The sequence below is a fragment of the Oryzias latipes genome, chromosome 1 (genome assembly GCF_002234675.1).
Source record: "Oryzias latipes chromosome 1, ASM223467v1".
In the NCBI taxonomy this organism is placed as follows: domain Eukaryota; kingdom Metazoa; phylum Chordata; class Actinopteri; order Beloniformes; family Adrianichthyidae; genus Oryzias; species Oryzias latipes.
The window spans coordinates 18,640,390-18,884,182 of NC_019859.2; the positions used below are offsets into that span (position 1 = coordinate 18,640,390).

General features: G+C 38.3%; 5 protein-coding genes and 1 long non-coding RNA gene across 8 annotated transcripts; 3 read left to right on the forward strand and 3 right to left on the reverse strand.

The window, feature by feature from the left end:
• Positions 1-54,843: 54,843 nt before the first annotated feature.
• LOC110015222 lies at positions 54,844-70,941 on the reverse strand. Its single transcript, XR_002873694.1, has 3 exons — positions 70,765-70,941; positions 56,670-56,728; positions 54,844-55,181 (listed from the first exon to the last, which is right to left on the reverse strand). It is a non-coding gene; the product is annotated as an uncharacterized LOC110015222 (long non-coding RNA).
• Positions 70,942-71,254: 313 nt separating this feature from the next.
• Positions 71,255-85,205, forward strand: ednra (endothelin receptor type A). Its single transcript, XM_023957632.1, has 8 exons — positions 71,255-71,518; positions 72,299-72,814; positions 77,919-78,046; positions 79,435-79,633; positions 80,910-81,062; positions 81,212-81,345; positions 82,668-82,776; positions 83,113-85,205. The coding sequence occupies exons 2-8, from the start codon at positions 72,356-72,358 to the stop codon at positions 83,248-83,250; spliced, it is 1,320 nt and encodes a 439-aa protein (XP_023813400.1). The 5' UTR covers positions 71,255-71,518; positions 72,299-72,355; the 3' UTR covers positions 83,251-85,205.
• Positions 85,206-89,882: 4,677 nt separating this feature from the next.
• On the forward strand, positions 89,883-94,620 carry LOC101174078 (transmembrane protein 184C). Its single transcript, XM_011476604.3, has 10 exons — positions 89,883-90,473; positions 90,688-90,818; positions 90,900-90,936; positions 91,050-91,255; positions 91,875-91,949; positions 92,044-92,137; positions 92,219-92,331; positions 93,081-93,180; positions 93,263-93,434; positions 93,525-94,620. The coding sequence occupies exons 1-10, from the start codon at positions 90,357-90,359 to the stop codon at positions 93,809-93,811; spliced, it is 1,332 nt and encodes a 443-aa protein (XP_011474906.2). The 5' UTR covers positions 89,883-90,356; the 3' UTR covers positions 93,812-94,620.
• On the reverse strand, positions 94,114-106,627 carry prmt9 (protein arginine methyltransferase 9). Of its 2 annotated transcripts, XM_023957645.1 has the most exons (13): positions 106,290-106,627; positions 105,994-106,193; positions 103,681-103,829; positions 103,301-103,537; positions 103,003-103,170; positions 102,779-102,881; positions 101,915-102,024; positions 101,559-101,751; positions 101,131-101,314; positions 98,756-99,458; positions 98,515-98,668; positions 96,661-96,783; positions 94,114-95,308 (listed from the first exon to the last, which is right to left on the reverse strand). In XM_023957645.1, exons 2-13 carry the CDS (start codon positions 106,189-106,191, stop codon positions 95,069-95,071), a joined length of 2,562 nt encoding a protein of 853 aa, XP_023813413.1. In that variant the 5' UTR covers positions 106,192-106,193; positions 106,290-106,627; the 3' UTR covers positions 94,114-95,068. The 2 variants fall into 2 exon arrangements, with proteins under 2 accessions (XP_023813413.1, XP_011474923.2); XM_011476621.3 differs by lacking the exons at positions 94,114-95,308; positions 96,661-96,783 and adding an exon at positions 97,557-98,309.
• A 1,055-nt stretch (positions 106,628-107,682) lies between these two features.
• arhgap10 (Rho GTPase activating protein 10) lies at positions 107,683-155,828 on the forward strand. Its single transcript, XM_023957652.1, has 23 exons — positions 107,683-108,287; positions 118,937-119,032; positions 119,260-119,321; positions 120,871-120,942; positions 121,155-121,256; positions 124,415-124,525; positions 124,917-125,021; positions 125,400-125,529; positions 125,659-125,765; positions 125,852-125,946; positions 126,287-126,368; positions 126,759-126,801; positions 126,924-126,992; positions 127,342-127,416; positions 130,731-130,815; positions 132,544-132,602; positions 134,290-134,395; positions 135,666-135,825; positions 138,592-138,733; positions 144,327-144,486; positions 150,599-150,706; positions 152,865-152,956; positions 154,773-155,828. The coding sequence occupies exons 1-23, from the start codon at positions 108,134-108,136 to the stop codon at positions 154,859-154,861; spliced, it is 2,304 nt and encodes a 767-aa protein (XP_023813420.1). The 5' UTR covers positions 107,683-108,133; the 3' UTR covers positions 154,862-155,828.
• Positions 155,829-158,536: 2,708 nt separating this feature from the next.
• On the reverse strand, positions 158,537-243,360 carry nr3c2 (nuclear receptor subfamily 3 group C member 2). Of its 2 annotated transcripts, XM_023964762.1 has the most exons (9): positions 242,917-243,360; positions 238,582-240,408; positions 195,640-195,767; positions 181,256-181,372; positions 180,546-180,887; positions 179,094-179,238; positions 175,846-175,976; positions 166,431-166,588; positions 158,537-164,201 (listed from the first exon to the last, which is right to left on the reverse strand). In XM_023964762.1, exons 2-9 carry the CDS (start codon positions 240,387-240,389, stop codon positions 164,046-164,048), a joined length of 2,985 nt encoding a protein of 994 aa, XP_023820530.1. In that variant the 5' UTR covers positions 240,390-240,408; positions 242,917-243,360; the 3' UTR covers positions 158,537-164,045.
• Between the last annotated feature and the right edge of the window lie 433 nt (positions 243,361-243,793).

The window sequence follows — 243,793 nt, forward strand, 5'->3', positions numbered from 1 at the left end:
AATGCAACAAAAACATGTAAAAAACACGATTTTCCTCAGAGTGGGTCTTTAAGCATATATAGTAGATGCCAAGAAAATCTGGCATGGAGAAGTATCAGGTGGGCCTTTTTTACTTAATGTACACTTTGAGATTTTAGTCTGGGCTTAACAATACTGAAAGAATGGGTCTTGTTAACTGAACATTGAAACTTTGTATGATAACATCATGGTTTCTGTTAGATAGAACATAGAATATAGAAAGATACAGTCCTACATATAAAAGAATGGCATTGTAACAAAACAGTTATCACGCTCCTGTCCATCCATCCATCATCACATCATCAGTCAGTTCACACATCAGTCATGCCACTGAACCATCTGCCAGCCTCCCCCATCCCCGACTGAACCCCCACAGCCACCAGCAAAGAGGAGGATGTCTCCTGGGGCCTGATGTGCTAATGTGACCCTGTGTGGGGCTGACCTAAGTGGGTAGCTGGGTGTCTGAAGTGTAGCCTAACTGTGCCTTGTGCATTTTATATATTATAAAGACCTTCAATCCATATAGGGTATACCATAGGGTATGTGCTACCAGAAGATGATAATCTAAATGTTTTACATCAATCTTATGGATTTGTATGTGTGCAGCCAGGTTTTGTGAGAAAATATTTGAGTAAATTAATCTAAGAAGGGTTTTGTTTCGACCTTAGAATCGAATCTGCAATGCCTGCTACAACAGTTGAAGCGTTGCTGCGCTCTGTACAGAGCTCCGTGCAAAATTCAATTAAGACATAAAGCTGCACTGCAATCTATTCATTTGAGGCACCCACTGAGGGAGCCAGTGGGAGTGTATTGATTGGAGTGTGTCATGTGTGGAAGCGGGAGAGGGGTGGCCGCTGCTTTTTGCTTAATGGACTGAAAAAAAGGCGGGAACTGGTTTTAATTGGGGAACATTAGCAGGGGTTTGAGGTTTCCACTCTCATTTATTTTTGCTTTTTCTTTTATTTTTGGCAGGCGGTTTCCCACAAATGCACCAAAACAAAGAAATCAATTGCTCATGCGTGGACTTTGCCATGCAAGTGGACACTATAAGCACACACAGGAGAAGGAGGAGGACAAACAGGAGTAAAAAAATATAGGAGTGCCATCCGTACAAGGTTTCAGCCACTGTATGTTGCTCTCTTCTGCCAGTTTATTTTTGGGGGGTATTTTCATCAATGACAGCCCCTGGGTGGTGGCGAGACGACTTTGTTTGCTACAAGTCATTAGGAAAGACTGCAGAGATGTCAGAAATGTGAGCTGGTTGAAGACTAGTAGAAGTAGAAGACAAGCTTGTCCTTTTACCCTTGAGAAGCTGACATTTACACCATTAGTTGTTCAGCAAAGGAAAAGAAGAACAGGTTTGTGTCAGCAACACAAACTTTTTTCTCAAGTTACATGTCTTCCCTTCACTCATTTGTTTTCTTTTGTGTAACTGGTGGTGAAATTTCTTCTGTTTTTACGGACCAACACACATGTCTTGGGGTCATTGTACCAGTCGGCAATTCCCTCCCAAGTCACGAAACTATCTAAAAATATTTCTTTTTTACTTGAATGAGTCTTGTTTTGAATGACCTCTGTGTTTTCCAGGATATTTGTGTTGACCCCCATTATCTCTCTTCATTACCAGTAAATAATAAAATAGAAAAATAAGTTGTATTTAACACACATTCTATTTTCATGCTCGCCTCAAAAAACAAAAAATTCCCATTTCTAAATGTTGAAGCTGTAGTTTAAAAGCAGATTTCTTAACTAACCCAAGCTTACCATCAAGGGTGCAATGATTCATTTTAACGGTTTGATTGATATCATAATTTGTGGTAGACGATACGACTCATAGTTGGTATTTGTTCATTTTGAACGATCCGATCCACTGACCTAAAATCGATCCAGGACATCTTTAGCTAAATATTCTACCAGTGTGACTCAGAGATGAATACTTGTTAATGAACAGAGCAGGTGAAGTTTTCCAGATTCCTTGTATTTCTTGAATGATAATTAAGTGTAATTTAATATGTGTACAAACAAACAAGAAAACAAGAATAATGTCAAATCTATTCACATTTTAGCTTCCTAAAGTTCAGCCCACTGTTGTTTTTCCACATCAAAATAATACAAAGGGAAAATTATTAAAACATTCTACCACACTGTATGGTCACATGTCTTTGCTAAATTCAAAGTGTTTCAACACATTTGACTGGAATGATGACCTGATCGTTTTTTGCTGTCATCACACGTGTGTTGTCTGCTGTGATGTTCTTGGTCGTTTTGATGTTATAGAAAAATAAACCTACCATGTCTCAATCTAAATGGTATTTTCCTATATTGATAATAATCAATTTATTTAATTTTTAAACTTTGAAAACTGAGTAAGTATTATGTTTTATAAAATACTTAAAAGGCTTGAAAAATGAACAGAAACTAGAAAAATAAACACATTTGTTTTTTATTCATATAATAAAATCTGTTTAATGTTTGAATCAGAGTATGCACACAGAGAACATAATTTGTGCTAATTCCATTATGAATATATATTAACAAAGAAAAAACGTGTCCCGTTCACTAACGTAACACGTGGATGTGCAGTACAGTGTGACCAACAGTGAGGAACAGATTCAGAAATGAAAGCAAGTCCTGATGGGTTGTAATGTAACACACAGAGCGGCCTGTGTATCTACCGCCATATTTGGGTGGATATTAAAAGGCGACTTTGTCATATGCTCCACATATTCTTTCAGCTGACGTCCTGGCTGAATCTGGATCACTGAACATGCCATTTCTACTTTACTTTGATGCTGGTCAACACAAGTTAGGTGAAATGCTCGGACGTGCATGTCAGATCTTTAAATTTGACCAGATTTTGACAGTGTTCGATGGGAAACTCCACAAAATATTTACATTTACATTTACAGAGGGCAGCTGCAATGTGGATTCAAGTGAGTGGTCTGTATTCATTTTTTGTTGATCAACACTTTAATGTTAGAATGTCCAAATGCAGCAGTCTCTTTGAATACTAACTGTAATTTTACTGTAATTTTAAGCATACATTTTTTAGGTAAAGAGTGAAAGTATAAATTTAGTCTTATTTTGATCGTCTTACTGTCTCCTCCTTCAAATTCAGTACAACCTCTTCTTATAACATGTGAACAAATGCTTTCAGCAAAGAGGCCCCATATAGCAGGGTAGGTTTTTGTCAGGAATGTGATGATTAGCAAACAAACACAAACAGTGTTGGTAACCTCTTTCACTGAACAATATTCCTTTGGATGGGTTCAAGGGGCGAGGGGTAAAATGTGAAATTCCAGTGGGTGTCTCTGTGTGTGTCTAACCTTGTGAAAACACGGAGACGTGTGTTTGATGGAGTTATTACACATCTGTGGTTCCACCATTTGTGCAGCTGAATCTATTATCGGGAGGGGAGCAGGCGGAGCAGAGATTCTGCAGGGATGTTTGGTCCTCTCTGTGGCACAGGTCAGACAATTGTAGCACGAACTGTTTGATTTTCATTTCTAAAATACAAACTTTAGGGATGTCTCTCTGTTTTCAAAAAAATCAGTTTATTCTCACAAAAGATTCAACTGTTAAGGTCACTGCTGTGCGTATCAGAATATAATTTAAGTAAGGACTGAACATTTAGCTTTATTTGAGATAAATTGCACTCCATAAATGAGTATTGTTGTAAAAACAGTGAGGAACGAGTTGTTTAGTGCTCTTGTCTGCCTTCTTTGATCGATAACTGAAATCTGCTAGAAAATGTCAATATTCATGATCGAAGGAGAGCATCTTGAGATACGGATTAAAGCGTTCTGTTGTAACTGAGCAGGATTTCAACACTGCAAAGATCCTGTAATGTGTTTCAGACCACATCAGGCGTCCATTTCGGACAGGAGATGGAACTCTGGTTATCACAGCTTAATATCCCCCTGACAACTGTCCAATTATGTTTATAACACTCCGGCTACTGTTTGGACTAGAAGTAATCAATAAATGTTGTGGCTCAGTGCACATACATTTTGGTGAAACCAAATGCATAAAACCTTAATCATTTGCTCAGGAGGGTGGGGAATCAGATATCTGAACAGAACAAGGAGGTTGTGGATCTTCACGCGGGGATGATTAGTGTTTGTGGCCTCAAGTTTGATGGGATGGTGGATGGAAGCTTTTCTTTCCTGATGTGGCAAATGGAATGGGTGACAGGTGGGTATGGGGATGAAGGGGCGGTCCTCCTCTTTCATGAATAAATGTAAACACAACATCCTGCAATTACTGCAGCTGGTCAGCTCTATACAGCCAAGGGAGGGGGCAAACCTGCAGCGACATCTTCGCAGGTCTAATCTAATGAAAACGTGAGGGTTACTGGTGCGTTTAATTGTATATACGCTATAGCTACTAGTGAAGACTGCCGTGGGTTGTCGCGGATGAAAGCCTAACCCCAAAACTGGAAAATTTGATTCAGTTTAAACATAGCTTTTCGTTTATTGATCCTCCATGGAAGGTGAGATCATCACAGGCACAACCTGAGCAGATGGATTAATTTAATATGTCATGAGAACACATGGGTCTTGTTGCTCTGAATAATAACCTGTTACATGAGGAAACCTGAAATTATCATAGCAGAGATTGCATGAACATGTTTAACAATTTGTGGTTTGTGGGGGATTGTTGAATTTTGTATAATGTGTATGTTTAATAAATAAATTCAGGTTTTGGGGTAAAATTGAAAACATTACACGTAAGAGTTGAATTTTTTTAAAGGCTGATGTTATTTGTAAGTATCAACTTGCAACCGTGCACAAAAACTAGTGGAAATTCATGCTGGCCACACGTAATACGTGCGGCCAAGATGCAGATTGCTACATTGCCCGCATGTATTTAAGTGCGTCCTAGGCTTAAGAATGTTGTTGGCTGCACGTATTAACCTAACCCCAAACCAGAAACGTAACCCTAACCTCCCTCCAGTTATGTGCAGACAAGGAATAACTTCTGCAATGGCTGCACGTATTTATAAAATTATGTATGAATAGTCACTTTTTTAAATGCTATCTATATCTGTATTTAATAAATATGAAGAAATTTAAAAGAATAGTAAAAAATATATAGTTTATGAAACAGTAATGAAATAAAAAGAAGTGTCAATTATGCTAATGTTTTTAAATGAATAGCAATATCGTGCAATGCGTATGCATTTCTGTTTGATCTCAACACTTATGCACAATTGTAGAGGGAGGTCAAAACATACCGCACATATCTTTTCTATTACCAACGATATTCAATAATTCATGGGTCACAATAGCATTGAGGAGGAGGGAGAGACATAAAATCCTCTCGCTAAATAGATTTGGACCAGAAATTTGGATGAAGAAATCAGCCCTAAAAATCCTTTTTAAAAAAAGCAATCATTAGAGTTCTCACACAATCCCGCCACTTTGGCCAAAGGTAAAGCAGATTCACATCACACATAGCTTTTTCTTCTTTTTACTGACGCAATTATCTTCTGTTTCCCTGCTCTGTGCTCTGAACAGTACTCAGACCGTCTCTTGGAACATTAGTCAAAACCAAAGTGCCTAATGGTTCCTGACAGGCAGCGCACATAATGGGCTGCAGTCCAAGTCTGTTTCTTCCTCACACATCTGGTTGCACTAACAGCAGCATCTAGAGTACAGCTGCCCGCCTGGCTGCATTGAGGCTGCTAATGAGAGTGGATGATATGTTCTTATGGCCATAAAACACTTAGAGCTTTGAGATCTAACCATGCCATGCATAAAAAAGCCTTTTTGATAGTATGCTAATCTCAGCCATTACTGAGAGATGATTTACAATCACTTAAACAGCACACGAGCCGGCTGCAGAGACACAGGCGGGCTGGCTGGGATAATAAAGACACGGCTGCACGTTGATCATTAGAGAGCTCTTACTCACTCTCTTTGTGTGCATGTGTGTGCACTAGTGTGCACCTTGCATGCACCGGTATGTGCTGTAATTAGTGAGCTGTTTTGACATTAAAGAGCCAAAGACAAAAGAAGATAAGCATGTTGCACCCAATGACTGAGAAGAGCTGTCTCTCCATTTACGAAAAATATGCAAAGACATTTGTTTAGATTAATTTAAATTATTTTGTTTAACTCAATAGCGAATATGTTTTGTTGTTTTAACAACCTCACTATCTACTTAATCCACTTTGGAAAAACTTTTAAGAGCAACGATTCAAAAATGATGCAAAAGATTAAGTGACCTTAAGGCATCAACCACAGCATAAAACGATAAGCGAGTAAAACACATTTGGTCAAAAACAAACAACTTATGTCATTTTGTTCTGGTAAAAATTTAAGGTTTTGTGTATTGTATATACTTTGTATAAATATAATATTTCTCGTATGTGCTAGAAAATAATTTGGAGTCCAGTCAAATGTTTTTTACAACTAATATTGTATTGAAACACAAAGGAAGAAAATCACGGAGAATAATTATCATCCGGATGAATGATTGATGGATGAAACTGGTGTCATGTCTCGTCAAGCATCCTGTTGTCTCGTGTGGGGTTTCCTGTTTTGTTTTGAAATTCTAACCTACCTCTCATTCCAGACCTTCCCCTTCCTGCTGTGTCTGCTCCCCACACCTGAGTCTGCCTCATCATCCCTGATCATTCCCACCTGTGCTTCCCCTCCTCGTGTATTTATAGCCTGTGTTTCCCTTTGTCCTGTGCCTGTTTGTCATGTGCTTTCACCTGCCAAAGCAAGCTCATCTCTTGAATCAAGCAATTAAATCCTTAAGCTCTGCATCTGAGTCCAGTCCTGTGTTCTGCCTTGTCAACTGGCCTCTTGCACACAACTGATGAAGGAGGAAGCCGGGGCTCCTGGATTTAAGGCACAGACAGAGTGATGTGTGGTATAAAGTACGCAACTGAACTGTCTATTGCTCTTAATAAAAAAAAAAATCTTTATGTTGAGCAATATTCTAATATTCTTTAATAAATGTGTTACAAAGTATCAAAAACGTTTCAGAAGTGTCTCTGATGAGTGGTTCTTCGTATTAGTGAATTCTGGGTATTCATGGGTGTCTCTGGTCCCTAATCCACACAAATATGGGGGATCCTCTATCTTGCAATTGTTCAACTTTTTGTATAATTTCTCTTTTTCTCTTGACTAATGGATTTTATCAAATTTACTTTGGATCAACTGGCGGATCATTAGAAATATTATGAAAACATGAAATTTTCTTTGCTTTATCAAACCTTAAAAGAAGTCATCCTCAGGTGTCATTTTTGTTTTCTAAATCTACCACTGTGAAAATTGTTTACAAGATTTACACAGAAGAAACACATCCAAACAAGAAAGACCCACCCAACTGTGTTTTTTGGACTTTTTAAAATGTTCTTCTGACATTATTCTGATGATGAAAGACATATATATACTGTATATATAAAACAAAGTAAGTTCAAAATTGCATTTCTGATTATTTCTTTACTTAAACTGTTGTGAAAACAATGCTGCTGAAAAAGAGCATGTAGTATGCTGGGCGGGCCCACAAGCTCCCTGTCTGCTCCATTCTGATCATCCACCTGCAGACAAATAGATCCATGTAAGTCTTTGTTTTCCTCGTCTGAGCTGGTATCTGACTCAAAACTGTACGGTTGGATAGCTCCAAAATTGTTTACTCTTTTTGTTGCAATGTCAATGTTGGGTTGGGGTTGTGAGAGGCTGTAAGCTAGTGGGAGAGCGCATAAATGGTTATGGGCGATGGGAAGTGGGGGTGAGGTTGATTTGTGCCAATGGTCTCAGAAATTATGTCTTAAAAAATGACAGGTTGTTTTTTGTGTTTTGTTTTTGGGCGAAAAACAGCATAATCTTAATTAAAAGACCACCGCAAACATTTTTACAATGGATGAAAAGATGACTGGAGTGGCTCTTTACGGACATTATTGGTAATTCAAATGTGACAGAAATATGTACCCTCCCCACATTTGGCTCAAGGAATGTATACAGTGTTTTCAACAGGTATAATACTATAAGTCTGCAAAAGGTTGAAAAAAGACCATGATGTATAAAAAATCTTTTACCAAGGAGTGACTTTCTCCTCCTTGTTGTATCACTCAAAGATATCCTTGAAGTGAACACACCTAAAGATGAAACGTGTCAGCCTCGTTTTTGCATTCTACCTGCAACCTCAAGTTTTCAACTACAAGGTAAGTTTGCTGCTGTTGTTACATTTTTCATTTCTCCAGATCTTCTGGGATGTTTACAGGTCAGGACTGCTTGCGGGTCACATTAGTACGCTTTTCTTCTATAATGTGCACAGAATTAGGTTTAAAAAAATGCATGAATATCTCTGAAAAAGACGTCTTCAAGGTGACAGATCTTGCTTTAAAGGTCTATATTTATTTTCTAACATTAATGTGGAATTAATTAGGACAACACGTAGTCTTTTGTGTTTCAAAAAAACAATGCTGGCTAAGAATAATCACTGGAAATTAGCTCAAACAAAGTATTTTAATTCAAAATCAGTTCTTATCAGAAATTTTACATCTAAAATCACCATTGTATTGCATTAAAAACATCTAAACTTGTTTTCTGTTACCTTAAATTTTTGTTAACCCTTGTGCTATCCAGATGACCCCACCCTTACATTGACGTGTTCTCCCTACCATGACAAAGGTGGATAAAGGTGGAAAGATTTCATGTAATCTATGGACACCAGTAAAGATCACAAATCATTGAAGAAAAAAGGTTCAGCGCACTGTCTAGTGGGTCTAGATGACCCAACCCCCAATGTTAAAGTGCCTAGGATAGCACAAGGGTTAAATAAACTCTATAAATTACCTTCATTGTTACCTTTTTGCAATAATATTCCTGTAAATTTTATTTATTTATTGTAAAAGTTTAGAATGATTTTAGGCCTTGTTGTTGTTACTTGCTGGACATTTAGATTTCCTGATTGGGAACAAAAAATGTTCACATAATTTTCTTCTATTCTTTCTCGTACACCCCTGCAGACCAGACAGGCAAGGAAATGGATGCATTTTCTCTCATGCCCAGAGCATTCTGCTGAGGGTCTCGGGGGTCTGAAACCTGCCCCAGCTGTTCAGAGGTGAGTGGTTCATCTTGGACAGAACATGTGTCCTTCACAGACCAAACAACAATTTCTAGGAGCAAATTAGAAGATAAAAAACTCAGCTTTGAGCAGAGATGTCCAACCTGCTGGTTCCCAAAAGAACACAGGGACAACTTGAGCTTAGAATTCAAAATTTCTCGTTTGAACTGTTTGAAGAAAATGCAATGGGTTTGATAAATTAAGAAACTTCATTGTATCATTACATTTGCGATTTTACTGTACCACTGCAAAATTATTCGTGTTTGTCTGTGTGAGTCCTATAATGCTATATTTTCCAAAGTATGAATTGTGAATCCCCTAAAAAAATGTGTTAGCTTTTATGAAAAATCCCCAAAACATATCCCTAGATACTGCCTTGCACAGCCTGCATCCTTTGTTAAACATGACAGGCTCGCCTTATCTGTAGCTTCAAGTGTTTCCAGCTTTTCACAAGTGTTCTGTTGTGTCTGGCAGTGTACGTAACCAGGCAACAAACATACTATTCAGCAACTTGCTGGATTTGTGTAGTGTCTACTTTTTTTTGATTGCTTTTTCCACATGTAAAGCCAGAAATGTCATCAATATTTCATAGGAAGTAGCATTTTCTTGCACATAAATTCAATGGGCAAGGAGATAAACAGTGGAGTATTAATAATGCAGTACGGTGACACTGACCTTATTTTGTGCCTTTCAACCTGAGCTGATATTTTGATGCACAGTGCCCTGCTACTCTCAAGCACGCAGGAGGTTTTCACACTCTTTGTTCAAAGCCTGGAAAGAAAGACGCTTCCTGTTTGTCAGAGGTTACATCACTGCCTCAACCACCTAAAGACATTAATGAAAATGCTTGGGAATACGTTATGTTTTGTGTGGTTACACAGAGGAAATAGAAATGTTCATTTTTACTAAAAGAATGTGAATGCTAAGTGTCATTTTGACAACTGGTGTTGACAGCTGAGCAGATGCCTTGAAGGTGAACTGTGCAATGCTTTGACAGGGCACTGAATAGGCAGCTTGAAGCCTCTTTTTCACTTTGGAATGGTAAAGCAATTGGAAAAAATGAAAACATTACTCAAGTGCAGGTCACCTATGTGGATAGAAATCTGACAAAACAGAGTTGGATGGTTTTTGATTTTACAATGTTCCAAAAGCTTTTAGATCATCAACAAGTCCTGGTGAAATCAAGACTCTTTCTAATTGTCCCTATTGATGGTCATGTATTCAAAGTAATATGTTTTAAATGTTTTTTTCCTGTTTTTTTTTTCCAGTAAGGTCACTGTGGTATAAATGAATTTTCTGGAAAAAAAGTAAACATTTTCAACAGCACATATTTTATCGTAAAACAGATGGAGAGATGCGAAAAAGACCTCTGTCTTATATATAAAGTGAAAATGATTTCAAGTAGTCAATAATATTGTAGCCTGCCTCCCAGGGTTCAATGTTGGGTGGTGTCGAGAGACTTGCGTGAAATAACGGAGCTCGGAGACAAAAGTCTGTTCACTTAAAAGGTTTTTTTATTGAGAGTCTCTCTCGCACTGACTAACACAGGCTCCCTACAATCCCACTACCGTAATTGCAATGGCAGATGCGCACACCAGAACACTTTATAGTCTGATAGAATATTATTTTGCTGTTGCAGATCAATTTAGCGTCGTTAGGCATTGGTATAGCCTCAATAATTAGCCAGGCGAGAGCTTAAAGTTTTCACCTCCTTGAATGTTGCGGATGGTCATTTAGTTATGGTAATTAGTTACGTAACAACTCTTACCTTACCTAACCCAGACACATGTGTAAATATTAGATCAGATGTTACTTATACTGATGTGGTTTTCCCAGCTTGTAACAGGCAATCAAAATGCAATTCATTTTTTCCACAGTTGTAAGCTCAGCTGCCTGTTGAGTTGCAGTTGATATAGTCTACAATGAGTTTTACATGTATCCTTTTATCAGTATTAAGGTCATTATGGTATTATGCATAACAGTCCCTCATGTTATATTTTATGGAAGTTTTTTGAGTCATAATTCAAAGTAATATGCAATTCTCAATTGACAATTCAATATGCAATTCAGCCTTGGAATATGAAAATAGAATTTGCAATTCTGAATTCAATATTACGATTTACAATTCAATATGACAATCTAAAAAGTAAAATATTAAATCACAAATCAATTGCATTTTTAATTATCATGGGTTTTTGATATCTTTAGTAAAATGACAATGCATTTAGCAATTTACAATTCAACATTAAAAAATGACAGTTCAATACATGGTTTGCTTTAAATTAGCTTTAAAGTAACTTAAAATATATTGTCTTTTAAAATTTCATGATGTTTTGTTGTTGTATTTAAAATGTTTGAAACAGTTCATTTTTTGTGTTTGTTTCTTTAATTATTTCTAAATATTTTTATGTGCAATTGTATTATTTAAATTAAATAAAATGCGGAGACAAAGTAAATGTGTTTCTTGTGAGTATATGTTCTCAAGCAAATGTACTGTGATGCAAGGGGGCGCCACCAAAAATCTTGCCTAAGGTACCAAATTTGCTAAGGCATAATAGTAGTCCTACTAATGGGATTTTTGCCAAAGGGACTGTACCAGGAGAAGAATAAGCTGCATTGTAAAATGAAGATACTAAGAAAACAGTAATACAAGACCAACAGTTTCCTAAAATTTAGAATGTTTATCTGAGAGCAAAAAATAGAGTCTTCCAGAGTTGACGGGCTTCATTTTCTAACGAGTGGAAAAACTTTAGGCTGCCAAGGCTGTTTAAACTTACACACAGCAGTTTTGATTCCTAAATCGTCATTAGAAGTTAAGAAAAGATACATTTTTTGTTGTGATGTTTTTGTTTTCTTAAGCTAGAAATGATTGCACTTTATGATTTTATTAAAACAAAAATTAGCGGGCTTGTTTGAACTTTTTGAGCCCGGATCAAAAATACAATCAAGTTACTTGTTAAAAGTAGTTTTCAAAAAAATTGCCAACAGGAATAATGTTAAAACCAAGCAAAACGTCCAATATGCAGACATATGATAAAAATTGTTCTGGAGAAAACCAAAAGAGAAAATTCCTATGTAAACAGACAAAGAAAAATATGCTGTTTATTTAGGTTGCATTAATGTTGTTTGCATACATAAAGGCTGCATATGTTGCTAAAATGGACATATAAAAAAGTTTGCTATCAACTAAATATTGACATGGACATTTCAGATGTACGCTCTATAAATGATTAAAATAAAAACAAATTTAGCGTGTGTCCATATTCATATTCATGAGTTAATATTTTAGGATTCAATGAGACTGGAGAAGTCCATTGTTCAGACCAAGTCCTGAACCTTGCCCATCTTGCGTCTGGTTTATGTTCAGATCGTCGTCAAGCAGACTGTCCTTTTCCTAACTAAAACTTGCAAAGAAAACCACATGACTAAAGATCTCTTTGGTCACTGGCCAGGAATTACAAGGGCGGGGTAAAGCAGCAAGAGAAATAATAATAATGGAAGACCTAAGCGTTTCAGTCCTTGTCAGGATAGTTCACTTATTCAAACTTCATATTTTGCTGACTAATTGTGAATGCTTGCATCAACACCAGGTACAACAGTTTTTCTTTCTATTTGGTACAGTGGAGGCATGCTGCAAGGCAGTCACTGAGGACACGACGGTTATGGAGGGACGCTGATAAGTGACATACAGATTGTTGGGAAAACGGTGAGACGCAATGTGTATCACGTTAAAAGTTGTTTTGATGAGCCTGCATTTAATCAACCAGATTTCAACTGCTATGTCTCATTGGCACGGTTGCTACCTTCCTACTCTGTTTTTACATCCAATAATGTCCAGCTACAGTGGCCATTAAGTCCAGTTGTTCCATGGAGTCTACTCAGACTAAGAAGTCTCAGAGTAAACCAGAGCTCAGTCCAATTGAAAACAAACCAAGACCTCCTCAAAAGATGGGTCAGAGAGCGGTTCCTAGTCCAGGGTTCCCTTGGGTGTATTCAGACTGAAAATTTGTTCCCAATTATCGGGGGAAAACGAACTCTGGTTAAATTTAGGTCAACCAAGTGTGTACAGTATAAATACACCCTTAAATTGCCATGTGTTTTTAATTTAGCCCTGTGTCTGAAGATGTCTCTGCTTGTGTGGGTCCACAGTACAAACAAGTTCAAGCTACTTTGTCCAAATTGAGATAAATTCCCTCATGTCTGTATGCGTCCAACTGTGTTTGGACTCTGAATACTACCTATACAAAGGTGACAAGCAGTTTTTTGAAAGTCCCACCTGCCAAGAGTATTTACTGTGAGTGTTATAACAACCAATAATAAGTGTAAATAATAAATGGGCTGTATCTTACCATGGGGGGCTCGGCAGCTCTGCTAAACTATTTAAGTTGTCTTGTTGATGGGAATCTTTTTTTTTTTTTTTTTTTTTTTTTTTTTTTGCTGTGGGCTTGTAGAAATTCTTTGGCTTCCCAGTAGAGTTTTGGCCTGACAATAAACAACAGTTTAATACTTTATCTAATCCCCGCCAGAAGGTGAGTCCAACAGCAAGCACTTGCAGATGTTCACATCCAATAATCTATCCATAATTGATGAAACAGGGAGGTCAGATGTAATGACTGCTGCCATTCCAGCAACAAATAAATGGTTATTGACAAAACAAACTAGTGTGGCACTGAGTGGGCTGTGAGATGACAGACAGGGAATGGGGTAAGGAGAGGAGGCGTGGAGGCAAGACAGACGGCAGGACATGGAGGCTGAACCCTGAACCTCTGGCTCCTTGGGGGGTGGGGGCAGTCAGGAGCAGACAGGGCACGGAAAAGAGACAATCCTCTGGTGATGAGTGGAAGGCACACCGTGATGAGTCGTCAGATGAGTGTAAACTGTGGGAGGATGACAGCGAATAGGGGGTGGGACATGGAAGGTATGTGTGAGTTGGGGGGGAGCAACTGGCATGCACAGTGAGTGCAACTGCATGCAGTGCGCTGAGTGCAGTGGGCCAGCTGTCCGCTCTTCTTTCATCTCTGGGCTTTATGTCAGATACAATCTACCTGGCTGTCAAGTCTCTGCAACCATCTTGCAGCTCTCTTCGTTCCCCCCCCCCCCCCCCCCCTTCCACCCTCACCCCCCACCACAACCTCCTGGCTTCCTCTCTTTCGCCACTGCTATTCTCCTTTCTCTTGTGGTTGCATAGAAAAATACATTTTTGTGTTCTCCTATTCTTCAATAAATCTTTTTTAGATCTCAAAATACCCTTTTGGATGCATCAATCCTGTCCAATTGATAGTAACATAAATCCATTCAAAATAGATTTTATTTTTCCAGTGCAGTTTATTTTTATTTTTTGACTATAATTAATATGGATTAATTTAGCAAAAAATGTAATCGTAGTTAAATTAAATAAAGTTATTACCACATGAGGAGATTCAGTTTAGTCCCACCAAATATAAAGCTTGTTCAACATATCTGGAATGTTAGTCCTTAAAGTCCCATCTTCATCTTGGAATCTGTTATCTGTTATAAAAGCGTTCCCTGAAGTCTTTTTAATCATGATTATGCTGTTTTTGAAAAAACAAAAACCTGTGTCGTCTCCTAGGACATAGTTTCTGCAGAGCAGCAATGGTTCATTAGAAATTCCTCTCTGAGTTGTGGGCGGGACTGTTGGCATGGAGTAAGCCTGCCCCCATTTCCGTCATCGTCTTTACACACTGGCTTACAGCCCTGTATAACCCCAACCTATCATAAGCAGTGAAAAAAAATTGGCGACCAATATTGAAGCTACCCAGATGTACAAGCAGATACCAGCTCAGACGTTGGAAATAGACATAAATGGATCTATTTGTCTACAAGTGGTTGCATTGGAATGGAGCAGACCAGGGAGCTTGTGGCTTGCCCAGCATATTTATTGCATCAGAATTAAGCTCTTTATCCAATGGCATTTATGTCTGCTTTTGATTCACAACATTTCTAAGAAATACTCAGAAAATGCAATTTTAAGCTTCATTTTCAGTTTCAGTTAAAAAACCCAATTTTTGGAGTGGGTCTTTAATATTTGTTATGTTGCAAAATTAAAATTATTTTACTGTTATGAAATTGTAATTCTGAAATTTAAAAAAAATTCCGCAATTACAAGTTAATAGAGTGTAAAATTGTACATTTTAACATGCGCCATATTAATTCCTATGTGACGAATGCCTTTTAACAACAGACACAACATGGGTTCGAAGAACTGCTAAAGAAGCAGATGACAACAGGCTTTTTAGTGCTGAAAATGGGTGTTTTTACCCCAGCGGAGGGCTACAAACTCCCTCACACAGTTCCCTTCTCTACTGCTTAATTACTGTGTGCAGTCATGAATATTTTAGGCATATGCTTTCCCACTTTGTCATTGGAGTTCAGAACTAAGAGAAACAAGTTCATATGCATATTAATAGGAGGGTTGCGGTAGGAGGGGGACAGGAGGACTAAGGGTTGCCAGTGTGCTGGTGACAGCAGGAGGAAATGGCACTGATTCCCCGGCAGCTGCTCTTTTTAGATCCCCCTCTGAGGGAACTGCCCGAGGAGGGTCTCCGCCACAAAGGGGATAAAGGAGATGAGGGCTCTTGATGGAAAACAGGCAAACAACCACTGGGACCCCTTCCTACCCCCCTCACCCCTCTCCCTCCCTTCAAACACTAATGCGAGTGCTCCCTCTCACACATAGAAAGCTGTGGCACACACTAAGACAAACCTCAGGAGTTGTCAGGGTCTCTTTAGCATTTTCCACCGCGGCGGCTGCTAAACTGTGCATTAGTATCAGACTAACGGGAGAGCTCTAATGACAGACTGACACAGAGGATAGATTCTTTTTCTCGCTGTGTATAATAACAAACTGGATGCAGTCCTGGGGGAGAAAAATGAACTGGGTAGGGGGGAGGTGGCTTGAACGCATCTAAGGCCCCTGATGGCTAAAGATGGGTCTACAATTAAAATCATAATATAAATGTAAATAGCAAGTAATAAGTCTTAAAAATAGCTCATGCAACCCCTCCCCAAATCACGAGCTTCACTGCACTTCCAGTGCAGGAGCAGCATCAAACATTGTTTAATTGAATTTATGGACCTTTAAAATAACACTCAGCACCCAAAAGGGCATAATAATATGTTTTATTTAGCATATCTAAACACAGATGATTAGACTATTGTGCCAGCTTAATGGAGCAAGCAAAGTGCTCTAATCTACTTATTTGATATAAAGGGCTTTTTGTTGTTTTTTTGTTATGTTTTTTTTGCACATGGGAATATAGTTACAACACCCTCTGTAAATAAAAGCCTCATGTTCTAAGTTATATGTGTTAAGTGCAAAACACTAATGAGTGCTCAAAACAAATAGCTTCTAAGCACCCTTTTTCATTTAATTTTGCTTTTATTTTGCAAAAATAAAAGACAGAGTACTTGACTGCACACAGGAGGCCCTTGATTAATTTGAACCCTGTCTAGTGCTCATACATGCGTCAAGATTTCTCAATGGCAAGTTCAAAGGGAGCCCTAATTAGTTTGACCTTTCTTGTCACAATTAGCATGCCCACTCAACCTCCAACAAATTACAAGCAAGAACAAAAGAGGCTACTCTGGAGCCATTCCTTGATGTAAAATATTCCCACACCTTTCCTTTTTTTTTTTTTTTAATAAATTATCTCTTATTTGTCAAATGTGGCCTTTTGGGGGGATATTTTCCAATCTGGGTATGGAAACTGTTAAATCAAAGCAATGAAAATGAGCAGTCCCTTCTTTATTACATCAGAGGTATCAGCTGTGATTGACAGTTGAACCTTTGCAGTTTGAGGGAGTAAATTGTGCAGGCATTTAGTAGAATTGCAAACTGTTGCTAGTAACCAGTTATTATAGTTATTATAGTTTCAAAAGACAACAGAGTGTATATAAGTTTAAATCACATTGTCAGTTGATATATTTTTAATGACATTAAATTAGATTTGAGGTGTCTTGGAACTGTACAATGCTGTGTTTTTTTTCTCGGTGCTCGAGGTTTTCGTCTGGAGTGGAAGTGTGCCTGTGAGAGCTAGTGGACAGGATTAGAGACTACCACTCATATCTGCAAACACATCAGAATGACTGCCACAGCTAAAATAAACTCGTGTGATCTGTTTCAGACCTTGTTCCACTTTCCCATCAGTGATTATCACAGCTTCTGTAATTCCCTTTTTCTGTGCCAAGATTTTTTTCTGCCGCCTTTTTCCTCCCCTCAGATTGAAGATACAAACAGACAACAGGACAGGTAGGGTTAGTTTTTGTTTTAGTACCTCTTTGTCTTCCCCCACTCTTGTCTTTCTCTTCTCCTTCCCTCTGTGGGGCTCTGGTGTGATTATTACACTTTCAGTGGAGGATTTAACCATGGGCCAGTTGGGCCATCGCCTCGGGGAGGCCCCCATTTCAATGCGTGTGTGCTACTTTTCCCCCCAGTTTATTGCCTTGCCTTTTGTTCTGCTAGGCAGTCCCACTGACATCAGGAGGCTCTTAGAATAATTCGCCCGAGGCTATCAGATCCCTCAACCTTAAATCAGCCACGGCATACTGGTATAGATTCCAAATCCGAAAATGAGGCACGGCTAACAGATAAAGATGGCTGATATTATTGTGTAACATGAATGAATCACTTCAGCTTTTCATTATTTAGTGTAATAAGTCATTAAGTAATGCACACTGTTGTGTTTTATACCACATAGACACTTGATGCCACTGTGCCTTAACACGTCTGGGAGCTCAAACAGGTAACAGCTTCTACATGGATAGTTTGACTTCCTCATTTGAGAGTCTTCCTGCTGTTCAGATGTGCCTTTATTGAGATCAATTACAGCTTTGATAGGCTCAAACACCCTCTGTCACCCTAAGAAAGTGAAGAACAATGAATAAATGAATGAACAGAAGTTCTTTTCAACAAAAAAAAGGAATGAATTGGAAGAAGGCTTCAGCAAAACCAGATTACAAAGCAGAGACTGGATCAGTTTGGAGGTGACTAGAAAGTTCTCCAAGCAGTGTTCTGCTAGTATCTTTGACAACACCAAACTTTTGCATTATCAATCTGTGCTGACTCAAACTTTTGTATAAAATACATAAAAGCCCTCAAGAAACATTCTTTCCTACCTTAAAAATACTCAAAGACATATGTAAACATTCAAACTGATCATTGATGCAGAAAAAAGAGAAATAAATCAATAAGATACATTTTAGCACATTTAGCATTTCTTTTATATACATTTTTTTTTGCATGTTAGAGCTTAACAGTTTGATTTAGCCAAGATTCAAAACTTCATGATAATTTAACCTTTTATTTTGGATAAACCTATCTTTTGATTAGCAATGCAGGCCTTATTGGTCTTTATAAAAATGTGCCATGTGTTGTTGTACAACTTTCTAAATGTCCAATTGTAAAGCAAGCTAAAGGCAAACTAAGTGATGACATTATCCTTTGAAAAGAAATGCTTAGTAGTTTTTTATATTTTTAAAACATTTTGAGCTTTACAGTAAAAAATAAACATCATTAAGAGAAAAACAACGATGAAAGACAATATTTTTATTTCGCCTATTAACGAGTTTTGGCCTGGTAGAGAACAAGTATAAATAATATATATACGGTATATATATATATATATATATATATATATATATATATATATTTACATTTTAAAAAAGGCTGTAAATGAAGATTAAAAACGTAACCATTCCAAGCCCTTTTTTCTATTCAGTCCAAACTTCAATTTATACAGACAGGAACTTTACAGAATTACTTATTTGATTTGATTTGATTTGAAATGGTTTATTTCAAGCAATCAAATAGAAGTAATACACAAAAGCAATATAATCATCAGTTAAACATTAATACAGTAACTAATCAAACTTAGGATGATTAGACATAATTAATAAATATTGCTTGAAAGGGAGTGGAAGGAAGCGAACTTATATAATCCCACCCCGTTATACTATAACCATTTTATTACATGATTTATCAATATCCGGTTCCTAGGTTTTATCAGACAGAATTAAGAATCATAAGGTATCAATAAAGCACATGCCAAAGATGAATTACTTAAGTACTACGTCAAAAATAACTATTTTAGAAATCAACATGGCAAATGCAGCATCTGAAATATATGCAAATTATGTTACTTTTAAAAGTCATTCACATGCTTTAAAACATAATACTATATCAGTAAAATAGACACAACACTGTTTCAGGAATTTTCATAGCAAAATTTCATCAAGTATCAAAAGTTAAAAACATGTGCAAAGTTATGCTACATTAGGAAAGATTTTTGAATCAATTTATCAATTTTAGGAGCTAGTGAAGTAATATCATCAAAAGTCAATCAATTTAACAATTTTCAAAAGTGATTAATCATTTGTTTTACTCTTTTTATATATATTTTTTGTATTTTTATTTTATTTTTATTTATTTTTTTTATAATAAAGTAATGCTGTAGGGGAAAAAATAAAAAGGGTCCATAAACTGTCGATTGTCCAAGGTTGGCATTTCTTCTTTTACTGATAACAGCCGATCTTCTGGGTTTAAACAGTTTACAGTTCTCTTCGATGTTATGTCTGCAGACATTAGATTCAGGTCCATATCCTTCTTCAGCTGATATCAGCTGCGGTGAAAGTTGAGGTCAAGTTGTCTGCAAGTCAGAACTCTGCTGTTATTCAGGTGACGTCAGACATACAGAGAAAGTGAGGAATCGAGGTGTCATATTTCTTGAAATTATTTGGCTCTTTGATTTATTACTCCATGTTGTTTCAGACGACCGTGACCAAACACTTCTCAAAGTCCTTCATGGTGTTCACGACCAGAACCTTGGCCCGGTCCTCTGGACCGAGTGGTTTGACGTAAATCCTGCAGCCTTTAACCCAAGTGTTCTCAATCTGCTTACGCTTCCTGAGAAGCCGTGCCTGTTTTGAGATTTCAGCATTCCTTCTGGTCAGATGGTCATTCAGATAAACAGCAGATCCTCTGAGATTTTTGCATTGATTCATCAGAGCTAGCTTGTGTTTGTGATTCACAAACCTGATGAGGATCGCTGGTTTATCCGTCTCCTTTCTCCTGGGGAGCAGGTGGCAGGTGTTGATGGTATTGAGATCCAGGGAAATCCCTTTAGATGTGAGGAAAGAATGTATTTGCTGTTCCAGCGACGCTGCACCGATCTCCGTATTAGCACTGCTAGCTACGCTAGCGCTAGCATTAGCAGTGCTAGCTCCAGCTGCATTCAGCTTCGCTCGAGGCTTGATTTGTACTCCAGTGAGAATGACATTATTCATCCTTACTTGCTGTTCCACATCGTCCAGTCTTTTCTCCAGAATCTCGACCCGGTTTTCTCGCTGCTCGTTTTGAGCCCGAAATCTTCGGAACTCTTCCATCATATCCCAGAGTGGCGTTAGCTTAGCCGACACTTGATCCATAAAACTTTTCAGCGTTTCTTGAATAATGTCAAGAGACTTTTTGAGGTCTTCGTATTCCTGGGGTTTCTTCGGGGGCATGGTCAGCTCTCTTTTTTGGAGAAAAATCAACTTTTTAAGTAATTTGAAGATAGTTGTATTCGCAGAGAGGCACGCCACGCGTCCTGCTGTATAACCCGGAACCGGAAAGGGTTATCCATTTAAAACAATCAATTATGATTAAAAGTTTTTTCAAAAAAGTACATATCAATGATTTTTGTTGACTCCCTTGTTTCTTTTTTATTGTAGCACACTTTATAATTGCCTATGTACTCTGACTCTTGTGACCATAAGTGTCCATGCTTAGCTAACAGGTGTACCGGAGATTATACCAAAATGCCTGAGATGTAATCTTTGGGTCTCATGTAGGCTATAAAAACTGTTAAGGTTGTTTGGTCTATAAATATAATATTTGTTCAGGATTGACACAGTGCTGCGTGTGTTCAGTTAGCAATGTCACATCATAGCTGGTTCGAATCCCAACTCCTTTCTGAGTGGAGTTTGCGTGTTCACTCTGCGTGTGCGGGTTTTGTCTGGGCACTCGGGCTCCCAGAAACATGTTTTGTAGTGTGACTGGTGACTCTAAATTGTCCCTTAGGAGTAAAATGATGTGTGTGATTGTCTATGTGGCCCTCTGTTGGACTGCTGAACTGTCCAGTGTGTCCCCTGCATATCTCTGAAGGAGCTGGGACAGGCTTCAGCAATCCCCATGAGCCTAAGTGGGTAAAGGATAGATGGATGGGTTGTTACAATCTAAAAGTCTTTGACAGTCATGCATTTGTGCAGTACCTTATTGAACTCAACTGAGTTGAATATAATTTATTAGCAAGTTTCTGCAACTGCACAGAAATCCAAGCGTTATACCTGTCTAGAACTTTCCAGAACACATCAGGTACAGTAGTTATACTTTGTCTTCAGTCATTCTTTTTGTCTGATCCATCCAGTCACTTAAACACTGTCTGAAGAAAGTAATTATATTTTAAATGAATCGTTTTAGGCTGTTAAGCTTTTAAGCCAAGTATATCAATAGAAAATTTGAACTTTATAAAATGTTTAAAAACACAAACAGTAATCTGAGTTAAAGAGGGCTGCGCACAGGGAATGTCATGGCTGCAAACATTTGAAAGCTCACGTTGTGAACACTCGCAATGAGGCATCTGAAAATTTGAATGAAAAAATAAAGCACAGTTGGATCCTAATGACATAAAATGCTTTTAACATTGATACTAAAGATTCATCTCTGCTGAGATGGTTTTAAGTGGCATCATAACTGCTTTTTTCACTTCTGACTTTAAGATTTCTTATGCAGTTTATGCAAGCAAAGTGGGCCACCCCCACACCGAACTCTTGCCTCAGTCCTTATTGAAAGCTTTCTTAAAAATGACTGATAAAAGCCAAGGGCGTCTTTAAGAATTGACATACTCTTTAAAACATACATCTCGTGAAAAAGACTTAAAGAGGCCCAGTTGCAAATTTAATATAACTTGGGGGTGCAGCAGTGAAATACCATCAATGCGCATGCAGCAGCTGTTCAAAAAAAGTAACCGGCTGGGTCTGAGAGAATACTATGCTCTCATCACATCTGAAAGCCAAACACACTGGCAGACAGAGGCGAGGCAGGCGAGCACGGCTGATGAAGAGTAAGGAGACAAGGCACCCTCAATTGAGTTGGAGAGATATACCCCTATTTCACCTTTTTGCATCATCTGCTTTTGTACAATATGTCCATTCTGACAAGACCCCTTTATGGCACAGACGTAAGGGTGTATTGAGTCCAACTGCGTAAATAACCAAAAGAGAGAATCAAAAAAGTTTCATCACATTCGTCCTGCTCTCACTTCATGTGAAAACAAAAAAGAAACTTTGACAAAGAATTGTTAGTATTCAAAACTCGTCGAGAGTTCCTTACATTTAGGTAATTATTTTCTTTTCTTTTTCTTGCACCTTTTACTCTATAAGTACTTGTAGAATCAACCAAAACCACAAATAAAACCTTCATAACTAATGCTTATACCTGAGACTTTATAACTGATGCTTATCTCCCATATGAGAAAATGATTTTTGTTACATAAAAACTCAAACAATATAAATTAGCAATATTTGTCTGATTGCAAAATATTATTTAAAGGCAACTCAAATCAAATTTCAAAAACCTTAAGGAACTTTCTTTACTATTCCTTCAAAATAAACTAGGCAATTTTAAAAATTTGTTTAATTATAATTACTAACTGACAGTGCCCTGTATCAAATACATATGTGATGCAGATGTAAAGTTTTTTTTAACTTTTTTTTACAATTCGAACTAAACTACACTGTAAAATGGTTGCTGTAGATTTTGGAGTAAATTACTGGCAGCTGGATGCCAGTATTTCACAACTTTATTAGAGTAACATGACAAACAGTTGAATTTCTGTGTACTGTTTTTCATTTTACAGTCATAATGCTGAAAGAAGAATTACAGTAAATAGATATTTTAATGTATTTTAATTTAAAGTTGTACTACCCTAAAATGAAAAACTGTTACTGGCATCCGGCTGCCAGTAGTTATCGTAAATGTTCCTACATTAATTGTTCTGTGCTTCCTTTTAAGATAAAATGACCGTATTTTCATTTCCAATTTATTCACTGTACAATAAATATGGTAAATAAACAGATTCTCTGGTTCTCTTAGGACAACTTCTTTAGCTGTTTTTAGCCAAGACCATATTCAGATTGAATAACTTAGATCACTGCAACATCAGATAGAAATGTACAATCCTGTATTTTACTCTACTTGAATGAAACTAGCAGATGCACAGAGAGAATATACAAACTCAACACACAAAGATTCCCACTGGGGCTTGAATCGAGTACCTATTGCTGTGAAGGGATGGTGCTAACCACTGCACCCCCATCATAACTGCTTCAATGTACCTATGATAAAATGGTTAATAAAAAACAACCATTTTTAACATCTGGTGTTTAGTTTTGTTGTAAACTAGCCTATTTCCTAAAAATAAAAGCCTTTCAATAACTGTTAAAAGTATTAATACATTCAACCAGCCATTTGTTTTGTTCCACACATGACTGGTCAGCATCAGTCAAGCTTGGTTTGCATTAAATCCATATTTAAGTTAACTTTTTCCTTTACTGCAAATGTTCAATGTTTGTTGAAATTTAAAAACTTGTAAAGAATGTTTTTAGACTGAGTAAGTCAGTTTCAAAAATGAAAGATACCTGCATAAGAAACATGTAAATTTATTTTATAGCTGTGCGTGAACTTATTTGTTACAATTTGCAATATTTTAAATAGAAAATCTCCCTATCCAATTTTTCAAAGTTTTTGTCACTTCTTTATATTGAAAACTTTACAGAGGATAAAGAAAATGGGTTAGCTTCCTAATGCTGACATAATACTGCCCTGTTTACAGAAATCTGTATCAGTGTATTTTCTGGTGTGTTATGTACAAAAACACAGATTCATCTTCTAAAAATGTGTAATTCACTCAATCTAAGACACTCTACCAGATTCCTGTAATCATTTTGATGATGTTTTCTGCCTAATATTTTGGTCACGACACATTTTTTCTTCTAGAACTTTCTGTAATTATAATAAAAAAAACATACACTTACTTTGCATCTAGCAAACCACTTTGCTGGCAATATTGTTATTGAAGTTATAGTTATTGGCACCACTTTGGTTGTTACCTCAATATATTCAGAACTGTTTCTACTCTCACGGTGCAATAGTTGTAAAATACATTCTGCACCAATGCAAACCCACACACTGAGGGTCTTCCATTACTTGCTGCTTAAAATGATTTGATAGAACTTTTGTTTCACTAAACTACACCATAATTCCTTTTCCTCAAGTACAGTTGCAAATTCCATTTGTTATGGTTTCAAAGCAACTGCTCTCATGTAACCTTTAAAACCCTTGTGCTATCCTAGGCACTTTAACATTGGGAGTTGGGTCATCTAGACCCACTTGACAGTGCGCTGAACCTTTTTTCTTCAATGATTTGTGATCTTCACTGGTGTCCATGGATTACATGAAATCTTTCCACCTTTATCCACCTTTGTCATGGTAGGGAGAACACGTCAATGTGAGGGTGGGGTCATCTAAGATAGCACAAGGGTTATAAAAAGAAGATATAAATATATATATTTTGTTCTGATAATTGATCTCCTAATTGTTAAACCATATCAACCTGGGACACAGAGAAACATTCACATCAACTCACGTAGGAGACTCAGGACAAAGAGGGTGAGCTGGAGCACCCCAAAACATGACATTCTGACCCCTCTGTCAGTTTCAGGTTAAAAAAAAAGTAGTTTTTCCTCTTTTAAACCAGATAATACAATGCCTATCAAATATCAAGGGTGTTATTCCAAAAGGATGCTTTCCAAAAGCATTTTAGAATATCAGTATTGTCTAAAACTATCAACAGTAAAAAAGGCTGAGAAGTAAAACATCTTTTGAAAAAATTACTGACTTTTGCTACTGGTGCTCATTGCTGTTCAGTATTTATTTTTTTAAGGAAAGAAAATCATAAATGTGTAACATCGGTCTTTAAAAATAAACTAATAGTGCTTCTTCAGTCCAGTTGTTTAAAAATGTTAGGCCATGATAATGAAGCTGATCCACAGAGAACAAGGTCAAAAGTAAAAATCATTTTAGTAATCACATGTACATCTGTTCCTTCACACACTGGCATAATTAACCTGAATATATTAATTTCTTAGTACACTGATAATGAATTATACATCCTCGATTTGCCTTGGACAATACAATACACTGAGCAATGATGGTGAATAAAGGCTTGTTGTTAAGACCTGTTGACATATCTGAACCCTCTGAGCATTAATTATTAGTGGGTAACATTCACTGAAGGACTTTCGGCAGGTTTCAGGGAAATCCCAGATCCTCGAATGAAAACACGTGTGTTGAATGAGCTGTAATTTCTTTCTTTGGACTTGTGAAAAACTTTTAGAATTTTAATCAGTTATGTGAAGCCTGGCTACACTACGAGATCTGATCTGATCTGGAAAAGAAAGAGATGAATAAATAATTGATATTGAGAAACAAGTTCTTTAGTGTGATTCAAAATGTTTAATAAACTGTTCAAGTTCTGGAATATTGTTCTGAAATGACAGAAACATTTTAAAGAAGCTCTTGACTGAAGTCAGTTTCTAAATCAGACCAAGCAAGTTCATGTAAATCAAATGTGGAAGCTTGGAAGGATTTCCAAAAATCTCCTCAAACTCAAATATTTTCTAACATAAAACAAACATTTTACATTTCTAGGCTCTTGGCCCATACACGCTCTGACAAGTGGGCAGAAATCTAAATGTAAACAGTGATGTTTCATAAAAAATATTGTTCTTAAGGTTTTACTGTAAAGGTTAGCAGTAACACAAGCTGCCAAAACAATTGGCAACGTACCATCATTGTAGTAGTTTTTGAATGTTGCAGTTTGTAAACATCCTATGAACATAGCTGCCACGAACTGGTGGTTAAGGATCCAAAATGCAGGAGACCAGGCTTGGTGGCAGAAACGTAAACATTTAATAAAGAAACTTAAACATAACAAAACCAATGGAGAACAAAAATAGTGACAGAGCAGATCACCTGACAATAGACAACTGTAAACCAGGCAATTATATAGGCTAAGGACAATTAACAAAAAAATAAGACAGCTATGATTATTAACAAAACATAACCAAAAAGGTTATGTTTTACCATGAAATACCAAACTAGAGTGCACAATCCTCACAATAGTGTCAGTTAAAAAAATTATGTTTGTATGCCCCGTGATGATTCTTATAGTACACTCAAACCATAACCTCATCTGTTTAAGTTTTGGTTTAATTCCAGCTCAACAAAGGCATCAGCAACACAAGACTTTTCCATTGTCTTGTCAGTCATGCATAAAGAACTTATATTCGTTTTAGGTATTCACAATTTTTAAGACCAAAAAAAAAAAATGGGCAAAGATTCTTTTATATTCAAATGAGAACATTAACATCAGACTTCCAAGCTTCACAAAGTCTGTGACTCTTAGCATCTCATTTAAATATCTTAAGTCTTCAAGACATATCTATGAGTCATCTGGGCTTTTGTCCCCAGTGCAGGACAACATAGGCAAATCAGAGAGGTGTCACACACCCAGCCTAGTAATTTCTCAAGATGGGAGGCTTTAATGTGACAAAGAAGTTAAAAAGAAAAAAGAAAAATTTTCTCTTACAATTTACGTTGAAATGGGTTTTTTTTAAAGGCAAAACAATTACCTTTGTATGGACATCAACTAGGATCAATGCATGCAGAGTCTCACCTGTAACACCTCAAAGACAACATGCATTATAAATACAAAAGGCATTCTGTATCAGTGCTGAAGACCAAAAGGCACTTAGACAATAACATGTCAGTATCTTTCAGTGCACACCAGCTCCTACAGATGTGTCAGAGCATTCAGCCAACATGAAAACGACATGCTAAAAAAGAAATAAAAAGAGAACTTTTAGCAAAACTTTTCAAAGTGCCACGGCTTTCTGACTTTGACACTGAAAATGCAATATATCTTTAAAATTTCATCCTTTTGAGTCTGCTTTTTGCTTGAGCATATAAATCATGAGCTATTGTTTTTGTTTTTCTTATTTACTAGTTTTTCTACTGGAAGATATTGCCAACTATGTTAAAAATGTGAAATTTCATTTGATGGCAAAAACGTATGTAACAACTTTTCTACCATCAAGAACAAAAAAGCTTTACAGTCCCATCTCCCCTTTGCACAACGTTTACCCAAGGCTCTGGCCAGACCAGCAGGAGCAACGTGGGGTGAAGAGTCTTTCCTAAGAATAATAAGCAACAATCAAACCTGTCTGATTGACCACTGTACCATGATCTGAAATGAAGCTGGTAAAAAGCTTTTGACTTTTATTTTAGGTCCACTGCAATTACAGAAAATCAAACATTAATGACATTTTTTGAACCAAGAAAAAACACTGGGCACATAAGCAAAATTAAAAAAGTCAAATAGTGTGACATGACTACACTACCCAGAATGCCACGAGAGATCAAGAAGCAGGAGGTTAGTCAGAGGGGTTGATGGGAAGATTTTTCTAGTGAACTGTGTTGTTCTACATGTTTGTTTCTTTTATCTGCAGTAACCAGTCATTGCAGAGAGTGCAACAACCATTCCTAATGACTTAACACTGTTAAGTTGTAACATTTTATCTTGATGATGATAGCTTTATAACTTAAAGAGTGTACAGAAATGCACTCACTTTTGATCATAATGATGAAAAGGTGTTTAATCGTAGGTCTAGCAAAATAAATCTTTGTGTCACAAAACTGATACACTGACATTATCACGCCTATATTGTCAGTATGAGAAAACAAAGTGTCAGCATCTACTCTGCCATTCAATGAATTGATCAGTACACCATAGTCTTTAGAGCTATGGTAATTCTCAGGTTCACGGCTCTTCATCTGGAATTTAATAAAGTTTTTAATAATGCCTGAATATTTCTTTTTCTTCATTTTTATTTTATCTTAAACAATTAGGTACAAGCACTGAATGAAAAAGTGTTCCATTCCTCCATTCCTTTAACTGCTTATAATTTAAAAAAAAAGAGACAACCATTGCCATGGACTGAGCATGACTGAGCTGCACCAGATAGCTGTCTGCTGCTATAGACCTATTGTACAATGCTCTACCAGAGGTAATCATTCCATTTATGAATGAGGGCTCTGTACATCAGTCCCTTGGAGAAAATCTTCCAAAATATTCAGTCCAACTCGATTTCCAGAGTGCACAGTGTTGTGAACTAATGTGCCCCTTTCTGATTTGTATTATTTTTGATTATTATTTCTACATATTTTAGTATTATGATGAGAAATACGTTTACACTGCAGAGCTTAATGCTCAATTCCGATTTTTTTTTTAATCCGATTTTTTTGCAAGGCCGTTCACATTTCCAGCTAGAGCGAACTTTTGTGATCTCCTGTGTGACCGGGAAATGACCCAGAAGTGACCTGCATGTGCAGAAGAGTACTCAACGGTGAACAACGTCACTTGTTGTTTTCGGAAGTAGGTAACGTTAACAATGGATTTCAACAACAGTGTTGTCAACAGCGGAGCTATTTTTGCATTATTACATTTATTTTCACAAAGGAGCCAGCACAATAACAATCTTCTCATTTTAATAAGGCATTGGAGCCTTCCCACACACACATCCCCATTCCACTGTGGTGGAATGGGGATGTGTGTGTGCTGGGGCCGCTCGCGTTTGTGCGAGAGAGAGGAGAGAATGCGTGCAGCGCAGGAGGGAGTGAGAGGGGGGCAGCGGAAGTGTGTTGGGTGCGTGCATTCATGTTGTGTGTTACGGAGGAAGGAGAACGATAATAAAAGAAGGCTTCCCACTGAAGAACTGCTATTGACTCTTGATTAACCCACTCTGGAGAATCTGAGGGTCTCAACGGGGAAGTGAACCCCGAAGGAGGATCCGCCTTCGGCCCTGGAGAAAGTCTACCCCGCGCGTCTGACCGCGTAAAGGAAAAAAAGTCATCGCGGGGAAGGTTCAAAACCACGCTCGGCCATTTTGCTGGAAATGTTTTCAAAAATTGCCCATTTGCAATAAGAGCCCTTGAGTTTGGCCTGAGTAGAGCTGTCACCCCGAATATTAATCAAAGACAGTCGGAGAGGTTGATGGGAAGACTTTTCTAGTGTTTCTGTGTTGTTCTGCATGTTTGCTTCTTTTATCTACAGTAACCAGTCATTGCAGAGAGTGCAACAACCATTCCTAATGACTTAACGCTGTTAAGTTGTAACAAATTAAAATACAAAACAGTACTCTCACTTTTTCAGTTCAAGATGTTGAAGCACAATACATATCAATCTGTGAGAACTCTGACTATAAAAGACTTAAGGGTCAGAAAATGCATCAAGGGATGTTCTTTGTGTACCGAAGTCACACTAAAGTATTTTTGTGCTTTTTTGAGCACTGTGTGACACAGACTGTCGGTCAGTAACTGTTGTTGTTTCTCTTTTGGCTTTTCCCATCTGGGGTCGCCACAGCGAACGAGTCGCACGGTAAACTTGTCAATGTTTTACACCGGATGCCCTTCCTGATGCAACCCTCTCAAAGAGACCGTGCTTGGGACCGGCACAGAAGTAGAGAAGGGAACAGGGAGCAGCCCGGAGTCAAACCCTGGTTTCACAGACGGAAGGCGCCGCAAACCAGCACGAGCTAAACCGGCTCCAGACTGCCGGTCAGTAAATAAGGTCAGTAAATCAAACCATATTCATACATAAGGCGCACTGTTGAATTCAGAAAATTTTAGATAAAAAAAAATTACAGTAATTAAACTTGGTAAAGAGACAAGCCAACTAAAGTGGCTGTAAAAACTATGAATCCTCACAGTTTAAAAATTCACAGACATCATTAAACTTACTATGACAGATGGGTTGGCTGTTAATGATCGGTCCAAAACACAAGTATTTGTGTCTGAGTAAATTTATCCAAAAGGTAATTTTTGACAGGTGAACCAAAATAAAAAAAAGCATATGAGATGGGATTTCGGTGAGACTGATGCTATGTTCACACTGTTTTTGGAAACGCACGTTTAAGCGACCACTGCAGTGTTCAAAACTCTAGCATTATCATGTCGCTACGCAAGTTTTTAAGTCAGTTTTTGTTCTCTACGTACATTCAACGTGCATTTAAAGTTAACCTAGTTGAACATTGTTGACCAATCAAGAACTCTGATTTGGTCAACATGGGTAACATCCTTTTTAATTCACAGCTGTGCCAACAGTCTGAAAATTGATCGTAATCATCAATTTTTTCATTTTCCAACACACACAAAACTACTCTGACAGCAGCTAAAGTCCATGCTAAGTTTTAAAAGCTCCCATTGTTTCCTTAATAAATAGCCTAAATGTCTTATTCCATGACCTTTTTTTTCCTTCAGATGCAAGTAAATGGACTGTTTGACCCTATCTAAATTTAATTTTTTCCGACAGACATTTTTAAAAGCATCCTTTTTAACACTTTAAACATTTGAAATGGAACAAATAAAGCAAATTTATGTGACAGACTTTCTCAATAAACATGTGCCAAACAAGTAATTACTTCTTATTTAAGAGCCATTCAAGAGATTTTGTCAGCTGTGCTGTTATTTTTGCATTTCATTTCTTTTGCAGATGCCATCAATACACCTTTGATTTGTTTTGTCCTGTTGCATTTATAAGGACTTTGTCACTGATCTGCTGTCACTGTGTATTTCTGCTACCTGTTTGGTGTGCATCCATGTGATGGTCAAAAAGTGCTGAAGTTGATCCTGCTTATCAGACTTGCTCCTCCGGGGGCTTCCACCACCATATGGCTGACCCAGTGCCTGCAGCCTCCCCAGGGGTGGCTTGTGCCTGGATTAGAGTAACAAGTCTGGGTATATGCCTTTTGACGATACCCATACACCCAGCATGACCACACAGATGTCGCTTGCCTTTGTTTAATTTAGGAGCACTAAAAATATTTAAATGTAAAATCACCATTACTAAACAATTGCATTTTTCTAAGTAAAATTGGTAGATACAAGTTTAATTTTATTCTTTTCTTGGATTCTGTCCATTTACCTGTGGCAGTGTTTCACTCTCCTGCCCTGACATTTTAAACACACTTTTTACTGCTGGTTTCAACAGTCCTACCCCAATATTTGCATGCATTTTATGTTCCCAAAAGGAACAAAGGAGGATAAAGAAGCGGAGTGGGGAAAAAGTCAACACTTTTTACACTAGCCAAAGGTGTATCTCAGTGTGCCTTACATCTCTACACCCTGCAAGGCCCCCTTTCCTCACATTCTCGTTCCTCTCACCTCCTGGAGGGCGAAATGATTGAGGGGTGCTGCCCCGGCCTTTTATCCTGCCAGCGAAGGTCTGCCTCTCTCCATAGCACAAATATCAACTATGGAAGTGTTCTAAAAAGAGGAGGAAGGCGAATGTAAGGTGTCATAGATTCCCCTGCAGTACAAAAAGCCCAGCACAGGTTAGATGAAATGATGAACAGCCATTATTTGCGGGCCTAAATGGGTGTAGTAGCTCAGATGGTATTAATAAGAAGTAGAAATGTTAAAAAAAGGGGCCCATGAAATTAGAATCATCAGTAGTTTGCCATCAAAGACTTTCAATTGCCTTGATGGGACAACCTTGTTATCTAATTTGTGTTTATTTATCTCCCATATGCACTGGGGTCCTGTGGGGGTTTGAAGATGTCATATACAGCTTTCATTTGCTTTTTTTTTTGTTTTTGTTTTAAGTGGGTTTGTTTACATTTGCAAACAACCACTTAACATTTATTAGTTTAATAAATTAAAAGAAAATGATGGGAAATGACACTGACCGAAGCACTTTTTGTCATTATTTAGATGTGGTTTTTTTTAATCATGTTCAGAAGTTAAGAGGGAGTCTTAAGAAGAATCAGTAGGATTAGTGGAAACACTTAAAATGCAGCAAAATGGAAAAACAAAGGCAGGAAAAAGGTGGTAACACATAAGAGATCATCAGATTTTTGCTTGTTTGTGGAGTTATTGCAGGCTTTGGAAGCAAATGCAATCATCAACCAGAACATTGGTTCACTTATTGAGCTGTGACATAAAAATGTCCAATTTAGTATTGCTTTGCAGCTCATTCCAGTGGCTGGGAACTGTAAATTGTAATGAGGAGAGGCTGATGGAGACGTTAGCTCAGGGGACTGTTAACCGACGGCCAAATCTGGTGTTATAACTGACAAATGAGATTTGGAACAAGCTCAGTGATTTTATCTTTTTTCTTAAACAGTGACAGTAAAAAAATACATAGATTGTATTTTGATTAGACAATCTAAAATTCACTTTGTGTATTGGTAATTTATTACAAGTTTAATACTAATTTATTGTGGTTGCCTTGTTATTAATGCTCAAAAAAACTTCACATTATGTTGCTGTCAATATCACCAATAATATATAATGTTTTGTTAAGTAAAAACAAAAACGGAATAATTATATCTAGCCTAAGTTTCTCTATGACTGACATTTCCCATTGTCCATAAATGCATCAATGCATCATCTGTTTGCATTAGAAATATAGATAAATATATTTTATAAAACCTTTAGTGCTCACTGTCTAAATATTCATGATACCTTTTTAACGATTTATCAAAAATATGATAACAAATAATATATCCATAAACTGTATTAAGTTGAGGCTTTAGGTCTTCAGAATAACAATGTGATAAATAAATACAAAATCCACTTTGTCTTGGTATATATATGACCGTGGCCTCTCCATTTGTAATTGTTGCTGAAATAGTGATGATTGTTTTGTGTCACGCTGCAGGCAGGAGACAGCTCAGAGCACCTTTTCACTGGTTTGCAGGGACACCTATTGGCCATAAGTGAAAACTACATTGTACACAATCAGTTCTCAAGCTAAAGTGGTCCACTAGTAATCAAGATTCCAATTCCTAACCTGTATAGTTAATTATTACAGAAAGCCAAACAAATAAGTTATTATGTAATAAAGGAAATACATGATAAAATATCTGGTGTGAATGAATGCTTAACCAAAAAAATAATTTGGGCTTTTCTTACGGATTTTAGTCCCACGATGAACATTTAACTCAGCCTGTTCAGAATTTAAAAGGCGATGTTTCCTCGGGACATACTAATGAATCATGTATAAAAGATAATCATTATTGGTTTATAAGCCCGAGCATCTCACAAGCCACAAGCATGCAGCTCATTCCCAGGATATGCAACAACCAGCAACGTTGTAATTAAAACTAGAAACGCATGTGAAAGTCTCAGGTTTGTCACAAAAAAATTGTGCGAACTTTCATTAACTGTTACAAAAATCAGTGTAGGCATCTGTGTCTGTGTATCTCCATAAAACGTCCCAAAAAGCGTAAAATAAATTTTGTAATGTTTGAATAAAAAAATGAAGTGTCATGATTCAATTTTAAGTATATTTTTGTTAGTAAAACAGTTTTTTTTTTGAATAATATACATTTAATTGCGTCAGAATTATTACTGCACTGAGGAACCAACTGACCCCTGCCTGTTGACAATCCTGCCACGGTTTCCATATTTTTTGGAGAGTTTAAAATAGGTGAAAACTTCACTTTAAACAAAAAGACAAAAAAGAAAATGTTAAAATTAAACCACGTCTCTTTAATGTCGGTTTCATTTAGCTGCTGCTCCATAAGGCGGCGCTCAACAGGTGTCGTTTGTGGCTGTAAGTCCTAGTTAACAGCAGCAAGAAGACTTTTCTCCTGATTCAGTTTCACCTTTTATGAACCAGATACCTTTGAAAGAGTGAGTGTACACAATAAATGGAATAATTCATGATTTTGTCATTAAAAATGAAAAGTTTCTTTTCCTCGTACTTGGGATGTGTTTTGAAATTATACATAATGGACCATAGATGTTCAGAAGTTTTCCAAACCTCCTCTAGCTACGTTGGGAGATGCACATAAGTCCCCCCTTGAGTTTCACAGGAGAGGGGTACCAGGGCTTTAATTATGTGCAGAGCTTGGATGATTAGCATGGATGGGGGTGCGGCATGGAGCGCCCTCATCTCCAGTCAAGGCAGTGCTCGGAGTCGAGCACCCCCTCCTCTTTCCTCCTTCCCCTCCAGTGTTACAAACGAGCCTGGCCTTGTTATGGAGGCGCAGGTTAACAAGCACTGGCACAGGTTCATTCTGATGAGCTGCAAAATCATGGATAATATAGGCTAATGCACACAGAGGCAGCCCATTCAGATAAAAAAGGGTAATATTCTTTTGATTGAAATGAATTTTGCAAGTCAAACATTTTATAATTTTTTTTAAATCCTATTTAGAAATTTCCCAAAACACACCTTGTCACGACAAATGATCAATTCATTATTTCCTGCACAATGCAACAGCACAGCTGGAAACAATCCAAGAATCACTGTGACACAGATCCATCTAACGCACATTTATCTCAACCCAGTTCTAAACTTTCTCAATTATTCATTATTATGAAATTGTGTTTGTCTCATGTGGAACTGTGCAGTTTCCTCCCGCGACATACAGGCATTGTTTGGCCGCTCTCCAGAGCCACTGTCACTCCTTTGCCAATTTCTGGGTTGACACATATTGTTTAGGAATCAATTTCCCTCCTGATAGTTTGGAAAGTCCTGATTTGTCCTATTCCTGAGACCATTTGTAATACAGAACACTAGGATAAATTATAAATTGTGTATGACAGAGTCAAGAGAACAAAAAAAATGAAGCTGGTGAACAAATGGTTTGCTTTGTGGATGGGAAAGAAAATCCTTCTTTTGGTTGCATTACCAAGCCACAATGTGTATTTTCACAGGGTAACAAGAGAGGAACCGTTATGACAGCTAAATAACAAAATTTATTTATTGTTTAAAAATATGTTAAGGTTAAGGTTTTGATATTTCGGTAGTTTAAAACGTATTTATTAGTTACTTTTGTGGATGAAAGTTTTCCTTTTCTGCTGTTTTTGTCAGTTAGTGCAACCAGGTGTAAATGTGAGTAAAAGTTTTAACAAAATAGTCCCAAAAAGTGTGATTTAAATGTGTATTGAAATAATATTTGTATTTTCGTACTTGAGCTATATTGACTTCAACCATAAGTTGCACTTTTCTGTGAAGCATTTTTGTTGACCTTAATCATTAAAAATGATCATCAAATGATCACTAAAGTTGCTTTATCCCCAATTTAATACTCAATCAGATTAGGATAAGATTCCATTTCAGATGAGGTTTAAACATTTTTCAACTAAAAAAGGATCATAAAATGACCTCATTTGGTAATTTCTGGGATACAATTTCTCTGCAAGCTGAGTCGAAGAGAAAACACATGAAACACGCATGCATCTGCGGTCTTCTGCTCACTGCAAAAGGCAACTAAAAATTTCAATATTGAATCAGGAAAGCTGCAGACACTCAGAAAAGCACACTCATGCAATTCACTTAGTTTGATCAGTATAATTTGTAAATATGTGTCAAGTAGCCCCTTTTCTTGCTCTCATTTACTATTATGTGAGACTAAAGTCAAATGAAATCCAAATCTACCTGCAAGGCAGTCTTCGGAGCCCTGTGCATTAAGGCAAATAAAAATACTTTTGCACAGTTTACTTTTTTGCACACTTGGTTGTTTTTAGGTGGGCGATGGTCTTAATTGCATTGTCATTAGAGCATCTAATAATCGCCAGGAGACATTTAAGTTTATGAACCTTCCACTGTGTGTAAAACCTGCAGAAGGAAACCACAGGAAAAGGATGCCGACTGCTGCTCCCTAATTTAGGGAGAGATTAATAAAGTAGTTGCTAGACTTGCAGTTTGTTCTCCCCCAAGGGTTGTATTAATAATCTTAGAGAAATAGGGTTCGTCTGCGGAGATGTGCCCCTGTGAAAGGCCGACAAATCTTAAAAGGCTTGTCTTAAAACATCACTGATGTTCTGCTGTTACTCGTCGTCTATAATTTACTGTTAGCTTGAAACAAATTAAGTGTTCAAGAAGAGCCTATCCTCACATTTCAAGATAGCCCACGATCCTGATTTAAACTGGTAAAAAATGTCTTCTAGATAAGAGGAAAAGAACTCATGAGGAAGATTTCCCAGTTCTACATGTAGATGCAGGCTGATATAAAAAGCCTTATGATGCACAAACCAGAATAATGGTTTTTGCTGTCAAAATGCAGATCTTTGTCCTCTCAAACAAATCTTTTTAGACAGAACTGATTTTCTTTTTTTGCAATCTAAAAATAGTATATTTGTAAAATATTTTTATTTTATGTTTTTAATTGCTTCATCTATCAAATTCCAATCATCAATAGAAAAAATATAAATTTCAATTAGATTTTATTTGTCCCGGACAGCATGCTTTTAGCAGTATTGTAATTGTCTAGAATGCTGAATATTTACTGTTATAATAGTGTTTGTTTTTTTCATATTAATAATCCATTCATTTCTTCTCTGTTCCTTTTTCTAACTGTTGAAGGTCTCTAAGAGACTGGAGCTTATCCAAGCTGTCAACGAGCACAAACTGAAATGCAGAGTGGACAGTTCACTGCTCTATCAGAGGTGCACGCACAGACAGGCAAGTCAGACAGCAGCACACTCACACTAACTACTTTATACTAACCAGTTCACCTAAAACACATATTTTTATAACTACAAATAATATTATACCTTTGGCCAAACTAAATGATAACAAGTATTATAGATTGTTATGAAAAACGTATGGTCTACCTTCTAGTCATTTAAGAAATTGTGAGTAACTTCCAGGCTGAACATCAAATTATATCCTTATATAGAAGATAAATAAACTAAAGAGCTCCAGCTATATTGTATGAAGGTTCAATTTTTAGACTTTCTCCTGCATGAATTAAAATTAATTGTCACAATAGTATTGTATTTAGAAAAATTTAGATTTTGTTTATTTAAGCGTCCAATATTTAAATGTCCCATGCATTGGATTCACGGTCAAAGATAGGGCTTTTACAGAAAAGAGTATTTGCAAAAAGTGTTTAGTACCTCTTAAAAAATACGAAATCACTAAAAACAAAAAATGTTTTTTGTCATTCTTTATTTGTGCAAAAAAATCAAATCAGTTTTTTTAATAGTTGTTTTCACTGTAAACCCATGATTACTAGCAGAGTGTTTAGTGTAATTTATAATAATATAGAAAATAATGTCCTTTTTTCATATTGAGTCAGTGTCCTTTTAAACCTTGGATAATTATTTTTCTGATTTTTCTGACAAATAAAATGACTTTCATGAAAACAATAATCCTCAATAATTTGCGTAATTCAACCTTTTAATTTTTCAACCGTTGACCACCTGTTAAAAATTTGTGCTAATTATTTAACATTTTCATTTCTTAACCTTTTCCATTTCATAAAAAGAAATAAATGTATCTATTTCTCAGTAATTCCTGAAAGTTTTAAAGGGAAAAAGGCAAGCCGTTTCGCTTTAGTATACAGATATTTTTTCATGTATGACTAGCTCCCACTTGCATATTCTTTTAAGACCATTTAAAGAATCAACATTTAACCACTACAATGTTATTGCTAAGTCATTTTAAATAGATGTTTTCAATTTGAAATCCACTCACTCCATAATTGCATTATTATGTTCTTGCATCATTAAATTCTTAGTCTTTCATCGCATTATTTTGTTTTACAGATGCACGAACTTACAAATCCTGCTGCATTTGCAGGGAGGATCATTTCTATTGTGAGCATGGCGATGATTCGGATGCATTGCAACGCACCATTAATGATATTCTCGAGTCTTCTGCCCTGGTGTCAGGTTTTGACTCGATGTGGTATATCTGTGATATTTCCTCTTCTTTTTAATTCCCTGGACAAAAAAGGGGGAAAGATCTAAACCTTTTCTTTTCCATTGAATTTACATCTTCTGCTCATTTCTACTCCTTTCTTATCAAGAGAATTCTAATGAAGGGTAGAGTCAGATATCTACTGGGATACAAGAAGACCTGGAGACAGGAGAGAATGCAGCCACTGATGGCAAGAGATTTCCATAAAAGTACAATCAGGTTGGAATTTTAAAAGTGAATGTTTAAGTAGTCTAAGAGATGGGCTTTGAATCACACTCTGATCAAACCCAAGACATCTCATTCAGAGAATAATGATTTTTTTTTCCCTCTTAATTTTTTTTCTGTTTCTGTCTCATCTATGTGCTTACAGGTAGAGCAAAGCCCAGTGGTATTGTCCCCCCCCCCCCCCCCCCCCAGTAGTTGAACGCAGGACCCTTTCTTCTGCCGGATTAGACATGGCCAAAAAGAATGGCAAATGCAGATGTGCTATCTTATTAAAGATGGGATGCACTGAGAAGATCCAGGCTCACTGAATATATTTAGCCTCCTTGCCCAATCTGTATTGCAAGTAAATAAATATATCTTTATATAAATTTTTATCTGAAATGGGGAGGAAAAATTCCTTTCCCTTTTTTGCATAAATCTGAGTGCATGTGGTGATGTGAGTGAATGGGAAATGTATGTTGTTGCTGAAGAAAACAGTGGACAACACAGTTCAAGCAAGATCTCTATTAGCTAGCGTGTCTGACCCATTTTTAACTGGAAATTCTATGTACCCTTTGGTAAAATAAATTTTATTTAATTTTATGGATTTATTGTTTTAAGTTTGTAAGTTAAAATCAGTCAATACCAACTAAATTTAATTTTGTGTTCACTTGTGTTTCTCTGTAAACCTAAAAAATAAGCTTAGAACTTTTGCCAAATAAAACATTTTGCTTTTACAAGATAATTTGCAGCTTTTTTCTATTAAAAACATTGCATCATTATTTAGATTATTTCACATTTTACAGCTGGATCCCCTGTGACAATCTGTCAAATGTGACCAAGCCCTTTAACTGTAGCACTAAAAAAAACAAAAGAAACTTTTCAAAGCAAGTGGAGGGCTGTGCGCACGCATTCTTCCTCTGTGTGTTCTTTACTTTCGATATGATCTGTCAGACACGTGTGCTTTTGCTGCAAGCTGTTACTCCTTCATCGCCCTTTTTGGGTCGAAGGTTCTTGACCAGTTATTTTAAGACAGATGCAGGGATGCAGAATGACTAGAAGCATTTTTTTTTCTTTTTTCACATGATGCCTAAGGTATGGAAAGAATGGCCAGAGGCTACATTTGCCCTCTTGGGAAACCGAGGGCTTCTAAACTGTGAAACTGACATATCTCATCCATTACTTTTCCAAAGTAAACCTTTAAAAACCTTGACAGTATTTCCTGTGTTTTCCCAGCCCGTATATATTCAGTATTTTATGAATCTGAAGTAATTTTGAAGTATCGACTAAGTATAATCTTGTGAATAATGCGCCAAGGACATGTGTATTTGCAAGTTTCTATACATGTTTAATCAAATCTATGTTACTTTAATGAAGTACAACTTCCTAAAATCAATCAAAAGTCGACTTACAGACGGAAACATTTTTTTTTATTTTATCAATCAACACTTCCTTCATGAAAGTCTTCTAGATGCCTATCAAACTGCGACCAGCTAAAGCCAGTCACTGCTGAACACTGAAATTAATTACGTAAATAAATGAATAAATGACAATAACTTCCACTGCTGTTCTATCTGTTCCCTCCCTCCATGATGATCCTTCCAGAGCATGTAAAAGCCTTGCAGGATGCCTCCAGAAATGTTCCCTCTGTCACAGGTACGCCAGTCTGTGGTCACCCCTTCCCCACCTCCAAACCCCTGAGGTCCATCCTGCTGTTTGAATGCTGTCACCTCCACTTAGAGCCAAAGAAAACGACAAACATCTCCCCTTTGCTTTCTTCTATCCGCGGTAAAAACATCACGAATGTTCGAGTGGAGATATCCTGCAAACATGAGCAGCAACTAAATCATGTTTTCTGGTTTAATTCCTTTAATGACTCAAGTGTTATAATATTAGTGGGATTATAGTGCTTACATTTTGTCATTTTGCTTGAATGTAATTTATATTACAATTAAAAAATCAGTTGAATCGTGTTTTTTCTGCTGCTGCCTCGTTATTATAAGTGGAACATAGTCAAATTTAAAAGTGATTATGATAATGTTTTTTCGACATAATATTTATCTTTCATAAAAATTATTCTGCTTTATTAACATCAATTAGCTTTGCCTTGTTTGTGTAGTTTAAAAAGCGTGCTCTAATATCTTTAAACCAAAACTAGATAAATATTACAAAATTTTGTTATCGTCAAATTACAGAAAATTTATGAAACTGAACCATTTATCTGCTCTAGAAAATGTTTAGGGCTTCAATAGATGAAGGCTTTTTATACTTTTACACTAAATATAGGCTTTTTATACTTTGTGAATAACACATTGATGAATGCATTTTGCTTATATTTACCCAAACGGAGCTCCAGACCACTTGAAACCAGTTATGAGCTGCTTCAGAACCTAATCAGTATTATAATACTGAAAAACAAAGCTGATCTTTCTGGCAGCAGCAAAAGGAGAGGGCAACTGACCACTTAAAACTCTCATCTTGTAAAGATGACCGCATAAGGTGTTAAGGCCCATGAAGGGTTTCCTTTGTCCTGCTTGGCTTGAAGCCCTGACAGGGAACAACACCCAAGGAATACAGACATTGTGTGCATCCCAATGGACATTGTCCATCTTTGTGGTGACCCAGAACTGTGTATATCTTGGATACAACTTTTTATTAAATCAACTAAATACCAATTAAGATTGTTGGTCGCTTTCTTCCTCATCAACGAACATGCAGAGGTTAGCAGGTGTCACCTCACAAAGTAAATTTGGGTAACCGTCAGATGCAAAACAATGACAGTATGTAGTGAGCTTTAAAAATGTGTGAAGAATATGTCATATAGTATAGACAAGCAAAGCAACTTACAAAGCCAAATGTGATAAACTACTATATTCGCTTTTATCTCCAATCTACATCTATTTAATTCGATTCACCTCCGACCGAGGTACAAAACTGTAAAATCAGTTTCCTGGAAGGTCAGCTTCATAACTACTCTGTCGATGTTTGACTGATCTTAGCTAAGTTGGAAACATGCTCGAACTGTATCGCTATGGAAAACTTTTTAGGGACAGTGCAGCACTGTCCCACAAAATTGTGCTAAAGTTAAAAATAAATAAATAAATAAAAAGCCTAAGTCACTCTGGTTTAAGACAGTGCAGGCTGAATAAAGTGTCAAGACCAAAAAATAAATAAAAAAATTAACCTCTAAGGCTTGGCATCCATATGTGTAGACATCATATTTTGGGTTATATTAACACAGTAGTTACTACTACATGTGTAAGAGGTTGGCTCAAATATTAGTCCGGATCCTGAAAGGGTAAAAACTGCAAATTAAAAGAAAAAATAAAATAAACATTAATAAAAACTATTAAAAAAAATTCAACAAAAAAACAAAAGTTGTTGAAGCTAGATTTAATGTTTTTGTCAGAAGTAAGAGCTCTGTCTCCCCCTCTGGTCATCTCCAGAGTTCTAGCCACATTACAACTTCCAGCAACCCCAGCGCACACTTCCTGATGCCTCACACCTCACTCTCATTCATTCATCATCCACAGCAAACTTAAACACTGCACTGCCTTCTGCCTTCATTACCAAGTGTTGCAGCTGAATCTGATCTTCTGTTTCCTGACCCTGTTTCTGACTCAGTTTGCCTGCTCCAACTCTCGCCCTGATCCTGACAGCCCCTGTCTCTTCTCTGATGCTCTGATGCCTGTTATCCACTCCTGCCTTCCTGACCCTGATTTAGCTTTGTGGACTTTTAGCTGAGCTAATAAATCTGCTGCATTTGGATCCAGCCGTTTGCCTGTTCTTGCGTCAGTTTTGAAGTAAAAGAGGGTCATGAACTTGCTTCAAAACTACAAATTTTGTGTTTTATATTTACTTAAATTTATTTCAAACTATGAAAAAATTGCAAAAATTTTGTGGGATCAATAAAAAACTTTTGATTCTGCTTCTGGAAAAAAAAGACTTATGGCTTTGCTTTTAAGTAAATGCTAAATTAAGGTAACTTTGGAGCAGAAGTGGTTTTATGCATATTTGCATCAATAAGTGTCATGGGGCTATTTCCACTGAAAAAAACTAGTCTTCCTTACAGTCTGTGAAAACTGTCCTGCTTGTATTTAAACCAGAAGGTTTTCTTCAGCTGTTAACTTCAATTTTCTTAATTTCATGCATTTATTGGAGCTTGTAAAAGTGTTTGTTTTAGCTCTGAAAGATTAAACAATTTGAGAAAGTCATAAGTTTTATTACTCTGAAATCTAAATATTTAACGGTCCCTGCCGTCTTCGTTTGTCTGCATGAGAGCAGATGCAGCAGATAAGCAATGTCATGCTCCCCAGCCTTATGGCTTTTTATTTTTATTTTCTCAGATGTTTTGTTTTTATGCTCCCTCTGCTCACTGAAGCTGATGGGACTACTTAAGCCTGGGGGGAGTGAAAAAAATAAATAACTTAATGTGACCAGGTGAAGTCTGGAGGGTCAAAAACAAAATAAATAGCAGAAACTGAAAGTATTGCCCTCTCATATATAAAGATGTTCTAGAGAAGAAACAAATATTTTCTCTTGGAATGCTTTGCAAAGCTTTATTACTGTAAATACAAAAGCAGGAAAAAAAAGACGCATTTAAAAAGAAGCCATTAAAAGAATGCAAGAACTGTGAAAAGAAAACTAATCTGGTAAGAGTCTGCCTATAGTGACAAACTGAAGCTTCAGCTCAGGTTTCAGGACTAAACAGATTTGCTGAAATAGAAGAAGCCTTAAGGTTTCCTTGGCCTGAAATATAGTAGTCATTTGCATCACACTCGCTATTTAACACAACTAAAGATATTCACAATGCGTTTTGATACAAAAAAAATAAATTTTAGTGTACAAATGTTACTAACTTCAATAGGGTGTTGGAGATTTTTTAAGAAAAATGGTTTCGCCAAAAATTTTCTGTAATCTAAGATGTTTGAACACGAAATCTTAAAAATAGCAAAGATTTTACCAGACGTAGCAACAGCTAATATTGTCATACAATAATAGAAGACTAAAAGGCTCATGAGGACTCGGGGGGGCAGCTGTTTATTGCACCCGGACTTAATGAATGATGTAATAATTTAGAAACAGAAATACTGCACATCAATGCTTGTCTGCTGTGACTGCTCCCTTTTGTAAACAAATTGTGTGATTTTTTTATCCATGCAAATGTTTAAAGGCAGAAAATATATAAATTAAATGACATTTATTTTAAAAAAAGAGAGAAAATGCATACACTTTTTCTCATTTTGTACAGTGTGTCATACTGTATCCTATTTTCTTAAAAATATAAGAGGACCCATTTAAAAAAAAAATACAAGAGTAAAATCAATGGGCCTGTACTCATAAGTACATGTTTCTTTTTTAACATTGTGACACTGTTGTGTACAGTTATAGAATACACACTTGTGCATAAATCAAAATCATTCAAGTTATTAGTCTGTTGACCTTAAATTAGTACTTAAATACATAATATGTAAAAAATGAAACATTTAAAATCTGATGGGTTGGTAATTTGAAATTCATTTTCTTAAAAGGATTTAAAAAATGTATGAAAAATGTAATAACTGCTTTTTAATTTTGAAGTTCTAATTCTAACTTAAAGTTAGGAGAGGTTGTAGGGGGGGCAACAGGAATGTCCAATACTATGTGTATGGGAGAATGTTTTGTGTTGGAATTTAGCCCTCTCCAAAGCCATACAGTGTGTTTGGGCAGCTGCATCAATATTCAGGCTTTCCACCATTTCACCTCTTCCACTGATAAAAGCAGGTGGAGGCCAGAGTACAACATGAGGCCACCTCTCCCAGTGATGCTAATTATTCCTGTTTGCTTTTTGAGAATCTCCCAAATACTCTGATCTGATCTGCTTGACAAAATAAATAAATGATTTTCATGAAAATGTAATGCCATTCCTGACCTTTCCACATACAAAGGCCATGTAAGAAAAAGTGTAGTCAGGAAAACATGTTTAAAAAAAGTTTCTCTTTATTCTAGAAAGTTTCCATTTTTTTTAATGAATGTGTAATCTAGTCTTTTCATTAAACAGTTTTTTTCTGATTCAGTATTATAACTATGTTTGTTTGTAACCCTTGTTCTATCCTAGGCACTATAACGTTGGGAGTTGGGTCATCTAGACCCACTAGACAGTGCGCTGAACCTTTTTTCTTCAATGATTTGTGATCTTCACTGGTGTCCATTTATTACATGAAATCTTTCCACCTTTATCCACCTTTGTCATGGTAGGAATAACACGTCAATGTAAGGGTGGGGTCATCTAAGATAGCACAAGGGTTAAAGCAACATGGACAGTCAATAACTTTACCAACTTCAGGTCTAAAACACCCACAAACTTTACCTACGTAGGTCTGAGTCTTGCAAAGTATAAAGCAGTTTTTCAGAGCATTTCTGCAGTTTTTAGAGAGAATTATTGCAGCTCCACCATTGCCAATTACACTACCTTTTAGTCAACTGCTCAAGTTTAGCTTTTAAATGAAACTTCTATTTATTATAAACTTTAAATGTATTTTTTATTTGTCAATTAATCATTTAGGTTAGTTGACAACTGAATTTTGCTATTATTTACTAAACCTACTTTTTTATTTTTATAAATTTTCAGTTTGTGAACAAGAATTTTCTATGGATTTATATTTATAATTTCCTGGTAATCCCAAAGTAGTTAAAAGTAAAACACAAAGTAACACAAGAATAGAACAAATTCTTTATTAAAACGTAACTCAAAACTCAAAGAATATTAAAGAATAGGAAAAACTTATGCTCTCATTTAACTGGAAGATCAGTTTTTAGAAGTGCTGGGTATCATATTTTGAAATATTTTAATCTAATTTTGAGGCCAGTTATGAGCCTCAAAGTTAATAAGAGGGGAGTCACAGGAAGGTTTAACAACAAATCCTAAAAACTTACTTTTTTGTTTAGCTGTCTTTGTTTGTGTCTGTTTTTTTCTACTGGGATATTACCATTGCTGCTGTAAATTTCATGCAAGCAGCTCAACTCATCAAGGCAGTTTTTGCAAGTTCATAACTTTTACAAATTCATTTTGTTATCCTATTCGTACATCGATCACAATGTTGTGATTGGAAGTTATTTATTTAGGAAGACACAGCTGAACAATTCCCTTTCTATGTCTCTCAACATAGGCAGCATGTAATGCACACTTTTAAACTTTAATCAACCAGTTAGACTTTATTCAACTCTTTCTGCACAGACTAATGTGCTTTGGAGAAGGTGAAGTGCTCTGACCTGAAAGAGGGCTCAGCTCCTGAATTTAGACACAGCTATTATTCAGGCAGTTTTGCAAAGATCCTGAAGAGCAGTGTTGTAAACATTTCTCCATGCCTCTGTTTTGTGCAGTGCGATTCATGTATTGTCCCTCTGTCCCACTACCCTCCAGAGGGGGTTGGGAGTGATTCCAGATTCCGTGCTCTTGTACTTGGCTGTGGACCTCACCTCTGGCTCATCTGTGCTCCTGTATCTCACAGTGTACCTCGTCTCTGCTCCTGCTCCTACACTTCGCTGTGGACCCAACCTCTGGCTCATCTCGCGCCCCCAGCCATCCCCCCACTCATCTGGATGAAGCTCATCTGCTGGACAATTTAAATGTGTAATTGTAGAGTTCGATAAATCAATTCCTCCCGTCCTGGGGGAGGATCCTTCTTTCATGTGGGCACCCCTGTAGTTTATTCTATTTTTTCAGAATCCATTATTTTTAGGCGTTTTTCCATACCTATTCCTTCCTTTTCCTTACCGCAAAGGAGGGTCTAAGGGCAGGGATGCCCACTTCAGTTGAGTCTGTTTAGTTTAGTTTAGTTTAGCAATCAGCTATTGAATTCTATGACTTTATGTTCTTTATGATTCATGTTTATTAAACAATCACCAGCATGAAGCCCATTGAGATGGCTGTTGTTGTAAATATTGGGCTATATAAATACAATTGAATTGAATTAAATTGAATTGAATTGAATTGAATTGGGTAACTAACTTTCAAAGAGTACTTAATTACTTTAGTTCCTGGATGAAATTACAATTTAGTTACTTCACTCATTGCCTATTTTAAAAAGTAATTCACGACTCGTTACTTTACTTTTTTTCTACTCATAAATTTCTCAAGGGAAAAAAAGCTTGCACAAACAAGATCCCACTGTCTTTCATTTAACTTTGTTTTTAAAGCAATGACCAGCAAAGAACCTGGTTCAAGACATAGCTGGGCTTCATTAGAATTCAGACAGCAGTGTAAAAAACAACACAAAAATGAAAGTGAGATGCGGAAAAAATAAACTATGAGGCCCATATCTAGCATGAAACTAAGTCAGTATTTTGAGCACACAATAAACTACAAATCCTTCTGTGTTCCTTTTTGCTGACTATAGGTATTCGATTACTTCTGTCTTAGCAGTTTGCTCCTCCTCGAATACAAAAAAGTCATTCTGACAGGAGGGGGCAGGTCTCTGCTCTGCTAGTCTCACCTGCTGATGTGAGCACAACACTGAGATGAGAAGTCTCCTCACAGAATCTTTCTTTGTCTCATCTTTAAGCCATCAGACGTTGAATTTAAGTGATGTGACTGATGGTCCTGTCTGTATTTTGACCGATCTCCAAGTCTTCCACCTCAAAAAACATCCTGAAAATGGAATGTACCATTGTTGTGTGTTGTGAGTGCATCATGAAGTATTTGTAAGGCTTATGAAAGTTGCATGCACTTATGACGTATGGGTAATGCTGTCATATGGTGGCCCTACATAACACTAGTCATTAGTAAGGTGAGCGCACAGATTGACCTTCCGAAATTGCTGCATGCACGGGGTGTTCAGGGGATGCATAAGTGCCTGTTGCCCACACAAACTGCACTCTGTATTATTTCCTAAATTTGAACAGTCAGGCTGTACTCAATTAATGCGCAAGAGGCACGCAAAGAGTGTGCACTTATCACTTGAAGAGCACCAACCGACCTCTTGCGCAGTGCACAGGGTTTAGGGGGTTAAAAAAATAGAAAAATCCGTACTATATACCTGTATCTCACCTACTTCGCCCTTACGTACCCTTGTGTCTTCTTTAAGTGTTTTGCTAACACTTAACAAAACATGCCCGTAAAAAAAATGTGCATGAATATTTTTGCTCTATGGGTTCACCGAGCAATCTACAACTTTGTTATTTCCTGTGAGCCACCTGCGTGCCCAGTATAGGTCTGCCCATTTTTCTCCTGCAGACAGCCTGCATCCATCTGTAAGGGAAGTTGTGACTAAGGCCTTGGGATTAGTACTTTAGTGGAGATTCTGCAACATGTCACTGTGTCTAATATTGGTTGGGATGTGCTAATTAAAAATCAACATCAGCCTGTTCAGAGTGGATTTTTAGATAGACTTTTATCGAACACAGCCTGAGAAACAGAATGGTTGTGGTAACAGAAAGAAAGTTGTCATCCACCACTCTTCCTTACGTTTGCCTTTCCTGTTAAGGATAAGGCATTTGCAAAAGGAAACCACAATGCCGCAATGTGTTCAAGGTTACTTTAAGCACCTGTATGTAGCCACCAGTTCAATTCAATTCAATTCAATTTTACTAATTTATCCCATTATTATAACAATATTACAACATCTCAATGGGCTTCACACCGGTAATTGTATAAGAACTTGAAATCATTCATAAATTTCAATAGTTAATTGCTACACTAAACTAAACAGACTAAGCTAAACTAAGCTAAACCCTCCTTCTCGCAGTTCTAACCAATAGGGGTTCATAGTAAATATGCCACCTCATATGTCCTATGTACTATCTTAGGTTAGAACTAGTTGCTAAGCGATACTGATGTATACATATATTGTTCTTAATATTTAATTGTATTGGAAAACCCATTTCTAGCTGTATTTACAGTTGTTACTCCTATCAAATGGTTTCTGTGAAAGCTTATTCTATTTTTAAACTATTACGGGTAAATAATTCCTTTTGTTTTGAATAGTCTTCCTTCTTCGAAAAAATAATAATCTTTTCCTTGTAAAAAAATCAAATCGTTTATTGAGAACAAGCAGTCAAAATATGCAAAGACATCCTATCAACTTTTGTAGTTATGACCAGCCAACTGACCTCTTCCCTCCACTCATATTTTCCTAAGTTACAGGGTCTGTCGTTTATTCAGGCTGCTGGACAACCCTTAGAGACCAGTCTTTGCATCACCTGTCTGTTTGTCATGCTTTTTTTCTGAGAGTCACTTATTTTCATGTCAGTTGTGAGATTGTGGTTGGGTACCACTCACTGTCACCCCTTTGTCAAGTCTTGACCAATAAAACAAGAACCAGCTCCAACCTCCTTTCTTCAGCTCTGTTGGCTGTTCCTGGATTCTGTTCGACCGCTAATTAGCTCTTCAGAGATTTTGTTTCATGAAAGTTGGGGGTTGGTGGTGGAGTGCTGGGGCCTTGGCTGGTTAGGTAGGGTAAAAGGTGTCACAACTGACAGTGCAGTGATTTCTGCCCCGACAGGCGCATGAATCCCAAGACATGGATGGATGGATGAATGGATGGATGGATGCTCAATGTGCTAATTGTCTCACTAATATCTTACCATCGTGACCACTGCAGGTTGTCAGGTGATTAATATGTTGGCAGGGGTTTATACAAGAAAGAAAAGGGGAAAAAACAGTCTTTGTCTTCAGGTGTGTAAATATTGTGCTAGTGGAATATGAAAGTAGTGCAACTATAAGGTACAAAAACATAGGGAAAAAAGATCAAGAGTGGGTCTCACATCAAGGAGGACCCTGAGGATGTCTTTGTTGTCAACTTCAGAAGGGGGAAGAGAGTAGCAGAGGAGGAAACTGGCAGAAGGGGGAAAGATGCCAGAGAGAGCTCAAAGGATTTGGTCTGGGCAAGGTGATCGGTATTCCTCGGCAGTCTGCCTTCTGGCTCAGATCAGTAGGAGTAAGCTGGCAGCCAAGCCAGAGGGCATAACAGCACAAACACACCTTCAGCACTACACTGCTAGAGGCTCAGCTTCACAATCTGGAGAGGCGGGAGTTGTGTGAGAGGCAGAGGGAAGAGCAGCAGAAAATAAATACACTGTAATTATTCCTAAATCATCAACGGCTGACATTCAACCTGAATGCGTGATTGCACAGCAAAAGCCATCGTTTAATATCATACAGTAAAGATGGCTGGAATGATGCAAAGGTTTCTCGTTGGGCAGATTTCGTTTTTGGTCAGTGTTGTCATACCAACTCACATCATCATCGACTATTCAATAAAAAAAAAAATACATATATTTGACCAGATCATGTTGTAACAGAAGCCTGAAACAGTTCTTACCTTAGACACTTTCATGGCCTGTGCCAATATCCTATTACAGCTCTGACTAAAGGTCTAAATGGGCACTTGATGGGTGGGCAGGACTAAACTGGCCCCTCCAATGAACAGCTTTTGCACACTGACACACAAAGTTGTGACAGGTACCAGATGTCCTGGCAAGGGCCAGCTGGATCCCCTAGCCAATCACCTGCAGTTAGTCACCCACACATGCACACACTGCTTTTGGCTGTGATGTGCATTCCGTGCAGCAGGTGTCGCAAATAGTCTGACATGTTGAAGGTATAATGCAAAAGGAACACTCACTATATTATGATTCTTACATTTTCTAATTGTCACTTTTGAAATGCCTGCTCATATAAAAAGGTGATAGGATGAAGGTAGGAACATGGTTGTAAAGTTTATGTAATCATATCATTTTATCTGTAGGTAAAATAAAACAAGTAAATGTATTCCTGCAGTATAACTTGATTTTCCTGTGGTTGATGATGACTCTGTTTCAGTTACAACAGCAAATGTAGTAAAAAACTTTTTATTTTGTATTCATGGTTTGAATCCTATATAATATTTACCTAGTGAATAGAGCCTAAATGTTTCTAAATGGTTGGTCACTTCTTATAGTAATTCCTAGTAGTAAGTAATTCCTAATGCTAAGGATGAGGATATTTTTATTTTATCATGAAAAATAAAAACAAAAATAAAAAAAATATCAATTTCAGTTTATTTGGGCTGGCAGAAAGTGTTACCCCCTTGAGTTCTGGCAGAGCATTTGCACTCGCAAGTATTTAGGTTATAAAACTATTTAAAATTCTTATTTCTCTCTGTATGAGACTTGTTGTCTGAGAAAAAGTGAAAAAGTCAAGGAAAGGACTCCTTATTGCCAAAGTTATAGACGTTTAATTTGAATGCACTTTTTAAAACAACTTTCATATTTTTCCAAACAAAATTACAAAAGTAGTGTTCAATCTATATGACACCTTCTCTTCATGTCAGGTGAGCCAAAAAAAAAACACAACAAACAAATGCAAATGTTTGACCAATGTCTACAGAGTTATAGCTACGACCTCAGAAGAATTGCCCGAATTCTAAAAGTTTGAAAAAACAAATCAATTTTATTATTTAAGTCAAATATGGCTGCACACGAAGTCAGACCTTGAGTTCTGTTTGGAGCACCTTGTAGAAAACCTCATTTAAGAGATGTTGAATGCATTTTTGATGCACCAAATCCAATACAGCCTTAATGATGAATAATCTTTATTATTATTCTATATCCCTGATATTGCAGTGTTGTTATTAATCAATAGGCTGCCATCTCGAACCTTCAGCAAAATCCACTGAGACTCTAAAGAAGATTGCTCTTCAAGGCTGCTCTGGAGTGAAAGTCTAACACATGATAGTGTGTGAACCGACATATCCAATCTGCCTGTGTTCTCCAGCCTTCAGAGATTCAGAGAACCAAACTCTGTGTTTGGATGAAAAAATGTCCTTGCCATTTAAATGTATCAAGAGTAATCTTAGTGTGGGTTTTGCCTTCTCTGAACAACCCTTATACTTCCTGTTACACAAGGTCAACATATTCATGTGAACAGTGATGGAATTAAATAAATAACTGCAAGAAACAATTAGCCATGCATCGATAGTCAGATCAATAGTGATGTTGGTAATTATCACTTTTGGGATACGGGAGATGTTCTTTCCTTATTGATGCTCTCTAATTCACCGGTATAACCTCAGGGCCTGCAGAATAAATCAAACACATCAAGGTAAACTGCATTCCCAATTCCTTTATGACAGACGTGAATAAATATTGCCCTGTAACTTCAAATATTAAAACCTAAATTTAGCTTGCATGATCATGGTTTTATGGTCATCATAAACTGTTGAATATATTGACACAAGTTCTGATTGTTTGAAAGAAGGATTTCCATTTGAGCTCGTTAAAAATGTGAAAAAGATTAATAAATGAAGTATTTTATGTAGGGAAATGCATTTAGAGAAAATAAAATAAAAAGATTATGTGATTTATGCAAGTTTAAAGAGTAATTTTAAATAAACATGTTATTATAGTTATTAAAGTACTTCAAATTAAATCTTTAATGTAACATTTTTAAGGATTTTTTTAAGCAATCATTTTTACAATAAATGGCTGTATGAGATTTTTTATTATATAAAAATTGTGCCATTTCTTTTCCAATTATCCTCAAATTGCTGCAACGCTTTTTTGGACATAGATCATCCAAACCAAAAATCTAAAAGCAGCATTGATGTTTTGAAATATAAGATGTCTATTGAATTTATCTCATATAATACGTATATGTATGTATATATATAATATATATATATATATATATATATATATATATATATAAATATATATATATATATACAGTTATTTTATTTTATTTTTTCATGGTAGATCCTTGTATAAAAGCATAAATTAAACAATATTTTATTTTATAATATTTTTTGTACAATTTAAGCCAATAAAAAGTTTTAGCATTTGTTTACAAATTTTGCCTCCTTAGATTTTATAAAAATATTTTTATTGTATTTTAAATGAATAGAAAATTTGAATAAATCAACATTTCTGTATCTGGATAAAAAAATAGATTTTGTATCGTGCCATACATTCATCCTAATTCATTACTTACCACAACTTTTCTCAAACTTTGTTTATTTGGTTTTGATCATCTTGGTTTTTTTAATCAAAAATACAGTGAAAGACCTAATTCTATAAGCAAGGATCAAAGAAAATAAATCAGCTTTTAAAGGCATGAACTTGCATAACAATATATTCTCTGATCATCTGGTAATTCAAGTTACACCTTGTCACCTTTCTAGGAATGGTTTAACATTCTATTCCCATCTGTAGTTGGGTTTTCTAAAAGCCATTTCCTGTCATACTAGAGTATACTTTTGTCCTAAAGTGTGTATTCGAGCCTTTAGAGCAAACTGACGGTCTCGGCAGGCAGGAGAACAATGGCAGCTCAGGATCTGAGCACGGGCGCTCCTGAACGTTGTACAACAACAGCAGAGGCATGACCATACTGATGGGAAAAGACAGTTGGTTTTTATAAACCTAACAGAAGGCTTCTAGTTAAATCTCCTCTGTTTGCCAGTGATTCAAATTTTCAGCAGCTGGAATGATTTCTGCACTTTGCATGAGCGTTTTGTTACAACGGATGCTCTGTTACACGTCATGGCCGAAAGCACTAAAGCGTGCGCTCATGCCGACGTTCCAGTCACCCAGGTGGATGGATGAAGGCAAGTGCATACACAACATCTATCCTTGTTGATGGGTTCATTGATTTTTTAAGGCCTTGCTCCTTCTACTCCTTTCTTTGATTATTAATTCACAGAAGCAAAAGAGGAATACCCAGTGCTTTTAAATGTAAACTGTTCACTCAGCTACCATCTATGAGAGAAAGCGAGCTGGCAGTGGGCATCCACTTTGTGTGTTTGATATCTGCAACTTGGAGCAAAGAAGGTATGACATTCCCATGTGATTTCTTATTATTGTAACCAAACATTTGTTAGACTGGATTTATTGGATGACCAATAAACACCAAAAGAAGAAAAAATAATCTTTTTAAATGTCAAGGTTTTTTCATTTTAGCAATGGAACGAAAGCTGAAAGAGTAAATGCTTGGATCACCTGCAAAGGTTTTCAGGTTCAGTTGTTTTTAAAGTTGTGAATGTGATCAGAACTTATTAATACAGTAGATGCTGCACGGTCCTGGTTCAAATTCCATCTGGGTCCTGTGTTCTTTTGGTGCATGAGTGGGTTTTCTCCATGGCACTCCAGCTTCCTCCGTCAGAGTTGATTGGTGACTAAATTGCAAACCCAAATTAAGCCAGCCCCACTGTGGGGCAAGTGAGGGTGTGCTAAGAGTTTGTGGTGTCATATCCCTCTGTGCCCTTAATATGCATACAAAACCATGCTATCATCATATCAGTTCATCCATCCATATATCTATCTTTTCCTTTGATCTATTTGATGTCTATAAAGTTGTAATCGCTCTTCCTGACACTAGGTTTACCAAGCATGGGACAGGTAAATCAAGACATGGGTTTGTACCTTTCTGTGACTTTTTTACTTTTGTTGTCTATTTGTCTATCTGGATCAGCCCATCCATCCTTACATTTTTTGGCTCTTTATTTCATTTTACTTGTGTTTTTTGTTGTTGTTTTTTTATGGTTTTTGTTTGTTTATTTATTAATTTATTTTGTTTGTTTGTTTGACTGTGTCATTTTCATTTCTTTAGTTAATTGTGAATTTTTGCGGACAATCACATTTGGAGGGGGAGCAGTCATGCCATTTACGGGGGCTTTGCCCCCTTCTTGCCCATACCTTTATACGGCAATGCTCAATAGTTCCCCTCAGAGTGAGTGCGTCTATGTGTGACCCTGCAATGAACTGAAGCAGCCAGCGTATACTCCAGTACAAAGTGCACAGGACCAAGCAAAAATAAGTGATAGATGGAGAGATCAATACAGTCACTGACAGAGTCACTTGTGTATTTGTAGTATTATTTTATAGGAACAATGTTTTCCTTTCTTTTTTATGTCCATGCAAAATTCCTTAATGATGTTTATGTGTCATTGACTAACTTTTGAAGTATGATTGGGTTATTACTTTTAATCACCCATCTTTGCTTTGTCCAATTGTATTCACTAGGGGGAGCAAACATAAAATATTTAAAATAATGGTGCACTCCTTGAAATGTTTGTATGTCTGTATGCGAAAGATATAAAAATCTACAACTTTTATACTATCAGAAGCTAAAAAAAAACAATATTCTACTTAGAATTTATTGCAAAGGAATTGCAAAAATGTGGATTTTTTTCAAATGTCGTTATTTGGAAGCAGAGCCTTTGTGAATAGAAAAATAAACTTTATTTTGAGCAGAGAGACTGTGGTTTTTTTGTGCCTCACAAACATCATTTTGCAATTTGACGTATCTTTAATTCTTCATGCTTGGACTTCATGGTGTTTGCTTGTCCGGAGTTGATTAGCAAAAAGATGAATGAATCATAAAAAGACACGCTAGAAGCGTTTTCTCTGAGGGACACATCTGCTCCTCTACAGAGAAGTTCATAATACATTTTTCAACTTTCTTTGAATAATTTGACATATTGCTAAATATTAACAGTAATCATTTCAAAGCTGATAACAGGAATAAAAAATACTGATAAAACAAGATGCCTCATTTTATCTGTTGCCAGATTTTCAAATGAATTAATTCCTGAGATGCTCCTCGCAGAAACTTCTAAGAATTACCAAGAACGCTCTGCACGGCTTGCTCTGTTCAAGTTGCTTTTGGCTCCCTATCCACCCCTCCATGCCCGTATCCCTCAACTTGCACTTACCCCGCCACTCTTCTTTTTTTCCTGTTCCCCGCTCCATGTTTTTTTTTTTTTTTTTTGCTTGTTTGATATATTTCTTTCCTCCCATCCACCATCATATTCAAAGACTTATACAATATACATGTTCCATCTGGTCAAACTTGGTGAACTTAAATATACCTGTCAAGTGCAACTTTAAAGTTTCCTTTGCAACCTCTACTGAGTCTCGCCCAATCCACCAAGGCTTTAATTAAAAAGCAGCCCCAGTTCCAGGATGTGCTTCTAAATGAGGGAGTTTGCGCTGGCAGACGAGGAGCTGGGGTCTTGCAGTGGGACCCGGCTTGTGGCTTTCATCACTTCCACTCCACGGCTCTGAAGTTCCGGAGAGGCATCTGTCTGACTGGAATTGGGAAGATGGAGAGATGAAGAGTGAGAAAAATGTAGGGAGAGAAGAAATGAGGAAGCAAGACAGGGGGGGGGGGGGTGTTGGTGCAGCCCATGTGGGGGCAGACACCATGCTTTTGTTCTGACTGAATCAGGGAAGTGAAATGTGTGAAGTATTGGAGACTTTTCTGCATTTGTGAGGAGGTTTGGAAGGCAAGTTTCTGTCACATGTTTGATTATAAATCAAACTATTTTTCCCAATTATTCTTATTTTCTAGACTTACTTATAGCTTTAATTGATATCTCACGAAAGTACAGGTTAAGTTTCTTTCCGTTCCTTTCTTTAAAATTAAAATTTAAAGTTTGTCAAAGATTTTGATTTAAAATTCAATTTTTTGTTCTTGAACAAGTTAAATAAGAGTTTGTGGAATTAATAGACAGACAGACAGTAAAACAATTGTTCATTTTTAGGCTATTTGTAGCCTTTTGGCCAATGCCTACTTTTTTGTAAATTCATGTTTATCAGTTGTTTATGGAAATAGCAATGTCCCCTTAAAATAAACTAATCTAATTTACAGACAGAAAACAATGGAAACAATTATTTCTACCAAAAGGTCTTTCCATTTTAATCAAAATATTAATAAAATTTTTATTGCTTTGGAAAAAATATTGGATTATACATAATTTTCAGAAATAAAGTTTTCACTTATATAAACAGTAAAATTTGAAGGTATTTTTTTATTTTCTTGTTTATTTCTTCTTTTTAATACCAGTTTTACTTTTACGGTGGATGTAAAAGTTTGCTCTTTGTAGCTCTGACAACCAAACCGTATGAAGTTCTTCTGATCAACTTCAGATTACAGAAAAACATTTACATTCTGGAGCGCAACTCTTCAAAAAGCAAAGCAACTGTGACATCTAGTGGTTCATCACTTAAAACACTTTGTGTTGCTTTTACTCACAATTTTGCCTTCAGTAAATGTTTTAGAAAGAATGTTTTTGTTGGGAAAAAATGTATAAAAAGAATGCATAAATGTTCTGGAACAGTTTTTTAGAACTTTCTGGGACAGGTTTTCCTCAAACATGTTGTCTTTCTTCAAAATTTTAGAAAGGAAAAATTGGACTGACATAAAAAATACTTGTTTAAAAAAATATTTTTGGAGAAAATGTATATGGTTCAGAACATGTCAAACAGATTACAACATCATTTTCAAAACAGTTATTTGTGCTCCTTAAATTGTGTTTGTTTTGCAAACATTCCTTCCTGTTGTGGCTTCCGTTCTTCTATTTAAAAGAAACCAAAAGGTTAAAACCTTTTGTGCACCAAATGTCCGATGTGAGGAGAGTTTTTGCTTTCAAAATGAACACTTTGGTTATTGTTTTTAAAAGATTACAGACTGTAGCATCGTCCACAGTTTGATGCTTCTGGGCACAAAGCCAAAGCTCACTGAACTCCAGGATGGGTTAGAAATTTCTCATGCATGTTTTCCGTAGCAGAACTTACTGGTCTCGAAGCTTGTTTTTTTTTTCTTTGCACAACTTTGGTGCCTGTGTGGTTTCTAGCTGCAAAGAGTAGATAAAGCACAAGAATAGTTACAAGACTTACAATAAAGCTTTGTCATAGGGTCTCCACCTAAAAGGAGCAGTGCATGTGTTTCTGAAAGGATTACCTAAAGTACAGCTGAGCAGCTGCCACTGAGAGCTTAAATAAACACGATGACAGCGATCTTTCTAAATACACTTTGCCTTAATTCTGGAATGGAAGTAGATTTTAGATCCCCTCCATCTGAATCACCACTAAACCAGCTCCCTTTCTGACACCACATCAGCTGTTAACTAGCCTCTTGAGTGACATATTTAACCTTCCTCTTGTGTTTGCTTTCTGTTACCATGGCTTTTTGGTAACAGGTCGGTTTTGACCCAAACATTAAATCAGCTATGAAATACAATAAAACCATTATTCACATAATTCTTTTAATCTTTTAAATATATTGTTGGGCCTCTTTATCCATTAAAAATGACATGTTTCGTTGTTTTTGATTTGGGCCTTTTGGCCTTAAATCAGCATAACCCTCAGATTCAATTTTAGAAAAATGGTAAAATATACCCAAAAAATTCACTTTGCTGTGTTACATGAATATCACTAAGGCACATTACAATTCACTTCTTTAAATGTATTTATTTATTTATTTACCAATGGTAACATTAACGGTATTGGTGTCAGTACCACCCCATATATATGAGCTTTATAGAATGTCATTTTCCCCTATGGGTAGAAAAAATTGAATATAAATACAAATAAAAAGCAGAATAGGTCAGAACAAAAAATGTAAATTTGCAAGGATAAGCAAACAACAACCAGTCCATTTTGTTAAGCTAGAAGTTATTGACAGACAATTTTTTTTTATGCTTTTATGCATTAAAAACAAAAACTGGGAAGAAGCCGACCGCAACACAAGAAAAAGGGTAAAAGCAAATTTGTGCTACAAATAATTAACCTCTTGTACTTTATTTCAGTGTTTGGCAGTATTGCTCAATGTTACTTCTATTTGGGTTGTTTTTTTGAAGGAGTTTCATTTGTTTTAATGTTTGAACAAATGCTGCTGTGGATTTTCTGCTTTTTCCTTCTATTTATTTAATGGATGATAATCCTCACAGAATGTGAATCAGTCTGTGTTTTTATCCTCTATTATTCCATAAATATGATCAGTCAAATTTTAACACAAAAATATTTGTTCGACCTGCTGTTAACACTCAATTTACTAGATTTCTGTATATTCACAAATTGAAGCCAAGTAAAAACTATTTTCAAACTATTTTGCTGCAGGTACTCCACAGAAAGTAATTGTTATACAAGCATCGTTTGCAAAAATTGTGTTTATTTTCTGCCACATTAACATTTAAACCTAAATAAAAAGCCAAATACCTCAGAGTTTCGTGTTTTACTTAGAATTATTTTCTTTTTTTTTCTTTTTGACCAAGCCTTTACAAAGAAATTGCTACCGTATGTATTTTTGGGAAACATGAAAAGGAATGAGATGTTTGTTATTGTAAACATAAATTTAAACGTATAAACATGTAAACATATTTAGGCTTAATTTTTTATTTACATAGTTTTCAGAAGAAAAAAAAGGGTAGTGGGGGAACAGTGTGAAAGAAAAAGATGGAGACAAAAGTGAAAGAAAGAAACTATGGGAATGTTTGTGCAAATGTCTTATCTGTAGCATGTATTCACAAAAACAAAAAAAGAAAAAAAAATGCTCCCTGGAGATGAACACTGAACTTAAAAGAAAAACATCATGACTACTGCAAGGCTCATGGCTGGAAATCATTTGTGGCAGATCTGTTGGCAGACATTCTATGGACAAAGTGAGGTTATATTTGTGTCTGCTTTCTTCAGACCATACCAGCTCCACCACTGACAGATTATCAGTAAGTCATGTGGGGCTCAGGGGCTCAGCACATGCAAATGCAGCCATAACGGGGAATGCAGTTGGTTTTAATGGTTGGAAAAAATTATTTTAATGTTGTTTAACCCTGAAAATTCACTTTAAAAAAAGGTATTTATCATTTTTACTACAAATTTTTACTGATGTATCTCACTGTAGAACTTTTAAACACTACACCTTTAGTAATGGTTTTGAACTTTACTTTAGAGGTCAAATATGTGCATCTTGCCCACAAGGAGAACTGATACTAATAGCAACAAAACAACAAGAAAAAGTAGGATAAGACTGTGTTAAGGTTAAACCAGTTCTCTTTTAGACCCCCAGTCTCGAATCACACACCAAGGACCAACTACTGTTCACCAACATTTTACTGTTTCCTTCCTTTTTTCCCTAATAAATGTACATTTTCTTAAGTATTCGCCATTAATAATTTCCAATGGGATTACTGGAAATTAAACCCAAACGAACAAGGTAAATAAATCATGGTTCTGCACATTTAAGTCAAGCAAGGGAAGCAAAACATGGTTGTTCATACACAGTGTTTTCCTAGTGTAATGAAATCACCCCATGCTTGGTACATGGGAACTCCTTTGAGGTTTTGGAGTCTCTCAGTGAAAGGCTCTGCAGGTCAAAGTGCCGGCAGTTTTTCTTGGACATGTCATGAGACTGCACATGTTATGCCTGGGATTAGAGTCTCTTCGAAGGAAAAGAATAGTTACAACAGTTCAGAAAAGAAAAGGAAATGTTAAGTGTAAACTTTTCTCATTTCTGGAGTTCGCACAAGTAAAAGGAGGGCGTGTCACATTCATCAAATCCTGGAGTTCACTGCACATTTTAAGGAATGTGTTTATTTATTTATGGGGGTTTTAAAGTGTGTAATATAAGTTAGTCTCAGCTTTCTTTGTTCATTGATGGAGCAGTTAAATGTATTTATGCTCATAATTATTAGACAAAAGCTTATAATTCCATGCACACTTGAACTTATTTATTGAGTTTAACATTCATGTAAGCAGCGTAATATTTACAGGGGAGGTCTTGTTTTTGTGTTTTATATGTTTGGTATTGTTGTGTTTATCATAACATAAAGTTTTTTCTCTCATTGTGCTGCAACTGGAAATGTAATTTTCTGTTGTTGAACAGATATAAAACAACTCCAAGTTAAAGTCAAAATTCCCTAAATTGTCAAACACCTGAGTTTGACAGTAAATGAACAAAAATATAAAAAAAATGTATCCACTTATGATGTGAAAAAAAACCTCTAACATGGAGGGCTTTAAGGTGCTTGGAGATTTTGTGGCAGACCTGATTATAAGTTAAGCAGTGGAGATAGTCAGTGACCCCTTACATAATAAAACAGCTGAGCAGGACTTTTTAAATGCAAAAAGCGGGAAAAAAAGTCTTATCCACCAATGACAAACATTTTTAATTATCTGAAGCCACAGAAATCACCCTAACAGCAGCATGATAGCAAAGCAGTGATAACATTACATATTCAATATTTTATGCACAAGTACAATGTTTTACTGGGTCACTAAATTCAAATATTTCTTGAAAATTCCTCAAACTGAAGATTTCCTGTTTTTATTTTTTTCCCTTTTTTTGCTATTTGGTTTGATGAGCAGGCGTATCCACATTTAAAATGCCTTATTTCTTAGCTTCTCTTCTTATTTCAATGACAATCCATTTGAATATATTAAGATTATTTTAATTATTTTTTGTTAGGTTTGAACTGAATCTTATATTAAATCAAACCATTACCCCTAAAAGTATACTTATCATCTCTTATGTTGTTTAGCATTGCCACTCTGCATGGTTCAGAAAGTAAATACGGCTGGCTTGAGTTCGCTGTTTTCTGACAGATTTCAAACGCTGTCTGCTGTAATAAATAATCTGAGAGCAGACATGAGCAAAAGCGGACCTCCTGCTGGCGTGGAGTTTCAAGTCCATCCTCGGGTTAGACATATTGATGGCTATTGCCCATTTGAGCCAAGATCTAGCAGGCTCAGGTCATTAGCCTGGCTGCTGGGGCAATCACAGCAGATGGAGGTGGAGGTATATGGCTGTAGGCTGTACTGTGATCCAAGACTTCTAAACATGGACTCTATTCTCCTCTGAGGCTCCCTAACCACAGGAAGCCTCTCATGCAGCAGCCCTCATGATCTTAACCTTACAGCCTCAATGCACCTTAACACATTCTTCTCAGTTTCACCAATAAATAAATAAATATGTGACATCATGTTTTGTATGGCAACAAAGGAGAAGCAGGATTAAAGTATCGATCCGGTGAGGCTTTTTTCTTGTTTATGATGTCTGTGTTGTCTCTGTGACTGGAGCCAGCCTATGGATTTTTTTAATGATGCAACTTCAATAAGGACAGACACAATCAAGTTCTCTTCAAATGGATTATGTCATTGGAGAGATTATTAAGGCTAAGAAGGTTTCAGAAGCATCTCAAATGTAAAGACGCAGAAAACAAAAAGGAACTGAATTAAAAACACATTATATTTAAGTAATTTGACTCTAAAAACTGCTTCAAAATTAGGTTTAGACTTTCCCTGTATGTCAATTTTAGATGGTTGAATCCAAAATCAGCATAGATGATCAACGATAACAGGAAAAAGATTGCAACTGTTTACATATTGTATACTGGTCATTTGGTTCACATAAAATATAATGAAAAGTTTCACAATCAAAGGTAAAATTGTTCTTACAGTTTTATAGGCTAATTTCAATTAATTTTGTTTCTTTCCCCAATAAAATATCCCAATAATATGGTGACTCCTCTGCTTCTTTGGGACTGATGCTGGAAACAAACAGCTGGTAATGAAATGTGGACTAGTGAATCCCCAATATTGTAGGTCAACTTCTGACATGGAGAACTGTGCAGCAGACATGTCTGCATCTGCACATGTTCACCCACATTTCTAAACCTCCAGTACACTTTTTATACCTGCCTATATGCACTGTGTCAACTCAGCTTTAATGACAAGGTATAACAACAGCAGGCCTCATGAAAAACTGGATGGGTATTGCTCACGTTAAATAGTAGGGGCAAGCATCAAAAAGGCAAATTAGGATGCAGAGTTATAGAGTTATGTATGTTTTTATTTTTATTTAAAAGAGTTTAAAAGTTACATTCATAGGGAAATATAACATTTTTGAGAGCTTCACCTGATGGAGTCATGTTTAAATCTGATGCAAAAAGAATATTCCATATGCATTCATTGTCATAAAGCGGTAAAATATAAATGTTTGCTTTAGAGTTTATCAAAATCATAGCTTTTCAAACAAAGACGATATCAGACAGAAAGGCAACAAGCAAGTGACAAAGTTTCTTGTCCAGCACATTTGGTGTGTGTTAAAATGAGATTTTTAGTTTGTGTCACGCTGATAAACAAGCTTCCTGGCATTAATTGTCTTCACAGGTGGGCCTCAAAGCCTCCCTCCACCCTCAGGGCTGATCAAGGGTCGCATTAGTAAAAGTCAAAGGTCAGTTTGATGCTTCAGGCTAATTGATTTGAATAGTGCTTATTCATGCATATCTCATGAATCACATCTTAAACAGCTAACCAGAGTGATTATTTATGTTTCTGAGCACTGTGGAACTCCTAAATTATTCTACAAAGCTAATGTTTATTGTTTTACATCAAATCTGTCATTAGAGAGGAAAATAACATTGTTTGTAATAACAGAAATAAAAAAAAGAGTTAATGAATTCATCTTTGCTAACTATTTTCTTACAAGCTCAGTTTGCTACATCTAAAAATATGAGGACATTTAAGGCACATCGCGAATGCCATCTCAGCCTCTACACACAGATAATCTCTGCCAGATGGTGTCGGTCTGCTCTCCCCCTAACCTTTGACTCCCCCTCTCCCTGTCTCTTACTCATATACTCTAGGGAGAACAACAAGAATCGGAGAGTTGCTCAGAGGAGAAAAATTCAGTAGGAGGTTGCGCGAAGTGCCAGATGATGCTGAGAAATCCCTGTGGTGTATTAATCAACATGCAAAACAAACAAAATAAATCACAAAAATGAATGAATGGACGCAAAGTTCAAATATTTGCTGTGCTGAAACGGGCTTGGATAGCATGTTGATACTGAAGGTCACGTGGTCATTTCTGCTTCACATAGACATACATGAAATAGAAATGCTTCTATGCTTTTGTTCTATGCTGGTGATGAAAATAAAATAATTTCAGGTCTTACTTGGCAAAAACCTTAAAAAAATCTGTTTGTGAAACATTATTCAAATTATTGTAAATCAGGAACATATATAAAAACGCCTTTGGAAAAAGCTTGTAAGTGTGACGTAAAAAATTACCACAAAGTTCCTGCTCCGCTCCATTCTGATGCAGCCACTTGTAGACAACTAGGTCCACGTATGTCATCGTCCAAGCTGAATTTTGGCTCCCAAACTGTACGGCTGGATAGCTCCAATATTGCTCGCCATTTCTGTTGCACCAGTAATGTCAGGTTGGGGTTGTGAGGGGCTGTAAGCTAGCAGGATGATGATGGATGATGGGAAGGGTTACTCCACACCAACAGTCTCACCCACAACTCAGAGGTGAATTTCTAATGAACTACTGCCGCTCTACAGACACTGTGTCCCAGAAAATGACACAGGTTTTTTGATTTAGCCTAACACACTTTTATAATACATGATGATGAAACTCCATTTGCAGATGAGTTAGAACACATTTGCTGTAGAAAATTCCTAGGTCATAATGTAATCTCGAATCAGATTGTTACCTAATCCAACAGCAGACACTTGTCTTGGGACAGTAATGTTGCATTGAGGAAAACCTTGACAAAGCAGGTAATTTCTCTTGTGAATAAGGTTAAGTATGCACACAAGTTACAATAAAATGTAAACAGCAACATGGCAAAATGTATTATTACTTTTGATAGGCACTTATTGTCTCGACAGAATTAACATGATAAACACAGTGAAGTAGACAACTTGAGTTCAAGAGGTCAGTTTCCAATAAAACCAGAGGTCATTTGTGCATGTGGCCATTTTTAATGACTCCGAGCTTTGGGACCTCACTGTACTTATTCGTGAAGCAGCCCATGGTAACTGTAAGTAGCATGGTTACATGGCTGTTCTTATTATAGCTCACCATTAGAGTAAGTGCTCTTTACAAGCACAGTGCGGCATTTGAAAGGGTATTGAAAAAACTGTTGCTAAACTATTTTTTGTGAGGCAAAACTTTATTGGAACTAATGAATACATTTTCATAGTTCATGAGTTAAGATAAATTTCCATTACCAATGCAACCCCAACCTTAACTTTATTAAAGATTTAATTATTTACCAATAAGGAATATTTTTGTCTTAGTTGATAATTCACTTATAGTAAAAAAGATATAGGATTACATAACTGTTTGAAGGCAGAAAGGAACACTATTTGCAATCAAGGGAAATAAGTGGAAGGATTAAGTGTTCTGCAGAGAGGAAAAAGGCAGGGTAAAAATGTTTGTTCAGCTGATGGTAGGAAACGATTTTGAGCAAAACATACACAATGTTGGTGGACCAGCCGTCACAAGGCGATCTTCACCGCACAACACGATTTCAATGAATCAAACTCTGACTATTGACTGCATAAAGAATATTTTAATCTCCGTAAAATCCTATTTTTTGTCTACATTGTTTTCATTGGAGAAATAGGGCACTGAAATGACTGCTGTGTCGCACATTCCAATAATTAAACTGACCCAGAACACATCTGGAATTGCAAGAAGGAAACTCCATCAGCATGTCTTGACTGAAGTCTGTTATTTTTTCTTTCTGGCCATTTCGTCCACACAGCTGTGTTTACATTGAGCATGCAACGCTTGAATTGTCCAAAGATGCTCTACGGACCCAGTGTATCAGGGTCAGCAGGTATTTATATAGTATTATGATGAGGAAGAAAAACACATGCATAAACAGGATCTGTCCACAAAAACACAGCACAAAAATGTCTGAGCTGACTTTAATCTCGGTGGGTTTGGCATGGAAATATAATGTTGTAGATATTCTTAGCACGCAGTCATGAGGTCTCCTGATTGTGGGAAACTAAATGTGATGGCCCGAGACTCTTGACACTTATCAATGAATGCTTTCAGGGTCTCCCTGGTTAAAGAGAGACAGTTGGTGGAAACTTGCTCTTGTTGCAACAGCCAGAATGATTTCCTATTTGTTGCCAAACTGACAGAATTGAGTTTTTAAAATGTAAAACTTTACTGGAAACAAGACAATAGTGATCATTTAGAAGTTGATTTAAAATACATACCAGGTATCCACAAATCTTGAAACCTATTACATGTCTAAAAGTCGACTGGATCAGTTATGCAGTGGAAAGTCCATAAAAATTGAATGATTTAGTGTTTTTTGTGCAGACAACAATGCCAAATATGGCTTTTAACTATTCACAGAAAAGTATTTTTGGAACTATAGATGACAACCAATTGCTGCAAAGCAATAATCAATTTTGCTCCTCCTTATAAGGTTAAGGTTGCAGAATTCCCCTCAATTCTAGTTACCGTAACGTTCATTCCGTGGATGTGCCCTGTCTTTACTAAAGCAACTACTCTGCTCAATAGGAGGAACCTGGAGGAGTTAAGCTGCAACTAATAGTTAACGCACAAGTCTCCAAAATATTTTGAAACAGTAGCAGGAATTTACGGAGCTTTGCTCTTGTGTAGCTGGGATTTCAAGCATGTCCAAAAACTCAGGCAAGCAAAGCTCTCGTAATTGTCACAGTCACCATAGTTGTCTGTAAACAATCTTGATTTAGTTTACAGAAGTCAGAAAATAAGAAAACAACCAGAAGACTTTTTAAAGGTCTGATAAATAATTGGATATAGAAACAGCGATATGACATGGTGAGTGTCACAATCACTCAAAGCTCACATGTAGTTCACTAAAGTCTTACTGTAGAGTACTTCAGAGAGATGCAAATAAAACATTTGAGTACTGCAGGTGACCTCGGATAAAAGCATCAGCAGCTAGTGTAGTCTCAGTAATGTTTCTTTTAGTTGAATCAGTCTGTTTTTTACGTGTTACAAGCAAGGTTGGGAGTTACAGATATTGTGAATGAGCTAACGCAGCTAACCCTTCTAATGGGCCCAACGTGTGTTCCACATTACAAATAACTGTTAGAGTTACGGTGAACACAGTTAACAACGCCTGACAGACTGACAGTCTTATCTCTGATTCTTTTGTCTCGCTTAATGTGCCTTGTATTCCGGTGCGCCCTATATAGTGCAGAAAATACGGTAAATGGCAATCATTTGTCCAAATTCTGAAATATAAAACACAATAACCCTGCTTACTTGCACCAATATCACCGTATCCAATTTCTTCAGTTAGAAGATTTATTTGGGCAACCTTTTAAACCCAACATTGACAACTACCAGATCATTAACCCATGCATATTTTTCCCCAAAAAGCTCATATTTCCTAGCATGTTTCCACGTGTGTGCAATTGATTTCATAGTTTTACATTGGCAAACAAAATGCATAAAACAGAAGTCATGTAATAAAGACAGAAGACGCAAGGTAATGTTCTGTATCCGAGCCAAGTGCTGTTTCCTCCAAATGGAGTATGAACATAGGAAAGGAGGATTGTGTTGTCCAGATTGCAGATCTATCAATCCACGCATAAAAGCCATCGCTACGACTATCAAGTTAATTCTACACTAGTCAGCACTGCCATCTCTTAAAATAAACCACAGGCAAAGGTCTCCAAAGTACCGTAACAGGAAGTTTAAAACTTTGGTAATTCCCTAAGTACTTTATCTGCAACGAATCAAGTTCTGCACAGAAACATGTGGACCAGAATTTTATGATGACTTTCCAGATAGTGTGGCTAGCTTCAGATCTTTGCTTTCTCTATGGTGTGTGAAAGCAAACAAAATGAGGGTGTAAAATGCATCTGCATCTACCCTTTCAGTCCAAGCCTGCAGTAGTAGCTTAGTGTAAAAGCTACTTTGTATTGAGAAGTACAGCAGATTATTATGTCCGTGAAGTTTAGCCTGTGCAAGAAAAAGAATCTTACTGGAGTTTGGAAACTTTCCTAATCACGATGTAACAATGTTTTACAAAGAACCAAACTTCTGTTGCAAACTTGCAACTTTTCTTTGCATCAAAGTGGATAATGTTTAAATTGTCGGCCCCTACCGCATTCATGTCCTGTCTGACCTCCTCACGGATTTCATCTGGGATTACTTATGCAAGCAAGCATGAGTCATCCAATAGAGCAGCCTGATTTTGGGGTTTGAAAAGTGATGTCTGGTGGGAATGCAGCTCCAAGATATTAAACAGGAAAGGTTAGATATCTTTGAGTGCAAAATATCTCAGCACCATTCAGTTAAAAGAGAGTCCTGGTTCCTGGAGAGGAAACCTCTCAAAATCAAGCCGTAGCACAAACTTTGGTGTTGGTGTCCTGCAGTAAAGGCCCACTACAATGAAAACCATGTTTTTGCTTTTTTTTTTATCATTTTCTTATAGCATTTTTATGATGGAGGACATGAATAAAGAAAATGTAAGCTTAAATTTTGAAAACTTGTAGCAGTGATTTTGGTTGTACAATCGGCGGGCCACATTAGCTTGCTGCTCTGTTCCATACCAATGAATCCACTAAAAGATGATTAGATCCATGTACGTTTTTGTTTTCCTCATTCAAGCTGGTATCTGAGCTGAATGTCTAATTACCTACTGTCGCTCTGCAGCAACTATGTCCTAGAAAAGGACACAAGTTGGGTGTTGGTTTTTTCGGTGCTAAAAATGTCATAATCACTGTTAAAAGATCACTGGCAGGTTTAAACTATATCAAAACATTTTTGTGTTACGACTTTAAGATTTTTGAGATTTGCACAAATTTCCTTTTTACTGGGACTTTACAGTCAATTTTATGTCACATTTCTAACTCTATGAAAATGGAAGCAGAAGGAAAGTCTCAATTATCGGTACATCACTTTTGTAGGAAAACATGAATTTGCAAATATCCAACAAATTGAGGGTTTTGACAACTTAAAATATGTTTCACTAGCTCTGACAGTCATAGGCCTTACAGCCACTGCGCGTCGTTTTTCGATCAAAGTATTCCAAGCTTTTGAAACTTTTTAACAAACCTGCTTTTCGAACAGAGCTGCAGATTTTCCCCTCAGCTGTTATTATTGAATCTTTGACAGGATTGTATCTTGTTAAGTAATCGGCTAACTTTGTATTTCCCTCATTTCTATTGTTCTTAATCACACTCCGATTCCCGGGTTAATGGTGTTTGTATGAGAAATTCCCCAGACAATTCCTTCCCATTTTAATATTCTCATTTGCCATAACTTTTTGTTTGTGTGAGCCATATGTCCCAAATTAATGAAGCCAAGAAGTACACAGAGTCATCTTCACCCTGTCACTGCTTCTTGTCACAGTAGGATTGGCCTCAAACTTATTCACTCTCTCCATCCTTCTCCATCTCTTTCCCGACTCTCTTGTGCACTGTTCTTTCTGTTTTCACGCAAGTGTCCCAGTTAAGGAATTGCTTACATCCCACTCAGACTGGGGCTGGATTGAAATTTCCCATAGGGTATGTACCAATATGCAGAGAGCACACTTCGACAGATGCCATCAGAGAACAAGCATATGAATTACCAGGCAGCCTGCCATCTTTGAGTTCAGACAGAATGGCATTAATACCTGATTACGATCCAAACAACAACACAACAACAACATGAAAGCCAAGGCAACTGGGAGCAGGTAAAGGTTTCATCATTTATATATTAATGGGTTAACTAACAAAGACTCCACTCCCCCCTCAAAAGTTAAAATGTCACAAAAGCTGCCAACATTCAAAGGACTTTTGAAAAAAAAAGTGCTAAAAAATAACAGCAGCAGAAAAAAATCAGATGCCGTCAGCAAATCACGTTCCAATAAACTAAATATTCAAAAGTGCTGACCGTAACTTATTCAGAAGTTATGAGAAATTCATGACTACAATTAAAGAAAACACAATCCTTTTAATTCCTAATGCTGGTAAATATTAGTATTACCCAATTAAGCCACAGTATGGAAAAATACCTCCAAATGAAACAGTCAGAATGCAAGCATACCTAAAAATAATACAAAAAATACATTTAAACAATCAAGCAGAGCAGGTAACATTATTAACAAAAAACTTCTTCTGTATGAATTTTGATGTTATCTTAGCATTACTTAAAAAACAAATCAGCTGTTTGAGGGTATGAAAAGCATTTTTTGCTAGCTTTGCAATTTACATTTTTGCTGGATGAAGCTGATGCATTTTAAGCTAAGAAGCACCAACGTGCTTTTTCAAACTCCCCAAATTCTTTGTCGTGGTATTCCGGGCTGCTTTGCCATGCATATTTTAGTTGTCACCAGTCCAACTCATTTGGTCTTCTCCAAGCTCTCAGAAAGCCTGATAGTATCATGATTATTTTTATTAGATTTGCTGAAGCCAGGAAAGTTGAGCACAAGGACCTGAGCCTTTTTAATTATATTTTTGCTGTTTTTAGCCAAAATCAACCTGTATCGTCTCTTGGACATAGTTTCTGCAGAGCAACAGTAATTCAATAGAAATGTACATTGAGTTGTGGGCGGGACTGTTGGCACAGACTCAGCCTTCCTTCATTCCCCATAATCCCTTTGTTTACACTCCCTCCCCCTATCTTACAGCCCCTCACAACCCAACCTAACATTAGCGGTGCAACAAAAATGGTGAGCAATGTTAAGGCTATTCAGCCATACAGTTTTCAGTCAGATACCAGCTCAGACGAGGAAAACAAAGAAGTTCATGGATCTATTTTTCAGCAAGTGGATGCCTGTACAGTCAGGACCATAAATATTTGGACAGAGACACGTTCTTTCTAATTTTGTTTCTGTACATTAGAAATTACATTTCAGCTGTTATTCCATGGGTTGAACAAAAAGATTGCATAAAAACGTGAAAAACTGAAGCATTTTTTAAACACAATCCCTTCATTTCATGGGCTCATAAGTGATTGGGCAAATTAAATAATTGAAAACAAAATGGTAATTACAAATATTTGGTTGAAAACTCTTTGTTGGCAAAGACAGCCTGAAGTCTTGAACTCATGAACATCACCAGATGCTGGGTTTTCTCCTTCTGAATGCTCTGCCGGGCCTTTACTGCAAGCGGCTTTCAGTTGCTGTTTGTTTGTGGGCCTTTCTGTCTGAAGTTTAGTCTTCAACAAGTGAAATGCATCCTCAACTGGGTTAAGATCAGGTGACTGACTTGGCCATTCAAGAATATTCCACTTCTTAGCTTTAATAAACTCCTGAGTTGCTTTTGCTGTATGTTTTGGGTCGTTGTCCATCTGTATTATGAAACGCAGCCCAATCAGTTTGGCTGCATTCACCTGGATCTGCGCGGACAGTATGTCTCTGAACATCTCAGAATTCATTGGGCTGTTTCTGTCCTGTGTCACGTCATCAAATAAAAACACTAGTGTTGCAGTGCCACTCGCAGCCATGCACGCCCAGACCATCACACTGCCTCCACAGTGTTTTACTGATGATGTAGTGTGCTTTGGATCATGAGCTTCTCCACGCCTTCTCCATACTTTTGTCTTGCCATCATTCTGGTAGAGGTTGATTTTGGCTTCATCTGTCCAAAGAATGTTTTTCCAGAACTTCCAGCACAGGTCATATATCGAAAAAGAAATTGGAATTGTTTCAGATTAAGTTATCACCATATTTAGAGATGAATGTCAGAGTTTGTTATTAAATATACTCTAAACACAATCAGATTTTGATGGCTAAGACAACTCTCCCATAAAAACATCAAATTTTATGATTAAATGGCTTCAGTGCTGCTGCGTTAGCCTTTTGGTGAGGCATAAGAGTTACTGTGAGAATGCTCTTCCTGCTCTCAGCTCACATTATGATTAGTGGTCCATTTTGAGAAGCATAATGCACACTGAAGTACGAGCGCTGTATGCCCCTGACAATGAGCAACCTCCTTCCAGCATTAATCCCAACATCTCTCATTATCGCTGAGTGCGCTCTCATGTTTGGAATTTTTAAATCAATGCCATTGATTAAATATTTCATCATTCCGATCCTTGATAGAGGAGGTTAATTTTCAGCCGGAGTTGGCACACCTTGCATTGACTTGAAAACAGTACCTGAATGCGCTTGAAGTTGGCATTGCTTCAGGTGAAATGATGGTAAGGTAATGTGATGTGACCACCCAGGATGCATTGTAGAAGTGAGGATGAATGATGGTAACGGCTTCCGCTTCCCCTCAGTTTCCTCTTCTCAGATGTAACAACCATGAGGGCACATGGACACAAGTCCTTCTCCCTGCAGTCTGCCGCCTGTTGTGTGAATAAGCGGTTGTGTGTGACATTATGTGAGCGAAAGGAGGATTGAATGAGAAGGTAGGAGGGACTTTGGTTGAAGGGACAGATTGGAGGGGCATTGGGCTCCCAGTGGCCCCTGTTTGTGTGTGTGTGTGGTTGTTGCTGCTGGTGGAAATGACTGTCAGCAGGCGGTGCCTCTGAGAAAAAGGAGCGGGGGGGCGGATGTTTCCAAAGGGGGCCCAGTCTGTTACCAAAGGGAGGTGGAGATTTGCTATCCCACCCAGTCAAAGTGTCTCGCTGGTGCTCTGACACACACACACTGATATACACAAAGCCTCACAGACACACACAGTTGAGCACGTCCACTTAGACATACTGCAAACTCTCCATAGGAAACTCTGAGCCATAATGCGAAGGCACCTCAGAGCAGACGGGTGCATTGCTCAAACCAAGTGGGATACGATGCAGCTTTGATAGTGCGTTAATTACTCATGTGATGTGATACAGATGTCTGGGGGCTTCAGCTGAAAGTTTGCCTGACGGTTTCCAAGGGGGCCAGGCAGTCATTTTAGAAGCGGTAGGTGAAAACCAAATGTATTTATTATTTATGGCTAGATCAGTTTGCGTGCTGTCACATATCCCAGCAGTGTCATGCTGATGCTAAACTGTGATGCTACTTGAAGGGCTGGCTGCTAAATAGTTCTTTATGTACTTGGTGACAGCAGGGACTTTGAACAGGAAGAACTCTGGGCTACAAGAGTTGCCTGTACTCTGACATGATGAAAAGGGCTTTAAAACTGAAAGTTTAAAACTTTTAACTTCTTTAACCAAGCATAAAGTGGTCTGAATTTGTCATATAAAAAAAAAATTTCTACAGATTGGAGGAATGTTAAGAGGGAAAATGTGTGCTTTGTTCTGTGAATGAGGCTGCTCATCTATTTATCCTTTCTGCTAACATTTTGCACTGCTTACTGGAAATCAGCCCCGGACAACTTTTTTTCATAGCTAGAAAAATCATGACTTCACCCGTAAACCTTTTAAAATTAGAAAGTGGAAGAATACAGAGTTATAATTTGGGGAGTTATTATATTATATTATTTTATATTATATTATATTATATTATATTATATTATATTATATTATATTATATTATATTATATTATATTATATTATATTATATTATATTATATTATATTATATTATATTATATTATATTATATTATATTATATTATATTATATTATATTATATTATATTATATTATTTCACACATGTGATAGAAAACTATAATGTGCATTAACAGTAAAATTAAAAAAGTAATTTTTCCTTTTTCTCTTTCTCTATTTTCTTCTCACTAGTGACACATTTTGACAGTCTGTCACTCAGTGCAAGCAAAGATCTCAGTTACGCTGACAATGGCCCCACCAGCAGGGAGTTTGTTTGTCCTCATGGTCTGTATGGTGACCATGGGTTTGTGCCAAATCAACAAAGCTAAGGACCCTCTCCCAGGTTTTCTGGTCCACACCACTCTCCATTCTCCAGACTTCCATACCACCGTCAGTCCAAGCGCAGGACCCAGTGTTCCCTCTCGTGGAGGACTTGATACACAAGCTCTGAGGTCCAGCTCCTCCAATGAAACTAACAGAAAACCCCCAATGTGTCCCATAAATCCATCTATTAACAGCTATTTTAAGTACATCAACACCATCATTTCCATCGTCGTTTTTGTGGTAGGCCTGGTCGGCAATGCCACCCTCCTGAGGATTATATACCAGCACAAGTGCATGAGGAATGGGCCCAATGCCCTCATCGCTAGTCTGGCCCTGGGTGACCTTATCTACATTTTCATTGATATACCCATCAATGTATACAAGGTACTGTTTTTCTCTCCACTTTTGCAGATTTAATTGTAGTCTTAACCTCAGTTCAGCCTCCGGGGAGTGTCAGGTCGGCCTGTTGATTTGATGAAATGCAGAAACAATAGCTTGACACACACAGATAAAATGGAATATTACAGACGGGAAAAAGGGGAGAAAGTGGGAGGGGGGGTCTAAGGACGTGTGCAGATAGACGGGAAAGTATAATCAGTCTGAGTCTTATCTTTATCATATGAAAAGATTAGCAATGAAATAAGCTAATGGTGCTTAAAAAAATGGTGGTCACACATTTTTTCTATTTGTTTATTTCAATCCCCTTTGACCTTATCGCGAAATTTCTAAACTCACCAAATCCACAAAATAAAAAACAATTCAACTCAGAATGTCAGCTTTTCAAATTAAAAATAGGGGTAAAAGATTCTTGTTGCCTCTCAGTTGATTGTGTGTCACTGTTTGCTCCATTTCTCTGTTTATAAGAAGAGAGCAACTTGCAGTGAGTTGTCAGAAAACTTTAGAATGTATATTTGTTAGTGGCTAAATGATTATCCACAAGATCAAAATAGGCCTTAATTAGCGAACGGGGCTCAGCACACTACAGCTCGGTTTTGCGTGACTCGCAACCCTTCTGTTTACGCTTTGAAATATGAAGTGTTTGTGTGACAGATGTGATGAATCATTGCAGGGCTCCTGCTTTGGTCTGATTTATGCCTGTAAACACTGTCACAATTTGAGTAATAATAAAGAACAATGGAAAAATGGAGCGATCCGTCAACATGATCTTTTGAGCCACATTAAAGAACAGCATTGTGCAAAAAGGAAAAATGAGAAAGCCACCTGGTTAAAATTAACTTAGGACTCTGAGGAGGGCAAAGTGACTTTTTGGTCTGAGTAACACATGTGCAAAACGGAAACAAGGATCATATGGGGAGTGTGTGTGTGGGGGGGCTGTCTGTTCACAAACAAAGAAAAAGCTGCTTTCACAATCCTGTAACTTCCTTGTTCTTTCCTTTTTGGCAAGATTTTCCTATGAGAAAAACTCTGGGTCCAAGAGGAACACAAAAACCTTTGTGAATATCAGCATGACGTCAACCTTTTTGCAATATTTTAATAAATAGTTTCATTAATGAATGCATATACCTATAATCTGTAGTTTTTGTTTTGTTTTTTCTTCTTTCCTACATAATTAAAAGAACAACTTAAAGTTTTCTCATTTATGTCAAATAGTTTTTATTTATCTTTTTGACAACAATCTTATTGGTCGATATTTTACTTAAAAATACAAATTTAGAAGTAAAGTGAAGAAAGCATTTTGTGCTGGTGTGTTTTTAATAATTTTCAAACAAACTTAACAATATATGACAAAGTAAAGAGTACAATATCTTAAAACTAAGCAACTTTTTTATTGAAATTATCATTTATTATCTGTCACCCAAAAAAGGCGGTGAGACAGATAATTTTTCAGATACACTAAGTCCTTTAGGAGGAAAAGTTCCATTCAGTAGCAATTTTGTATTTCTATAAAACAAACGTAATTATTCATTTCAGCAATATTGCAAAAAATAAATATAAAAAGTTGGTGATATGCTGTATGTTCAAAGAAATGCATGCATTTGAAGTCCTTGACCAAACTTGTGCCATACATAAATAAGGCGTCAATTTCTGTGGCTGCTTTAGATGATATACACTTCTACAAAATTTGAGGACACTTTAAGCGCATGTTTATATATATTTGATATTATTTTAAAAAAAGCCCCTCTCACCCTTCCGCGGGTGGTTTCTCTTCCGAGCTCGGGTCCTCTACCAGAGGCCTGGGAGCTGTTCCTAGCACTGCGCTTTTCTGGACTGAGAGGTCTGAGGTCTTTCCAGGTATCTGTTGTAGCCACTCCTCCAGCTTGGGGGTTACTGCCCCGAGTGCTCCAATTACCACAGGCACCACTGTCACCTTCACTTTCCATGCTTTCTCCAGTTCTTCTCTGAGTCCCTGGTATTTCTCCAGTTTATCGTGTTCCTTGTTCCTGATATTCCCATCGCTTGGCACTGCCACATCCACCACAACGGCTTTCCTTTGTTCATGTCCACCACTACAATGTCTGGTTGGTTCACCATTACCGTTATATCAGTCTGGATCTGGAAGTCCCACAGGATCTTTGCCCTTTCATTCTCTACCACCTTTGGAGGTGTTTCCCATTTTGACCTTGGGGTTTCCAGTCCATATTCTGCACACATGTTCCTGTATATTATTCCAGCCATTTGATTGTGGCGCACCATGTATGCTTTACCTGCCAACATCTTACACCCTGCAGTTATGTGCTGAATTGTTTCAGGTGCCTCTTTGCACAGCCTACACCTTGGGTCTTGTCTGGTGTGGTAGATCTGAGCCTCTATTGCTCTGGTGTTCAGGGCTTGTTCCTGAGTGGCCAGGATGAGCGCTTCAGTACTGTCCTGTAGGCCAGCCCTTTCTAGCCATTGGTAGGACTTCTTGATATCTGCCACTTCAGTTATGGTCCGGTGGTACATCCCATGCAGGGGTTTGTCCTCCCATGAGGATCTGTCCTCCAGCACTGTATCCTCTGCTCTCCATTGCCTGAGACATTCACTAAGCACACTGTCAGTTGCGGCCTTGAGCTTGATGTACTCATGCATCTTGGATGTTTCATCCTGGATAGTGGCTTCTACGCTCACTAGACCCAGTCCACCAGTCTCAGGGTGCTGGATTTGGGATGGAACCCTCCATGCATGGTGAGGAGCTTTTGTGTTTTAACATCCGTGGTCTGTATCTCTTCCTTTGGTCATCTTATTATGCCTGCAGGGTATCTGATAACTGGCAGTGCGTAGCTGTTTATTGCCCGGGTCTTATTCTTGCCATTGAGCTGGCTTCTCAGGACTTGCCTTACTCGTGGGAGGTATTTAGCAGTTGCAGCTTTCCTTGTTGCCTGCTCCAGGTTGCCATTTGCCTGCAGAATTCCAAGGTACTTGTAGCTGTCCTCAATGTCTGTTATTGTTCCTTCTGGGAGTGAGACCCCTCCTTTGTGGACTACCTTGCCTCTCTTTGTCACCATCCAGCTGCATTTCTCAAGCCTGAATGACATCCCAATGTCAGTACTGTAGATCCTGGTGGTGTGGATCAGGGAGTCAATGTCACACTCACTCTTAGCATATAGCTTGATGTCATCCATGTAGAGGAGGTGACTGATGTTGGCCCCATTTCTGAATCGGTATCCATAGCCAGTCTTGTTGATTATTTGGCTGAGGGAGTTCAGATCCATGCAGAACATCAGTGGGGACAGAGCATCACCTTGGTGTATCCCACATTTGATGGACACTTGTGCAAGTGGCTTGCCATTGGCTTCAAGGGTGGTTTTCCACAGCTTCATCGAATTTCCTATGAAGGCTCTTAGAGTCCTGTTGATGTTGTACAGCTCCAAGCATTCAGTGATCCATCTGTGTGACATTGAATCATGGCTTTCTTGTAATCAATCCAGGCTGTGCAAAGGTTGGTGTGTCATGACCTGCAGTCTTGAGCGACTGTTCTGTCAACCAGGAGTTGGTGTTTGGCTCCTCTGGAGTCTCTACCAATGCCCTTCTGTGTGGTGCTCATGGATTGATCCATGTGCCTATTTATCTTTGTTGCAATGATGCCTGACATGAGCTTCCATGTTGTGGAGAGACAGGTTATTGGCTGGTAGTTGGATAGGACTGCACCCTTTGAGGGATCCTTCTGGATCAGGATCATTCGCCCTTCCGTTAGCCATTCGGGGTGAGTCCCATCTCTTAGCAGCTGGTTCCTTTTTGCTGCCAGGCGCTCGTGAAGTACGGAGAGTTTCTTTGGCTAGTAGGCATGTATCATGTCAGGGCAGTTTTCAGTGCCTCAGGTATGGGCATCTGGCTGTATCTCTTAGGTACTTGCTTGCTCATTGTACCTCTTTGAGCCTCTGTCAGCTTACTCACATCCTTCCGAGTTGCCTTGATTTTGGCCTCTAACCGTTGCTTCCATGGTGGGTATTGTTTTCTCCCATGGTTGGTCTCATAGCCAAGCATCTCAAAGATCACTGCTGCTGAGGTGTAGACCGGTTCATTGGTTTCTGTGATTGTTGTGGTAGGAATTGCCCTCAATGCTTCATTCACAGTTTCCAGGAGACTTTCAGGCGGTACATCACTTAACCATTGTAGCTTGTGTCGGGGTTGCCTAGTGTTCATTCTAGACATGATCTTGTCTTTCAGGTCAATTGCTGCCTCGTTCATTGTATCTGTGGTTGTTGGGGCTGTGTACCCAAGCTCTGGGTGGGAGTGTGGTATAGCCTCCTCTCTGACTTGGAAATTAAATTATAGTATAGGCCAGAGGTGGGCACTGAGGGCCGCATTCCTGCATGTTTTCCAGCATACCCTGCTCTGGCATGTTCTAATTGGCTGGACACACCTGAACCAGGTAATCAGTCATGAGTAGGCCAAGACTATCTGGAAATCATGCAGACACACCGGCCCTCGAGGCCTGGAATTGCCCGCCCCTGGTATAGGCCCTACTTATTCATCTGTTTATACTTGAAAGAGCATTTTTATGCAATACATGCATGTTGACCTAACTTTGATTACTATTTAATCTCTGTCATAATAAAAAAAATCTGAATTAAAATAACAGAATGGGTTCTCAATCCGACCTGCCCTGTACTCTGTTAGATGGCCAGCTCAAAGGCTTTATAGGGAGAAAAGATGCTGCAGACATCAAACTGACATAATTACAGGAAACATTTCGCTCAGTTTCCACCAAGGAAGGGTTTTTTAAGAAGACATGACACATCACAAAAGTGCACATTTCTTTTATCTCCAAAATGTTGTTGAGAAACTATTTTAGCTGTTACTGAACAAGCAAGAAGTTTTGGAACTTTATTCACGGTTGGATAGTAAGTTTGTTAAATGTTTATGTCATTGTGTTCTGCTTAGCATTATGACTTTATCTCTGCTGTCTGGGAAACCCAGTTTGTAAAGCAAAACATTAGTGGAATAAAATGTGTGTTATCAATGTGCATGCTCTCAGTGGTAAAAATGAAATGGTCCTGCATCTCTTGAGAATCAGTCTTTAAGTGCATTCCTCTCTGTGATCCAGCTCCTGGCCTCACGTTTCCCGTTTGATGACAGCACTTTTGGTCTGTGTTTGTGCAAATTGGTGCCGTTTCTGCAGAAGGCCTCAGTGGGCATTACAGTCCTCAACCTGTGTGCCCTCAGTGTGGACAGGTGAGTGCCTTCACATCAGGACTTGTTATTTTACATGCGGATACTACTGGATAATATCAAATTACTTTCTTTCTTCTTTTTTTTTTACAAAGCGTTTAGTGTAAACATTGTAAAAGTGGGACCTGGATAAAAAACCATGATGATTACCTTAATATGTTCCTCCTGAAAAAGCAGTTAATGTTGCTCGGTTTAATGCTGAAATAATAATAATTTAAAAAGAAAAACACTAAACCAAATTGATAAACTAGCATTTCTGGTATTTTTGTTAAAAATTGAATAATTTACATCAATTTTTCTCTAGTGTAGTTAAAGTAAAAACAAATATTTCAGAAAGACAGATAAAACTTTCAGGAGGCTCTTTTGATTATAAATTACAAGCACTAAAATCAAAAATGTTTATTTCCCTGTTTAGTTGTATCATTCTTGAGCTCATCCCTGTTCATTAGCGCAATAATATATTTGAGTACAACAACTAATATGTAAAATGTGCACTGTGAGCTTAAATTGTTGTGCTTACGTTACTCCGCCTGGACCAGAAGTATTTGCTAAGTTTGTTTTTGAAAGCAACGTAATGGAAATTCTGTAATGAATAAATAATGGTCTTCAAATGCTGAATTTCAGCATCATCCCACTTAATGCTCTCCCCACTTTCAAGTACAAAAGGTTTGCTCTAACAGGCTCCAATGGTTGAAGCATCCAGACAGTTCCAGTGACCTCTGTGACTATTAATACAGTTTTGCTCAAAATCACAAGCCTCCAATTTGTTTCCAACAAATGCGTAGCATATCTCTGTCTCAGTGTATCATGAATCTGCACAAGTCCCTTTTGGATCTTTTCATTGTTGTAGGAAGAGAAAAAGGTGGATGCATTACCACTTAGTGAAATATAAATGCAGCCACGTTGTTCAACAGAGAAATTCAAATGTGTCATGAAAAATATATTGTTTTTGCCATAAAATCTTGATGCACGATTTTACTAAAACATTTCGACAAGTGCTTTCCATTAATGAAACAAACAAGCAAACAAGTACTCGTTGCATAGGAATCAGGAGCCAATGCACAGACCTCACTGCCAACATGGGCCAGTCTGTTTGGAGGCTTTACAAAAATATAAATATTGGATATTAAAAATAAACAATTGATCATCTCTTCTCATGAATTCTTAACACTTTGATTGTGTGCTTACAGAGCAGCTTGTTGTGCTTGATGTGATGCCAGAAATTTAAATAAAAGGGATTGCTCTTGTGAACTTTGCTGGTCTGGAGGCAATAAACTGAACATTTTATTATTTTATTTAGAGTTTTTTTCTATCTTTACATCACATAAGTGCTGTGCGCACTCATGTAACAAGATGCAAACATGTTTATTGTGCATCCTGCTCTGTCACAGGTACAGGGCTGTAGCATCTTGGAGCAGAGTGCAGGGAGTCGGCATCCCTCTGCTCACTGTCGTCGAGATTGTGTCTATTTGGGTTCTTTCCCTCATCCTGGCCGTTCCTGAAGCCATCGTTTTTGACATGGTCACCTTCAACTACACCAACACCACCATACGCACCTGCATGCTCAACCCAAAGACCCAGTTCATGCAGGTACACAAACAACATTTTGGATTAGGAAACTCAGGTGCATTAATGCAAACAACAGTAGAGGACAGCAGGGGTTAAATGAGGATGGGGGCGCTTTCAAGCAGCTCAAATAGCACTAAAAGCTGCCGGCAGCTGACCCAAGCTGCTCTGTTATTACGATGTTTTTAGATTTTCATGTGGGCTAAAAAAAAGTTTTGTCTTTTTGGACAAATGTTTTGAAATAGTAGAAAAAGTTTTGATGAGTGTTTTACAAAGTTTGAGGTTTGGTTGTGAGTAAGATGACACCAAGAATGGAAGGAGAATTCTTGCTACAAAATATGTATATATTTTTTTTAGAAACCCATTTTAAAATATTCTCCGGGGAGCACCTTTTTTTTCTTAATTAGAAGTATTTCATCACTGCAAACCCTGGGGCCTAGATGAATGCCTACTGCTTTTGCCTGAGTCTCAAGAGTCTCCACCAAATCCTGGTTAACATCCTTCTGATTGTCTAAAAAAGAGGAAATCTGTAAAAGGAACTTAAAGCAAAATAATTGTACAAATGCACAAACAAGCCTGAAAAGTGCCACAAGTTTACAAAAACTAAGAATAAACTCAAACAAATGGGGTATTTTGTGTTAAAATAACAGTTTGACACAAAAGCCAGCTATTTGACTAACAAGATGAAATAAATAAATAAATTGCTTTTTCTTTAAACATAACATAACTCAAGTCTTTCGCTGTTCCCATCAGGCATCTATTTTGCCTAATATCGATCTCCCCTGAAAGTCCGTGAGAATAAAGAGACACCATAAACAATTTTATACAAGAATAAAAAAAAACATTTTACTTTATGAAAGCTGTATCTTTTTTGCAACATTCAACATTTTGAGGGAAGTATTAGCTTTCACTCAACTTTCCTTTACTTTTAGATCACGGCCTTTTAACAACCTCAGAGCCCATAATTGATTGCAGCCCTCGTGCAATTACTGAAGCCTAGGACTTTAAGCTGAACCACATGGACGGCTCCACATGTACAGAACCCGAGTAATCTCTACCAGATATCACTGTCTGTTGAACTCAAAAACACAAAGCTTATTTCATGAAACAGCGTTTTTTAAAAGTGGGATACTGAATAAAGAGACATTTTAAAGTGTGAATAAAAGAAAAAAATAGGAATAAATGGTGGTGTATAGTTGAATAAAATAGTCAATAATGAAATTTCAGGCTGGAGAAAAAAATTGTTAAATACATGCAATTGTTTAAAATCCAATGTAACAATGTTCTTTTCTCCCTCTAGGGCTATACAGATGCAAAGGACTGGTGGCTGTTTGGTTTTTACTTTTGCGTTCCACTGATTTGCACAGCTGTCTTTTACACTCTAATGACCTGTGAGATGCTCAATCACAGGAAAGGCAGCCTCCGGATAGCTCTAAGTGAACACCTTAAGCAGGTGATGACAAGAACATGTCAATTACTTACAATTCATCCAACGTGATCAAGTTGCTATATATTTTATCACAATTGTTCATGAACTGTCCCATAAAAAGATGATACAAAAACACAACTTTCCTGATATTTTGTGTTTCATGTCGTTTGAAGAGGAGGGAGGTGGCAAAAGCGGTCTTCTGCCTGGTGCTCATCTTTGCCCTCTGCTGGTTTCCGCTGCACCTGAGCCGGATTCTGAAGAAGATGGTCTACCAGCAGAATGACAAGACGCGGTGTGAACTACTGAAGTGAGTGTGCGCTGATACATCACACCAACTAAAAAGTCCCTTTAAGGGTGAAATTTTTGTCAAGAATGACATAAAAAAGAAGGAAGAATCAATAGCAGTTGAAAAAATTGCAGTTTTAAAAAAAGAGCTTGTTTGGGATTGAGAATATGCTGGGCAGGCTCCAAGCTCCCTGCTCCAAGCTCTCAGCAGCGGGGAGGGGAAGGGGGGCGGGGTTTCTACATGTCAACCATCCCAACCACAGCTCAGAGGGGAATTTCTAATGAACTCCTGCCGCTCTGCAGAAGCTTTGTCCTAAAAAAACAACACAGGTTTTTATTTTGGCAAAAAACAGCATAATCGTGATTAAAAGACCACTTGGATCACGTTTAAAATAGATCAAAAGGTGATTGGAGCGGGACTTCAATGATAAGAAGCTGGAGAAGAAATATTGTGTCGCAAGGAGTTTTGCTGTCTGGGAAACCCAGTTTGTAAAGCAAAACATTTGTGCAATAAGATGTGTGTTATCAATGTGCATGCTCTCAGTGGTAAAAACGAAATGGTCCTGCATCTCTTGAGAATCAGTCTTTAAGTGCATTCCTCTCTGTGATCCAGCTCCTGGCCTCACGTTTCCCGTTTGATGACAGCACTTTTGGTCTGTGTTTGTGCAAATTGGTGCCGTTTCTGCAGAAGGCCTCAGTGGGCATTACAGTCCTCAACCTGTGTGCCCTCAGTGTGGACAGGAGTTTTGAAGTGAAGTCTTCTTTGGACAAAGTTTTTTGTTTTTTCTTCTTTTCACATGAGCCAACTGTCTATTAAGTTAATTAAATGTGGCTTTGCAGCGGCTTATGAGTCTGCAGAAGTAAGAAAGAAAAAAAACACACACACAATAACCACAGCAACAGTCACAATCTTCTGACCTGCAAAGCCTGTGATGAAAAAACAGCAAACATGAAACTGGAACATGACTTTAAAAATTTCCATCACAAAGTAAAACAAGACAGAAGATAAGACATAAGGTAACTAAAACTGAGGACTGAGAAGGATGAGAATCTGACACAGCTGTGTATGATTAGCAACTAAAACCTGATGTTATGTAGTTAGTGGGCAGAGCAGGGGGAAAAATCCAACCACTAAACATGACACGAACACAGAAAGTTATACTTGAAACCAGCCAAAGACGCAAGAACCCAAAAAACCAAACATAGAGGCACCCGACAGTAAAGATCTTTGGAAAAAGCATCATAAAATGCAGACAGACTTGTCCAAAAAGCACGAGACGGCCAAATTAAGATAACAAAATGTGATATGCTTGATTGTGTTCTTTATTGTTTTTTGTATTTCAGTTTCTTGTTGATCCTGGATTACTTCGGCATCAATCTGGCAACCATCAACTCGTGCATAAATCCCATTATACTGTACTTTGTCAGCAAGAAGTTCAAAAACTGCTTCAAGGTATTGTACCCATATTTTGCAGACACTTCTATTTGTATTTCCCCTCACACGCTCACAACGACGCTAAAATCTTAGGACAACCTATCCTTCATGACTTAGAGGTCAGGCGGGCGATGAAAATCTTTAAGCGACATGTAAAAGCAGTTTGGTGAAATATAAAGTAGCTTTATAGCATGAAGTCACACACTGCAAATGCTGGTCAAGGGAATAAGGCTGGAGATACACCAGGTTGCATGTTAGAGGAGCTTTGTGGGAGGAAAAGAGGAAAAAAAAACTTGAAACAAACACTGCCATGATGAAATGTTCTCTCTCTCCTTTTTTCACATGTTCTCCAAGTCATGCTTGTGCTGCTGGTGTTATTCGGATAACCAGCAGAGCAGCATTGGAGCCGTTAATGGCACCAGCATCCAGTGCAAAAGCCCAGAACCCAACAACGTCAACACGGACCGCAGCTTCAGGAAAGACAGCAACTGACAGCTTTTTCAACATCATTCTGGAAACAAATGAGGACTTTTTTCTGCACGTTTGTGCTCTCAAAGAAACTACAAATTGGCTACATGCCCTTATAAATGCAAAGCAAAAAAAATCCCCAATCACGTTCCCACAACTACGGAGATGGACGTTAAAGATTAAAAAAAGACGAGACACAGCAGCATGGGGAGGAACGGTCTTTCAGGGGATACAGCTGAACGCTATAAATGACTTCCCTCCAGGAGGCAGACTGCTATTCCTGTAAAGGGCAGCACCACCGGGAAGGATACGAGGCTGGATGACTCCTGTCAGAGGCTGACAAACCAAGGAAGCTGTTCCCACGACTTCACCACTCATGAATGATAAAAGCCAAACTGCACATTACGGATTCTTACAGCTTGTCGTTTTCACTATCAAAGATCTGCAGTGTTCGTAAACAGTTTTTTGTTTTCATGGATCACATTGTGGTGTGTGTACAAGTTCAGTTTGAACTTCTCATATTTGACGCTCCGTTTTTTTTCTGATGTCTCAAGAAAACTCTGAAAAGTGTCCATGAATACCAAACTTTAATTTACTGAAAAAATGTTTAAGTCTGTAACATTGGGAAAAGGAAACTTGTGTTTTTGGAAGAAAAAAAAAGCTTTAGTTTAACGTAAAATCCACTGACCACTACAAGTCTTGATGGCATGTTTTCATTAAAGACAAAAAAAGAAAAACTACTAAATATTATTACCAATATTTTGTATTTACATTTTAGGTTTTATGCTAGCCATCTAAAAGCAGTCAGGAACTGTGAACCTTACTGGTATAGTTGTGTCATTGTAGCTTGTGATAACATAACGAATAAATATATCTTTAATATTCACTTTTATAAAGTGTTATATTGCTGCAATAGTATGTTACTCAAACCTTGTTACTTTTGTAAAGACACAGGTATTAAATGCTTTGAAAGCACATAAAAACTTCAAATTAAAGATGCAAAAAATGGAAATCTGATTTGTTTTTTTTATCAACAATGCAATCTCGTCTTTTGTTCTGCAGATTGACAACAATTAGTTTAGCTAAAGTTAAAGATAAGTGGGTCAAGGTTTGACTAAACCTTTAAACAAGTTCATTATAGATTTTGACCTATTTTAACTTGTTCATATACATTAAAAATAACTTTGTTTGAAAGAAAATTTTGGTTGACTGTGTCTAAGCTATGATGTTTGCTCATACTTTTATACTTTTTCTGTCAAAATTGTAAATATGTTGTCCAACGGAAATTTACAAACGAAATAGCTGATTCAAAAAAGCTTTAGAGGAATTGTTTTAGTTAAACATTGATGAAATATCATTATAGCAATCTTTTTGCTTCTTTTGTCTTTAAAGAACCACTGTGTTTTTGGTGTTTTTAACATGTTCTTGCTGCATTTTTCTCATAATGGAGGACAAATATAAAGAAAATTATGATTAAAACTGTGTTTCTATGTATTTCTTTATTCAAACTGTTGTGAATCAGGAGTAGACGGGAAAAAATTGCTGTTTGAAAAACCTTGTAGTTGTTACATAAAACCCACAAGCTCCCTGCTCTGCTCCATTCTGATGCATTCCATTCCAGAGAAATGGATCCATTAATATCTGTTTTCCTCGTCTGAGCTGGCATTTGGCAAAAAAAAAAACTATACAGCTGGATAGCTCCTCTATTGCTCACCATTTTAGTTGCAACGATAATGTTAGGTTGGAGTGTTGGGGGCTGTAAGCTAGTGAGAGAGAGTGTAAATGGAGGGATGATGGGAAAAGAAAGAGTGGTAATTAGGGTGGGACTTTAATAGACATACATAAATTGAAGCCCCTTTTAGTAATCAGTGTCACAGACGTTAACTTGTGTATATGTATCCTCTTAAGCTATATATGTATGCTGTCCAGTATGGTTTTTATATTTCTTATGTGAATAAACCTGTGGGAGTTTGAAAGTCTGCCTGTGTACATGAGTGTGAGCCGTTTTTCTCTGACCGGACTGAACAAGCCTCTGTTCTGCATTCGTTCACCACCATTCATCCAAGCAATTTGTAAAAATCTGTGGTCGATCCTTTCTTGACATTGATGTGCGTAAACTTCCTCTTAAGAATGCTACTTCAATCAATAAATCACTTTCCGAACTCACTGTAGCAAACAAGCAAGTTAATGCAGCTGTCACACTGCTTCCTCCCAGAAATCACGAAGGCCTCTTTGTGTTTTTCATTTTCAGCCTGTGAGAAGGAGGCGTCTGGAAGTGATTTGGTGCACAATGTGACCTGCTCCGCAACTGAGCCCTCGGGGTTGCACATGTCAGCAGAGAGGATGTGAGTAGCTTGGTTGGCGGGAACTGGATACATATAATTTACCTTTTAGTATCCTGAAAACAAGAAAAAGCAAATATGACGGCATCATTAAAAATAAGACGCTGGTGGATACCCAATACTGTAAAATTTCTAATCACTTTAGGGAAATCACAAGTTGTATATAGAGAGGTCTCACCATACAATTTCCATTGCTGGGTTTATACATGTCATTAGCCCAGCATTAGACTCTTTTTTACTGTCAAAAAAGGATAGCAACCAGACCCGTGCAATACATATACACTGCTGATAAGAACCCTGAACCAACAAACCCCTGGAGCAGCTGTGGTTTTATCAGACATAGTTCTGTTGTTGTTAAAACTCAACCAGGTCATACATTTTATAAAATATTGCCCATTCCCTGTATGAAATCATTCCACAGTAACCTTTTAAAAATGGCCAAAACAGTAATTGCTCAAACCTAAGATGCCATGACTTAGTGATGCAGAGGATTTAAAAAAAATAGAGAGGAAGAGATTGAAGCTTTGGAAAGATGAGGCCAGAACGAGGCTGTGACAAAAACATACACAGAGAGTGGAAATGGGAGGTTTTATTTCAGGAATTTGGTGGGAACCTTGTTTCTTGCCAACAGTGAATTGAATTAAGCCCAAACACAAATAACTTTGGATCTCTGAGGTCTGCCGTGCTTCTTTGAGCAGAGGTCATTCACATTTGGTTCTCAATGTAGTAAGTGTAAAAATAGTCAAGATAAAAACAATCACATTAGAGTGAGTCCTTTACCGTATCCATAAAATATAGGTAACAAATAAGCACACGGTTAATGCAATTTAAAAAGACCGACATTGATTAAATCTGAACTCTTCTTCCTTTATCTGATGCAGATAATGTTTAAAAAAATGGTAGTAAGAAAAAAGATCAGCAAAAACATTTTCTCAAACCTTTACCTTTATATTTCAAAGCAGAAGTGTCCCTGCAAATTTTTCCTTGAAGTGGTTTCTTCAAGACTTTTGACACATTTTTCCAAATGAATAATTCCAGTTTCAATACTTGAACTTCATCTTGACTCCAAAAAAATTAATGGTAATTTTGGAAACTTGATACCTGGGAAAAAAAAACAAAAACATTTTGAACAACAGTGGACATATCCACTGACTAAAAATACATTACTTTTTTTTAATCAGGTGCATTTTCTTGGTTTTGATCTGTTAATAAATCTGTTTTGCAATAATAAACCACTACTTAATATGAAGCACAAAGCTTAAAAAAAGAAATGAAAAATCCAGTTCAATAGTTTTGTATTGTACGGAACCTGGGATCTGACATGGGTAAAATAAATAAATAAAGCGTTCGCTCAAAATAATATTTTGTTCCCACGGAATAATTTATGGGTGGGAACGGAATAATATTCTGACATACATTCATCCTGTTGTCTTTGAATGCAGCACTCTTACAGGGACACGTTGATTAGTCGAGATGCATTAGGGGATATGTGTGATGCATGATGGGATACGTAGCATGTAGCCTTCGGATGTTAAGTGACCGCTAACGAGCATGTTAATAAAAGACAAATCCTGAATATTATTATTCCTATTTGACCCTACACTACAATATCCCACACCGCATGCCAAGCAAAAGCACATAGCTCATAGCTCCAGCGAGCCATGTCCCGAGAATCGCTGCGGAATGGGGAAGCAGCAAGCTTGGGCATCCTAAATAAAATATTATGATATTTTTCTTATTTTCATCGAGACAATAATAAATAGATCATTCTTGTTTTTATTTTTCCCCTCTTGAACGACTGTGGGTCACAGAGAAACGGAAGTAGCGGCGGAAAGCGGCTTTTGCGGCAGGACGGAGACCGTACCAGGGTGTGAATGAACGCAGACATGGAGACAGGATAACCGACGCCTATGTAGAGCTTTTTAAATAAATAAATCTGGTCTCTAAACATCCTTAGTGTTTTCCATGCAATGTAACGAGACACACACAGTGTGAAAGTATCTGCTGTAAATCCAAGTATCGCTAACATCCGTGTATATGAATGACTAATCGCGTGAATAATTATTTCGTACTGTAGAATTAATTAATTCGAGGGAACGCATAATTATGTTGTGGGAATGTAATATTATTTTGTGGGAATGGAATATTTACTATTTTACCCATGTCAGTTCCGGGGCTCAGTAGTATTGAGATATCAGAGTTACTGTGTGATTTTAAAGTGCTTACTCAACTCAAGTGTTGTTCTTCCTGAGCATAGATGTTGAGCGGGAACACTTTCAGTGAGTCACAACATTTCCTGACAGATAGGCTCGTGGCTGCCACTTTAAGATAAATAAGTAAATGTTAAACATTTTTTGTTTACCCCTTTGACAACCGATGCTGCAATGTGCTTTTGCTGAGGATTTACATCCCAGCCATCAGACAGCATGTCTCCTCCTTCCCTTCGCATTGATCCTTGCAGGTCCTCAGATCAATCCATTTTCTTGAACTGTTTACACGTTTGCTACAAAGCAGTGAACAAGCTAAATATCCATGATGGGATCCACACAGAACACAAAACATGTTTATCTACCCTGCCCCTACATGGCTATGCCCTGTGTATGCCACTTCACATGGCAGTCCCTCCAAGCTATCCACCATGATGCAGTCTTCCAGGACTTGTGGCAAAGACTATTTCTAATTCATAAAAGCCAAAAGGATCAATTCAAAATTTATGAACAATCTGTTATGATACTAGTGGTGTCTTTGGGACAATGAAGAAGGGGTTCAAAAAAAATAAAGTCTGGCTACCAAACCATTTTTCTACAGAAAAACAAGAGGAGGAGTGTGTCTTTACAAAAAAAACATGGAATTAAAATGAATGGGAAAAGACTGGAAAATAAATTGAGTGATTTAAAAAAAAATTTACAGATATTTCCTGTTTTGTATGAAGCGTATTACTATTTGCAATTAAGTTAATTATCTATCTTCCTATTCTTTTATTGTGAAATAAAAGCAGGGTTTTGGGTCACTGCCAAATTCAGTAAAAGAAACATATTTTAACATGTTAACATAGAGAGGGAACTAACAACCTAGGTCAATCACATGACTGCATGAGCTGCAGCTGTTCCGCCCAGGAATGACCACACTTCACCACTACAAGAGTGTTAGATGTAGTTTTAAAGGAGGTGAGAACAGTTTTATTGGTGGGGATCTCAACATGAGACAATGCTCAGCAATAAATCAGCCTGTAATAGCTGAACTTGTCCTTTTTATTTGTCTATTTCAACTTCTACAGTAGTTTATCCCTATTATAAACATTTACACATTAACTTATGTGATGAACTTTACTGACAAAATACAGGCAGGGGTTTCTCCCCCTTCTCTGTTTAAATAAACGTAAATAAATCAACAGTTCAGCATTCACTGCTTCTCTGGTATTCTCAGCATGGCCTTCTTATTTTAACAAGGAATCCAACCATTGCACAAACACACACAGAAAGAGGGAAAGAAACTCCATAAATTGTCAAGTTGTAAGAGGTTGTTATTATTATTATACATTACTATTTTTAATCTCTATCTAATGACTATCTAATGCACATGTGTCAAACTCAAGGCCCGGGGGCCAAATGTGGCCCTCCATGTCATTTTCTGTGGCCCGCGAGGGCATGAAAGTTTTTAATTTCTTAAAATAAAAAATATAAATTGAAGTGTATTATTAATATCTAGGGGGAATTGGACTTGAAATATCAGATTGGGTAACTTATACATTAGGACTTAAAGACTGTCCATATAACCTAACCTGACAGAATCAAATGTAAAAGGATTTATGTTAGAGTAACAAGCAAACATATGTTTTCTATGCAACTGTAATTGTCACTTTAAAAAGTTATAATTAATAAATAACGAGTTATTTAACATTAAGTAGTAGTTACATTTATTTTCATTACATTAAGTTACATGTATAAGTTATATCTGGCCCTTTGAGGACAACCATTATGCTGATGTGGCCCTCAGTGAAAATGAGTTTGACACCCCTGATCTAATGGCTATCTAATGACTCATAGTTTTACTAATATATATATTCCTTTTTTATTTTAACTAATGGATAAACGTTGGAAAAAGTAATGCAACATTCAAACACTCTTGACATCTTGAGTAACATTGCCATCTAGTGGCTAAATAACGTCAGCGTGTGAAAAAAAAAAAAGAATGCTGCGCAACCTCACTTAAATTAGTCTCCTCGGTCAGTGGATGCAACCAAACCCGCCGGAAAACTGCATCAGCCTGATTGGGTAATAGCAAACAGTTCAACCAATCAGAAATTAGAATATGGGCGGAACCAGTCGGGAGGAAAACCGGAAGAATCGCTAGGCGTTTAACTTGTACTGAAACTTTTACCTTCTAACGTTACGCCTCTCTAAAGTCAGTCATTCTCATATTTTAAGAGTGTATCGCGAGTAGAATATACAAAGTGTGAAGTTTTATCGCCGTGTGTATTCCCCCCCCCTTAAAATGTTAATTGGCACGGATTATTGGGTTGTTTACATTGTGAAACAGCTGACAAGCTAACTTTAGCTGTCCTAAAACGCGAGTCGCATGACTTGTTAATTTATCACGGCTGTCCTCAACGATGAACCGTAAACTTTTGCGAAACCTCTAACACGGATTTATTTGGTTTTCTCGTAACGAGCCGTTCAGTGTCTCCTCCATGCGAAGTTAACGTTAAACCCGTGCATATTACCCTGGTCTACAGTGGTAACTGTTAGGTTATTAGTTAGTGCCAGTGGAAGTCAGAAGCTAAAAAAAATGCCCTGTTCCTGTGGGGACTGGAGAAGATGGATCCGGCCGTTGGTCGTCGTGTTATATATTCTACTGTTAATAGTCGTCCTGCCGTTTTGCATCTGGGAACTACAGAAGTCAGGGGTCAGTATTGAAAAAGCTGTTGTAACTTGTATTCAGTACTGAAAACAGTATTGGTTTGTTCTTAATCTAACTAAAAAATATATATATACTGAATTTGTCAGTAACATCTAAAATTCTGTGTAATATACAATTGTATAAATTATGATATTCCAGTTATCCTATTGGTTTCTGTTTTTTTTAAGTGATTTTATTTTTCTCTTTCATCTGATGGCAGGTGGGCACTCATATTAAAGCATGGTTTATCGCTGGGATATTTGTCTTGATGACTATTCCCATTTCTTTGTGGGGAATCCTCCAGCATCTGGTGCACTACACCCGGCCAGAGCTCCAGAAACCCATCATCAGGTAACTTTATAAAGAGCAACATCCCTTAATGATGAGCAGGTTGCAAATGTTCTTCAATATTCTTCATATGATCATATTTAGGATATTATGGATGGTCCCAATCTACAGCTTGGACAGTGTGAGTTTTGCATTAAGAAAGACCAATGATGCAACATGCACATTTCAAGCTCACACCTACAAAATAACAGTTTGGGCCTTTCATTCTCCTTATTCATATTTTCTCTCTTTTAGTGGATTGCACTGAAATACCCCAATATAGCAATTTATGTGGACACTTGCAGAGAGTGCTATGAGGCATATGTCATCTACAACTTCATGACGTTCTTGCTTAACTACCTGGAGAACCAGTATCCCAGCTTGGTGTTGATGCTTGAAGTCCAGGAGCAGCAGAAGCATCTTCCCCCTCTCTGCTGCTGCCCGCCATGGCCAATGGGAGAGTGAGTGTGTTCTCTTAAAATTTGGACCTCTATCCTCTTTATTAGATCTGCCAATCTGATTTTGGGTAATTTGATCAAAAAAGGAAATTGTAATATTTTCCTCAGTTATCTCCATGCAGTGAAGGAGATAATTGTGGTCTAGATTTCAGAGTCATTAAGGCGCTTGAGGATTTTACAGAAAAACAGCAGTTTCTGTTATCCATAGCTTCCTACTAAATGTCAAGAATGAGAGTAAACTTAGCAATGACCACTTGCCTATTGAACTTTGGCTTGATTTACTTCTTTTATAAATGTATCCTGTTCAGACCCCATTAAATGTTATGTAGCAGCACAGCTATCATCGTTTTTTGTAAACACCAAAAATATTTCCAAGCACTTTAACCTGAACCCAAAAAAAAAGCCAAAAACTAGCAACTGTGGTTAAAACTTTTTACTAATCATAATCCGTGCAGCTGCATCTTTTTCTTTCTAGATTAGATAGACTATCTGTGTAAAGGGAGGATTTAGACATTCTCCACCTGAACCTGCACACATTCAGACACTAGAAGATATAAAAAAAACAAATAGGTTACTTCATTGCAAGAGAAATTTTCAACAGAATCCATACATTCCTCTGCAGGGTTTTACTGTTGAGATGCAAACTTGGCGTATTGCAGTACACTGTTGTAAGGCCTGTCACAACAGTGATAGCTTTGTAAGTAACCTGTACTTCACTTCCAAATTCTTCTTTTAAAACCTTGTTTTTATTAATTGTCACAGTTACTTTTGTTTTTTTCTCATCCTCTTAGAATCTGTCAGCTGTGCAAGGTGTACGATGAAGGCAATTTCAGTTCCACGAATGCATGGACGTACCTGGTCATCATTAACAATATGTCACAGCTGGTAATTCCGCTAGTCTGAACATTTGTTTGTATAAACCTGTGTCTATATTTGTACTCAAATCTCTGTTTTCTGTTTTCCTAGTTTGCCATGTACTGCCTTGTGCTGTTCTACAGAGCTCTGAAAGATGAACTAAGGCCCATCAAACCTGTGGGGAAGTTCTTGTGTGTCAAAATGGTGGTGTTCGTCTCTTTCTGGTAAATCTCAGCTTCTGTGGGGATCATGAAAGGCATATTTAAAGACACACTCCAATCGTCTTTTGATCTATTGCAAAAGGGTTCCCAGTGGTCTTTTAATTCTGATTATGCTTTTTTTTTTTGCCAAAATTGGACATTTCTGTAGAGTGGCAGTAGTTCATTAGAAATTCACCTCTGAGTTGTAAACCTGTAAAGAGCTTTTCTACCTTCCTCAAAGGCCCACAGCGCTTTACAGTCACAGTCCCCTTCACACAATCACATACTGGTGGCAACCTTCCACCTAGTCTTCCACCCGAGGTGTCTTGCCCAAGGACACTTGGGCGGGCAATTCCCTCCGTGGTAGTTCGACCGCCCTACCACTGCTCCACAGCTGGATAGCTTATATCAGAGCTATCCCGCTGTACAGTTTTGAGCCAGATGTCAGCTCAGACGAGGAAAATAAAGACGTACATGGAACTATTGGTCTGCAAGGTGATCCGTCGGAATGGAGCGGCGCAGGGAGCTTGTGTCCCACTCAATGCATTTTCTATGCGACAAATACAACCTTTTCCCAACTCCATTTTTTTCATCTGCTCCTGATGGGGAAAAAATCAAATGCAATTGTAAGCTTAATTTTCTTTATGTATGTCCTCCTTCATCAGAAAATGCTAGAAGAACAAGTTAAAAACAGCAAAAAGAATTTTCATTGGAGTGGAGTCTTAAAAAAAATGAATGCAGAGCAATCTGAGATGTTTTTTTTTCCTTCCTAGGCAAGCAGCTTTCATTGCTTTGCTAGTAAAAGTAGGAATTATTTCAGAGAAACGTACTTGGGACTGGCAGAGTGTGGAGGCGGTAGCAACCGGCTTACAGGTAAAATACGATGGAAATTTGTCATCCTTCATGTGAGCAGAAATTCCGTTTGAAACCTAGCTGTCTTTACTGCGTCTCCCAGGACTTCATCATATGTGTGGAGATGTTCCTGGCAGCCATTGCTCATCACTTCAGTTTCACCTACAAACCTTACATCCAAGATGCGGAGGAGGTTTCCTGCTTTGACTCCTTTTTGGCCATGTGGGACATCTCTGATGTCAGAGCAGACATTTCTGAGCAAGTTCGCAATGTTGGTAGGTGCTTCCTGCCCTTTCACTTTTCTTCTGAAGCACGTCTCTGACGCCAAGTACGCTTAAGTGGTGGTTTCGTCTCCGTGTCTGTAGGGAGAACAGTTATGGGTCGTCCAGGGAAGTCCTACTTTGGTGAGGGAGAAAATGAGTGCGAACGATCTGGCCTTCTCTCGTCCGCCTCGCAAGATGCCATTACTGAAGCTGCATCGAGTCCCAACGCTGAAGGCCATTACCAGGGCCTGGGAAGAACTGCACCACACTCGCTGTCAGCTCCTGCTGGCCTCAGCTCAGCCAAGTGGGAGGAAGATGCTGAGCCTGAGGAAGAAAGGACCGACCAAACCAAAGAAGCAGCAGAGGCAGATCTCATTGTGATTACTTAGCTTGTGATTACTGGGCAGGTCCCAGTCAGATCTTTGCAGAACGATGTTCAAGAAGCAACAAAGTTGTTTTAAAGAGCGCATCAAGTATTGGAAAGAACTGAAAAAGACTGTTAAACACCAAAAAAAAGGATCCAAGAATGTAATGGAACTGAATTTTCCTTGTTTTGTGCTTCTAGGAAGACTTGGATGGCTCTGTTAACCCTCCACTTTAAAGATTGTTTTTCCACCTGAACTCTGACAGAAATATCCACTTTTTTTTGTCTCAGCCCTAAATTTAAAATGAGAAAAGTGCAACTCTACACACATTTTCCATAAATTGTGTTTTATTTGGGGCAAACCTTCAAATTGACATCTGTGAAAAAAACATTAGAATTGATTTCTGTTCCACCTTGAATGTAAATGTAGACTTGGGGTAAACTGCAGTTCATTTTAACACTGAAAATGTTGTAATATTTCTATCAACAGTCAAACTGTGGATTGTATTTCTTTTGAATTAACTGTAAAGTTTTTTTTCTTTCTTCAATCGGTGGTACAATCAGCACATTCTTATACGTTACTGTCAGTGCTTTACTTTGCACAGATTTCTCTCTGTTATCACAGATGCCTTGTTTCAAAATGTGCCGTAGATTTATTCCATTCAAAACAAACGCTTTATCGCTACAATCCTTTCCCACCTTTAAAATGTATTTCATACAATTTATGTTTTCTCCTAATCTCTGACACATTTTTTAATGTACATGCATACCGATAAACCCTCCTAAAAATGTTGCATTGTCTTTTTTTAAAAAATAAACTGAAACTACACTATACTTGTCATGTTTATTTAATATCTTCTATTGATCACCATCCCTTATTTTGAATAAAAAAAAAAAAAAAAAAGTAATTTACTGGCAAAAACTTTGACACGAACAGATTCACATCCACACACAACCAGAGGAACATTTCTGCTGCATTCGTACACATGTGCAGCACAGGCCTTCACAAAGGTGTATAGAATATGTGGAACAGAAGCATCGGTGTTGGCTTTTATTAGTCATGGACCGGTTCCATATTCTGCAAAGGTCATGTCCTGCAGATTAATATTAGAACTATGGAACAGGACCCACTACGGGTCTCAAAAACACTGTTACAACGAAGAGGGAAAATCTAAGAATGGACAAAGAGAATGTTTGGTCAACTCAAACATGATCCACAAACATGTGCTGAAACGTAATACACATAAAGAAAAAAATAAAGGAGCTAGAAAGTAGTAGAATACTAGTCCATCACCACATGTGTGTTCTCTATATGGGCTAATATGGAGATGGTGCTTTTATGAAGCTTCACGTTAAGGCAGACCCAGTCTCCAGCCTGGACCTGGAGAGGCTCTGGGAGGACCACAGCGGCCTGCTTCCAGTGCGAGTTCTGGCCAAGCGAGCTGACGCTGATCTCCTGATCCAGATAGATGTGATACCAAAAGGGAACGGCGGTTATTCTGCCCGCTGACGTGACTTTGATCTGTTGGATAAGGATCATGCTTCATGTTACCACGAGAATGTCTGATTGCTGCTCTACAGTGTGAATTACATCAATCAGCCTAAAAAACACACATTTTAGGCTCTTCTGTTAAGTACAATACAAACATGTGTTTTATTTTTCACCAAATCAGATATTTTTTTCCTAACTAGTATAAACAATTGAATGACAAACTAAAATTGACTGTGCATGCTTTTTTTCTAACTGATATTATTGTGCCTCCCTTATTATTAGCATAAAGCCTTTAGATCTGAACTGGAAGCTCTAGAGGAGAACCTTCATCTTCTTCTAATGTATTTCAAAGATCAATAGTGCCGACTAAGGCAAAAAAAATAAAATAAAAAAAGAAACGGTTTGAATGTAAGGTTGTTATACATTTGTTCTGATTTTTTTATTTCAAACACTTCAGCTTTTACTTGAAGTCAGCAAAAAAATGTTCCGTTTCCTTGTTGAACTTGAAATAAACAGAAGGTACCGGTAAATTTAATAATGACTGGATTTTTATGAATAAACACACAGTTGATGGTTTTAATACAGTGGGTCAAAAAAGTAAGTACCAGTAGTTCCACTAAAAACCATGAGAGATCTGTACTGTTCATTGATACACTTTAACCCTCAGAGAGAGAATGTAGAAAAAGAATCCTAAAACTCACATTATATAGTTTTTAAAGGATTTATTAGTATAATGGTGCAGAAAAACAAGTATTTGGTCAATAACCGAAGTTCCCCTCAATACTTTGTAGTGTAACCCTGGCTGGTATTTGATATTTTGCTGGTGGGCAGCTGGTATTTTGGCCAATTCTTCCATGTTTTTATGTGGGACAACTTGCAGTATTGACGAGTGTTAAATAAAATTTTGCCCCACCTTCATATTCACTATGTTTGTTTGTACTACATTATCTTTTTTTTAACAGGGAAAGATGCTACATAAACAAACATTTCAATATTGAGTCTTTTTGCTCCTACTTTATGTTTTTATGAAAGGATATTTACTAAACGCCTAAGATTTATCTTTTGACATAGCTTCTATAATTCTTACTTTTGAAGAAACTTACATTTTTCTTTAACATGAAATAATAATGACTTAAGTGGTTTGGCTCATAAATAATTGAAATGCAATGCCCATGATCAACTGCTGGCACTGTCAGGCCGGTGGAATCTTACGGAAGGGGGAAAAAAAGAAAAACACAAAAATACAAAGTAAAATTAAATGAAAAATCTTAAAGCTCCCTTTTTATTTTCTTCCATAGATGCTGTAAATTTGTGAGAAAGTTCAGGCAACTTTGCAAATGAATGAATTCTTTTGGAAATTTCCTCTCCAGTGGACATCTTACCTTGACCTCTCTGTTGATATAGTTTGAATTGGCATCCATGAGGTTGAGAACAAAGAGCTCTGCAGCCTCACTCAGATGTCGACACTCCAGTGTGGAAAAGTCCAGAAACACATGAACCGGTACCTAAAAGCAGCGCATCAACAATTACACACCTTCAGTAGAACCTTTTACTACAGCATGAGATAGCATGAACTCATGCTTTAGCTGTGGACTTGTAGCAAATAAGATTCAACTGGATGAAGAGCCTAATGTATAAAATCATCAGTCTCTCACATCTTAAATATAACCATCTGAAAAAGCTTCTTCAAAGAGAAGTGGGGAGTATTCCCACTTCATTCCAAATTTGACATAAAAAAGTGTGAATCTGTAGCCTTCACTCAAAGGAGATCTTGAATCAAAGTGGTCATTCTGATGCTTTGGAAAAAGAAAAAAAACGGATCAATGGTAGCTGTGAAAACGGAACGACTTTCTGTCCGATGACAGCATGATCCATACCGTGGTAACAAAAACATATACTTTCACAATGTTTAGCACATGAAAAGCTCTAACTGAAGCAATAAATACATGAAAGACACAGAAAAAGTGTGGAGAACAAAATTTACAACAGCTGCTTTGGATTTCTAAAAGCAATGCGGCTCAGGATCAGAAAAGTCCTTGAGTTTGCAAGAAAAAACTTCCCATCAACCCCTCTGACCAATTGCCTGCCTCTTGGCCCCTCTAAGCATTCTGGGTAGAGTAATCACACCATATTGTAAGCTTGTTTTGCTTTATTTTCACTATAACCCAGTGCGCCTAACGGATGTAAAAACATTTTTTTCATGTCCACCTTATGGTCTGAAAAACAAAATATTTTATTACTTTTTTAAATTATTTTGTCACAAAATAAAACTTTTTTGCTTTGGAAACTGGGTCACCTACATGAAAGCCAATGGAAAGCTGGTCATTGAAGCTCATGGAATATACATGCACTGATCTGCAGTATATCACAAGAGCAACTCATGCAGATGAATCTTAGCCAGAGCAAGATTTTACTATAAGAAGCAGCAAATGAACCACACCTTAAGAAGATGCAGTGAAAACCAATACATATATTGATGTAAATGTATTGGTATGAACCTATTTTGATTGCATGTTATTTAAAAATATTTTGAATGCTTAGACTGTATGAAGAGGAATGCCTTTGTAACCTTTGGGCTTTCAGTGCTGGAAAAAAAAAGAGAGCTGGACATTTTGTCTTTGTTTAATCTTAGTCTCAGATTGATGCTCAACAACGCATCCTCCACCCCAATGTTTTGGAAAGAGTGACAGGGCAGCAAGGCAACAGACTGGAAACAGAGACTGGCAGCATGAAAGGGTTCGCTCTGTCCCACTGCAGGGCAAAAGAACCCCCTCCCCATCCTCCCTGCTGCCAGTTGTGTAGACCACAGGGTTGTGTTTGGGGTGATCGATGGATTTTGGTCGGAATATCTTTAAGCCAAGCTGTGGGTTTTGTCATCCAAGCACAACTGTGTGACAGCAACAATGTGCTTGGACGTGCCGCCCGCTGAGAACTTTGAGGATGGCATCTGTTAGACACAAACAGCTGTCCTGAGGACAGAGGTCTGCAGAATTATCAGCACAAACACCAGGCTGGAGGAAGACTCGGATTTCTAGACCAAGTAAAGAAAAAGAATTCACTAAGATTTGCAGCTCTTTCAATGTGGCACAGTGGAGAAAACAGCTACAAACTAAAGTTCATCTAAAAAAAAAAAAATTTAAATCTGTAACATGAACCCTTTTTAAAATACTTTTGTGACTAGAAAATCACACAAAAAAGTCAGCTTGCTCTGCGGTAGGTCTGGCAGGAATACTTACAGTAAACTGGTTGATAAACGGAGAGATGTTAAACCCCAAAGTTGGCTCCAGACCCTGGACGGCGCTTTCCCGCAACAAGGTGTCAGACTCCACCAACATGCCATGCACTACGATCCTCTCTGGGAAAATGTGGCCTCCTTCTTCCAGCAGACACCTGCCACAAGTAATACATCCATAATGTGAAAAAGTATTGATGCAATCCAAAGCTTAGCTGCAAATTTGGGAAACGTGTGATCCTCACCTGGCCAGAGAAGCCTTCTCCATTAGCTTTTGCCGGATGAGGCCGCAGGTTTCCACACAGTCGAGGATGATGGCGCTCCACAGCTTCTCCCCTGAAGGCCTCTGCAGCATCCCCTGCTCATCCTCCACGCGGTTGAGCCAGAACTCCAGAAGCTGCTCTGAGATCCCGTTGGAGTGAGCCAGCCTCTTCAGCACTTCCTGCTGCTTGCTCTTTTCCACGGAGCTGTAGACCTTTACGCCACCTTGGCTGGCGGCGAGGAGCGAGAGCAGAGAGAAGCCCTCCGACACATCCAGCACGTACAGCAGATCGCTGGCAGGCGTGGAACCAGCAGGGTCGGTGTTAAGAGCAGCCCCTTCCCCGCTGTGCAGCTTCCCCTTGAGCTGGGAGATGAGCTTGTCTAATGCGCTGCGGAAACTCTGGTGGTAATCCGTATTATTGAGGAGGGCCATCTCTGAACACTCCAGCAAGCAGGAGTCTTTGCTTTGCTTCTGATTGGTCTGTAGACACGCTAACGCCGTGCAGAGTTCAGCCTCTGGGTTTGGGTTTGGGTTTGGAACAAGGTTTTCCGAACGCGGCCAGCTCCTACTTTTGTCAAGATGGATTTGCCGACCCCCTCGGAGCACAGCAACGCCGCTGAGCCCCAGGTAGGCGTCTCGACAGGAGACTTCCACAATCAGCTCATCGCCCGGCTTCAACATGAAACCTGAAGAAGCAACAACGAAGCATAACCTTTAAAGTATCTCTATCGGGGTACAGATTATGCATTGCTGAGTACAAATACATCAGACTTTTCATGTAATCTATAATACTCAGAATTTTCTAAATCTAAAGAATTCTTTCAAAATAAAGTTCACATGCTCTTCCTGTTTTGACAATTCATCTATTATGACTTTTTGTATTTCAAATACACTTTCAAGAGCTTGACAAAAATTTAAATCTCAGAGGTCGGTTGTGGTTGTAGCACCTTATGTACAGATCTGATTGGGTCAATCAACAGTTAACCAACGAGCAAAACCAAATTTTCTCACTAGAATATTGGTTTTGCAAGAATATGGAACATTGGAAAGGAGGAATATGACACAGAGCAGGAAAGGAGAGCAATCAAGTTAGATTCAGGAGACCAGACATGAAGAGGATTCCTCCTGGAACACTATCTGTTTATGCCGGTGGACGGCTCGTCAGAGACCTTTAGGAAAGATGCATATTTATTACCTATTAGAAGTGTATACACAATAGAAGACTGTCATGGACTCTCAAGGTGCGCACTCTGATGCGGCAGAGAAATGAATGTTGGTCATCTCTGATAAAGAAGGTGGCTGCTGTGAGGTTGAGTCAGAGCATTTGGCACCAATGTGGAAGTTCACTTTTTTTTTATTAGAAAGATGCTCAAACCATGAGACAGCTATCATATAATCCACCAATGCATGTTTGCAATGTTGCAATAAAAATGTAACTTCAAAACGTGCTGTTTTTTTAAATAAAAATTCAAAAACATCACGCAGCGGTAGGGCGGTCGACCCATGATCGTAATATTACAGGTTCGATTCCCGCCTTGCACGCCCATGTGTCGAAGTGTCCTTGGGCAAGACACTGAACCCCAACTTGCCTCTGGTGGGAGGTTGGTGCCAGTGTTCGGCAGCGGAGCCGCCACCAGTGTGTGGGTGTGTGTGTGAATGTGTGTGTGACTGTGTGTGTGCGTGTGTGTGTGACTGGGTGTGTGACTGGGTGTGTGACTGGGTGTGTGATTGGGTGAATGGGTCAGTGACTGTAAAGCGCTTTGAGCCTTGTAGCTAGAAAAACGCTATATAAGTATACGCAATTTACCATTTGCAAAACAAAAATAGACTAAAACTATGAAGTCATATTGATGCCAATTCAATGAGAACAAAAGTTGCTGTTTTAAAATCAAAGTTTCCTAAAGTGCAAACAAAATGTTAATTTTTAAAATTAAACCATTTTGAAGTTGGAAATGAAAAAATGAAATGTTAAATGTGACAACTGGTTTGTCTTTAGACGTGTTCTCTCAGACCTACTTGTCTGTGATTGGCTGGTCACGTTGTTGACAATCGGATGGAGCTCTTTCATGTAAGATGTCAGATGTAAGATGCTGGCCTCCTATGTAGATGAGGGTCGTTTGGAGTGTAATTTAAATTATGTTAACACTTATTTAATCTGTTGCAGTGAAAAGGAAACTATGTTTTTGGTATTTTTTCTGTTTGTTCATGTACTGCAAATGATATCGTCATCGAAATATTGATCACTAATATTGCGAGTTTTCCTCCTATCTTACAGCCCTATAAAACAACAAAACTTTACATGAATAAAAAAAAGGCTGTACCAAAGCTATTCATTTTTCCAGCATGCTAGCAGCTTACACTTGGCGCTGTGGACGGGGTAGATGGCTTGCTCCCAGCAGGTGTCTTCCTGAGGTCCAGTCGACAGACTGCTCTCCTCATCCAGATGGAGCTGGAACCACACAGCCAGAGCATCAAGCTCTCCTTGCTGAGTCACGGGCAGCTGGATCCTCTGAACCTCCCTGGAGCTCAGACCTTCTAGTTCCTTGAGTTTTCAAATAAAGCAGTGTTCAGAAAGGAAATGATACATTTGTAACACGTTGATACTGTCTGAGTAAAATCTTATGGCTTTAGACCTAAACCGAAACTAGGAAACTAGAATGTTTACAACCCTCTGCATTAAATCAATGACTTTATCTGCATAAAGAAAAAAAAAAGTCTGGTTAGTACTGTGAGTAAAAGTCGGAATCATCGGATTAAAGAATCTGCGGTTGGAGATTTTTGCTCACCTGCACATTGTTGAAATCGATGGTGAGGGCTGTGAAGGGCTCTGTGAGAGCGGTGTACCCCCCGGGCAGCCTGCTCAGTCTCTCTGTGGTGTATGGCTCCACGGACTCCTCCGGCTCTGAGCTGCAGCTCACTGGACTGTGGATCTCCCCACATGCAGCCATGGACAGCCCGCCCACTTGTGTCGCACAGAGTCTGAATGAGAAAGACAAGGCTGTATTCCAAGACCTCCAGACAGATGATATAAATACCTTAAAGGAAGGAGAACTTCAGATTCTTCACCCATTCTAGAACATAGAATGTTTGAAAAAACACAACCTGTAAGATCATCAGTGGAAATAGGTATATGCGAGCGTACCTGTGATGGCGGCGGATCTCAGGGCATTCCACAGCCAACGCAAACACAGTGGCTCCAGCGGGGATGACTCGTCCTGTGGCAGACTGTTCCCCAAACTTATTCTCATTCGACTGGAAAGATACACAACTATAGATTAATAATGAAGAAGACATTTGTAAAACACCATCCAGCCTTTCTTTAATAATTGCTAAAACACTGCATATATAATAACACTACAGTATTAGCAGCTAGCATTTCAATTCTAGTAGAGCCGAGGTGAAGAGGGTGGAGATAAGGTTAACTGTCCAGAGCAATGGAGAGTGTGGGAAAGAAGCAAAGAGGGTTCAGGTGTGATGTGTGACAAAAGAGTGTCCGCAAAAATGAATGAAAAGGCGTAGAAGTCAGGAAGCAGAGGTGGAGGTAACACAGATGAAGATGTTCTCTGGGAGTGATGCAGATGGATAGAATCAGGAAGGAATCCATCAGAGGAACAGATTATGATAGATGTTTAGAGATAAAAGCAGGGAAGCCAGATTATGATTGTTTTGACACTTTGAGGGGAAAGACGACGATGATGTTGGGAAAAGATGCTAATGTCGGAGCTATTAAGAAAGAGGCCTAAAGGAAGACCAAAGACAACGTTCATGGATGTAGTGAAGGAGGACGTGAAAGTAGATTGCGTGAGTGAGGATGGAGGGGCATAATTTGCCGTGATGACGTCTAAAGGGAGCAGACAAGCAAAATAACTAAATTCTTTTCCAATGACTGAAACCTGGTTATTAAAAAAAAGGGGAGCACGAGTATGGCACTGCACATGTGTAAAATGAGAACATAGGAGTTAACTAATGGAACAATTGTGTTTGTTTTTTTATCATTTAAAGTTACCTTAGGAGGCAAGAGGAGGTGATGCCAGGCATGAATGAGACTCTCTATGATGCCTTCTCCAAACAATCCTGCATCTACTGTCTCAGTCACCACCAGTGATACCCTGAGCACGAAGCAAATCAAATACATGAACTTTATTTCACCCAAGTCTGTGTCCATACATTTTTTTTTTTTAGTTAAACTATTGTGCAGTTTGACAGAAATTCCTACTGTGTGCACACAACCTGTGAGGAATGTCGGCAGGAACTTCCATCTCCAGTGATTTCTTGTGAAGGATCTTGATGTCTCCCTCCATTCCGTTAGCTGTCACCACCTCACAGGCCAGTTCATACATGGTCTTTGACAGCTCACAGGCGTAAACCTCAGCTGCTCCTGCCTGCTTGGCACACATTCTTGTTGAACACAAAAATAGTATCAGAAAATACATTTCCTATTTTTTTTCAACTGACTACCAAACAAAGGTATCTAATAAAGACTTACAAATTGAAAGACATGGCTAAATTCTTCTGGAACATATCTCACCCAAGTATCCCAGTGCCAGTACCTATATCAAGTACAGTGCTGCATCCGCTCTGGACAGCCTTCTGAATGGCCTGTTGGTATTTCTGGTTTCTGCCATGGTCATTGAGCATTAGGAAGTGCCAACGCTCCACCAGCCAATTGGCAACGCGGTAAAAATTCTCCCTGGCCTCTGGAAATTCAGGTCTGAGCTTTAAGGCTTTGTGGAAATAACCTGCTGCTTCATCCCTGAATCCCATTCTAGGTGATGGAAAGACAGTCACAAAAGGCACAAAAGTTTGTGTCAGATGATTAAATGTATTTATCTAGGAGGTGCAAATCTGAAAAAAATAAAATTAAAACAAAAACATGCTAATACCGTACACACATTAAAATGAGAGTACCTGAACAGGTGTTCACCCATGCTGTTCAGGATCACCTCATCAGCAGGAAGAATTTCCAAGGCTTGCTCATAACAGTCAAAAAGCTCCTGAATGCGACCCACAGAGTCCAGTTCCTCTGCCCATTTAAAAAGCGTAAACCTGAAGGACTCCTGAAAGAGAAGTGGAACGGGGTACATTTGGATTCTCCTGCAGTAAAAGTGACAAATGCAAAAGGAAGAATCCTTCTTTTTTTTTAAATTAACAGTTATTTAAGTAGAAGACCAGCTCCAAATTACACAATGTGTCCTAATAATGCACCTTTACTTTGAAAAGCAGTTAAAACAACAGGCAAGTGAGCAAAATGTAGGTGTCTATAGCCGTGGTTGCAAACCCCCTGGGCCGCGGCCCGGTGCCGATATGTGGACCACTTGGTACCGGGCTGCAGCCAGAAAAAAAATGCATGCGCTAACTTCAATTATTTCCGTTTGTTTATTTTCTGATGCTGACTGAAGTTGTATTTTGGAAAACCACCAGATTCTGTTCAGAATCAGAATCAGAATCTTTTATTATCATTCTGCAGAGCACAATGAAATCACAACTCGATATAAAAAAAAAAAAAAAAAAAAAAAAAATAAGCATAAATATAAATACGTAATAATGAATATTGCACGATGGTATTCACATAAATGATATTGCACATACAGCATGAATATTGCACACAGTTTAAAATAGAGTCAGAGCATTGTCAGCTGTGTGCTGACAGGGGTTAGTGGGTTATGTTAAGTCTGGGGGAGGGGCGGTTCGTGACCAGTTGGTGATGTGTGGGGGGGGTGGGGGGTGGATGGACCTCACTGCTCTTGTTCACCATATTAGTAAATGTTCACCATATTAGTAAATTCAAAATTACAAACCATTTTTTTCCCCCCATTTGGAACATTCAAATCCAAAAACACAAGGCGGTATAGCATTTGACAAATAGAAAACTAGAACAAGGACTATGTGGAACATCAAAACAATATGAAGTAATAAAGTAAAGAAGTAAGTAATACAAATAAATAAAAAGCAGACATACCAAACTAAAAGTAGCTATAAACTAGAACAGGTTGAACATGTTTACTTTTTGAGCTCAAATGCATTTGCAGAGATTCTGTCTAGAGCACGTGTCAAACTCAAGGCCCGCGGGCCAAATGTGGCAGAAGAGTACGCCTGTACAAATAATCGCAAATGTATCGTTATCGCGATTTCAAGCTGTGCAATATCCATATCGCAAAAGTCGGCAAAAATCACAATAAATTGTAAACCTTAAATGTGCTGAAACAATCTTATGGCAACTTGAACTATTTAATGAATTAAATAAATCCCTTTATGCATTTGACCAATCAGATGGAGCTTTCATGTTATGTTATGACGTTGCCCTCCTAATTAGACGAGGGTCTAATAATTTAAGGTAGTTTATTTTTTTAACTTTTGCCGTGAAATGGAAATGTTTTGTTGTTTTTACTAATTGTTCATTTATCGCAAGTTATATCATCGTCGCAATATTGATCACTATTATCGCATATCGCGAGTTTTCCTCATATCGTGCAGCCCTACACAGGAGCATAAAAGTTTTTAATTTCTTAGAATAAAAAATAAAAATTGGTGTGTTTTTATTCATATCTTGGGGGAATCCGACTTGAAATAACGGATCGGGCAACTATACATTCGGACTTAAACACTGTCCATATAACCTAACCTGACAGAATCAAATTTAAAAGGATTTATGCTAAAGTAACAAGAAAACATGTTTTCTATGCAACTGTAATTGTCAATAAATAATGAGTTATATAACATTGAGGAGTAGTTACATTTATTTTCATTTCATTTGGTTACATGTATAAGTTATATCTGTCCCTTTGAGGACAGCAACTATGCTGATGTGGCCCTCAGGGGAAATGAGTTTGACATCCCTGGTCTAGAGTGTTGGTGCATGATTCTGCTTTGCATGTTGCACCTGTGATCAGGTTACAAAAGACACGTGACATCAAGTGAAACAAGGCTATGTTTGTTTGATGGAGAGTAGCTCAGATATCATAGAAGGATCTTCTTTCCATTGTTAAGTATGGTCACATATTAAGGAAATGAATTTAACAAGATTTTTAATGCCATGTAATTGCAAAGTAAACATTTTTGCTTTAATGCGGCAAACACAAAACAAGTGAAAAAAAAAAAAAAAGAAAGAAAAAACCTGGAGCATCTTGAAGATCCAGCTATGTTTGCTCACTTCAAATGTAAATGAAACTGCATCATCATGCGCTGTCAATGATGACGTTCAGAGAGTGGTTGTGATCGTACCTGTGCAAAGTCCTTGAACTCAGGTGCGAGGTTGAGGACCAGGAGGTAGTGCACAAACGCTGTTCCGTAATCCTGGTTTAACAAGCACTGCTGGGCACTCTGTAGGGAGCTGGAGACCAGCTCGTCTCTAGCAGGGTCTCCCCTGCGTCGCCGCCGGGACCTCCTGCCATGCTTTGGCCTAGCACTGGTATTAGGCATTTCTGAGACGAGAACATAATAATGTGACTTTAAAAAAAAGTTACAGAAAAATAGAATTTAACGTGCATAAACACATATTTTTTTTTTAGCTAGCGTACTTGTTATATATCAGCGAGATGGGGTAGAAACTCTAGAGGTCGGATACTAAAGCTAAAAGCTCCTTTTGGGTTTGACTAGAAGCAAGCAGCATTATATTACGGCACTCGGTTAGCTTCTCCTGCTATAGCAACAACTTCATGTTATCCTTCAAATTTAGGGTTAAACGTGCGTCAAAAGTTGTCTATGCATAGTTAAAATTATGCAGCCGGAAAAATTAAAAAAGAAAAAAAAAATCATCTTTACGTGGCAATAATATTTAACTGCTTCCAATGAGCATCAAATGCTGGTGTGTGTGTGTGAACAACAAATGCGTCCATCCGCCGGACAGGTCGGAGAGAAATATATTCCCAGATAAAGGTTCCGCATGGCCATATCTTAAAATTTCATTATTAGTTTATTTAAAAACTAGACTCGAAAGGTTGAAAAAATGATTGCTGTTTTTTTCCTTTTTGGCATTTTTTCAAGGTTATTAATAAAAAGGAAATGTTACCATTTTAGGGGGTTCCTTTCGTGACGTATGATATACTGAGCAGCAATCAAAGAGTTCAGGAGATCAAGATAGTTCAATCCCTCTAACACTGGTTTATTTTTTTAAGGGATTAGACACACTCTATCAGTAATAATACACATGTAACAATGTATGTTACAATGTATAAAAAGGTCATTCATAAGGTTATTGAACTCTGTGCAAGTTGAGTCAAAATAACAGTAAAAATATGCATTTTTTATAAGGTCAAATAAAATGTAAAATGTTAAAGCGGGTCATAACTGATTTGAAATTTTTATTAATATATTTTAAGCAGTTTTTCTGATTGAATTTATTTCATTTTTTCCCACTATTTAGGAATTTTATCTTTTCCCAAGTTACTTAAAAAAATATATATTTACATTTCTCATCTGTTGACAGAATACATGAGTGCCTTGTTGGCCATTCATTGAACTTTTTTTCCCAAATGCTTTTATTGACAATAGTTGAGCACAATTTACAGACAAGCTCAAACAACAGGCGTACAAGAAATGCAAGCGAAGAAAGAAAAAGATAAATAGATAAACTAAATAAAAGCTAGTGATTTTCTAAAAGACCAATATTTTTAGATTCATTATAAATATTCACGGCAATCTTGGTTCTTACTTATTTTAGAAATAAAAAAAGTAATTCCATGTGAAAGACAAAAAAACAATGGTGCGGATTTCAGAAATGTGCTTTTTTTTTATTTATAATAAAAACATTACCAAGTTTTACCGTTGTGTTAATTGTCCTACTGTGCAAGTTGTTTTTGCTAATTATATCAAACAAAATGTTTGTCTGTACTGATATGTAGAGGCGGAAGTGGATTGGAGTGAACCATGTTGCGCACCTTTGGACTCTTTGACAGTAAGTTTTGCCCACAGTCGACGGTTTGGCTACACGCATACAGATGTCAGCAGAGTTTCTCAATCTGTCACATTTCTAGGTGGAGTGTATTCTGAGAAAGGAAAAATCTGGACACTGCTGCTGGGATATTTTTTCCATTCCCCCCTATTTTATATCCATTTTAATGAACTTCCGATGCATCTTTTTATATTGAGACGCAAAGTTATACTCAACCCGATATATCTTTAAGTGTTTTTTTAGCTTTACTTCAGCCTAGGCTTGGAACAACACCCATGCACTTGTGTCCAAAGTTACCATGCTAAACCCCGCTAGCCTCTGCTACTTAACGTAGCTATGCTTTGTGTAGGGCGGCTAAAAGAACTGTAGACGTAGAAGGAGCGCAGAGCTTGTTTGGGCGAAGAAGTTTGAGTATTTGTTAGAAATCCCGTTTATCTTAAGTCGAAGCCGTCCATCTGTCAGACAGAGGAGATGGGACTACACCCGCTGGAATTTAGTGAGTGCTATCTGGACAGCCCGAGCTTCAGGGAGAAAATAAAGGCGCACGAAGCAGAGCTGGACAAAACCAACAGGTTTATCAAAGAGCTGTACAAAGATGGAAAGAACCTCATCAATGCGACCAAGCGTAAGTGTCCAAACACACACACACACACACACGAGGTTTTATGCTTAGTCTAACAAACTGCTTTTGAACGAAGCAGGAAAGTGTCCAGAGTTGTTTCCTTAGATGCAGCCATTCATGCCAAACCGGATCGAGACTTGTCTTGTTTACTCTTTTACATAAATGTTGACACTTTTCAAACACGTTTTCTACCTCCTGAAAATATTGTTCTGAAAATGTTTGTCGCCAATACACACTTAGGCTGAGTCGAAACTATTAGATTCTGATCTCGTGGCTGTCCTTGTCTCAAAGCTCCCCCTTGCTTATAAAACGTGATCTGGAGTGGACTGCTATCAGTGTTTTTTTTTTGTTTGTTTTGTTTTTTTGTTTTTTTTTTTTGCTATCAGCATCACCTTTTAAACACCTTAAATAATGAGAGAGAAGGAACTTGAACTCCCAACCAAGTCAGTTTTTGGACAAGGATGGATTTGTATGCTTGAGCTTTTCTGGTTTAAGAGCAAAAGTGTGTTTGTCTTTCTGGACACACACTCAGTCACACATGCTGTACTCCCTCTGTCATAAAATAAGGATGAGCAGACTCCGCCTTTGTCATACAAAGCTCTCTGCCATTATAACATAGGCTAAGCTCCGCCTCCATCACCAAAAAATTAGTCCTGCCTTTGACACACAAAGCTGGCTACGCTTCCGTTACATAAAGCAGATGCTGCCTATTTCACCAAATGCTAGCTCTGCATCCATCACAGCAAAGTAGAGTAGCTCCACCTATGTCACAAAAAGCTGGTTCCACCTCCATCACATGATATCGACTCCACCTTTGTCAAAAAAAACAACACAAAAAAATCTGGCTTGGCCTATGTCACACTCAGCAGGCTCCACCTCTGTCGGAAAAAAATCTGCCCTGCCACCATCAACCAATGTCTGCTACACCTCTGTCACAAAATCCGTCTCTGTCTCCACAAAATCCGTCTGTCTCCATCCCACTGGGTCAGGTCTACCGTTGGCACAAAATCTGTCTTTGCCTATGTCACACCGAGTAGGCTTCAACTCTGTTACAAAAAGCTGGCTCCGCCTTCTTGACACAAAGCTCAGTCTTTTACAACGTAAAAAATGTACTCTTCGTCTGTCAAACACAAAGACGGTTTGTCCACTCTCATAAAAAGCTGGCTCCATCTCCATCACACAAAGCCGGTTTAGCATACGTCACACACTCCGTCCAAGTCCAAAAAATGTGGCTATGTCTCTGTCACTCTCGGCCAGCTTATTTGAATGTGGGTAGGCTATATTGTCAAAGGGAGTACATTTAACCTTATTAAAAAGGTGAATTCCAGCACCACCCTGGCAGTCTGAAGACCCCCCGGGTGGTAAAAAGAAATGTTAGTATGTGTTTGCCTGGTGGGGTTGAGTGAAGTCGGTAGTCAGGTTACAGGTATGACTTTCATTTGGTCTCAAGGTAATCTAGCATTCCTTAAAGGAGTGTTAAACACACTGAGATCTTTGTTCACACTGACTTGATGATGTCAGGTGTCCCGGTGAGATACAGGATATCCTGAATTACCTTTAAGCTAAAAAAAGAAAGCCTTGTACAAATTATATAGAGTTATTATCTCATATTTACTTACACAAAAGTTTATGGGATTTTTATTTATTTATTTCCAAAAATGTTTGTGAGACAGCAGCTTCCTCTTAAAAATGATCAGATTTTTGTTCTGTATCAGTCAGTTATGCTCTATCAACCCTCAGCTTCATATCTGCACAGTTGACAACTCATGTTACTAAAATGGGCTGGATGTAATTTATTTAGATATTTGTGTTTAGGACTAAGCCATTTCTGTTGATAAACAGGTTTAGATCCTGTGTACACTTTCTAAGTTAGTTAAAGGTATTTTAGAAACATCTTGCAATATAAACACATTTTTTGATTCTAACATGTGAAATATGGAAACCCAAAAAGGATCACAGCAATGGAAAATAGGAAATGAAAAATGGCTTTCTACTTTTTGTGGGTTTTTTTAATTTAACAAAAGCTAATTGACATTTACAACATTGAAATTGCTCATTTTGATACCTAACTGGTTCTGACTGCATTCCGGCCACCTTTCTCTTTCTGCCTATAATAGAAACAAGGTATAACTAAAAAAATGTAAACTTATTTATCCTTTTTTTATCCAATGCAATGGATTTTGTCCAAATGTTTGTGGAACTTCACAAATATGCTTTCTTTTATGTTGCTAATATTCAAAAGGTGCCAATCTTGTTTCATTTCCACCACAGCTTTTTATTTTATTAAGTTTTACCAAAACGTCTTTGGATAACAGCTGCGTAGGAGTTTCCGTACTCCACCTTGGTTATTTATTTTGAGCAGCCCAAACAAATCTGTTCTTCAACAAAATGTTCTTTAGTAAACACTGCTTTATTATCCAGACACAGTTTCATAAACATGTTGTAATTGTTTTGCATGTGTGTGTGTGTGTGTGTGTGCATGGGTGGTGAACTATGTGGGACTATAGCACTCATGACGATGAATTGGATTTGATGCACAGCTGTGTGTTGGTGTCAGGTGACCAACTCTGTCATTTTCTGGAGGATATGACATCCACGTCTTATGTTTCAAGACCTTATGTGACTCACTTGAAAGCATCTCCTCCTTTTCTGCTGCTGACGAGCATCATGCACGTTTAACATCACAAAGTCAAAATGCAGGGAACGGCAAACTTCCTCTTGCTGGGACGATTTCAAAACCCGCTCAGATTTAGGAAGGAACTAATGCACATTTTCTGCACGCATAAGATTTCTGATCCAAACCTACTAAGTTGAGAAACTTTCTCAAGTCTCAATCAAATCTGTGTGGTAAAAACATACTTTTATTTATTCGCCCTCATCGTTTTTGTTGGATGTTCAGTACAGTTGGAGGTTTATTTGAGTGGGGTAAGCTGCTCCACCTCAGTCTTTGGTGGGAGTTTGCCTGCTTTGAGATTGGTAGTTAAGCTTTGTGCTTACATAGAAACATACCTTTGGACGCAAATTACACTCTGTCACCCCCTGAAGATTGCAATGCCGTAGAAGAGACGCATATCAGAGTCTACTACAGCTCATACGGTCACTGACCAAACCGATGAGAAATACTAAAATAGTCCTCACTGTGAGGTCCTGAAGCGGACACAAATACTGCTGATGAAAATCTGGCTGTTAGCTGAGAAGGTGCCACTTTTCTGTAACATGATTTTTTTTTTTTTTTTGGGGGGGGGGGGGGTGTCTTGTACTGTATATCTGTGAGTGGAACTCATCAGGTGGCTGAATACTTTAACTCCAAGCAAGTGGTTGTATTATGCTATCAATATTGATGTTAGAAAGACATGGATCATATTTAAATTCTAAAATTCTAGCTTTTGGATGTTTTGGTCTTTGCCAGGTCTTAAAACCCAACAAGGAGATCTTTAGATGGACATAAGACTGTTTAATTATTGAAAATCAACAATTTGATGATCTGGATCCTTTAGTTGGGTATGTTGAGAACATGACTTTAAAAAAAGGAATTGGGTATAGTTACTCACTACTTGATCCAAAAAGTGAATGAATCAGTAACTAAAGTGCTCTTTAGTTAAATCATCTGAAATAGTATTTGCATTACTGCACAAAGACATTGCTTGGATTTTATTTTTTAGCGTTTTTTACAAGTCAGTTGAAATGGGCAAATTAGACAAGTACTTGTATACAACCTTCAATATTTATTACTTTGTATTTTGTTTAAAGCAAACTTTTTTTTTTTAAGTAACAGAGTGTGTTTAACTCTGTTGTCCAAATTCAATTCAACTTTATTTACATAGCCCGATATTACAACAGTTGTCTCAAAGGGGTTCATACGGGTAATTGTTTAATAAGCATGAAATAAGTCATAAAATTCAATAAGTAATAGCTAAACTAAACAGACTTAGCTAAACTGGGCATCTCTGACCCCCCTCCTTGGTAAGGAAAATCTCCTTAAAAAATAACGGATTCCAGGGGAAAAGAAAGAAGAAACCTCAGGGTTGTCCACATGAAGGAAGGATCCTCTTCCAGGACAGACAGGCGATGGGAAAAAATAGTCTGCCGGTAATGATCCTTCCACAGGTGCCCCCATCTCACTCAAAAAAAAACTTGATCTTAACAAATGACCCTAACAGTTACAGTTTTAAGTTTTAACAAAAGTTTTTTCTGTTGTTCTAAACACATTTGGGATTAAGGTTACGGTTAGGATAAGTTATATAATTTCCTTTTTCGGTCGATGGTGTCAGGCGTCATATTGTCTGCAGCCAGGTCCACGTTCTTGCCTTTGACATCAATGAAATGGCAGGTGTTGCTTATATTTCCATGTAGAAAAGATAAACTTTTTTAGCTGCTCTGGACTTGTCTTTTCTGTAGCTTCTTCCACTTGTTTGGTGTCCATGAGTAGGGCGTACGTAGCTCTGACTGGCTACCATGAAACATAACACTGACCTTACCCAATCAGAAACACTTGGCCTGTTGTTAACCCACCCAGCTTTCCTTGATGTCCCAGCATGCAAGTGGTGTGTTTGGTTTGCACAGTTTGTTTAATCAGTACAGGTGTTAAAAAAGTGAATAGAGTAATTTGGTGTTGAAAAAAATAGTCAAAAAATGACCACCAATTCCATCAACCCTACCACAAAGATTAGCACACGTCCTGTCACAGAGAGAGAAAAAAAATAGTCCGAAATGGAAAAATATCAAGTCTTTTGAGAATCTCTGCCTCATGGCAAGGTCATGTACTCAGAGGAACTACAGAAAAATCATGCCCGATTTTACAGACCATAGCATTTGACAAACAATGTTGGGCCTTTTGTTGAAGGATCTCCAAGGTTAATGAGTTCATTATGGACTCCTCTGCATGCCAAGTGGGCATTGTGGGGTCTAAGGTGAAGTCATCTCTGTCTCACAGCTAACACTTTGATTGAAGCAGGGTCATGTGACAGGGGACAATATCCACAAGCACACAACAGCAGAGCGGTACAGGGCTTGTTGCATCACCCGGGGCAAATTGTGACTTGTTTTTCCATGACTCTTTTTGACATCCAAACCTGCTGAAGGCGCTTCACGCTTTGAAATTTCCTTGGGGGCTCCAATGATTGTGACCAAAATTTTGACGTTTGCCCCTCTAGTAAGATATAACGCTGTTTACATATTTTTAAAGGTATGTTTAAACACAGCCAGAGAGTTTAATGGGTTACACATAAGCAGGTAACAGTGTGGTAAATCCACTCTCACAGAGCAAGTCAGCTTTCTTCTGACTCTCGATATGTGGACGTTGCTCTTATTAAACTGCCACATTTCTGCCTCCTCTCATAACAGATCGTATAAAATACCTCTTTTCTCACTCATCAGTTTGAACCTTTGAGCTCAATCTTGCTTTAGTACATGGTCTTCAGTGATTAGAGTTATGCTGGGATCTGGTTTTAGGAAACTAACCAATGCAAGTCGCTCAATATTACATTAAAACTGGTGGTTTTGCGGCCTTTTAACCACATTTCTATAAGACAAATCTTTCACTTTAGGTTTGACCTCAGAGTGGTCTGGTATGGGGTCAGGTTCCAGCACAGTCATTGTCTTCTCTCAGGCCGTCATCAATTCCCTCTGCTGGGACAGCTGGGAGGATGTCCCACTACACGGAAAGTCCTTGGATCTGAGAGGAAACATTCAAGCGGGGTCCGGGGCCTCCGAGCCATGACATGGAAGTGTCCACTGGTGGAGGAACAGGCAGATGTGCTTCTGTTTAATAGCCCCCACCATACACACAGGAACTGTGTCCTGTCTATGCTCCCTCAAACACATGTCATTGGTGTCTTTACTTCTTTATTTTTTTTATCTGATAAGCTTGCTAACTAGATTGCAGGAGCTCTTGTTTTCATGGATTATTGTTAATGGTTTGATTTCAGTTTCAGCTGCAATAATTTGAAAAATGAATTCAGGTGAAGTTGCAGAAGCTACTTTTGTTCTCCATTGTTACCTTATTTATTAAATCAGCCACAAAATGACTTGAGGAGTTTTTTTCCCCCCCTATTCTCATATTTCTCAGACATCCACGATGAAAGGTCTGTGTCCTGGGCAGACGAGCTTAACGGTGTTCCTGCCATGCTGCACTTGACTCACCGCTGCTCCCTGTAATCACATTACTTGTTCTGCCAAAGAGCCACATCACAATCTTTTATTAAAATTGCATTAGCACAAGACATGAACTCATGTGGGAGGAACGCTTTTTTTTTTTTTTTTGCTTTATCAGTCCCTGCAGACAGAGGTCAGCTGAAAAAGTGTGTTGCCTTGAAATCACTTGGAGCTCCTTTTTTCCTTTTGGATACAAACTCTTCTCCATTGCATTTCATTAGGAATTTTAATGCATAAGATGCTTGACACAATGATGCTGTGAAACTCGTGTGATCCTGGCTTTAAGACCGGATGCTGCCCCGCATAGCCTCACCCCGCACGCTTGTTTTGAAGATCAGGAAGTCATGGGTGAAGTAATGCGTGTATTGTGGGTAGGGAACACAGAGGTTAGAGAGGGGGGGGGAGTGTGGTGGGAAGAACTGGGTGAGCTGGCTTTGTCAGGGGCAAAGGTTGGAGGCAAGTGGAGCAGAAATTCAGCCTGGAAAAGATGGGAGAGTGAAACAGGAAGTTCTGTGGAAGGACATAGAAGACCTGGAATCAGGGAAGCTCTGATCTGATGAGACTGGACAAATCATAACAAACAACCCCCCTCATATATATGAGCCAGCATATACACAGTGGAGCTCTTTTGCAGTGCCCTTTGACACTAACGTACAGTTATTGTTTTGCTTTGGAAAGCCTTTGTTGGAGCATCCAGAACATGGCGTGGTTTGTTGTGCGCCTTTCACTGCAGAGTCAGGAAGAGAAAGTGCATGGAACTTAGGGTCACTATCATAGAGTCATGTGTTTTTGTCCTTCATTTCAATTCCTCTTTTGTTTTGACTGTGTTCAATTTAAATTGTGGGTTTCCATATGAATAATTTAAGAGTCATAAGTAGATTGAAGGTAATATCTAGGTTTCTATCTTACAATTAGCTTGACTAGTGATGCATTTATTTAAAAACCCACTGCAATCATTTTTTTTATCTATTTTAAAATTGTTTCCAGTTGTCTTTTAATTATAATTGTCATTTTTAGCAAAAATAAAAAAAACCTGTGTCGTTTTCTTTCTGCAGAAAGACAATAGTTCATTCGAAATGTACGTCTAAGTTGTGGGGGGGACTGTTGGCGCTCCCCCATTTCCTGTCCATCTATTTATTAGCTGTTCTGCTATAGCTTACAGCCCCTTACACACCCGCAACCTAACATTACTGGTGTAACAAAATATGGCTAGCATTATTGGAGCTATCTAGGTGGACAGTTTTGAGCTAGATGCCATGAATAAAGAAATACTCAAAAATACAGCCTCAGAAAAAGGCTACCAGAACATGTTAAAAACACCAAAAAACACAATTATCCTCAGAGTGGGTCTGTAAAACACAGCTAAAGCAAAGTTGACCCATTTTCTATGTGTCCTCCTGTAAAGCAACCTTGCCTTTTAACATTAGCCTGATATAGGTTGGGGTCTACATGACTCATGCTAAGAAGCCCGCACACATGGGGCCTCTGCCGTTCTTCAAAGAAACTAGCAAAGATTGACATTTCCCAGGTTTGCTGTGAAATGCCTTGCTTTAAAAGGCAAAAATTAAAGCAAAGCCGTTTTTTCCTCTTTTGCCTTGGAATCTTGTGTGTTCTAGTGTGTGCGGTATTTTTAATCTTGTGATAGCAGAGGGCAGCTATCGCTGCAATCAGTTATGTAAATCTCTCTTCTGACAAGACACCATCACTACTTTCTTCCTCCTTTTTGTTTAGAGGCTTTATGTTTATGATTATGTTTTTTGGGCTTTATGGGCTTTATGTTGATTTTCACAGCAAAACAAGAAATGCAGTGGAGTTCATGAAGTCTCTTATCAACAGTCAGTAAAAGCTGCACAAAGGGATGTGGATTGATGGCTGCAGAGGAAGGCGTGTTCTTACAGTACATATTCATTTAAGTGTGCCTGTCTGATAAAAAAGACATGTCTGTTTAATATACTCATAAGTTGTTATGTTAAAATGCCAAAAGACCCATGTTTCTTTTCTTTTTTATGAGGTTCCTTGCTTTATCTCGTATCAGGAGATCAGTGCATTCCAATGTCAATGAATACAGTCTCCGAAAGGTCAGACAGGTTTTAATATAATAACTTTTTTCAGCATAAAACAATATATTCAGAAAAATTAACAAAGCGTGCAGGAAGTCTGAATACCACGTGGTTTGCGGTTTTTTCTGCCTAGAGTAGCTCGATTCTAGACTGCCTTGATCTCATACAGGATACAATGAGTTGTTTACACTTTCAGGTTTGCTGAGGACCTACTGTAATGTTGCCAAAACATGCATTTATTTATAGATCAGCAGCTCGGTTTTCCAACCTACTTTCAGATGTTTTAGGCTCACTAACTGCAGCTGGTCTCTCACTAAGTCAAATGAATTATTTAGTTACGCAATTTAAAGACCCACTGCAATGAAAATCGTTTTACATGTTCTTGTAGCACTTTTCTCACAATGGAGGACATGTGCAAGGAAAATTCTGCTTAAAATGGCATTTCTGAATATTTCTTTATTAAAATCGTGAATCAGAAGCAGATTAAAAAAATCTGGCTCAAAACTGTACAGCTGGATAGCCCCAATATTGATCGCCATTTTTGTTGCACCAGTATTGTTAGGTTGGGGTTGTGATGGGCTGTAAGCTAGTGGGAGAGAGGGTAAACAATGGGATGATAGGTAATGAGGGCAGGCTTACTCTGCGCCAACATTCCCGCCCAGAACTCGGAAGCAAATTTCTAGTAAAATACTTAAGGCTAATAATACGGCTTTGCAGAAATATGTCCTAAAAAATAAATAATTTTTAAATTTTGCCTAGAAATGGCATAGTCATAGTTACAAGACCACTGGAAACGCTTTTAAAATAGATCAAAAGATGATCAGGTCGGACTTTAGTAACGCAGGCTTTAGCAGACCTAATGTATTAGTTTAAATTAGGAAAAACTTTATTTCACCATTATCCATTCACCTGTAATATTAAAAAGGCAAGATAATACGTATCTTTTGCTTCTGGTAGGAGAAAAACAGGCTAAGATAGTGAAGTAAGTTTAATTTAAAACGTTCATACTCATTTTGTGTTGTAGGCCCTAAAAACAGACTGTCTTTGTTAGACTTTTAAAATGATGTTGGCAAAAAAGCTTGGTCCTTTTCAAACACACTCTGGGGAAACCAAGACGAAAAGGAAAATGGAGAATGGCAAAAAAGCATTTGGGATCTGAGCTCAATCAAAATATAAGAGAAGAAAAAGTTGGGTGCATCCCGGACGGGTTGCCCCTTCGTTAAAGTGTTTTGCAGAGGCAAACATGGCAAACAACCCTGCAATCTTCCATTCATTCAGCTTTCAGTTTCAAAATCAGTGATGACAGGATTCATATCTTTGGCTGTCAGTATGATAAAAAAAAAGCACCGGAAAACCTTGTGTTTATACTGAAACCAAAAATGATGTTGCACAACTTCTTATTAGTTTCCTGTAACTTTGGGACGATATACATTTGAGTTTCTTAAAGAGTGATCATTAATCAGCTTCACATTGTTTAAAGAGAACAACTGAGGCAGAAGCGATGCCCTTTGCCTCTCCTCTCACATGCTCGGACTTTGAGCTGTAGATTTAATCCTTCAAAAGTATGAACACACGACCTAAACATCCTGCGGTGCTGGGTACTTTTGGATTTATAATGATTGATAATAACATGAAAGAAGCAAAACTGCTCAGATAAACAAATGTATGGAATTAATTTGTCATTGCTGAAAAACTTTATTGCAGACCATACAATAAAATAATAAATATAAAGCTAACTAAAATCAATTTCTGTGCTATTCCTGTAGATTTTGAAACAATTATTTCTGCCAATTCTAATCCTCTTGGTTTGCAGATATTTATTATATAATATGAATATATTCAGAGTTTAAAATACACAAATCTCTATTGGTACTAGTCATTGTCAAATTAAATCCATATACGGTACTCAGATGTACTTTGTACTATTTTTTACCAACTTGTTTGAAAAAGGTCAAATATTTTGCTTTGCAAAAGTAGATATTTTTAGTTTTTAGTTTGTCTAAGTGGAAAATAGTTTGCCTGCTATTCTTTTGCACCTGACTTGCACATTCATAACTGCATATACATGCTCTCTATTTTAACATAAAATAATAACATAAACCTGTGGTCTTTATCATAGTGATAGGCTGGGTGTGACCCTCACCAGGATGTAGCTAAATGTCAGCAAACAGTATTCAGGTTCAGTTAAATTTGTCAGACCCAGTTTTTAAGAGTCTTATTTATAGCTTTTATAAATTATGCCTTTTGCACAAGGATTTTTTTTCCAAATTTTTATTTTTTTCAGAAATTGAACTGTAATTACTCCATGTCTAGTTTAGATGATGTGTACTTTTAGCAGAACCGGGAGCTCCTCTTTTTGTAATTATCATCTTCAGAATTTGCAGTTTAAAAAAAAACAAATTGTTGTAACAATTTTCTCTTTTGAAAATGTCCTTTCAGAGCTCGGCATGGCACAGCGAAAGTTTGCCCAGTGCCTTGGAGAGTTTCAGTTTGAGTATATTGGAGACGCAAAGACAGATGATGAAAGATGCATCGGTAAGTCTGGGTTGTTTTTTTTTTTTTAACTAAACCACTGGTTTGGTTGAATCCACTCAGAGATGCACTTCAGATGTATGTTTACTGTTTCTGCTTCAGCAGACTATTAAGAACAGTTATTGGCGTGAGTGTGTAACCTATAATTATACGACACCAGTTTGCATCCGGAAAAGTGAGTCATTTAAAAAGTTCTTCTGCTTTTTTTGTGTCTTTTTTTTAATCTTCAGATGAGTCTGTGCAAGAGTTCTCTTCATTTCTCAAAAACCTGGAGGACCAAAGGGAGCTGATGGTAGGAGGAAGAACCTGTCAGAATCTGCACACAAAGCAAAGACAACAGTTGTGTGTGTCGAACCGACACAAAAAATGAGCAGGAATAATTCATCCTTATCCCCATGCGTCCACATATTGCGGTCACAAAACAAAAGATTTTGCATTAGAACTTGTGCTTCAATGCAAGCGATTATTTCTCTTTGTAGGAAGCTCGACTCAAAACTAGAGCTTTCTACCTTTCTACACACTTTTAAAATGTAAACAATCCCCCCAGTATGGACAGTGAATCAGACAGGAAATAAAAATGATGTGTATCTATCATATCAATATTCCTGTGCCTAAATGCATCTCTCCCTTTGCGTTTCATTCACCCCCTCGGTTGAAACATTGTGGTGTGGGTGTATTTCCGAAAAGCTCCCACCTGTTGCTGCCTGTATTTGGTGCTGGCATCTGTCTGGCTCTGTCATCCTCCACAAATCCAGACACACACTCATAATATATTTAACTCTAATAGAACCATGCAGACACAGAAGCCAGTAGACAGGACACAGTCATTCTCTGGTTTAGTTTTGCATATTGCCTCATGCTGCGATTAAGTAAGGGTTGGATTACATGCTTAGGGGTGACTTCAAAACAAAAAAAGAGGTATGTGTGCAGACTATTACATCAATATAGTAAACTGCAACCAAAAGTAGTCTAAGCATAGCAATATAACTGTTATCTTAAAGCTACTTTCTGGCTCAGACAGCAGTAAACGCTTGTCATTTGAAACTTTCTACTTCAGTGCAAGACGGTTCAAAGGCACACCTCTAAAGATGGTGGATAAAAAGCCGTCCTCTGTGAGCAGTTTCTGCAAGTTAAAATGAGAACTCACCACTTGAGGCAGAGATTATGCTGCGCCAGGCCCAGTTCACTACAGTAACCACTGCTCAGCACAGTGTGATGACATCATGCACAAAGCACAAAGCAAGCACAGGCGTGTTCGGACCTGAGCAGAGCTGGAGCACCAGAGGAAAATGCACACAGACCTCGCAACCTAGTTTAAAAAGATACAAGTGGAGCCAATAGGAAATGGCTGATCACTGTTTTCGGAATAGCTTTAAAAAGCAGCGTATCAACGCCTTTTAGAATGATTCATTTAAACTGCAAATACATTTTCATGTTTTTTTTTTCTGTTTTGCATGAACACTAATGAAAACAGGACAGTTTTTTTAATGGTTTACATTATCCTGTAATTATAAAAAAAATGGAAGAGAGATTTTTATAAAAAATGATGGTTGACATGTAAAGTTTCCTCAACCAAAATGCATTCAATAATTTTTCAGAAGAATTTAATCTACTTTATTATTGAATAGAGAAATAGATACATTTGAAACTTGTAAAAATGCTTTTTTCCCACCTGTCAACATTTACCAATGTATGCAACAGCCAGAATTTGCTTACACAAAATAATGTAATACTCAGATCAGCCTTTAAATAGCAGTGGATTTTCACATTTGATGACAATAATGATAACCTATTATTTTAGGGACCAATATAAGTAATGCAGGGTTCTGTTCTCTCCTTAGATGAGAAACATCACAGAAACATTAATGAAACCCCTGGAAAAGTTCAGGAAAGATCAGCTTGGAGCAGTCAGGGTAATGTATGACAGTCTGTAGACGTTTCTCAATCTTTTCTTGCTCTTTGTGGATCTTTTGTTATTTATTCTGCTCCGCTTTTCTTCCAAAAATGTCAGTGCGTAAAATTGTACTATTTAAATCACAAGACATGCATTATTTTAGCTTTTTTCCCCCTTTTTACATCCAACTGTTTTGTCTTTTCCATTCTTTAAATTGTGTTTTTTTTTCAGGCGGAGAGAAAGAAATATGAAAAGGAAACGGAGAAGTACTACAGCTCTCTGGAAAAGCTTCTGAACATGTCGGCAAAGAAGAAAGAACCACAACTACAAGAGGTATCTATCGTCCCTGAGATGCAACCTGCTAAATACCTTTCAATTTTTATGAAAGACTGGGTAAAAGCGCATGTTGCCAGCATGCCTTGCAAACACATGTTTGCCCATCTTGCTTGAAAAACAAACAAGGATGTTCTTCACCACAACTGCTTAGGCCCTCTTTGTGGTAGAGCTTTGCTTTGTACCTTGCAGAGCAGATTCTTGCAGTCTCGTCTGCAGTCGCGTCTACAAATTGTGATGATTTCCTAAAAGGAAGTGGTCCTCGTCTTTGATGTGCATGTTGTGAAAGCGTGTTGTGCAGGCCCACCAGTGAGGTGTAAACTTCAGTTCAGGCTCCTGACTATTCTCTGAATCTTGTGACGCTGGAGTCCGCTGTTCTGAGCTTTGTCACACGCGGCCAAACAGACCCGGAGAGATTCATTCACAGCCACGAGTCATGAACTGCTGTTACATCAACTCTCTGAACAGTGACTATATTATGAGCGCCAGTGTGGGAACTTTCATCTTACTTTGTTTACAGGAAAAACATTTGATCAAAATAATAAAGGGCACCTAATCCAGAGAATAACTATCTTTAAACATGCTTGATCTTTGTACAAGTCAAAAATCGGTTTCTGGCAAACTGTCAGTTTCTCTTCCTGTTGTTCCCGCTACTCTCTTTTACTGTGTTCAAATTCCACCCTAATCCCTTATTACAAAAAATCTATATAGTGCCGGACTAAATAGTGCCCTGGATTTTAAAAGCAATTCGGCCTGCATGCTCACTACTTTTCTTTTAAACGTCGACGTTATTGATTTCACGAAGTTAAAATCTAATTAAAATTAGTGTTTTATTTATTCATTTATGAATCCACTGTCTTCTGACGATACTAACGTTGGCAGCAAATACTTTTAAATAAATGTTTTGGGCAAAAATTGTTCAGACGCAGTGCATTGTGGTCTATATTCACCAATCTAGTGAGCATCGATGCACACTGGTTTCTCGCAGAGATTTCTTGGAAATTTCTGGGGTCACTTTTGGAATTGTAGTGTCGGACAGCACTACAAAATGGCGAACGCGCTATATAGTGCACTGTAGTGAGTAGTGAAGGAATTCGGACACAGCTTTCGCCTTTTTATCTACATGTGATGGAAAAAAAGACGCCCGATTACAAACTAGCTTCCACCAAGTCAGGTTATTTCAAGGGTTTGAAGGTGAACCACAGCGAGAGATTTGTGTTGTGTGCATTAAACTCATTATAACCCATTATTTTCACAGCATTTCAAACAATACCTGAATAAATTAATATGACACACTTTATTGAAACACAAAGACCAATAAGGTTTGAAAGACCACAAAATGGAGGTTTTTATGTTTGAAGGTGTTATGTCAAAGACATTTTGTTTCTGTGACTTCAAGTAAAAAGTGCCAGTAAGGAAAAAAAAAAAGTTCATTTGTTAAAAAGCATTTTAATTATACTTTTAATGCCAATTGAATCATTTTAGATAACAGAAATGAACTGTACTGTATCGCCACCAGTTTAGCTGAATCTTTTATGTATCGATTTGTGGACCATGTATCGAGCTGCTTATAGAATCATGTGAGGAGAAAAATTACACAACCCCAAAAAAAAGGTACTACTTTGCTTTTGTTTTTTTACACATTATATAGTGATTTGTGAAATTCAGGAAAGGAAAAAACAAATGGAGGTCTGGTTTTTCTTTATCTTTTTTATCGAATGATACACCAGACCATCTTTTCTAAGAGAAGAGACTGAGGCTAATCTTATTCCAAAAATCTTTGAAAGTATAGCTACTGTTTATGATTATGGCCGTGAGGCAAAATTTCCTTTAAGTTGTCAATTTACACTTTGCAACCCAGCCAGTGTTCTATGCAGCTTACAGCAAAATTAAAGTCACTTCAGATTTCTGACCCACTAGTTGTTGCATTTTTGCATCTTTGGTGGGGTCCTTGATTATTTATATGCATGTTTTATGTCCTAGAACTTTGAAGGGAGGTTTTTCGTAGTCCGCTTTGATAAAGTTGGATTGTGTCTATTTGCTGGTGCACATCTCCCTTTTTTAAACTTTACTGTGAGTCTGTCAAATAAACTCATTCAGACAGCATTTACCTTGATGAGTTATCTTAAAACAATCAATCAAAAAACTTTTTAAAACAATTTTATATCTTTTATTCTAACATCTGACATCATGAACGTTTTTAGAAAGGCTGTCTTTATGGGTAATTATTAAGTACGGAGATCTTAGGACCCACAAGAACGGGATACCTCAATCCTGGTTCTCGAGATCAACCAGCTTGCTTGTTTTATAGCAATCCCTTCTGTATTAAGTGCTGAAGACCTCCAGTGTAAAAGCTGTCTGCCAAACCACCTGTGCGAATCAGTGAAAGCTGACCTAACGGGATAAGCCGAAAGGTGAACAACAACCTGAATCAGATGTGTTTAGTCAATCAGAACTTGAATCACGTCATCCAGATCATCAGCGGCAAATGAAAGCATGAAAGAGCGGCAGAGTTCAAGGACGGCCCTGAACTGAAATATTCGTTCCTAGACTTGGAGTTGCAACTCCCATCATCTGATTGTTTCTACCGGTCAACCTTCACAGGCTGAGCTGTAAAGACAAAGTACCTTGATTTCTCCATTTCTTGAAATAACTCAATTATTATTGATTACAAGCAGAACTGGGGACTCGACTCTGTGTTTCTCCCTGCACACCTCCTGTTTCTGGAAAGAACAGAAAAAAGTTCAAGTCCACACTCTGCAGACAATTATAGGGCGTGCCAGAGGTGGATAACTCTGGCAGAAGTGGTGTGGGAAGAATCCCCTCGTCAGCCATCAGCAGCTGGGAGCAGTCACGACCCTCATCTTGGTGGATGATTGTCAGAAGTAGAGCTAAGCCATGTGCTGATGCCTGGACCTACATCTGTACCATAGAAAGTCAACACAGGACTCCTTCATTGCACTTTTCTTGCATAACTTTTGGTGCTATCATTTTCAGTTTAAATCAAAAGGGATTTAATGTTGAATTAAAAATAATTTCAGATTGAAGTGATGCTATACCAAGAAAAACCTGCAGCTTCCCATACTGAAGTATACTAGACTGTTTCCACTTATCCATCAGAGGCTATAATTATCTTGGTTTGTTTCTTCCACCTCCAGGCAGACATCCAGGTGGAAACTATGAGGCAGCACTTTCAAGAAGAGTCTCTAGACTACGTGTGCAAGTTACAGGAGATCCAAGAACGAAAGAAGTTTGAATGTGTGGAACCTGTAAGTGACATGAACGTCCTCCAAAAAATATGCTGTCTGTCTTAGGCCATCATCAATGAATCCCTATGAACATCGTACTAAATAACATCTTTCAAAATGTGCCTTAGAAATCTACCAGGGAAATATTTAGGATATTTAAACGAAAAAGATGTTTTCAGAAAAGGTTATGCTGGTGTAGAAAGTTTTCTGAATGTTTTTGAGTTTTAGGACATCGTTTTTGTACTTTTGCTTATTCTTGGAGCATCGTTGTGTTTCAGAAAAGATAAAAGGATAGTTCCTGCTCGTAGAGATTACATCTCCGGTTGTAAATGTCACTAGTCGCTGTTTGCTGGTTGGAGATGGTGAAGCTGTTCTGCTGGACTTAAACATCTCTATCTCTGATCTGTTGTAGATCCTGGCCTTCTTTCAGACAGTCTTCACTTTTTACCATCAAGGCTACGAACTCGCCAAGGACTTTGAATATTACAAAAGATCACTACAGATCAGTATTCAGAATGTAAGAGGTGTTCATGTTCTCTCACTATAAAAAAACACAGATTTATAAAAGGTGTTTTTCTTTAAAAAAATAAAGAAATAATTTTAAAAAGCTGCTGAAAAAAGCCTTTTTATTGCTCTTTGCTGCAGGTTTCCTGGTTACCTAATGGTTTTTGTTCATTCTTAAAATAAAGTGCAGGTTTCCGTTTTACATATTAAAGCAGGTGTTTTTCTTTATTTTGTCCTCATTTCAATAGATTCAAACCTCCAAAAACATTTCATGGCCTAGCTGGGACTTTTTGAGGAAGTCCTTCAGATTTTTAAGGGCAATGTTGGGCAAGTCGTTTTCTTTTGGCTTCAGCAAGTCACTTCCTGAAAGTTCTTTTCTTTTTTTTCCCAGACAAGGAGTCGATTTGAGGGCGCACGGTCAGAGGTATACGAGCTGATGAAAAGGACCAAGCAGGCGCCCCAGGAATACAGACAGACTAGTTCCATTAGTTGTGAAGGCTATCTTTATGTACAGGAAAAGCGTAAGGCTGTTTTTCTCCGAGAGTGACTTTTCAAACACTTTAGTAACAGACATAAAAAAATACAGAATCAGCTGTTTGAAGCAGATATGTGGGTGAAAACAATTTTTCTTTTCCTTAAATTTTTTTCAGGACCGCCTCCATTCGGCTCAAGCTGGGTCAAACGTTACTGCACATTTGTTAAAGAGCAGAAGATCTTACACATGGTGACTTTTGACCACAGATCAGGTGGAAAGATTGTAAGTAATCATAAAATCTGTGCTTTTCATTGTACATTCTAATTTTTTTGTTTTTTTTAAAGTGCGTGAAATTAATTTTTTTTTAGGGAGAGACGGAGTCTGTCACACTAAAATCCTGTCTGCGTAAAACCACCGACACCTTGGACAGGAGATTCTGCTTAGAACTGGATATAACAGATCGGTACGTCAGTGCTGGTTCTGGTCTGTAAATGCTGGATTTACAGAAGATAGTTGTAGTGTAAATGTAGGTTGTGTGTACATTGTTCTATCTTACTCAAACTCTATGCCCTGTTTGGATTTGTAATGTTAATTAAAGAGCGGTACATGAGGTCACATATGCATTACTGCTTTCTTGAGTACCATACGTCTGGTCCTAAATTGTTGTTTTGTCGTCTGAAAAGACGTTTAAGTTATAAACATGCAAATACTCTTACGCAGACCATTTTAATGTATGTTTTTTGAGACTAATGCTACGATTTTTGACCGTTTTTGGCCTAATGTGGATTTTTCTCTCCCCCCAGGCCCGGGACGGTGTTTACAGTGCAGGCCCTGTCTGAAGATGACTTCAAGTTTTGGATGCAGGCCATGGGTGGGAAGGAACCTGTGAGTCAGTTTCTACAGTGTCGTCATCTTAACACATATCCACTCACTTTTACTTTTTCTTTGTACCTTGGAGTGTCATGGTTACCTTTACATGTGTAAATGACTGTATTCAAAAACAGAGTTTAGGTTGGCGCTTTAAGAGGAGTAAAGACCTTTCTGTTGGAGATACATGATCTGCTTATTTGTGAGGTGCTTTTTTTTCTGTGCATTTTCTCTAGATGTACATGCCAACTTGTTTAGTAATTCTAACTCGATTCCGCAGTTGCTTGTCTGTTGTCCAGAACATACTTTCCCTCTCACAGCTGTGACCCCAAGAAGGAGGAAAGTGAAATGAAGCGTAAAAAATGAGTGGAGCCAGCTAAACGTTTTTTTTTTCTATCCTTTTATCAGACTGGAGGCTATCTCGGGAGGACTCTTTCAAAAGAAAGAGGAAGTACGTTTCAAGCTGATATCCATTTTTGTCATCGATAATAGTGTGTTAAAACGAATTTTACAAAATTCCAAATTGCATTGACTTCCTGAACGCTTCCTTTTGTCTTCTGTCTCTGTGTGCAGTCGACGCCCAGTTGGATGATGTGGGCTTGAATTTTGTGAAGAATTCTATCAGTGCGATTGAAGTGCGAGGTACAGAGATCTTTTACCATCCCTTCATGATAAGGTGCCTCTTTTGAACACAAGAGGGCAGACATTTTCCAGTCTTGAGACCGAGGGTGCATGAGCTGAAGTCCTGCTCTGTAGGCAAACAAATGCATTTCATTCTGTTGTACTAATGTTGTAATGATGTACCTTCCATGGCCACACAGTTATCTGACTTCATTTTTATGAAGAAGTTGTCTTACTCTCTGGTATTTTTTTCATTGTGACTATTTTTGAGGAATGCAGAATTTGGCTGTAAACACAAATTATTGATTTAAAAAAATAGCTTTTGCCACTTTTCCGTATGTGGTTTAATAATATAATTTGTCTTTATTAGGAATTAATGACCAAGGCCTGTACAGAATTGGGGGGGTGAGCTCCAAAGTTCAAAAGCTTCTATCACTAATGATCGGTAAGTTTTTGTTTTTTGTTTAAGTGTCTTTAAATATAAATGCTTATAGAGAACATTCATGACAAAACCCTCATTAAACTGAGTGGCGTGCTGGTTGAAACTTGTTTGCTCTTAAATACCCATTCTGATGAAAGCGGTGTTTTGGATTTTTTTACATGTTCTTGTGGCATCTTTCTGATGATGGAAGACATATGTGAAGAAAATTCCACTTAAAATTGCCTTTCTGAGTATTTATTTATTTAAATTGTTGTTAATCAGGAGCTCACATCTGGCTAACATCACATCTGGCTCAATACTATAGCTGGATTGCTCCAATATTGCTCACCATTTTTTGTTGCACCACTAATAATAGGTTGGGGGGTATGAGGGGCTGTAAGCTAGCAAGAGAGAGGGTAAACATATGGATGATGGGAAATTGTGGCAGGCTTTCTCCGAACCAACAGTCCCGCTCATAACTCACAAGTTAATTACTAATGAACTTCTGCCGCTTTGCTGAGACTATGTCCGAGAAAGCGACAGAGACTTTTTATTCTGGCTAAAAATGGCATAATCAAAATTAAAAGACTACTGTGAATGCTTTGAAAATTGATAAAAGATGATTGGAGTGAGACTTTAATAAGCTGGAACTGGGGTGTCCTTTAAAATGGAGTGAAAAGACTCACCCTATCTTCATCAGGCCTTTCTAAAGTACAAGTGGCAGTGAAAATATCTGCCTGGATTTCATTCCCATCAATCTTCATCCTCCAGATGACCAGACCGTGCCTGTTTAATTCGCATTCCGATCTTTTTTTGAGTTTTACCTCATCATAAGAGCACTAAGACAGGCTCTCTTGCGCTCATTTCAGGCGCTCTCTGTCAGTTGCCTCTCTCAATTTCCTTTATGCCTCTCTCTTGCCTTGATTCCCTTTCACTAAACTCCTTTTCCTACACAGCTTGCCCTGTGTCCTTTCCGCAGCTCTGTCTGCTGCGTGGTTTCCTGCTGTCTCCAGCAGACACCGGCTCACTTTCAGCTCTGTGTTCAGAATGACAACGAACTCAGGCAGCCGCCAGCCTGTCTCAGTCTCTCCCCCCCCCCCTCAAACCTTCCCACCTCCCAACCTGCCGACTAACGCTGTGGAGCCCTTCAACGCAGGGTGGCAAGACTTCAATAAGTTTATCTTTTTTTAGAGTTTGAAAATACTTTCAAAAGTTTTCATATAGAATTATAAATAAAGAAGGAAAACTAAAAGTGACGTTTGCCCCAAAAATATTTGCGAGTATCTACAACATGACTTGTTTTCTTATTTCTAGATTTAGTTTTTCAAAATTAAATTCAGAATTATAAATATTTGCAGTAGTTTGCAGCAAGTGGGTTAAATAAAGTTTGAAACCGGAGTGAAATCAGACTTCGAAAGACTCCACTATGCAGTTTTACTTGGCAAACAGCACCCAATAAGCAAGGACACAGAGATAAGAACTCTCCTTTGATATTAAAGTACAAATAAACAAAGAGGTAAGTATTAAATGACAGCATCACAGCAAGATGTCTGTAATAGAGAGTTGTTTGTTTTCCAGACAATAAAAGCAGCTTAAGTTAAGGTTTTAGATATTACTGTAGCAAAGGATCATTTTGAAGATATTACAAAAAGTGAAAAAAATGTGATTCATCATTTTTTTATGACTAATCGATCAAATATAACATTAACTGATGGATTATCCTGTATTTATGCAGTAAACGATCTGAGAGTTCAAAATTGAGGTTACTTCCTCCTCTGTAAAGTAGCATCTGTTTGAACAGCACCTTGATGTAAGGCCTATTAACTTTAGAGAGTTCACCCAACTTGAAAAAATAAAGAAAACATTTTTCCACTTTTATATATTTCTCACAGTGTTCCCGAAAGACTGAAGTTTTTAATCTTGAAAGCCATCTGCTAACGTGGCCTCTGGACTGATGCTTTCCAAGCTGAGCCTCAGGGAGTCCTTCTGTTCAGGCTGGGGAAGAAAAAAAAACTTCAGCTAATTGTTAGAATATTGCAAATAAATCCAATATTCCCCATAAATCCAGTGCCAGACTTATCTTTGGCCAGGATTCTTGCTAAGCTTTTGTCAGGTAGCTGAAAACGAAGTACAAGGCTGGAATGTGGAGGATGGAATGCTGATTGGGCTGCAGAGTGGTCACAGGTGAAACAAATTGCAACTGTTTATAGTTTTAAAACGCATAACTGAGAGTGATTCTTTTGCACCATTGCCACTTTATAAATGCTGTCATAAAAAGAAGGCTAAAAGTTTGTTTTATTCAGCTGTTAGGACAGCTTTTAAAGCCACATTGGTTTCTGAGCAATTTTAACATTTACTTTATGATTTGAACTGAATTTTTTTGTGTAAATCCCGCAAAAGATTTCCGTTGCTATGTATATTTACAATCTTTCTTGATTTAAAAAAAAAAGGAGAGAAAAAAACTAAAGTCCTAGCTAGATTGTAGTTTTTGCTTAATCTTATCTTATGTCTTTAATATTTATCTAAAATCAAGGAGGCTGGATAATTTACCAAGCCTCTTATTTTGAAATTTGTAAATCGTAATTTGTAAAAGAAAAATTCAGTGCATGCATAGAAATGCCAATAAAACTTCACAAAATCAGCTCATAGTCTATCATGTTCACATGCTTTACATGTCAGGCAGGTTTATGACAATGTTCAACTAATACATTAGAAACAATTATGAGAAATAAATGTACATCAGATTCACAGAATAAAGGGAACTTTTTTATTTTATTTTGAAAGTACTGAATTGAGTGTGTCATACAGATGAACCTAAAAAAGTTGATCTTTATTTTCAAGACTTTCTGACAGTGGCTCTTAGAGAGTTACTTTCTGGTTGGTTAAATAAAAGAAAGATACTCTATTAAGAGACAATTTGTCACTGTTAATGATAACATCAAGGTCATCCCTGGAACACTCCACATTCTCTGTAAGTTGTTAGAGATCACTAAAGATCTCTGAATCTGCAGCATAACACCCCCTCGGAGTCTCAGTGGAGTTAGTTCAGTAGCCGGGGATTAATTAAACTTTTAATGAGTGTAGGACCAGCAGCTCTCCACAGAAGCGTCAGCTTTCCTTCCACATCTGCAGGGACTACACTCAGCTCCAAGGCTTGTAACATGCTTTTATCCCTATATGGGTAATTCACAGTTACATATTTATTTTTATACATTCACACACTATCTTGCAACACACTTTTGGTTGCTGTGCAAAGATGTGTGTGAAAAAGTTGTTGCCGTCTTCTTACAATCGGTCAATATTGTATTTTTTAGTGAATTGTTGATTGCCTCCTTTAGATGAGAAGAGCAAAGAAGTGGATCTTTCCGCCAGTGAAGACTGGGATATTAAGACAATAACAAGTGCGCTGAAGCTTTATTTGAGGTAAGATTAAACTTAAGTCAATATGCTCAGTCTGCTATGATAAACCTTTTGCAAGGTAGTAATCTCTAAAGTCATGGCAGCATTATTCTAAACTTGTCAATTTGCTGAAATAGTCGTTTATAATGTTTTTTTTAATTGCATTTTATTTTTAAGAACTAAGGGAAACTTTCTGGTTCAGCCCAAAGAAGTCAATAATTCTTTGTGACAGTGAACTCTGGAAGAATTCTAACTTTATTTTGACTGGTTTGCAGGAGTCCTGCAGAAGGCAAATCTTACCTTTTATGTGCAAAATAGTTAAAGAAACATTCAAAACATTTGTTGGTGCTTTAAGAAATTTGATTTTGAATTGGATTTATGAAGCAGAACACCAAACTTTCTTATAATTCAAACATATCTAGCTTTCGAAGCAACAACTTTTTTATTTATTTATAACGTCATCTAAGTATTTTTCCAAGCTACAATGGCTACTAATTTATTTATTATTAGCTTATATGAAAATTATTACCTGCTGCAATAAGTTTAGGCTTATTGGAAGTCAGGTTGTTTCAAGCACAATACATTTTGTAAAATGGGAAATATTCTCATTCATCACGTAATAAACATAAATGGAATGAGCTGTTATTATTCTGTATATCTTGTATCATGAAAACCAGTTACACAGGTATGCATGTGGGTCACCAGCTGGAGACAGAAGCGTCTCACATAGACACTGATTTCTCCTTTAAGAACAAGATAAGATCAACGTCTAGACTACTCAGTTTTATCAGACAACAGTTTAAATAGCTGCACGTTCAGTTTTGGTTTTATTTTTACTCTTAAGCTCCTTGTGAACTAAATAAAAAATCAGTTTTTCCAGTCTTATTGACTGTACTGTATTAAGTTGCTTTTCAAATTTAGCTAATGTCTCTCTAGTGAAGTTCAAATTAAGTTTGCACTGTTTTTAGAAGTTGTCCAACTTCATCCAAAGCCCTTTTCGAAATTTGCATATAGTGATTTATATTGCTGTTTAAAATGTTTATTTTTTTTATTTTATCAGTTTGAAATAAATAAATATAAATAATAAAGTAAATGGTTTCAATGAAAAATGTTAGTTGTATGCTTATTATCTCCCTTAGGTTGGTTTTAGTATTTTTACTGTCATTTTCTTTGATTGGTTAGATTTCCTCACTGAGTAGAAGTTTGCGCCTTTGAAGTGACAGACTTTTATTTTGAAACCAGAGTACAAGATGTTTGTTGAAACGATTTTAAGGATAATGGATCTCTTTCAGTTTGTCACATTTGGGAAGTTTCTCTTTTACCGTCGTTGATTTTGAGAAATTATTGTATTCCTAATAAATGTTGAAAGCGCCATCCAGTTTTTTAATGAAAGGAAGGAAATGTTTTAAATATTGTCTCAATATAGTGCAACTGTAAGAGTTAAACTAATGTTAAAGCTTAATAACTTGTGTTAGCATTTACGTTTAGTTATCAAAATGTCGGTGTTATATCATTTAATTTCCTTGCAAAAATAAAGCAACGTCAAATGTGTTTCTCTGAGTCTTCTGGTCCCCGTCCAGCTGAGAGTACCTACATTTGAACTTGGTTGTCTGGACACATGCACGCTCTGATTCCTAACTCCGTGCTGATCACATTAATCATTGTTTTGAACAGGCCAGCTATTTCTTGCTCCCTCAGCTCACTCCGGACCTCCGTTTACCCCCTATTTATGCTTCTTTTCTCTCTTTGAAGGAGCCTGCCAGAGCCTCTGATGACCTATGGACTTTACAAGGAGTTCATCAGCCTTGCGAGTAAGTTGGTCTTCCTCGTGTGCCCGCTCTTCCTCACTGAGCAGAACTGCAGTTCATTTTTTTCTGTGCAGCTAAAGTTTATGTTAGATACAATTATTTGTACATAACATTAGAAGAAGCTTAAACTTTAACAGTTATTTTTTTATTTCATTTTTCCCAATTTTTTGTTCAAAAGAAAATTTTGTTGACTTAAAATGATGGTGTAAAAATACGGTTTTCCACAATTTACCACTTCATATAATATTTTCTTTAAATATTTAATCTTGTGACTGTCATTTTCTGTGGTGAAATTCAGCTTTCCATTTTATTTTGTTGGACTTCCCCTTTATATAACAGCGTTGCAGATACTAGACATTCAAATAGAAGCCAGTGTTGGCTCGTGTCCATTTTTGAATGTACTCCGTTCTTGTTTAAACTGTCTACTAAATATATGGCTTAATAAGTCATTACCAATTTGGCATGGAAACCATCCAGTAACCTTCAACAACACAAAAGGCATCGTGTGTTTTCTTGCTTTTTTTTTTTCCACCCACAGGGGAAAAAATTGTATGAAATGCTTTTAAAGCCAGCTGAACTTGAATCTTATTACAACAACTGCTATAATTGGATCAGGTTTGACATTTTTATCAGGCATGTGCAATGCCCCTCACAAGGATGAGGTGGGGGGTAGGGGGTGGATTAGCAATGGATATATTTTTTCTGATAGATGACAACATCCATAAGCAGCATTTTGAACGTTTAAATCCATGTCGTTCCCATAGTAATGATATTTTGTGTGTCTGTGTTTGTTGGCGTGTGGGCGGTCAGATGCCCATGTGTGAGGAAACGTTTAAGGGTGGATTTAGGAGGTTTTAACACAACCCTTTTATACCATAGAAACAGTAGCGTAAAACTGCCAGCATAGTAGGCCCTCCTGCCAAGTCTTCAGCGCTTATATCACCTTCGCACCTTTTCTTCGTTTATTCCAGCAGAAATTTCGTTTTTTCCCCAAATCCGTTTTAGCTCAAGGTGATCACATTCCATGACTGTGTCTTTAAAGGAGACTTTTGCTCAGTTTTTCGTTTTTTTTTTACCTACTTGGAAATAATTTTAATGAACTTTTGAAGCATTATTTATGATGTTGTCACTAAACTTCCACTCCTTTTTTTAGTGGCCTTTTTCTCATGATATATGACATAATGCAATTCTAAGTATAATTTTTTCTAATTAAGTGACTACGACAAGCCACAAGCTCCCTCCCCCGCTACATTCTGATGCATCTGCTTGTACACATCCATGGACGTCTTTGTTTTCTGTCTCAAAACTGAACGGCTGGTTGGCTCCAACATTGCTCACCATTTTTGTTGCACCGGTAACGTTAGGTTGGAGTTGTAAGCGGCTGTAAGCTAGCAGGAGAGAATGTAAACAGATGGATGAAGGGGAAGGGAGCGGGCTTACGCTGTGCCAGCAGTCCCGCCCACAATTCAGAGGTGAATTTCTAATGAACTTCTCCTCTGGAGATACTATGTCCTAGAAAATGACACAGGTTTTTGGTTAGAAACGGCATTATTCCAAAACCACTGGGAACAATTTTACAGTAGATCAAAAGAGGATCAGAGTTGGACTTTTAATGAATAAAATATGATCTTTGCTGTGAAGAGTGTTGGGAACTCCTTGTAATCTCTTGTACACGACTCTTTCTAAACAGAGGGGGACAGTCCTGAGTCTCGCATCCAAGCCGTCCACTGCTTGATTCACAAGCTCCCAGAGAGAAATCGACAAGTCCTCGGGCTGCTTATGAAGCATCTGGCCAAGTGAGTGGTCATAGTTCGCAGAGTCTCCACCTCCTGTCTCTCTCAGCTCTCTCTTCCTGCTCCTCGTGTCTGTCTCCTCATTCTCACTCCACATGCTTTTTTCTCTCCATTTCCTTCACTCCTACTCTCTTCACTCCCCCTTCCCTGCTGTCACTCCATCTCCTCTCCGTCTACTCTCCGACTGCTGGGTATGACAATTTATGCTGCTCATGCCTAACATTTATTTTTCTTTTCTAACTTTCTCTGGAATCTTGCAGACATAAACACAGGTTAATATTGTTATAGTTATTAGGGAGAGCAGCTATGCATGTGAAGCACCAGATCTTTGTGCTGCCAGACCGTTGGGTCACATCAACTGTTCCTACAGCACTGGATACACCCATGTGCCTCACTCCTTTCTACAATTTGAGCTAGAAGAAATAATATTAGCTAACATTACAAGCTTTAACCTCAGCTATCTTTTATAAACTAAATATGAGCAAATTGAAGATAAGTAAATAATCCCCTCTCCCTTGGGCGCTGTAAGTCTGCTGGAGCTTCTATCATAGAAAACCACAGCAGAATCAAGCGCTGGTAAAAAAGACAGCGCTATTGAAATTGAATTTGGATTATCCGGCGTGAAATTCTCCAGACTGGGAAGTGGAATATTTTTCTGAAGTTGGCATGTGTGCATGTCCTGCAGGGGAAGGAAGTGAAGCCAGAATTTCACACTTCTATCTGAAATGGTTATAAATGAGAGTTGTCACCAATATTTTTTTTTGTCTTTTGAGGTATCCTTTGAAGCTATTTAAGTGATGGGTTGTATATCCTCACATTTTAAACTTGGAGTCAGTTGGTGTGTCCAGATGGCAACAGAAAATAATTATTTTCACTGCTTTTTTGACTACCTATGATTAAATAGGATGCACCAAAGATCCCCAAATTGTAAAATGCATAAGAGAGAATTCTGTAGTTTCAGTTAGCAGTAACTCACATGAATATTTTAATGAGCAGCGGAGCAGCAAGCTGCTGCTCAGTAAGGAGCAACTGAAATATATGTTTTAAGGATTTAAACTTGTCCTCTCACATTTATGGAATTCATCTTTCAGGTATCAATATGCATTTATGTGCTGTTAACCTGAGCAGAGGCATGCTGCTGTTTCACTTTCAGATTTAAGGAGACTCATCCACCACAGATTCAATGAAGCAGCTTTAGCCAGTCGTCCTGTGATTCTTCAGTTGTGCTATCTGGCTGAAAAAAATAATCCTAATACGTTGTTTTTTGTGTCAGTGTGGCAGCGCACAGCAAGCAGAATCTGATGACTGTGGCCAACCTGGGTGTGGTGTTTGGTCCGACATTGATGAGGCCGCAGGAGGAGACGGTCGCTGCCATCATGGATCTAAAGTTCCAAAACATTGTGGTTGAAATCCTCATGGAACACCATGAAAAGGTAGCTTTCAGATTCATGTCTAGCTGTGTGGACCAGAAAGTTTTCCATGTTTAAGAAAAGAACATAAAAAAACAAATGAATTTGCTTTGTTACTCAATCTTGTCACTCAAACTTGTACAAAAAAGAAAAGTTTGCACTTTCTTTCATCCACTTGGTTTAGTGAGGTCTTATTGAGCATTTTTCACAAGCATCCTATTAAAATAACCATTATACGTATTCATTTGCTCATCAAAGATTTTTTTAATCTGACAAAATATTAAATCACATGAACAGACAATAAATTGGATAAACAGTTTATTCGGCATCACTTTAATTTTTACCTATACCTATACTGGTGACCTACAAATGTTTGATTCTAAAGCATGAAAAACATGCACTCACACCCCAAAAAAATGTTGGCAAATCTTGTTTTTCTTCTTTTCAAATGGTAATTTTTTGTTTAAATTATGAATTTGTTCCTCTTGAATCATATGCATATGAATAAAGGTATGTTTCTGCATCAAATTTATTTATATGTTTGTTTGTTTACAAAATCATGAAAAGTCAGAATTTTAAAATGAATTTTAAAAGTTCTTCACTTTTTGTTTAAAGTTTAAGCAAGAGATCTGACAACTATTGCAGGAGTTTTCAATATTGCCTGTAGGGGGAGCCCTAATGACTGTTTTAGACACTAAATGTTCTTTTTGGGAGTGTTTACCAGACAATTATGATCGGTTTCCTTTACTTGGATGGTTTGCTTCCTGGCTGAATTCACACATTTTAGGTATAAGATGTTTAACAACATGGAATCATGTAATCTCCTTAGATTCCATTAATCTGTGTCAGCCTTTAAGCAAGGAGGAAAATGCCCAAGAATAGGTTTTCTAAGCTGGTTGGAGAACCATGTGAGGTTAGGAAACCAGTCACTTTTCTTTTTTTTTACCTCTCAGGTTTGTTAAATCAAAGGTGATGTGAATAAAATCTGCTACCAGGCTCATAACTGCAGAGCAGATTAAATCCATCACCGGTATATTTGTAAAGCGCTAAAACAACAGCAAGCAGCCCCGTGTTTGCCTCAAGACTCCAAGACTACCCAGAGGCATCCAACACCTGCAGGGTGATGAAGGATGTGGAGGCAGAATGCAGCAAAAGCATTTTGGAAAGTACAGCATGTTAGTGCCGAGGAAAGGCTGAGCAGACAGACAAGACTTTAACTTTCCTCACATCTGACTCTCACTCCAGACTGTTGCTACCTCCAGACACCAACAGTGGGCCCTGCTTTACATTCACCTCCATCTGCAGAGCCAGGCAGCAGAAACTCTCAGCCATATCAGATTTCTCACTTTTTCTATCTGCTTCAAACTTTCTCTGGTACAGGCCTCCCTCCTCTGTGCCTCCTTCTCCTGTTCACGCTCTCGCACTTTCTCTGCCACTTTCTCTCCGCTTCCCCCCTCCCTCCATCCTCCACTCTTCTGTGATACTTTTCCGAGGCTCTGCTGAGACTTCCTCTCTTTCTGAATCCCTATTCTCTTTCAACTCCACATCTAAAGTTTGTGTGTAAACACGGCCCAGTGTAAACAGGCTTCACCAGTTAGCCAGCCCTTTTCAAGTCGAAGCCCTGTTTATTTACCCCACACACACACACACACATCTTCATGTGAGTAGGTCAGCTTCTCAAAAAAGCAAATGTCACAGTCATTTTTAAACTGGATGGAGTTGTGTTGTGTGCGTTTCGGCTTTTCTTTGGTTCCTTTTTCCAGGACCAGCACAAACAAAATCCCTATTAGAAAAGTTTTTTGGAGCGCTTTATTATTTTTAACACATACATTTAACACATATTTCATGCTTATTTTTGCAGTTAAATACTGTACTAGAAGTCTGTATATCATGAGCAGATCACAACATTTTATTGCAGTAAAGCGCAGCAGAAGATGGCACTACTGTAAGCACACAATGGACAAAAACAGTTAGGTGAAGTTAACAATATGTCCAAGCTCAATAAGTTTTAATTAACATTTAAAACTGAGAATATGTGTCTTTATTTGTTTTTCCTAACTCAAACAATGACCTTCAAAAACATTTCAGAAGCAAAAAGAACAGTTTTTTTGTTTCTTTTTAATAAGATTTGACAGAGAGACGGCAGTGAGGCGGCTGCTAATGGACCGTCTACAAAGTGCAAGCCCTTAGAAAAAAGTTATTTAAAAAAGAATAAATGCATTATCTCTCAAAAACAACAAAAACTAATAAATGGTTACATTGATAAGAGCTAATCATGAATACCGGTACTCCTCATCAATGATTAAAAAAAAAGCCATCATGAATTTATAATAATTTTTAATGGAGACATGAATCACACGTGATCAAAAATGTGCAATTGTTCTGAAGATACTAACATGTCAGTCACTGAAATTTCTCCCATGACTAATTATCAGCTATTTTTACTAGTTAACTATTTTTTCTAGTTGATTGTTGTACCACTTTTGCTTGATTGGTCCAGCTACTTCACAGAAGTGCATAAAGTGTTAAATAATAAAAGAAGGTAATAAAATAAAAAATCTGGAAATATCTGGATCTGTTCATTGAATTTGATCATTTTATAAATGTGCTACAAAAGTATCAGATCAGGACTCGGGATCAGCAAAAACTTAAAAGCAAAGGATTTGGAATCAGATTTGGGCCAAAGAAATCTGATGGTGACACCCTAAATACTGCAAAGACTTTTTGTGCTGCAACTTTAGGACTATCTGGCCTTTTTCTGCTGTGTACTTAACGCAAATGTGTTTTCAGATTTTTACAGATGCTCCCGAGTTAAGTTCCCCTGCCTCTAATGAACCCGTAGCCTCTGCTCCCACAAGACAGTCCAAGAAAGTGAGTCGACAGAGCCGCCCCTTGGCTGTCTACAACCCTCAAGTCCTTGACATTCAGAATGGTAAGACACTTGGCATGTGTAACCTTTTTCGCATGGGATCAGAATTTATACTCAACGTATGTGTTGCAACTCAACAGATTTCAGTGCTGGGAATAAAGTTTTCATACTTGGCTTTCATGCTTGACCTAAAAATAATTGCGCTCTTTCACAATTGCACATCTTCAGGGGTTTCATCAGGGGGTGAGCAGCAACAGGGAGCAGTGACAGTTCTTAGACGTACAAACTAGGTTTAGTGAGTGCATCCCTGCTGTTGCTCTCTGACTGCATTTGCTTTGATCCTGAAGATAATCCACCAATTCGCCTTTAATTATACACTTCCAGGTGAAAAACTTTCAAATATGAATTTCCATCAATACATCTAGGACACACACTGCAATAATTAATGTAATATATTGGATGAATATTTAAATATACTGAAAAAAATGGATTTTTTCAATCCTCCTCCCTTACAGCACACGCTTCAAGATGACAATTCTAAGATTCATCAGACTCATTTTGTCCAAGTGTGCTTCAGAATGCATGAGGCATCATTTTCACAGCTAGCTTGCCCAGCACAGACTCCAGACCTTAACCCCACACTCAAAATCTGTGCAAGTGCCGGAGAAGCCTTTTTTATTATCAGTTCATCTGGGTGATAAACGAGTGCAGCTCTGTTCACTTTGGGACACTTTCCCTTGAGCTTTTAAAAAAATTCGTGCAACATGTAAGGCTAAAGGTAGCCCAATAAAATATCACAGAAGTTTAATTGAGTTTTTATGGCCATGCAGTTCATATACACTGCAAAAACAGGCCCCCTAGAAATAAGTCAAAATGACTTACCTCATTAGCCAATTTATTTTAAATATTCAAAAAAGAAATCTGCCAATGGAGTAAGAAAAATGGTCTTTCCAAGAATTGTTAAAAAAGGTCTAATTTTACAGCTATATAGGTATATATGATTAGCCTTCTCACTAATGAATTTAAACAAAATCTAAAAACAATGATCTGCAACTGGTGTCTTTTTGTGGTTTTTGTTGATCTAAATAAAGTTTAAAGACATTTTAAAACTAATTCACATATATTTTATTTTCAGTTATAAATGAGCAAATCCACCATTTCTACTGATTAACTGACATTCATTTTTATTGAAAACAGTCCTAAAAGATGCAGTAAAAAGGGGGAAAAATAGGCAGACCACAAAGCTTACATTCCATCTGAACTTTTTTTTAAATCTACCTACCATTTTTTACTTTTTCTTTGGGCTCTATGATCACTTACTTGTCTACACGTGAAACACTGAGCTCCATCGCTTCCTCTTTTTCAAGAGCTCCTGCGGTCCTTTTTTTCTGAGGGGCACTGATGAAATGGAAGTCCATAAGACGCTCTCACATCAGATCGCCTGATACGTTGACCTGAAATCTAACTAACAACAATTTCTGATCTATGCTGTTAAATCCTTTTCACTCTAGAATGCCAAAAGTCTAAATCTGCTTAGCAGATTGCCTCCCTTTGTCTCCTCTGCACCAGCTTTTACTGCAGTGTGGTTTAATATCAGGGGATGAAAAGCATAATCCTACTTTTTTTTTTAACCTTTGTCTCTTTTGTAAGGGTCCCACATCATGAGGGCAAGAGCAAATTTTAGGATGTGAAAGCAGCAGAGTGGAGTTGGGATGTGTGGAAAATGACTGGCTTCTCATGCAGATGCTGCGGTTGTGTTTTTCACATATATATATATATATATATATATATATATATATATATATATATATATATATATATATATATATATATATATATATATATATATATATATATATATATATATATATATAATATATATATATATATATATATATATATATATATATATATATGACAATGACGGGCAATTAACATCACCCAGTGAGGGTCCTTGGGCAAGACCCTTAACGCTACCGCCTACCTCACAACATGAGAGACAATGAACCACATGTCATGCCGGCTCAGACGTCGCCCGGCTAAACAAGGTCTGCGTCAGGTGCTGAGGGACCAGAGCACCCTGATGGAAAGTGGGCTACTGGAACAAGACGGAAATGGACTAGATGTGAGAACAAGGTTCTGTTAGAATGCTACTACTCAAGTAATCCCACCCAGAGGGGTTACATGCAGAGAATGTGGAATGAATGGATGCTTCGAAATCCACAATCAGGGCTAACTGCCAAACAACTGGTAGCCCAGTGCTCTAACATCCACAAACGGCAACTCCTATCACAACTTGAGATTGAAGCAATACAATACAATGCCACGGGAGAGCCAGAACAACAGGTCAGAGAGGAGGTTATACCACACTCCCACCCTGAGATTGGGTACACAGCCCCAACAACCACAATTACACTGAGCGAGGCAGCAACTGACCTGAAAGACAAGATCATGTCTACAATGAACACTAGGCAACCCCGACACCAGCTACAACGGTTAAGTGATGTACCGCCTGAAAGTCTACTGGAAACTGTGAATGAAGCATTGAGGGCAATTCCTACCACAACCATCACAGAAACCAATGAACTGGTTTATACTTCAGCAGCAGTGATCCTTGAGATGCTTGGCTATAAGAGCAACCATGGAAGAAAACAGTACCCACCATGGAAGCAACGGTTAGAGGCCAAAATCAAGGCAACTCGGAAGGATGTGAGTAAGCTGACAGAGGCTCAAAGAGGTGCAATGAGAAAGCAATTACCTAAGAGATACAGCCACTGGAAACTGCCAAACAAAGGCTCCTAGCCTTGAGCAGCCGCCTAAAGAGGTACACAAGAGACAATTAAGCCAGACGAATAAACAGGCTCTTCGCAACTCAACCTGCAAAAGTGTACGCTCAGTGCAGGGTCAAAACAGCCGAGCAGACCCACCAAGGCTGGAAACTGAACAGTACTGGAGAAGTATATGGGAAAAAGAGACAGCACATAACAGCAATGCCCAGTGGCTGGTCTCTCTAAGAAAAGAACATAGCAACCTCCCTGAACAGAATCCAGTAACCATCACAGTGGCTGACATCCAAGAAAGAGTCTCAGGTATGAAGAACTGGACAGCACCGGGCCCTGACATGATACATGCCTACTGGCTAAAGAAGCTTACCGCACTCCACGAGCGCCTGGCAGCACAAATGAACCAGCTGCTTAGAGATGGGACTCACCCCGAATGGCTAACGGAAGGGCGAACGATCCTGATCCAGAAGGATCCCTCAAAGGGTGCAATCCCATCCAACTACCGGCCAATAACCTGTCTGTCCACAACATGGAAGCTCATGTCAGGCATCATTGCAACCAAGATAAACAGGCACATGGATCAATTCATGAGTAACACACAGAAGGGCATTGGTAGAGACTCCAGAGGAGCCAAACACCAACTCCTGGTCGACAGAACAGTCGCCCAAGACTGCAAGTCACGACACACCAACCTGTGCACAGCCTGGATTGATTACAAGAAGGCCTATGACTCAATGCCACACACATGGATCACTGAATGCTTGGAGCTGTACAACATCAACAGGACTCTAAGAGCCTTCATAGGAAATTCGATGAAGCTGTGGAAAACCACCCTTGAAGCCAATGGGAAGCCACTTGCACAAGTGTCCATCAAATGTGGGATATACCAAGGTGATGCTCTGTCCCCACTGCTGTTCTGCATAGGTCTGAACCCCCTCAGCCAAATAATCAACAAGACTGGCTATGGATACCGACTCAGAAATGGGGCCAACATCAGTCACCTCCTATACATGGATGACATCAAGCTATATGCTAAGAGCGAGCGTGACATTGACTCCCTGATCCACACCACCAATATCTACAGTACTGACATTGGGATGTCATTCGGGCTCGAGAAATGCAGCCGGATGGTGACAAAGAGAGGCAAAGTAGTCCACACAGGAGGGGTCTCACTCCCAGAAGGAACAATAACAGACATCGAGGACAGTTACAAGTACCTTGGAATTCCCCAGGCAAATGGCAACCTGGAGCAGGCAACAAGGAAAGCTGCAACAGCTAAATACCTCCAACGAGTAAGGCAAGTCTTGAGAAGCCAGCTCAATGGCAAAAATAAGACCCGGGCAATAAACAGCTACGCACTGCCAGTTATCAGATACCCTGCAGGCATAATAAGATGGCCAAAGGAAGAGATACAGACCACGGATGTTAAAACACGAAAGCTCCTCACCATGCATGGAGGGTTCCATCCCAAATCCAGCACACTGAGACTGTATGCTAGCCGCAAGGAAGGAGGCCGAGGACTAGTGAGTGTAGAAGCCACTATCCAGGATGAAACATCCAAGTTGCATGAGTACATCAAGCTCAAGGCCCCAAATGACAGTGTGCTCAGTGAATGTCTCAGGCAATGGAGAGCAGAGGACACAGTGCTGGAGGACAGATCCTCATGGGAGGACAAACCCCTGCATGGGATGTACCACCGGACCATAACTGAAGTGGCTGATATCAAGAAGTCCTACCAATGGCTAGAAAGGGCTGGCCTACAGGACAGTACTGAAGCGCTCATCCTGGCAGCTCAGGAACAAGCCCTGAGCACCAGAGCGATAGAGGCTCAGATCTACCACACCAGACAAGACCCAAGGTGTAGGCTGTGCAAAGAGGCCCCTGAAACAATCCAGCACATAACTGCAGGATGTAAGATGCTGGCAGGTAAAGCATACATGGAGCGCCACAATCAAGTGGCTGGAATAATATACAGGAACATGTGTGCAGAATATGAACTGGAAACCCCAAGGTCAAAATGGGAAACACCTCCGAAGGTGGTAGAGAATGAGAGGGCAAAGATCCTGTGGGACTTCCAGATCCAGACTGATAGGATGGTAATGGCAAACCAACCAGACATTGTACTGGTGGATAAAGAACAGAGGAAAACCGTTGTGGTGGATGTGGCAGTGCCAAGCGATGGAAACATCAGGAAGAAGGAACATGAGAAACTGGAGAAATACCAGGGACTCAGAGAAGAACTGGAGAAAGCCTGGAAAGTGAAGGTGACAGTGGTGCCCGTGGTAATTGGAGCACTCGGGGCAGTAACCCCCAAGCTGGAGGAGTGGCTACAACAGATACCTGGAAAGACCTCAGACCTCTCAGTCCAGAAAAGCACAGTGCTAGGAACAGCTAAGATACTGCGCAGGACCCTCAAGCTCCCAGGCCTCTGGTAGAGGACCCGAGCTTGGAGGAGAAACCACCCGCGGAGGGTGAGAGGGACGTTTTTTTTTTTTTTTATATATATATATATAATCTGTAATTAATTTTCAAACAAGATTCTTTAATTGGTGTTGTGAAACTTTCTGAAACCACAAATAAAATAGTTTTAATATCCATATATTTACTGCCTTTTTCATTTTGACAAGTTCTCACTGAAACTTTAGTTAAAAAAAGTTAATGATCCATGAATATTTGATTGCCATTTTTTAACCAGAAGATCTATTTTTAAAAAAGTTCTGAAAAAATGGGTGGATGTGCCAGACTTCCTAAACTACAAAGCACAAATAAAGTAGAAAAGAGAAAATATACAGTAAATAATGTGAAGCAAATGCATGTTTTCTTTTATGTTTGTTGATTTATTGTTGCTGCTTTTTTGTGTTTGTGTGCATCAGCGGTGGGGAATAATTGCAGCCTGGCGACAGATGAGACATCAATGGGCAGCAACGAGTCCGTATCGTCCCAGTCATCGACGGCCTCGGCCTCAGAGGTTTCTACAGAGAAGACCGAGCATGCAACTCTGTGTTCCAGCCTGAGCTCAGGCAGCAGCTCCCGGTGAGTGTTTGTCTTTGCCTTAGTCTCAAATCAATATTCCACTGTGTCACCACTTAAAATGCAGGTATTTCCTTACAACTTCCAAATAGTTAAGTCACAAACGAGACGCATAGATTACACCATTGTATACATAATAGTACATGATGTAGTTTAAAGGTAAGGAACTTCCTTAGAAAAGTAATTCCCTAGAGTACTAATGTGTTGCCAGATATTATCACTGCTCCATCCAGTCCAGCCATCCATCTGTCCATTCACTTGGCGTACTTCTCCCATTTCAAGGAGAAGGAGTTTCCTGTTTGCAGAACTTAAAAAAAAATAGATTTCCAATGTCAACTCAGTGCAGCTCTTTGATTTTTTTTTTGTTTGTTTATTTAGCAGCAGACTGTAAATCAGACTCTGCAGCATCATGCTCATTAGAATCCTTCAGGCTGAGAGTGGCAGCTTCACCCAGGTTACACTTGTCCTTGGAGCTGTAACATCACACAAATGTTAAGCATGCAAGTGCACCTTCAGGAGTGACATTCAACTTATGTGTTTGAGAAATATATGTCATTAAATTCCTTTTCCCTGCCAAATTCAAAGTAATAAGAAACCTATTACTACTCAAATGCTAACGCCTAATATCATTTTTATTTACTTAAACTAGTTATTATGACTGAAAGTAGTTGCTAGTTGCATAAATTGACTATCAGATTTATACATTTTTTATGCTGCATTCTAAATAATTCCACAATTAGAATGGGTGAATACATTTTTGATTAAATGTTCAAACTAATTCATACTCCTAATACAGGTACACAAGCGTGTCTAATCTACAGGGAAATTAGTTTGTGATCATAAATCATAAAAGGCTTATATCATGCAGAATCAACTTTTTTGATCTTTTAAGTGTATTTTAATGTTAATTTCTTACGAAAAACAACTTCACAGCGGTATTTTGTTTCATTCACGCATTTCTGAGCATTCCACAAAAGCGAGCGGGTATTTCCGTTCATAGGTATGAAAGTGGGGAACAGCACCTTCCAGGGTGAGTCTGTGCAGCCAGCACCACCCCCAGGCTAACACGCGAACCTTTTCTCCACAGAGCAACTGGTGATCGAAAAAAACGTTTTTATTTTATGTGCACAATATGCACATCCATATTTGCAAGAGTTCAGATGTCATTTGTTTTCATGGGTAAAAACTCTGACACGCTGGCGAGACCGGCTCTAGGCTGACATCATTAAATGAGCGGCACGAAAGTCTGTGCCTCAGAAATCGAACCATTTTAATTCCAGGTAGGAAAAGGAATTGCAAAAACAACTGATATTTCATTTTTTAAAAATCGTTCTTTGGTGTAGGAAATATTAGTGTAGGTAATATATTTGTTATATCTATCTATGAATACACTTTTGTTTACTCTGAAAGGCTTGGAAGATGCAAACACAACTGTTCTTCATATAGGAAAAACCATTGAATGTATGTGAGTGAGTGTGACGTCATGCACAGAAAATGCCTTACGTCTGGCTCCATCAAGTCAATTCAAGTTGGCATTTTTTGTGATGTGGACGCCCCCATGTTAGAGCTAGACGATGTTGGTACGCAGTGATTGGTCCAAGTCGGTCTGAGTGGCAATCACTCTCACCAATCAGAAGAGAGCATGTTAGAAGGCCGCACCTCTACCACTTGAAAGCGGGCTCCAGAGTTCAACATGAGACCACCAACTTTTATTGAGGTGTCTGATTGATCAGTTTAAAACTTGAATAACTTGCAATAAAGAAAAATATTGTGGGGAAAAAAAGGATTAGCAAGAACATTAAAAAAAAAGTATCAGATCAAGAATTGTTATTCTGACATATAGAATGACTGAGTTACAGCTGTTTATTTCTGTATAGAAGTCTATGGGATTTTGGCTTATTAGAGCTAACAGGTACTTCCTGTTTTGAACGCCATGAGAGAAGGGTTCAGTCAGTCCACTACTCATATACAGTCAATGGTAAAAACCCACTATGGTCTCTAAAATAACTCAACAAAATGCATAATATTTGTATTTATTTGTTTTATTTTTTAGAAATTTATTGCGAAAATCAGAATCTGCTTTTGAAGTATTTAACTAGTTCAGCCTAAAAAGTAAATAATCAAACAAGCCTGGACTTAATGACCTTATTTAGCATTTTGTCCCACAACCGGCAATGAAACTGTAACCGTCAAAGAGACTTTAGCATCTATCAACAGGTATTTTGACCAATAACTGCGGTGAAAAAAGGTTTAAAGGTTTTCTTTCTTGACTTTAATCTGCCACATTGTTGTTTGATCCAGCGCTATCCTTCTTTGTGGTCTGTCTTTTTGCCCCCCACTCTCTAAGTCCTTGATTCTTTTTTGTTGTTTCCACCTCGAGACTCGTGTCGAATGCTGATGCGCGAGATGAGCTGTTGGGTTAAGCTGCAGATGTTAGACTGTCTGTTGTATCATGTCTGCAGATTCACCTTCAAAACACTTTCTGTCAGTGCCCCCCTCGTCTCTTTACACTCCAAATGCACTTGGAATGCAAAAGCAAACCCACCTGTCTCCTTGACGAAGGACGATGACAATCCTTCGTTTTGTTTGACCTCTTTTTGTGCTTTTTTTGGTATTTTTTTTTTTTTTAAGTGTAGAATTAGACAACCAAGACTTAGTATTCCTTAGGTAAACAACTCCTTTTTCCTCCCTCGTATGCAGCATCATGTTAGAGGACGGAAGGAGCAACCTGGAGGAGGTCGTAAATCTCAGCCCTTATTTGTTTGGAAGACAGGTGGCCGTGCGTTGGCCGTGTAAATCGTATTGACATAGGAGAGATATTCATCTTGTTTACCCTTATAGTCACAGCCCCTGTCCCTTTATGAAGACTTGCACCATATGTCACAGGGTGTCGCCCTGGCATTGTTCACTCATAAATCTTAGCATGTGAGATGGTGGAGACCTGTTGGCACAGCACCTCCCTGGCATCGAACCCAGGGATTTGGTTCCATTTTCAGCCCAAACCCAGCAGTAATTACAGTAGATTGCTTCCAGCCAGTCCCAGATATGCGTTATCTGTGTTTTGCTGTGCACTCAGGTGCACCTAGAAGACTTTGAGTCTGCCTTACCATACACAAATGTGTAATGACTCATGACATCCTGCAAAAACTTTCCCCGGACTTTGGCACAATTTATGGCGTGTCATTTGCAATGACTTGCCTCATTTCTCCTCTTCTCCTTAAATTCAGTCACAGCTTCCCACAGCAGCCCTTTTTTTTTTTTTTTGCCTCAAGTCCTCTCGGTTTAGACTTGCCCACCCCCGTATATTTTTTTCCCTTTCTCTGGACTGCCCTAACCCCGAGCTCTCCAGGCCTCTCGCAGGCAGACAGCTATGGATCATGAGACCAAGGGGTGGAGGGGGATTTGGGCTTATTTCCCGCCCACCCAGACAGGCGGAGAATTGGTGAGCAGCTTGGCTGCAGAATTGATCCTTGCTTCTCAGAGAAACACCAATAAATCCCACACCTTCTTTAAGTAAGAAAGAAGGCTGATAGCCGCTCTCATCCCAACGTCGCTCCACGCCAGGATAAACCAGACTCCAGACTTTAAGCCAACCTTTGTGTGAAAATGGCAGCAGAAACCAGTAGCAGGAGTTCACTCGGGGTGATGAATTCCTTCTGCCACTGACTCGGCAATGTGAGGAAAAATGCGGAAGAACTTTCATGTAAAAGTGCTGAATCAGAAGACCTGCACCGTGGTTTGTTTTTGTTTTACTGCTTATGCACATAAATTAAACAAGATATCAGGAAAAATCTTGAAAATTACGCTTCAGTTGCTGCAAATCCTTGTAGAAAGTTTTCACCCTTCTGCCTAAAATAAAGGCACTATCAATTTTGCGGGGAAATAACAGAATTATTTTACACATTTGACATGGACATTTATGAGATGGTTACTATTTCTCCATGTTTTTCAGACGTTTTGCACAAATCCTTTAACGTCCCATTCAAATCCTCTTTTAATCTATTGTAAAAGCTTTCCAAGTAGTTTTTAAATTATTCTTATGCTGTTTTAAGGCAAAAAAAAAAACAACCTGTGATGTTTTCTAGGACACAGTTTCTGCCGGGCCTCCGGAGTTATAATCAGTTTAACTCTGAGTTGTGGGCTGGACTTTTGGAACAGAATCAGCCCGCCCCCTTCATTCATCTATTTACACACTTTCCCATTAGCCCCGTTAGTCACGCCCCCAAGCTAATATTAGCAGTGAATCAAAAATGGCGAGCAATATTGGAGCTATCTATCAGTTTAATTTTAAATGTGATACCAGCTCGGACAAAGAAAACAAACACGTACATGGATCTATTTGTCTGCAAGTGAATGCATCAGAATGGAGCGGAGCAGGGAGCTTGTGGCCTGCCGATTATAGCTTCTGCATTTTGTTGTCAGATCCTGATTCACAATGATTTGAATACAGAAATATTCAGGACTGCAATTTTTAACTTAAATTTCTTAATTTATGTCCTCCACCATCTGAAAAAATGTCACAAAAGCATGTTCAGAACACCAAAAAAACAATTATTTATTGGAGTGAGTCTTTGAATGCAGCCCAGACTTGCTGACTTTAGTCAAAAGTCTGTGTGTGTATTTTTTTAAAAGTGGACCCTTACTCAGGGTTTTCAGTGCATGCGTTGTCAGTTCTCCTGCAGGTGGGCCGGTGGCGGTGCTCCTCTCCTCCTTTTGGCTGCGTCCCAGGCAGACAGTGGTTGTGCCTGGACCCAGCTTAATGAGTGGATTTGCTGCACTGCAGCGCTCTGTCCCCCCATGCTGATGTGGAGCAGCTGAGCACCACAGTGGCCTCATACTGCTGCAGAGCTATAAATCACCCGCAGTCAGTCCAGGCACCAACTACCACTTGGGGATGGACAAGCACACTGAGAGGGAGGCAGCGGATGGTGAAGAGGAGGAGAGGGGGGGGGGGGGGGGGGGGGGGGGGGCAATGCAAAGTAGAGAAAGAGAGCGTGAGCTCAGGACTGAGTGTTCACCTACACCTTTGTCCCAAAAGATCCCCGAGTGCGTTCTCCCTCAAGGCCATCCCTCTCTCTTGCCTCCGCCAGAACCCCCTGCTCACAACATCCTCCACAACCTCCAGCCCCTCCCCAGCTGCTCCCTCTAATTGCCTTTATTAACGTCTCTATGGGAGCGGCAGCTAGAAGCAATTTGCTCATTATGTGCTGTATTAGCGCTGGCCCAGGGGCAGGCATGGAACACAGAGGGATGCTTGGCTCAGAGTCCAGCTCTCCTCTGCTGCACTTTGTTTTCACCAGGGTCCCCTACCTCTATTCTGTGGGATAGCCATGAACTTGTTGTCCCTAACAACCAATGTAAAGTTAAGCTGCTAGTGCCTGATAAAGCTTTGCTCAGGGCTTCCACTTGATCTTTAGTATTTAAAGAGAAAAGGGTTTTTACCTGACTCTAGAAAAAGAATTTAGTGTGAAAACTTTACTAACTCTCGCACCTAACTTTTTTTTATCGTAGCTCCTATGCTAGCTAATCTTTAGTCCATGTTAGCTTGACTTCCAGCAATGAGGAACCTTTTAAAATACTAATTCAGCTCATTTGAATGACTTTGCAGTGAAATTGGCATTCATTTGATCCTTTGTTTTTCTAGAAAATAATACTACATGGAAAAACAATTGGTTTAGCACATAGTCTTGAAGTCTTGTGATAAAATCTTGAGTCAAGCATCTACAGTCCACTTCAAAATCCTTCATAATGTTAAATTCCTTGAACCAAACTGGATCTTGTAGTGCTAAAATGTTTCTGGTTACATTAAAATTTTAAAGTGTAGGGATATTCTGATGCAAAGATAAAAGAAATAACATGAAAAGCATATTGATCGTTGAGGTTGTGCTGATCTATGTTGAATTTCGTCAATAAAAACAATTTTGACTATGTTTTTTTAATCCTGCTGTGTCAGTAAAATGAAATTACGGTATGTAAACGAATGCACAGAAGAGTTGCATCAGAAAAAAAGATTTGCCTACTCCTTCTTGACTGAGGGACATCTAATGTGAGCTATTCCCTTGTTGTTGTGAGCTGTAGTTATTTGTTTATTTGTTTGTTTGTTTCTCTATTTTAGATCCACTACAGCTGCAGCCTGTTCTTCTGCTCCTGAAGCTCCAAGTGAGAGTCCGCCTCTTGCCAGCACAGCCGCATCAGAAAAAGACAAGGAGAAGCCAGAGGAGAGGTATTTCTTTATACTTTTTTCTCCTTACTTTTGCTTTCATAGTTTCTATTCGCTTTCCAACTAAAGGGAAATTCAAATTTAGTTTAAAACACTTAAAAGAAATATTAGGAAGGAAAACTTAAAAGGCTTCTTTTAGTGAAAAAAAACAAATGCTTCTGCAATCAGCATATTTTTTCTGCAGCCATGACTAAATTTATGTTTTCATTTTTATGCTCATCTTGACAAACGATCAGATCAGCTTTCTAGTAAGCAAATAAATATTACATTTTATGCTCACAGAAAATTGTGGACTGAGAAAATGGCAAAAGAAATGTGGGGTATTTATCTTTTCAAAAAGACAAATATCTGTGGACCAGCTGCAAATTCCAGGAAACGGGCCCTTTTTTTAGTCATTTCTACTTTTTAACTTTTTATGTTTGTGTCTGCTTAGAAGACTGAAGAAGGCCAAAACTGTCATCTCCAACCAAGGACTGCAAACTTCCTGAAAAGATTTTGCTAACTCATACAGTAACAACTATTCCCAGACTTAGAGTTCGATGTAAAGCAATTCGAGGTCAGATGATAATATATAAAAAAAAAAAAAAAAAGAGCTAAAGGCAGAGCGTGTTCCTCCGCTCTGAGTCTTTGCCTCAGGCTGTGATTGAAGAGGTTCTGTAGGATCCTACAAACATGGTCTGCACCATTTCACCAGGCTGTGAGGTTGACACCATGTGGACCTGCAGGAAGGTTGAGGTTCATGTGTCTTTTCCCCACCGCGTCTACACAACAGGGACCAAAAGCGTTTCTTTGCAACCTGATTTAAAGGCGTTGCTTCTTCACAATAAGGCAGTCCTGTGAAATGAAGAAAACATTTTGAGTTTATTTTGCAAGGTGTTCTGCAAAAAAAAGTGTTGAATAGGACAAAAATAAAGACTGCAACTCTGCATCAATGTCAGCATTTGCCCTTGAAAAATAAAACTTTCTTTTTCTCACTTAAGAAACAGAAACAGAATTTTTACATTCTGAGATGAGATTGTAATTGAATTTCTTCTGTCATCATTTTCCTGTCTGATCTTTACATTCAAGTCAGTTGCATCCCTACTAGCTAGCCTATTTTGACTGTTTCTCCATCGGTATTTCACCTCACAGTTTCATGCATTTAACTTACCGGTTACTATTATGCTGTTACCTTTCAGGGATTTAATGGCACTGAAGTGGCTTGAATACTCTTTTGCAAACCCCAAATATTATCTCTGTGAACAGGATGGGACTGTGCAGACAACACCGTAGCCGTTTCCCCTCCATAACAAAACTGAAAGCTAAATTCACTTTGAATTAAGCTAAAGAGGCATCCAGTCCACTAAAGACACGTTCACATTCGAGTCCTCCAGCTCCACGAGTGTCATTCTTTCAGAACTTTGTACTCTTGTATTGACAAATCTGCATGCAGAAAAGTTTCTCCGCCGCCTTCACTTTATCTTTTTCTCTCTCCCCTCCACTCCCACCTTGTTGCTTTTAAGCTGAAAGAAAGGCTTATCGTGCATCGAATGTTGAAGGCGCAGTTTCAAAATAAAAGCAGCTACCATTGAGGATTTTGGAAGGTTGGCCAAAACAACCTTTCACTGCTTGAGGCCACTAGAATATATCACCATTTAGCGGCATAAGTGCACATTTTTACAAAACCATTAAAAAAAAGCGATCAATACAGTCCTTTATTATGTCAACCTGTCTTTAAACACAGTTTCTAAGCTCACAGTTGTAAATGCAAAAGCTGATGCACCGTGAAGGTAAATGTCTATTCTGCCTAGAACACCTTTACAGCTTTTCCATTACTTCATGGTGAAAGTGTTGTCTGTTTTGCTTTCCTGGCTTTTTATCAGGAAAAAATAAAATAAAATGTTAATAATAAAGGCCGAGCATCTTATCATGTGTGTGCACATGTACACATGTCCATGAAAGGGGGCTTTGACTCCCTGGTTTGTCCACACTAAAGGTTGGGGCGCTCTCCCGTTTAGAGTCCAGCTCCTCTTTGAAGTACTTCTGCCCATTTTCCCAGCTGGCCCTTTTCTGCTGTTTCAGGCCTGTGAGAGAATGAACATCCAGACCTGATGCTCAGATTGAACTGTGCCGTAATCCCTTTCAGAGCTCCGCCAGTTCACTGATTGCCTTCATTTCTCAGTGTCACCGGCAGGAAAGCCAAGGCGGTGTACCCGTGTGAGGCAGAGCACGACTCGGAGCTCTCCTTCCAGGCCGGTGCAATATTCAATGCTGGTAAGTGTTATCGCCCTCACCAGTCGCAGAGAGAGGGAAAAAAAACAGCACTCACATATTGGGTTTGGGAGAAAGCTGAGCAGCTGATCTGATCTGGAGTTGAACAGAAAGACGAGATGAGGAGAGGGAAAACCGGAAAGAACCAGGGCCAGGACCTGCTTTGTCCTCTGGAGTCCATGGAGAGACGCTCAACTGAGCTTTAGTAGTCCTCAGGGCAAAATAGCACTGTAGTGTCTTTGATTTCCTTTTTTATCAGACAGAGGGACTCTCACTGTGATGTAGATTTAATATGAGTAACAATATGAAATTAAACTTTAAGGAAGCTTTAAAGCTTGTGAGTATTAGAGAGTATTTTTATGGTTTTTCTTTTCATCCTCACTTACTTTTTGTTACAAAGTTACCAAACCTACACAAATTTCGCCGCATTCCTGCTAAATTAACTTCTTCTCATCTTACTGATAAAATTAATCTTGACTTTAATATATATCAAATGTTTTTTTTATTACATATGAAAAATATGTATATTATTGTAAGTGCTCTGCAAAGAAAAAGTCAACAATATCATATTATCCCTCATAGCACAGGTCTTCAGAGCCTGTTGTGACTATTTTAACTCTCCTGTGTTGCTCTCTGGTTAAAGAAAAATAAAATGGTTTGTATTTTAAGAAGTTACATATTTTTCTGACTACATTAAGCAAAACAAAACAGTCGAACTTTATTCAGTTCAAACAGTCGAAGCACAGTATGTATCACTCCGCCAGTACTGGATTACAGTCTCCATGATGCTCCAGCAACCCATCAAGCAATGCAGCTTCAGAGTTTACTAAAATCGTACTAAAATATAAAAAAAGATTTTTGAACACCATGTTCTACAGAAAATCAATTGGAGTTATGTTAGGTCAGGCAGAATTTATACTTGAGGCACACCATATTATACTTTTGAAAAGAATTCAAGGATTGTGAGTGATTTATTTTGAAAGGAAGTCATGTAAACCATTGTCAAAAAGTTACAAACTATTATAAACCATTTGATTTTTTATTTTTTTTGAAAAAAAGGCAAATTTCTCTTACTGTCAGTAAGAAATCTTAGGTTTTGGAGTTTGCAGACCTCTGCCTTAAAATGGTTAAGGTCAAATATTTTAACCTATAAAGACTGTTTAAAATGATTAACAATAGATTTATCTATTTCTCTGTCTGTCTTTAAAAGTGGGCCTTAGAAAAGACCTTAACTAAATTTATCTTTAGATTTTTGTCTTAACATAGAAAATATTCATTACTTTAAATTATGGTTGATAAGTTCAGTTTACTTTTAAGTATCTCTTCCTACCCTTTCAAATTTTAAAATAAAAAGCTCCAAAAAACTATAAAAGACTGTATTGGTAACGTTGTGAGAGGAGGCCAAGATATGTGGTGTAACATCAAAAACAAGCCCCTTAAAAATAAGTCAAATATTTTTACCTCATTAAAAAAAAATGTATCTGCCAATGGGGTAAGAAAAATGGTCTGACCAAGAACCCTTTTTCAAGAAAAAATTCTACTCACTAATACATGTTCCCTCAATTTAAGATTAATTTGTTTTTTAAAAACTTTATTGATACAATTATTTTATTTTGTAAGACAGAAAATTAGACCATTGTTCATATAACAGTGCTGAGATAGACAGAAAAGTAACTTTAGAACATAATTCATGCACTTTCTTTTGCAAACGCTGTAACTTTCCTACATTTTATGCTCCTCTGCTTGAACAGTGGTAGCCAGAGTTTGCCTTTTTGATTCTGTTGGTCCACCCCTGGTGATGCCGTCTTCTCTCCTGCAGTGATCCAGTCAAGAGAGCCGGGGTGGCTGGAGGGGGAGCTAGAGGGAAAGAGGGGCCTCATCCCTGAAAACTATGTGGAGATGCTGTAAAACCAAAAATGGAGATATTTATGGACACTTTTTCATCTTCATCAAGGACCGTTTTAAGTGCGTTTGCTCCATCTGGGCTCAGAGTGCTCAGAAGCCGCCAAAGCAGCACCACCGTCCATTATTACTAATGAACTGTTGTGAACACACATACACATGAGTTTTGACTGACAAGTAGGGTTTGTGCCACACGCGCAAACCATACATTGAATTTATTTTTTATCAACCAAAAAAAAAAAAGTCCAAAGATGCACGATTGTGATGCAAAACAGGGATTTCACTGAAGAGTGGTGTGCTATATATGTATTGCTGCAACAGCCAAGTAATGTCACAGTGAAACAGAGGATGGTGTCTGAGCTCCTTCTCCTCTGCCCACTTATACATGGTATCCATGAGCTCAAGGAGAGATCCTCAGAAATCCAAAGGAAAAAATGTCACCGCTGTAGCTTTTCATGGTCTCATCCACGAGGTAGTTTTAGTTGGCGTTAAGCATCAAAACCCAAAGCATGCCGTGAAAATGTCCAAGCATTTTTGTTTTTTTGCTTTTTGCTTTGCTATTTAAAAAAAAATGTTTATTGATTATAAAGAGGCACATTGATGATATAATTTCCTGTCACAATATTTGCATGAGATTTTAGACACATTTCTACTGTTTCTGTTCTTTGTGCTCTTAATGTAGAAACACAAGCATCAGTGTCAACAACAGCAGAAACAACATTAAAAAACAAGTCGTTTGTGTACCGTTGCTCCTAATATTAAAAGAAAAATCAAACACTCCAGTGGGGCTGACTTACAAACATCACACCTTTTTTTTTTTTATAAACATATACCTGTTGTATTCATTTCCTAATCTGAGTCACGACCAAGTTTAGTTCCTTCAGGTTATCAATGGGTTTTAAATTTTGTGGTTTCAATTGGTTTTAACATTTTGCTCAGTGTTGCATGTCAGACCTTGTTTGCAATGCAAAAACCTTCATTTCTCAAAGCGTTTTGCTTCACATTGTGTTTTACGTTGTGGTTACAGTAACTTAAGGAGAGGATTCAAGATGTTCCCATGGGGCCTCAAGTTTTCCTCCCTTTTGTCATTTTTTTTAACCTTTGGAGATCCTGATCAATGTCAAATAAAGATTTATTTTCTCTTATTTTATTATGCATTCTTCCCATGAAATAAATGTTCTAAAATGACCATTTCAATGTTTTTTTTTGTGTGTGTGTGTTTTTTACACGGCATTAAGCTGTAAGAAAGTCTTCTGTGTATATCAGTTCAAGCTTAACCCTCACCATGTTTCATAAATATCTGATTGTTGTGTTTCTGAGAATATAAACCTTTATTACGCAAACCATACAGGTTTTAATCTGCTAACTGTAAGTGTAAAATGCTGAAACATTTCCTGATTGGTGAGAGTGGTTGCCGTAGAAACAGTGACTCAGGCCAACTCGGACCAATGCAATGTGGCGGCTTTTTTATTGGGGGGAAAAACTGGCGACTGAATTTGGTTAATTTTGTTGAAGCAGGAAGTAAACTACTTTCTTTAGATGATGTCACACTCTGTCCAGTTCTCTTATGTAGTCAGTGGTAACGACTTAACTTTGTCTTTCTAGCCAATCCAAATGTTTGGCCTCACAGAAATCTGGGGTTTGAAAATTTGGCCCAACTGGGATAGGGCCCGTTTGAATAAAATGTAAGTTACCAAAGCGCGTTGATTACACATTTTAACCCTTGTGCTATCCTAGACACTTTAACACTGGGAGTTGGGTCATCTAGACCCACCAGACAGAACCTTTTTTCTTCAATGATTTGTGATCTTCACTGGTGTCCATGGATTACATGAAATCTTTCCACCTTTGTCATGGAAGGGAGAACACATCGATGTAAGGGTGGGGTCATCTAAGATAGCACAAGGGTTAAATGCCGTCTTTCACCTATGTGAAAGAAGGTGTGCCATAGAGGTAAAACTGCATTTAAATGAAATCCCCCGTCAGATTTTTTGATGACTTGATTCAGTTACCTGTTCGGCCCACACTTCCTCAGTCTAAAAATAGAGGCTGGTGAAAAGCAGATTCACAGATACAGTGAGCGATGTCGTGTCATTCAAGCCTCACTCTTTATGCCTATGGACCTGCAGTTGTCCATCTGACTAACAGCAACTTCTAAAATAACTTTCTATAAGAGGATTAAAAATAGATGATTATCTTTCTCAGCGAAAACATTTTAATCCACCCCCCCCCCCTCCATCTACACATCACACCACACCACCATCTAGTAACATCTCAGCTTCACGCATGATAATTTTTAGACCTCATGTGCAATTAAGACACCGAACCAGACACGCTGCTTTGACCTTTTTTAAAGCAACCGTGCGCAGTCAACCCCAGCGTTAATTACAGACGTCTCGCTGCCTTTTATAAACCAGCAGCCTTTTACCCTGCAAACAAACACTAAACGGTGCGGCCGTGGTTTTGGCGCCACTCCACCAGCTCCCAAAAGAAGCTGCGGACAAGATGATAACATAATGTAATGAGGCAGAGCTAATGAGATGGGCAAAATATTCCTTCACACTCTCCACCGCCGCCCATCCCCTGGGCCCTTCGTCGTCTTCTCTCTGCCAGAATTGTGCTGAATCATAGATCCATTCTGCCTCTCACTCTGCTGTGAAGTGTCTGTCAGAAAACCTGCCATGTTGCTGTGTCTGTTTCTGCGTTTCCTCTGCCTAACTGTCTGTCTCTCTGTGGTATTTAAAGCTTTCCTCTGCTCCACTTTGCAGGGATTCGTTTTCAGCTGCACTTTTTAAACATAAAATCAGTGAATTTGTATCTCTTGATTGAACTGATAAGCCCCAACACATGAAGCCTTGAGCAGAGTTGTGCATGTTTGCATGCATCCGAACTATCAAGCATCAGGTTTGCAGCTTTAGAATGGATGTGATTTTCTTTTTTTCCTGCACAAATCCACACAAATGCATCTCTTTCTCACTTCCCAGCCCTGGCTGGGTTCCAGCTGTCCTCTGCCTCCTGTGACGCAGTGTCCTTCAGCCTGAAAACACACACCATGACTCAGCTCCGATCAAAGCTCCAGAGCAGTTCACCTCAGACTATGAGGAAATGACACATCTGGACACTGGAAGTTTGAACTTTCAGGGGTGTTCTTCAGCCAAGCAGAGAGCACAAATGTAATTTATAGTGAGACTTGATGTATTATTGAGACTGAAAACTCAGTGGGAATTTGGAGGAAAGTGAATTTCATACATAAAGGAGCAAGGAGGGGAGGGGGGGATCCTCGGCTTGGAAAGTGGGCCACAGAAGCTGCCAAGTGCGGGGGGGGGCAGCCGTGAAATCAGCCTGATCCAATAGATTCTGTTTATCTGGCACAACTACAAGTGAAAGCAAATTGGAAATCTGGGGGAGATTTGGAGGGGGCTGTGATTCAGGGAGGGAGGGGGGGGGGGGTGAGTAAAAAAGTAATACTGTCTGCTCTACAGTCTGGCAAAGCAGCCATTCTGATGAGCCAAGAAACCTTTTTTTTCTGGACATGCACAGCTCCACTATACCAGTACCACATATTTCTATTGGTCTCCCTTTTTTCTCCCCAGTATCTGCCGCTCTGTGCTCATTATCTGACCACCTAATGCAACTTTTGCAGCTTCCATCTCCTCGACACAGAAACATCACGTCAAGACGTCAGTTTAACAGTTTTATTAGAATCTTGCAATAGTTGTGCAAACACAAGTATGGCAATATCTGCATCAAGATATACAAGAGTGACAGGTTTCAAAAATGCTTTATTGGTTTATGGTGAAGGAGGTTAGCTGTCTGTTTGCTTAGATTGTACTGAGTAAAAAGTCTTTTTTGAAACTGGAAAAAAAAACAAAAAAAAAAACAAGAGCATTAGTTTATATTAGTCAGTAATGCACTGCCATGGCTGTGGAGATATGGCTTTAGTATCTCTGCACCCGATTCAGGACTCTGAAAGGAAAGCTGCGTTGATGCGAGACTCCACAAACACACAATGAGATGCACTATTGTCAGAAACAGATGAGTTGGAAGTGTGTTTTCAAAGACCACATGACTTTTTCTGACTGTGGGACCTGGCAGTATGTTCTGATTCAGTTCTTCTCTGATTTATGGGAAAAATGTCGTATTCACGCCTTCCAGACAGATGGATAAGAGTTTCAATACCATTTCTTTAACTGTGCTGCAGTAACACACACATCAGCATAGCAGCTCAATGCAACATGAGCTTGAATAGTTTGATCCACAAATCAATTATGTCTGGTATGCGTTTCGCATGCGTCCCAAAACGGCCAAAAAATGTATCCGTTTGACCAGATCAAAAATATGCTGTGGCATAATTTATTTGACATGTTTTTTTACATTTGCAGAAAGAGAATTGAAACGTTTTCCTTTATTCTATATCTTGTTGCTTTTTCAGACACCTTGTTACATCTTTTTTTTTTTTACATAGCTTGTTTTTGCGCAAGGGAGTTACTGCTAAATTTGATGTTCTTTTACGATGACGATTAGGCTATTTTAGTCTATATTTCCAATGCTTAAAATGATATAGTAAAAACTAATTTTAAAAAAGTTGAAAAGAAATTAGCTAAATTACATTTAAAAACTTAAGTGTTTAGCAGATGTAAAGATAAAAAAAAAGTCAGATAAGACAAATAACTGTCAGTAAGGCTGCTCTTAGAGCTTTTACAACCAAAAATAAAATAATTGAGATATAGGAAAAACCCACATCTCAAAAAACATAGAAGTATTTAAGTTAGAATGAGTTGTATGAAAACAAAATGAAAGAACACATTTGAACTATTGATAAATATTTCAAGATACAGGAGGTTGGTGAAATCTGTGACTCCTAGGAAATATTCCACATCCCCTTTAACCTGTCAGAAGTAAAACGTCCGCACACTGCACAGTTTTTTGGACCTGAACTCATCATAGATGGTCAGAAAAACACTAAAAAAATTATGCTGGCCTTAAAGAGACTGGTCTACCTGGAAACTGGATCAACTTTTCACTAGAACGGGAATCTTAGGGAGTAAGTATGATTCCCAAATTTTCTGAAAAATTCAAACTATTCATTACCAGTTAATACAGTTTTATCCTAATAAAGGATGCAAACCTGGACCAACAAAGTAAAGTGTACTTTGAGGTGTGCATGATATGTAGTTAGGATGTATTGTGATCATTGGGTGCATGATCATAATACATCCAGATTTTTATCATTTCCGTACATGTGGTTCTCAGTTTTTGAGCTGTTCTCAGCTTTTGTTTCCATCTCGATCTTAAGCATCTGCTGCATTCTCTGGTTGTAGATTCATGTGTTCCCTGACTGCAGCCTTTATATTCTGTGGTATTGATCTTTTTATCCAGTTTTCACGAAGGCAGTGAATAAGTGCATTTCCCAAAATGCAACTATATCTTAACAAAACGGGGGGAAAAAATACAAAAAAGGAAAAGAAAAACCAAACAGAACACAGAGCTGTGAGTCTGTTTATATTCATGAAGGAGTGAAGGATGGAAGGGTCATAAACTGTTCTGACAACATCCCATTACTAGCCGTCTTTGGGTCATGTTTCTTTTAAATCTTGTTTTGGCAGTTAGTGCAATATGACTAGTTCATAACTGGAGGGAGATGGTCCCAGGCTGAACTGCGCAGTTTTCAGGTGTGCTCTTCCCCTTTGTTTTTAGCTAAAAATTCAAACTTTCTTGAAATATCCCAGCTGTGATGTCTTGGTTTTTATCTTTATTGTGGTTCTTATCAACAATGATAGGTTAGAAAATCATCTGAACAGCAACAAGGATCCATCACTTAATACATCTTGTTAGAAATCAGAAACTTTTTTTTTCCTCCGTTTTTTTGAGTCAAGTTAACAGTAATGCAAAAAGTAAAAAACAAACAAAACATCTAAACTTAAAGAATTTTACGAAATAAGATCATAAATGTACTCTCTCTAACATTCAGGTAGTTCCATAAGTCTTTCACAATATATGATACATTCATTTCTCATTTTGGACCATTCCAGCGCCAACCGCTTCACTAGAAACTCTGCTCCACGAGCCGACACAAACACACAACTGGGAAATGCTTTTTTTATCCTCCCAATGTTGCAACAAGATGGTTAAAGTACAAATGTTTTTATACTATACTCAACATAAAGACTTGCTTTATTGTACTATTTACAATATATATTTATATATATACTGTAAAATTGTAAATCAGGTGAGATAAAAAGGCACAAATTTCCCTTTTTTTAAATACAATGTAAACATCTCATCAAAAGCATGCAATATATTTAATTTTACAAAAAGGATATCATTTATAGACAAAGTACTTAAATATTGTTTTCCAGCAAAATATAATTCTCTCAAAAATACTTTCCCACTCATCCTATGAACCGACAGTTTTTCTTTAAAATAATAAAAATAATTAAAAAAAAAGGAGGAGAAAAGGAAAATGTAGATTGAATAGTGAGACTTTTCTGATTGGATGTTGTCGGAAAATTAATGCAATGGTGTGAATTAGTGATTTTAAATGACAATGTGAAGTGTAAAGACAGAGTATTGATGCTGTTTTAGAGATTCCCAACATTTAGGTCTCGACTGCTAAAAGCTTTCCCCAAGAAATGATTATATCTATTTTTTTTTATTTGTGGACTGGTTCATATGTCCTCCTCTGCTCTTTTACCCCCCTTTTTGGTAACAAAGAAGTGATTCTTTTTCTAAAGCCTATAAATAATTGTGCACCCCTTTAAATTAGCCGTCCCCAAACAGAAACTATAGCAAACTGGTACAGTATTGGGAGAGCTTAGGCCACAGATGTAGTACTGTCTAACTTTCTTCTGGGTGACCATGCATTAGCCACCCCCCATCCGAAAAATTAAGAGATCACAGTCGCTTAAAGGAAAAGAGAACTTCTGCTAGCTGCGCTAATGGCTTGTTTTTCACATTGTTTCTCCTCTGTGCAAATCTAAAAGTGGGAAGAGGATATGGCTAAAAGCTAAAGCGTCTATGCAGAATCCCCACGCTGAAAGAGCAGATGAGCTGTTCACATGCTTGCCAGGAAAGAAAACAAAAATACATACACATTCACAGAGAACGATAAACCAAATATTAATCACACCTCTGCACACTCATTTCCCTCTCAGTAGCATCATGTTAGCTTATCGCAACCATTCAGAAACCAGTTGGGTGTAAGAAAAGGTAATGGTCCAGAATTCTAGGCCTGTTCAACTCAAAAGCATTGCCAAAAAACAAACAAAATAAAAACAAACTGACCAAGCAAGTTAGGAATCGGGAACACAACATGATAATATCTGTTCTTCATCTAGCATTCGGTACCTCAAAACATCATCTGTACAACAGCTGTATAGGGTGAGTGTAAGAAGCGATCCACTGTACACACTTGTCATAAGCACTGCAGAGTAATGTTCCTTTTCAATAATGTCAAATTTACAGAGTATGTGTGTTTAGCTGGGATGTCCTTATAGTAATCTGTATAGGCTGTCTACAAGTTGCTGTACATGTTAAAGTCTTGCTTGGCTTTGTAGAAATGAAGCACCTTTATGTAGAATGGCGAGCTTTGTCAAAAATGAAAGGTTTGCAATTCGGCTTTATTTAAAAAAAAAAAGGTTTTCCTCCTTCTTCTTTTTCTTTCTGGGAAGAGTAGATAAGTGTTGGTTCACAATGGGCTGGTTTTGCTTCATTGTGGGTAAAAACAGACATTTGGACAGCTGCTCCGGTGATAACACAAATGACAGCTATTATTATGGATGCACCTCAGTCAAATCCATTACCAGCACACGATTATTGAAATCATTTTCCATAAATGCATTATTTCTATTATGCAGCACTTCTCACTAATCTGTTTTTTTTCATCGTCTTTTTTTGTTTGTATGTTTGTTTTCAGCACAAAGGTAAAATGTTGCATTATAACTACCTGTATTTCAACTAAGAACCCAAAAAGTTCCTTCATGAAAACACTGGTGAGAAATAGTCATCAGACAGCTGAAGCTTTGGACTTTTGCATATTAGATTTAATTGTTTCCATACACATTTTTGTCTTAAAGTTTGTTTTATTAATGTAAATGTCCAGGGTGTTTTGATACAGACCAAGAATCAGACTTGTTGGGTTTATTGATATTAATCCGCTTATGTCAATAGCCCTTTGGATATTTTCAATTCCAGCCTTTTTGCCGTGCATTTGAAAACTCCTGTGCATCCCCGGGAAGGTCTTTCCCCTGTAGTTGTTTAGCAAACACTGCAAAGTGAATCTTAGGATTGGCTTTTTTTGTAGTGCTATTAAACCAGAGGTTTACACACATCTTTAAAAAAAAAAAAATCCTCCAAAGTAACTGCTTGTCATATATTGCCGAATTAAGAGGAGTGGAAGAATATCAAAAGAATTTGGAGCCCTTCCAGCCCACATAATGACACTCACACCTCCATGCTTCACGGGAGCTTTTAGAGGAAAAATGTGACTGAAATAGTTTAACTTCGATACTATCAGGGGATTTTATCATGATGTACAAGCTGTAACTAGCTTAAAAGGACATAAAGGTTAACAATTTAAAACGACTTTAAATAATAAAGTACAACAAACAATCAAATAAATAAAATAAATCTGTCATTTTATTGGCAATTATGGAGGGAAGATAATTTTTTTTATAAACTGCATGGAACTTCTGGCTTTAACTGCATTTAAAAGAGACTGCATAACCTGGAGTTAAGATTTGTAAAAAAAATTTGACTTGGTTTAAAGGAGGTTTAGTTTAGTGCTGCGTCTGTGTTTGGGAACTACAGTGTTGAAGGCCCTCTACTCAATGTATGTAACCCATGTTTCCAATGCATTCTAGGAAATGTATGGCTTTGTCTCCGTAGAAAACACCGTCATTGTCTTTGGGGCAGGGATGCGTATTTCCGAATGCTTCATCACGATAGTGACTCTGCTGACAACAGGGTAGAATCCATCTCCCCTTTATTTTTCAAGTTTCTGTACTGAGTTCTTTTTGTTTTTGCCTTTGCGTCATTAAAATGTTCCATCCCAAACGAGCGTGCTGGCAAATCAGGGCGGTTCGGTTGCGGGCCAATGGATCAGGCCTTCCTCGCGCCTTTTCCCACCTCCAAATCTCTTCCCCTTTTGTTCCAGTTCTCAATGGCGCTCTGTCCCGCCTTGGGTGGCAACTCACTTCTTGTGGAAGTAGATTGTGTGAGTGAGGCCTGATTCCACCTTTGGTATCTGGTCACTGATGATCTCCACTAACATCTCGGGAAACTCCACCTTCAAGGCCTGGGACTCTCGAAAAGTGTAGAAACAGAAGTCCAACAAGTTCCCCACCAGCTGTACAACCCAAAAACATCCAAAAAGGACATAGATTAGCCTATTGAAATGGTTATTTTTAAATTAAATACATGAAAATCACATTTGTGAAATATTTTTCATGGTGGCCACCCATCACCTGCTGGACTGAGCTGGCCACTTGGGGGCACCACTGATATTTCTTTCTTTTTTTCCTCTTTGCTCTGCATTACTGCAGTAATTCCATCAATCAGTTGTTGTGAATTCTAGTTGGTCATCTCCTCAAAGTTCATACAAGCTGTTGTTTCATCAAGCAGATTTAGCATGTTCTTCACCACGTTCTCCTATTCAGTACACGGAAATCTAGTATTGATCCTCTCACTGCCTCTTCCAAAATGAGATCCTCTTTAATGAATAAATTGAATCCCAATTTAAAACTAAACCTATAGGTAAAGAATTAACCACTAGATTTCTAAAGTCTGTCCTGAACAGTGTTGCATCAATTATCAAATAGTTAACATGTCTCTTCAATCTGGAATATTTCCAGAGCATTAAAAACTGCATCATTAAACTCTCCTGAAAAAAACGGTCTTGATCCACTGTACTGAATAATTACAGACCTATCTCTAATCTGCCATTTTTAGGAAAATCTTGAAAAAGTTGTCTACCAACAGCTCACTGACTTTCTCTTATTAAACAATTCATTTATGTTTTCAGTCAGTTTTAGACCCATCATAGCACAGAAACTGCTCTTATCAAGGTAACCAACGACATCCGCCTGAACATGATGATGGAAAAGTCTCTGTCTTAATCCTGCTAGACCTGAGCGCTGCCTTTGATACTGTTGATCATGGGATCCTTTTGCACAGACTCCAAGACTGGGTTGGCATCTCTGGATCTGCCCTAAGTTGGCTCAAGTCTTATCTAGAAGACAGGAAATATTTTGTTGAAATTGGGAGTTGTGTCTCAGACTACATGGCCTTGACTTGTGGTGTGCCCCAGGGATCGATCCTGGGACCCCTTCTGTTCAACCTCTACATGCTGCCACTAGGGCAGTTAATACGCAGTAATAACATATCTTATCACAACTATGCAGATGATACTCAGATCTATGTGTCACTGACAACAGGTGAATATGGGCCGGTGGATTCACTCAGCCACTGCCTCCAACAGATCAGTGCGTGGATGCAGAACAACTTTCTCCAGCTAAACTCAAACAAGACCGAAGTTATTATTTTTGGCCCACAGAAACAAAGAGAAAGTCTCAGCAGCTACCTTCATTCTCTGTCTCTTAAACCCTCAAATCAAGTCAGAAATCTAGGGGTAATCATGGACTCTGACCTGAACTTTAACAGCCATATCAAGTCAGTAACATCAGCGGCATTTTACCACCTGAAAAACATTGCCAAAATCAAAAACATAGTGTCAAAGCCAGACCTGGAGATACTTATTCATGCATTTGTCTCCAGTAGGTTAGACTACTGTAACGGCCTGCTCACCGGCCTCTCCAAACGAGCTGTAAAACAGCTTCAGTACATCCAGAATGCTGCTGCTAGAGTCCTGACCAGAACCAGGAAGTATGATCACATTAGTCCTGTGCTCATGTCTCTGCACTGGCTCCCTGTACCTGAAAGAATAGACTTCAAAGCAGCTCTGCTTGTGTACAAGTCTCTTCATGGCCGAGCACCAAAGTACATCTCTGACATGTTAGTGCCATATGAACCATCTCGTACTCTGAGGACCTCAGGGCCGGCCTCCTGTTGATTCCCAGAGTCAGAACTAAACAAGGGGAATCAGCGTTTCAATATTCTGCAGCTAAAATCTGGAACAGCCTCCCTGAAGTCGTAAGACAGGCCTCTTCTGTGTTCATGTTCAAATCTAGACTTAAAACATTTCTGTTTAGCCGTGTATATGACTGAAAGGTCTATCTGCACTTTTCTTTCCTTTCCTTCCTTTATTTTTAATCAGTTTTCAAATTTTTTTTTTTTTCTTTTCTTTTAAAGTAATTTTATGTTATTATTTCTATGATGTATTGTGATTTTATTGCATTTTCTGTTTTGTGAAGCACTTGAATTACTTTATGTATGAATTGTGCTATACAAATAAACTTGCTTGCCTTGCTTGCTTGCCAATACTAATGATTCCACAACTAACATGACAAAGTAGCTAAAATAAAAACTGATGAGCTTCACACGAAGGTGAAAGCTGGATATGCAGGTAAAGCTGCGCTGCACTGTATGCCAATGAGGGAGACAGACCACGGATACTTACATCATGCATGGCGTCCAGCAGCTTGGTGAGCTGAAAGAAGCGCTGCCAGGTTTGGCCGGAGTTGTTGGTTGCTTTTCCCACCGAACGTCTGAGCTCTTTAATGTAATTAACCCTCATCTCCTCAAACGCCGCCTGGTTCTTCAGACCCTCTTTGGGAACTAGGAAGCAGAGAATCGCTTTAGTCATCACCTGGATTCACTGAAAACACTAAGATGCTTAGAGGTATCAACGTATCAAAAAAAATAATATGACAATAAAAAAAAAAAAATTGACTGAAGTAATTTAATTTAGATGATTGGTAAAAATATAGACATAAGTGTCAAAACTTTGTTGTTTTGGATTCAGCCATATAAAAATATTCATTTTGACCATTAGGCAAAAAACTCTAATTTTGCCCCCGCCACATCCTGAAAAACTCACCAAAGTTTGCACGCACCTAGCACCCACGAAAAAATAAATTTTGGGCATGGTGAACCCCCCCACCGAATAAAAAGGTGGACTTCACGGTAGCCAAAACCATCAAAACATGGGGTCAAACTCTATTGCGGGACTCCAAAAAATAGTTCAAAATCCAGGAATGAAACCAAAACACACATAAGGTTCTAAAATTATTATGGGATGGCCATAGGACCTACGGCTAGGTGGTCATTTTGTGGCAAAGTGTAAATGTTGGCGATTTTCCCATTTTCCCACAAAATGGGAAAAGAAAATTTTGTTTGACTGATATTCAAAAAATTTCACACATAAGCCACAAATCTACAACCAAAACCAAAGTTTTTTTACCTTTGACCTTTGGAAGAGGCCGCTGTCTTGATTTTTTTTTTTTTTTACTTTAATTTTTTTTTTCTTCATCAATGTCTATTTAGGGGCTCCGTAGGATATTGAACAGCGTCAGTGTTGCAAAGTCACAAAATTGACATTTCCCTGTGGCTCACACAATTTTTTCTGGAATATTGTGAACATCGATAACCTTCACCTTCTCCATACACAGATATTTAAAACACTGTACCTATCTCATTCAAATAAAAGTATTTATTTGAACTAAGCAAATCCACTTTTACCCGTAATTTGTTTTACATTTTATTTAACTGTGGTGAAAAAAATTGTTTTTTTTTTTTTTTGCTTCGCTTAACGTTATTGTCTGGCAATAATGGAAAAATAAGTTAAAAATAGCTCAGAAGTATGTAAATAATAAACGATAAATACTACAAACATGGCTGGGTTACAGAACACCATGCTAAAATCGGAGCACTACCTTTTAAATTCTATTACACATAAGACTTTTGAAAAATTCAGGGGTTAATGCTCATAAGCACAGACCAAGACTGGGCTGGATGAGACACTGACGTACAGCGTCGTGATCAATATGGCCACACTGTCTTTAAAACTCATTCTTAATCAATCATGAACACAGTCTGCTTCTGAATGCAGACATGATACTTAAAGTTTGCTGAAAAAACAAGCTATAAATGAAAGTTGCATGGAGAGACAGTGTTCTGGACACTCAGAGGAGCAGAGGTGCAGAGGCACATTTCATGACTTTTGAATGGAGCTTCTCTTACTTAAAAGTAAAGAAGAGTTTTTGGTGGGAGTTGAAAAACTTTATATAGTCGATATTGCATAGACAACATCAACTAAAATATGTGGAAAAAAGATTCTGAAAATGTGTTTAAAAATGCACTGCAGAATTTATGCAACAAGAATATTGTTTTATATCAAATTTAAAAAAAAAATTATTTACCTCAAAAAGGAAAAAATAAGTGGACGAAATCTTCTTTCAAATCTTATATTTAATGTACAAACAAGTCCAGCTCTAACACACATGGACAGACTGTACTCTGTGTTTTCTGTCCTGTATTTCATGGCTGACATGATGAGAAGGTGCTAAAACCTTCAGCCGCATTTGGACCCTTTGTTTGTTTTCCTTACCAGCGACCCACATACTCACTGATCAGAGGCTGTTGGGGGTCCTGACATCAGTACCCCAATATGTGGTCTATAATTACCATCTAATCAATTTTGTCTTGTAAAATGTTACATATTTGTTGTCAGGCAGCTGCTATATCTGAGTTAAGGCACTTTTTTATGAAACATGTTAGCTGTTTGTTAGTAAATGCCTCAATGTAAGTCATGTTTCCAAATTACACTTTTTGACCTACCTGTACTTTTTTTTACCTCAACTCTGTATTTACATTTTTTAAGCGGGTTGTGCATTTAAAAAAAGTTACAAAAAATAGAAAGCCTTGCCAGAAAGCATATAGTCTCTTTGCAACTTAGATCACCAGCTTTTACAGGGAAAAGCAAAAAAGAACAGAGAACGTGGATTTTCGGAAGGGATGTGGTGCATGTTTGTGTCGAGACAACGAGCGTAACTGGTTTGAATAGGCGACCGCTTTTGTATCCAATCCAAACGGGGTCATGAGACACCGCAGGCTCAGTGAAACCTTAGCCAAGGTCAGAGAGAAATAACAGCTCTTGTCTCTTTTCTTGTTTCTCTGCTTTCTTCCTCTCTGTGTTTTGCTTGTTTATGCAATCTAGCGTACAAATACACTTTTACAAAGCCACCCAGAGGCACGCACTCGGCTGTACTTACTCAATTGACAAGTTCTGACCCCTCCTGTATAAACATTTACTGCTTCTCCTTCTGGAAGGTTCAAACATGAATATATCTGAATGACTGTAACTCCATTCAGTTCCTCAGATAATTCTGCTTCCTTTGGAACACACACTCACTGGCCACTTTATTAGGCACACCTGTCCAAGTGCTAGTCACCACAAATTTGGCAGCAACTCAGTGCATTTAGGCATGCGGGCATGGTCAAGACGATCTGCTGCAGTTAAACCGAACATCAGAATGGAGAAGAAAGGTGATTGAAGTGACTTTGAATGTGGCAAAGTTATTGTTGCCAGATGGGCTGGTCTGAGTATTTCAGAAACTGCTGATCTACTGGGATTTTCACCCACAACCATCTTTAAGGTTTACAGAGAATGGTCCAAAAAGAGAAAATAATCCAGTGAGCAGCAGTTCTGTGGGCAGAAAGGCCTTGTTGATTCCAGAGGTCAGAGGAGAATGGCCAGATTGTTTGCAGCTGATAGAAAGGCAACATTTAGTCTAATAAAACACTGGTTACAACCAAGGTCCTGCAGAAGAGCATCTCTGAACGCACAACACGTCCATCCTTGAGGCAGATGAGCTATAGCAGCAGAAGACCACATCTGGTGCCACTCCTGTCAGCTAAGAACAGGAAACCGAGGCTACAATTCACACAGACTCACAAAAATTGAGCAATAGAAGATTGAAAAAATGTTGTCTGGTCTGATGAGTCTCTATTTCTGCTGTAACATTTGGATGGTAGGGTCAGAATTTGGCATCAACATCATTAAAGCATGGATCAATCCTGCTTTGTATGGTTCAGGCAGGTGGTGGTGGTTTAATGACGTGGCAAATATTTTCTTGTGCTTCTATGCCACAGAGGACTACAGGCAAAAGGGGATTCAAGCTGGTCCTAGCAAGGTGTAGCTAATAAAGTGGCTGGTGAATGTAAAGTACTCTGCAAGGCCTTTATAAAGCACAGAAAACTCACTGAGAGCTTGACCAAAAAAAATAAAAATAAAATAGAACATTCTAAAAAAGCAATTTTACATTTCTATTTTCCCTGAACAGGATAACCACAGCAGGGATAATAAAAAAAGTTTTTTTAAATCCCGGCTCCTGATTTTGCATTCTTCCCTCTCTTTTTTTTAATACAAAGCATCTCTTTTTGAACTCTAGCCTGGGTTTCAAGGAAGTGCAGTAAAATAGCAGGTCTTGGAGGACTGCCTTGTGCTCGACTAGCCTTTATTAAGTACAGCAGGGCTCTCTGGAAAACCTCCAGATGACCAGGGAGGAAAGGAAAGGGAGGCCACAGCAACAGAAGGAGCAGCTCTGCCATCCCACCACTCACTTTGTATTCTCTTTCTTTCTCCCCATAGCTGTGCACCTGTCTCTTTCTCCCCAGCACCTCCCTGCTCTCAATTCCTCCATCTCACCCTTGATATGTAGCACTGCTCTGCAGCCCTTTTTTTGTTTTGTTTCTCTGCCTTTCGACTTAGCTAACATCATCTTCATTACCTATAAAGTTGCGTTTTTTTTTTCTTTTTGTAGGCAGCACATCTTGTAGAAAAGGGACATTTTTTTTTTTGAGAAAAATATCAACCTAGTGGAAGAAATGCTGCCGGAAGCCGCCACTGATACCACCCACATGCAAACGTTGCAAACAAAACCCTTTTTACGGCATAAGAAGCATAAAGTTTTTTTTTTTTAATATTTTAGGATTTCAAGGAGAAATGGAGCAGCGACAGACACTAGCCAATGACACATGCTGAGATGGACATGCTTTTAAGTATGGTGGGTTGATTCAAAGTGAAGATTTTCCTTCCTCTTGCCACTGACAGGCAACAGTTGGATTAATTAAAATAAGCCAAATGTGTGAAGGCCAGGTTCCAGCACCAACAAACTGAAACCTAAAAAATCCAAGCTCGCTGGCTGTTTCATAACATGAAATAAAGGGAAACTGTTACAAAATGCTTAAATAATCAAGTAGTAAAAGAGTTTCTACACTAACATGGTTTGTTCAATGTCACATACACAAAAAGCTCAATTCTGCCAGAAAAATCTGCTAACTTTGGCATTTCAATGCTGCAAACGGGTTTTCTATTGGACTTCTCAGCATTTGCAGACAAAAGCTGTTGACACACAGGATCACTTTCATCAGAGACGCAGCTGGTCATGTAAACCAAGCCCATTCCTTTTGTTCAAACACTCATGTTCCAAATGTTGCTGTTCCTCACAAGACCACCAGAGGCATGAAGCAAAAGGGAGCAGTTGACCTAAATAGAGTTCTGAGTTTTTTAAGTGCCCTTTATAGTGCAGTAAATACAGTAACCATATAGTGGTTTAACTCTCCAATCCAACCCTAGGGACCCATTGGGTTCCGTTTTTGGAGTGGTTCGTATGACCTGATCATGGATTTGAACCCACAGCATCTCAGTCACAGGATGGACACTCTACCACAATGACAGAACACTGAACGGAGTAAACATCAGTCACTGTGGTCATTTCAGGCTTTATTTTTCCTGTTCAGGATCTTATGGGTGATGGCATAGACATTGATTGAGAATATTTATGTCTACGCCATAACCGTGTAAAGTTATTTCACACATTTGAAGATTCTAGATAAAAAAATGTAGGTGGTGTGTTACCGTGACTCCAAACTGACAACTGTAAAACAGATAATTGAAGTGAATGAATGGAGTGGGTTAATATGATGGCCATTTTTCCAGCTCATGGTCATCATCACCATGGTGGCCGGCAACAATATCATCAGAAAAGCTTCAAAAAACGGGAGAACAGGAGAGACACACAAGACAGATGTTTGTTGGAATAAAAAACAAGTCTTTTCAATATCATATCAATCAGATTATAAAGCTACTATTTAAGCATAAACTTAATTTTAGAACTTGCATATAAAAAAGGTACAATTCATAAGAATTGTAACTTTTGTTTGCCTGTTATAGATATTATTGTTATTCTAACACATGTTTGTTGAACCATAAAACAATTATTTCTAATATAAAAGTTTTACACACTACATGGGGACTGACTTGGTTGTGTAACAAGCCACCTATTGTTGAACAGACTTGGCTTCAGTTACTTTCCTTTTTAAACCTGCTTCATTTTGGAAGTCACAAGGAAACCACAGCTCTAGAAAACTCTTTGAAGACCCAAAAGGTTAAAATGTTTCTTAGTAAAAGTACTTTAAAAAGATGACTAATCAATACAACAATGAGAAAAGCTTAGTAGGAGGGACTGCAGAGGGAAAAGAAAAGACAAACATTTGGTGTTTTTTTTAAACTATTTTTATCAAACCATGATTGCAGCATATGCAATAACAATGCAGAAACTACAAGAGTTGACATAAAAAAAACAGCAGACAAACACTCAAACTCACTCAAATTCTGACAACAAATTGACGAATGGTGAGCTCGCTTACACTCAGGAAGCCCCTTTTGCTTCTGCAGCACAGCATCAGTAGTTATGCAGTTCTGTTCCTCCAGATATCAGCAGAACAAACCTTAACAGACACCTCTTCTGTTATTAAGCTAAATTTGTCTTTTTTTTTTCTTTTAGGAAAAACGTGTGGCTTTTTCCATTCTGGATTCTACAAGGTCAAATTTGTCTTTATTCTAAGAAAAAACGAAGTCTTCAATCATTTTTGACACAGAATAGGAACAAACTAAAAATATTTTTTGGCAACAAGTCAATGCAAATCTTGCTTACCGTGCCTTTTCTTTAGCAGTTACGGTGTGCTACAATGTCACAGCACACACAACATCAAGAGTGTTTTCACAGTTGAAATCTCTGTTAAAGGATTACCAGGAGTAAGATTAAAGAGTAATCTCTGATACTTTATAAATGCATGAGCGTAGGCGCCAGGAGAGCAGGTTTTGCCAGCTCTTTCTCAAAGGTGTGCGCTGGAACAGAACATCAAATCTTCTATGAAAGGCAGTCTTTTTGGTAAGGAAAGGTGGAAGACGCTGAGCGTCTTTGCCACCGGAATACAACCATATCCATCTTTGCAGCAAAGAGAAATTCTCGTCAACAGAAACATGACATGCAGGTACGGTGCCTGCAGATTACAGAGAAGAAAAGGTTTGTGGCAAAAATACTTTATATCCACCTGAAGTAACTTTCTGGTAAAGCACAGACAACTTAAACATACGTCTAAATATATTATGTGGTATATTTACTTTACAGGTGAGTGAATAGTTTTTAAAAAAAAGTAATTTTGCTTTGTTTTTTAAGATTTAAAGACATTTAAAAACGTTTAAAGGTCTTTACATCAGGGGTGAAAATAGATTTTTGTTTATGCCTGCACCATAAGTTTCATCTACATGCATTTTTTAAAAGCAGTAAATGCAGATTATGGGTGAAATGGTTAATCGATGAATTGATTTACCCAAATAGCCTCTTTTTTTCGTGACCGACACATAACTATTGTTTGGGGGAAGGGGGGGCACAGAATTAGCGGATAGCGTGAGGGGAGAGAGGGATGTAGAGTATATTTTCTAATGATGATACCAAAAACCACAAAGATGCTAAAATGAGATAAAGTGCGGCCTGGTTCACAGTTTTAGCAGCAGCATCCTGTAGCTGCTTCTGAATAAAGCAGTAAAGAGCAGCTGATCTTCCAGCCGGTATGGTGTACCTCTGCCAGACCGTACTTTCAGCCCTGCTCTATATCCTTCCATTTTTTTGCACAGCCTCCATAGTTTAGTGTGAAGGAGCTACTCCTGCTGCAACCAAGAAACTAGCTCGGGTCAAACAACCATTTACACGACTTACAGTTAGTCTAATCAAAATCAGCATGGCTAGCATGCTACTGGAATACAAAAGAAGGGAAAATTCCAAAGAAGATCCATGACAGAAAATGCTCTTTGTCTCTTCCTAGATGTAAGATGCTAGTGTGCTTTGAAATGTTTTTTTACACTTGATCTAAAGAGAGGTCAATTTAGCTGTTTGGCAGACTTCTTTTCATATTTTTGGTTCTTCGGATTTTAAAAGGATTAATAGATTGGAAACCAGAATATGTGCACTCACTGGGCTGGCACATTTAAGCAAAGTTACACACTAAATAAAAAAATAAATGCAAAAAAAGGCAGAACTCTCACCTCTCAATCACAGCTCATTTTGCCTCCTGTTCACATGCATTTCAAATGTTGAGCTATGGACACACCAGGCATGTGACGGAAGAGGCTTAGTGCAAAATGTCAAAGTGGTGCAAATCTCACAAATTATTAATAACTCCTCCATGATCAATTTTAAAATGGTTGGCACTTTCGTTAATTAAAAGGGACACCATCTATATGTCACTACCAAATTCAAGTCCCTGATTGATCAAAGATCAACCTTGTAGCGACTTCAATTGTTCAAAACCAAACAGTCGCTGAGAGGCTGACGCTGGGTGGGTCCGGGTATTGAATGACGCGTTTAAAAAACCATAGAGCCTAACGAAGTTTGTATTTTGAAGTTTTAATAAGGAAAAATTAAGGTAATTAAATCCACTTACTATATTGTGATCAAAAAAGAGAAAAAGCAAGGAATCAAGAAAAAAGCACAAAAACGTATAAAGCGGTCAACAAAAAATACGGCAACCCAGCTCACCCCCCCTTCCATCTTACAGCGGGGAAAAACCATGGTTAGATTTTGTCAATTAATGTCACCGCCCACAAACATGTGACCCACCAGCTGATAACCTATTGAATGGCCTATAATCAAATCAAATCTCTATTCATTCACCATACTGAAGACCACACTTAATTCATGGCACCTACAAACCTGGTTTAACTCTCAACGTGTATTTTGTACCTAGAGCCCAAAAAAAGCTGCAGGAACTTGTGTAGCCAAGTGTGGACTCAGGAGTTTTCAGCACGGAGGCCTGAAATGTTCATTTATGTGAGTTTACATAGACTTTTCATTGGAAGTGCCCGCTTGAACGAGCGTTGCTGAGGGCAGTGTGACGAGCTTAACACCACAGAAACTTGTATCTATGGAGCAGGAGAGCAGGAGTTAGCCATGTGAAACAGTTGGTCATGCCGGACTCACATTTTTCAAATTTTCTTGAGTTTTTTACTCATAAAAACTCATTAAAACAGATTCAAGATGAATTAACTGCCCAAATGAGGCCAAGTGGCTCTGCCACTTATACAGCGTGAATTTAAACAAATACCTTAAGACAGGAGTGCTGTTTGCAATTTGCAAGATGCTGCAGCTCAGTGGGACACGCCCATAAAAGCAGGGTGTGGTGCACTGTTGTGTTTTTGGAACAAGCTCGGTCTAAATCCCTGACATGGTAGCACATTTTTTTACAATGATTTATTCCGTGTTAATTGTGCTTTTGAAGAGGTTTGATTGTCATGCGTCACCATCATGTGAAATAATGCATCCCCCATGACTGCTGACGTTTGAGCTGTGAGCTGTTAAAAAGCCAGATGGCCCCTCTCCTCTCCTACTCAGATGGTGTGGTAAAAATGACTGGTCAGACAACACAACAGTTTTCCACCTCTTCTCAGCACATCATAGCCGAACCTGAGCTCTGACAGCTCAGCATTGCTCCTGGACACCGTCAGTATGCCAACATTTCCATGGCAAAGTCAAGTCTCCTCTGATAGAGAACAATGTCGCAGTGTTCCTGACCTGTTCAAATGATTGCATTAAATTTGTTGAGTGTAATTTTCAGCCTTTGGAATTACACAACTTCCCTTTCAAAAGCATTTGCTGGTAAATTTAGACGACGGTGTTCAGTGTTCTTGGACAGTTGTTTGTCAGTGGAATTTTGGACAGTTTTTTAAACAGACAGGTCTGGTTGATACCTACCTGTGCTGAGAAGTAGAAGGACTTTCATTGAGAGGAACTCATCATACGTCAGCTGCAATCGAACAAACTCTTGGCTCACTTGCCTCATGCCGAGACACAGGTCATACATGGCTGACTGTCTCATCCGATCCCTGAAAACAAAATGAAAAAAACTAGTGAATTAAAATCCAGCAAATACCAAAACCTGAACCATTGAATTAAGCATCAGCTGGGATCCATCCTTAGACCTCTTTCAAGCAGCTGGACAGTTCAGTTACTACTTCCTTTTTAATGCATTTCAATTTGAAGGGCTTTTTCCCCACTCTGCTCCAATCAAGTTAGTTAAAGCTCCAAGTGAAAGTGTTTCTTCTTGCAGCAGAAACGGGTTCATCTGGACGAAGAGCAGAAGACCAAAGTCCTCTCAGATCGCAGGCCGCTGTGTACAGTACCACAGCGCAGATGAAGCACTTTTTCAGGACAGTGACAGATGACAGAGGACCTCAGCTTGCACCGTCGTCGCCATAGAAACTCTTACGGAGGGTTGTGTGATTTCAAGCCCGATTGCGGCCGCCGCACACACATACTTTATGCACAAAGGAAATTTAGAAACATGTCTACAACATTTTTACAAAAGGTTTTACAAAATAAAATCAATGTCTATTTTTTTCTCTCTCTTAACTTCAGTACAGTATTTGTTCTATGCAAAAAACGGATTCTGAAGGAAGTAAAAGACCCTTATTTGAAGAAAAATCACCTAATATTCTGTCTTGCAAGAAAAATAATCTTATCAAGAAATTTTCGGAAAGCAAACTAATCTTAGTTTGAGAAAACATGTAACCATGTTTCTAACATGATTGGTTGATATATTATGTATATATTTTTCTTTTTTCGCTCATTTAAAGAAAATCTGCCAACAGGGTAGAGAATTCTTACTTCTAAGGGGGCTGTTTTTGCATTGAATCAGGGAAACTTGATTTTCTTCTGTGAAGAAAATAAAGATCAAACCAATTTGAAACACTGGTAGCAAGTTTAAAAGTGTCTTATAAAACGACCATCTAGGTTAACAACAGTGCACCCTGTTGTCACTTTAGCCTCTGAACGGATAAACGTTTCTCTGAAAGCATCAGAAACTCAAACATGTCTTGCTGCAACTGTACAACATCCCTCACATGCGAAAGCTTTCTCTGCTGAGCAGCTCTCTCTGTGACTGGGAGAACTGTTTTTCAAAGTGTAGAATAAATTTATCATTTCATGAAACTTTGGGCTGGACTTTCCAAACTCTTCACACATTGTACCCCCCTTTTCTCTGTCTCTTGCTCAAATCAATTTTGCTGAATCACAGCTCAAAATGAGCTGCTGGTTTGGGAAAGGAATAAAAAAAGGAAAGCGATCTCTTTCTTTTCCTCTCTACTAGCTACATTTCAGAGTTTTTTTGTGTGAACCTGTGTTTTAGTCTTTTTAGTTTCTTTCCCAAACTGATTTTTCTCTTTCTAAGGTAAAGTTTCAGTGAACAAGTAATCTTTAAAAATACACTTTTTAAAATAATATGAAACAATCCAGAATTTGATTCAATAAAGGTTAGAGGGGATTCTACAGGTGCTCACAATGGTATATGAACCTTTTTAATGCCTAGAAAAAGCTAAAAGATGTGGGAGTAAGTTGAGATTGAGCTCATAAATTTTGAAGCTAGTTTCTCTTTCAAACTTTGAAATTCTGCAGAACTGATGCTGAATCATAGTCTCTGATGATTGATTCTAGATGAAGGTGGAAAACTATGATGGATGGATGAAATTTAGATTCATATCTTGTTTTTAACACTTGTCTTTTTGTTTGTTTTTTTCTTTTTGTCTGAGCAGACTGGTTTTTGTTTTCTGCCAGCATTTTAGGGTGTATTCAGACTGGGAAAAAAAAGGTCCATTGGTCCAGACCAAGTTCTTTTAATTTGTCCAGATTGAGTCCTGAACCTTGCGTTTGGTTTGGACTGAGGAAACCCAGAGTGAACTGAAGCTTTGTCCATTTGGGAGACCACCTCAAAAAAAGGGTCATAGAGCGGTTCCTGGTCCCGGACCAGGGTCAGCTTGGGTATATTCAGACAAAGAATTTGTTCCAGATTATCAGGGAAACAAACTCTGGTTCACATTTATCAAACCAAATGTGTCCAGTCTAAATATGTGAATAAAGTTTAGACTGTTGAGTTGATGTCAACTAATAGGACGAATCTTTGGATACCAATTTGAAGAATTTTGTTGTTCAACTAAAGGTTTATCCATCGTCTTTTTAACAATGTACTAAAAAAAAATACATGTTCTCAACTACTACCATATCATGTTTATTTATGTATTTTTTATGTTCACAAAGGCTTCGGATAATCCCCCAAAAATGTTACATATAAACTTATAAGATTGTTAATTAGAACTCCTGTACTATTAGACATAAAAGTGGCAAATTATGACTGCAAAATGAGAACTCTGGGACATGTAAATGCATGAAGTTTGCTGCTGTGCTTCACGCTGTTGCTGGGTTCAGTTGTTTATTTATTTGGGACAGACTGACCCATTGACATTGACTTATCCAAGCTATTAGTTGGAGCTTTTAAACCTGGCCCTGATTGATCCTTCGCCTCTACACAGGCTGCCTACAGAGGTTTATATTTTTCACTTGCCTTTATTCCATAACGTTCCATTTATCATCGGCCGTGAGCTGCGGCTCCGACCAGATTAAAAGGCCTCCATGCACCTTTCCACTTATCCCCTTGTTCATACAAATTAACACAGATTAAATAAACTGCCAATGTACCAACATAGCTTTGATCTTTTTTTTCGTGCCGCAATTATAGAACCATAAAAAAAAAGGACAAACGTACTGCGTTTTCCTGTGAAGCAGCAGAACTCTGCTCTTAAGATTTTGACCTTGTTTAAAGTGCATTGTGACATTGGGGGAAGGCAACATCAGTACTACAAAAACTCAATGTAGCCTGGCCAGTTCAGTTTTCTGTACTACAATGACACACTTAGAAAATACACTGCATTCTTACATTTCTTATTTAATGGACAAACTCTAAACCCATTAGTAAAGTTATAAAATTGCAAAGATGACAAATTATTCCATTACTATGCTAAAAAACACATAACATCCAAGGTATTTATCTCTAATTAATTCAGAAAAAGCTCAACGATTCTTGACCCTCTGCAGAGGGACAGAGCACTTCAACCAATTAAGTATCAACAACAGGGTAGTGAGTTATTGGAAATCTAGAAGTGTAGACCTACTCATTAAAGACGAGGTCAGGGGCAAAGTAGAGCATCTGTCCATTTGTGTGTTTGTAGGAGCGCCAGCTGAGGCAAAAGGAGGACAAACACATCCACGAGTACTGGATCAGGGTGATTTGGTCCTCTATGGGCAGGACCCGGAAACCTAACGCACAAAAACACAAACATCAGACATAATGGGGGGATCAGGCAACAGCAATGCTTTAACATGTACCGCTGATATACTGATTTATTAGTTTTGGGCTTAATCATTTTTAAAAACTAAACAAGTCAAGCAGTAATAATTTGGAACAAATTCCAACTTCTCAGATTTATTTAATTTCCGGCTTTTGTTTTGTTTGGATATGTGCTGCTAAGGTGTGCCTGCCTGTGCCAGATTTTGTGCCAACGTGATAACCACTGACAAGCATTCACCCAGTCTTGTTTTATGTAAATCTTACTAGGCCTCCGGTTATTGGCACGTTTTCTTAAAAGCTCCCAAAATAGAGTCAAACAGGAAACAAGCCAAACGCTCAATCAAACTCTGGAAAGAACATCCTCTTCATGCAAAGCAAAGGGCACTAGTGTTTTATCAAAGCCTAACGACTATTCTTTATGTGGGTATGTTTATACATCAAAAATAACTCATATGCATTAAAAAGTTTACATTTTTTATTTAAAATCTTCCAGGAGTCTTTAGAAGGTTATTAAATGCAATAGGTTTAGTGTTGACCTTCTACTGGATTTATTACAGGTCATTATGCAGCTGCTCAAACCTTTAAAAAAAAAACATGGTAATGGGACTCCTCTGGTCTCTAATGTGAGTTTTATCATCCCAAACCCAAAACTACCCAAATTGCAGGCAGAGGCATATCTGAAAGTCGAAGGTACTTATTTTGACCCTTCTGTCTGGCTTCTATTTATACGTCCGGATGTGGCAAGCAGACACCATGGAGGTATCAAATATTTGTATTTCAGCAAATTAAACAGGCTCAATGAGATACCTGTGAGCCACCTTTCAATATTTCTACTACTGTCTTTTGAGGGAAACTTGTTTATACATTTTTAGAAAACATTTACAAAAAATGTATAAAGCAGAAAATACAAAGACGTGCACAAAACTGTCAACTGCAGTATCTAACAGCAGGAATGTAAATACTGTCTTTTAATTTTCAATTTGATTAAATATTCATGGAGAAATGGGATTAGCTCTTAATCTGGTTGAAGCCTAGAAAAAAAATTCATTGCCTAAAATGAAAAAAAAAAAAATTAAACTGTACTCTAATAAACCAAGCAGTTAAATCTTTGAAGAGATCAAGAATGAAGATATGGATTAAATGCTTTACCACTCATCATATTGATTCTATTACGCAGAATTCTAGTTTATTTTGACACATTGTACAGCATCAAAAACCTCTGAATTCAAGAGTAGAAGTGAGATACACTACAGTTGAGTAGAGTATGTCCACTAACCTGGAAGTACTTTGGCCCACTTCACCATGCGTACCATCTGCTTTCCAGCCAGGCGGTTGAGACTGGACAGCAAGTGGTCAGTTGTGTCGGGCAGTGTGTTGTCATAGCCAGAGTACACCTCTTCAGGCTCAATGAGCTCCAACACGCTGCAGATGGAGGGCGACAGAAAAGGTGTGACCACCCCAGGCCCGTGGGGCACTAGGGCATTGGCAGCACTGGAATTTAGCTCCTTCTCCGAGGTCAGGTAACTGCCTCCAACGCCACCTGTGGCAGTTTGGCCATCCTTAGAGCTCTGCAGGTCTTCGCTGACTCCCTTCAGCTTCAACTTTTTGGATTTGCGGGCTGTGGGAAACACAACAACAGCCTTTATAAGAATGCAATTGATAGTTTTTAACATAAACCGAGACTAATGCTATTCCTACAAGATATAGATTAGATTGTTTTTTTCATTCCCAACTGTATTTTCTGTCTTCACTGAACACCGTATTGGTCTTAATTCTTTCCGAATTGAAGTATATTTACATCTATCATCACTGTATTTTTTAACCATACTATAAACACACAACTAGTGATTCAATTGCTTTGGCCTTTCGTAACTCCAGCTGTACTTCTTTTATTATATCTATCTGTCATTACAGGATTGATGGGACAAATGCAGTTACAGAGACATGTGACGAGGGCAAATTTAGAACAAGGTCGTGACACTTCACCTCCTAGGTTCATCCCAGCCTGGAGACACTTCCGTACACGGCAAGCTGGGCAGTTTTTCCTTCTGATCTTGTCAATGATACAGTCATTTCTCCCGGCACACAGGTAGTTGTGCTGACCTATAGAGAAATACAGTAAAATAATGTGTATATTCAGTCCACTTAACTGGCAGAGAGGATGTATAAAACAGAACACATTTTGCAGAGTGCAAAGAGGAGATAAAAAGCAAGAGATATTAGAATCTCTAAAAGTTAAATATGTATTATGACTATGAAGGTAGAAATACTGTCTATTTAGGTCTCACCTTCTTTAGTGTATAAGTACTAGTGTATCATAAAGTATGTAGCATTAGAGATTTGGTGGAATCAGGAGACTGGCTGCAGCTCAAACAGTTCCTGACAGTGATGCTAACATGGGGAGAATCCCTCATGCCTCCTGCCTAGCCCTCAGCTAAACCCAATGATCTCCCATTTCAGAGAGCTTCCTTCCGCTTCACTAGCTCTCCACTGTACAGCTACCCTCCTCCTCGTCCACTCTTCTCCTTCTATGACTACGTCTCTCATCCTTTTTTTTTTCTCACGTCCACCAGCTTCTGAGCACCGTGGGCCCACTCACACTCAGCCTCATGCTCACACACACACACAGTTATTCACCCTCGTATGCGCACACACATGCATGTAGGGAGATACACATAAGCGCAGATCGGGAGAAAGCTGCTCAAATGTGAAATTGGAGAGAAGAATTAAAATGTTGTTTCTGGTTCTAAAGATTATTTGACAAACGAAGTGCAATCATAGCACCTCCCAGGTGGTGCATCCCTGTGGGCCACTGTGACCCCAGTTACCTCTATTTAACCCTTTACTATGTGTTTAAAACCTACAATACCAATATAGTATTTAACTTAACAAACATGGGAATGTTTTTTTTTTAAATCAGTTTAGATTACCTTATTAACTGATAATGTTTTTGGCACTTTATTGCATGTTTAAGTTTATTTGCGGGTTGATTTTCCACCATTGCATTGTCATTGTTGCATCCACAGTGCAGACTTTGTGTTCGCCTGTAGGACTGAGCAGAAGTCGTTTTCTGAGCTAGCAGGAGTAGTGTGCACTGTGCAGTGTGTCTGCCTGGCTGCTGCCAAAAGCCAAGAAACTGAGCTGCAGGAGGAGAGGCGGCAGCTGTAGCCCCACCACTATTTCTGGCTAAATCACATGACCGTTACATAAGCCCATTTTTCTTGCTCTAAAAAGCAGTAAACTGCGACACAGGAAACACAATGCAGCCATCCCCGTCCCACCCCCCCCTTGCACACACACACACACACACACACACACTTGGATAGGCCATGCCAAATGGCAATTCCACAAACTCCTAAGCTTTCCTGTCAGCTGTTCTGCTCATATTCACGATTCCTTATAATAAATGACAGAGTGAAATGAATTGCATGAAATAGCCAAAGTCTTACTTTGCTGTGATGGTGGATATTTATGTGGCAGAGCGTGTATCTAAGAGGGAGAGAATTTGTTTATTTATGCACTGTTTCTATGCTCCCACACAGCATGTTTACCTCTGAATATTTACATTTGCTTATCAACTCAGAGGCAGGCTCCACATTAATGCCACTTTATGTTTCAAGCTTAATTATTTGAATTTAGTTGCATGCTTTTTTCCTAAAACACGTATTTAAACTGTGATTCTCGAAAGATGTTGCACCTAAATTTGGTTCATTGTGAGATCAGGGATAAAGAAACACAAAAAGTTACACTCTTTCAACAATTGCAGTGACCACCACTTTACAAAAAAATCCATCTTGATGCTTTTAACGTGTGTAAACTGCTTAACAAAGTTGGCCGTGATCTGAAAATAGCCTCACAAATTCAGTAGCTGGCCACAACAATAACTCTGCTGTGACTCTGAATGGCATTTGGCAGTGGGTGCAATGTTCTTACTGTAGCTGCAAGCTGGCACTGCTGACGTAAGATTGTATAAAACGAGAGGATGCTCCCAAGAATTGATGTCACTTTGATGCCACTGCTTTGCACAAGAGCCTCAACTCTTTTCTCCTTGGACATACAAACATTTGTCTTAACCCTTGTGCTATCCCATGACCCCACCCTTACATTGACATGTTCCCCCTACCATGACAAAGGTATCCAAAGGTGGAAAGATTTCATGTAATCCATGGACACCAGTAAAGATCACAAATCATTGAAGAAAAAAGGTTCAGCACACCGTCTTGTGGGTCTAAATGACCCAACTCCCAATGCTAAAGTGCCTAGGATTGCACAAGGGTTACAGTGTGGTCTGGATCAAGAATTTAAAAAAGCCAAAACATTATATCATTATATGAAGTTATGTTGTTTATTAAAGCATTTATGATCTCTTTACCCATATTGGATTAATGACTTTAAATTTAAAAACCTCGAAAAAGTGTCTTCAAAATATCATCATATGGTTCAGATACAAAAGGTACAGCCACATCAATGTCAGAGAACAAAGAGATCACGATGGACATTATACTGTATGTTGGCTGGATCAGAGGAACTGAAGGTCTGAAGGAAGACGTGTACTGCATTAAACATTTAAAGTTAATAAAAGCACATTGTGTTGTCAGATCAAATGCGTTGCAACATTTTTCATCTAATTATTTTTTTTTAAAACAAACCCCTTCAGCTTCACATCTATGGGGATTTCTTTGTCTGTTTTTCAAACACAATCTTGTGTAATGTTGCGAAAGAGAATACAAACATTTCTTTAGCATATTGGAAAGTGTGAGTGTGTAAATAAAAAATAAATATATATACAGTATATATGTATATTTATATACACTTTCAACTGTTCTTTTTCAACACTGCAAGCTTCAACTCTTCAACTTAACACAAACATATCACTTAGTTTTGTGCTGCCTGAGTGTGAAATAATTTCATACTGTAAGTTCTTTTAAAAATACCCACACCATTTGCCTTGTTTGGTTCCATCCACGACTATTTCTTTTCACAACCTGTTACTTCCTTTTTTCAATCATTAATTTTTTTAAAGTTCTAGCTTTAAGTTATTTTATTTTCCTTTGCAGTGCCATTTCTGTCACAAACACATCCCTGTGTACACCTCTGAGTATTAAACCGGTGCCTGGGAGGTTTGCACAAAGGAACAATCATAAAAATTGTTGGGTTTTTTTCTCAAGCCAGTTTAAAAATGAAAGTAGTTGGTGCCAGGCCATTTCACCCAGTAAATATCAAGGGGCCTGTTTCATGAGCAAATTTGTTCCAGTTTTCCCCAATGTATCAAAAAGTTTAGGAACAACAGGGTTAATCTCTGAATAAACTAACTTCAATTGTCTAAACACAAATTAATCGATCTCCCGTTAGACTTCTGTAGATTAGTTAGAAGTACACAGTATCTTAAATATCTATATCTTTGGTACCAACTTTATGTGCCACACAAAGTCATTGAGATCTTTGCAGCACATGGAGTCTTGTCTGGTGTGGTTGCTCAAAGCCTCTGCTTGTACTGCCATGCTCTCAGCTTCCTTCGCATCACTCAAACCCCTTTTTCCAACTGCTCCATGGCTGCTCTGTGTTATATGACAAAGATTTTCTTTTGGTTTAATTCTTCTCCTCAGTGTGTTTCTGCTCCTCAAAACATTCACTCAGCTGTTAGGCGATGGAATCTGCTTCCCTGATCCACTCCAGGATCTTTGGTGTTTGATCCTGGATGGTGGTTTTGAAGTTCTTGATCTTGTTTCATTTTAAATATCAAGAGAGTTTCAAATGCATAGATTTCTTGAATTCCAGAATGCATCTTTGAAAAAAGAAAATTAATCTGTTTCCCAAATACCATAAAGCTTTGATTCTACAATGCATTAATAGTTTTGAAGTTTTTTTTCCAATTTTAGGCACAGTAGTTTCTTTTTTGTGCGGTTTGTGTGACAGAATTTTTATATTGCTTGTCATTTAACGAAGCTGGGATCTAACTAACTCTGCTAAATGGCTTATTAGCATCAACTATCCCAATAGCCTTTTGGACACACAACCTGTAGCACTCAGACACCGGAAAGATACTCAGAGACTTAGTTGAAAGACATTTGATTGGATGCAACCCAAGACTCCCAGTAAATCTGGAAACCATACGAGATGTGTCCTCAGACAACCTCTTTCACAACAATGAAAAGGGTGGCAGCTTGGTCATAGAAACCACGGCTCAGTCTCACTGTAGACCAAATCAAGGCCAAAAGAAAGATTATTCATTTTTAATATGAACTTATGAGCTCAAAAAGACAACAGCAAAGAAAAAGCTAATTTCTGCAATGGCATTTTAATAAGAGGAGATACGCCAAGCCACTGATGACATGTGAAAAATAAACAGGCACTAAACTTCTTAACTGTGCTCCACATGGAGTCAATTATTTTGTGCAGCTGTCTTGTATCAACAAATGTGTCTTTAGTAGAGTCAATGCAGAAGAGAGACTCATGTAAATAGCTTTATAATTTAAAAAAAAGACACAAAAAGACATTCAACAATTTGAAACACAGATTTACTGAAGCACCTAGCATTTCTAATTCACCTTTTTTTATTTCAAGAAAGAAGCCCCCTTTTTAGAATAGCATCATGTTGCCAAAGTACACTTCTGAATGCAGAATCAAGAAGCAAGAAAAAATGAGCTCCAAAAAACTTTGATTAGTGGGCTAATGCATTCATCACATTTGCACTCAACTACAATAATATAGGCTTTCTGTGTGTTGGAGCCATTCTTTCTTATTTGCATATAAGTGAAGAACATTAAAAATTGGAATACAAACTTAACTGTTAAGTTAAACCTGAATATTTTGAAGGTCAAAACAGGCAGAGGGACAAAAAAATGTTATTTAGTTTTTGCAAACAATTTGCAGAGATCCTCACTGAACATCTGGAGAAAGTTTGCTGCACTGAAAGTAAAAGGGCTGAATAATTTTGCACACCCAATATTTCAGTTTTTATTTGTTAAACAAGTTTGAAATATCCAATAAATTCCATTTCATGATTGTGTCCCACTTGTTGTTGATTCTTCACAAAAAATTACAGTTTTATATCTTTATGTTTGCAGCTTGAAATGTGGCAAAAGGTTGAAAAGTTGTAGGGGGCCAAATACTTTAGCAAGGCACTGCAGGTAGTCAGCATCAAGCAGTACAGAGAGCTGGAAAACAGGCAGGGTTGTGGCTCTTGGGGACCAAGATTGACAAGCCCTGTACATGGAACCTTTCATGCAGTCGTTCAGTTCCACCTATCAGGCGTCTTTAGCGACACTGTGGTATTTCATTCCAATAGTGGTCACTGAGCTGAATCAAAGAACAGGTAGCAGAACAGGTGCTGTACAAACAGTTTAGACAGAATGGCATAACATCAGTTTATCCCTGCAGTAAAATGCTGCACGTTTAAATATTGTGACAGTTATTGACCAGGCTCTCTGATTCATTTCTGTCACATGCTGTGTGTGTACAACTTCAGGATAGGTTTTTTTTACAATGGAAAAACACATTTCAAACTGAAAATAACCTTCTATTTAACATTGAGCTTTCAACATAGCTTAAAAGCTCAATAATTAAATGGTAACAGTACTTATATAACACTTTTCTACCTTCCTTGAAGCCCCAAAGTGCTTTACAATCACAGTTCCATTGATAGCTGCTCCACTGCCTAACACTGGCACCAATCTATGGGGTTAAGCGGGAACCAAGTCTGCAATCTTCCCAATAGAGGTTGACCGCTTTACCTCTGCACCACAACAGTCCTAATTAAAGGATTGTTTTAATTCATAAGAAATTGATATTTTCACTGATGTGACCACTGTGGTTTTTGATCAGAGGCATCAGAGTGGTCACCACAATATCAATATAATTCTGCACACAGTCATCGGTTAGTCTGGACCGGGTATCAGGCTGGGGTTCCTGTGTTCCACACAAAGATCTGCCCACCTGAACACTTTGCTGCTGCTGACCTGCTTTTACTATTTAGAAGTAATGCAAATTTAGGATTGTTTCAAAATGATCAGTTATCATAAACCAGATTATGCGCTACTTTCCATGCGCATCCATATTGAAGCACCACTTGGAAGCAGTGATTATTGCTGTGAAACGAGATATCTTTTTTCTGTCTTACAAATGTTTTATACCATAAGGAGTCAAACCGGTTCTTCTTCTTTTGATTCCACAACAGTTTAACGCCGTGAGAAAGGGCACAAAGGAGGAATTCTTACTCCCCTTGGGGGGATCTGCATGATTTAACAACTGGGAAGCTAAGACAAAACAACGATGGACTTCGGATGCACCTTAATTGTGCACCAGCTGAATGAAAATGGCCTTTTGAATGCAGCTCTCTATCTATCAGATTTCACACACAGGTGTGTGACAGCTAATAAGAACTTTACATGAAAAGTACAATTTAGAGCTTAAAAGACAAAAAGAAGATGATTCTTTTAGCTTTTTCCAACTTTGGCAGATTTTGGTATCTAAAGTAAGACAAATTCAGGCATTTATCATAAGCGTGAAAACAGCAATGACTTCTTAGTGGGACAAAAAGAACGCAGATCTATGAAAACATTAGAAGACTTGTAACGTGAAACAGTGAAAAGACGTAACAATACCAGTTAAGCTGAAAAACAATCAGATTGAGCTTCTATTACAACCTACATTTCAATGTGAACTAGGCCTCTTTGCAAACACAAGTGTTTGAATTCTCATGTGGACCCCACCCTGAGAATAACAAGAAAAGGTCATACCTTCTGGTGATCAAAAGTTGTGAAAGTGTGAGTCACAACCTTTTTTATTTTCAAACCTCAAAAGTATTCATAGAGATAACAAAAATAGTAAAGATAAGTTAAAGTTCCTTAAGTTTAAAAAAATGTTTCCCGCAAAGATGAGGTCACCACAAGGTAAAGCGTGACACAGATCAAACAGACTTAAAGAATTAAAATAAAGTATTTAGAACAAAACCTTCCTCATCTACCAACTGTTAGCCTTCATAGTTAGAGTTGTTTTTTTTTATTAATTTGAAGAATTTCAGGAAATAAAGTGCTCAGATGGGAGTGCCTTCTGGTGGTGGAGTAAAGTTAAGGGGAGTGAATATTTGTCCTTTTGAGTAGGACTGTAGAAGAACACATTTGGACACTAAAAGGCCCAGCTGGCAATTAGTTATTCCAAGCAGATGGTCTAAATAAAAAAAGAAAAAAAAGGAAAAATTAAAACAAAGTGGATTTCAAATAACTGCGCTCAGGTCCAGTAAAATAAATAAATAAAAACAAAAACAAAATCCCTATTTGGATGTAAATTGTCTGACGTCACAAAAAAATTCAAAATAAATCTGAGCGTTTAATCTGATTTGTTGATGACTATAAAATGCTAAACAGCTCCATAGTAAAAGAGCTATGAGCCGGTTAGTCTTCTAATGAGCTACAGCCAAATGAAAAGTTGTGTCCCCTGGGGCAGGCCTTGCCAAAAGAAATTAAGCATGGGCTGGATAATTCCCCTTGTACAGATGCCCACTCTCTCTGCAGTCTCCTTTTATATCTGCATTGCCAAGTCGAAGTTCTGCAACTTTGAGAGAAAAGAGGAGGAGAAGTAGAGGGATTACAGAGGAGAGGAGGAGTATAACGTCTCCTCGCGTCCCAATTTACACCTCTCTGGTGCCCAGGTCTGACATCGCTTTCCGTCCCTCTACTTGTTACTTGCCCCCCCTCCCCCTTTTGGCTCCTCCCTCTCTGCCTCTCTTTGGGTTTGACTTTTTATTTGTCCTTCCTCCTCTCCTCCCTTACCATATCCGTTTCACCGTCCCCTATCGTCCCTTCCCTTTGCAAAATCCGTCTCGCACTGTTTTCCTGCTTTGCTTTCCTCTCTTTCCACCTAAGCAGCAGCTGGGATGGGGTCATCTAAGGCAACGGTTCACATGCAACACTGATGACATCAAAGCCCTGCAGGGGTTTTCTTTCATGGTTTGCACAGTTGCAGTTGTGAGGCTGTGTGGACTTAAGAGAAAGTACCATTAAAAAAATCCCAACTAGTATGTAGATATACTAACAGGTCAAACCCCAACAGTACCATCAAATGAGCCATTTTCTTGAGAATGACAGCAGGCACTGATGTTAGTTTGGGCTTCTGATCACAAAGACATTAGCACTCACTTTCCCAGCATTTGCTGATTTTCATAGACATATATAGACAAAAAATAAAAGTTAGATTTAATAGCTTCATTCACATATTTTGTGAATTAGTATTTGTGACAAAAAAATTGCATACATCATCAATTTTAAGCCTGATTTGACCAGAGAAGAGTCCAGTCTCCCCAAACTGGATAAGAAAACCTAGAGGACCTGAAGGCTAGCCAGCAGTAACGGTGATTTCTTTCCCCCCTCTTCCTTTTTCCTGCAATGGGGCTTTAAGACTGTGTTTTGCACTCAAACACTGATCTAAATGAGTTAGGCAAAAGCCTCAGGCAACAGGCACAACATGAAAAACACATTATGACTGTGGCTGATTTTCCCCAAGCTAAATATAACATAAAGTGCTGCTCCTGGAGACGTACCTTTGGATTTTTCCTTTCCTTTACTGACATTTGTCTCAGATTTCTCACTCTACCAAAGTGGAACACACAATTTTGCCTATTTTGCGTATTTCGGGGGAAAATAATTATATGGAGAATATTTTGTCAATATTTTGGAGTTTTCTGAAAATGTGCGCAAGGATGATGCAAGTGAAACTCGTCCTTTAATGAAAATGTTTCTTTTGCAAACCTGTGGAGTGCATGTCAACAGACAAGTCGTTACTGACACTATGGACACAAATCAATTTATTTTTCCATCATAATTTGACCATTTTACTAACAGACACAAATGAAGTTAAAGCTCAATCTTAAAGAATTTATTTTATTTATTTTTATATTACTTTTGCAAAAGCTTAGGAATTCCAATTCCAACTAAATATGTTGCTTTGTTTACCTGAAATAAACCGAAATGTATTTGTTTCTGTTTAAAATTTTCAAACAATGAATATAGCTATAAAAGAAACAAGGAGTGAAAAAAAAATATCAATCCATCACGAAGTGGTATACATTTTTAGATATTGGTCTTAAAGCAAATTCAATTTTTCATTTCAGGGGTACCTTTCAGGGTTCTAGGTTTTTAGCTAACTGATTGTTTAGATGTTATATATATACATTAAACATGATTTAAGGTCAAAATGCAACTGGTGACAGATTAAGTTTGCCTGATGTGCTGCTTATGAGTAGCACATTGACTTTTCTTATCTGGATGCTAGAGGTGAGTTTTGATTGTGAAGGACAATAGAATCATATCCAAAGGACATTTACAGTGGGGAAAAAAGTTTCTGGTCAGCCACCAAATGTGCAAGTTCTCCCACTTAAAAAGATGAGAGAGGCCTGTATTTCATCATAGGTATACCTAAACTATGAGAGACAAAATGCAATATATAATATTATAGGATAACAAAAATATCCAGAAAATCAATTTACAGAATTAATTTGTAAATTATGGTGGAAAATAAATATTTGGTTAATAACAAAATTTCAACTCAATATGTTGTTATATACCCTTTGTTGGCAATGACAGCAGTCAGTCGTTTTCTGAGACTTCACAAACTGTTGCTGGTATTTTGGCCTATTCCTCCATACAGAGGAATAGAGTATTGATATTTTTGCAGGGCAAACACAGACTTTCAACTCCCTTCAAAGATTTTCTATGGGGCTGAGATCTGGTGACTGGCTAGGCCACTCCAGGACCTTGAAATGCTTCTTACAGAACCACTCCTTCGTTTCCCAGGCAGTGTATTTCATCTTCAATGCCCTTGCTGTTGGAACAAAGTTTTCACTCAAAATACGACGATACATAGCCCCATTCATTCTTTCCTGTAACGGATCAGTCGTCCTGGTCCCTTTGCTGAAAAACAGCCCAAAGCACGATGTTTCCACCCCCATGCTTTATACAGTCCCTGACAAAAGTCTTGTCGCTTATCCATTTCGTAGAAACAAAAGCGTATAACCTCACTTTTAATAAATCCATTGTTTTTAGAAATGTCTCATATGAAAGCTAAAACCCTCCCAAAGTTTTGTCGCCTACATAGAGTAATGTGAAAATTTAACAAATAATTTACTTCAAAAACAAAAATATGTTGCATAACATCAGTGAATTAAGTAGTGCTACTGTTAGATCCATATTTAATATCTTGTATGACTTCCATGAGCTTGAAGGACAGTATCCATGCGGTTTGACAATGATTCATACAATTTATCGATGAAGTCATCAGGAATAGCAAAGAAAGCAGTCTTACATGCCTCCCAGAGTTCATCAAGATTCTTTGGTTTCGTCTTCCATGCTTCCTCTTTCATTCTACCCCAGACATGCTCAATGATGTTCATGTCTGGTGACTGGGCAGGCCAGTCCTGGAGCACCTTGATCTTCTTCGCCTAGAGGAACTTTGATGTAGAGATGGAAATATGCGATGGAGCACCATCCTACTGCAGAATTTGACCCCTTTTATGGTTGGGAATGTAAGAGGTAGGTAATACTTCTTGATATTTTAGGCTATTGATATTGCCTTCCACCCTGCAAATGTTTCGCACACCCCCATACTGGATGTAACCCCAGACCATGATTTTTCCGCCACCAAACTTAACTGTTTTCTGGGTGAATCTTGGGTCCATGCGGGCTCCAGTTGGTCTCCTGCAATATTTGCGGCGGCTGTGATGTAATTCAACTGAAGACTCATCTGAGAAATCCACCTACTGCCACTTTTCCAGCGTCCATCCTTTCAGTAGGCTGCGGGCCTTGGCAAATGCAGCATGTTTTTTCAATTGTCTTTTGTTTAGTGCTGGTTTCTGGGCACTGATTCGACCATGGAGGCCATTTTGAGACAGAATTCTACAAACTGTTCTGGTTGACACAGGGACTTGAGGTGAACAGGCCTGGTGGAGCTCTGCTGCAGTGGAAAAGGGGCTGGCCTTGGATTTTCGAACCAACAAACGGTCCTCCCGAGCAGTTGTCTTGCGGGGTCTGCCGGACCTGGGCTTGTCAAAAACATCTTCAGTCCCATCTTCTTATTCTTTGTACTTGACGCTGAGACACATTGAAGGTGTCAGCCACCTCAGCAGTGGATCTGGTCTTCAGCCTCTTGATAATCAACGCTTTGGTCTCAGGGTGAATCTTAGGCATGTTGTCAGAGGTCAAGTTGCAGTTGATGTGAAGGCCTGGTGTGCTGGAGTTCTTTTTATACACACCCACTAATTGATTGATCAGTAATTGATCACAGGTGAGGCTGTAATCTAGGATTGGGTGCATCATATGACAAGGCGACAAAACTTTTGTCTTGCCAAAATGTGACCTTTCTGTGTTCATTAAATGATCAATCTTTCTTCAGTGAAGCAATTTTATTTTAGTATATTGAACATAGTCTGGGAGGGTTTTAGCTTTCATATGCAACATTTCTAAAACCAATGGATTCATTTAAAGTGAGGTTATACGCTTTTGTTTCTACAAAATGAATAAGCGACAAGACTTTTGTCAGGGACTGTAGTTGGTATGGTGCTCTTTGGGTGCAACTCAGCATTCTTTTTTCCTCCAAACAAGACGAGTAGAGTTCTTACAAAAACATTCTATTTCGGTTTCTTCTGATCATAAAACATTCTCTCAATCTTGTTCTGGATCCTCCAAATGCTCTCTAGCAAACTTTAGACGGGCCTGCACATGTACTGGCTTCAGCAGGGGGACACGTCTGGCACTGCAGGACTTGAGTCCCTGGTGGCATAGTGTGTTACTGATGGCAGACTTTGTTCCTTTGCTCCCAGCTCTCTGCAGGTCATTCACTAGGTCTCCTCGTGTGGTTATTGGATTTTTGCTCACCGTTCTTGTGACCATTTTGGCTACATTCACACTGCAGGGCCTAATGCTCAATTCCGATTTTTTGAAAAAATCCGATGTTTTTGCTAGGCTGTTCACATTTCCAATTAAATGCGAATTTTTGTGATCTCCTGTGTGACCGTGAAATGACCCAGAAGTGACCCGCGCAGAAGAGTACTCAAAGGGGAACGACGTCACTCGTTTGCGGAAGTAGCTAACGTTAACAATGGATGTCAACACTATCTGTTTTGTGTACATGTTGACATGTGGACATTTTTTGCAGCTAGCAGGTGTGTTGATAACATTTGAGTGTGTGTGGACAGGCCCCGCCCTTTTTGTACTACATTTGAACCGTACCGTAATGATAAACAACCAGTAAACCTGTCTGCTCTATGCTGCTTCATGGTCTTACCCCCCCCCCCTTCACTATCACCCCCCCTCTCTAATATCCCTCTCTCTTCTTCCCTTCTTTCCTTTTCCGTCCGGTCCAACACCAAAGGTTTTCAAACATGGTTGAAATTAATAAAGTTTGGCCTCAATTACAAAAGGGGTTTATTCAGTCATGCCTTTGGTTTGTCTGAAGATTAATAACCCCTCTTGTTAAAGTAAAATATGTCCAACACAAGAGGCCCTCAGCTCTCATCTGCCTGCCTAGCTGTTGGACAGGACAAGTTAAAAAAAACAAAAAAAAAAAACAATGGATGTCAACAACAGTGTTGTCAACAGCGGAGCTCTTTTTGTATTATTACATTTATTTTCACAAAAGAGCCAGCACAATAACAATCTTCTCATTTTAAGAAGGCATTGGAGCCAGGATCGTCTGTACCCACTGTTGTCGAATGGGGATGTGTAAGTGTTGGGGCCGTGCGCATGTGTGTAAGAGAGAGGAGAGAGCGTGTGCAGCAGCGAGGTAGAGAATGAGGGGGGCAGTGTGGGCGCACATTCATGTTGTGTGTTAGGGAGGAAGGAGAACGGTAATAAAAGAAGGCTTCCCCCAGAATAAATGCTATTGACTCTTTATTAATCCGTTCTGGAGAATCTAAGGGTCCGAAGTGAACCCCGGAGGAGGATCCGCCTTGGGTCCCCCGCGCTTCTGACCAAAGTCGGAAAGGGAGAAAAAAAAAAAGTAATCGCGGGGAAGGTTCAACACCACGCTCTGCCATTTCGCTGGAAATGTTTTCAAAAACCGCCCAGTTGCGATAAGAGCCCTCGAGTTTGGCCTGAATAGAGCTGTCACCCCAAATATGAATCAAATCGGGGACCTCGCTTCCCTTCCATTGACTGGTCTCAGAAGCATCGTCCGCCATGGTTGATGTTTATGTTCTAGTTCCCGCCTACTTCAACGCAGAATTATGATGTTTGTAGCGTCTCGATGACGTATGGGTCAAATTCATGTGGCCTGGCCGGTCAGACGGCGGTCGCATTTGAAAAGATCGGATACGTATCGGATACAGGACCACATACCCAGGTGGCCTGGGTCGCATTTGAAAAGATCGGATCTGTGTCGTCCAGACTGTCATGAAAAGATCAGATACAGGTCCCATTGGGACCAAAAAAAAGGAATTGGGTCGTTTTAGCATGCGGTGTAAACGTAGCCTTTGACTCCACAGGGTGAGATCATGCTGGGAGCCCCAGATGGAGGGAGATTATCAGTGGTCTTGTATGTCTTCCATTTCCTAATAATTGCTCCCACAGTTGATTTCTTCACACCAAGCTGCTTACCTATTGCACATTCAGTCAACAATTTGGTTTCTGGTGTCCTTAGATAGCTCTTTGCTCTCGGCCATAATGGAGATTGGAGTGTGATTGTTTTGAGTTGTGGGCAGGTGTCCTTTATATAGAAAAGTTTAAACAGGTGCCTTTAATAAAAGATAACCAGTGAAGGACAGAGGATCCTTTTACAAAAGAAGTTACAGGTATGTGAGAGCCAGAAATCGTGCTTGTTTGTAGTTGACCAAATACTTATTTTCCATCATAAATTACAAATAAATTCTTAAAAAATTGGTTTTTCTGGATTTCCTAACCCTACTTTTATGTAAAGCTTTTTCTTAAATAAAGGAGTGTTTTAACTGACCAGAATCTTGCTAAAAAATAGAAAGAATAGAATTTGTTACAGTGTGTGGACTGCTTCATATGTATAAGGAAGGATGTGCGGTATACATGTTCAACATTTGCTTGAAGCTGACAAATACAAATAGCTTCAGTGCTTTGTGCAACATCTTCCCAGCAAACAGATGCCTGCATGTTATCTTTTACCATCTTTGCCAAAGAATTGGCAGTATGAATTAACACAAAAAATTGTTGTTCTTAAAAGTATGCACTCTTTTTCATTTAAAAATTGTATAGTAGTAACATCAGATTTTATTTGATAAAACCTCCCCAGATGCTTACTTGTTTTTTTCTGTAAATAATATAGAAAGTTATTTTTTGTCTATTTCAGCAGTTAATAAAAGTATCGAAATACAACAAATCCCTAAAGCATCATCATCTTGTGGGTTGAGATTTTACCTTCCACGGCTCTTTTGAAGAAGACTTTGCAGCTCCCACATGTCACAACGCCATAGTGGCACCCCGAAGCCTCGTCTCCACAAACCAGGCAAACTTTGGCTGTTGAGGAAGGTTGTCTCAGTGATGAGCTGGAAACAAATACACAAGGGTTTCAACCAAACATTATTTAACAACAAAATAAATAAGAACCTCAAATGGCAGTAACAAATTAAGCCCTCGCTGAAACTTAATTTTTACCATCCACTGACAGCAGCAGTGCCCAACCGCAGGCCATAAATATACCTTCCAATAAACAAAAGAAGACTTTGAAGTCCTCCGATTTACAAGTAGACCATGCTTCCAGAGAGGGTAATGACAGATTCATGGGTCGTATCATTTAAATTCAATAAGTTGAGTGCAGGATACCAAATCTGTGCACAATCAAAACTGCCCATCCTCCTCTGTACAGGAACTATGTGAGGGTCTATGAAAGGGGTGGTCACTGGGGGCTGCATTTCTCATTGGTTTCTTACATAACTTCCTCTTTAATGTCATATCAATCAAGACTTTTAAAACTGTATGACCTTGTGGATTTTTACACTGCGCAACTTTTATACAGAGCCAGTGGGAAATCGTTACCATTCAATATCCAAAAACAGTTCTTAGAAAATGAAGGAGGCTACAGACTGAGGGGATGTAGGAACTTCAAGATCAAACTGATAAAAACCACAAGGAAAGGTTTCTGTGTGTCGGTGTGTGGCACTAAACTTTGGAACGGTTTAAGTAATAAGCTCAAAAAATGTTCAAATATTCAAATATTCAAGAAAATGTATAAAGAAACTCTTATTTCAGGATATGAAGATAAGAGGATTTAAGGATCAACAGGTGTTTGAAAAATTCCAAATACATGTGTGAACTTGAGTGTGGTGAAATAATCAAAGCTCTTTTAATTACAACCAATGAGAGTTACATTGTAATGTGCAATAATGATTACTGAAATGTTTGAATTACAATCAATAAGCTATTGATTTTATTTACTTGATCTGCAATGTGTAGCAATAATTACTAGTTTGATGTTATCATGTGTTCTAATGATAATCAATTATTATTACGTATCGGTATCGTTATTGTTTACTGAAATCATGAATGAATGTTTTCTGAAGATCATCAATCATTTCTAGGCACTGGATTTTGTTACTTGAAGAGAATCTATCTGATCAGAACCGGATTTAAAAACACTGTTAAACTATCAAATGAATGAACTCAGTAGGGGTGGGATTATATAAGCTTGCTTCTTCCCACTCCTTTTCAAGCAATAAATCAAACTCTACTTATACCTCAGTTAATTATCACTGTATTTAATTAAGCATATATGATATAAGTGACAGTTTTGTTTTGTTTTCTGTCTTTTTAATCTATGCATTTCATCATTTCTGTAATGAGTTTGATAAATATGTGTAAATTCTTTATTGCTTTGACTACAATGCTTGAAATAAATCAATAAAATCAAAATCTAAATGTTCTAATTGGCAGGACACACCTGATCCAGGTAATCAGATATGAGTAGGGCACAAATTTCTGGAAATCATGCAGACTCACAGGCCCTTGAGATCTAGAATATCCCCACCCCAGGTCTAAGAGTAAAATTGCAGACTTAAATGCCAAAAACCATTCGTTTCCAATGCCCTGAATCAGTACTGAAAAAAAGGTTTAGTTGGACAGCAATCTGCTGCTCCAGATCTATGTTTACAATGGACTATTTACTTTTCATCACACTGACCGATTTCTATAATTATACAGCCATTAAAGCTCTGGATGAACACAGTATCACAAGCAATGCACAGCTAGGTGGAAGAATTTGTTAAAAAGTTCCTGCAAATGAGACCTGTGGATCGTGGGGATTAGTCTCAAAGGTCTACCTTCGGTTAATGTATTATGAAGCAGGTAGAGTTTTTCCAACAGTTTCACTATAATTAGCCATTTTCTAAATAAAGAAAACACAAATGTGTCAGACCAAATGTCAGAAATTCATTTACCTTAGGCCTTAACGATAAATCACAAATTTATCGTTATCGCGATATCAAGCTGTGCAATATGCATATTGTAAAAGAAGGCGAAAATCACAACAAATGGTTACTTTATATGTACTAAAACAATCTTATGGCAGCTTGACGTATTTAGCTAATCAAATAAATCCATTTATGCATTTGACCAATCGAATGAAGCCCTTTTATGTTGCCCATGTAGACTAGTTTCATTCAATTAATTAAAGGTATGTTGACTCTTATTTAAATTAAATTGTTGCAGTGAAATAGAAATGATGTTTTGCTATTTGTTCATGTATCGCAAGTTATATCGTCATCGCAATATTGATCACTAATATCGCATATCAAAGGTTTTCCTCATATCGTGCAGCCCTAATTTACCCTTTAACATCAAAGCTTTAACTACAGTGTTGACATTCTTAAGACTGTTGTGACTCTTCCTCCTTTTATGCAATTAAAGACCCACACCAAGGAAAAATCATCTTTTTGGTTCTTTTAAATGTTCTTGTAGCATTTTTCTGATCATGGAGAACATAGCTAAAGACAATTAATCTTAAAGTTGCCTTTCTGAGTATTTATTTATTTAAATCATAGTGAAATCAGGAGCAAACAAAATATGCCATTTGAAAAAGCTTGTAGCAGTGGCATAGGTGCTACAATGGCAACCCAGATTCTCCCCGCTCCACTCCATTCTGATGCATCTACTTGTAGACGACTAGATCCATGTAAATCTTTGTTTTCCTCATCCGTGCTAGCATCTGGAACTAAACTGCACAGCTGGTTAGCTGCAATATGTCTCGTGATTTTTGTTGCACCGATATCATTAGATTGCGGCTGTGAGTGGTGGTAGAATGTGTAAACAGATGGATAAGGGAAGTAGGGGCTGGGTTGCTCCACAACAACAGTCCCGCCCACAACTCAGAGAAGAATTTCTAATGAACTACTTTGTAGACACAGTGTCCAAGAAAACAACAAAGGTTTTTAGATTTTGGCTAAAAACAGCATAATTAAGAATTGAAAGACCACTGGGAATGCTTTTACAATAAATGACGAGATGATCAGACTGGGATTTCTAAATGATTCCAGCGGATTCTGTAGCAGAGAAAAGCAGCCTTTTGCTGATATACAACAATTCACAGCAGTGAGGTGTTTAAGTCTGTTTTCAGGCCCTGCATACAAAACGCGTAATGCGCAATGTAAGGTAAACCAGGTTGAACTTTGACCAGTTAGGGACTCGGGTTAAGTAGTGTCATATGTATGACATCCCTTTCAGTTCACGGAGTGGCCAACAGTTAGAAAATTGATCATAAAGGACAAAGTGATAGTTGCAGTTTGTGTCCTGATGGAATTCTATAACACCGAGTCTGTCATATATCGGAATCAAGCAGTGAAAGTAAAAGCCTGGAGCAAAATTCACGAGATTTGCATGCTTCGACATTTTGCATTAAGTCTCCTTTAACTGTAGGTGACGGACATGCACTAGTGTTGGGGAGTGACGATCCAGTTTGAACTCCTTAAGCCAAACACGTGTTCAAGAACTCCTTGAATCCACATCTCATGCCCGCCGAGAACTTAGCATTAGAATCAGCTGATTCATGTTAATAGCGAAATGGTCAAAAAGTTATGGCATGTCAAAGAACATTATTAAAGACAATGGGGCGGACATCACAGGACTGGAAGAAATAGTCCCATTCTACATCACTTTCAAAACTAAGCCAAAAAATTACAATATTAACTCTATCAATTTGCAAGAAAGGTTTGTCAGATTAATATGATTGGACCTTTCCTTAAAATCCTTGAAGGCTGTACAGTTTCCACAAGATTACATACAGTGCAAACTTTCATACATCATACTGTGTTATGCTCACATGCACAACACATGCAAAGATCGCAACATTTGGATGGGTACAAAGAGGGAACAGCTTGTATCAAAACATTAAAAGTGGCCTCAGCTTCCCCTTCTTTTCTGTGCTAATTATCTCTCTTCCATCTCAATCAATAACATGCAAGGTGATTGTCTGCTTAACATTCTCGGTACATCCTTCATCAAACCAGCTGCCAAGCTCTCTGTCCTCCTCCTCTCTCCGTCTCTCCCCTCTGCACACACATTTCCTCTGGGGGAACTAGCTGGAAAGGGGTACAGCAACAGCACACTCAGATACAATCAGGACCACTGATCTAATTCCCTCTTGTCCATCTACACACACATTCAATTTGTTAGGACGCTTAGAAGAGTCTCTGGTGAGGTGTTTGTCTGACTTGATACTTCTGGCACTGGGCCCCATGGCTCCAGCTGAGTGACTGAGTGTGTGCATGTGTGCAAATGCAGTTCACGTCAAGACACATTTTTCTGTGTGTTAACGCACAGAGATACTCCTCCATAACTTGGCTTTTTCACTCCATCATCAAGCAGTGTTAAAAAGAAGACAACGGCAGCCAAGAGAAACAGGCCCCAGAAGGTTTTCCCGGCCAAGAACAACACGAGCAGCAAACAAGAGGTCTTCCTAAAGTATGCTTCTAATATCGAGCTGCTGGTCAGCCCTCTTTGAACACTGCAGCACATAAAAACCTCATTGCTGCATGCCAACATGCTTGCCTGCTGGTCAACCTAGCAAGGTGACTTCCCCTCCCTCAGAGAAGTATATAGGTCACTCGCTCCGTTTATGAAATCAAAGCGGACAGGCCGGGCTACAGAGACTGTGCAGCAGCAACAGCAAGTAACTGACCAAATCAAACTGTTTTAAAATGTCTGCTCTGGCGGTCAACAGTTAGTTCCTGCAAAAATCGTATCTCAGTCGTGCTAATTATGCAATACAAAGTCTCAAAACAAGTACATTTACCAAAATTACACCGGCTAATTAGTGATGTTCTTAAGGGATCCACTTCTACTGTACTCACACCACGCAATTTCTGCACACAAAAAAGTGTTTTTACGTTTAAGCTACACCTGTGACCTCTTATTTCTTGACCCCTCTTTCCTGTTTCTTTGTACAGCCTCAGCTTCACTCATTGGGACCGACTGAACAGATCAAAGGTCTCATTCTTTGCTTCAGTTGGGTTTTCTTTTTTTCAACAGAAACCCCAGGGCAGCACTTTCATTGTTTTGAAGCCCTTTCATCTTTAAACACAACACACACAAAGCTCGCAACTGATTTAGTTACTGTTTATTTCCCATGAGGGCACAGATAAGGACAAAAGGACTGATTCTAGATTCACGAGGCGAGGTTAGCATCTCCGGCTAATTCATGTCGCTCCCCCACTTCTGTTGCTCATTCGATTAGATTCCATTAATCAGGTTACAAACGGAAAAGAGATGTTGAGAACAAGCGAGGCCCAGAATATAGCGGAGGTCAAAAGCACTGCACAGATGTTTAGTTCAAGCTGCTTTTTGAATGTTTTACATGCAGAAGTCACACAGGGAGCATTCTTCAAATTGTTCTAATAGCTGCCTGTCCTTTCAGCTGCAGAAGTTTATTTAAATCGCAGACGTCCAAAAAAAATTCATGTCAGGCAATGATTCACTACGATTAAACTATTTTGATCAAATTCAGTGGTGCAATTAAGACCTACTCCAATGAAAATTGTGCTTTTGGTGTTTTTAACGTGTTCTTGTAGCATTTTCCTAATGATGGAGGAAATATATAAAGGAAATTAAGATTAAAACTGTGTTTCTGAGTATTTATTTATTTAAATCAGGAACAGCAGAAAAATGCCACCGCTTGTAGCAATGACCTAGGTGCTACAATCGGCGGGGTACAATCCCCCCTTCTCTGCTCTATTCTGATGCACCCACTTGCAGAAAAAAGATCCATGTACTTCTTTATTTTCCTCGTCTGAGCTGGTGTCTGGCTGAAAAATGTACGGCTGCATAGCTCCGATATTGCTCGCCATTTTTGTTGCACCACTTATATTAGGTCGGGGTTGTGAGGGGCTGTAAGCCAGTGAGAGTGTAAAAAGGAGATGATGGGAAATTAGGGCAGGCTTACTCAACACCAACAGTCCCACCCACAACACAGAGGGAAATTTGTGATGAACTCCTGTCGCTCTACAGAAACTACGTGCTACAAAACGACACGTGTTATCCTTATTACTAAAAACGGCATAGTAACATTTAAGAGACCACTAGGAATGCTTTTACAAAAGATGATTGGAGTTGGACTTTAGGAGTTACACAGCAAACAAGAGACATCAAAAGAAGTGCACCTTTTACAGCTTTATCAACACAACATCATTATGGGTGAATGATCGGTCGCAAGATGGACGACAGCGAGCTGTCACGGTTGGGAATGCACCCTCTAACCCGTACAAGTACATTAGCATGGCAGCGTCAGTAAACAAGCAGCTGAACTACAGAGAGCTCTGTTGTGACAATGTCCTTATCATGTGTGTAACGCTGTCTGATGTACACACACTTGCAAAGAAAGAATTGTGCACGGTACTTTGTTTGCACCACTACAGAGCCATCTTCCCAATGTAAAGATAAATCTATGTTTGTGTATGTGTGCCTGAGCAGACACACCAACTGGCTCACTGTAGGGCTGTTATCACAGGGATAGTTCAGATTAGGTGCCACAGCCTCCATGAACCTGCCCTTCATGAAAGAGAGGCAGACTTGACTCTGAAAAAAAAAACAGGAAAACACACACAGAGTACAGTACCTCGGCATAGTCTAGCCTGCAGTTTTTATGGAACACATGAAAAATCTCATCCCAGATTCAGTTGTTTCAAAGAATATTCACAAAACCTGGCCCGGTTTCTCCATGTTAGTGGTGACTATGAGAGGCAGCCATGGCTTACATAAGCAATAAGAGATAAGGCAGGCATAGGGCTGACACCCATCGGCCAACCTCTTGAAGGGAGACCGGTCTTATGGGTGGTGTTAGAAAGCCACCAAGGATTTATTTTTCCCCCCCGGTGAAGGTGACCCTGGCGTTGGGCAGAGCACCTGAGCATACAGAAATATGAGATTTCCTCTTTGGCTGGCTTGTGTTACACTCGTGTTAAGGTTACAGTTTAATCTGAAGTAGCTGTTAAAAAAAAATCAAAAGTTTAAGATGTTTTAAATTTTCCTTCTCATCTATAAGGAGTTAGAGGTACCAAAACGCATCTTTTATTTTGGTGATTTGGTTTTATTTTTGTTTGGTTTTTTTAAGTCAAACACATTGCACAAAGACATTGAAACCTGTTTTTTAGATTTTTGTAAAAGGCTGCTAAAGCTCTTTGGTTCAAATTCAAAGCTGCAAACTCGATACTCCTCTAAAAGCTGCAGCCTATAGGTGACCTTTCTCACAGTCGCATAACACGACTTAGATTCCCCCATACACACCAATTGTTTGGACTGTAAACAAAGAAATGAGACAAGTCCCAGAAACACACAAATACTAAGGCCTCTTCAAGGAGCTCCTGCTGCTCCGCTCCACGGACGGATATAGGGCCGCAGTATCAGTTCCATCACTGCAGTATCCGGTTTGTGCACGAGACGTCTGAAAGCTGTAGCTCCCTACACTTCTGTGAGGACTCCTCTGAAACTCTTTGCTGCTATTTGACCTTTCAGACAGCTGCAGCTGAACAATCAGAAACCTGACAGAAACTGTGGATCCCTAGCAGTAGCGTAACTAGCTTAGGGCGTTTACCATTTTAACCTAGGTAAAATCCCCTTCCTGTCACACACAGCAAAAGGAAAATGAGCACCTGAAATTCTTGGCTAAGTGTCTGAGCTCACGGACTTGAATCTCTGGGAGTTGGGGTGGGGTGATATTATCAGGTGCGTCAGAATATTATGACTAGAAGCTCCTGTTGGTTGGGTCTGTCAAGGGCACAGGGACTGACCACGTCCACGCCGAGCAAAATCAGGGCACAGGACGCGTCCGGATGCTCAGTTTATCATTTCTGTGTGGCACCAATAATCTAAACTTAAACATTAATTGAATACATGATACTTTAAAGTGCTTGTTTAAGAGTTGAGTGGGGAAATATTTATGTTCTTGCACAACATCACAGCATTCCTTTGGGTGACTTAGAGGTCGGTTTTTAGGTTCCAGTTCTTCACCACAGAAGCACGCTGTTATTATAAAAAAAAATTTGTTGACTACATTTAATTCGATCTTTTTAAAAGGTTGCCACAAAAACATCAAATATCTTCAAAAAATAAAATATATAAAAATAAAAAAGACATCAAAAGGAAGAAATTAGAACCATCAAAATCATAAATACCTATGCACACAGGTCATTTTTGACAGTTCCTTCAATGTGACCAATGAAAAGCAGTATTATACAGTCCTTTTAAGAAAATAGTCAATTTTTCAACTGTATAGCTTTGTAGTTGGTGTGATAAAGCCAAGCAACCGCTTTTGTTTCTTCAAAGACCGAAGTTTCTTGTTTGCTAAGTTTCTTTTTTTGTTCTGAAGTTCATCAAGGCTGGAAACGGGGCCCAACACAAAACAGCTGTAAACACAGTAGACATGCTGGGAAATGCAGACAAGGGGAGAAGAGAATGACTTCAAACAATGGAACAGTATTGAACAGAAAACGGTTAACATGTCAAGGATCACCCAAAAAAGTAAAAAGTTAAAAAAAAAAGCACAACCTTGTGTTATTTCAGCAGAAAAGCTGTTTTTAAATCCAGCTAAGTTCACACAGGGAAGTCCTTCTTCTTTATGTGCCTTTTATGGACCAAGCCCCGCTCTCTAAAAGTATTCTGATTACAGACCCAATCCATTGGTTCTAGTTGAATGAATAAACTCTTGACGTGAACTTTGCTGTTGTTCATCCTTTACCTTTGTTTACAGATCAACTCTGCTCTCTCTCACCATCTTCACACAAAACCTGGCACTTTTCAAATTCACCAATAGGCAGATTTGGGATCCACTTAATGGACAGGAAGTGACCTCCAAAGTCAGCTTAGAGGCCCTAGGACAAATGAGAAAAACAAATCCCTCGACAGAAAGATTATCTTTAAAGGATCAGCCCTGACCTGAACCACCTCCACTCTTCATACTCCTTACTTCTGTTCTCTGCTTTCTAGGAACCATCAGCACAGGTCTGACACTACTTTATGACAACCTCCCTCCGCATCGGAAAGGCTCTGTCAAAAAACATAAATGACCAAACATATTTTAAGGTGAAGGTTCGGCTTAAAATCCTGAACCCTTAAAAATGCTCGAACCCAGAGACCGGAGCTTCGAAACATGTCAAAGAATATTTTATTCAAAAGATGACCTTTCACTCTCCCCGGTGATTCAAAAGGGACTCACTGTGAATGTAGGTTAATGTACACTGGCGCTAACACATGTTGCCAGGAACCCTACGCATTAGCTGTCATTTGTGATCTTCTACAACACCCACTCGTCATTTACCATTCCGCTAGGACCGTTATGGAAGAAGAGCATGAGCAAAGAGAACATACATGAACATATACTTAAAGGCGTACATTGAGTTACACAGAATAATTAGGTTCATGGTATGCATACAGAGATTTGAAGTGGTTCTTTGTGACCGCAGCATATCAAGCCATAACCTCGAGAAGTTTGCCACGTGCAAACACCAAAGCCGACTCTCTGAATGGCTGAAATCCAGGTGTTTAGCAGCAGAGTGCCACTTCTGCACCTCAGCTCCTGGGAGCTGCTTCAAGTGTCAAGCGTGTTTGACAGCAGCCTCGTTCTCAGCTCGACTTCCTGACCACCCTTGAGATGCTGAATCAAACCGCTGCCGAAGAAGGTTCAGGGCTCACTTAGGGAGGTTTCAAGACCCACTTTGATGATAATGATGTTTTTTTTACATTTTTGTGGCATTTTTCTGATGATGGAGGACATATATAAAAAAATTAAGCTTGAACTTGCATTTCAGAATATTTCTTTATTTAAATCGTTGTGATTCAGGAGGAGACAATAAAATTACAATAAAACACTTTGAAAAAGAGTTTATTTGTTCCGTTGAAAATACGCTGGGCGGACCACAAGCTTCCTGCTTCACTCTACTCTGCAACGGGATATGGTGGGGGGGTGGGGTTGCTTCGCGCACAATGATCCTGCAAACAATTTACAGATACATTTCTAATGAACTGGCGTTCTGCGGAAACTATGCCCTAAAAAACAACAAGGGTTTTTTGATTTTGGCTAAAAACAGCATACGCATAATTAAAAGACTACGGAGAACGCTCTTACAAAAGATGTAAAGATGATCGGAGTGAGACTTTAAGATCCTGCAGGTTAGGTGGAACATCATGATGGAACAAGTAATTCCATCCAAATGTATCAGTGTTGACGATATTGCAAAAACAATTGAAACAAATCGATTTCATCTCTTTAGGTTAGTTTGGAAGCAAAAACAAAAACCTGTCTGCTGAGTGGCTGACACATAGATGAACTCTCCCTGCAGGTTGCACTGGCTTTGCTGATGAACAGACATGAGCACTTTGACTTAGAACCTTAGAGCGCCGAAGGGTAACACGCATGTGGTGTTGAATGAAAAAGAGAGCCGCAGGGCAAAAAAACAAGAGAGGCACACACATAATGCTGGTTTTCATCTCCAAAGGATTATGAGCACAGGTGGACTGCAGATGAACAATGCAACACCTGCTTAGTAACATGCTGCTATAAAGTTCCTGCATTAACAAATGGCTTAAAAAAAAAGAGAAGTTTGTGCAAAATGAAAAACCTGTCAGCTTGCGCTGATTTATATTGTGTCATGGTTTTCACAGTGAGCTTCAAATCTTCAACATTAAGACTAAACTTTGTTCTCTGTGTATAAAGACCAGGCTTTACCTAAACATTTTTGAAGGTCATTTTAGTGGAATTTTGTTATGTTCAGGTTTTAAGTGCTGAAGCTTCCATGTGCTGCCAGCGGCTCCGGCATGTCTATGCCTCCTAAGTGTATCTCGTGGGTCAGCGAGAGGAACATGCATATTTTGGAAACAGTGACAGGCCCGGGGAGCGTTCATTTCATATGATAGCTCAATTTTCTGCTTAAGGAAGGGTAAAAAAAAAGAAAGGGCACGCTTAGTGACCTCACCTCATTTTAGGAGCAAACTATTGAGGTCCATTTAAAAACCACTCCAATGAAATCATGTTTTTGGTGTTCTTGTAGCATTTTGATAGGATAATTTAAAATTAAAACTGTATTTAAGAGTATTTTTTATTCAAATCATGGTGAATCAGGAGCATCTTAAAAACAGAAAGTATAGTTCTGATGTTTCTTGCCATTTTTGTTGTACCGCTAATGTTGGCTTGTTAGCTGTGAGTGGCTGTAAGCTAGTGCGAGTGTGTAAACAAAGGGATGATGGGAAATCAGCGGAGGATTACTTCCAAACCAACAGTCCCGCCCACAACTCAGAGGCCAATTTGTGATAAACACCTACCGCTCTGAACAAACGTCCCTAAAAAAGGAACAGGTTTTATTTTTATTTTGGCTAAAATGGCATAATCATTACTAAAAGACGACTGGGAACGATTTTACAAAAGATCAAAATATGATTGTGGCGGAACTTTACAACTGGAAAAACTTGGTCGTACTCACACATCACCTTTTTACTCTCAGTTTGATAGATTATGACAAACATGAGTCACACTGAAGAGCAGTTTGGGAAGTGGATCTTACATAATTGTGTTTGAAAAATCTATTTTATTACATAAATACTGACAAAAGTATAGACTAATCCTGGAAAAAGTTGTCTGTTAAACAGTAAAATGAGGACTTTTATCAGTGCCGAAAATGTTGAGGTTTTTTTTTTTTAAATCACACAGAAAAAGCGGCATTACTGTGGAATGAAAGTTAAATGATTCTTTTAGATCTAATGCCTTTGGTTTACTTTTCTGATAAAAACAAACACAGGTGCATGCACATGAGCTAATACTTGGAAAACGTCTTCAAACTCTGATCTTAACGTAGGTCATTCATGCAGGTCCACACACTGTATGTGTTTGACATGGAAGATACTCCAAACTCCAGGGGTGTTTGGATAGATTTATTGAAAAGGATCCCAATTTTAAGATAAGCATCATAAGTTGTGAAACAAAATGTTTTATAGTGGAAAAGATATGTGCATGCATGCTACTCATGACAAACATGCAGCTGCTATATGGGGGGGGCCTTGAAAAAGAAGATTTAGTTTTTTTTCCTCATGTGTTTACTGTAAATCAGCCCATCAGGATTGTTTCTTCATGCCATTTAGGATTAATATTTTACAGCAATTAATCTTATTTTAAGATTAATTTTGTTTATAAATTGTCATTAAATCCATCCTTCGTGATTGGCAAGAATCAACTGATACCTGGGATTTTGGATAAATGTTACAGAACCGGAGAGAAGTGTCAAATAACGAAAGACAGAAGCAATTGAACATTTATTTTTAGGAAAGCTTTGAGGATCTACGTCTTTTTTTGTTTTTTTTTGTTTGTTTCAACAAAAACATCGGATTGGATTTAGTTTTTTTTTAAGAGACACTGTCCAGTCACAAAACATTTTGCTGTCCCTTATTTTATTCGTTTTTTGTTAATTAGCCACAAATATTTTGAAAGGATCTTTTTCCGCTTTCTGTTAACGGTGCAGCAAAACAAGTTTTAAACAAAGTTTTTTTTAAATGATCCAGATCCAACAGCAGTCACACTGCCAATGTTTTAACTCAAATTATAAATGAATTCCCTCACCACTTACTACTTAGTATACTATTTAGTCAGTTAATAGTGTACTTAGTATACTATTTAGTTAGTTAATAGTGTACTTAGTATACTATTTAGTGAGTTAATAGTGTACTTAGTATACTATTTAGTGAGTTAACCCTTTTTTAGGGGTGTCCGTATCTACAATTCCAAAATCAAATGCCCTGTAAATTTCCCAGAAGTCTCTGCAGAAAACCAGTGTGCATCAAGGCTAACTATATTGGTGAATATAGACCACAATGCAATGCGTTTGAACAAATTGTCATTTAAAAAAAATGTATTTCAATTCATTTTTATAAAACCATCCACGTTTTCGTCATCAGAACACGTCGTTTCAAAAACAGTCTTCGCTAAATCTTCATACTTATTAGGATTTTACTTTGGTAAATGGGTGATGCCATATTTCCTGTTTAAAAGAGGAGCAAACATATGTACGGATTGCGTTAAACTTCAGGGCACTAGAAAGCCCACCACTTTATAGTCTTTTACGGGTTAGAGCAGAGGCGGGGCAACAGGGTGGCAGCTGCCTCCCCAGCAAAAAGCTTTGCCCCCTAACTTTCTCCCCAGACAAACCTTATCATCAATTTAAGATGCTTTAAGAATTGCAAAAATAACAAAACCAATATTTTTTAATGAAATTTTGAGCCCCTCGATTTATTTGCTTCTCCCCTGTATTGTGTATGCCAGCCCATCTGGGCTTCCACTCTGCTATTCCCATTTGCCACCCTTCCAAAGTCTTCTGCCCCAGACATTTAAAGATGTGTTTTTCCCTCAAAGTTGCTCGAACACTTTCTCTGAAACCCTAAAAAAAGCCTGTTAAAATTACAAAGAAAGTTGTTACCAGACATTAGGTCTATCTAGAAAATCCCTGAGCTGCAGAAAAAGTCCCATGAAAAGAAGCTGTCAACACTATCGGTTACTTTTTAGAGGCTCCTGAGTGTTTACAGTTACTAAGCCCTGATGCCTTTCCAGCGTCTCCTGCAGACTTTCTAAACAACATTGCATAACAATATTTGTTTCAGGATTTTCCAAGAGCTCCAACCCACCATTCAATTTCAGACATCTTCTTTAACCCTTTTTTAGGAGAAAAAAACTTCATTGACATGGATGTTTTTATAAAATACAATGTTGACTTTTGAAAATGTGTGGAAGGCCTGAAATATTTTCCTAGATTGGTTAAAAAAAGGTTTAGCTCTTTTTAGGCCCAAAAATGAGCTTCAAGCCTACTGTGGGTTTTTTCTGTCTAAGGCAAGCGCGTCTCTGAAAGGTTCTTTACCCTGGCTATTGCTTTTGCTGCTCCTCTATAAACAATCATGCCTCCTCAGCTGTTTTGTCAGAGACTATCAACTCCCTCATGGCTTCTTTCACTTAAAAAAAAATATTCTTGTAATCTTTACCTCCCACTGAGCAACATCCAAAAACTTAAGAGGATTAAAAGTGTGTGTTGAAGACAGACATTTTGCTGAAAAACGTTGATGAAAGATCCCTGAATGTGAACAGTTCATGTATTCTCTTTTAAATAAAGTTAAAAGCAGTTTATTAAAAAAAAAAACTTTATTTAGATTAAAAATTCTGCATTTTTATTTCTTTAAATCATGACTTTTAGCAAATATTTTAAATTAATCAGAAATATTGTACTGCAAGGTTTTAAATAACTCAACTGTCCTTTTTGTTTACAGGTCCCATGCTCTTTCTTCTTTTGTTGTATAAATTTGAAACTTGATCCGAGGGGAAGAAGAGAAAGAACCACAAGAGGAGTTGATTCGTCCCACACTTGTGCTTTATGGAGCCCTTCCAGTCACAGCAAATCTGTCCAGAGAGATAACTATAGGCCAACAATCAACAAAAGCTAGTTCAGGTATGTGCTGTGTGTGCAACATAAGTGTAAATTTCCTCTGCCTTTGGCCTAACAAGAGATTCAATTTCCCTGGTTCTGGTCCACTGAAATCAGTTGGCAGAGCTGGAAACAGCAGAGTGTGAGTGACGCAGAGTAATTTGCTAAGAGAAGAAGGTTAATGTGAAGCGCACAAGGTCAGTGGATTTGCAAAGGTAACTTTGGCTTTGTTTGTGACTTTCCCTTCCCCTTTTTTTTCATCCTTTGTCTTTTTTCTTTCTCACACATGAACACACACACAGACCCAGAATCCCTCAGTGGTTTCTTTCCCTTTTGCTCGTTTCCTCTCCCCCTTTTTTCTCCCACATCAGCTTTCTCTTTTCTACTTTCTGTTCTTCTCTTTAATTTATCTATCCACTCAGTTCTTCCTTCTCTTTATCCACAAGGCAGGAAAGTCTCTTTACATTTCACAGGGGTTCAGAGAGAGATAGGGCCGCACTGCAATAATTAGATTAGGGGAGTAATCTGCAAAAAAAAAAAAAACGTATGACACACTATGAAGCATCATTTGAGGTGGACAGAAAAAATCAAAGCCCCAGCTGTTAAAAAAAGGGCTTTTCTAGAGAAGTGGGATGAACAAAGATAGAGGTGCTACATACATAATTACTTAGGAAACAATGAAAACTTCAATGTGGTAAGTACTTTTTCCTCTCTCCCAGGTGAAACTAGACAAGTTTATGTAAAAAGGGCAGTGGACAACACAGTTTGTCTGTGAAATAGTTTTTTGTTCATACTGCATATTTATGTCCAGATGGACATTTGTGTAGTAATCTGATGCACTTCTGTTCACAGCCAGGTAATGCTATAAATAGGCTTAATACGGCTCCAGATTTGCCACAGCGCAGAATAAAGCGAATGTTGTTGTGAAGTTTCATCAGAGGACTTCACATGCATTGTGCTCTTGTTTTTTATTCAAACATGAAGTCTATTTTAAAAGTACAATGAAAAAGATTACAAGTAAATAGAATTCTTTTAAAAAATTAGATGATTTTTTTCAAATATATAATCATACCAGTAATATGTGTTTCTCCAGAGTCATGAATCTGCAGTTATTAACAATAACGTTTATAAATAAATTGCTAAAACAATGTAGTAAATAAAAAAACAACTGGACAAACAGATTGAAAATGTGTTAGATGCTGTAAAATGTTACATTACAAAGATTTATCCCTAAATTAAAAGCAGGTGTTTTTTTTTTCATATTCATCTCTTGAAACACAAAATAGCAAGAATGCATTGAAAAAAACTTTAAAATGTAAATCTACCACCCACTTAACTACATAAAAAAGAATACTGTACATTATGCACATGTAGAAAAATGGTCCATAAGGCTACATCTATAACTAATTATCTAAACCCATTCATCAACTGAAAATAACAGGAAAACTATTTACACTTTGTTTAAGCATCCGTGGTACCTTTGTTTGGTACCACAGATGATCTCTGTGCAATCACACATGTTTATGCTATTTTATTTATTCTTTTGTATTCTAACTTGGCTCGATAAAATGTACTCAGATGAAAAATATTCAAGACTTCTTTAGTCTAAATTGAGTCCTGAATTCCTAAAAATGAAAACATCACATAACTCTGATCTTGTGTGGATGAGCAGGTTTACTTACCATTAAGTTCTTACCGGTTATTTAAGTAAAAGACTGAAATAAAAGGTTCTGTCACAAGATTTAAGGACACTAAACTGGACACTCTTTTCCAATGTAGCCCATCTTTAAGACCTACTCCAATAAAAATTGCATTTTTGGTGTTTTTAACAAAATATTGTGGCATTTTTCTCATGATGGAGCATACGTATAAATAAAAGTTCCAAATTGCATTTCTGAGTATTTTTTTTAAATCACTGTGAATATAGAGAGCAGACAAAAGAATTCTGTTTGAAAAAGATTCCATTTGTCACGTCGAAAATACACTGGGAACGTTTCCTGTTCCGAGCTCTCAGCAACGGGGAGAGGAAGGGGGGGAGGGGGTGTTGCTCCGCAGCAATGGTTCCGCCCCGTGCTGAAACTATGTCTAAAAAAAAACACAGATTTTTAAAATTTGGCTAACAAAACTGCATAATCATAATTAAAAGACTACTGGGAACGCAAACACAATAGATCCAAAGAGGATCAGAGTGGGTTTTTAAAGTTTGGAGTTTACAGATTATGATTAACAATGATCCCACAGTTTTGTAATTTTCTGTCATTTGTTGTTTTTGAGTATGGAGGCCCGGGGAATGTTCTTATTTGTGTATTATGTGCAATAACTTTCTTAGTTTAAACAGACTGAGAATTGACAGCTCACATAACAACCGTTGCAGATTTTAGCCCCTTGACGGGGGTGAGAGTTACACTTGCACACATCGGAAGGACTTGCAATATGTAAAAATATAATAGTAGTTACAAATGAACAGTAAAGTAACATAAATATGTATGTGCTAGTAAAAAAGATATTTTTTTTCCTCAATTTCTGCTTGTGACATTGCAAATGCTCACATCACCATAAAATTATATTTTTTGCACAGTTGTTGTAAAACCTGGAGCTGGATCTTCTCTTTCCATCAGCATTTTGAGCCATAGTTATATAGAATTGTTTTTGTCCTCTGATTGACAAACACAAAAAAAGTTCATCCACTCATGGAGAAACAGTTGAATCACTGTGAGACAAAGAACTGAAACCAAAAGAGAAAAAGGAGGAAAAAAACTTACAACAAAATGCATAGTTTATGTACACACTGCGCTTTTCTCCAATGTATAGAAACATCCTATGAGTGGCAAAAAATACATACTGTGATAATATACCAAAGTTTGGTAAAGAATGTTTTTTTCCAAAATCGTAAACTTCTGAAATGGAGTGTGGAAAGCTTCATTGGAACCTGCCTGTCAGACTGCAGTGAAGATGGTTTTGATAAAAACGTTACACTGCAACTGACAACCAGTCAGCGCTTGAACAAAAGCCCTGCTCTGTCATCCTGCGTCCCTGTCTCCGTCTAACTGGTCTATTCCTTCTTCATCCTCACCCTCTACAGCTTGCTCTCCGCCTCTTCCCCCTTCGTCTTTTTTCACCTTCTCTCCAAAACCCTTGTGCCGTCCTACGGATTTAGGAGCTTAAATGTCAGTTTTATGATATCAGTGCCACTCAGATTAAGCGCCTTAAATGCGATGTAAATGTAGAAATGTGGGCCAATGAGTGGGCACCGTTCAATCCAATTAGACATAATGAAGGCGGCCTCAAGGAATCGAAAAAGCAATAATATCTAATCATTTACTCAGGCTTACTGACTAATACATCCTGGTTATCTGAAAATATTCTGCCTTCTTGTACGCATTTTCTAAAGAAGAAATAAAAAAAAGCAGGGAGAAAACGATATGGAAACATTAAGTTATAGCGACTATAGCTATATTTTATTAGTACAAGCACAAATTCGATCAATGAAATGATGAGGACAATAATGGAGGTTTTTATATTTTTGCCAAAGAAACCGTTTTTCCACGTTAAATGTGCATTTCAGAGTTTAAAAAAATACTGTTTACATGCTCTAGAATAGTGCGGCATATGCACTAACTCTAGGCTCCTTACTACAATGCATAGTGGGTAGAAGGAATTGATTGGCCATCATCAGCCATCATAAAAAGCTATGGATTAGAACAAACTGCTTTATTCTTACAAACAAATAGCTAAATCTTCAGTGAAACATTTTAGGCTTTTTAAATAAAGCCTTCTACATAATACAAGTCTGGTGTGTGGAGGAGTTTGTGTGCGTCCGTGTGGTGTCTGTCAATGGGAGCTTCATCGTTTTGGAAAATCAAATATTTGTGGGCCACATTGATTCTGGAATAAATCTTTACACTCTTGTGCGAGCTCCGTCCTCCCCGCCAAGATTGTCTGCTCCGTTGACACGCTCTTTCTCTCCCAGGATGAGGAGTCACTTTTTTGAGCTGCATTCAGTGTGCGGAAGAAAAAAAGAAACACACTCCACGTTTCCATTTCATAGATCTCTGATGATATTGTATACAGATCTGGTATTTTAAAAAATAGGTTTAACTAGTGCCATCATTTGTGCACCTCTACGATGTCTCGAGTCCTTGGCGGTTTGGAGTTCTTATTCTGGAGCATCAAGCTCAACTCAGTACCTGCTTCAAAACTTTTACTCCCGAGTCATGTAAAAGGAATACCAGCAAAGGACAAACTAGACAGTGTTTTTCTTGCCTTTTGATCTTTTTTTCCTATAGTATCAACATAAAGAATTTCTCATTCACTTTAATTATGCCATGTGTAATCTTTAAAATAAAAATAAAAAAATCAACAAACCGTGAACTAATCAGACCATAAATTACTGGGTCACAGAAAGTTGTCAAAAGTTTAAAAAAAAAACACAATATAATTTTTAAAATATCACATTATGCCATTTAAAATGTATATTTTTTTCTAAATACATAAGAAGAAAATCCTTTAAGAGACGCATAGCCAGATTTGTGAAGATTAATAAAGGAGGTGTAGCAATTGGGACTTTCTCATGTCGATATGGTCTATTTAAAGACCCACGTCAAAGAAAATTTTGTTTTTGGTGTTTGTCTTGTAGGATTTTTGTCATGATGAAGGTGTTAAATATAGAGAAATTAAGATTAAAAGTGTCTGAGTATTTCTTTTATTCAAATCATGGTGAATAAGGAGCACGCAAAAAAAATGCTGCTTGAGAAAGCTTGCAGTCGTTACTTACAAACTACAATCAGATGCCCACAAGCTTCCTGCTCCACTCCATTCCAATGCATTCACTTGCAAACAAATGGCCCCATCGGTTTTCTCGTCTGAGCTGGCATTTGGCCCAAAACGGTAAAACCATTTCTGTTACACCTGTAATGTTAGCTTAGGGTTGTGCGGGGCTGTAAGCTAGTGGGAGAGTGTAAACCAGGGGTGTCAGAATGCAGGCCTCGAGGGACAGTGTCCAACATATTTTCCAACTAACCTGCCATCAAAGTTTCTTATTGGCTAAACACACCTGATCCAGGTAATCACAAGCAGATAAGACAGGGTTTCTAGAAAACCAGCAGGAGGCCGGGCCTCGAGGCCAGGAGTTTACCCTAAGCCTTTGGATACATATAAAAAAATATATACAGTACAGAGTAGACCAAAAGTTTGGACACACCTTCTCATTCAAAGAGTTTTGTTTATTTTCATGACTATGGAAATTGTAGATTCACACTGAAGGCATCAAAACTGTAAATTAACACATGTGGAATTATATACGTAACAAAAAAGTGTGAAACAACTGACAATATATCATATTGTAGGTTCTTCAAAGTAGCCACCTTTTGATTTGATTACTGCTTTGCACACTCTTGGCATTCTCTTGATGAGCTTCAAGAGGTAGTCACCTGAAAGGGTCTTCCAACAGTCTTGAAGGAGTTCCCAGAGATGCTTAGTACTTGTTGGCCCTTTTGCCTTCACTCTGCGGTCCAGCTCACCCCAAACCATCTCGATTGGGTTCAGGTCCAGTGACTGTGGAGGCCAGGTCATCTGGCACAGCCCCCCCCATCACTTTCATTCTTGGTTAAAATATCCCTTACACAGCCTGGAGGTGTGTTTGGGGTCATTGTCCTGTTGAAAAATAAATGATGCTCCAACTAAACGCAAACCGGATGGAATAGTACGCCACTGCAAGATGCTGTGGTAGCCATGCTGGTTCAGTATGCCTTCAATTTTGAATAAATCCCTAATAGTGTCAACAGCAGAGCACCACCACACCATCACACCTCCTTCTCCATGCTTCACGGTGGGAACCAGGCATGTAGAGTCCATACGTTCACCTTTTTTTGTGTCCCACAAAGACACAGTGGTTGGAACCAAAAATCTCCAATTTGGACTCATCAGACCAAAGCACAGATTTCCACTGGTCTAATTCCTTGTGTTCTTTAGCTCAAACAAGTCTCTTCTGCTTGTTGTCTTTCTTTAGCAGTGGTTTCCTAGCAGATATTCTACCATGAAAGCCTGATTCACACAGTCTCCTTTGAACAGTTGTTGTAGAGATGTGTCTGCTGCTAGGACTCAGATGAACTTATCCTCCACAGCAGAAGTGACTCTTGGTCTTCCTTTCCTGGGGCGGTCCGCATGTGAGCCAGTTTCTTTGTAGCGCTTGATGGTTTTTGTGACTGCACTTGGGGACACTTTCAAAGTTCTCCCAATTTTTCCAAACGACTGACATTAATTTCTTAAAGTAATGATGGCCACCCGTTTTTCTATATGTAGCTGCTTTTTTCTTGCCATAATACAAATTCTAACAGTCTATTCAGTAGGACTATCAGCTATGTATCCACCTGACTTCTGCACAACACAACTGATGGTCCCAACCCCATTTATAAGACAAGAAATCACACTTATTAAACCTGACAGAGCACACCTGTGAAGTGAAAAACATTTCAGGTGACTACCTCTTGAAGGTCATCAAGAGAATGCCAAGAGTGTGCAAAGCAGTAATCAAATGAAAAGGTGACGACTTTGAAGGACCTAGAATATGACATATTTTCTGTTGTTTCACACTTTTTTTGTTATAAATATATATATATATATATAATAATATATAATAAATATATAATATATATATATATATATATATATATGTACAGTGTGTTAAGGAGCAGCAGAGACTGCTAACGTAAATACTCAGCAGGCTTGTGTTGACACACGTGAGCACGCTCCAAACTCCACCATTGGCACACTCCTTTCAGTACCAAAAGCAGCCTAATCTGATTTGATTACAGCAGATGCTTGAGGCAGAGTGAGCCCAACTCTGAGGACAGGCCGGATCAATTACCCAATTTATCAATATGCAGCCAGTAGAGAGTACACTGTGCTGTTTCTGAATTTACTTTGGGTGTCCTTTTTAAATAAGATTCACTTGGACCTAAAATAATGACATCTTCTTTGGACCATAAAAGGAATCAAATTTGTGGTTTACAGATAGAAATATATATTTTTAAAAATAACATTAAATAGTCATTTTTGCTTATTTATTATACTTTTTCCTGATATAGATGCTACAACATATGCTAAATCATTTTAAGGAGGGTTTTGTTATAATTTACCTCATTATTCCCCTATTTTCTGAGCAAAATTTAGTTTAATAAAAGCAAAAATATGGCAAACTATAGTTCAACTAAAATACATTTAACTGCCTTAGAATGCCCCAAAAAATGAAGAAAATATTAACAAGTCCACTGAGCAGCTGTGGTTGTTTACAAGTGTGCATCGATGTATGCAGGCCTATTAGTGTGTGTGTGTGAAACTCAAATGGAGTCACAAGGGAGCCAAAACCAAAGAGAGCCACTTTTGGGAAACAACTAAATCTCTCGGCTCACAGATGTTTGTCAAATACCGCAAACACCATAAAAATGGGTCCTAACGGTGACATTGTTGGTTAGATACGGAAAAAAAAAAAAACAGTCCTTTCCAGGACTCTTTTTGAACAAAACTGAACTAATTCACTGTCAGCTCAGCATGTAAAAAAGTTCATTCCGGCCTCTTTTTACAACCATGAATCTTGTATAAGTGATAAGGATTTACAAGCTAATAGAAGATAGATTTTGCCCTCTCTCTTTATAGCCAAGATCCACAAGAAGCTTAATTATTCAGACTTTTAACTGAGAAGTGCTTAATAATGAAATATATATATATATATATTTATTTTTTTTATTTTTTATATATATATATATATATATATATAGCAGCTGGCAGAGAGTTTCAGCCTTCAGGCCGTCTCCGCTGAGGCCACTGTCTCTCCCAGGGCAGCAACATATGTGACGTGCCCTGATTTTCAACATCATCAATCTCATGGGTGAGAGACATTATTCACTTTGCTAAGTACTTGACTCAGTGTTTTGTCTCAGAAGCCATCTGAGGACTGGTAGAGTTGAACCAGCTGCAAATCTCCTCATTCAACTGAATTTTCTCAGGATTGATTGGGAATGAGCTGAACCACAGAAGATCAGAAATGAGTGTTAGGCCAGTGTTTTTCAACCAGTGAGCGTGCCGTGAGAGATGATCGGTGTGCCGCGGGAAATTACTAATTACTGATCTAAAAAGATTTACCCCCACTAGAATATCAGCTCTGTGTTCATCAAAGACGACTCAGGTTTCACACAGAGTAGTTTGCCGACAGATTTGTGGAGCTCTTCAAAATAAATGCACCAGATTTCTCAGCATCTTGTTTATTTCATAAAGAGGGTGAAAAAAACCTTTCCTGGTAGCTTTGCCCACAGGCGGCAGGTTTCTAAACACACTTTTTGACAAATGTGAAGCAGCGACCTTGACGCAGGTTAAAACAAAAGTGGAGGACGTGAATTTGATGTGGGTGACCCCTCCGCCCCTAAGTTGAAGTACGTATTGTATTTAGAATTCATTTTGTTATTCTTCTACAAGATAGCTATTTGAAGAGTATCTTTATATTTGTAAGATTTTTTTTAATGTAGACCTTTTTACTGTAGCTTCTGAAATGTAAAGCTAAAGCAGGCCTGGATTGAATTACCTTCGGATCCAGAGTCCAAACTTTGAGGATGGCTGGTTTCGTGTCAAAGTCCTGAAGTATAGATAAATTAGTGCTGAATTCTTATTGGTTTTATATCAATAAAAAAGTGAAACACAGATTAGTCTATAGACATGATAGATAATATAAGTTTAGTCTCACTTGCCATTCATCAATAAATACATAACTATATTAAAAGAAAAAAGCATTTTCTTTCTTTCATATTTTTTTGCTTCAAGATCATTTAATTTCATTTTTTATATTAAAAAAGTAGAAAACACAGGGATGAAAAGATGTTTTATTTATATCTCAAAATATAGAAAGAAAAAAAATTCCAGATCTCCTCTTGGTTTAGGACCAACTGAAGTTTTCCCAGCATGCAATTATTTGAAACACTGTTGTGCAAAATGTCAAAGTAAAAGCTGCCCTCTGACCTTTCAGATATGAAATGTCACCAGATTGCTTCATACTTTTGAACATTTGTGTGGAATGTTGCCTTTATCAGCACATGAATTCCTGACTTTGGGCCAAAATCTGTGTTTCTTGAGGTCACGGCGAACTTTAACCAGCAAAACTGTCATGAGTTAGTCTGTGCGTCCAAGTGGAAGCTTGTGCCAGAAGCTGCACAAATTCTTGCAATTCCTCGCTTCCCTGATATATTGCATTATCAACAATGAGAGGGAGTGCAAAAGCAAGCACATAGTATTGAAGTCATAATTTCTTTTTCAGGCATGCATTTGCATTTCTATATAGCTTCTATTAACTGCTCTTTTGCCAAGAAAATCTTTAAAAAGACTTGCTGTCAGTGATGCAATAGTTCCTATCTGTTGTCCCCTCCCACTTTTGTCTACAGATTAAAAAAAACAAGAATCCACAGAAAAACACGATTTTTTTTCTTATGAACAGATTCTAAATACAGGTAAGTAGATTTTGCTCTATGAAATAATGTTGCTTAACAGAGCAGAACCTCTCCAAAACTGAATAGATATACTGTCCAAAACTGAATATGATGTAGAAGTGGCACTGCACCCTAATGTACGGAATTCACACCATTAGTTAGGATAAAAAATTGGGGCAAATTCTGAAGTTCCTCAGTATTTTCACATAAGAGTCTCTTTAAACTTGTGCATAATCTCCTTTGATTTCAAGGAAATGCAACAACACATCATGAAATTGTGTCAGAAAAAAAAAGCCACATGATGTGTCACCTTAAGATCAATCAAAAGTATGGACTCTGTTTCACGCATCTGTAAGCCCCACTGGTGATAACAGTGGCAGTGCTGCAGCCCTAAGTGGTGCATGGACTCAGAGGCTGACAGGTAAACCCTATTGTAGAAGTTTAGACAGTACCGGCTTGGTCAGAGCAGGAGGATCACAAGATTTAATTGAAAATTGAGGAACAGTATTTCCTAAGATTCTGGGAAACAATTTCCTCCTTTTAGTTTTTAAATTGAGCCAGAAAAAAGGGAATTCGCTGATGTTAGCACACTTTTACGCCCAGCATCTGTCCCAATTGAATTTTGAGAGTGCCTGAGCTTAGTGAATAAGTAATAATGATAATAAACATAACATCTTACTGTTTTTGTTTTGATGAATGTTATTAACGCACTTTGTCTATTGGAATTGGTTTACAGTTTACCATTATTTCAACCATAAATTAAGAGGATGTGTTTTGACACAAAGGAAATAAGCAAACTAGCAGAAAATTAAATATAATTTGCTATTAGAAATCATATTAGTTCAGCTTTCACATTTCTACTCCCCTGTAGGAAGTTTCTGATGCATTTTGAGAGGAATTTACTAGTGAAGACTTCTGTTTCTAATCCCAATCAGCTGACGCACAATAAGCAAGTCTTTCTTCCTGTCATCTGACAGGACTCCCTCAAAAACCGCATTAAAAAAATTATATCTACTTCAACTGACGACATTTGCTAAACTGAATTATATTCTTATACTAATTGAGACTTTAAAGGTGTTCTTTGTTGGTTTTGAGGCAGAGACTAGAGCTTTCAAGCAGCAGGTTGAAATGTTCCACACAAACGCACATACAGATGCTTTTGAAGCCTCCATACTGCTTCCATGCCCGGGATAGACAGAGCCTCCGTAAACAAGTGTTATGGACACATAATGAACATTTTCCTACAACACTACTGACCAAGAGTGAACATCACACCAGAGGTTAGATTAAGAAGTAGGTCATCCCAATCCACTGAGTCCTCATCTTTCATCTTCTGCTGGATTTATACTCTATAGTACTGTAGAAAATCAGATATTTTCCAGTTGTGAAAATCATCTCATACACCAAGTGTGACAAATGGGGCATCTCAGACTAAGTTTAAGGCAGAGTGCACCACAGCAAAAAGCAAAAGTTCTGAATGCATCTTGGTGAAGATGTAAGTGCAACAAAAGAAGAGTATTGGTAACAAATGCTCAGATAATCTCAAGTTACAACCAGTTACATAATATATTGGAGAAACCAAAGCAGAGACACAAGAAGAAACCTCTTATACTTATTGACAGTCTTCTTTCAGAAAAGCAGCCTCTCTCTCTTATCTATTCATGCAACAGGTAAATATTCAAAAGCCCTTAATATATCTTGTGTGTTGTATGTCTGCGTCAAATCCATACAGGACCTGTCAGTCAATTGGATTGAAAAATGCCACAGATCTCTGTCACTGCTGGATCAATAAAGTGACAGCTGCAAAACTTAAAAGATGTTTTCATTCGTAATGTCTACCCACGTGTTCTTATTGGCACTGACACATTTATATTTAAGAAAGTAAAACTCAGCTGGTTCCAAATTGCTGCGAAGATCAAGTTCAGCCCAATGGGGAATTTTGAAGACATGATAAAGTCCCAATCAGACAACAACCCAAGAATATCCATTCCTTGCGCCATCAGCTCTTAGGTATGAATAGATTCAAAGACAGGGTTTGGATTTGGCTGACGGCTCTCTGCCCAGACAAATGAAATCAGTCTGCACACAGCCAATCTCTGGTCTCACCTGGTCCATTATGCTGAAGTCTTCAACCTGAGATTCTGTCTGCAGTCTGATTGCAAGGTCAAACTAAGACACAAGGAACTCTATCCTGATTGCTGCACTAATAGAGTAACTTCTGTTTTTATGGAGGCAGTAAAATTTGGGGCAGCATCTCCCTTGGGAATAAAGAGGCGTGTCCCCAATGAAGGCTTTCTCAGAGAAAAATGAAGAGAAATCGTGACATTACTTTACACCTGTACACTGTGTTATACTTTAATGACACAGAAGTGTGTAAAAAAATACCTCTCCTGTTAGTGAATGAGCAAAAAATAACAAAACAAGATGATAAAAGTGCTACTCATACAGTATAATGTCGAGTGTGCGTCTTTCATTTTTTCTCAAAGTCCAGTAGTGTCACAAGATTGAGAATAAAGGAAACTTCCTGCTTAACTGGTAAAATCCCCCAAAGCCCCCGGATTTCTACAAAGGCTACTCTGATTTGGCTGGAGCTGCTAAGGCTGAAGAGGGAAGGTAGAGAAGCAGACACTGAGCAGGGGAATGTGGATTTTTAAAGGTACAGCACAGAAAATTGACAGGAGGAGCTGCACATATTACGATATTAGCGCCTGTGATATTTAAAATCGTCTTTCAGTCAAAAGTAATTGGTTCTTTAGTTAACTTCTACAAGTGGCAAAAAGCTAAAAAGAATTCTTTAAACCCTTAACCATTTAACACCGGAACTGAATTTACTTTAATCGTGTCAGTGGTTGAAGAGAGTTACGATAATCAAAAGAATGTAAACACTGGAGCTAGAGCTCTAAATCGGAAAAATTCTTGAAAAAGCCATTGTGTTAGCTTGTAAAAATGTTTGAAACTGTTGTAGAACTGACAAGAGCTACCTGGGGTTTCATTACAGGACTAGAAGCAGCCAAACGCTGAGTGGAAGTGCAGGGTTTTTGTTATGGGGACTCTCATACTGGGTTGTAAGGTCTGCTCAAGAGTTTGTTCCCTCAGATAGTTTACGTAATTTCTGAAGCACAGAAGCACATCTGAACTCTGGTGTATACCAAACAAGGAACTTCTGGTCTGCCTGTAAATGAGAGTTCAGGTTCACCTGCAAGGAAACCTTGGTGCAAATTTAGCAGTATTCTAAATCGTAGCAATCTATCTAGTTGAGCAAAGAGTGAGCTGATAAAGGGCATTCTAAGTCGGGAAGAAACCGCCTACAGTACTGAGCAGAATATGATATTTGACAGTAGGCCTCCACGATGAGGAAAACTTGCGATTTGCGATGTTAGTGATCAATATTGCGATGACGATATAACTTATATACAAATATAATTTAACTTGTAACAAATAGCAAAACAACTAAATACACCATTTCAAGAATTGAATTAAAATTAGAGTCAACATAACCTAAATTACACTCCAAATGACCCTAGTCTACATAGAGGTGAACATTTAACATAAAAGACTCCATCTGATTGGTCAATGATGTAAAGGAGTCCATCTGATTGATCAAATGCATAAATGGATTTATTTGATTTGTTAAATACTTCAAGCTGCCATTAGATTGTTTTTGCACATTTAAGGTTACCATTTATCTCACTTTTCGCCGACTTATGCAATATGTGTATTGCAGAGCTTGATAACGATAAATTTGCAATGTATTGTGCAGGCCTATTTTACAGGTAAACGTATTGTGGTCAAGAAGAGAGGACACTTATCAATATACATGACATTTAAATACAATTGACACAAACAATCTTTTTTTTCTGGTTTCTTTTTTCTTCCTGGTTAAAACTGGTTTGAATCAATACTGCCTCCAGATGAGCAGCTGGTGTAACTCCATGCCATCTTTATATATTTTGGTTTGCCCTTTGTAAAAACCAAATCAAACCATTTGAAAGTGTCAACTTGTTTGACATTTGCAACCCTTTCTAAATGACTCCCTCAGACTTGAAAGAGCCCTAGGGTAGAACTCATCAACATTTAGTCATTTCTGTTTACTTTTCAGGATTATGTAAAGTCACTTTAAAAAATATAACTGTTAGATAATCCCAAACCTAATACTTGGTAGCAACAGCCACTCGAATAGGTGATAAATAAAAACTGACAATCCACGTAAGGAGACAAAAAAAAGATGTTTCCATTCAGTTTGGCCTAATACAGTGTTACAAAGCCTAAAAAGTATATATCAAGCCAGACTTCACAATGCAACAGATAATCCTACACCATCCAATGAACTGTGAACCACAAATCCTCCATTTTAGACAACTGACTTGATCAGCTTTGTGCTAAAGCACATCTAGATAAAATGTGTTGTTCTTGTCCTTCCTTCCTTTTTTTTAGCTGTTTCTTTTCCTAAATATTTCGTAAATATTTCGTAAATATTTTTACAATCAACAAAGCAGGTTGAAGTTACACTAGTCCCCAAAGGAGCTAAACTCTGAAGAACAGTATTTTGGTGTAACATTGAAAGGCTTGACAAATAAATAAATAAAAAAGCTTAAAGGGATGTATGCTACGGACATAAGCTTCACTTCAAAATGTTATGTTCACAGCTGTGTCAGCGTGTCTATTTTACATTAGTATCAAACTGTATCTGCATAGGTCAACCTGTTTCATTTCACAATTTTACTTTGCTGAATCTCAAAGTAGGATCAAACCAAACAATTAGCTTTTTTTTCTAAAATGTCATCTTCTATGTTATCTTTTATGACAAGACCACAGCTAGGCTTAGCCTTTAAGCACTTTAGCCAGAGCATTTGATCAAACTACACAAAACATGAATAATAAAGTCTTGCCTTATTTGCTCAGTCAAGTGTATTATCAAACGAAGAAAAACAACAGTAATGTTGCAGGGAAGGGTTGTAAAAGGCTTCTTTGCACATTCTCCTTTCAAATTAAAATATATAATATTTTTAGAGCTACAGATACTTTTCTAACCAATTATTTAGATTTATCTTAACAGACATATGTTTCTGTCAAAATTCTTATTTGAATACATACAGTTTCGACTTTTAGAATGATAAGCAAAAACAGTGCCTAAACAACAAAAACACTGTCATTCAGCTACAACCATTTACACAGAATCCTGTAACACAAAAAGCATTTATAAACACAAAGAAGTATGCTCTACGCTTTGTTGTAGCTGCGGTATTTAGTTTCTGCCTCTTCCGTGCAGTTTAATAACCTGAACAACAGAAGGGAAAGTCAGCGGTAGGTAACAGAGAGCAGAGCAGCAGCTACAGGCCCAGACCTAGCAGATATTTGGCCCTCTGTCACCAGGCGGTGTTTTCAGGAAGTTCAAATGGGGACAAGACAAGTATTCAAATCGCAAGAGTCTTGGCCAGCAGGAAGTAGACTTTTATTGGAGTGTTGAGGCCGAACTAGAATGTAGTTGGCGGCAGTGTGCATGCGTGTTCATTCATAAACCTGGATGTGGGAAGTTAAAAAGAGTCCCTTAAAGTGGTGCCTTTGTTATGTAATAAAACATCAGATCATCTTGCCACCCAGAATCATCTTGGCTCTTAAAAAAGACAGTATTCATTGCTCCTTCAATCCTGGAGTAAGAAACATCAATTCACATAGCTGAAAAAAAAAAAAACTTGGCTTTCTGGGCTTCACTTGTTCAGACAAGCTGGTATTTTTATCTGAGGTTTCTTCATCACATGTATTTGGGGGGAAAAGCATACAAAACTTGATAAAAATCTGTTAGTATCAGTTCAGAAATGACATAAGCTTGACTTCAATTCATTCATTCATCCATTCATTTATCTTTTTCCGTTTTGTCCCTTTCGGGGTCACGGGGCTGCTGGAGCCTATCCAGGCCACTTGTGGGCGAAGACAGGGGACACCCTGGACAGGTCGCCAATCTGTCGCAGGGCCACAATCACACATCCATTCACTCTCACGCTCACACTTAGGGACAATTTAGAGTTGCCAATTAACCTATGAAGCATGTTTTTGGACGGTGGGAGGAAGCTGGAGATCCCGGAGAGAACCCACGCATGCACTAGGAGAACATACAAACTCCACACAGAAAGGTCCTCCATTGATGTTCTGGTTCAGGTCCCCCAGCCAGGATTTGAACCGGGGGCCTTCTTGCTGTGAGGCAAGAGCGCTAACCACTGTGCAGCCATTTCACATTGTAAATCAAAAACCACACAAATTGTGATTTGAACCTTTGCTGCCAGTTGTGTTTGGTTGTACTGTAATTGTATAAATTTTTTTACAGTAAATTTGTTTGGAAAATTTTAAATTCAAATACCAAACAGAAGCCAACATGGTCATATTTGTTAAAAGGAGCCCCAAAAAAACATTTCTCTCCATCTCCTTAGGTATATATCTGGCTCGTTGGCTGCTGACAGTGCCAACACTTTGTGTTTCACAGCTGCCCACAGCCACTGTAAACATGATTCATGCGAGAATGCTGTCTGCAAAACTGTACAAGTGACAGTAGCTGACAAAGAAACTGGGGCAAATAAAAGTGGTTTTGAATCCAGTGTCACCAAACACCAAAAAATTGAAATATCAGAGATAGATGCCAATGATGGTGTTGAAATTCTCTGAAATTATTCAAACATTTTCAAACCCTTTGTGCCACAAAAAGATAAAAATTACACCATGCTTTTTTTTGTTAAAAAGATTGAACGGTTTGAAGAGCTGATTTAGGAGTTTTATACTTTTGAGGAATGTAAAATCCACAATACCTAAAGTCGATTTGTGTTTGCTTTACTAGCAAAGCTCAGTAAAAAGGGGAACTACATCCCAAAACAAGTCCATAAGACCATTAGGCAGTTATTATTAATCACATAATAGCATTAAGCTACTTCCACTGAAGAAGCATTACGACATTAATAATAAGCTCAAGATTACCCACATCCTGCATGAACAACAAAGGCATCTGAATAACCCATTCATTCACCTCAGATTCACTTAGTGCCTCCTCACAGCCTACCATCATTTTGTACCAGAGTACATTTGAACTTAAAGTACAGGTTGTTTGGTTTTTGTGATCGTTACTAATCTGTGTCTGAGCACAGAACGCTTGACCTGATAGCAAGAATGGAAGGTGACAAAGTTATGACTTAAGTTATACAACAATAGATTTTAACACATAACCCACAATCTATAGGTCTAAGGGAAGACATACACTGAGCCACACAGCCAGGTACTGAGAATAAAATAGACATTAAATATCAATAGTATATGTTGACATAATGAATTTGGGAAATTCTGGTTGACATCTGGATGTCCCAGTGTTGCTGCACATTTAAACATGTTGGTTGGGGTCCATTCTATACCGAAAGTATAGTTTCTAAATACTGGACTGTCTGCCTCCTTGCATGACACCCAACATGTGTCTGATTCTTGTATAAAGAAGCCAATTGGTTTCAAATGGTGACTGTAGCTCACATCTATAATTAAAAACGAGTATAAATTCTATGTATTTAGATGAGTAAAAATAGGTAGTACTTCGACCTTGACAAATTGCAATTAAGTGTTGATGAGTATACTGTTGGTTTTCACCTTTCAGCATACCCCTTCAGCGGTCACCACAGCTAATCAGATTTCACTGATTCCCACAGGTGGTTTGGCAGAGATTTTTACGCCTTCTAGACACAAAGCTATATTTTATCCCGGCTGGGGACAGGCAAAGGAGGACCCAGGCTTGGGCCCCCTTGTGGCTACATAGATAGGCAGTAGCGTGAAGGGTCTTGCCCAAGGCCCACACTATAGATGAAGCTTATCGTGCCCGCTGGGAATCAGTTTCCAATGTGCCAGACCTGCACATACCCAACTGAGCTATCCAGCCACTAAGTATACATTTTAGAAAAATAATAGAAATATAACTACAAGTGTTTAATACTACATTTTGTCAAACATTTTTTAATTTAGCTGCTGTAAAAAGTAAGCACTTTTCATACAAAGTTAGGTTTTCACACTTTTAACAATGCTTCTGAACTGTTTTGAGCAACCTCCAAGCCTCCTACACCAACCCACACTGGGCTGCCCTGAAGACAAAAGAGAACCCAAAGCTGAATGGATTATATAATTTTCAGTCAGGGGAGTTAGTCCTCTTACATCTAGTTCTAATCTAAATCTTTATTTCCTGTACAATTTGGTAGTAAGCAAATATAACAAGAGGTTTTAACCTATGGAAAAAATCTTTACAGTGGTTGTAGCTGTCTCTGTATATTAAACACATATAATTTGTTTATGACTTTATTGATTGATTGCGGGGGGGGGGGGGGGGGTAGATATTAGATGCAGTTTTTTTTACTAATGTAATTGAAATATGTATATTAACAAAGGAGGGGATCTATTCTGTGCATGCAGCAGAATAATGGCTAATTTTCAAACACCAACCAACTTGTTCATTATGCCACAAAAAAGTATACCAGATGTCCAGCTCTGATAAAAGTGAGACAAGAGCAAAGAAAAATAGAATTTAATTTGTTATTGCTGAAAAGCACACATTTTATTCATATTTCCAGGTTTTGTTTGTTTTGTTGTTTTTGTGTAGTTTTGACAGGATATATTTTTATGGAGAGCAAAATCATTTGGTTTATTTAAATTCTATGGTTGTGTCCAAATTCCCACCCTAACTACTAAAAACTATATAGTGTGGCACTATATAGTGCCGTGAATTTTTAAAACAATTCGGACACCATGTTCACTACTTTTTTTTTTAACGGCGGATATGACGTCATCGATTTCACAAAGTTAAAATCGAATTAAAATCAGCGTTTTGCGATGATTGTTTATGAGTCCACTGTCTTCTGAAGACAAAAACATTAATAGTTTATCAAAAAAATACATTTTTTGGTAAAAAATGTTCTGACATTGTGGTCTATATTTGCCGACCTAGTGGGCATCAATGCACAATGGTTTTTCGCAGAGACTTCTGGGAAATTTCCAGGGCACTGGATTTGGGAATTGTAGATTCGCACAGCACTGCTAAATGGCGAACGCACTATAAAGTGCACTATACAGGGGTTAGGGTGGGAATTCGGACATACCCTATGTTTATTTTTTTATAAGAGTGAAGAGATGTTATTGTTTTTTTCTTTTAAGGTTTACTTTATTTCTATCTTCAATAATTTTTACAGGATATTTTTTATGGGGAGAAAACTATAAGTTATTAAAGGTTTAAGTTGATTTATTCCAGAATAATATTTGCTGTCTATTTTTATTCACGCTTATGTTAAGTTAAGTTTTAACTTAAATTGTAATTTAGCTTAACTTTATTAACCTAACTTTTTTTTTTTTTTTTTTTTTTTGGGGGGGGGGGGGGGGGGGGTGTTCCTGTATTAAGGTGAGGATAAATGAGGCCATGTATTGTTACATTTTGGGGGGAAAAAAAACTCTTTACGTCACTGAAATGCATCGAGGATGAAACATGGCTGGATTTTCCAACAAGATTGCCTACATAAAAAGCATTTCAAGGTCCTAGAGTGTTCCGGCCAGTCCCTGCACTTCAATTCAATAGAAAAATTGTGGAGAAAATTGACAGTTTCTGTTCCCAGTGACAGCCCCAAAAGATCACAGCGCTTGATAAAATCTGGATGGATGAATAGAACCAAATAGAACCAAAATAGCAGCTACACTGTCTTTCATAGTTAATTATGAAATTGTGTTGAACTTAACAAGTTCAACTTCTTAAGTGGGACAACTTGCAGAATCAGTGACTAATGAATACTTTTCCAACCCACTGTAGTTTAAGGACCGTCTTGAATGTTTTCCTATGTCTTCTTAATAGGCAAAACCCAATTTTCAGCACAGCACTCTTGAACTTCGATTGATGGCTTTAAATTGCCCCTTAAGTGTGAATGTGAGTGTGTGTTTGTCTGTCTCTGTAAGGCTCTGCAATGGACTGGTTGAACTGTCCAGGGTGTGTACCGCCTTTGAAAGTGGCTGGGTAGCCTCCGGCAACCCCAACGACTCTGAACAGGAATAGACAGGTGTGGAAAACATATGGACATTCTCGCATTCTCTAATAAAGAGTGCCACTGTTGGTCAAAACAAGGGAGAAGCCACCTCTTCCTTCTGACCTTTTTCATCAGAGCAACACTATTAGATATGCATTTAGGCTGCTGTACTGTAAACAAAACAATCAACTAATGCAAGAGTAAAACTTAAGATAAAATTTGACACAATGAAACAATAATATTCTCCACTTAATCATCCGTTATATAATTAAATAATCACCAGCACTCATGAGAATGCAGATAATTAAGGCACTTGCATGCAACACAAGTCAACGGCTTTGCCACAATGTTATGTCTGCTAGGCAGCCAGATGAGACCCTAGCCATTCCCCAACACCCTCAGTGGTTACATGTTCATCCCTACCCAAACAGCTGCCTGCTTTATAGCCAGGAACCCATAATGCACTGGGAGCCCATGTGCATGCCTGCCGTTCAAATTTAATTGGATATTAGTATCCAGCAATGTCTGAAGTAATCAAATCATTTCCATCCATTAATTTAGTGTCAGGAACATACAATTAAAGCCTTATCAGTGTTCTCTCAAGAGTATGCCTTTTGATCCCTTTGCAGAACATTGAGATTTGGCCAGAGTCCAGTGCAAAGCATTTTCACTGCTTGAATCTGCTGCTTCTTCGTGATGTGAAGCTGCAGAAACTGGCTGCAAGTCTAAAGGAAAATGCCAGTCGGCTGTAAGGAATTTCTTTTTCCATCACTGTAATAGAGGCCAAAACTTTTAATGAGCTTGGCTTCAACTCATCTTTTACAGAATTATATGACCAAATAACTGACAGTGTCAGGTAAAAGACAAATGGAAATAATAATAATAATGAGCACAACACATTAATGCCCCAGATTTGGTAAAAAGAGATTTGCAGATTTTGGCACTGGGAAAACATAATCCAGATCCCAGATTCTTATATAGGTCATTTTGTAATTGTTTCAGTATTTGCATGCCAAATAACCTAGAAAGCGATAGTTTTCACAAAACCAATTTAGGAAATTTCAGCAAAACATTGTTAATAAAATGTTGATAATTTAAGCTTGACGTCTGACTACCTAGTCATCAACATGCTGGCTGCTCAGAGGACAGGACATTCTTTTTCAAACAGTTTCTCAACCAAAGTGTGAATATATGGAGGATTTAACAATCAAGTTATGTTTTCAGAACATCATTTGGTTTTCAGTGATTAACTTTTTCTTTTGTTGACTCTTGTAACACGAGAAATTTTTTTACCTCTTTTCGTGAGACTCTTCCAGTTTCATAATTGACTAATTTTAAAACGTATATTTGTTATATGCATTTGTAAGCTTTTGGTTTTATGATCTAGAGTTCAACCAGTGTGCCGTGGCACAGTAGTGTGCCGTGGCACAGTAGTGTGCCGTGGCACAGTAGTGTGCCGTGGGAGATGGTCAGGTGTGCCGTGGGAAATTGCCCTCATTATCTGATCTGAAAACATTTACCATCTCCAGGATATCAGCTCTTTGTTCATCCGACCAGGCCCTGATACTGAGTACTTAGAAATATACTGAGTACACTGAGTACTTAGAAATATAAAAGATCATAAAATACTTTTTTCTCTGTGTTTATTTAATTCTATTAAAGACATTTTGATAAGAATGACGGTACCGCGATTTAGCTGCAGCTATAACTGTTTTCTGAAAAGTCCCGCCCCTTTAACTGTCTCCACCAATCATTCTTGGAGGCTTAATCACACGTCATCACTCTGGCCAATCAGAAGTGGTTAAAGTCTTCACTTCCTTGTTCCGATTCTACATCTCCCATGATGCATTGGGTTAAAGTGACAGTGTCTCAGCGCACAATGAGTCTTCCTGTTAAACGTCTTGAAACCACAACGAACACACATTAAACAATTTTTAAATCTTCTAACTTAACTTTTATTACATCTTTTAGAAAAAAACAACTGCATTCCAGCTTTTTCTGCCACAATTATCACAAAAAATGCATGTGAAATTGCAGAGGGAGAAGCTTGGACATTATTCTACAGTCTGTTAATGCAAAAATAATTACAAACCTCCCTGAATTTTTCTGGTTCTGTAATGATTAATAAAAAAAAGTAAATAGTAGAACAAGTAACCTTTTTGACTGTAAAAAAACATGAAACTTTTCAGTTAAATTAACTTAGTGTGGTAACTCTAGCGGTCCCTCGCTATATTGCAGTTCACCTTTCACAGCCTTGCTATTTTGTGGAATTTGTGAATTACATCTACAATCCCATTTTGAACATTTTAACTATCGCTGGTTATTTTTAGAACATAACCCCCACGATAAACGAGGGAACACTGTACTCCAAGTTGGATCAATCATTTCAGCCATGAGAAAAGTTGGCTTGCTGGAGTGATGAGATTTAAATTTAAATTAATTTTATTTTTTTCATGCAGGAAGCAAAGCACTGTAAAACAGAAATTAAATGGGTCATTAATAAAATCAGTATGTTATTACAAGAAGAGATTGCAATGAGTCATTGCATAATTTATACAACAGCTAATTGTATCATTGACTGGAATAACCCTCTAAATTGCATCTTGATGCAACAAACCTAAAACTTGTTACTTCTTCAGGACACTGCCTCTAATGTTGCTGCCATTACAGATGACTACATTTAGGAACTACTATTCCAACCGTCAATACTGATTAAATGTAAATCCACTTTCAAAAACCAATAAGTGAACAGTCTTTGATTGATACCAGATTTTTTTATTAGTAGGCGACAGTGGCTCAGGTGGTTGAGTGGGTCGTCCAATGACCGAAAGGTTGGCGGTTCGATCCCCGCTCCCACCAGCCAAAAATGTCGTTGTGTCCTTGGGCAAGACACTTCACCCTCCTTGTGGCTCCACTGGTGTGTGAATGTGTATGAATGTCCCGGTGATGGTCAGAGGGGCCGTAGGCGCGAACTGGCAGCCACGCCTCTGTCAGTCTGCCCCAGGGCAGCTGTGGCTACAACCGTAGCTTACCATCACCAAGTATGAACGAGGAGTGAATGAATAATGGACACACTGTAAGCGCTTTGAGTGTCTTGAAAAGCGCAGATAAATCCAATCTATTATTATTATTATCTATCATGCAACTTCCAGTTCCCTTATTTCACTTACATGTGTACAGATCTGAAACTACAAAGGAAATCAGATAAACATGGATACATGGTGGTAAATTTTGTCTTTTGGCACAAAGAAATCTTCATGTTTTGATAAGACATCTCATTTCTGGGTAACTGCAATCATCAGACCCTTCTGTTCATATGGTCACTTAATAATTATGTAACTGGAGAAATCGGCTAATGATCAGATCTTTTTCATGCATGTATACAGGATTGGTGTCCCAAACTGTGGTCTGTCACTGGAAAAAGAGCAGCTTGAAGATCAAAGAGAAAGATCGCAAAGTGTTACCTACATTTTCCCCAACAAGAACAAACTTGCAGTTGATGGAATCTTAAGCTTCAACTCAAGGAGACTAAGCATACTTCAGTTGGACGACAAAGCCTATTTCAGTGGGTCTTTGCACCCTAAAGTAAGACAGTGACTGCTTCTGCGGGGCCTTCCCTGATTAAGACCTTTGTTTGAACATGGAATAAAAGACGCTCTTCCATGAAATGGAAACAAAAACATCAAAGCAGGTTTAGTGGCTCTCAGTATTAATCAGAGTTTAAAAAATGTATTTGAAGCATGTTATTCATATGCCTGACCACATAAGAAGCCACAAACTTTTTGATTGAGCTTTTCTGTCTTACTTGGTTTCGTTGGTGGTGGATATAAACAAATTCAACATATAGCTTAAGTATTGTTGTCATCTTTCTGTAGATCATAAAATTTGAACTTGTCAATTCTAAGATATATTAATACTGATTTTGTTTCATGGCCCCTCACAAGATAAAGATGAATCTTAAATTTACCAAATGTGAAGTTCAGCGTTAAGCACGGTTACTGCTAAACAATGGGTGTGTCTGTAATGCTAAGTTCACACTGGCCTTGGCAACAGGCGTTCAAACCCCCCACTTTCAATGAAAAGTCAATGTAAACTTGCGTAAATACGCATCGCAGGTTTTCGCCTTCAAAGCTCTCACAATCACACACCGCTACACAAGTTTATAGCTCCATTTTCAGGCTCTACGCACAAAATGTGAAGCAGTTGAACGCACGTTGAAAGTTAAACCAGTTGAATATAAAGCAATCAGGGACTGAGATTTGATAGTGATGTATGGATTGCATCCCTTTTCATTAACACAAGTAACAACCATTTGAAAATTGATCATGGAGGAGAAATTAATAATTGCCATTTGTGCCTGGCCAGAATTATATGACATAGATCAGAACTGTGAAAGAAAAAGCCTGGAGCAAGATTCACGACTGCACCACTTCAAGATTTCGCACAGAGCCTCTTTCAACTGAAGACATGATAAAAGCTCAACACAGGTTCTTGAACATGCATCACATATTCTGTTTACGTAGCATAAGGCTGATAAAACAAAGTCATGATCTGCTCTGTAAGGAGGATGGACAGAGATGTTCTTTGGATTGTTTCTATTTCAGAAAAAAGGTTAAAATTTCCTAAAACTAGAAGAAATGTCTTTTACTTTCATATTAGGCTTACTTTAAATTTTACTAATTACATTTATAGCACCGACAGCCGCCGATAAGCTCAATGCCTCCAAATTAGGCCTGCACAATTAATCGCAAATTTTTCGCTATACTGAACCGTGCAATATGCATCTCACAAAAGAAAGCAAAAATCGCAATAAATGGTTACCTTTAAATGGGCTTAAACAATCTTATGGCAACTTGAAGTATTTAGCAAATCAAAAATAAATCCATTTATGCATTTGACCAATCGAATGAAGCCCTTTTATGTTAGATGCTTGCCTCCCATGTAGACTAGTTTCATTTAGAGTATAATTTAAGGTATGTTGACTAATTTAAATTAAACTGCACTGAAATGTTTTTGGTTGTTTTGCCATATTGTTCATATATTTGTTCATCGTCATCGCAATATTGATCACTAATATTGCATCTCGCAAGTTTTTCTCATATCAAGCCGCCCTACTCCAAATCAAAATATATATAAACTGAGTCGATTCAGTCATTTTGACAAAAACAAAGCTAACAGTCGAGTGTCTGGAGAGTAGATCTTATTCTAAACAGTCAAACTGACAGGATTACACCATTTGTAACCTGTAAGCAGTGGGATCATTAATGTAGGTTTTTTAAATCTGTATGCCCCCATATTCTACAAACTCTTATCCCACTTTGGTCTGAAAGGCTGGTAGAGACTCTAAGGTAAAAACATGGAAGACTCTATTCCTGATATACTTTTCTGCAAGACTGTCTATTTTATTTACACCATGAGTTAAGGTAATTGATCATGTCGAAGATAGGTGGCAGTTTGAGATGGATCACTTTGCTTGCGTCATCAACAGTAATGGCGCCACATGATGTAACTCCAGAGGCAAGCTTCTAAGGTGTTCAAATTCCGATGGTTAAAACAAAACTAATAAAACAAGATTCTGCCAACTCTACAAAATCGGATCGTAGGAGCTGGGCATGAGCATGCTCCTTAAAAGCATCCTCCGACTCTCTTATGGTGAATATTGGATATAAGTAGGACTAAACAGTGGTACATAAACTGTTCAGAACAGTGAAGTGCGAGTTAGCAGCCACAGAGTTTGGCAGTTTTTGCCGCATATTTGTCTTCTGTCATACAAAAATGCAAGGAAGATTCCTTGCATTTTCAGTCTAAGGTACCTCGAAAAAAATTAAAAGTAGTTAAAGACAAATGTGAAATGATGTCAGGTAAAAATGAAGGAACCCTCCAGAAAATGTGGTAGTTTTTGTGTCAGAATATGTTAATTAGACAGTTTGTTTAAAATTGCCTATTTTTTTGAGAAGTTAAGATTTTTTTTTTAGGTGCCATTATATTTTCAGTTTTTTTAATGGCCCACAGTAAGTTGAATATTTCTGAAAACCTAATGGCAGATACTATTGATTGGCAAATTCTCCAATTTATGCAAAGGAAAACTAAATAGCAATGCTAGACTGATCACCTAATTTAGGTAATGATTGTTCACTTCATTGCAAGTTGCGAAATGCAATGTTATACTTGGTAAGGGTTGGTTTTAGTCTTCCCACATGCCACTTTAGAAGGAGAAATGAAATAATTTAGACTTCTTTGTTCTACATTTTGTCCTTGCTTTACACCTTTGCTGTCCCCCTCTTTGATTCTATTCATCATTTGTGTTTTAAAAGCCTTAATTGACAGTTTTTGTCTCTAAAAATCACCAAAAGCAAGACATAAAGTCACAAAGGCAGAAAATAAATCTCTCCAATTGCAGAAAACAGTAGAGAGAGACACGAAGAGAGCTATTGCAACAAGCAACAAGAGTGTGGGGACACACTAGATATAGCAGGATACAGACCACTGACGGACTTAAAAAGCAAAAGAACTTTTAATGAAAATAAACTGTGATATTTGCACCATAAAAGCATGGAAGATTCTGACATCCACATCAAGTTTTGCTTTTCGTCCCTGCAAAAACCCAGAACATAAGACTGCAGAGTTAGAAGGCAAATGTTGTCATCACATCTTGATCAAGAGCATTGATGAAACTCTATAGCATAGCAGACCCTGGAAGTTGAACATGGTAACAGTTGCTCTTTATTTCTCACACTACACACACAGCAGCAAATTCCTCCCAAAAAGGTCAGACTATCAATTCATAGCCAACAAAACAAGTTACCACTGTGTGGTCTCCCACCCTAGTGGCTCTGAGATCAAAATTTGTATTTATTTTAATAACTTGCTGAAGAATCCTCTGACCATCTCTTATGTTTAATAACCTTTGGAGACCACATTATTTACCATTTTTAACAAAATTATGAATGCATGCAGGTGCAGGTGACAACTGTTTCAAAATTAAATCTGTTTTTGATTGTGCTGTAATTTAACCAGAAAGCACTTAAGAACTTTAATTCTTGAAATTCTTTGACTTTGTATGTTTGTTTTTTATTTAAAAATTTTTGGGCTTCTGGGCTGAATTTATGTTTGTACCACATAGGCTTTGTGTGATTGTACTGCATCTTTATTTCTCGTTCTGTCTGATTTTGAGTCTGGTTGGCTAGCTGCCATGAGGCCCACCTCTTTCTGTCATCCTGTCTGATATAAGGGCTAAGCAGGATCTCATTAGGACCAAGGTGGCAGCGATCCCGTCAACATCGCTTTGGCTCCTGCCATATGGGTCGCCTCCAAGGTAACAGGGCTGTATCAGTCTCCACAGAGCTGCAAGCCTTGTTATAGCACATGCACAAACACAAATGGAGTAGCTACTCTCTAGACAAGTGTGCAGTGTACTGCACATATAAAGCTGTATGAAAACGTCAAACTGAAAGAATAGAAAAACCACAATAAGGTGACTTGCAGTATAAATAAACAGATGCAAATACCAGGGAGCAGGAACACAGAACTGCAAGTCTATAACATATTTTTGTGATAGAAAAGGCCATACCTAAGGATGAAAACTCCTTCCCATGTGGTTTTAGGATGCAAAAAGTAAAACTAAGACTTCATATTAATATTCCAAGAACCCATATTGAAAAATTGTTCTCACTTTATTGTATAGAAACACAACAAGTGGCTAGAAATAAAAAGTTACAGAAAACAACCAAAAAGAGGCAAAAGCAGTTAATTGATGCATCTTCTAGCTGCAGCACCATGTTTATCCCCAAACGGTGCATGCAGTGATCAAACACTGGGCAAACTTGACTTTTGCAAGCCCCTTAATTTAAAACTTGTATCCCACATGACAGCAACTGAGCAGAAAAAAATTAAAAATGGTCAACTGAACATGAGAGATCTCCAGAAAAAGGTTTTCCCTTGACAAAGCTCTATTTTATGCTTCTTTGCAAAATCACAGCTGCAAACTCATTTTGGACTCGTCACGGTCGAGCCTCAGCTAAAGCAGTGTACAACATCCCAGCCCACATGTCTATAAAAATCCCTTCTCCGGAAGTAATTTTCGTTTTTATTTACATTGCTCATGGTATTGAACTGTTTTAATAGAATTCACATTATGAAAACCAAATTTTGCACATAAACAGGAAATAAATATGGGCTGCTTTAATTTGGAAAAGGTAATTTTACACACAGTCCTTAAATATCTGTATTTCTGAATATTATAACTACTGTCCCCTTTATGACACTAAATACTGTTTCAAAATAGTCATTTTCAAAACTTTTATAAAGTTTCCCCTATTTGGAATATAAAAGTTTAATAAAAAATAAAGGAGAAATTGTGGTTCTTGCTCTGCCAGACTGGCATCAATCATAAACTCATTTCCTGTCGTCTGTTTGCCCCACCCTCACAAAATCAACTGTCAAATCAATTACAAAAACAAACAAACATGTGATTAATTATTTATATATCAGTAGCTTTCAAGCAACCATAAGCTTATAATAGTTATGTCCACATGTTGAAAGGTCCAAAGCCAGACTCCTATATAAAAAAATGGATAAAACGTCATGTTTCATCTTGCACACAGAGGTAAAAACCTTGCACAACACTACAACAGATGATGGTGCGGCATCAACAGAGATGATGCTGTGATGACATGCTACTGTAAATACGACATGACTCCTGGTGAATTTGCAAACAGCCAGCATCCCTTTGTCCTTCCAAGTCCTTCTGCACCTGTTGTTATTTACTCTTCCAAAGATAAACATGGACATGTCTGCACAGTATGGATCTGACCATGACGTACCAGCCCTCAATAGAGGAGACTCTAAATGCATGCAGATAGGGATGTCTTTGAAAGGCATTCACTGTTCAGACACAGGTCTTAAGTTTCTTCAGAGACATGCTTTTTTATGTTCTCTTACCTGGACATGTTGTCACCAATGCAGTTTTGACTTGGATACCCTTCACCTCTGGCTGAAAATGACCCGTGTGGCATGCCTGGTCGGGATTTCCACGACTCCATCAACGCCGTTACAGGTGAAATTAGATTCAACAAAGGGTTGGACTGGTCCCTCACATCATGCCGAGTGAATGACATCGTTCCTTGAGCTCCAATCTGGTAATGGAACGAGTGTCCGGTAGAATTAACTCCAACAATGGCGGATGTGGGCATGGTGTTGTTCTCTTGGAAATAGCTGCCATCAGTTGATTCTTGCTTAACCCCCTTTGACAGGACGTTGCTGGAAAACATATCTGGCTCATAGCTTCCATTCATTGAGGACACAGGGGGTCCTAAAATCCCAGAGAGATTGTATTCATCAATGTTATTCCTCAAGGACAGATATGTGGTATCAGACGTAGGGAAGAGATCAAGGGATGGTGATTGCTCATCGTAGGACTGTTGATTCATACATCCCTCCCCTTTGTTTGGTTCACTCTTAATCTGTGTAATATACGGTGTGCTACTTGTATTACATTTGGAGCTGCCTAAACACATGCTCCTGAAGTCGCTTTCTGGCTCGTTTTTAATATACTTAACCATGCCCATCTGATCTAAGCCGACACTGAACACTTCCCCACCTACCATCTCAACTTTAGGGAACTCAAAGTTCTTGAAGTTAGTGTCTCTGGTCAGCCCCGGGACCTCTGGGCTGCTGCTATCGTTCTGCACCAAACCCAACCCACCAGCAGGACTGGATTCAGAAAACCCACCAGAGGAAGGATTATGTGGGCTACTGACAGCCAAGGTGCCCCCTGTGGTCGGACTAGAGTTTGAGGGTCTTACTGAGCAGCAGTTGTTGGGGACACCGGTACAGCTGCCACCAGTGGGGCTCGACACAGATGACCTAATGTTACATGTAGTGCTGCAGGATGGAGGGGACCTCACACTGCTCATACTGTGAGGGCTGGACATTGGTGACCTCATGATATTTAGTGGGCTTGTAAGTGGGGGTGAGCCAACCGTGCAGGACTCTACAGGGCTACATGTGACGGAATTCCTACGCTTGATGTTGGCTAGAGTTGCAGCACATGAGGTCTGGCTGACGGGACTACTGACGGCCGAGCACTGTGGTCCAAAACATGTGGAAGGACTTGTGGTAGATGACACCATATTGTTACTTCCTCCAGGACTGGACATTGAGCTAGAGGTCTTAGGACTGCAGGACAGAGAGGAGGCCAAAATGGACGCAGAGCTAACTGGAGCCGCAGAGGGGCATTCTCTTGGAGTGGCGATAGGGTGCTGAAAATTGAATGGCTTCAACTTAGGGCTCTTTGTTGAGCCACACCGCTTCTCCTCTGGAGGCTGTCCACTAACTGGATGCAGCTTCCCAGGACTTGTGTTGCCTCCTTGCTGGCTAAAAGCAAAGTCAGCCTCCCTGGCAGCGTTCATGTACAGGCCCATAGACTCAGCCACAGTCTTGGAAAGCTCCTTGGAGTCCATTTCCTGCTTATGACCATGCAGGGAGTTGTTGAAATGTGGGAGGAGAAATGGCTGGTCCCTGCCGAGCTGAAGCCTTGGCTGCTCCTGTTTGTTAGAGTTGTTGTCTTTGCTGTCGGCAATGGGGCTTCCAGCAGAGCAGCTGACATTGACCATGTCCATCAAGGTTTCACTGTTCGTCAGACTGGAATCATCTGTATTGCAGCAGTACTCCATATCACTGGGGACCTGAGACCATTTGTTCTCTGTGTCGTCTCCATCAAAGAAGCTTTGGTATCTTTTTGCTTCCATTGCTGACTCATTGATTCACCTGGAAAACAAAATAAAAGCTTATAGCAATCAAGTAAACTGATACACGTAAAGTTGATTTGGTTAGTGATTTCATAAAACAAGAGCTATGTTTTGGGAAAATGTGTCATCTTTCGGTACTTAAATATATGCATCATCTGGGTATTCATTTTGCACTCTAGCTTGTATAGAGAATTATTTTCACACTGCTGTCCACTCTACACTTGAGTTCACATGCAACTTTATCATCTTGATTTGAATAATTTAGCTCTTATTAATGTTTTTCTGACACATCTCATCAGATATGAAATATAATATAATTAAGTGTTAACAATATAAAAAGTATATGAAGTTTTGTTGGGTTCATTTTTATTATTGTTAACGGTATAAGCCTATTCACACTATAGGGCACACTGGAATATAAGACGCTCCATCAATGAATGGTCATATATAAGGCACATCGAACAATAAGGCACAAGACAAAGACAAAGCAAGACAAAAGAGTCTGCAAAGTCAGTCAGACTTTATTAACTTTGTCCAGAGTAAGTCTGCAACTTTTTTGGAACACGTTAGTATATACACAATTCCTGCAACTCCCAACCTATTTTGCAACACATAAAACAAAAAACAACAGATTGATACTGCTAAAACAAATGTTACTCTTATAATGCCAGCTCCCAACATTATTATTAACACAAAAAAAAAAAAAAAAAGCAGGCCGACACCGTGACACGCTAGCCTTGTTGGCTTATTTGGGCAGCAGTTTAACTCAGGCGGTAGAGCAGGTCATCCAACAAATGAAGGGTTGGCGGATTGATCCCCGCTCTCCCCACCCAGCTGTCGACCCCCCAGCGCGGCTCGTCTGCAGCTCACCCCCCCTCCCAGGGGATGGGTCAAAATGCGGAGAAGAATTTCCCAATTTTGGGATAAATAAAGTATCAATTATTATTATTATTAGCATTATTATTATTATATTTACAATAACACCCACAATTAATTGCAAATTTAAAAAAAAATTGACAGACCCAGTGTGCCTCAGGTGCTCTGGATTATAAAGTGCACTGTAGTTTTAAAAAACAAAAAAGAAAGCTTTTAGTACGTACAATTCAGTAACTTACTTTGAGACTGCACTCATAGGGTCAGTTTACTGGACCGTATTTTAATTTATGAAGAAAAAGCAGTATGTTTATCTATAGTGGACTGTATCAGTCAATTTCCTTATGTTTGAACATTTTTAACCCTTTTTCCATACAATGTAGCTGTGCTAAATCTTATTAGTAGAATAGCTGAAAATCAACTGTCCACAGTTGATTTCAACATGTAAAAATATCATACTCCTATTTTATTTTAATAGGTTATTTTCCATTTTATTTTTAAAAAGATACGTTCAGACTGTAACTCAATACTTGCATTTTTATCAGTAACTTTTGCACTTTTCCTACTTAAGTAGAACATTGGATAACAGGAAAACCTGAATTGTCCTTTTAAAAAAATCATGATGATAAAGGGAACGTGTAATGTTAACGCCAACTGCACTTGAAGGGTTAAATCGTCTGCGTGACGTCGTGCGTGCTTTTTTTTGTTTAAATTCCTACCCCTCCTGCGCCTCCATTGGACAGCTCCGTTACAGATCCAGAGCATTCGTCAGAGCATTCACTGATTGGCCCGAAAGCTGTCGCTCAATAGTTATTGCTGCTGCGACCACAACATTGCTGCGACACAACTTGAAATCTTGTTTAAGACACTGGAGCGACTTTAACATCATATTCCAAAAGATGCAAAACGCGGATGGATATGAAACAGACCAACCTGTTGCTCACACGAAGCGCCGCTTTAGGGTGATACGTCACAGAGTGTCCTCCGCGTGCTGAGGCGCACACCTTCAGGCTCACAGCTGGAGCCAAAATAATCGACAAATCTAAAATATCTGATTCGTGTTTGCAATTATCTTAAAGTTATTTATTTAATGCATCAAGTTCTTTCTTTATAAATGTTTCGTCTCCATAATTCCTCTCTAGTAGTCGTGTTTGTTACTCCCAGTTTGTGCAAATCTGTCAATGTCGACGCTCCGCTGGATAAAGCGTAAAAAAAGTACTATTATAAAAAATTAAAGTAAATTGATTTTTACTGTATATTTACGACATTTTAGGACGATGAAGGAACTTTGACAAATTAATGGGAAAATACTTATTTTCTAACTCTCGTGTATTTTAACAGCCCACAGCTGTTGCCATTTAAGAAAATTGTCACCATAAAAATAGAATATGCAACACAAATGTGTGATATAAACCTTTAATGTTACCACGTAAACTTCTCGGTAAGTTTTTATCATCTGAAGAACAGGGATAACGGTCCCGGATGAAAGTTATTGGATGGGTTTCTCCACAACATAAACTGCACTGGGACTTCAATATTCCATGTAGGACTGAAAAGTATTAAGTTTGCCTTTTGATAACAACAGGCAAACAGATAAATAAACCAGCACAAAAAGACAAGAAAATCTCAAACAGCACGCTCCGTCTCTGCTTACCTTAATTACGACATTTAGAGCTGTCAGGTGGCTGTGTTGCTGGGCAGCGATAATCCAGAGGAAGAGGGGGGGAATAAAAAGAACACGCGGAGCAAAGTCAATGTACATCAACAAACGTGCTCTGCCTGCTGTTTCCAACATATACTTTTCAGTTTGACAGCTATTCAGTGGAGAAGTCCGCTGCGTATGAGCGCTAGTAATCCTCCACAGCGAGCCGCTGCTCCTGACAGGACGAACGGCAGCGGCGGGTCGGGCGACCGCGGCACTTCATCTCACATTATTATGCCCGTCATTTTGCAGATTAACGAATCTGGGTCCGTGCGTTTCAAAATAAAATACAGTTGGAAAAAAATAAATAAATAAAATGAGAAATTAAAAAAAAAACAGTCGGAGGAGTCGGTCGGAGTTGCAGTCAGAGCGACGTCATTCTGTGCACATGGACCCTCCTACTGCAACGAGTGCAACACAAACTCCGAGGAGGGAGGGAGGGCGGTATGAGGGGGGGGGGGGGGGGGGCCCAAGCGCAGGTAAACGGAGCAGCCTGGAAATAGGGCACCGCACTGTCACAAAAAAAAAAAACCTAGGTGACTCTTCAGGCTGCAATATCACATAACCAGCAGAAGCCTTTTTCACCCTTAGTTGTGTTGTTTCTTCGTTTGTTTCAGTACTCAGGGTCATTTATTGGTAAATTTTCTGCTCTATGTTTTATATTTCACTATCGTTCTACCAGCTCCAAGAATGCATGCACGCGCACATTGCATTCTTAACAACTGGGGTTTAAAAGACTTACATGCAGGCAGGCTCAGGGGGTCATTTCTTATGAGGTGAGTGACAGTACCGACTACCTCCACTAGGTGGCGTGGAATTTCCACTCCAT

Coding starts and splice junctions, on each gene's coding strand:
- prmt9 (XM_023957645.1), bottom strand. CDS start 106,191: ATGCCTAATACCAGTGCTAGGCCAAAGCATGGCAGGAGGTCCCGGCGG. Junction 103,171..103,300: donor ACTGGCACTGGGATACTTGG/GTGAGATATGTT, acceptor GTGTTCAACAAG/AATGTGTGCCAAGCAGGCAG. Junction 95,309..96,660: donor ATATCAACAGAGAGGTCAAG/GTAAGATGTCCA, acceptor CTTATCCAACAG/ATCAAAGTCACGTCAGCGGG.
- arhgap10 (XM_023957652.1), top strand. CDS start 108,134: ATGGGACTACACCCGCTGGAATTTAGTGAGTGCTATCTGGACAGCCCG. Junction 150,707..152,864: donor AAGGAGAAGCCAGAGGAGAG/GTATTTCTTTAT, acceptor TTCATTTCTCAG/TGTCACCGGCAGGAAAGCCA. Junction 152,957..154,772: donor CGGTGCAATATTCAATGCTG/GTAAGTGTTATC, acceptor TCTCTCCTGCAG/TGATCCAGTCAAGAGAGCCG.
- ednra (XM_023957632.1), top strand. CDS start 72,356: ATGGCCCCACCAGCAGGGAGTTTGTTTGTCCTCATGGTCTGTATGGTG. Junction 78,047..79,434: donor TGTGCCCTCAGTGTGGACAG/GTGAGTGCCTTC, acceptor GCTCTGTCACAG/GTACAGGGCTGTAGCATCTT. Junction 81,063..81,211: donor TAAGTGAACACCTTAAGCAG/GTGATGACAAGA, acceptor TGTCGTTTGAAG/AGGAGGGAGGTGGCAAAAGC.
- nr3c2 (XM_023964762.1), bottom strand. CDS start 240,389: ATGGAAGCAAAAAGATACCAAAGCTTCTTTGATGGAGACGACACAGAG. Junction 181,373..195,639: donor CTTCAAAAGAGCCGTGGAAG/GTAAAATCTCAA, acceptor ATTTCTCTATAG/GTCAGCACAACTACCTGTGT. Junction 180,888..181,255: donor GGCTGGGATGAACCTAGGAG/GTGAAGTGTCAC, acceptor TGTTTCCCACAG/CCCGCAAATCCAAAAAGTTG.
- LOC101174078 (XM_011476604.3), top strand. CDS start 90,357: ATGCCCTGTTCCTGTGGGGACTGGAGAAGATGGATCCGGCCGTTGGTC. Junction 90,474..90,687: donor GGGAACTACAGAAGTCAGGG/GTCAGTATTGAA, acceptor ATCTGATGGCAG/GTGGGCACTCATATTAAAGC. Junction 90,819..90,899: donor CTCCAGAAACCCATCATCAG/GTAACTTTATAA, acceptor GATCATATTTAG/GATATTATGGATGGTCCCAA.